The sequence below is a fragment of the Cornus florida genome, unplaced genomic scaffold, assembly GCF_030987335.1.
Source record: "Cornus florida cultivar Cherokee Brave unplaced genomic scaffold, ASM3098733v1 CherokeeBrave_3.0.0_Hap2_Chr02, whole genome shotgun sequence".
NCBI classification, from domain to species: Eukaryota; Viridiplantae; Streptophyta; class Magnoliopsida; order Cornales; family Cornaceae; genus Cornus; species Cornus florida.
Genome location: NW_026775572.1, coordinates 67,306,305 through 67,543,407, shown reverse-complemented (window position 1 = coordinate 67,543,407; position 237,103 = coordinate 67,306,305). Strand labels below are relative to the sequence as shown.

The following is a 237,103-nucleotide window of genomic DNA, read 5'->3' as shown; positions in this document are numbered from 1 at the left end:
CCTAAATATAAATCAAAACAAAGCAAAGCTTACAAAATGGAGCTTCATCACCTCCCTAGAAGAGGTTTAGTTACCCATGGTGGCCCTAGATGAAGGAAGAAGCAAGGCTTTCCCCTCCATTTTCGAGCTTCCTCCTTGAAGCTTCAAGAACTCCTCCTCCTTACTCTCTTCTCCCTCCTCTAATCTTGTAGAATGAAGCCCTATGATTTTGTGTGGCCTTGCTTCCCTTTATTAGATATCTTATCCACTCCAAGAGGTTACCAACCAACATCTCCAACCACTTCATTAAAGAGGAAAACAAAATAAAGAAACCAAGGTGCAAGTGGGCTGAAATGAGCCATTTCCGAAGGGCATTCTGCCCAAAATTCGAGCACTCTAAGCAAGGCCTCGAGCACTCGAATTTAGTGTAAAAAGCTCCATGCTTCACTTGCTCTGCCCAGACCTACTTTGATGAAATGGCTATAACTTTGCGCTCCGAACTCCGAATGATGAACCATTTGAAGATTTGGAGAGCTAATTTAGAGCTTTAAATACTTCATGTTTTGGTGTAGATCCAATTCTCAAGGATGGTTGGTCGAAAATGAAGATCAAGGCAGAATTTCATTGCTGCCAGGCAGTTCTGCGCACCTCTAATAACAAGGCCATAACTCTCTGCTCCGAGCTCCGAATGACAAACCGTTTGAAGATTTGGAAAGCTGATTCAGAGCTCTAAATCTTTCATGTTATGAGAGAAGTCCAGTTTTTGAGTTTGCTAGGTCGAAATGGCGGGCAAAGTCCTGACTCCACTGCTGCCAGAAATTCAGTCTTGTGCCTTTTGATGGTCTAAAATCCACAAAGTCTTATTTGTACTCCTTTTTGGCAAAAGGACCTGAAAATATATACAAACACACAAATGGGGATAATCTACATTAAATAAGCAAACAATGGACTTAAATAATGCAATTAAGGGCGCTTGAATATGCAATATTCGGCGCTTATCAAGAACCGAATTGTGGGCGATTGAAATTGTTGCCTTGTTATCACAATATAACTTCATGGGTAGCGAATTTGAAGCCTTCAGCTCTTCTAACAATCTTTTAATCCATATAACCTCACAAATACCATAAGTCACTACTCTAAATTCTGCCGCTGCACTGCTTCTAGGAACCACATTTTGTTTTTTACTTCGCCAAGTAACAAGGTTTCCTCCAACAAAGGAACAATATTCGGATGTTGATCTCTTATCTGTTATACTCCCAGCCCAGTCTGCATCAATGTAGGCTTCAATTTGTAGATGTCCGCGTTTTTTAAAAAGTAGACCTTTTCCAGGAGTCCCCTTTAAAAATCTCAGAAATCTGTAAACTGCTTCAAAATGCTCCGGTCCAGCGAATGCATGAATTGACTAACCATACTTACCGAAAATGCTATATTCGGTCATGTTTAAGACAAATAAATCAACTTTCCAACAAGTCGTTGATATCGTTCCTTGTTCACCACACTTTCAGTCCTAACAAGTTGTAATTTTGTGTTGGGTTCCATTGGTGTTTCCACTGTTTTACAGCCAAGCATACCCGTTTCTCCAAGCAAGTCCAATACATGCGTTGATTGACAAATATACCTTCCTTAGACCTAGCAAACTCCATATGAGGAAATACTTCAACGCCCTCAAGTCTTTGATCTCGAATTCATCAGTAAGCCTTTCTTTTAGTCTTTTAAGTTCGGCACTATCATCTCCTGTCAAGATAATATCATCCACATAAACAATCAAAATAGCAATTTTACCTTCTTTCAAGTGTTTATAAAACATGGTATGATCTGCTTAACTTTGACAACATCCGTGACGTTTTACTGCTTTGCCAAAGCGTTCAAACTAAGCCCTCGGGGACTGTTTGAGGCCATATAATGACTTCCTTAATTTGCAGACTTTATCTACACCAAGTCTTTCTTTGAACCCCGGTGGAAGACTCTTAAAAACTTTTTTTTCTAAGTCTCCGTTAAGGAACGCATTTTTTACATTCAATTGGTGTAAAGGCCAATTGGAATTCACGGCAAGGGACAATAATACTCGAATTAAGTTTATTTTGGCTTTGGGGGCGAACGTCTCTTGGTAGTCGACTCCATAGGTTTGTGTAAAACCTTTTGTAACAAGCCTCACATTGTCCTCTCTATATTGTCATCAGCCTTGCATTTCACTGTAAAAACCCATTTGTACCCTACAGTTTTCTTGTCTCTTGGCAAGTCAACCATCTCTCACATGCCATTTTTCCTAAGAGCGTTCATTTCCTCAAGTACTGCCAATTTCCAATTCTGATCATCTAGTGCTTCCTGGATATTTCTTGGTACAACAAGTTGAGAAATATTTGAAGTAAATGCTTTATGATTATTGGAGAGTTTTTGGTAGGAAATATATTTGGTAATATGATATTTAGTGCATGTTCGGGTTCCTTTTCTTATGGCAATTGGAATATAGGGTTTGATTTTAAAGTGGGAGCAGAAGATAAAATAGGAATAGAATTAGATAAAATAGGAATAGGAGTAGAGTTACCTGAAATATTCAAAGAGTCATTATTTAGGGATTCTGATTAATTTTGCACTAGGATGATAAGAGGGTCTTTATTTTTTTCAGGGATCCTCTTTCTAGTATAATCCAGAAGCTCAGAATTCGGATTAAATTTATCCTTTTGTAGTATTTCCTTCTTTGTTGGTAAAAAAACAATTATGCCAATATCAGCGTCTTGAATGTTGTTTTCCTTTTCTTGAAAAAACTTAGTAATTTGTGGAGAGGATTCGGTGGAAAATGTTTCGGTGTCCTGAGAAGGAAAGTCAACGATTGTATTGGGTAAAGGTGCAAATTTTTCCCAAAAATTATCTTCTTTACCTATTTTCTCTCCCTGAAGAAAATTTTTGGTAAAGAATGGAGCATTTTCCAAAAAATGAGACATCCATAGTAATATGAATTTTTTTTGTTTAACAGTTAAAACATTTATACCCTTTTTGCTTAGGGGCATATCCTAAAAAAAACACATTTTTTAGCTCTCGGATCTAATTTAGACCGAGATTTATTTGGTATGTGAACAAAAACTGTGCAACCAAATTTTTTTAAAGGTAATTCTGAATTAATTCGAGATTTTGGAAATTCCTTTTTTAAGCAATCTAATAGAGTGATATACTATAGAACTCGTTTAGGCATCCGGTTGATCAAAGAGGATGCAGTCAAAATAGCATCTCCCTATAAATATTTTGGACTATTAATATAAAACATTATAGCATGGGCTACTTCAAGTAAATGTTTATTTTTTCTTTCGGCTATTCCATTTTGTTGAGGGGTATCACGACATGAAGATGGATGAGAAATACCTTTTTCTTGTAAAAACGTTTCCAAAACTTTATTAAAATACTCCGTTCCATTGTCAGATCGAATATACTAATTTTTGTTTGAAATTGATTTTCAATCATATTGTAAAAATCTTTGAATAATTTTTCAACTTCAGACTTCTCACGCATCAGATAAATCCAGCAAAGACGAGTATGGTCATCTATAAATGTCACAAACCACATTTTTTCTGACATAGTAGTAACCTTTGAAGGTCCCCATACATCACTATGAAATAAATAGAATGGTTTTGATGCATGATAAGGTTTAGGAAGATAAGTTGCACGATGACTTTTGGACAAAAAAATAACTTTCACATTGAAAAGATGTAGAGTATATATTTTTAAACAATGATGGAAATAGATGTTTTAGGTAGGAAAAACTAGGATGGCCTAATCTGCAATGCCAAACCATTATTTGTTCACGAACAGAGATAGAACTGATACTACTAAAGCCTTGAGCTTTTTTATTACTAGATAGATTATCATCAAAATAGTTTAGACCATTTATCATCCTAGCACTGCCAATCGTTCTCCTCGAGCTCTGGTCCTGAAAAGTACAATGAGATTCAAAGAAGGTAACACAACAATTAGAATTTTTGGATAATTTGCTTATGGACAAGAGATTGCAGGCAAGTTTAGGAACATGAAGAACAGATTTAAAATTTATTATTTCTAAGATTTGTATTAAGTCTTTACCTGCAATAGATGAAAAACTACCATCTGCAATTCTAACCTTTTCATTTCTAGAACATGGTGAATAAGATTTAAATAAGTGCGAAGAACTAGTCATATGATCAGAGGCTCCTGAATCAATGATCCAGGGAGCGGATTAATTTAGATAATAAGATAAAGCATTAGGTTTATTACATTTTTGAGCCAAAGAAACACTAGGAATACCAGATGATAAATTGGATTTTAGCAGTGTAAGAAGATGCTCCATCCGCTCTTTAGTAAAGGGGCTGACCTCGACTTCATTGGCAGTAGGGAAAGCTCGGCCAGATCTGTCACCAGGCTTGTTGCTTTTCCAATTTGCTAGTTTGCCATGAATTTTCCAGCAAGTCTCCCGAGTGTATGCGGTTTGTTGCAATAATCACACCAAACCCATGGTGTGTCATCATTCCTGCGTTGGTAAGTGATGACTTTGCTAGAATTTGCATCGGCAGCCACTAAGGCAAAGCTTTCAACAGCAGCACCGGGTCCTTTCTTGCCTAGCATCACATTCATTCGACTCTCCTCTATCCTTACCTTCGAAAAGACATCACCAATTGAAGGAAGAGGCTGTCTTCCAATAATTCTCCCCCTCACTTCATCAAATTTAATGTTGAGGCCAGCAAGAAATTTAAAAATCCGATTGTCCTCCATAATTTTCTTATGATGATAGCTATCTTCCATAGATTTCCATTCATAAGTATTGAATAGATCGAAATCTTACCACACCCGTTTCAGAGAGTTGAAATACTTGGTGACATTATCCTCTCCTTGACGCATTTCACCAAGTTTAAATGTTAACTAAAAAATTTGAGATTGATTACCCAAATCCGAATACATCTGGTTCACATTCTCCCAAAGCTCTTGTACTGTTGGATAGCACATATAGTTAGAGCTAATATCCTCTTCCATGGAATTCACAAAGCCATGTCATGACCATGGAATTTTCAGCATCCTAAGTTGCATAGGCTGGATCATCTTCTGCGGGGGCTGTTTTTTCACCAGTCAAGTAACCCATTTTCCCACGCCCAAAATGTACATGCGAACCGATTGAGACCATCGCAAAGAATTATCACCATTCAAGCAGATAGTGGTAATTTGAACATAGTGAGACTCAGAGTTGGTTCCATTACCTTTTGACAGGTTTGTAGCAGAGGAGGATGGTGGGACAGCAACGGACTCAATTAAAACATCAGACATGGTGCTATAGCCGAGATAGAGAACATGAAACAAAAGAGAGAAATAGAATAAGGAAGAACGGGAAAGAAGGAGTCAGCAAGCAATTGCTGGCTTTGATACCATAAAAACAGAGAGAATAGTTTAGGAATGATTTTCTCATATATTAATACTTTTTTGAGTTACACAGATTCCTACTTATAGGAATTACAAGAAATCTAAATTAGGAAAAGAATAACTAATTAAGGAAAAGAATAACTAATTAGTTTACCTAACAAAGATACATTCATAATTTATAATCATTAACTAATCACTGCCTAATTTATACTATTCAATCTTGGTAATTGCTGCCAAATATCTTTCTGATTTTCCAACAAGTTCCAATTCTATGAACATGTAATTTGGCACCATTCATTATAATAACAACTGATGGTAAGAAACACATGAGAAATATCAGAAAGAAGAGATGGGTTATCTATCATGTGATTAGATGCCCCTGGATCAATGATCCAAGGTGCAGAAAATAAAGCATGGAGACAGGTATTACCTGAAGTAATAATAGTAGTGGTGGAGGAAGGTTGATTTGCACTTTCATGCTTTACCAAAGAATCATACTTGGCTTTAAAGAAAATGACTTATTTATTCGCAGGAGTGGGAGTAGTCTCCTCTAAAACCGAAGCTTGATTAGCCCAAGTTGGTTTCCATGAAGAGCCTAGCAGAAGTCAAAAGAGTGATTGTTTCAGCCACAATGAGTACACTTCTTGCTTCCGCGACCCCTTCTACTGCCACTAGTACCATGGCCTGGGTTGGAAGGACCCCTATCCCCTTGTCCTCCACGAAAAGTATCACATCGTTCAATAGGAACAACAAGAGCATAGTGATTGTCCTTTTCAATTACAGGGGCATGAATAGATGCTCTTCGAATTCGAGCAAAAGCTCACTAGCTGTGGGTATTTCCTTACCAGAAAAAATTTGTGAATTGATCGGAGCGAGTTTGGGTTTGAGCCAAGATAAAAAAAATTTGCCAACCAAAACTCCTCCCTGCGCCCTTTTTGTTGTTCTACGTCTGTAGTCTAAGGTTGGTAGACATCCAATTCTTCTCACATACCCTTCAGTTCTTAGTAATAATCTTCAACAAAATGACCTCCCTGCTAGAGATTAAAAATATCATGGTACAATTGATAAATATGAAAAATGTTTTTCTCCCAAGCATACATGTCCCTGAGATTTTCCCTGATATCTTTGGCAAATTCTAAGAATGACACGTTGTTGAAGATCTCAAGCTTTAAGTTGTACCATAACTAAGGCATAATCTGAGCATCTTCTTTCTTCCAAGCCTCAATAATTTTTTCATCACTGGTGGGTTTGGTTGATTTAAGATAAGACAATTTTCTTTAAGCCCGTAAGAACACATTTATGGCTCGAGACCATTGAAGGTAGTTTGAGCCTTTCAGTTGGTGCTGGTGATTGACCCAAGAAGATGAGATTTCTTGGTATCCATAATAAGAGCTACTGAACAAAGAAGATATAGTTGCGAGAGGGAACCGAGATAAGAGAACTAAGATCAAGCAGAGATGAACTCGAGAGAAATTATTGAGAGAGAGCTGAGGAGGGATCCGAGAGAGATTGTCGAGATGAAAACCGAGACCACCGAGGAAAGACCGCTGAGAAGAGATTATAGAGAGAAAGCCGAGATGGAATCAAGATCGGAGTCTGAGTAAGACTGTAAAAAGAATAAAAATTAAAGAGTGATCGATTTTCGCTCTGATACCATGTTGAAAGAGGGAGAGGGAATATATGAAAATGTATATATTATCCAATAAATAATACAATAATATAATGGTGTTTATATAAGAGAAGCTATAAGAGTAGGTGAGTTGAGAACAAGTAAATCATATACATGGTAATGCGGGGTAGGTGAAGACGGCTTCATAATACAAAAAACCGTAATATACAATGTAATCTAACTGTACATGTGTGACAATTCATACAATATTATATAACAAACACAATTCCTTGTTGGACAAGGATTACAATTTTTTAGAGCCCAAGACTTACCTAACAAGAAATTTTCTAACATAATACAACTATAAAATATAAACCTAATTAGAATAGAATTTGAGACACAATTTCCAACAATCTTCACCTTGACTCAAATTCCATCAAGCTTGTCATCGTTTTCACGACATTGATCAGGACAATTTTTTTGTAGCTTCAATCTTAACAATACTTCTGAAAAACTGTAATTGTTCCCACTATATGTTTGATCACTCAAAACTCCAAGGCTCCACCTTGACTACTCGAGCTCCATGCCATGTAACCAAGTTGATTGACTGCACTTGTAATTGAAACTCGTTATAGCATTCATTGCAACTCCTTGTGTTTTCTAGATCTCTTTCATCTTTGGTTTTGATACCAATTTGTTGGGGAAGAGTTGCGTAAATACAAAGATCTCATAAATGCCAACAAAGCAGTCACATACAAACACTAGATATACATGGTTCACCCAAACTCATGGCTACGTCCATGAATGAGAAGAGATTTCACTATGATTCGTACAGATATTACAATAATAGATTACCAACACCACGTACATATCTTTTTAGCATGTACCACTCTACGAGCTTATCTACTCGCTACTAGTGCCATCAGTGTTTTTCTACTCTACCAACCCGCATATTACCTCTACCCATCAACTCCCTTATAAGACTATATCTTTCTTAATCTCATAAGTCTCAACCCAAACCTAGTTATCTATTTATAGAGTTACAAACACAAATCCTTGTTGGACGAGAATTACAATTTCTTAGAGCCCAGGACTTGCTTAACAAGAAATTTTCTAGCAGAATACAACTCTAAAATAGAAACCTAATTAGAATAGGAATTTGAGACACAATTTCCAACATATTTTAAAAGCATAAGTGTCCTTGCTTTCCAATAGGTGTAATTTGTTCCATCAAACCTAATGGGTCTAGTAATAAAATTTTCTTCTTGTGGAAAATCCATTGAATACAAGAAACCTATGCTCTAACAAACAACTAATTATCTCAAATAAACAAATAGGGTAAATAGATAAATAAAATATAAGCTAGATAAAAATATAGATATCAATTCAATGGTGTATATCAATAAACTAAGTTTACCAATAAATAAATGAAATCCTTTTTAATACTACTTGATGAAAGTGTGTGTTAGATAAAACTATACTAAAGAGATAAACTAAGTTCGCCAGAAAACAAATAAAACTCACTCTAATACCAATTGATGATTAGGGTTTTATCGAATAGCTTTGAAGTGAGTCTAATTGAAGAGGTACCAACTGAGACTGTAGTTAGTCACAATCAAGAACACAGTGAACAAGACCTTGAGATATGATTTAGAGGTGAATAGGTTGGTTCCCAATTATAGCGTTAATTAAAAATTCATTCAATACCAGGGACGGAGCAGGATTTTTTTTCGGGGGGCACATTGTACACTAAATACATATAAATTAGTGTTTATGGAGTATATATATATATACATAAAGAGACATAGGTATATATATTATAGAGATTGATATTTTTGGGATGAGGTAAATTAATAAATTACATATATGGAATATAATGAAACAATTTAAGAAAAAATATTTAAGGAATCACATATAGTATACAAGGGAAGGAATTTCAGGGGGGGCATTTTTACACATTTCCAAAAAATATATAAATATTATAGGAATATATATATATATATATATATATATATATATATAATAAGGGAAGGAAAAAAATCCAAGGGGGGCACGTGTCCTATACTGGCTCTGTCCCTGCTCAATAATTTAATCAATTAAGTGTGGAAGATAATATATAAACTCAATATATTAATTTTGATATTTATTGGTGAATTTATTTTACCTTGTATTCGGCAATTGTATGTGTTGGACCCAAATAAATAAAACCAGATTTAAACAAATAAAATCTATTTAAATAAACTAAATAATCAATCATCCCCTAGTTAATTTTATCAACTCTAAGTGAATGACTATATCTAGTTCATTGCTTGGAACTAGCACCTATGTAGATTGATATAAACATGATATTCATCTAAGCATTCACCAATTACATATGTTGAGGCTAAAATTCGCGCAGTCCGATACGATACCGTTTTCCTGCAAGGAAGAGAGGAGAAGATCGATGAACCTTGACGGCACCGGTGTGGTGCCTGCCAAGAGCTCTCCAACGATCAAATTAGTCACAGAGGTCTAAAAAGAAGGCAGAGATTAATAATAGTTTTTACGTCGTACCTTCTTTAATGGCTTGATGCCCTATTTATGGTTGTCGATTGGAATCAAAATCGTTTCGCTGATGTCGATGGTTGACCTTATCTTCCACTTGTGCGAAATCATAGGAGATTTATTACCAGATTTGTCGGGATATGATTTAATCCTTTTGACCTCCTCCAGTTATAGTAGGATTATTCTTACCTGTTGAACCACGTCAGATTTGATTTCATTATCCTTGATAATGAAATCTAATCAATCTTATCGAGGGTAGGGTAGGTTTATATTTTTCCCTATCAGTTGCCCCCCATTCCCAAACTTGTACGTCTAGCTTTGAAATGTAATAAATAATAATAATACTTTTTCTTTTTCTTTTTCTTTTTTTTTTTTTTTTTTTTTTTTTCAACCCCGGTGAACAGTACTTGCGGGTACTATTCACGTAAATAGTAACTCCAGGAATTTTTTTTTTATTTTTTTTATTTTTAATACCCCTGTGAACAGTACCCACGGGTACTATTCCCGTGGGCACTATTCATGTGAATAGTAACTCAGGATTTTTTTTTTTTGGGACCCGAGGGAACAGTACCCTCGGGGGTACTGTTCCTGAATATATATATATATTTTTTGCACCCGAGGGAACAGTACCCGCGGGTACTGTGCATGAACAGTGCCCGAGGGTACTGTTCATGAATAGTATTTTTTTTTTTTTTTTTTTTGTGGACCCGAGGGAACAGTACTCTTCCTTTTATAAGGGAATAAATTATATGAATTTCACTCCTTAGTAAGGGAATTGAACTTTACGAGTTTTACTCAGCTCATCTCTTTAATAAATGATTTTTATTTACTATCCCTTATTGTAAGGGGATATTAATTATGGGATTCATCCAATCCAGGTCCTTGTAGTACAGTACATTCATTTATTATCCCTTATATTATAGGGATATGGATTACGGGATTCATTCAACCCGGGTCCTGATAATACATGATACTTATCCCCTATAGTCCGGGGATATGGATGACGGGATTCATTCAGCCCGGGTCCTTGTAATACAGGACACTCATTTACTATTCCCTTATAGTACGGGGATACGGATTACGGGATTCATTCAGCCCGAGTCCTTATAATACAGGACACTCATTTACTATCCCTTATAGTACGGGGATACTGCACGTATAAACTAAAATGAATTTTATTAAAGACCATCATTATTAAAAACAAAATAACACGTGATGGAGCTACCCTCCATTTAAAATTATTAACTAAGATGCCCCCAGTCTTTATTGTGAATGACTTGATAAGGCTAATTCCAGCCGCGAGACAATTTCTAGTCGGTATACTCATCTGAGTCATTCTCATGATATGTGCTGTCACTCTGGCTGAAGAACGATTTCTTATATTTGGTATTATTTTCATCCCTGGCGAGAGGGGCTGGCTTCTTCTTGTCCTCTCCTTCCTTCCGTGCACTCATGGTGTCTTCAGCGTTGATGTGTTTTTGCGCTCTAACCAGCAACTCTATCATGCTGGTGGGAGGTTCTTTTGATAAGGAGAACAAGAATCTGGAGGTTTGGAGTCCTTCTATGAAAGCGGTCAAAGCTACCTTGTCGTCCGCCTCTTCTACCTGCAACATCTCTGCGTTGAATCGGGTGATGTATTCCCGAATCGACTCTTCTTTTTGTTGCTCCACTGTAAACAGGTAGGTAGCTGGCCTCCTATGCCTCTGACCTGCAATGAAGTGGCTCACAAACTGCTTACTCAATTCTTCGAAGGTGTTGATGGTTCCTGGCTTCAACTTGTTGAACCAAACTCTCGCTGATCCTGTAAGTGTAGTGGGAAAGGCTCGGCACATGATTTCATCTGGCACAGCGTGTAAATGCATAAGAGCTTGAAAAGTTTCTAGGTGATCGAGGGGATCTTTGGTCCCATCGAAGCTTTCGAACGAGGGCATCCTGAACTTGTTAGGTAGTGGACATTTCATAACGGCGGGGCTGAAAGGCAAGTTGGTCCTTTGTACCAGGCATCTACGGCGGCAGGACCTTTCCCTTTCATAGCTTGCATTACATCTTCCATTTTCCCTTTGAGATCCTTGATCTGCAAGTCGAGATGGGTAACTTTCTTTGTCTTTTCCTTAAGACAGAAGGCTATGCTTTCAGGAGGTCGGGAACTCCGTAGGAGAGATGGGTGAACCACCTCTCTATGTCGGGTTCCCACCTGGCTTTGTTCCACTTCAGTCTCATTTTGGGGGGAATGATTATCCATCTCTTCAAGATTTTCATTACCTCCGTTTGGATTTGAGAGATCTTGTCCTGGAAAGTTTTGTTGAGCCGGTGGAACAAGGTGTTGCAAGAGCGTTGCATTTTGCTAGATCAACTGGTTCATACCCTGACTCAGAGTTTGAACCTGTAGTTCCAACGCTGCAAGCCGTGCCTAGTCGTTTGGGACGGCTAGGTTTTCACTCGACTCTACCCTTTGACCAGATCCCTGCGACGGTGTTCCTTCGGTAACCATACCGGACTGCAAACGTATATACCCAACGAGTAATTAATTGATTCAAGGGAACCGTCGTTCCCACAGATGGCGCCAACTGTTGAGGCTGAAATTCGCGCAGTCCGATACGATACCGTTTTCCTGCAAGAAAGAGAGGAGAAGATCGATGAACCTTGACGGCACCACCTGCCAAGAGCTCTCCGACGATCAAATTAGTCAGGGAGGTCTAAAAAAAAGGCAGTGATTAATAATAGTTTTTACGTCGTACCTTCTTTAATGGCTTGATGCCCTATTTATGGCTGTCGATTGGAATCAAAATCGTTCCGCTGATGTTGATGGTTGACCTTATCTTCCGCTTGTGCGAAATCATAGGAGATTTATTACCAGATTTGTCGGGATATGATTTAATCCTTTTGACCTCCTCCAGTTATAGTAGGATTATTCTTACCTGTTGAACCACGTCAGATTTGATTTCATTATCCTTGATAATGAAATCTAATCAATCTTATCGAGGGTATGGTAGGTTTATATTTTTCCCTATCAACATATAACATAATAAGCGATTAATATGTGTAGTAAAGTAAAGAGGTAAAGAGACCTGCACACCAAATATACGTGAAAAAAAACCTACCCTACCAGTAAATAAAAAAACTACGGGACTTGCTCGACCTGGAAATTCACTATGAAGAAAGAGAGTACAACTAGTTTAGTTCAACAAGATAAACACCGACCTACCTCCGTTCTCAACAAGACAACAAATCTTTAATACCCATTCATCACAATTGATTTACTCCACGGTTAGTTTCAACCCACTTGCTCTATTAGACGTACTCTAAAAGATCTCTTCAGTTATCCTCCAGCTGATCCATCTAACAACTACGTAATCCCATTGATCCACATCAATCCAATCATGCACTGGTTCTTCAGCTTGGAATCGTTCTGACAACCAATATGTTCACCACTTCACAGTTTGGTTTGGTTTGATTCTAGTGTTTTTCTTTCATACTCAATTCATCTAACTAATTTATTTCTATTTTACTCATTAAATATATAATTATTAAATTACATTGAGCGAGTTTTTGTACTATGAAAATTTTCAATCACATTAATAGAATTACAAAAATGCTAACAACTATTCTTTCTTACTAATGTAGGAAGATTTCTATTTTTTTTTTTCCTGATTGCGTCAAGTGGTATCAAATCCTTTCCAGTAAGATTTGTGATTATTGTAGATCTATAGCCAGACAAGGAAGTAAAAATGCTAAAAAAAGATGATTTTAAAAATTTGCAACATCAAATTTCTCGATTGAGCATTATATTAGAGCAACGTGGAATCGTTTCTCATCCTAGTCTGGACAATAGGAGATAAAGGAATCAACAAATGAATGCATGTCAACGTAAATATTGGACACTACAATTTACTAGAGAAAAAATTTAGTAGCATAAGCAGTTCAAAAGTGAAATAGGACTGAACAATCTACTATATAGTTTGCATTTCATGGATTTAAGGTGAGAAAGTGGGAACCATTTATCTCAAGTTGATTCCCAAGTTCTAAAAACTTCAAAGCTTTCGTTGGTCTTCAAACAAATAGATTGAAATTTTTAAGATGGCATGTGGTGCAATAGACATTACATTAGATTTATGTTACTTGAATAACTTGGTTAGAAATGAATCTATTTTGTTCATGGTGTTGAAAAATCATGAATTTCATATTTGTGATCCGATTTGGGATATAAAAATAATTATGAATTCCATATTTGTGATCTGATTTGGGATATATGAATTCTTAGCACTACATATAGCCAGGTGTTGTTTCAATGCAAAAATCAGATTAATTCAGGTCTTGGTTCTTAATTTGTGTTCAAACAGGTTTTGAAAATCTACTAAATTTCAAAAGAGAGGTCTGAAAGAAAGATTCTTTGCCAGTAACACAAGATTGGTGTGTTTTGTTCGAGCACGGAAAAGAAGAAAAAAATGATGGAGGGCTATGTTTGAGTTTTTAATAGATCGTGGTAAATTGCTTTAAACTCGGGGCGAGTTTTCTTCAATGAGGAGGGTTTGATTCAAATTACTCACGGTGCTTTGGAAAGAGTCTAGCTCAAATTTTAATTATAATATGAAAAATTTGAATATGTCATGAGAATAATATAAGTTGTTATTAATTCTGTGCGAGTAGTCTAAAAATTAGTCCGAAGTGTCATCCGAAGTGTCATTCATAGTTTTATTATAAAATGGACAACGTTGTATGTTGTAACCAAGACTTAATCAATATCATGTTGAGTTATTTTCAAGTTGCAAAATTCTAGGCTTTTTTTCTAGATTTTGTTTTAGAAATCTATGCTTCAAGGGCGATTAGAGTAACCCTATTGTTTTACTGTTGTAAAAAGAAATCTAATTATTATTATTTATTTTGGGGTTAAAATCACAAAATCACCCTGTACTTTTAAATTTGTGCATAAAGCCCCAGGAAAATTAAAAAAATCCCTGAACTAAAAAAAAAGTTATCAAGTTACTCCCATATTTGTGACTGACCCATAAACTTGGTTGAGAAATGATAAAATTGACCTTGTTATTTAATGTTAAATTAAAATGTTGAAAAATTATTATTTTAAAATTACAAAAATAATAAAGGACCATTAGATAATTTTAAATTACACAATTGTTTAAAATTACAAAATTATTATTTAATTTTAAATTAAAAAATTGATATTGTTATATTAAAATTACAAAAATAATTTTAAAAAATTATGATCAGCATTTTAATTTAACAGTAAATAGTAAGATCAATTTTGTCATTTCACAACCAAGTTAACGGGTTAATCACGAATTTTTAGTTCAAGGCATTTTTGTAATTCTACTGGGAGTTTTATGCACAATTTTAAAAGTACAAGAGAGTTTTTATGATTTAATCATTTATTTATTTTGCATCATAAACTACCTAAAGTTCAGGGTTGGAGAAAGAAGAGAGAGAGTTATAAAGCTCAAGAGCATGATGTTGTGTTAGTCTGAGACGCCTCACTTGTAAACAAAGTCTTTAATCTTCACACACCCATTTTGCCCTACTTGAGCCTTCAACTCTCCAACTCACCTTTACAGAAGAGGATCATATCCTATGATACATGATACTCTGTGTATATGTAAATGATAAAAATGATTCCATATGAATTGTAATTTTTATAAAAAGTGTGAATTCTAATTCACACGGAGTGATCTCAACCCTCTCTTATACACGGAACATCCTGTGGAACAAGAGGGATCCAAGTCCCACCTTTACACCACCCAAGTCAAGCGCCCCCTGATTATCTCACAGATTATTTTGTTAATCTAGAGCTTTCCATCTTTATTTATTTATTTGGTAAAACTTTCCATCTTTATACTTTCAACAATGATGTTGACAATAAATGTGACAAGTCCAAAGTATATATGAGAATTACCTTTGCAATGAATAGGGCCTCATTTCATCTGGACGAAAATTATTAAAATCGTGCAACATTAAACTTTCATAGCAAAACCTGCTTATGAAAAAAAAACAAAAAAAAAAATTTCATAGCAGGCCCCATCACCATACCCAAATGACGTGCAAAGATAAAAATGAAAAACATTAATAGTTTTTACAAGGATTTTTGACCTAACCGTATAACTTCTCTACCCTCAAAAAGAAGAGAGATTTGAACAAGACTTAAGCAAAAAGGTGTGTTTACTTTACGGTTAAGGAAAAAAAATGGCCATCAAGTATGTAAATATCTCCAACTAAAATCTTTTATATCACATACTATAAATTTTGAGTACCAAAAATGTAAAAAGGAAATATTGCGTCGTGAAAATACCTTAAGCATGTGTTGGGCTTGGAAGTTCGTCTTCAAAATGAAAGATTTATAATTCAACCCTCCAGATGAAAAAAGTTGATATGTGAATTATTTGTCAAAAATGTATATTTTTCTTAAAGGATAAAAACCCCCAAAAAAAAAAAAAATTTTATTTTTAAAATTATTTTAATATTGTAATTATTATTATTTTATTATAATATGTTCTAACCTAAATGGTATAATCTCTTCATTCCCTCTTGAGAGGTTGAGATTACTGCCTCGTCTCAATTTGCTACGGATTAGAAAACTGAATTAGAGAGAGGAATTTGTGAGACTAGTCTAAATCATTGGGGGAGTTATGCCTACTTCAATATGTTCAATCAGCGCACGAAATTTTTGATTGAAGGCTCCGACAAGAATTTGAACTCATTCTCACCATTTTCCTCTTAGGTTTGGGAATGGATCTACTTCACTCCATGAACAGTACCAGTAATCCACATGCTCTTGAAGAAATTCATAGCAATACAAGGGAGGCATTGAACTACATGAAAAAAAAGTCTTATCCTCTTCATAGTAGAAGGCACCAACATTTATTATATTTTGAACGTTAGTTTTTTATTTTTATTATAGAAATGTATTGGTTTTCTGCAATTACTCCGACACATTCAACAAAATACGGTGCAGAAATTACGAAGGACCAATTTAGTTTCCCTTTGAAAAACCATCCAATTGTTTTTTTTGGATGATAAAGCAAACTTACACACACATGCCTCCACTGAGGCTTGAATTCCTAACCTCCCTTTCAGGGAGGCCAAGTTTGTACCAGCTGGGCTATTGCCCACATGATCAAACCATCCAACATTTCAACATCTTTAGAAATCAATTACATTAGAAACGATGTGAAATTTAGCTTATTACAAGGGCGAGCCTTGGTTCAACAGTAAGTTTGCTCTATGGTGACCTAGAGCACACTGAATTGAAAAAAGAAACAACATACCTGCATGCGAGAGTGAGCATTGGTGCAACGGTAAGATCTATTGATTTGGAGGGCACTGAATCAAAAAGAGAAACAACCTATTCGCATGTGTAGATAACACTGCGCACAATTGATCCTCCCTAGGCTCTGCAATGACGGTAGCCTCCGTTCATTGGACTAGCCCTTTAAATACATCAGATTAATCACAAGAACTAAAGCTCCAATGTGGAGGACATAATTACACTAAAAAAGTTTCAATATAAATAGCCATGTAATAAAATGGAGACATTTTTAAGTGTCAAAATATACAACAAAAAAGGTTTCCTCCAGAATGATGGAAGACAACTAGTTCAGCACAGCCATTTAAACGAACTCCCAGTCTAAGACCATAAACGTGTTTAAGCACCACTTCCACGTAAACTCTTCAAGAACAAATTTTCAGTTCCACATCAAAATAATTGTATACATTTTTCACCACTGAAAGTGGCAAAGTGTCAAAATACAGAATCACTATAAAGGACCAAATCATGATCATCCTGTACTAACTTCTATAAATACAACAAAATAACAGCTTTTAAATATTGTACAAACGACTCTACAGTAAAACACTGCACAACGGAGGCAGAGAAAAAATTCCTCCTATAAACCTCATATGGACATAGAATTAGGATGACTCAACAGATAACTAGGTTTTGTGGAACAGCTTCCATGTGTCAGCTGGCTAAACTAATTTTTTGCAGCGCCAACTCCGTGGTGATGAGTCTAAGTAATACATGCACCAGTTCTCTTACTCTTGCTTCCCTGTCAATTAGTTCACAAAATATAAGATTTACACCATCTCACGTAAAAAATAATAATAATTATGTACCATCTTATTTTTCATCACTCTAACATTATGGGACAGATTTACTTTTTACAGTTTGCTTTATATACCTGCCGGTTTACACTTCAGTGGTTGCCTATTGGCTCTAGTAGTTAAAAGTAGAAGTCTTCTCCTCCCAGTACCCCAAGTAGGCACGGGACATACAAACGAGGTATGTCCTGTGCCTCTTGATCTCAAACAATTGGGAAATGGTAGAGATTCAAGTTTCACCATGCATACAAATCTCAAAACCACCTTCAATTTCAAGTTTCATTATGCACAAGAAGTGAACCTCTCTTGATCCTGAAACACATCTTAATTTGTATTGGTTTTAGGTTTACTGTCACCAATTTGAACTAGGAAGTTAGCAGACATCCGCAGCGTCTCTGCTATGAGAAAATTCATACCTGCTTCATCCATAACTGAGAGTAGTGGGAGAACGAAAAACAAAAAAGAACGGGAGGGTTGAAAATTGAGCCCGTTGTATATCTACGACAAGAAGTCAGGATAACTACTACTTACTTTTTCATGGTTTAATATTGTATCTTTACATGAAAAAGTCAAGCATGCTCTCTACCAGACTACCACTAATATTATATTTTGCTAAGGGTAAAGTTAAGAAAAAAAAAACACTGCTATATACAGAATGTGCAAATACCTTGTGTTTAAAAAACCCACTATTTTTTTTTTATTTTGAGCAAATAAGGACATTTTGTCAATTTGCCTCTGAATGTCTAAAATACCCTTGAGATGAAATTTTAAAAAGAGAAAGAAAAAACACAGAACAAACAAAATGACAAAACACACATTCTCTCGGCAATACACCTATAAAAGCACCATAATCTCTCTCTATATATACCACTATCCTCACTGGCAGCTGGAAATACTTGCCATAATCATTGTTTATTAGCCCGAATATGAGACCCAGCCGCCATTATCGTCGTCACCTAAAACGCATCGCATCGCCATATTGTCTATCGTTCTAACAGGAGGTTTCAGGCAGGAAATCAATAGAATTATATCACAGATCTTACCTATTCAACCTAATTGATTGTTTTTGGAATTAAATCCTCTTTACCTTTCAAAAATAAAAATACTTATACATTCTATGATGGGATATGATGATTTCTCGCAAGTGGAGATAGTGGTGGGTACGATGGGATTGTGAACCGCAGAGAACATAGCAGGTTAGTAAAGGAGAGCAATTACATATAAAAGGTGGGTAAAACAGAGCATTTATAACTTGGTGGAAAAAAAAGCAGAGCATTGATTTGGTGACATAAGACATTGATTTGAATGGGACAGAGAATTTCAGTTGTATATTCAATGAGCAAGAATTGATTATCCAAAAAATTTAATAATTTGGAGTGATTTGAGGTCAAATAGTTAGGATTTTGAGGTTTAAATCGTGGGTTGAACAGGGTTTCTGTTTGCTGATGTGAATTGGGTGGAGAATAAGACCCAAGTCAAGCCAATGAAATCCCACACGCGTTGGTGGCACGTACAGCATATGTGGGCCATGGGGGATGGTTCTAGCGACGGAATGAGCTAGTTGTGCTCCACTTGCTCAGCCCAGGAGGATGGGCTCAGTTTCGGACACCACCGAAACAAAAATTTAATAATTTGAAGTTAAATTAAACATGTGTATATATAATACAATAGTAGGCCTTTAGGGGTATTTTTGTCACTCCTAAAGGGTAATTTTGGATTTAAAAAAATTTTGGAGTCAGAATGGCTATATTTTAATGATTATATTAAAAGGGGGCAATAAGCTACAAATTTTCAAAATACAGGGATTTATATGCACTTTTTAAAAAGCACGGGTGTTTTTTGCACAATTTTTTTTATATATGGAGGGTTTTTTTGCACTTTAACCTTTTGCTAATAACAAATTCTAGATTTAATAAAAAGTGGTGGTTGCTATAAGGATATATGCCGAGTGTCATGTGGTCCTTGTCCTAACATTATAGTGCTATTTCAATCATTATATGTTCCTTCAGCTGTCCAATAACTAGGTTCTTGCTTAAAATAATTCTTACCTTGATATTACAAGCTCACAAAAGGACGGAAAAAGAACAAGCAGATGTGGACGCTTTTCATAATTCTCCTCTGCGAGTCCTCCTTTCAGATATGGATGTAAAGGAAGCAAGGATGCTGTATCTGAATGAATTACCAGACGGGCCAGTTCTTGAAGCACGTATACGATTTCTTCAAGTCTTGCTGCTGGCAATGAACGCTCACCTACATAAACAGTTGGATTTTTTAAGAGGGCGTAATCTTGAGCTCAAGATGATATGCAACACTAATTGAAGTTTGCAAATTGTGAAGCTACACACCTAATTCATTCTCATCAATCAGAAACTTTTTAAAAATGTATTCGCATCTGGTCATGAGTATCATGATTGAAAATTTGCTAACTTCAGATCTGGTCAAATTCCAATCGTCGACTTCATTGCTGTAACTGAGAAGAAATAATAGTGTGTCAACACCCAACATAGTAATAGATTGGAGGCATTGCACGTTCGTTATATGAGAGCTTTAAAGATTTTTTTAATTCGGTATCAGAAAATGCTGATTGAAGATGGTGAAACATTTTAGCTGATAAAGGCAGTAATTAAAAAAGTGCACATTGAGATAAAACTGATAACTCATCAAGGTTGATAATTCGTAGGATCGAAACCCAAGGCTCTGATAGAGAGTTATGCATGGTCCACTGATCTAGACCAAAAGTGGGGTGAATATAGCAGATAGTAACAACCGAAAAAGTCCACAGCAATAAGTAAGCAATTAAAAATAAAGCAATGGACAACAGATTTTATGTGGAACACCTTAAGCAGGGAAAAATCACAGGACCTACTCCAGGCAAACCAAATCCACAATCAGAGAATAAGATTACAACCTAGGTTATATCCCCAGAATCCCCTAGTTACCCCTCCTGACACAGGAATTTCCAAACTTTCCTGCAAAAGTCTCAGGAAATCCTTCTGCTTGTCAACATTCGTTCCTCACGAACCTGCTTCTCTAGTGAATTAGGCTCAGCCACTAGTCGTCCAGGCTTCAATCAGAGTTGGTGGATTGAAAAGTTGTGTTGAACTCTTCTTTATAGTATGCATCTTGCAGCCATAGATGTCAACACATGAAGATTACATCACCAACTATTGAAGATTTAATGGAGGAATCAGTGGAGGAAAATCCTTCAGTAATTGATGTTGTTTCCTATTATTGAAGATTTATTGTTACTAGAGGAAACAATGGAGATAAATCATATTTGTTTCCTATTTTCTGTCTCTTTCCATTCTCATCATTTCTTCTCCTATATAAAGGAGCCTCCACCTCTGTATTGTGTATGAGTTGAGAGAGGGTTATAAAAGTGATGTAGCCTTTTGGGCTCTTTGTGCCATGGATGTAGGCCCTAGTTGCTGAACCACGTAATATCTGTGTTCTTCTTGTTTCATTTCTCTCTTCACTTATGTTTTATGCTTTACAACATGGTATCAGAGCCTAATTTCTCTTCCTAGGTTCGGACCCTTATTTCTGTGTATTGTATTCCCTTAGCATAAAAAATATTGCTAAGGGTTTCTCAGTGCTATTTGTGACTTGTATGGGCTGCCAGCGTGCGCGGTAGCATTGTTATTCGCCTTGTCCGTGTCTCCGGCAGTTTGTATTGAATTGTTTGGGCTGCCGGTGTGTTCGGTAGCATTGTCTTCGCCTTTGCCATGTCTCCAGCAGTTTTTATTGATTTGTTTGGGCCTATGTTACATGGACTCTTCAAAACAGAGTGCTGCCAAAACAGTTATACAGTCACAGAATAGTTGGACAGCAATGGTGAATGATACCAAGGAGTCTGAATTTTGGTGCCACAGACACGGGGAGCTGAGATGCAAATCCGCCTAGTGTCCAATAACTTTAGAAAATTACATGATCAATGCAAAACAAATCTTGCTTGAGGAATATGCTGGAAATCATGTTGATTTTGAGAATGCCAAATCAGCTTGGGATGAATTTGTTGGATGGGTTGATGAAGAATGTGAGAGACTGGAGGAAAATTCAACTTTTGATGAATCTTTTGAAGTTGTAGATGAAGAAGATCAGATCTTGGGGGTGCATTCAACTTCCCATCTTCCAGAATTTGACAACAATAAAGAGGAATGAAAAGATAAAACGAAGGCGGAAGAGGAGAAGTCTGAAGAAGCAGCCAACATGTTAGAAGCTGACATTGAAGAGGACAATGAAGCAGGTAAGAGAACAGAGAAATCTAAGGAAGCTACTGGCAACTTGTGTAAAATCGAAGAAGTTGTCATCATTTAACCTGTGTATCATGGATCTGAGAGTAAAAATAATGAATCTGAATCAGACTTTGCTTCTCAAGGTGGGCAATCTGAAGATAAAAATATTGAACTTCCAGTTGTACTTGGTGCAGGAAGCATTACAGCAGATTTATGTTTCTTGAAAAATTTGGTCAGAACTGATTTGGAAAGGGTTCTTGGCACGACATACAACTAGGAGTAGCTCCAATGCAAACATCACAGTAGTTCAAGGCTTGGTTCTTGATTTATCTTCAAGCAAGTTTTGGAAATTTCACAAGAGAGCTCTGAAAGTTTGTTCAAAGTAATTCTTTTTCAGTAACAAAGCTTATTTTGCTTTGATCAAGCATGGAAAAGAAGAAAGGAAGGATGGAAGGCTTTACTTGGGCTCTTCTTTGATCGTGGTAAATTGTTTCAAACTCGAGGCCGAGTTTTCTTCAAGGAGAATGGTCTAATGCAAATAATTAATGGTGCTTTGGAAAGTGCATTGAAGAAAAATTCAGAGAGTCATCCTTGTTTTGGGTACTACGTAATAAAGCTTTGGAATTACTGAGTATTTACTTAGGAAAGTGGAAGAGTGTTATTAATGCTCTGTGGGTAGTCTAAAAGGCAGCCTCAGTGGAATGAGAGAGTATCATTCATGGATTTACCCTTTCACTTCTCTTTTTCTTCTTCTTCTTCTTCTTCCCTCCTCTAGGTTTCTTTGGACATTCTCCAAGAACGTAACCTTTTTGCAATAGTTTCAGCAAGTGACTTCTTTTTAGTTTTCTCGTCTTTTCTAGAGTCCTTTTTATCCTTAGAATTATCTTAATCAAATTTAAGAATTTTTTTGGACTTTCTAGCAAGCAGAGCAATCAAAATCTTCCTCAGTTTCACTACAAGAGCTATCACTACATTCTTCCTCAATAGCTTTAAGTGCAATACCTTTGTTCTTTTTAGGAGGGGGGGTTGGTTAGCTCATAGGTTTCTAGTGCACCAACCGGATCAACTATCTTTATAATATCTATATCTTTGCTTTCTTCTATGGTAGTGACCTTAGACTGAAAATGTTGAGAAAGAGATCTAAGGATTTTTCTAACTACTTTTGTTTCAGATATAGTCTCACCAAGCATGAAGCTACTGTTCACTAAGTCATTCACTTTAGTGTAATATTCAACAAAAGTTTTATGATCTTCCGTTCTAAAATTTTCGAACTTAGTGGTCAACATCTGTAATTTATAAATTTTCATGGGTGTCGTTCCCTCGTGAACTTTCTCAAGAATTTACCAATAATGCAATTCTTAATTCTGCCAAATTCATTAGCACTGCCAGTAGAGGAAATAGCACTAAATGCTGAAGAATTAAAATTGGACTAAACTAGTTCATCTTTAATCCAATCTGTTGGAAATTGTGTCTCAAATTCCTATTCAAATTAGGATTATATTTTAGAGTTGTATTCTGTAAGGTAATTTCCTGTTTGGCAAGTCTTGGCTTCTAGGAAACTGTAATCCTTGTCCAACAAGGAATTGTGTTTGTAACTCTATAAATAGGTACATATGTTGTCGGTTGAGACTTATGAGATTGAGAGATATGTAGTTTCATGAGGGAGTTGATGGGTAGAGGTAGTATGTGGGTTGGTAGAGTAGGAAAAACACCGATGACACTGTTAGCGAGGAGATAGGCTCATGGAGTGGTACATGGTGAAAAGACATGTACGAGGTGTTGGTACTCTATTGTTGCAATATCTCTAAGAATCATAGTGGAATCTCTTCTCATCCATGGATGTAGGCCGGTTTTGGCTGAACCATATATATCTTGTGTTTGTGTGTGATTGCTTTGTTAGCTTTCATTGGATCTTTATTTATTCGCGCGCTTCCGCTGTCTCAACAAATTGGTATCAGAGCCAAAGGTGAAGGAGATCCAGAAAACACAAGAAGTCTTAACATGTGCTGCAACAGGCTGCAGTTGTAGGTGGAGTCAATCGGCTTGGTTATATGGCATGAAGCTTGAGTAGTCAAGGTGGAGCCTTGGAGGTTTGACTGATCAAGCAACAAATAATGTGGACAATCGGACTTTCGCAGGAGTATTGTCAAGATTGAAGCTACAAAAGAATTGTCCTAATCAATGCCGTGGAAGCAATGATTGGCTAGATGGAATTTAAGCCAAGGTGGAGATTGTTGGAAATTGTGTCTAAAATTCCTATTCTAATTAGGATTCTATTTTAGAGTTGTATTATGTTAGGTAATTTATTGTTTGGCATGTCCTGGCCTCTAAGGAATTGTAATCCTTGTCCAACAAAGAATTGTGTTTTTAACTCTATACATAGGTACATATGTTGTGGGTTGAGACTTATGAGATTGAGTGATACGTAGTTTCATGAGGGAGTTGATGGGTAGAGGTAGTATGTGGGTTGGTAGAGTAGGAAAAATACCGATGACACTGTTAGCGAGGAGATAGGCTCGTGGAATGGTACATGGTGAAAAGACATGTACGAGGTGTTGGTACTCTATTGTTGTAATATTTCTACGAACCATAGTGGAATCTCTTCTCATCCATGGACGTAGGCCGGTTTTGGCTGAACCATGTATATCTCGGGTTTGCGTGTGATTGTTTTGTTGGCTTTCATTGGATCATTATTTATTCGCGCGATTCCGCTGCCTCAACACAATATTGGTTTAAAACTTTTGCTTTTAGTAGAAGAAGCGTAACCAGAGAGCTAGACCTTTTCATCCATAGATTTCAGACTAACCCTCATGTGAGTTTTTATCTTTCTACCAGTCTTGAAACCTTAACCTGGGGCTAGGGACATAAGATCCAAAACCACCAGGTGGCCTTTCAGGCGAGCTTTCCAATAGCTGTAATTACATCTTTCGAAGAGGATGGGCCTAGATATGGAACTGCCTTCCTTAAGACCTTCCATGACCTACTTAGTACCAATTGACGATTCCTAAAATGGGAACCCAAAGTTCTGATATAGAGTTGCCCAAGGTCCATTGATCTAGACCTAGAAGAGGAGGGGCGTGTGAATACGTCTTGTATAACTTCTCAAAATTAGAACTTCTTTAACTGAAATTTGAACTCAGAATATAGTATATGGTAAAAAACTAAAAATAAAGCAATGGAGAGGGGAAAACCACAGGATCTTGACTAGGCAAACCAAAACTACAATAAAAAAGAAAGAGATTACGAACAAGGTTAACAGATTCTACCCCAAAATTCCCCCAGTCCCTGTTCGGGCAGTGGAAACACACAAACAACAAGGTCCAAATGAAAGCCAACACCACAAACACAAGATACAACGTGGTTCAGCCAAAACTGGCTTACCTTTTCACCATGTACAACTCCACAAGCCTATCTCCTCGCTACCAGGTGTTTTTCCTACCCTACCAACTCATACACCATCTCTACCCATCAACTTCCTCATGAGATTACATCTCTCTCAATCTCATAAGTCATAGCCCATAACCTAGGTACCTATTTATAGAGTTCCAAACCCAATTCCTTGTTGGACAAGGATTACAATTCCTTGGACTCAAGACTTGCTTAACAATAAATTACCTAATAAATTACAACTCTAAAATAGAAACCTAATTAGATTACCTCAAAACACAAAAGACTCCATAAATTCCCTCGAAAGTCTCCACGCAGTCTTTCCGTTCGTCTACATCTGTTCTTTACGAACCTGTTTCTCGACTAATTCAGTCTCAACCAGTAGTCGTCCATGTTTCAATACACTTTTTTTTTTCAATAAGTAAAAATGTATTAGAAAGCATTCAAAAGGGGAACGCGTCCCAAGAGCTGTACAAAATCCAAAAGAGAAGGGGGTGAAGACCTATGGACCCAAAGAACCCAAAAAGTCCACGATTTCATCTAAAGATGAACAATTTATACCCCAACCCCAACTAAAAAGAGAACAAACAATAGAAAACTTCCAACGTCCATGTTTCAATAACAAATAGAGGACTGAAAAGTTGTGTTGAACTCTTCTTAGTAGTACGCAACAATAGATGTCAACACATGTAGTTTAAACTCACCAACTAATGCAAATGATGAATGCAAAAAGAAAAGTGACATGCACTCTAAAAAACTCATAGTAATCTACAATCTATATGCCATATTACTTGTAAAAGAGGTGTATATTATACTACCCTAGTATTGTGCGTATAGAGAGATTAGGGTAGGTAAAGTTTAAAACAAACTTGGAAACTAGTTCTTTGAAAGGTTTGATCGATCATCGATCAACAATATTCCAGAGGTCTATGATTGACACCTTGATAGATCGAAGTCTTCTGTAGGTTTATACTTTGAAAAATGTTCTACAAGGAAGTTTCCAAAAAAAAAATTTCATGCAAGGTTAAAATATTTAGGGAATCAAAATAAAATTGAAACATGGAAATTTAGAAACCATAAGCATGCACAAACCCTATTTTGATGAGTACATTAATGTGTCAATTTACCCGTATACCCTTGTACATGAAAATTACCCAATTGCCCTAGGATGTAGCATGAATTCCATCTTTGACATTGGGAGGTAACTAACACTAACTTTTGAAAAACCTCTAACCTAAGCTTAAAAAAAAAAAAGTGACACAGACAAGTTTTGATCTACAAAGTTTGCCAACCTAAGTTCTATTGACCTCACAAAGGTAATTAACTAATGCTTTTAGTTCATCAGAAACATTTCTTTAATAAACCATTAATACAAGAAAAAAAGAAAAAAAGAAAAAAAGAAAAGAAGTATTGGCTTTGAGGTACTCATCGACTGGCAGATCCAAAATTTACGAGAAAAATGGAATTATATATATTTGACTCTATTCAATACAAGACAATCAGGGAGGCAACATTTTCACCAACTATAATAGAAGAATTTGATGAATAACCTTCCACATAACAGTGAAGTACTGAAATAATATAAAGAACACAATTGCCTTAAAAAACTAGTATGGAAGTATTGCAACAATCCCATGCCATATATTACCTGCTCAAGGAAAACAACTTCTGTAAGCAACTCAAAGAGAATCTGCTACAATGCAAAGGCATAAGTTCCACAGTTTCAACAGGCAAAGAGCATGTTCGTGATGCACATCGGTCCAAGGTGGAAACTAGTCGTTGCAAAATCTGTGATGATCAAAATTGTAGAATAACAATCAAATTTGCAAGCCATGTGTATAAGAAATGTGGTGCTTCTAGAGGCCATAGTACTCAATTTCATTATATTACTTAATTTATCAGTGATTCATCAAGCAGAAAAAAACAACTAATAGTATAATTAAGTGAAGGACAGACCTATAATGTGGTATCGTAAATAATAAACGAATCAAGTGGAATCAGAAAAATGCACTGTGTATAGAAGTGGGAAAAAGACACATTAAATTTGTAAACTGTGGACTAGGTGATATACAGGATAAAGGGTAGATTCAAACAGAAGAAACTGCCAGATTCCCCAAGTAATTGAACACCTTCCTGAAAGAGGTTATTAATATGGGCTAGGTGGGCGTGGTTATTTTTCTTGGTGAGGGTTTCATCATTATCATCATCATCATCATTATTTTCTCCATTACTATGATATCCTTTTACGTTTAAATCATTTTACATGTTTGATCATTAATTTTTACAGAAGTAGTGGGGTCATCAATATAAATTTGTGTAGAAATTAAAACCAATCATAATTGATATTTCGGGTCTTATAGTGATAATAAAAATGAAAAATAATAATACCACCACCAAGAATAAATGAATACCAAAGCCAGTTGCCTAGTGATATCTCCTCTCCTTTCAAAGTGGAAGGTAGAGGGTTTGAGTCTCCCCAAGGGCAGTATGGGAGGTCTTAGCCAGGACCAAAAGAAAAAAAAATAATAATAAAAAGTAATAATAAATGAATGAATGAATTCAACATATTTTTCAAAAAAAAAAAAAAAGAAAAAAAAAATCAAATAATGTTGCTTGACACTATTCATTTAAATACTTTATATCTTGCGATTTTTAATCAAAGTTAGGTAGAAGAGAAAATTACATCAGGAGAAGCATCGATCTGCGACTTAAGAATCTTGTCACCAAGGACATCTAAAATATTCATCTCGAGAGACTCATCAGCTTGAAGTACCGCATCTGAGAGAGAATTGGAAGGGAGGGCACGACCACAATACCCCACTAGAAATATTTCATAAACATCGGCAACTTCTTTCCAGATACGTATTCTTGCCAATCTAGTAATACTAGGATCTGCCCCACAATTCATAGCTAATATGCTCATATCATGGACAAGAATGCGGTTGAATCCTTCAACAGCTAGTCTCCAAAGTGCACCGTCAGGGTTGTCTCTTCTTGTTGTCATACACCTATAAATATGTATATAAATAAAACCCATTATGCAGAACCTAAATAACTCCATATTAGAAACAATGGATTAGTATCAGATATAGAAATGGAAGTTATAAGGGGCCTGATGCTTGAATTTCCCATCACCAACTAAAAAAGTATGTTACAGCTACAGCAAAGAAAAGACTCAAAAACCAAAAGTAAAGAAGTTGATCACAGGCAGGCAGCCAAAAGAGCTTTAGTAAGAAAGTCTAGATACTCGAGAAGGTGGACAAGCACATCAAACTAAAGAAGACTTGATAACTGCTAGCAGATATGATAGCCATGATTTATGGAATGACTTACCGTATTAGCAAAGATTTGATTATGCCATAGAATATGCTATATAATATGTTGTGATTTGATTTAGATTTGATTTAATTTCCTTTCTTGTAATATGAGCATGTGCTCTTTTTATCTATAAATTCTAGAGTTGTGAATGAGTGATTAATCTCATTCAAGCATTTACACAATTCTCTCATTTCTCTTCTTTTTATATTTCTACTCGGTATTAGAGAGAAGGTGGTCCGAATGCAATGAGGGCATTGCGAGTTCGGCACCACTCATTCGGGAATGGTCTAAAGTGACATCGCCCATCCGAGAGGTGTCGGGTAGGCAGAGTGATCCGATCTTAATGAAGACATTGCGAGTTTGGCACTACCTATTCAGAAATGGTCAGAGGAGATAGTAATTTCTTTTTATGGTCTAAGTAGACATTGTTGATTCTTTCATCTACATTGTTTAAACACATGTATGAAGGGCAATGGTTTGAGGAAACATTGTTGATTGTTCCATCTACATGTTTTAAACATGTGTATGAAAGAAAATGGTCTGAGGAGACATTGTTGGTTGTTTACGGTCTGAGGAGACATGATTGATTGTTTATGGTCTGAGGAGACATTCATTGTTTATGGTCTGAAGAGACATTTTTGATTTGTTGATCAGCACTTCATCTGAGAGAAAATCATCGCTAGTCAGATTTGAACTCCATTTGTCACAAGCACCTACCAGCTTGCAGACATTCTTACAAAGGGCGTCAGCAAGATTGTGTTTAAGAATACAATGTTCAAGTTAGGCGTTTCAGATATCCACGCACTAACTTGAGGGGGAGTGTTAGTAGATATGATAGTCACGATTTATGGAATGACTTACCGTATTAGCAGAGATTTGATTTTGCTATAGAATATGCCATAGAATATGTTGTGATTTGATTTAATTTCCTTTCAGGTAATACGAGCATGTGCTCTTTTTATCTATAAATACTAGAGTTGTGAATGAGTGATTAATCTCATTTAAGCCTTTACACAATTCTCTCCTCTCTCTTCTTTTTATATTTCTACTATAACATTGGCAGTTGGAAAGCAGGCCATAGTGGCAATTACGAGTAAGATAGTCCCCAGCCACCAAGATGCCGGGGCCAACTGATCGGTGAAAATAATGCCAATAGCCATGAAAGAAATTTCAAATCCATATGTGAAGTCTGAAGACAAATTGGCTGACATCTTTACTAAAGCTCTTGGGAGATCAACTTCTGTTTTCCTTCCAGAAGAAAACCCTAGCTTTCATAAAGCAATTCTACCATGACCCACAGGTGCATATAGCATTCATATAAGACACAGTGGCTACTGAGGAAACAAACATATTATCATCTTTCATCCATTATCATCTGTATGAAACCTACTAATTTTGCAATTTATGAATCCAACGTAAAAAGGCAAGGAACTTAGTCATTGGAGACAGCGCATACGTTGAACACTGCCTCTAAAAAGAGCCATCCTAAGATCACCAAGTAGTGCTTAGATCATCTTTCTGCAGCACATGGCTAATCAGGAAGACTCCAGTGTATGAAGCCTTTGAAAACTAGATAATTATTACCTGAGATATGATAGCCTAGAATCATGGAATTTGACTTTATTTACACATATATTTAGGCATAGAATCTGCTATATATTTTATTTGGTTTCCTTTCTTGTAATATTTAACATGTGCTCTTTTAGTATTAAAAAAACAGAACTGTGAATGAGTGAGTAATTCGCATGCAAGTCTTTACATATTTCTGTTGTATTCTTGGTATCAAAGCCAGCACCTTTCCATAACCTCCGGCAACCTTGCGGCTAGTGTGACAGCCACCTTAGGCTGTTTGCAACACCCTGTGACACTGCCTGCACATGGTCCTGTGAGGTGTTGTTTTGTTATCGATATGTTTGTTTCCTTAGATCTTTAGGGTCCTTCTAAGGTTCCTTCTTTTGGTGGTTCTCGATATATATTGACTTTCATTGATGACTTCTCCAGTAAAGTATGGATCTATATCTTGAAGCACAAACATGAAGTGTTCCTTAAGTTTAAGGAGTGGAAGGCCATGATTGAAAAACAGATCGAAAAGAAGATAAAGCGTCTTAGAACAGATAACGGTTTGGAATTTTGCTCGGGAGAGTTTGACAAGTTCTGCAGAAATGAAGGCATTGTCAGACACCATACAGTTTGGAAGACTCCACAACAGAATGGTGTAGAAGAACGCATGAACAAGACTTTTTTGGAGAGAGCCCGATATATGCTTTTCAATGCTGGGCTATCTAAGGGATTTTGGGCTGAAGCAGTCAATACAACTTGCTATTTGGTGAACAGGTCTCCATCGACTGATATTGAGTGCAAAACACCTGAATAGTTATGGTCTGGTACTCCTGCTGATTACTTTAATTAAAGAGTTTTTGGATGTCTTGCTTATGCTCACGTTAATGAAGGAAAATTTGAGCCAAAGGCCAAGAAATATATTTTCATTGGTTATGCAACCTAAGTTTATTACTAGCAGGGATGTTACTTTTGATGAATCTATTTTACTTCACCCGAAAAAGGAGTCTTTTGTTACGGGTGAATCTCAGGATGTAAAGCTGCAGGTGGAGCTTGACTTTGAAGCTCCAGAGAAACAAGATAACACTCCAGTTCGGTCCAATGTTGAAGAGGTGCAGGATGATCATGTATTAGATTTGCAACAATACAGTATTGCTTCAAGGAGACAAAGAAGGTAGATTAAACCACCTCAGAGGTATGCTTATGCAGATTTTCTATATGGTGAGTGTGAAGAAGAGATTTATATGCATCAACCAAAGGGATTCGTTGTTCAGGGAAAGGAAGACCACGTTTACTTATTGAAGAAATCCTTGTATGGATTGAAGCAATCTCCAAGGCAGTGGTACAAGAGGTTCGACACTTTTATGGTTGGACATAGCTACTCAAGAAGTAGCTATGACAGTTGTGTCAACTACATGAAGCTTTTAGATGGTTCTTTTGTATACTTGTTGTTATATGTTGATGACATGCTTATTGCTGCAAAAGACATATCAGAAATCAACAAGTTAAAATCTTAGTTGAAGACTGAATTTGAAATGAAAGATCTTGGCGTAGCGAAGAAGATTTGAGGCACGAAAATTCAGAGGGATCGCAAAGTTGGCAGGTTGAGCTTGCCAGAGGAGATATATTGAGAAAGTGCTAAAACGGTTTAACATGTAGAATTCTAAGCCTCTGAGCACACCACTTGCTGCTCATTTTCATCTTTCTGCAGCTTTATCACCACAGACCGAGGAGGAGAAGGAGCACATGTCACGTGTTCCTTATGCTAGTACAGTTGGTAGCTTGATGTATGCAATGGTTTGCACTCGCCCTGATATTTCACATGCAGTTAGTGTTGTTAGCAAATATATGGATAATCCAGGGAAAAAGCATTGGCTAGCCGTGAAGTGGATTCTTCGGTATTTGAGATACTGCAGATATTGGCTTAGTTTATCAGAAGAGCAATGATTAATTTGGTAGTGTTGTTGGTTTTATGGACTCCGACTACGCTGATGATTTAGACAAAAGAAGATCTCTGACAAGATATGTCTTTACTCTCTCAGGTTGTGCAGTTAGTTGGAAAGAAACTTTACAATCTACGGTTACTCTCTCAACTAGAGAAGCAGAATATATAGCGGCCATTGAAGCAGTGAAGGAAGCCATTTGGTTGAGAGGTTTGGTTAGTGATTTGGGTTTGTAGTAGAGCTCAACTATTATTTATTGTGACAGTCAAAGTGCGATATATTTAACCAAAAATCAAATGTATCACGAGAGGATCAAACACATTGATGTCAAATATCATTTTATTCGAGATGTCTAACTTGAACGAGTTACTACATTGAAGAAAATTGGTACAATTGAAAATCCAGCAGATATGATGACAAAGCCCATTCCAGTTTTCAAGTTCAAGCATTGCTTGGACTTTGTATTCTCAAATGTTGAAACTGCCCTTAGAGGCTTTGTGGAGAAGACAGTTTGTTTGGCAGATCTAGTGGCTCATTCGAAATTTTTCGCCAATGTGGAGATTTGTTGGATTACGTGGACATGCATGTAATTGCATTCACAGTAATATGTTTTGGCTCAACTTTTAGTCAGCTACCCATGCTTGGAGAACAAGTATTTGATTGATGTCTTCCAGCTCACTTATTGGGACTTGTGCCAACAAGTTCATTCATTTAAGCTGCTCATTTGTTTGGTCAACAATTGCTGCTGTTATTGCAAACAAATAAATTTTTTTTTTAATTGGTTCAAATTGAAGCTTTATATTACTTGGACAGCAAGCTCAGTTCACCGCCTCATAGTTGCCAACTTTTGGTGAAGCAAACACAGCTGCATATGCGCGATTAGCAAGCTCAATAGCCGACTTGCTTGGCTATAAATATAGCCGAACTCCACCATGTATCATTATCAGATTGAGTGTCCTTGGTTTCAATGTTAGTAGTGGGAATTGAGTAAGAGAGCTTGGGTGTAATTGGGTTTTTGGTGTGAGCCACTTTGCCTTGTATCTCTTTATTTCCATAGTGAAATATTGTTCTGTCTTCTTCCGTGGACGTAGGCATAGCCGAACCACGTAAATTCTGTCTCATTTGTGTGTGTGCCTCTATTTTATTTTCTTGTCATTAATTTTCTTCTTCTCGTAAACTTATATTCGATCCTTATTTCATAACAGGATATTTGACGCATTTCTGTAGGGACAGAGTTATGAAGTAAAAAGGGTTCAGTTCTGCTAAGAACTGTAGGGGGGTTTGACCAAAATATAAAACTGTAGGTTTCAAAATCATTAGAACACAACTCCCTTATTTTAGTGAATCTGACTATGGTTCAGTTAAGAAGCTTGTCTGCACTATAAATAAACAGGCTGCTCCTTCAAGAATTCCACAATCTAAGCATAGACGTATTCAATACCACTATCAGAGCAAAGAGGAACGCATACCTTGCAAGACCTTGAACAATTTCCGGAAAAGTTTTATACTTCTCAACCGTTGGAGCCTGTAGGAAAAGATCAACCAGAACAGTGACGATCTTCTCTGCAAACAGAAAAGATGAAAGGCCTGCGGTTGTTTTGTTTGATACAGATCTCAAAGATGAATTTTCTATGTTGTTTGAGGATGGGGAACCGGCACCATTAGGAATCTCAGCATTCATCATCTTATTAGAATCTGTAGAAATGATCAATTTTAAAACTTTTGCTTCATTAGATCAAAATCTATGTCAGGTGCTACTTCTATACCATGAATAAGATCTCCGATGCTGGCCTGCACTAGTTCATCTTCTTCACTTTGTGAAAGAGAATCAGACCTTGGAAGATGTTCCAGAAGTTCCTGGAGAAGGAGAAGCCACATTGAAGAAAGATGCTCAGCAGGACGTAGCAGTGGTAAGATTTCTAGCACAGTACGTTGCACAGGTGGAACATGTCCCTGTAGAAAATCAGCTGGAATCTCATTAGATTGAATTTTATCTAGAGTGGAAATTAGATAAAAGTATTTAAAATATGTTTTTTCTGCTCTTTCATTTAAGATCAAGTTTAAACCTTGAAAAAAAAAAAAAGAAAAAAAAAAAAAAAAAAAAAATCAAACCACCCCACATCAGCTGAAATTTCCTCAAAATAATGGAACTTCATTGCACAAAAAGATTAATAGAAATTGGATTATTAGTATTTTATTTGAAATTTTGTTAAAAAAAAAAATGCATAGCACCCATAAAATATTATTTGATATTAATAAATCATACAACTAAAATAAATCTATCATTATAAAAACATTTACTGGTGGTACTATAGTCCCAATGAACAATGGTACACATATATAATCAAAGTGATGATTCCCTTCTAGTAAATTAAACTAAAGAAACATGACACTTTACTTTCAAAGTGATGAACTACTACTGAATGAGAAACTGACTTACAAATTCAGCTTCAAAGTTGCTATTAGAAATCTTGTCTTGTTTGACTGCCATATGGATGACTGCAAGCAACTGTGAGTACATGCCATTGTCAAACATCGCTTGTGCTTGAACATATAATTCTCCTGTCAATTTTTTAAGAGATGCAAAGAAACAAAATCATGATCATTGCTCAGGATATGATTCCCATCATCAGGAAACAATAATGATCCATGTTTCCTTGATCAACGAATATTAATAGAAAACAAATTAAAATGTTACATCCTCTAATAACTTAAGCTTGTGGAGTTGATGGTCAACATGGTATTAAAGCCAGAAAAGTCCTAAGATATTTATAATAGATGCATGTGCTGACCCACTCATGATGGAGAGTTTGGTTGCCCGTAAGGAGGAATGTTAGAGAATATAAATAAATATACACCATCTCTAACAACTTAAGCTTTTGAAAATAGATGCTTTCTAACAACATGACGCACTGTATGCCTCAAGCATTGCAGATGCTGAGTGGATGCAAATCATTAACGGTGCTTTAGTTAGGATTGAGGCAGTCAATGGTGCCTTGAAAAGTGTTTAGTCAAAGTCAATTAAAAATAATTACGGTGTGGAAATATGAATGTGTCATGGGATTAGATGTTATTAATGCTCCGTGGGTAGTCCAAAAGTCGGTCTAGGAATTGAAGTATCATTAATAGTCTTATTATAAAAGGGACAGACCTCTATATATGTTATATTCAAGTCTTAGCAATACAATTTTGACATATTTTTAGAGTATAAACTTCTCTCAAGGCTTTTCCCAGATTTCCCTTTAGAAATCTAGGCTCCAACGGTGATTGGAGTATTTCTAGTCTTCCTTAGTGCTGTAAGAAGACACTGTTTTTTTCAGTTTGCTTCAAGTGGTATCAGAGCCTTTCCTCTAAGATCTGTGATTACTGCAGATCTATGGTTGGGCAAGGAAACAACCAAGTGAGCAATACAGAAACATCTCAAACAAATGCTGGAAATGTGGCTAAAAAAGAAGATTTGGAGAACCTGCAGCAGCATTAGTTGTGCACCAGGTTGGAGCAATCTGGAGCAATCCGATCGTTGGAAGACAAAGGGGACATCAAATGAATGTATATCAACGTGGAAATTGGGGGAACCAGCCTGCTGCAGAAAGATTTCAGCAAGTTGCAAAAGAATTTTCAGATGAAGAAGATGGAGTTTTACCATATGCAAGGCAGCCGGTATTTAATTGTAACCGGGATCGCATAGACTCATATCAATGTGAAAATTGGACAGAAAAGTGTAGTAGAGGAAAAATTCAGCAGCATAAGCAGTTCAAAAGTGCAAAAGGGGGTGCTGCCAAATCAGTTGAACAGTTGCAAAATGCTTGAACAACAATGGTGAACCATAGTAAAGAGTCTGAATTTTGGTCCCGCACATGAGGAGTTGAGATACAAGTCTGCCATGAGTGCAATAATTTTAGATAATCACGTAATCAATGCAAAACAACTCATCATTGAGGAAGATGTTGGAAATTATGTTGATTTTGTGGATGTCACTTCAGCTTGGGATGAACTTTCTGAATGGGTAGATAAAGAAGATGAGACACTCGAGGAAAGCTCAACTTTCTCGCTTCAAGAACTTGACAACAATAACGAGGAGTGTGATGAAAAAACAAAGGCGGAAGAGGAGAATCTTGAAGAAGCAGCCAAAAACACGTTAGAAGCTGAGGGCGAGTTTTCTTCAAGGAGGAGGGTCTGATGCAAATCATTAATGGTGCTTTAGTCAGGATTGAGGCAGTCAATGGTGCCTTGAAAAGTGTTTAGTCAAAGCCTATAAAATAGTAATTATGGTGTGGAAATCTGAATATGTCATGGGAATAGAAGTTGTTATTAATGCTCTGTGGGTAGTCAAAAAGTCAGTCTAGAGAATTGAAGTGTAGTTAATGGTCTTATTATAAAAGGGACAGACCTCTATATCTATTGTATTAAAGCCTTGTCAATACAATTTTGAGATATTTTCAGAGTATCAACTTATCTCAAGGCTTTTCCAAGATTTCCCTTTAGAAATCTAGGCTCCAATAGTGATTGGAGTATTTCTAGTCTTCCTTACTGCTGTAAGAAGACACTTTTTTTTTTTTTCTTTCTATTTGCTTCAGTGGAGAGGATGGATATCTCAATATTTTTAAGTTACTGAAATTACTAGCTCATGTATATGGGGTATAGGGGAAAAAATAAAAATAAAAATAAAAAGAAAGTGTAACTATAAAAATCCATGTTGCTTTGATGCATTACCAAGACCATGTAAAATCTCTTGCTTCACCTTGCTAGTTGCATTACTACCGCAATTTAGTGACTCTTGAAGGACAAGCTCATACACATCGAGTACTGATTTAAGGTAAGCCATTGGCAGGTTTCCCTGATTCATAAAATAATTTCAGTTAAATGTTGAGAATATGCAAGAAGAAACAATATATTACTGTTATATGCAATTTGTTATCATCAATATTATCATAACAGAACTTTTGCACAAACCACGGGTTCACCATATTTTCCTTCAAAGTTCAAACAAGAAGCAGTAACTGATTTCGAAAATTTACCTTAGGAGAATGAGAAAGGAATGTGGATTGCAAACAACTTATTGCAGCAAGGGCAACCTCTTTACTGCCATTTAAAATGCTATTTTTAAGAAAAAGAAGCAATGATTCCCATCCTGCAGATATAAAACATCCAATATTAGCTGTGGGAGCTGGTAACAAAAAAATATAATGAGATTTAATGTCAAAAAATTTAAAAGAAAACTGTGGACTTACCGGACCAGAAATTGCTTAAACTTCTAAGAAAAGGAAAGAAAGAACGTAGAAGTCGTGCTATTCCACCTAGGACCAGTACTAGTGTTTCATCCCACTGTTTCTGAGCTGTGTTACGACTGCAAATCCATTTGATAAATGACACAGTGGGTATAATTTTGGGGGGGGGGGGGCAAGATTAAAGAATTGGTTTTATATACCTGTGATGAATAAGCATGTGAACTGCTTTTCCTCCTCTTGTTCCAAGTTCTTTCCCATGCCATTCATCTTTTGATGAAGTTGCAGCCTACACACAGAAGTGAAGAACTATTTGTTGACGGATTTAAATATTAAAGTTACACCCACTCTAACTGCTTAAGCTCTTAGAGTAGATGGTAGTTAACATGGTATCAGAGCCAAAGGTCTCGAGTTCAAACCTCTCCGTCACCCTAAAAATTAAAATTGAAAAACATGTTGGACCAAAAGAAGGCCACACGTGAGGGGGCGTATTGAATGATTTAAATATTTATGTTACATCCTCTCTAACAACTTAAGCTTTCAGAGTAGATGGTAGTTAATAATATAAATAAAGAAAACAAGAAAGTTCAAATTGCATATACGAAATCATTTTAGCTCACCATGTGAGAAGCACGATCTAATGTGGGGAATACGTAATTCCAAAGACAATCTTCCCATGTATTTTTTGAAAGCTTTTGCCCATGAGTTCCAAGAGTTTGAAAAAGTGTCCTGACAGCAGAATTCCTAACCTGAAATATAGAAAAGGCCAAGCCACAGTCAATGTTAATAAACATAGACATACAAATTTCTTGATGGGTGGAGTAGACTTCTTTCAAACTGGCAAATGAAGACCAAAATCATAAAAGACAATATACAATGATGTAAGCACAATATAAAAGGAAAAGACAATTTTTTTTTTTTGGTAAGGAAAGGAAAAGACAAGTTCAACAAGGCTGTGGGATGATATAGAAGTTAGCAAAAATTATTTCAACCACCAAAAGTGTCACCTCTAGAATGTTCATCTAAATATTTTGAACAATATAAGTCTGTCTTCTTTTGATCATACTCAAGGTTTTTAGGATCGGGATCTAGCATTGGATCGATTAGGAGGTCCCTAGGATTGGACCGAAGATCATAAGATCCTATAAAATGAGTGAAAAAAAACACTCCAAAACTATATTTAAGAAAGTGTTAAAACTACATATAGAAAATGTTTAAAGCATACAAAAAATAAAAGTAATTACTGTAATTGTTGGAAATCATATCTATAGATGGACTCAATGATTGTGGCAGATTTATTGGGTCTTCATTATAGGCTTATGTTTAGGCTTTTGTTTAGGGATTTGATTTTTATTCTCTTTCCATATTTGTAATTTTCCACTTGTATATAATGATAGTCAGGCTCTCAAATTGAGTATGCCAATTTTACCAAATCATTTTATTGGTATCAAAGCCTAAAACCTACGCCTCTCCTCTCTCCCTCTTTCACCGCCTTTTTCCTCTCTCTCTCTCTCTCTATCTCGTCACAGCCCCTTCCTTCTTTCTTTTCATCGCAGACTCTCTCTCTTCTTCAGGCCACTGTTGTGACAGTCTATAGGAGTATTCCCTTAGTGTTTTTCATGCACCAATGCTGCGTTTGGTGTGCAGGAATGGAATGGAATGCTTATTCCAACCACTCCTTTGCTTGGTATGTAATTTAAAGTGAGAATGGGCATTCTATTTGAATGAAAATCTATTTAACAACTAAACCTATGGAATGGCCATTCCATTTCCAAGTAATTTAAAAAAAAAAATTAAATTCCCAAAAAACCCTCATGTTTCAAGTCCAAAAACCACTAACACCACCTTTGCCATCCACCACCACCACTGTCGCCGCTGCTACCACCACCACTGTCATCGCTATCGCCGCCACCACCACCATTGCCTTCCAACACCTGCCGCCACCGCCACCGCCACCTCCATTGCCTTCCACCACAGCCACTGCCATCGCCACCATTGTTGCCACCTTCAACCACCACACTATCGCCGCTAATACCAACTTCCACCATTACCATCGACCACTGCCACCTCCATTGCCTTCCACCACCGTTATTACCACCACAACTGTCACCATTATTGCCACCACTACCGCCGTTGTCATCACCACCACCTTCCACCTACACCATTACCAACTTCCACCACTCCCGCCGCTACCACTGTTGTCGCCTTCCACCACCACCACACCGCCACTGCAACCTCCACCAATACGGTCACCGCCATCGCCACCGCCACCGTCTTCCACCACCGCCACTGCCTTCCACCATCATCACCTACGCCATGGATGCCTTTCACCACCACCACCAGTACTTCCACCACTATCGCCACCACCGCCGCCCAACACAACCACCTACGCCACTACCACTTTCTACCTCCACCACCATCGTCACCTCCATCTACCATTGCCACAATTTCTTTTTAAAAAAATTATAAAAGAATGTTATTCTGTTAATTTAATTTATTTGTTAGTAATAGGGCATTTTGAAGAATTCAATTTGAAATTCATTCCATTCCAAATTTTAAATTGGTCCAACTAAAAAATTGAATGGTTATTATCATTCCATTTCTATTGTTTCATATTTGCAACCAAACAATAGAATGAGAATGGACATTCCATTCCACTTGCATTTCATTCCATTCGTGCACACCAAACGCAGCATACGGATCAGAAGATGTGTTTGGAATTTTTTGGTGCTGCCGGGATATTCGGCAGCGTTTTCGGATTGGACCACTGCATCTCCGGCTTCTTGGTTTGATCAAAATTAGGGTTATTCCTCCTTTATTTGAAGTTATTGGTGATTTGTTGAATTGCCTAATATAATATTATGGTTGATTCAAGTAATAATAAAGAAACTCTTTCTTCGGTGCAACACATACCGGCTCAACGAGTTACTAGTGTGCTGTTGAATGGCCATAATTTTGCATCTTGAACTGGTTCTTCTCGTACTGCTGCTGTTGCAGAGACTCCTGCTACTACTGGTGGACCTACTGTATTTCCTGGACTGAGCCAGCTTCAGTCCCAAATTGGGCAGATCCAAGATCAGCTTGGCTCCCTTGCTTCTAGAGTTGGTGCTCCTCCGGCTGCTCCCATTGCCACTATTGCTACAGTTACTCCTACTGCATTTCATGTTAAGGCCAAGCAGCCTACTTGGGTTCTGGATTCTAGGGCCAATGAACACATGAATGGTTGAGTTATCAGGTTTTTCTTCTAATGTCATACCTGTTACCTAATCTGTGTGTCTTGCGGATGGCTCTACATCTTACATTCACTATAAGGGTGATGTTTGTTTGTCTCCTGATATTACTTTTTCATCTGTCCTTCATGTACCTAAATTTGGATTTAACCTATTATCTGTTAGTCGGCTTGCAAAAAACATCCAATGTGCAGTTATATTCTTACCAGATCATTGTCTTTTGCAGGACCTTCGTTCGAAGAGGATTTTTTGCAGGGGTTATGAGCGGCTTTACTACTTTGGGGAACCACTAGGAACGGGTCTTCAAGCTTCTGTCCTACTTGCTTCTAGTGCTTATGATGTTTCTTTTCGCACTTTTAGTCTATGGCATGCCCGTTTGGGCATGTAAACTTTCAGTATCTATGTTTGTTGTTTCCTTCGTTAAATAAAGCATGTAAGAACCACAAGTTTCAATGTGAAGTTTGTGAGCTTTCTAAACATACTAGAATTAGCTATATTTCTCATATGAGTCGTGCTCCTAGTATGTTTGATCTTATCCACTCTGATGTTTGGGGGCCTTCCCCAGTCACTGCTTTCTTTGAGCATCGATATTATGTGACTTTTATTGATGATTATTCTCGTTGTACTTGGTTTTATTTATTGAAAAAGAAATTTGAAGTGCTTCTTTTATTTACCCAGTATAACACTATTGTCCGTAATATTCATTTTGATAATGGGCGTGAATATGTTTCGAACGAGTTCCGGACTGAACTTAATAAAAAGGGGATTTTACATCAACTCACTTGCCCCCAACAAGAAAGACAGTGATATAACTAGTAGAATTGGAGAGGGTTGGACCAAGTGGAGACAAGGTAGTGTGATTTTATGTGATAAAAGAATACCGCGTAGGTTAAAAGAGAAACAAGAACGTCATCATATAGCGGAAATGAGGATGTTAAGATAAAAAAGTGGAGTGACTCAGAGATAGGATCAGTAATGGAAGTGTGAGAGAAATATTAGGGTGGCCCCCATAGGTGAAAAAATTAGAGAGAGTAGACTTAGATGGTTTGGTCACATACATTGGAGACCTAGCGACGCACCAGTGAGGAAGACTAGTTGTAATTGTCATACAAGATAAAAAACAAAGAGGGCAACCAAAACTAAGTGGGATGAGGTTATTAAAAATGTTTTTAAAAAATTAAATATAGTAGGCGAAATGGCACATAATAGAAATTGGGAAAAGAGAATTCAAGTGGCCAATCTCATTCATACCGGATTAAGGCAAAGATGATGGTGATGGGAATAATTAAGCCAAGAAAGTGAAAACAAAATCCTTGTATTTTTTTTTTTTGATAAGTTGTATTTTAGTTTTGCTAAAGTTGCATTTAATGTATTTGTTAACCACCATCTACTGTAGAAGCTTGAACTGTTAGAGAGAGTGTAACTTAATTATTTTGTCGTATTGTGGCCTGAATTTGGTGTACACATGACCCGGGAAATTTTTTGCTCATGGGTCGTGGACCCTAATTAGTTTCTTGCAGCCCGATATATAAGGGCACTTAGGGTTTGGAGTGGTTTATGAGAGACTCTGAAATTCGTGCAGAAACAGAGTTTCCAATTTTACACCACTCCAAACCCTAAGTGAAATTTTTTGTCAGATCCCAACCGTAGACGTAGGCTGTTGCCGAACGACATACAAATAGTTGTGTTCTTTGTGTGGTGTGTTTACTTTTCTGTCATGATTCTTGATTCAACTTGGGTTCATTGCGTTTGTCATAACATATTTAAATCCTCTAACACGGCCCCTCACATGTGGCCTTCTTTTGGCCCAACACATGTTTCTCAATTTTAATTATTGATGAGGTTTGAACTCGAGACCATTGGCTCTGATACCATATTAACCACCATCTACTCTAAAACTTTATGCTGTTAGAGAGGGTGTAACTTTATTATTTAAATCCTCTAACGATATCCAATACTCGTCCAACTTATATTGTCAATTGGAATATGGGAAAAACATTGAACTGACGAGCAACGTTCTGATGATTGTCAATTCTAGCATTTTTTTTTTCTCTCTCTTAGGGTAGTTCTTCTAGCAGGAATCTGAGAAGCACCCTTTTGCTAATTGAATCTACAGTTTTGATAGTATTATTATATTAATTTTCTTACCAAAATACCACATAAAGGTTATCATCCATTTAATAATTCATATTAATTTTCTTACCCATCAAATTTACATCTTAAAGGTTATCATCCATCTAATACTTCGTCTTTGTTTTCCTGTTCAGTTAGATGAAAATGTGAAGGCCTTTAGAAATTATATAGTGCAAAAATGATATTATGATAGCAAAGCACAAAGAAACTTCTCTCATAAACTAGCAATCATACCTCGGGTCTCTCATCAGCTCCTAGCTTTTTAAGTAAAGAGAACACTGAAAATAGCAACTCGTCAGGATTAACTGCATTTGTGAAGGGAGCTTGGTCATGAACTATACCAATGTTAAGTTCTTCCCTCTTTTCACCATCGATTTGATTTGAAATCAAATGTACATCCAGAATTCCTGGAATGTTGTAAGATAAGAGAGTGCTACAAAGTTACAAGTATATGTTCACTGCAAAGACAACTACATAGATCAATAGCTTTACAATGGCAACTGAACCTGTTTCCTTTTCCTCTGCAGGCCCGTAGAGAAGCCCCTTTGCAATAAAATCAGTTGTAGTCCATAAAAGTCCTACTGCTGTCAAGCTTATATTCAATTCAGTTTTCTGGGTGCTGTATGCCCCAGTTACATCTATACATCTGCAGAAGTTGAAATAATACCGGTAAGAGCCCAGTACCTGCTGAATACTGATGATAACAAAGAAAATGTCTATAAATTCAAGGAACATGTCAGCAAGCACAACTCTTAAAGCCTAACCCCAACTATTTGGGATAAACTACAGGTAATCCTTGTTCATCAGTTTGCTTAAATGAGGGCCATGTGAGCGAAGAATGGAGGCTGTGCAGCGCAAAAAAAAAAAAAAAAAAGAAAAAAAACAACATAATAAGGTTATCAAGTTATATACTAGAAATTGAGAAGAAAATACTCATTCCCTTCTTATAAGCCAATAGGTTCTCTAAAATATATATCCCCCAGGTAGTCTTTAGAAGTAAAATTTGAATTTCAGGACTTCATTTCCAATGTCTTAAGTGGTTCTTCATTAAATTATTCTGGATTTGAAGGGTTTCGGACGTTGCAGAGGGGAGGAGGTCTCGCCGGAAATGGTCGTCGGCCTTTTGTGCAGCAACGGGATCAATCAAGATGACGCGGTGTTCTTCACGCCTTTCAGGCGCGTGGGAGGGGGTGGTTTCCTGATAGTCCATGTGGTTGGCGCTCAGGCCCTATACGTTCCCAGTGGAGAACAGCTGTTCCCACGATCATTTCAAATTCTAACTTTGCTGGGCTGAATGGTGGGCTTGGTTCCAGGGCTATTGTTTCTTCAAATGTTTTGCCTAAGCCTGCTGGACTCCTTATTGGGCCTAAAAGACCTCCTTCAGTTTATAAGAGGCCTATTTCTGGTATTGTGGATGGCGGGCCGTGTCCCATTTACTCTAAAGAATTGTCTGTTGGTGGACAGTGTACCCAATCTTCTAAAGAAGCTACTGTTGGTGGGCCGAGCGTCCATTCTCCTAAAGTTTTTTCTGTTAGTGGGCCGAGCGTCCACTATTCTAAAGAAACTTATGTTGATGAGCATTTGGGGGTTAAGGTTGGACAGAACTGTGGATCTGGGTTGGGATCTAACAGTTTCGAGCCCTTGTCTTCATTAGGAGATGTCTCAGGAGATGCCTTGGCTCCTTGTGCGACTGGTTCGATGAGAGCGAGAATCAAGGGAGATCGGAGAGTGAAGGAGCAGGTGCTAAGACATCGTTTGCCTAAGAAAAAGGTTATCCTTCCTGCTCTTCGCAAAAAGTGGTCTCGAAAGGAAAAGCAAAAATGGGTGGCGTCTTCGCAGATGGGTTTTGACTCCGGTATGTTTTCAGTTCCTTCAGGTTCTCCCTCTCCTAAGATGTGCTCTTCTTCCACTTCCTCTCCTTTCTTGGGGGGGTCGACCACTTCTCTGGGACTGGAGTTGGGTGGTTCTACTAATGTTTCTCACTCTTTAGCTTCGGTGGGTGAGAGGGAATCTGTTTTGACCGACAGGCCGGATGGTGTTGCTGGGAATCGACTTGGCTTTTCTCGGAGATGTGATGGCTTGTGTGAGGGAGTTATAGTTTGTGTAGGTCGGGATGTAAAGTTGAAACTTGATGATGATACGGCCTCAATTCTGCTGGAGTTAAGAAACCATTTGGCTTCAAAAGGTTTTTTCTGTGATTCAGGAGGAGTTTTGACTGAGGAGGAGCCTGTTTCACAGTTTTGTTCGCATTCTTCTTCTGTTCTTGATGATTGGGAGGAAGCTGCAGGTTCTTCTTTTGATGGGGATTCGGGCATGATTCCATGGGAAGACTTGGAACAAGCAGTGAATTTGGCTGTTGTCCCCCCCGGAGGGAATTGGACCAGTGCCTCGACAAATGTTGGGGTGAATGACACTAAGGAGTGGGTGAGGGAGAAGGGTCTGGAAGTGGGCCCTCTGCTGGGTGTTTCTTTTGAGGGTAGGGTGGACGAGGCGATGTGTTTGTTTAATGATGTTCTCAAATCTCATTTTTAGAAAAAGGAGGTTGATAAGGTGGGGTTGCAGGAGGAGAAAGGGGAGACAGTGATGCAAAGTCCAAATGACCTTATCACGTATGAGAGGAGAAATCGGGGGTCTAGATCAGGAGGGAAAGGTGGAGGAAGGGAAGGAGGGTTGGTTATCCCAAGTGTTTCCCAATGAAGCTACAAATTCTTTCATGGAATGTTCGGGGTCTCAATGACCCGGTCAGGAGGAAAGTAGTGAAGTCGGTTATTCGTAAAGGTGGGGGCCATGTGGTGTGCCTCCAAGAGACTAAGCTTGCTTCGATGTCTGACAGGATTGTGAGGAGTCTTTGGGGTGGGAGATTTGTGGAGTGGATTGCTTTGGATGCTGTTGGTTTCTCGGGGGGCATCTTAATTATGTGGGATAACAGATGGGTGTCTAAAGTGGATGCTCAGGTTGGGCGTTTCTCTGTTTCATGTGTTCTTGCTTTGGCTGAGGATGGGGTTCATTGGGTTTTTTCGGGTGTCTATGGTCCTTCGAAGGACGGTTTGCACCATTTACTTTGGGAGGAGTTGGGAGAGATTAGACGTCGTTGGTGTTTGCCTTGGTGTATTGGTGGGGACTTTAATGCTGTTCGTTCTCCGTTTGAGAGGTCAACGGGAGATAGGTGGACATCTGATTTGGAGGCTTTCTCGGAGTTTATTGATGAGTTTGGATTGATTGATTTGCCTTTCGTTGGAGGGCCATTTACTTGGTCCAGTGGCTGATCTCCTCCTACCCTTTCTCGGATTGACAGATTCCTTGTGTCTGGGGAGTGGGAGGAGAGGTTCTCTGATGTTGTTCAGGCTACATTGGCTAATCCTATCTCTGACCATGTTCCGTTGATGTTGGATTGTGGCGGATTGTGAAGTAGGTGCTCTCCTTTCAGATTCGAGAACATGTGGTTGCGGGCTGAGGGCTTTCTGGAGAGGGTCCGTCTCTGGTGGGAAAGGTATGGTGTGGTTGGCACCCTTAGTCATGTGCTAGCAGGCAGATTGCGTCTATTAAAGGATAATCTTAAGACTTGGAATAAAGAGGTTTTTGGGAACCTTCAATGGAGGAAAAATCGGGTTCTTCCTGAAATAGCGGCTATTGATCAGATGGAGGGTCAAGGGGATTTGGTGGATTCTTTGAAGGCTGGGAGGGCAGAGTGCAAGGCGGAGTTTACTGAGATTGGTGTCTTGGAGGGAGATCTCGTGGAGGCAAAAATCTCGAGCTTTGTGGCTTAAGGAGGGGGATCGAAACACTAAATTTTTCCATAGATTAGCTAATGCTCATAGAAGAGGCAATCATATAGGGAGGATTCGAGTTGAGGGGGTCATTTCTTGTAAGGAGGAGGAGATTCACAAAGGATTCTCAGAATTTTTTGAGAATTTGTTCAACGAGTTTGTTGAGTGGAGACCTTTGCTCGAAGGGTTGCAGTTTGACTCCATTTCTGAGGAGGAGTGTTTGGGCTTGGAGTTACCTTTTTCTGAGGAGGAAGTTCTGTTTGTTTTGAAGAGTTGCAATGGGGATAAGGCCCCAGGTCCAGATGGTTTTACTATGAGATTTCTTCTTGAATGTTGGGAAGTGGTTAAAGGAGAGGTGATGGGCACTTTCCATGCTTTCCATTCTCGGGAATCTTTTGAGAAAAGCTTGAATGCCACGTTCACTGCTCTCATTCCAAAAAAGGGAGGGGCTTTGGATGTTAGGGATTTTCGCCCTATTAGCCTGGTGGGTTGCATCTACAAGCTGATTGCCAAGGTGCTTGCTTCAAGGTTAAGGAAAGTGTTGGATGGCATCATTTCGGACTCTCAAAACGCTTTTGTAGGAGGCCGCCAAATTTTGGATTCAGTTCTTATTGCAAGTGAATGTGTGGACTCCAGATTGCGTAGTGGAACCCCGGGTGTTCTTTGTAAGTTAGACATTGAGAAGGCGTATGACCATATAAGTTGGAGCTTTCTTCTGTACCTGATGGAGAGGCTGGGGTTCGGCGATAGATGGAGGAGATGGATTCATTTTTGTATTTCCAGTGCTCGCTTTTCGATCCTTGTTAATGGTGCTCCTACTGGTTTTTTCTCTAGTTCAAGGGGCTTAAAACAGGGAGATCCCCTTTCCCCCTTCTTGTTTTTGTTTGTGATGGAGGCCCTTAGTAGATTGATGAGAAGGGCTACTGAGTTGGGTCTTTTGAGAGGCTTCCGGGTGGGCAGGGAGGCAGATTCTCAGTTGGAAATCTCTCATTTGATGTTTGCTGATGACACTTTAGTTCTTTGTGATGCGAACGTTTCTCAGATTAGATATTTGAGATGTATTTTGATTTGGTTCCAAGTTGTTTCCGGCCTTAAAGTGAATGTGGGAAAAAGTGTTTTGGTGCCGGTTGGGGAGGTCCCTGAGATTGAGACTTTTGCCGATATTCTTGGCTGTCGTACTGGTTCATTTCTCATTTCTTACTTAGGATTGCCTCTGGGAGCTCCTTCGAGGTGTGTGGGGATTTGGGATCCAGTGGTGGACAGATTTGAGAGAAGGTTGGCGGGTTGGAAGAAGCAGTATCTCTCCAAGGGCGGTAGGGTCACGCTGATTAAGAGCACCCTCTCTTGTCTTCCCACGTATTTTATCTCTCTCTTCCAAATTCCCTCTTCAGTTGCGGAAAGGATGGAGAGGTTGCAACATAATTTTCTGTGGGGGGGGTAGAGGTGAAGAGTTTAAGTTTCATTTGGTGAGATGGGACCAAGTTTGCAGGCCAATTCGCAATGGTGGGTTAGGTCTCCATAAATTGGTGCCCCTTTAATAAGGCCCTCCTTGGGAAATGGTTGTGGAGGTTTGGGATGGAGAGACATTGCTTTTGGAGGAGGGTTGTGGCATGTCGTTTTGGGGAAATGAGAGGAGGGTGGAGTTCTTTGGAAGTTAGAGATCCTCGGGGGGTGGGGGTTTGGAAATTTATTCGGAAGGGTTGGGATGATTTTTCCAAGCACATTCGGTTTCGTCTCAGAGATGGGAGGAAGATTCGCTTCTGGGAGGATGTGTGGTGTGGAGATGTGCCTCTTGCCCTCGCCTTTCCTCAGCTTTACAGGATTGCTACGGATAAGCAGGCCATGGTGGTTAACTGTTATCATCTTGATAATGGAAGACTGGTTTGGGATGTTCGATTCAGGCGTTCCTTTTAGGATTGGGAGATCGAGGACGTCATTCGTTTCTTGGAGTTGTTATATCGCCAGAGGATTGTGGAGGAGGATTCGGACTGTTGGTCTTGGATTACAAACTCTCAGGGGCGCTTTGAGGTGAGGTCTTTCTTTAAGTGCCTCTCTTTTGTTCCTGGAGTTCGTTTCCTTTGGAAGTCTGTTTGGCGATCCAAGGCTCCTCTTAAGGTGGCTTTCTTTGTGTGGACTTCGGTCCTAGTTAGGATTTTAACCCAGGATAATCTGAGAAGGAGAAGCCAGGTGGTGGTCAACCTTTGCTCTATGTGTCTTAGTGATGAGGAGTCTGTGAATCACCTTCTTATTCATTGCCCTTTGGCTAGAGAGTGTTGGTTTTGATGCTTGGCTTATTTGGTGTTTCTTGAGTTATGCCTGGATCTGCTAGAGGGTTGATTGAGGCGTGGAGAGGTTGCCCTGTGGGGGCTCTCAGTCAGGATGCGTGGAGGGCTACGCCGCTTTGTGTGTGGTGGTGTTTATAGCTTGAAAGGAATAGGAGATTCTTTGAAGGAAAGGTTTTGTCGATTTCGGTGCTTAAATTCTCGATTATTTCTACTCTTTTTTGTTGGGTTTCAGGAAGAAATCATTGTTCTTTGGAGGAAGTAGTTGATTTTTTAGCCTCTTTGAAGGCTTGAGGCCTTTGTGGTCTTTTGTATTTGCTTGGGTTCCGCTCCCCTTCTGAGCCTTTTTTTATAAAATTTTTACTTATCAAAAAAAAAAAAAAAAAAATTTCATCAATTGAAATTTGGAAATGAAAAGAAAAATCATTTAAAAGTATTGAAGATTTAATGGAGGAATCAGTGGGGAGAATTCTTCCAGTAATTTATGTTGTATCCTATTATTGAAGATTTGGCGTTACTAGAGGAATCAGTGGAAAAAAATCCTCCTTGTTTCCTATTTTCTATTTCTTTCCATTCTCATAATATCTTATCCTATAAAAAAGAGCCTCCACCATTGTATTGTATATGAGTTGAGAGATTATAATAAAAGTGATGTAGCCCTTTGGGCTCTTTGTGCCGTGGATGTAGGCCCTGGTGGCTGAACCACGTAATATCTGTGTGTTCTACTTGTTTTATTTATCTCTTCGCTTCCGTTTTATGCTTTGCGACATGGTGTCAGAGCCTAATTTTTCTTCCTAGGTTCGAACCTCTATTTTAGGGTATTCCTTTAGCATCTGAAATGTTACTAAGGGTGGTTTCTCGATGCTACTTGTGACTTGTTTGGGCTGCCGGTTTGTTCGGCAGTAATGTTCTTCGCCTTTGCCGTGTCTCCAGCAATTTTTATTGACTTGTTTGGGCTGCCGGTGTGTTCGGTAGCATTATCTTCGTCTTTGCCGTGTCTCCGACAGTTTTTGTTGACTTGTTTTGGCTACCAATGTGTTTGGTAGCATTGTCCTCGCCTTTGCCGTATCTCCGACAGTTTTTTGTTGACTTGTTTGGGCTGCCAGTGTGTTTGGTAGCATTGTTCTTCGTCTTCTCTCTTCATCATTCACACTTGCTGTTACTCGTCATCTCAATGGCAAGTTGGGCAATCATGCTCCAACTTGAGGGGGAGTATTGGAGATTTAATGGAGGAATCAGTGGAGAAAATTCTTTCAGTAATTGATGTTATTTCCTATTATTGAAGATTTGGTGTTACTAGAGGAATCAGTGGAAAAAAAAAAATCCTCCTTGTTTTTTATTTTCTAATTCTTTCCATTCTCATAATATCTTCTCTTATTTAAAGGAGCCTCCACCATTGTATTGTATATGAGTTGAGAGATTATAATAAAAGTGATGTAGCCCTTTGGGCTCTTTGTGCCGTGGATGTAGGCCCTAGTGGCTGAACCACGTAATATCTGTGTGTTCTACTTGTTTTATTTATCTCTTCGCTTCCGTTTTATGCTTTGCGACAAAACTAATTATGATAACTCCAATTTATTGAAATGGTTACATGTAGAACCAAGAAAGAAAGAATGAAGTCTTGTTACGAAAATTCTTGAAAATTAAATTTTCAGAATGAATAAATTTTAGTTAAATCAATATAGGAGGAAAAAAAAAGGAAGTCCAATATTGTCCATTCATTTCCTAAGTCAAATTAAGTCGACCTACCATTAAAATTGGCCAATAAAAATTCTGAACCAAAATCCAAGACCATTTGAGATGAGAAAAATCAATAGAAAAGTTTGTTAGACAGTAGTCAGATCAATCTTGCACATTAGGACTTTGACTTTGTAGTCTATTAGGATAGGGTGTTCTAGAGATTTGAAACAATTTTTTTTTTTATAAGTAATAATTCATTAAAAGCACTCAAAAAGGGGAGTGCCCACAACGGAAATACAAGCCACCAACAGCGACGCTACAATTTTAAGCTATCCACAAAATCCAAAAGACAATCCATAGATTTACAATTTCGCCCATTAACCCAAAAGAATAAAGAAGATAGTATATTGTATTCAAGAGACCAAGTGGGAGACTCCTCCCCATCAAAGGAGCTCCTATTTCTCTCACGCCACAAGCCCCACCAAAGACAAAGGGGAGTGGCATTCCAAGCATCTCTAGAGATTAGAAGATTTTGAAACCAATTTAGACTTGGAAACCAGTGTCTTACCAACTTGGGATATCTACTAATTGATTTGTGTGCACAATGATCAATCCAAATTACTCCAGCAGTAAAACTCAATAGATTGACGGATCCATGAATAGATCCTGGCATTTTGGAGTGCCTTGAATTGATCCATGGTGTTGGTCCATCAAGCCACACATCCTATAGAGCCTAACTGCAGATAGTCTAACAATAGATGCTTTGTCAAAGAACTCAGAATTAAGATTTAATATATCATTGCAGAACTTACTAATCCTAGTTCCAGGAAGCTTATCTCAAGATTCCAAGTAACTTATATTTAATAATTTATCATAGCTCATCTCTTTTGAATTTTCCTACCTATTATACGTTGCTTATCCCGATGCCTGCATAGTTGTTCAAAGACTCGATGAGATTCGGAGAAAGTTTTTGTGGGGAGGTTTGGGAGATGAATTAAAATACCACTAAGTTAACTGGGAGAGAGTGTGTACCTCTCCTAAAAAGGGAGGTTTGGGGATCCAAAGGCTGGACTAGTTCAATAAGGCTTTGTTGGGCAAATGGCTTTGGATATTTGGGGGTGTGAGGACCAAATTTTGGAGGCGTGTTATTTCCTGTCACTACAGGGAGGGAGATGGAGGGTGGCAGTCTAGGGAGGCGAGAACCCCAGCAGGAAAGGGTTCTTGAAAACTTATCCGAAGGAGATGGGATGAGTTCTCCAAACGCATTCAATTCAAAGTTCGGAGTGGAAGGCATGTTAGTTCTTAGGAGGACAGAAGGTGAGGGGATTCTGCTTTGGCTCCTAGGCAGTGTTATTAAAGGCTCGCCTAGATGCACGCCTAGACTCCAGGCGCAATGCCCAGGTGCGCCTTTGACAATATTTGCGCCTTTAATATGGAATATGAATATGACTAATAGTAATTTAAATTTTCAATTGTGCGCCTCGCTTTACTCAGGTGCGCGCCTCATCTTGCGTTTTGTGCCTAGGCTCCAAAGGACAACTAGCGCCTTGAGCCTTTAATAACACTGCTCGCAGGTTTCCTCGTCTCTTCAGGATTTTTGTGAAGAGACATGCTGTGGATACTGACTATTATCGGCTCGATAATGGGATGGTGACTTGGGATGTGCAGTTTTGTACAAAGTTCCATGATTGGGAACTTATGGAGGTTACAGAATTCCTAGCCTTAATTTATTGCCAAGTGGTGGAGGGTGAGGGTATGGTCGAGAATGGTGTGGGTGGGCACCTCGAGAGGGGTGTTTGAGGTTAGGTTTTTTTATTAGAGTATGATGGAGCTCCTTGGCCCCACATTTGCTTGGAAAGCTATTTGGAGGATGAAGGATTGTGGTGAACTGGTGCTACATGTGTAAGAGGCCGTGTGAATCTGTGAACCATCTTCTGGTCTATGTTTTTGGTTGCTTTTGGTCTGGCTTGAAATTTTCCAGAATCCATTGTGGACATGTTAGAGGCTTGGAAAGGCTGTACAGTGGAGAGCTGAGTCAGAGATGTTTGGAGGGCCACTCCACTTTGTTTATGGGGGGGTTTTGTGGCGCGAGAGAAATAGAAGATCCTTCAAGGGAGAGTAGTCTCCTATTTGGTCTCTCACACACAATATACCGTCTTCTTTATTTTCTTTTGGGTAAATGGGCGGAATTGTAATTCTATGGATCTTCTTTTGAATTTTGAGGATAGCTTAATGTTATAGTGTGGTCGTGGACAGCTTTTGTTTCCTTCGGGAGCGCTCCCCTTTTCGCCTTTAATGAAATATTACTTATCAAAAAATATAATTTTTCATAGCAAGAAAGGTAAGATTTTACAAACTTAAAATCTATGTAAATTCAACTTCTTATTTGGATTCTAATTCAACCTAAGAATCTATCTAAGGTTAAAGGGATCACCTAGTTCTGGTCCCATCACAAGAAATAACTTAAAATAGCTTTAACATTCGGTATTTCACAAAGTGGCTGATTTTAGGCTCAAACTCCCGCTAGTGGCACCAACACTCAAGCGTTTTAACACTAAACTAGGCAGCAACCCTCTACAAATCTAAGCTTCATGACCAAAATCCGCATTTCAAAAGTCAATTCACAACAACATAAAATAAAATTTTAATTTTTACAACTCCAAACTAGTTCCAGCTTAATTCTGAATTATTTCCAAATAACTCCAAATAGTTCGAGTTTCTTATATGATTCTAAACCAACTCAAAAGATTGATTAGAAATATTCTACACCGATTAAATTATTAATTAAACACTCCAAATTCTAAGGTCGTCTTCGTCACATACCTTTCCCAAAATGTGTGACTAAATGAGCTTGAAGCTAGAAATGGATGCAACCTTTCAGCTCAATCTTCAATCTACAGTCACAACTTTAATGTTGAAGGCGAACATTACCATGACGTGACATAACAATATAGACTATAAACAAAGACTTTACTCAGCACTTTTTCCTAACATGAATGTCTTTATATCATATGCAATGGGATAACTACCCCCAGTTCACATATCGTACTTGGGTAATAGGAAAAAGTTTACCATATATTTAAATTTAGTGGCACGACGAGGAAATTTTAGAATATATATATATTGGAGGATTAGGGTTTTGAGGTAAAGAAAAGAATGGAGGAAGATGAAAACAGCAAGGGTTCTAAATCAAAACAGTATTTCTTTTGAGACTTGGATGTGTTTATGTGACAAGGATTTGTCTTGCTAACAAAATTATTTAATAAAATAATAACTCAGAAAGTGTTTGATGAGTTATGGAAAATATTTTAATACCAATATAAAAAATAAGAGATATTTAAAGTTGTACATGTAAATGTCCTAAAATTAATAACTTATACTACAAAATATAGGAGAAAGAGTGAAGAAAGAATAAGATATAAAAAACTGTAGTGTCGAACAACCAATTTGGAGTTACGACTGAAGCTATTTGCTTACTAGGCAGTCAAAGGGAAAGACATAAGAGACAAGAAAGATCTTCAAATAGTTCTTATATATATAAAATAATGGGTTAAAGAACCCAAACACATATATAATTAAATAATTGAGACACAGTTTGGTCTTTTGTCATGCTAAAGGACATAAATGATGGACTAGTGACCATTATAAGAATTGCAATGGAGACACAAAATAAAATCTAGTTACTATGATATTAAATCAAGGATCAACATTAAATCCATATCTTTTTGTCTTAATTACAATATATATCAACAAAATACATTTAGGATAAGATTCCGTTGTGTATGCTATTTGCTAATAATATAGTTTTAAAGATGCAACTAAAGCAGTGATAAGTACTAAATTAGAGGTTTGGAGAGAAGCTTTAGAATCAAGAGGATTTAATAGATGTAGGTCTAAATTTTTTTTTTGATAAGTAATAATAAATTAAAAAAGGCGTTCAAAAGGGGAACGCGTCCCTTAAACATTAGAGGAGCCGGGGTCTAAGGCCCCAAAGAATCCAGAAAAGTAATTAAAACATCAGAAGAAGAGCAAGACCTCCTCTTCACATAACTAAAGAGAGAGCGAATAATAACAAGTTTCAGTGTCGCTGTAGACGACTCCTTCCCTTCAAACTTTCTACTATTTCTCTCCTTCCAAATGCACCACCAGACGCAATGTGGGCATTTCTCCAATAATCGCGCACACCCCTGCTCACGCGACATCCTCTCCTGGCATGAATCAAATCCTTAGTAGAACGTGGCATTACCCAACACATGCCAAACAGTCCAAGAATAAGATTCCAACAACCGTACGTCACAGGGCAATGCATTAGGAGATGATCAACAGATTCCCCATCTTACTTGCAAAGGCAGCAACAATTAACAATACAATTTCCCCTCTTCCTCAAATTATCAATCGTCAGAATCTGACCCCAAATAGCTGTCCACACAAAGAAGGCCACCATATAGTTGTCATACCCCTTGCCAATTACACAAAGAAGAGCGCCATATAGTTTTCCATGGGAAGTCAAAGCTAACAAAATTAGATAGACATGAGAACAAGGATCTTACTTCAAAACGTCCGTGAGAAGAGGGAATCCATATCAAATTGTCATACCCCTTGCCAATTCCTTCCTGCCGATACAATTGGTCCAAAAAAATACTCACCTCGTTCAACTCCCAATCCTGAAATGAACGCCGAAAATGCACATTCCACGTAATCCCACTATTATCAAGCCGATAACAGTCAACCACGTAGGCATGTTTGTCAACTGCAATACTGTATAATCTAGGAAATGTGCGAAATAATGGCTGATCCCCACACCAAAGATCTTCCCAGAAATGGACGCATCTACCATCACGAACTTTGAATCTAATATGAGAAGAAAAAGCATCCCATCCCTTCCGAATGGATTTCCAAGCCCCAACTCCTCCCGCAATAGAAACCGGGCGTGTAGTCCAACCGCCAACGTCTTCCCCATACTGTCAAGAGACTAACCTTCGTCAAGGACGATGCATTTCCTTCCCGAATCTCCACAACCATTTGCCCAAGAGAGCTTGATTAAAAGGAATCAATCGTCTAATACCAAGACCACCCAACTTTATAGGCTTGCAAACTCGCTCCCCTATCTGACAAGGTGATACTTGAACTATTCTCCCCTTCCGCCCCAAAGAAAATCCCTTTGAATTTTTTCAATCCTTTCAGCAATGGAGCATGGAATTTGGAACATAGAAAGAAAATATGTGGGAAGACTAGATAAAGTGCTCTTGATAAGAGTTACTTTGCCCCCCTTAGACAAATATTGCTTTTTCCATCCAGCCAACCTCTTTGCATACCTGTCAAGCACAGAATCCCAACTCCCCACTAACCTTGAGGAGACCCCTAAGGGCAAACTAAAGAAGGAATAGGAAAGGAACTAGCTCTGCAGCCAAGTACTGCGCTAAAGAAGAGATATCTTGAACATTCCCAACCGGGACAAGCTCACTCTTAGCCACGTTTACCTTTAGCCCGGAAACCGCCTGAAAACAAGCCAGGATGCACCTCAAATATCTAAGTTGACACACATCTGCATCACAGAAAACCAAAGTGTCGTCTGCAAATAGCAAATGAGAAATCTCCACCTGATGGTCTATATCTCTTCCCACCCTGAATCCCTTAATGAGCCCAAGATTCTCTACCCTGCCCATAAGTCTGCTAAGGCCCTCCATAACAATAAGAAAGAGGAAAGATGACAATGGATCACCTTGTCTTGTTCCCCGAGAACGCCCCAAAAAACCAGCAGGAGAACCATTCACAAGAATTAAGAACTTGACAGACGAAAGGCATGTCTCAATCCATTTCCTCCATTTGCTTCCAAACCCCATTCTTTGTAGCCAAATAGAGTAGAAAATTCCAGTTTACATGATCATAAGCTTTCTCAATATCAAGTTTGCATAGAACTCCAGGAACGCCACTGCGCAATCTTGAATCCACACATTCGCTTGCAATAAGAACTGAATCAAGAATTTGCCGACCTCCAACAAAAGCATTCTGGGAGTTTGAGATAATCCCATCCATAACTTCTTTCATCCTTTGAGCAAGCACCTTAGCTATAAGTTTGTAAATACAACCCACCAAACTAATAGGACGGAAATCCTTAATGTCAGAAGCGCTTCCCTTCTTAGGGATGAGTGCAATAAATGATACATTAAGCGACTTCTCAAAGACACCAGTAGAATGAAACTCCTGAAAGGTACCCATCACCTCATCTCTCACTGCCGCCCAACTTTCCATCAAAAAACGCATAGTAAACCCATCAAGCCCTGGAGCTTTATCCCCATTACAACTTGATAAGGCTTTTAGAACTTCTTCCTCAGTGAAAGGAAGCTCTAACCCATCTCTCTCCAACTTAGAAATAGCCTCAAAAGGGAGTCCATCAAGTTTGGGTCTCCAACCTAATGGTTCTGTGTAACGCTTCTGATAAAAAGAAACTATCCTATTACACACCTCTTCCTCCCTCCACAGCTCCACACCTTCCACCCGAATGCGTCCAATGTGATTACTCCTTCTATGAGCATTAGCTAGTCTGTGAAAAAATTTTGTGTTACGATCCCCCTCTTTCAACCAAAGAGTCCGAGATTTTTGTCGCCACGAAATCTCTTCCATACTAGCAATCTCAGCAAGAACTGCCTGACAGGAAGCTCTCCTAGTACAAAGAGACTCCATATCTCCACCCACCTCCTCAAGACGATCAATTTCAGAAAATTCCGTAAGGATTCTATTCTTTCTCCATTCAAGATTCCCAAAAACGTCCTTATTCCACTGCTTTAGATTGAATTTGAGAGCTCTTAACTTTTGTGTTAATATGAAACAGGGTGCACCTGTAACCATCGCTCCCTCCCACCAAGATCGAACTTTCCCTTGGAAATCATCCGTTCTCAACCACATATTCTTAAATTGGAACGGGGTTTTGCAAGAACACAAACCCCCACAATCCAAAAGCGAAGGAACATGATCAGAGGTAACCCTTGCTAAGACCACCTGAACAACATCCGGGAATTTTTCTTCCCACTCCCTAGAGATCAAAAATCTGTCCAGTCTTGAGAGAGTAATTGGATCCTTGCCACTAGACCAAGTAAAGGCTGCACCTTCCATTAGTAGATCAATGAGAAGATGCTCATCAATGAAGTCGGAAAACTGATCCATTTCTAAGGACCTCCTTGCCCCAGTAGACATCCCTGACGGGGGCCTAACAAAATTGAAGTCCCCACCCAAACACCAAGGGAGAGGCCACATTCCTTGAACATGGCTTAGCTCCTCCCAAAAAATAGGTCTCTCATTATCAACAAGCGGTCCATAGACCCCAGAAAAGACCCATATGAAATCATCCTCTTCCATTTTAAACTCACAGGAAACAGAAAATCTCCCCATCCACACATCCATTCTAGACAACCATTTGCTGTCCCATATAACTAAAATTCCACCCGAAGAACCTGTAGCATCCAAAGCCTCCCATTCCACAAACCTTCCTCCCCACAAGCTTCTAACCACCCCGTCAGAAATGGATGTCATCTTGGTTTCTTGAAAACAATCCACCCGAGCCCCACAATTCCTTAAAGCTACCCTCACCACCCTCCTCTTATTTGGGTAATTGAGACCACGAACATTCCAAGTAATAATTTGTAGCTTCATTAAGAACCAGATAAGATTAACTCCCCTCCCCCCTTCTTTAAACTCCTACTTCTGGTCCTTCCCCTTTCCTTCCCCACCCCTTTCTTCCCTTCATAGTTAACTTTAGAAATCAGATTCTTGACCTCGTGTGCCCCCTTCCAAGACGATAAAGGCCCGGTGTTCATTATCTCAGTGGTCACAGCAATCTCTCTTCCTTCCACTATATCATGAAGGATAGATAAAGTCTGATCGTTATTACCCTCTGATGAGACACCCAGCAACTCGCTAGTGGCTCCTATATTATCAATCACCCAGTCCTTTCCCATATCTGCAGAAGAATCAGGTTGCAAAACGGCCAAAGGTTCCACATTGGCACATTCATCCTCCAACCAAAGGGCTAGCTCATTAGAGTAAACCTGTTGTATAGAACCGAGGTCATCATCATCTTCAGTATCTCCCCCATTGTCAAACACCGAACCTGTGATATAGTCTTCTACTACATTAGCCAAATATCTAACAGGTGCATTCTCCTCAGTCCTTGTAGTTGGCAAACAGTTAAGACCTTCCAAAAGCTACACGCATGAAACTAACAGATACATTCTCCGCAGCCCCTTCAGAAGGCAAGCAAAGGCCTTTTAAGGCTACATGCAGACGGAGTTCTTTAAACAGAGCTGAAGCCGAAGCCGAAGCTGAAGCATTGGATAACTGAATATAGGGAAATGTAAGTTAGGAAAACTAGACATAGAAGTGGGGATATTGTGAACATTGAGACATGATAGCCAAAAAGTGAACACTTTTGTTATCAAGACTCGATGATTTACAAAGATAGAAGATTGAAGAAAATGTTAATCACAGAATTAAAGATAAATTCTCTACTTAATTGTGATCGATGTACACCACTAAAATTTAAAAATAAATCTTTTACTACAGCAGTTACTAGACTAGACACAATTTACCAAAAAGAATAAGGGCGGCTAAGAAATAACACATCATAAAATGAGATTAGTAGAAATGTGAAAGTTGAGATAGATGTTGGTAAAATTGGAAAGATTAAAAATAAAAAATAAAAAATTACAAGTACATTTTGGAGAAAGTTGAAACAGCACTAATTGGAAATAAACCGAGAAAAAAAAAAGACAAGGATGCTTTGACTATGTGCAGCAAAGACCAATAATTGCACTAGTAAAGAAGAATGGTTGGTCCATATTGAGCGTAGTTAGGAGAAGGGGAAGCCCAGAACTAACATGGATTAAAATCATAAGGAAAGATACAATAGAACGTGGTTGGTTTGATAGAGGTTAAGACTCTAGATAGAGTAGAATAACGAAACAAGATTAATGTAACTAACTACAATTAGTTGGAATTTATTAATTTTACTAAAACAGAGGGATCAAACTCAAGATCAACTTTGTTGTAAGAACTCCACGCAACCACCAAATCACATAAGCTTTCATTTTCAGATTCTGCGCCATTTATTAATATATGCATCAAGAAACGTACTTAAAGACGGCATATGGGGATGTAGCTCAAATATTAGAGCGCTTGCTTTGCATGCCAGAGGTATAGGGTTCGATACCCTGCATCTCCAAAAACTGCTACTCACCATTTATTAGGGTTTTATTTACCAAATATATATACTATAAGACATAAAACTCATCTTCAATCCTTATGATGATTATTATTATAAAGGCATTATAACACACGTTGACGATATAATTATTAAAGTTACTACTCCATCTAACAACTTTAAAATATGGGCCAAGTGGTTGCCTAATAATAATACACACGTTTGTCCAACTCATGGGAGAGGAGTTTTACACACGTGCTGGGAGTGTTGATAATACAAATAATATATTTTCAGATAATAGGTTGTTATAACACACATGCAGATACCCATATATATAATCACATACCATGATTCATACAGAACCTCTAGTTAGCAATCTGAACTAGTATTTTTTTTCTTCCCAAAATACGATTTTTTATTTTTATTTTTATAAATAAAATAAAATAAAAAAGCATTTCATGCCCCCACTCTGGCTCCATCTTTCTAGAACTCAAGGTCATGTTATTAAGACAACTATAATGTTTAGTGGCATAGTGACATAATTCAGCTCCACTTAGGAGAACTTCATAGTGTGTGTATCATTACATACGTCATCTTTATAGCACCACTAATATAGTATCAACTCAAAAATCTATTGGGTGGTATTCTTCAGATAATTAGAATATTCAATTTCTATTTTAATAGATAATATTAATATTCACTTAACAAGTATGATAATTTTGCAGTGATCAGATACAGAGAAAAAAGAAAACTCTAATGCTTCGATAAATATAAGTATGCGGGTTGCAACATAAAGGAATAAAAATAACATAAAAAGGAATACAGTCAAGAGAATGAGAAGAAAGCAGTAAAAAAAACATAAGTTGTTGAAAATGCTAATAATGGAAACTTACACATGAAGGCAGTCCGCAGGTATAGTTGAGAGCTCATCATTCATAATGACACGTAGGCTCTACCAAAAAGCACTATGTTAGCTTCAATCTAAATATACAGATCAAATTACTATTATGTGTACATATAATAGACGTTTTCAGAATCTGAAAACATTAACAGAAGCATCTGGCATCATTTACACAACAGACAGTAAACAAGGTTATAAATTACCACCAAGTAAGCATGAAAAAAATATGAATAAACAAATGAAGATGATTGTCAACAAGCATGCATGAAAAAGGAAGTGGTTAAAATTTAACTTGCATAGCCCAACAGAATGGAAGATATTTTACAGAACCGAGAGAGAGAGAGAGAGAGAGAGAGAGAGAGAGGGGTTATAAATATCTAGTTTGAGGTCTCCATGAAGTACAGAAAAATTGAAGCTGAGCAACTGAAAACTAAATGTAGGAATAAGCAGTTCATTATCACTTTAAAATGTCTACTGTTACAGCAATTTGCGTCAACAATAAGGCGATCTTAGGTGTTCTATCCTCCACAATTTGGAATATATCATTCCAGTAACTTTAATTACATTTAAGGATTTAAGATGTGCGATGGTGAGAGTACCAAGAAAACAACAACTGCTCTACAGCTGCAGGTGGAGAAGTAACATTTTTGGGCTAGGCAATAAGGGGATTTGTCAAAACCAAAGATGATTAAGGGTCTACAAGCAACCGTTTGCAAAAGGTTTACGGATTTGTAAGGAACTATAGACGTTGTACACAGAACGTTGAGTTGAAATGTTTGGACTTAAATTTATGTAGAGATGGAAAGGTAGTTCATCATCTAGCTGTGCAATCAACATTTATCTGAATTCAGTTTTCTATGGACCTCAGACCATATATTCTCTCATACATAGAATCTACTTTTTATCCCCTTGTATAAAGAGTAAAAGTTTTATTTCACTCCGCGTTGGTGCCAGAAAATTATATAATAAAGAAGAATTATAACCAACATTCATTCTCAACTTTTTCTTTTTGAAACAAAAAAAAAACAAATAGTGAGTTGAGGGAGAGGGAGAGGGAGACCTAGTGAGTTGGAGGTAAACCGGAGGGAGGAATGCAAAAGGCTGAGATTGGAGAGATCGCGGTGATGGAAGAGATTTCGTGGAGACAGAAATCTAGAGCTCTTTGGTTGAAAGAAGGTGATCGGAATACGAAGTGCTTTCATCGGATGGCTAATGCGCATAGAAGAGGAAACTTTATTGGAAGGATTCGGTCTGATGGGAATTTGGTGACTAAGGAAGAGGATATACGGACTGGCTTTGTGACTTTTTTTCAAGATCTCCTTACGGAGACAACTCACTGGAGGCCGTTGCTTGATGGGCTGGAGTTCTCAGGGATCTCTTCTGATGATAGGGATTGGCTTGAGAGACAATTTGGGGAGAAGGTCTTGGAGGCATTGAGGAGCTGCGATGGTGATAAAGCTCCAGGGCCGGATGGCTTTTCTTTGGCTTTCTTCCAGCAGAATTGGGAGGTTGTGAAGCCGGAGGTGATGACTGCCTTGTGTTCTTTTCATTCAAAAGGGTATTTTGAGAAGTCCCTAAACGCTTCTTTTATTACCCAGATTCCAAAGAAGGGCGGGGCTGTTGATGCTAAGGATTTCAGACCAATCAGTATAGTTCGTGCTGTCTACAAGATCATCACCAAAGTTTTAGCTATTCGGCTAAGGAAAGTGTTGGATGAGGTGATCTCAGAATCCCATAATGCTTTTGTTGGCGGGCATCAAATCTTGGATTCGGTGTTGGTTGCTAGTGAGTGCATTGAGGCCAGGGTTTGAAGTAGTGTCCTGGGGATTGTGTGTAAGTTGGACATCGAAAAGGCTTATGATCACGTTTGTTGGAACTTTTTATGTATATGCCAGAATGCTTACCATTGCATCTCGACTGCACGATTCTCAGTTTTGGTGAATGGCTCCCCAACTGGTTTTTTCGCGAGTTCTCGAGGCTTGCGCCAGGTAGACCCACTCTCTCCCTTTTTGTTTATCATTGTCATGGAGGCTTTTAGCAGGCTAATGCGCAGGGCGGAAGAGTTGGGCTTTATTCGGGGGTTTTCAGTGGGTAGCAGCCCAAATTAGATGGTTATCTCTCATTTGCTTTTTACGGATGACACGATTGTTTTTTGTGATGCTAGCTGTGTGTTGGCCTGCTTCCAAGTCGTCTCAGGGCTAAAGATTAACATGGGCAAAAGTGTGTTGGTTCCAGTGGGGGTCATTGATGGTATTCAGGATCTTGCTAACATTCTAGGATGTGGTGCCAGCACCTTTCCGATTGCCTACTTGGGGCTTCCTTTGGGTGTTGTGTCGAGGCGGATTTCAGCGTGGGATCCTGTGATTGAGCGATTCGAGAGGCATCTCGCAGGGTGGAAGAAGCAGTATCTCTCAAAAGGGGGAAAGGAAAGCTCACCCTTTTTTGAAAAGTTCCCTTTCAAATCTTCCAACTTACTTCATGTCTCTGTTCCTTATGCCAAAGGCTGTTATTGAGAGGCTGGATGAGATTCAGAGGAACTTTTTATGGGGTGGTGTTGGAGGCGAGTTCAAATACCACTTGGTGTATTGGGAGAAGGTGTGCTCCCCTATTTAGAGGGGGGGCTTGGGTATTCGGAGACTGGAGTTGTGTAAGAAGGTGCTGCTAGGCAAATTGCTGTGGAGATTTGGGAGGGAGACGTCTATTCTTTGGAGGAGGATTTTTGATTGTCGGTATGGAGAGGGAGATGTTGGGTAGCTGTCAAGGGAGGTGAGAGTTCCAGCAGTGCTGGGTGTTTGGAAGGGTATCCGGAAGGGGTGGGACGAGTTTTCTAAATGCATCCGTTTCAAGGTTCGGAGTGGGAATCACGTCAAATTTTGGGAGGACCGTTGGTGTGGGGATTGTGTTCTTCCTCGTAGGTTTCCTCGGCTTTTCAGGATTTCTTCAAACCAACACGCCATGGTTGCTAACTGTTATCGTCTTGATAATGGAAGGTTGACCTGGGACATGCAGTTTCGTAGAGAGTTCCATGATTGGGAGCTTGCGGAGGTTGTTGAGTTTTTGGCCCTGCTGTACGGTGGAGGGTGCAGAGATGGATGAGATGGTGTGGGTGGGCTCACCGAGAGTACTGTTTAAGGTCAGCGCATTCAATCATTTGCTGTCGGTGATCCCAGGCTATTCCTTCCCTTGGAAAGCGATTTGGAGGTCGATAGCTCCCTTGAAGGTAGCCTTCTTTGTTTGGTGCATTCTCACCCTTGACAATATTAGGAGGAGACGACAGATCATGGTTAATTGGTGTTGTATGTGCAGGAAGACGGAGGAATCAGTGAATCATCTCCTTATTCACTATCCAGTAGCAAGGGATGTTTGGTCAATGTTTTTGGTTGCTTTTGGCATAATTTGGGTGTTTCCTAGAACCACGGTGGATTTGATTAAGGCTTGGAAAGGGTGTCTAGCGGAGAGCCGGGCCAAGGTTGTTTGGAGGGCCACTCCCCTTTGTCTTTGCTAGGGTTTGTGGCACGAGAGAAATAGGAGACATTTTGAGGGCAAGGAGACTCCTTTTTGGTCTCTTAAATACACTATATTGCATACTTTATTTTTTTGGGTTAACGGGCGGAACTGTAGATCTTTGGGGGATCTTTTGGATTTTGTGGATAGTTTAAAGCTTTAGTTGTCGCCTTTGGCGTTTTTGTGTATTCCTGTGGGAGCTCCTCTCTTGAGTGCCTTTCTATGAACAACAATCCCAATGATCTCATACTATATGACTACTATAAAAAATATAAAAGATCCAATGTGTGCCTATAATAAATTTAAATAAATAATAAAAGAATTTTGTGGCATAGATTAGTTATTTCACTCTGATTATTTCTTATAGACTAAACTGGCATGCTAGACATGAAAAAGGCTGACAACAGCATCACCACATATATAGTACAGAAAATACAAAACTAGCATGACTTTTTTACATTCCCTAATGGCCAAGACATGTTGCTCTCTAACCTGGAACCCTAGAGAGACAATATCTTTCTCCGATGCGTCAGCTACAGACCTTAAAATAAAGAAGAAAAGGGTCATCCGTAGAAACAGTACTAGAATCACATTAGCGAATAATAGAATTCTGCAAGTAAAAGGCAAAAACCTCAACATTTCAAGAATATTTGGCCAGCTGTAGCGCAACTTCTCTCCATACCTCTGGAAAAATATAGGAAAGCCAAAAAGCATAGTTTGAAAACCTTGATGAAAGAGAGGAGCTATATACAATACTTTAGGTGTAATAATTACCTCTAAAACATGAAGAAGAATTTTTAGAGATCCAGCACGAACATCAACACTTTGATTTGAAAAATAGAGTACCCTTAATGGAGATATGATAGAACACTCGAGTGATCTCAAATAGGTATGCAAGTTATTCATCTAGGGAGAGAAGAAGAAAAACGAGTGACAAACCACATGTTAAAAAAGACTATGGCAATGTCAAACAAACAAACAAACAAACAAACAAAAAAAAAAAAAAAACAAACAAACAAACAAAGATCACAAATCTGACATCATTAGAAGTACTGTGTGCTCTTGGTGGTGTATCGTCCTGGAACTGATCTGAACTCAAAACAGCACAAATTGATTGATCCAAGGCGTCAAGTGCCATATTTCGTAACTGCTGATTAGAACTATCGGCAAGCTGCAAAACATTTTTATGTCAAAAACCATATAGTGGAAGCAACATAGGAAAATAATATTGTAAATCACCTCAAGAAAATGTCGAACGACTTGATCCCATAGTGGCTCGACCCCTATAACACAGTACATAACCTCAGAACAAAATGAATGATGACACTAAATCATAAAACAAAGACATGATCTAGGCATCCTAAATTCATATGATTTCTTGTAGTTTAAAGATTCTATATGCAAAATCACAAAGATAATAGAAACACAATTTCTGAGGAAGTCATAATAAATGTATGACATTAAGATGTGGAGCAAAGTGTGGAAGATCATGTTAGGAACTCTATCTCAAATTCCAAGTCTAATTAGGTTTCTATTTTAGAATTTTTTGTTTATTAGGTAATTTCTTGTTAGTAATCCTTGTCCAACAAGGAATTGGGTTTTGGACTCTATAAATAGATACATAGGTTATGGGTTGAGATGAATGAGATTGAATGAGGAAGTAGCCCTAATTCCTAAGAAGCACGAAACGGATACGGAAAACGGATACGACACAGACGAAGACACGGTGTAATGCAATCAGCTACGAAAAATAAACTAAAAAATCTAGAAGAAGGAAAACAGAGAGCTAGATCAATCTAAAGAATAGATTAAACACCCACAACTCAATCCCAAAGAAAGGGAGAGGTAAAAAGCTGAAGTAGCAGACACAATATATATTGATAATACAAATAAACTGCTGATTACAACTTGGAACAACCATTGTATAAGACACAAAGGATGCCCTAGCAAAGATTTAATCCTAGCCCTTCATATAAATGTAATCTAAAGGCTAGTATTCTGTCGAGCAGAATAAAGAGCTTAAAAAAATGGCAAAACAGCCCTTAAATAGTCACATGACTCACTTAAAAGGCACATGACTAATAAAATAAAACCAAAATGACAATTATACCCTAACTAGAGCCTAAGGTAAAAATTAAACATAAAATTAAAACAGATTTACAACCCATAAACAACGTTGCCCCTATTAATGCAATATCAACCCAGTCTTCTTAGGATCTTCAACTATTTGAAGAAAATCCTCTTGCATTTGCGTGATACGGCAAATCCTAAAAAATTAGGACACGAACACGACGAATAACAAATTTATTTATATAATATATAGAGTTTTACATTAAGAAATTAAGAGTAATATATTTTTATCAACCTAATAATGAAAAAAAAAAAAAAAAATTAAAATTGTGTTTTGCGTAGAAAAAGAAAGAATGATAGAAAGAGGGTTAAGAAAGAGAAAAAAACAAAGAAACAAAGAGGATTAGGATTTGTTAGAAAAAGAATTAGGGCTTAGTAAGAATCCATAGAAGAGAAAAAGTTCATGGAAACAAGAAGGTAAAGAACAAAAAAAGACGCAAAAATAATTTTGTTGTGAAAGGAAAAAAAAAGAAATATCTGTGGTTTGTGAAGAAGAAGAAAGAAAGAAAGGTGGAGAACAAAAAAAGAAGAGAAAAGAGGAGCAAGAAGAGAGAGAGAGACCATCCACAGGGAGCAAAGCTTGGTCGGTGGGAGAACAAGAGAGAGTCAAAGATGATCATGCAAGAGTTAGAACCTTTGAGCTAAAATATAAGCATAAATATCTGATTGTTTAATATAAAATTGTTTTATAAAACAATAACTTTTAAGTAATTACGTAATGACCATCATATTACAGAAAGCTATTAAACAACTCCTCATATTTACACTTCAAACTACTTATCAAAAAATATTTACACTTCAACCTCGCTTTTTTTTCAAACTTTCTTAGAATCCCCATGTGCCTTATCACAACAGAAAAAAAAAAAAAAAAAAAATCCCCAGGAATGGGATATGCGTGCCGTACACATATCCATGGCGTGTGCACGGCATATCCGAATATTCAAAAAAAAAAAATCAGACGCGTTTTTTTTTACGTGTTCAACACGTGTTGGGACTTGTCCAACGCATGTCGGTGTCTGACACGGATTCTTTGCTCTATTAATAGTATCTGTGCTTCCTACAACAGTACAGTGGAGGGAAGTAGTCTCATGAGGGAGTTGATGGGGGTGTGAGAGTTTCTAATCCTCTACCTCACACGCCTAGTAGAGATGTGGTTTATAGGATGGTAGGGTGGAGGGAACATTGATGGCAAGAGAAGTACACGGAGAAGAACTCTAGAGCAAGAGTTTGTGTGCACATGGGGTATTCTCTATTGTTGTACTATCTTTACAGAATAATAGTGAAATCTCTTCCCATCAGTGGAATTAGGCAGGGTCGTGCCAAACCACGTAAATCTTGTGTTTGTGTGTGATTGCTTTGTTGCCTTTACATTGAATCTCCATCTTCCTGATTGCTTCCACTGCAACAACTAGTGATATTAGAGCCGAAGGTTCACATTGGGAAGTTCAACATTTATGTGAAGAGATTCAGAGAACACATGAAGTCTCAACAGGTGCTGCAATGTATTTTTGTTGCAAGTGGAGTCAATCAATCGGCTTGTTTGGTCACGATGGTTAGAAAATCGTGATGAGTTACACGACATGGAATTCAATTACTCAAGGTTGAGTCTTGGAGGTTTGATTGATTGAGCAGCATATAATGGGGACAATCAGAGTTGTGCAAGATTGAAATCGTATGAGTTGTCCGACTCAAATGCTGTGGGAAGTGATGGTTGACTTGATGTAATTTGAGTAACAAGTTAGAAAAAATGGAGTTAACTATGACAAAATGATAGGCTTTAACAGTTCTTATAATAATGCAAAACTGTAATACAAATACTTGAAAGTACAGATTTATGATACAACAAAAATAAGGCTATTTGATGTAAATCACTAAGGGTACTTTAGTCAGGATTGAGGCAGTCAATGGTGCCTTGGAAAGTGCCTTGAAGAAAAGTCAAAGAATCCTTGTTTTACTAAGCTTTGCAATTACTAAGTATACTTGGGAAAGTGGTAAACTCTGATTAATGTTGTGTGGGAATTCTAAAAGTCTTTCTAGGATATGTCAAGTGTCACTAATAGTAGTATTATAATAGGGATAGCCCTCTTTATCAGGTCATAATAAATATCAATTTGAGTTACTATCAGTTTATAAACAGTTCTTTAGGATTTTCCCAGATTTCTGTTTAGAAATCTAGTCTCCGACGGTGATTGGAGTATTTCTAGTCTTCCTTACTGTTGTAAGAAGACTTGTGTTCATTTCTGTTTGCTTCAATATTGTTGCATAATAAAAAACAAAAAACAGCACCATTTCTTAAATTAAATTTGAAGAATTTCAAGAAAAATCCAGGTTCAAAATGCAACAAAAGAAAAATTACTAGGGACTAGGGTGGATAATTTGTAAAGTCTCACAATCTTTAGTATATACTATATAGTCATGAAGTTGAAGTGCAGAATTACAGGTAAGTCCCATAAAAAAAAAAAAAAAGAAGGAATAAGGAAAACAAACTCCTTGAAACTTATTTTCTGTACGTACTGTGAAGATTGTTGACAAGGATGGATATCATTTTTTCCACTGAAAAATTGATGCTTCCAATCTTTTGACTTGAAGCTTGTCCAAAACCACTAAGAGTTCCAACCATACATTGATGTGACAACTGACATAGTGCAGAAAGAAGCGACTTGACTGCAGACATGTGCATGAGTGCTGAGCTCTCAAACAACTTCACATCAGAGAAGAAAAAATTGGTTAGACTATGCAATTTATGCATAATACACGAATGAATTCTTTTTCTTCTTTTATAGAAGCAAACCTGACAGTTTAAGGACGAGAGGATATTGAAGTCACTGTATTGACCAGACGATTCTCTTGTAAGCTTTTTCACAGCTGTGGAGACCTCCTATCCGAAACAAAAACAAGAAACAGAGAAAAATATATATATATATATATATATATATATTTATAAAAAGTAAATTCATGAATTCATGAGTTATTATGAAGGACCTGAACATCCAACCATTCTCTGAACAAGAAGAAGCAACCACCAACTGATTTGACTGGGAACCATGAACAATATAAATGCAGAAAATCTGTGCAATGTGACACTAAGGCCACTACCAACACAACAAAGCTATAAAGCAGGTTATACGTCCTGCCACTACTGTTTTATTTATTTATTTATTAACTTCAGAAAGGAAAAAAAAAAATTGATCTAATGTTTTCCATAAGACAGTATTTTAAAGAGGAAACAATAGGCTCAATTACAAATAATCACAATAGCTATGATTAGGAAGAGATCCACTTAGCGACACATAATTGCTTAGAAAGAATTTGAATGTGACCTTCAATGAGACCCTGCAGGCTGCCAAAGATATCAATGAATTTATATAACTTGAATTGCTGAAGGTTTTAATCTAAAAAATCTCTTCAAGTTATTCAAGGTTATATCATAAAGTCGTGAGCCTAGGCATTTGTATGGTTTGTAAGAGGTGTGTGAGACTTTCAGCCCATCTTTTGTTGCCCCTTTATCTTTGGCATACGTTGGTCGCACTTGCAGTATTATGTGGGTTGCTTCAAGGGACATTAGCTCTTTACATACCACTTCCTTTGGAGGATTTGGACCAGGTGACAAAACAAAGACTCTTTGTGGTTGTGCTTTGGTGGCTATTATTTGGTTGCCTGGATAGAAGGGAAAAGCAAGATCTCTTCTAAGGAGGGAACCTAGGATACGTTTCATTTTCTAGCTTCTTTACAGGCATCCAGTTTTCAAAAAAATACAAAGGATACCACAAATCATAGTCATGAGTGATTAGTTCGTGTCTTCATCTCACATACTAAGTAATGTTATTTCTACAATCTCTATGCCTTAACCTTAACGAGAAATCAAATTAAACTTTGGCGAATACTCACTCGGGCCAATTGATTTTTGGAGGCAATTTTAGAGATGCTTCTAATGTTCCGATTCTTGAATTCTCTAAGTAGCTGCATCATATTCAATACCAAATGGAGATTTTAACTCTTTTGGAAGGCCTCATGCAGCTTTGAGTATGATGATTGCTATTGTTTTAACAGAGGAAGATTCTGATTTTGTTGTTACGGAAAGAAGGCGTTCCATTGAATAATCATTTGACAAAAGAGATAGTTGACCTTTTCAAAACTTAAAATGGAGATTTGGTGGATTCAGAGAACCATTTATAATCAAATACTAAAAATGAGTAACTCAATATTCAGTAAAGGAATCTTCATCCCTCAAAGGCATGCTTTTTCGGTAAAGGAAACTCGATCACCTCCTTCTTGAACTGACCACCTCCCAGATCTGTTGGAAGGAAGTTATAATAAATCCGTCTAGATCCAGAGCCTTATCACCATTTCATCGCTTTAACACATTAAAGATAAGGTTCCATTGTATATGATGTTTGCTGAAGATATCATTTTGATTGATGAAAGTAGAGCAAGAATAAGTGCTAAACTAGAGGGATCTCAATGGTGTAAAGTATTTGCTAATGATATCAATTTGACTGATGAAACTAGAGCAAGGATAAGTGCTAAACCAGAGGTTTGGAGAGAAACTTTAGAATCAAGAGGGTTAGGACGAAGCTAATATATGAAATGTAACTTTAGTAAAACTATAGAAACAAGTAGGGATGTACTAAAAATCAAGGGTCAAGATGAACCAAAAAGTCAATGCTTGTGTGACATAGGCATGATTATGCACAGAGAGGGACAAACTGGATGGGTAAAATAATGGAGGAGTGCTTCAGAAAACTTGTGTGATCAGCGTATACTTTTCAATGTGAATGGTAAAAAGTTTTTTAAAAAAACACTATTACACTTGCTTACTAGGGAAAAAAAAAAAACACAAACTGTTAGACCAGCCATACCTTACGAGGGAAAAAAAAAAAACACACACACACATTAGGCAAAATGAGTATTTACTGAAATGGATGTGTGGAAAGACAAAAGAAAGATGGAATTAAAAATGAACACATTGAGATGGTTAAAGTAGCACCAATTGGAAATAAATGAAAGAGAACCTAATTTGCTGGTTCAGTGATGAGCCGACCAATAGTTGCAGTGGTTTAGGAAAAGCGTCATGGTCCTTGAGGGTTAAGGGGATGGGGAACACCAAAACTAACCTAGGTGAAGGTTGTTAGCAAAAGATGTAATTGCATTTCTTTAACTGAGTTATAGCCTTAAAGAGACAGAATGACGAAGTAGAAGTAATGTAAACGGCTCACGGTTGGGGAAAGCCTTTGTTAAATTGAGTTGAGTTATCAGTTCAACAAATTAATTAGAATCAGTTTAGGCGTCTACGAATGGCCACAATAAGAATTAGTGTTTGATAGTTATTATTGCCTTACCTTTTTCAGTTATAAGGTATTTTAGTATATATTGTCTATTTATCATTAAACGAGTTAGTTTTGAAAACTAATGTAATGATAACACGACTATCCTTTAGCTGTTAGGAATAAAAATTAAAATTGAATATTGCTGGTGGCGACCTTTTAAACACTCTCTCCTGGGTAATACTCCCAGCTTATTTTAGAGTTTGAATTGCATGGATTTTAACTTTGACTCCTCTCATCTTAATAGATGATTTTGCATTACAAAAGGTGCCAATGGTATCAGCCCATGTGATAATATCTCTGAGACTGAACTGCTTCAAATTTCCCAAAAGATGTTAAAAGATCATAATCACCAACATAAAGGGGGAAAAAAGGTCCTATCAACCAACAACATATGAAGTGAGAAAATAAACCATCGCTGTCAGATCTATTATCCAGACGATAATTGAAGAAGTGTAAATGAATCATATAGATAAAGCACATTTGAAAAAACTCATTAAAAAAACCTTTAGATACTATTCCAGAAGAAAGAAAACAATAAAAATAAAAGAAAAAAGAAAAATGGAGAAGGGAAAAAAAATATAACTATCCTGAATCACCTGTGTCGTCGCATGCGGAGAATGTATTGCTCGGTCTAGAGCTGCTAGAGTCTCCAACACCTAGAAAAATTGAACAGCTAAGGCAAAGATGATATGCTTCATCAATTTTCAAATGGATAAGAAACAAGAACAACATACCAAAACCCAAGAAGAGCCCAACACATTGTGTAATCGATGAGCTATGTTGAAGAGAGTCCTTAAGGCCTGACTTGCAAGAGCAAATAAAATTAAATTGCATACAACTAGAAAGTTTATGTTTTGAAAATATAACAGATCCTTTATGAACCGCAAAAGACGGGGGTGAGTGAGTCACAGGCTCACAGCTGCATGTGCAAACAATATTTATTATAGATGTGGAACCAAACCCACCTGCACATTCTTGGGAGTAAGGACAACGTTATCCCTCTGATCAACCAACATCTCAGAACGTTTTGACCCAGGAGATTGTAAAGCACTGCACAACAAATCAATTATCATAAGATTTCTCAACTTTTTCTCAGGTGGCACACAAAGGCCAAAGGGCTACATCATTTTTATTATATTTTCTCAGTTTTGTTTACAATGATAGAGGATTCCTAAAATCAAACCCATAAATCACTCCTATCAATATAATATCAAGACTTAAAGAACTCCTATCATGATATTCTCCCCTGACTTCCAAACAAAATTCTAGTCAATATTCATCTTCTCTTGTAGATTTAGTTAAAAGAAAATACAACAAATGGACGGAATCAACCGTGTCTATGCAAGTTTCTGAGCTATCTATCCAGACCAACAAAAAAAAACCAGAGGCCATTATACTTCCTTTGCAGAATCAGCATATTAGCAGGAACAATGCATAGTGGATTATTTTGGTGATCTATAATGCACACATATATGTCAAACACAAACTTATACCTTTAAAATCTGTCAACTCCTTTCCCTCCAACAAAGCTTATTTTAAAGATCACGCTTCCTCCTAAAGTCAAGGTTTTAGTTTGGTCAGTGACTCATACGAAACTTAATACCAATTAGATGCATTAAACTAAAATACCCAACGAAGTCTAGTCCAAATGTCTCAGTTCCATGGATGGGATATCTTAAGCAATCTCTATCCGTCTCTTGATTCACTTTGCCCAGAAATTTTTGGCTTTACCATGCAATTGTTGGATGACCCTTTCGAAACTCATTCCTTCCTTAGAACTCCATTTAAGGGTTTTCAAAAGGTGGAAAGAGCCGAAATTTTGTGGCAATGAACAATCATGGTAATGGTTTGAGTTATCTGAATGAAAAGAATTTAAAAACTTCACAGATGAGGAATCACCTATTAAGTAGGTTTGAATGAAAATTTTAGGATGTAGATACACTTAGGCTATAGATCACCAAAGAGTTCAATAGGTTCCACTTTCCTTGATCTTGATGGGTGTGAAAGCTGTGTCTCTCTTATGTCAGCATTTTAAGTCTAACCCCCATGACAACACTCCTCCCACCAAGAAACTGAAGCTTAACTTTGATATATTGTTTTGTTGGCACTCCAAGGCACTTTGGTGTCTATGTTACCCAGACTTGGCGTTGGAGCCAAGAGTACCCATGTCATCACGACACATCGATGGCACTGACACGAGAAATGTGTTAGATACAACAACATGCTTGTTGAAGGCATCCAATTTGACGAGTGCCAAATGAGGAGAAAAGAGGGGATTAATCCACGTATTACCTACACACATAAAGAACTTTAAATTCTCTATCCATGTTACCCATAGAATAACTGTGGTAGTTTTAAGACGTATATGATGGGGGACTAGTTGATCAGTTGGTGGTGAGTTTGTTTGCTAACCTAAAATCTGATTGGATGAATACTATGGGAGCTCTCCAACTGTTGAAATGTCTACAAGATGGCTAGAGGAGGCACTTACTGTTGCCCATCACAAATAGAACCACAACACATAAAGAGTAGTGAGCTTTGCAAGTGGAAAAATAGGGGTCAATGCCTGAGTCCTAAACCAATCACCAACTAGGAACTCGAAAAAGTCAGAAAAGCACACTAAGCTCTCATGGTGGACTATCAGTGTGATGAAGGTGCCTCGGATTTTTGTCCCTAGCAATGGACCCTACGAAAGCATCAATTTGCTCCTTCTCAAGGTGTCACCGGGCACACAATCTAGTACCCTGGTCCCAAAAGGAAACTAGAGGGAACACAAATTATAATATGGAACAATGGAAGAGTGAGTGAGAACAACTAGGTAAAAGAAAAGAGTGCGCGAGAAGACGAAGATTTTAAAAGTTTCTAGAGGGAAAAGTGTTGAAGAGATCAATTGATCAAGTATTTACAAACAGAAAATGCACATGTTGAATTGAGTCTTTCATGCTCAATCAATCCACTATGCCTATGTTCGATTGATCAGATGAGCGATTCGATCAATTGACTGGGCCTCCCAAATTCTTTAACCCTCAAGGAGATCCTCCAATGGTAGAGGTAAATCAAAACCATAATTAAAGTTTCCTAACCTTAGTTTACTCCTGCTGATTAATAAAGAGAAAAAAAACAAATATTGAGAACTCTGCAAACTTTGCCTCATCCAACATTCTTTCCAGTGCTATCAACACCACAACAGCATAATATTTCTCCAAGAACTACTACTTAAACTCTTCCAAAGTCATCCATTCTTCATCCAGAATTTGGGTTCCCAGCTTCCACCACTGGCAGGTTTTACCACAAAATTGATACATGGCCAGCCTTACCTTTAGTCCTTCCTATATCTGAAGGACTTTAAAAATATTTCCAACTTGTTTGAGCCAATCCTCCACTATTCGGCAGTTGCTAGTCGCCTTGAAGATGGGAGGATTATGGCACCTCAATTCCCTCATTGCTATCATCAACTGACTTTTGGATCCACATAGGCATATTGATTCTGAGCATATTTGCATACTGCATGAACCAAATCCTGTATGGCTCCTTACATATTCACATCTTCTTCATGTATGTGCCTAAGGTGAATATCTTTCCTAACTATTCGAGTTTATTTTGATTATTAAGGACATTATTGTATTTTCTCTTAATTAATATAAATAGGAGAGGTGGTGTGTAGAACTAAATACACGTACCAGATTCTCTCTTCTTCTTCTTCTCCTTCTCCTCCTCCTCCTCCTCTCTAACCCAAAACCATACTGTTATCCAATCTAACGCTAGGCTGTGAATCCAGGAACACATCCAAAGAGAGTTTCAGTAAATCAGCAGGTTGACTGTCCAAGTGCACACGCTGATGTCAGCATGATGTCATGCTGATGTCAGGCAATTACAGGCCGAGAACCATATGGGGTCACTCGCCTGAATTTTTTTATAATTATGGTGGTGTTTGGTCTCCATTATGAGGTTGTTTGAGTTGACTTTCCAATTTTTGAAACTTTTTCTGGATTTTATCCCTTTTTTTTTATCTGTTTTTCTGGGGTTTTTTTGGCTGCTTCCTTTGCTTCAATCCAACACAGAGGGATGTGTCTTGGCTATCTGAATCATTGTGTTGAGTTTGGTTGGAAGATTCAAGGTGTTGCATAGTTTTTTAGCAAATCTGGACTGCCGCTGGGTGTTTTTTTCAGCACTGCTCATAGGGATGTTGCTATTGTTCATGTGAAGCTTCATCTTATTTAATGTGTTTGGACTCGGAAAGACTATAGTTGTTGATTCTTGGATTATGTACTGAATTTGGAACAATTTATGTGGCTCTAAGGATCAGTTGAACAGATCTTTTGTGGTTCTGAAATCGAATATACACTGTTTTTTCTTTGCTTCTGAGATTTCTTCTGTGGAAATGCAATTCAGCTTCATTGTTGGCTTTTGATTTGAGTCTGGACCAGTACTTTTGCTAAGGCAGCATGTTTTTAATCTCGTTCACAATTATTCATGACACACTGGCCTATAATTCTGACTTTGGAATTCTGATTTATTCCAATTTTTTGTCCAAGTTTTGTTCATGGATGCCATAAACCACAATATTATTTTCGGGCTGGTTCTCGTGGTTCCCGTGGTGGTGGCCATCCTAGTGGACGACATGGCATGGAGTGTAAACCATTGCAGCCTTATGTTTCAGGACTCGTAGCTTCTGATTTTGGTTCTCAAGATGCACTTATTACACAACTTAGCAAGCTTATTCAGACTTTGCAAACTACTCGTTCATCCACTTCCACTGCTACAACTGCCACCTTGGCTAATTCAGGTAATATTGGATGTGTCGCAAAATCCTCTCAATCCTGGGTCACTGACTCTGGAGCTAGCTCACATATGTCGGGGACATCGTCTCTTTTCTCTTATTTAAATCCTATTAATCATGACATTGTTTTAGCTGATGGTTCTTCTCAGCCTGTCCGTGGAAAAGGTGTCCTTCACCCTACCGATTCGTTTTCACTATCTTTGAGTCTCTATGTTCCTAATTTTCCTTTTAATTTACTTTCTGTCAGGACCTTAAGACAAAGAAGGTGATTGGTTCGGGACATGAGAAAGACAGGTTATATTATCTAGACTCTGGTAAACCCAAGCCAATCTTGTCATCAGCTTTGAGTGCTACAGTCTCTCCTTTTCAGTGGCACTTTCGTTTGGGTCATCCATCTTTAGCAAAGTTACGATTAGCTATTCCTTCATTGAGTCATATCTCTGTTCTAGAGTGTGAAGCTTGTCAGTTGGGTAAGCATCATCGTAGTTCTTTCCCGAGTCGTAGTCATAGACGTCAGGCCGAGTCCTTTGATTTAGTCCACATAGACATCTGGGGTCCTTCTAGAACCGCCAGTTTGAACGGATTCCTTTATTTTGTCATCTTCGTTGATGATTATTCTGGAATGACGTGGTTATTCTATATGAAAGAGAGATCTGAGTTACCTCGTATCGTTGCTATATTTTACAATGAAATTCTTACTTAGTTTGGTAAGAGCATTAAAAAAATTTGATTTGATAATGCCTTAAGAGTATACACAGTCTATCGTGAATTCCATTTGTGCTGATCGTGGTATCATTCATCAGACTAGTTGTGCTCACACTTCTCAACAGAATGGTGTTGCTGAGCGAAATCATCGCCATCTATTGGATGTCGCTCATACTTTGTTATTCAATATGCAAGTGCCAAAACATTTTTGGGCCGATGCCGTTCTTACTGCTTGTCATCTCATTAACCGAATGCCCTCTATGTTACCTTTTTTTTGAGTCCCATGCTTTCTTTTCATCATCTGGTGAGCATTTATTACTAGATGTCATATCTACTCGTGAGAGGGAGCCTTCCTTATCTTCTCCTATTCTTCCAATGCCATTGGATCCACCTTCTAATCCTCCTTTGCAGGTTTATCAGCGATCTCGATCTCGTCCCATTGTTTCTTATAGTCCAGACACAACATCTTCTTAACCAGAGGTTCTTATTCCTCCATCTTCCACTTCTACTACTGATGATTTACCACTTGCATCATCATCACAACCAAAGGTTCTTGTTCATCCATCTTCCACTTCTGCTACAGATGATTTACCACTTGCATTACGTCGTGTAAAATGTACTCGTACTAAACATCCCATTGCTAATTTTGTGTCGTATGGTCGTCTTTCTTCCTCCTTGCAGTCTTTTGCTTTTTTTTTTTTTTTTTTTTTTTTGATAAGTAAGATTTTATTAAAAACACTCAAAAGGGGAGCGTAGCCCAAAGAAACAAATGGGCCAAAGGGCGCCTTAGACCTTCAAAGAGGCCAAGAAAACAATAATTTCCTCCATAAATCTATAATCTCTCCCTGAAACCCAACAAAAAATAGTAGAAATAACAGAGAACTTAAGCATAGAAACAGGCTTCTTTTTTCCGTCAAAATATCTCCTATTTCTCTCAAGCCAAATACACCACCAGATACAAAGCGGCGTAGCCCTCCAAGCGTCCTTAATGCCAGCCCCAATAGAGACGCCTCTCCAAGCCTCAATCAACCCTCTAGAGGAATAAGGCATGACCCAATGGACCCCAAATAATCGAAGCATCAAATCCCAACAATCTCTGGCCATGCTGCAATGTAAAAGGAGGTGATCAACAGACTCCTCATTACACAAACACATGTAACAGTGATTGACCACCACCTGATTCCTCCTCCTCAGATTGTCCTGGGTTAAAATCTTACCTAGGACAGAGGTCCAAGCAAAAAAGGGGACCTTGCGGGGAGCCTTGGACCGCCAAATAGACTTCCAAGGGAAGGGATCTCCGTGACCAACCGAAAGGCATCTGAAAAAGGACCTAACCCCAAAACGACCTTGCGAGTTAGGAATCCAGAACCACCAATCCGATTCCCCAAAAGAAATCACCTGGCTTTACAACAGCTCCAGAAAACGAGAAACATCCCCGATCTCCCAATCCTGAAAATGCCTCCTGAACTGAACATCCCAAGACAGTCTCCCGTTATCAAGATGATAACAGTCAACAACCATGGCATGTCGATGAGAAGCAATCCTATAGAGCTGTGTGAACGCGAGAGCAAGAGGGAGTTCCCCACACCAGAGATCCTTCCAAAAATTGATCCTCCTTCCATCTTACGAAAACGAACATGCTTGCAGAAGTCATCCCAACCCCTCCGAATGAAATACCAAACTCCCACCCCCCTTGGACCACGCATTGCCAGAGAGCACCACCCACCACGACTTTCCCCAAATTTGCTAGCAATAACTTCCTCCATAACCAATGCCTCTCGATCCCAAACCTCCAGAGCCATTTACCAAGGAGAGACTTATTAAAAGGCAACAACCTCCAAAACCCTAAGCCTCCAAACCGAATTGGACAGCACACTTGATCCTACCGAACCAGGAAAAACGTGAACTCTTCACCCACCCACCAAAAGAAAGAAGAGAAAAGAGAGAATTGCGTAAAGGCTTGAATGAGATGAATTACCCATTCACAGCTCTAGTATTTATAGATAAAATGAGCACATGCTCATATTACAAGAAAGGAAACTAAATCAAATCATTGCATATTCTATGACTAGACATATGCGTAAATAAAGTCAAATACATGATTTGTGGCTATCATATCTCACAGATAATATGGTAAATCACATCCCATGATTTGGGCCTATCATATCTCGGCTATTATGGTAAGTTATACCATAAATCGTGGTATCATAAATGCTAACACTCCCCCTCAAGTTGGTGTGTGGATATCTGAAACGTCCAACTTGGACAACGCATTCTCAAACACAATCTTGCTGACGCCCTTTGTAAGAATGTCTACAAACTGCTGAGAGCTTGTGACAAATGGAGTGCAAATTTGACCAGAGATGATCTTCTCTCGAATGAAGTGACGGTCCACCTCTATATGCATAGTCCTATCATGCTGAACGGGATTTGCTGCTAAGCTAATGGCAGACTTGTTGTCGCAGTAGAGTGAGAATGGAAGCGACACTGGAAGGCACAAGTTTGTCATCAAGGTTTTCAGCCAAAGCAACTTACCTACCCCAAGAGCCATAGCCCTATACTCTGCCTCTGCACTAGATCGAGAGACAACATCCTGCTTCTTACTGCGCCAAGTAACCAAGTTACCACCAATAGTGGTACAATAACCTGAAGTAGACCTCCTATCTGAAATTGATCTTGCATAATTAGCATTTGTCCAAGCCTCAACACGTAAGTGACCATGATTAGCAAACAAAATACCACGGCCTGGACACCCTTTTAAGTAGCGAAGAATCCGAATAGCTGCATCAAGGTGTGGGGCACGAGGAGAGTGCATGAATTGACTCACGACACTCACGGCATAAGCAATGTCAGGTCGAGTCATGGATAAATAGATGAGCTTCCCCACAAGTCGTTGATACTGGCCAATATCTGACAACAACTCCCCCTCAGAATCAGCCAACCGATGATTCTGCTCAATCGGAGTATCAGCAGGACGAGCGCCAAGCTGACCAGAAGCAGAAAGCAAGTCAAGAACATACTTGCGTTGAGAGATGAAAATGCCAGTCTTGGAGCGGGCCACCTCAATGCCCAAGAAGTATCGTAGGGGACCAAGATCCTTAATCTCAAACTGACAGCCAAGATAGCTCTTAACCTCATTAATTCCGGTCGTATCATCGCCGGTAAGAATAATATCATCGACATACACAATGAGAGCAACTGTCTTACCGCCTGAATGACATAAAAACAAGGTATGATCAGCTGCACTTTGATGGAAACCAAACTTGAGCATAGCAGTGCCAAAGCGATCAGACCAAGCTCGAGGAGACTGCTTGAGGCCATATAGAGAACGACAAAGGCGACATACCATACCAGAATGAGCAAGAGAACAAAAGCCCGGAGGAGGAACCATGTACACCTCCTGCAAATCACCATTAAGAAAGGCATTCTTGACATCTAACTGAAATAGAGCCCAAGATCGAATTGCAGCAACGGAAAATAATACACGGATGGTATTCATCTTGGCAACAGGGGCAAAAGTCTCTTGATAATCTATGCCATAAGTCTGAGCATAAACCTTGGCAACCAATCGGGCTTTGTAACGAGCAACTGACCCATCTGGATTATGCTTAACTGTAAACACCCAATGACAACCCACAGCCTTTCGTCCAATAGGAAGCGGAACCATGTCCCAAGTCTGATTTTTCTCAAGTGCTTGTAGTTCTTCTGTCATAGCATCACGCCATTGAGGTTGTGCTAGCGCATCTGTAACACTGGAAGGAACAGGAACCGAGGCAACAGAAACAAGAAAACTCCAATAGGAGGGGGAGAGAGCATAATCAGAAACAAAATTAGAAATAGGGTAAGTACAAGAACGTTTATCCTTTCGAAGAGCAATGGGGCGATTATCAAGCGAAACAATAGCTTGAGAAGGCGGAGCTGGTGCCGAAGGAACAGGGCAGTCGATCGTGGGAGTAGAAGCTTGTACCTGTTGTCTCCGATTATAAACCTGTGAAAAAGGAACAATTCCCCCTGCTAGAGGGGTATCACGAGGAGGAATTATAGAAGAAGAAACAGGTAATGGTAGAGGAGTTGAAGACGGAAGAAGGTGATCATCCATTATATTCAATGGGAATCATTCACTCTGAGAACCAACTGAACCACTATAGTATGGTGTATGCTCAAAGAAAGAAACATCCATGGATATAAACCGTCGACGACTGGGAGGATGGTAACACCTATAACCTTTTTGAGAGTGAGAATAGCCCAAAAACACACACTTCAAAGCCTTGGGGTCAAGCTTTGTACGAGTTTGCCCCAACTGCTGAACAAAGCACACACACCCGAAGACTTGTGGAGGAATCAAAAATAAAGATGAATTGGGATGTAAGATTGAGAGTGGGGCTGCAAAGTTAAAAATCCTAAAAGGAGTCCTATTAATGATGTAAACAGCGGTAAGAACTGCATCTCCCCAAAATGATTGGGGAACATTCATGCCAATGCAGATTGCTCTGGCTAAATCAAGGATGTGGCGATTCTTTTCAGAACGACCATTCTGTTGAGGAGTTTTAACATTAGCCAGTTGATGCGCAATCCCAAATTCTGTACATAACCGTTGTACCTCCCCATAAGTATACTCTGTACCCTGGTCAGATCGGAATTTTTTAATGGTACGACCAAATTGAGTCTGAACCATTGTCATAAAATTTTTAAAAATGGTGTATACCTCATTTTTGGTTTTCATAAGATAAACCCAAGTAACACGACTATGATCATCAATGAACAACACAAAATATCGAAATCCAAGACTAGAAGTAACTGGGCAAGGACCCCACACATCTGAATGAACAAGATCAAAAGGTGTTAAAGCAGATTTATTACTACTAGTAGGATAATTGGAACGAACATGTTTAGCCATATGACATGTTTCACAGGAAAAATCTAACACTGCCACGTTACAAAATAAGGAAGGAAATAAATGTTTCAAATAACCAAAAGAAATATGTCCTAAACGCATGTGCCAACGCATAAGCTGGGCTTTATTAGATGAAACAATATTAGAAAATGAAGCTAAATGTGCTTGCGGTGACAAAGGAGCATCCAACAAGTATAAACCGTCCACTTCACGCCCACTGCCAATCGTCCGTTTCGACACCAGATCCTGAAAAATACAATGAGAGGGAAAGAACGTTACACTACAATTTAATTGTTTGGTAACGTTACTAACAGAAATAAGATTTGTAGTCAACTTTGGAATATGAAGTGTATTTGACAAAGTTAATGAAGGAGTAACTGATATGTGACCCTTCCTAGCAATGGAAGATGGAGAGCCATCCGCAAGGCGGACCTTGCGTTGGCTAGAGCAGATACTATAAGATTGGAAGAGTGAGGACATACCAGTCATATTGTCTGAAGCACCAGAATCAATGATCCATGGTGTTGAAGATGTAGATACACTATGTGCAGACGCAATAGTACCTGAGTGGGCATAAGTGGAGGTTGGCTGAGATGATGCCTCCATTTGGTTGAAGAATTGCTTGAACTTGTCCAAATCAGCTTGAGTCAAGGTAATTGTGGCAGAAGATGTAGAGGCAGGGTTGTCAGGAGTTGACAACGAGACTGGTTGTGTAACAGAATGTGCAGAGGATCGAGGCTGTTGTTTCTGTTGCGGTGGACGTCCATGTAGAGCATAACAGCGAGATTTGATGTGACCAATTTTTCCGCAATGGTCACACCGTCCACGTTGTCGTCCCGAGGAGGACCGGTGGTAATGCTCTGAACTGACTGGGATGGTGAAGTTCCTGAAAGGTTGGGAATCCGAACTGCCATAGCAGAACGATCAACAGAAGCAACACCTAATGGATGAGTCCGGCGGCTCTCATCTGACAACACATAGGAATATGCATCCTCAAGAGTAGGGAATGAAGATAAGCCCAATAAATGAACACGAGCATACTCAAACTTGTCGTTCAACCCGGCAAGAAACTGAAACACTCGATTCTTCTCCACAATTCCTGCATATAAAACTACATCATCTGGATCCTTCCAAGAGTGGAAGGAATCATAATATGACATTTCCTCCCAAATAGCACGAAACTTGGCGATGTAACCTGAAACTATCAAGTCACCCTGAGAAATCCTGGTGATATCTCGCCCCAGCTAGAAAATTCGTGCATTATTCTACCTCTGAGAATAAGTGCGTTGAACTGAATCCCAAATCTGCTTAGCAGTCTTCATACACATATAGCCAACAGCTATGTTTGGTTGCATCGAATTGACTAGCCAAGACATAACCAAGCGTTACCTGCAAACCACTGTGGATATGCCTTCTTTGACTCAACTGGCTCTTTCTCAGAACCAGTAATATAGCCAATCTTGCCTTTGCCACCAATAAACATCTTGGCAGACTGTGCCCAAATCAAATAGTTGGAACCATCTAACTTCACTATGGTGATTTGAAGTCCTGGATTTTCTGATGAGTTGGTGGGAAAAATGGCACCACCACCCACAGAACATGAGCCAAGAGAATTAACAGTCGAGGACCCTGAATCTGCCATAATCTGTCACACGACAATAAAAAGAACTCCAAAAACACCACAAATTCTGTTAATAAATCAAAGAGTCTCCTCAGACCATAAACAATGTCTCCTCAGACCATAAACAATGTCTCCTCAGACCATAAACAATGTCTCCTCAAACCATTCCCGAAAAATCCAAATACATACCTTTTTTAAGGAGCGCTGCCCGCTTACATATAGCCAGACAGCCTCCTTCTTAATATTCGGAACCTCTTTGTAAACTAATTTTTTTTACCCAAGCCCTTCTAGGTGTTGGAAACCAACTATCCCAATTTACCCAACCCTAGAAGAGTGAAAAAGAAATTGTAAAACTTAAAAATACCTGTTTTTGATTACAAAACAGCAACACAGAAAAACATGTGTAGGCAACGTCACACGATGTCACAAACAGCCTAAGGTAGCTGTCGTACAAGTAGCAAGGCTGTTGAAAGGTGTGGAAAAGTGTTAGCTCTGATACCAAGTAGAAATATATAAAAAGAAGAGAAAAGAGAGAATTGCGTAAAGGCTTGAATGAGATGAATTACCCATTCACAACTCTAGTATTTATAGATAAAATGAGCACATGCTCATATTACAAGAAAGGAAACTAAATCAAATCATTGCATATTCTATGCCTAGACATATGCGTAAATAAAGTCAAATACATGATTTGTGGCTATCATATCTCACAGATAATATGGTAAATCACATCCCATGATTTGGGCCTATCATATCTCGGCTATTATGGTAAGTTATACCATAAATCGTGGTATCATAAATGCTAACAGTTGCACTGCAATCTTTCCAATCTTTCAGCCACTGAAGAAGGAATCTGAAACAGGGATAAGAAGTATGTAGGAAGGCTAGAAAGGGTGCTCTTAATCAGGGTAACCCGACCACCCTTGGACAGGTACTGCTTTTTCCAACCCGCCAACCTCCTCTCGAATCTGTCCACTACCGGATCCCAGCTCCCCACACATCTCAAAGGGGCTCCCAAAGGCAATCCTAAATAAGAAATAGGAAAAGAGCCAGTGCAACATCCAAGGATCTGGGCAAATAACTCAATCTTCGGAACATCCCCAACAGGCACAAGAAGACTCTTGCCAACATTAACCTTAACGCCAGAAACAACTTGAAACCAAATCAGAATGCATCTCAAATACCTCAGCTGGGATGCATCCGCATCACAAAACACAATAGTGTCATCTGCAAACATCAAATGAGAGACCTCCAATTGACTAGCAACATCCCTGCCCACCCGAAAACCTCTCAAAAAACCCAACTCCACAGCCCTCTTCAGCAATCTGCTAAGAGCCTCCATCACAAAAAGGAACAGGAAAGGGGAAAGCGGATCCCCTTGTCTCAAGCCCCTCGAGCTAGAGAAGAAACCCGTCGGCGCTCCATTCACCAGGACAGAGAAACGAGCGCTAGAGATGCAAAAAAGAATCCATCTCCTCCGCCGCCCACCAAAGCCCATCCTCTCTAACAAGTAGAGAAGGAAACTCCAGCTCACATGATCGTATGCCTTTTCAATATCTAGCTTGCACAGAACACCAGGAACACCGCTGCTCAAGCGGGAATCAACACATTCACTAGCAATAAGAACTGAATCCAAGATCTGCCGACCTCCCACAAAAGCATTCTGAGAGTCAGATTTGACACCATCCATCACCTTCTTCAACCTAGAGGCCAAGACTTTCGCAATCAACTTGTAAAAACATCCCACCAAACAAATAAGGCGGAAGTCTCTAACATCCATTGCCTCTCCCTTCTTCGGAATAAGAGCAATAAAAGTTGCATTCAAACTTTTCTCAAAAGAGCCCTGCACATGGAAGGCATGAAAAGAGCCCATCACCTCCTCACGGACCACCTCCCAACACTCCAAAAGGAATCTCATAGGAAAACCATCAGGTCCAGGAGCTTTATCCCCATTACAGCTCTACAGAGCAGAGAGAACTTCCTCTTCTGAAAAAGGCTCTTCCAAAACAGAGCACTCCTCTCCCGAAATAGAATCAAATTGAAGCCCATCAAACAAAGGATGCCAATCGGCTGACTCAGTGAACAACTTCGAAAAGTACTCAGAAAAGCTCTTACAAATCTCCTCGTCTTTACTAATCAACACCCCATCCACCCTTATCCTCCTAATGTGGTTGCCCCTTCTGTGAGCATTGGCAAGTCTTTTGCTTTTACCTTGTCTTCTATCTCTATTCCCTCGTTTTATCAACAAGTTTTATCTATGTCTGGATGGAAACATGTTATGGATGAGGAAATGAATGCTATTCATAAAAATCAGACTTGGGAGTTTACTGCTCTTCCTTCTGGGAAACGAATTGTTGGTTGTCGTTGAGTTTACACTGTGAAATATCTTCCCGATGCTTCTGAGCGTCTTAAGGCGCGTTTGGTTGCAAAGGGTATACGCAGGCTTATGGAGTTGATTATTTAGAGACTTTTTCTCCTGTAGCCCGTCTTAATTCTGTACGGGTTCTTCTTTCTATGGCAGTTTATTGTTCTTGGCCTTCATATCAGCTTCACATAAAGAACGCATTTCTTCATGGCAACCTTCAAGAGGAAGTTTACATGGATCAGCCTCCGAGTTATGTTGTTGCTGGTAGTGAGCACCTAGTTTGTCGACTGCGAAAGGCTCTTTATGGTCTAAAGCTGTCTCCTCGTGTCTGGTCTGATAGGTTCAGTGCTGTGGTGATTGAGTTTGGCTTCCAATGCTCTACTTCAAATCATCCTGTATTTGTTCGCCACACTTCTGCTGGTACCATTGTCTTAATTGTCTATGTCGATGATATTATCATCTCTGGGAGTGATTCATCAGGCATTGCAGAATTGAATCGACATTTAGGTCAACAATTTCATACTAAGGACTTGGATTCTCTTCGCTATTTTCAAGTTGCTCGTTCTCGTCAAGGCATCTCATTGTCTCAACGGAAATATGTTCTCAATCTTATGTCTGAGACCGGTTTTTAAAGTGCTCGACCTGTTGATACTACTATGGACTCTATGGTCAAACTTGATGGTGAACAGGGAGAGTTGTTTGTTGATGCTGGACGATATCAACGATTGGTTGGAAAATTGATTTATCTTACTGTTACTCGTCCCGACATTACATATGTTGTTTGTGTGGTTAGTCAGTACATGCATGATTCTCGTCGACCTCACTTCGAGGCAGTTTGTCGCATTGTGTGTTATTTGAAGGGTGCACCTGGAAATGGCTTGTTGTATAAACCCTCTTCCTCTTTATCTCTGACAAGGTTAAGTGATGCTGATTGGGCTGGCAGTTGCTCTGATAAGCGATCAACATCTGGTTATTGCACTTTTGCTGGTGGTAATCTGGTTACTTGGCATAGTAAAAAGTAGTCTGTCATGGCTTGTTCTAGTGCTGAAGCTGAGTATCGTGCTATGGCTCACACCGCCTCTGAGATGTTGTGGGTTCGCTCGCTTCTTCAGGAGATGTGTATTGATGTTCCTACTCCTATGTCGATGTATTGTGACAATCAGGAAGCTAACTTATTGCTAACAATCCTATTTTTCACGAGCGCACCAAGCATATAGAGGTTGATTGTCATTTTATTCATGATCTTTTGATGCGGAAACAAATTGCTACTCCCTATGTTTGCTCTAACGATCAGTTGGCTGATATTCTTACAAAACCATTAGCTCGTGGTGCTTTTCAGCGATTGTGTTTCAAGCTAGGCATGTTTAATCTCTGTGCTCCAGCTTGAGGGGGAGTGTTAGAGTTCTTTTTGATTATTAAGGACATTATTGTATTTTTGCTTACTTAATATAAATAGGAGAGGTGGTGTGTAGAAACTAAATACACGCACCAGATTCTCTTTTCTTCTCCTTCTCCTTCTCCTCTCTAACCCAAAAACATACTGATATCCAATCTAACTCTAGCTATATCCTATAATAGGTTTGTACCATATTTCAATGATAGACACAATCATAAAGCACAAGCTTTTTAAGTGGGATTTATTTCTAAGTAGATAACATCAAATTTACATAGTTGAAGTCATCTTATATTCACAAGTAAAAGTAAGACCATCCGGGCCCCCACCCCAAGTTAGTGATGCTTGGAGGACTACTCCGCTTTGCCTTTGGCGGGCCCTTTGGAGAGAGGAATAGGAGGTGCTTTGATGAGGTGGATATTCCTTGTGGGGTGTTTAGATTCTTTGTTCTTAGCTCTTAATTTTCTAGGGTACAGGGGTCAAATTGTAAATCTTCGGAGATTTGATTGTCTTTTGTAGATAGCTTGAGGCTATAGCTTCCTTCGTTTGGGCAGTTGTTGTGGCCCTTGTGGGCTGCATTCCCCTGTTTGGGCTCCCTTCAACGAAATCGTACTTAAAAAATAAAATTAAATAAAATTTTTAAAAAAAAAGGAGTAAGACCATCCGCAAAAGTTCCCCAAGTTTTTACAAGATAAAGGTCACTTCATATTTTAAAACAAAAGTAAGGCCTCTTTCAAAAGTTCCGTATTTACAAAAAGACGATCCCACCATTCTTCATCCAGAACCAACTCTACGATTTTCGGTTCTCTTCAGAGTCACTCATAGGTTATTTTTCTGTTATTCGTGCGACATACTTCTTCATTTTCCTATCCATGTCATTAAATCTCTTCTATCCTTCGCCGAATTTCAGTTATCATTCTTTCTAGGTGGAATGGGGGTGCATCCCATCTACATCCAAGGGGAAATTGTGTTTTAGAACACCTCCCAAATTGTAATAACGATCGTGGTCTTAGAGGTGGTTTCTGGGATGATCCAAATCTTTCAATTTGCAGTCTCTTTCGTACACTTGAAGCCAGGGTTCTACATATCAGCCAAGTCATTGAGTCCGAGTTCAAGTTTGAAACTCACTCATATATCAAAGGGAACAAGAATCACACGAGACTCGAAAGTCCCAGGGAATCAACGAAGTCTTTTTCGAGTCCCTAGGGACTCCAGTGAATTGGCACATCAGATGGTGTGCAAGGTCAAGAAAATATCACAACCGAATTTTCTGATACTGTTACATATTGCCCGTTAAGCACCAAGTCTGTGACTTAAAATGATGCTTGGAGCCCATTGGCTTGATCTCTCGTTCCCATGGGCAATTCTCACAATAAAATCACCTTTTAAATTAAAAAATTTCCCTCAAAGACCCCCGGAGAAAATCTCCTCAGATCATTATATTACTCCCACGAGTATTGGATCTCACAATTATGCCCTTCAATCAAACCATTTAACGGGCACCGAGTCTATGACTTAAAATGATGCTTGGAGCCCATTGGCTTGATCTCTCGTTCCCATGGGCAATTCTCACAATAAAATCACCTTTTAAATTAGAATTTTTCCCTCAAAGACCCCCAGAGAAAATCTCGTCAGATCATTATATTACTCCCATGAGTATTGGATCGCACAATTATGCCCTTCAATCAAACCATTTGGATTTAAAAATTATTTCCATTTAAGATCATTCAACAGTATAATATATTGATCCAGCCCCTCAAATTTGATTGTTCAGTCTCACCAATTTCATGTTCAGACCACAACATTTTCCATAAATATTAATGCCAAAGTTCATAATCAAACCTTATATTTTCCATGAATATCACTCTTATTATTTACCCTTTTCACCTAGTATCATCCAGTGTTCAGTATTCTAATTTTATAATCAAAGCTGATTATCAGTCATTTATATCTCCCCAATTGTTTTTCATCATTTAGTGTCCCCAACACCAATCTAGACCCCTAGTTGTCTAGAACCTAAGCTCTGATACCATGAGTTGCTGCACCCCACTCGCATTACCATGAGATTAGAACACGACCCTGGCACTTGGGCCCTGGGGTCATGTTTGGATCTTAAGCGTTTGTGTTCCAGAAGTATCGGAATGAGCCTGCTTTCAATGGGACTCAAACCACAATTCTCACCATAGAAAGGATCAAATTCACACTATGACGACAATCATTTTCCATACAGCAGATTCCGTTACAGTAAAGCAGTACATTACATGGCATCTTCCTTGATCAAAGTTATCAAGCTCCAAATTTTCCATGCTCAAAATTTCCTAATATAATTTCTGTTCTCTAAAAAATTTCAACGTTTGCATACGAACTCCGAGAAAGACGAATATATATATATATATATATATATATAATATTGAGAAATAAGTATTTCGTCTTGGAAAGGGGAACAGGAGGTCAAGAATCTTATCTCTTATGTCAACTATGAAGGGAAGAGAGGGGCGGTGAGGGAGAGGGGAAGGACTAGAAGTAGGAGTGCAAGGAGGGGAGATAATTTTATTTGGTTTTTAATGAAGCTACGAATCATTACTTGGAATGTTCGTGGTCTCAACGATCTGGGACAAAGGGAGGGTGGTAAAGGTAGCTTTAAGGAAGTGGGGAGCCCAGGTTGTTTGTCTGCAAGAAACCAAGTTGGCATCCACTTCTGATGGGGTTGTTACAAGTCTTTGGGGAGGAAGGTTTGTGGAATGGGAGGCCTTGAATGCTTCAGGTACTTCTGGCAGAATTTTAGTTACGTAGAATTGCAGATGGTTGTCTAGGACGGACGTGTGGATGGGGAGGTTCTCTGTGTCTTGCCTGTTTAAGATGGAGGAGGACAATTTCAGATGGGTTTTTCTCTAGGGTTTACGGACTGGTTGTTGATAGTAATCGACCTCTTTTTTGGGAGCAGCTTTGCCATGTTCAGGGACTGTGGTCTCTTGCTTGGTGCCTGGGTGGGGATTTCAATTCTGTTAGATCCTCGCGAGAGAGATCTATAAGGGGAAGGTGGTCTTCAGATATGGTTCAATTTTCTGACTTTATTGATGAGCATTTTCTTAATGATTTACCAATGGAAGGTACAGCCTATACGTAGTCCAATGGCAGGGAACCAGTTAGTTTATCAAGGCTGGATAGGTTTTTGATCTTTGTGGAGTGGGAAGAGAAATTCCCGGATGCTGTTCAGGCAGTTTTAGCAAGGGTCACCTCTGATCATGTTCCTCTGGTTTTGGATTGTGGGGGTTTGAGTTCTCGATGTTCCCCGTTTCAATTTGAGAATATGTGGCTGAGAGTGGAGGACTTCCAAGGGAAAGTTCGGTCTTGGTGGGAGGAAGCACTGGTTACAGGTTCGTCCAGTTTTACGTTAGCCATGAAGTTAAGGGTTCTCAAACTCGAGCTTAAGAAGTGGAATAAGGACATTTTCAGGAATCTTGAATGGAGGAAGAATAGAATCCTTGCTGATTTTTCTGAGATTGATCGTCTTGAAGAGGCGGGTGGGGATGTGGAGTCTCTACGTTGTAGGAGAACCTCCTGTCAGGCAGTTCTTGCTGAGATTGCTAGTATGGAGGAGACCTCGTGGCAACAAAAATCTCAGCCTCTTTGGCTAAAAGGGGGAGATCGTAACACAAAAAAATTTCACAGACTTGCTAATGCCCACAGAATGAGTAATCACATAGGGCAAATTCGGGTCGATGGTATGGAGTTGTGGAGGGAGGAAGAGGTGCGTAATGGGATCGTTTCTTTTTATTAGAAGCTCTACACCGAGCCGTTAGCTTAGAGACCCAGGATTGATGGTCTCCATTTTGAGGCTATTTCTGAGTTGGTAGAGATGGGCTTGAGATTCCTTTTTCTGAAGAGGAAGTTCTAAAGGCTTTATCAAGTTGTAATGGGGACAAAGCTCCAGGGCTTGATGGGTTTACTATGCGGTTTCTGATGGAAAGTTGGGCGGTGGTAAGAAACGAGTTGATGGGTACATTTCAGAAGTTTCATTCTACTGGCGTCTTCGAGAAGTCGTTAAATGCCTCATTCATTGCCCTTGTCCCTAAGAAGGGCGGTGCTTCTGACATTAAAGATTTTAGACCAATTAGCCAAGTGGGTTGCATTTACAAGCACATGGCTAAGGTTCTTGCTCTTAGGATGAGGGATGTTATGGATGGGATTATTTCGGACTCCCAGAATGCTTTTGTTGGACGAAGGCAAATACTTGATTTAATTCTTATTGAAGGCAAATGTGTAGATTCCAGATTGCGAAGTGGTGTCCCCGGAGTCTTATGCAAACTTGAGATTGAAAAAGCTTATGATCATGTGAATTGGAATTTCCTGCTATACTACCTTCAGGGAATGGGGTTTGGAAGCAGATGGAGGAAATGGAGAGAGACATGTCTTTCGTCTGTAAAGTTCTCTGTTCTTGTGAATGGGTCTCCCGCTGGTTTCTTGGGTGTTCTCGGGGTTTAAGACAAAGAGATCCCTTGTCGTCTTTCCTTTTTCTCATTGTAATGGAGGGTTTGAGCAGACTTATGAAGAGGGCAGAGGATCTCGGTCTTATAAAGGGCTTTAGGGTGGGCAGAGATCTAGTCCATCAGTTGGAGATCTCTCATTTACTATTTGCAGATTATACCCTAGTTTTTTGTGATGCTGATGTGTCTCAACTTAGATACTTGAGGTGCATTCTGGCTTGTTTTAAGGCGGTTTCTAGGTAGAAGTTTAACGTGGCTAAGAACGTGCTTGTCCCGGTTGGGTGTAGGGTGTTCTCTTACTTGGGTTTGCCCCTAGGGGTTTCCTCTAGGAGAGTGGGGAGTTGGGATCCTGTGATTGACAGGTATGTGAAGAGATTGGCGGGGGGGGGGGGGGGGGGAGGGGGAGTTACTCTTATAAAGAGCACTTTATTGAGCCTTTCTACTTATTTTTTTTATCTATGTTCCAAATTCCATGCTCTGTTACCGAAAGGATCGAGAAGATCCAAAGGGATTTCCTTTGGAGGGGAAGGGGCGAAGAGTTTAAGTATCACCTTGTCAAATGGGAGCAAGTTTGCAAGCCCATGAAGTTGGGTGGTCCGGGCATCAGGAGGTTGGTTCCCTTTAATCAAGCTCTCTTAGATAAATGGTTATGGAGATTTGGGAGGGAAAGGCATCGCCCTTGGCGAAGGCTTATTTCATGTCGTTTTGGAGAAGAGAGTGGCGGTTGGTCTACTCGTCCGGTTTCTATTGTGGAAGGAGTTGGTGTGTGGATATTCATTCGGAAGGGTTGGGATGTTTTCTCTTCCCACATCATATTCAAAGTTCGTGATGGCAGATGTGTTCAATTTTAGGAGGATCTATGGTGCAGTGACCAGCCATTGTCTTGTACATTTCCCATATTACAAAGTATTGCAGTTGATAGACATGCTTGCGTAGCTAACTGTTATCGGCTTAACAGTAATAGGATTATGCAGGACGTGCACTTTCGGCGTTCTTTTCAAGATTGGGAGTTGGACGAGATATGCGTTCTTTTGGATCTGTTGTATCGGCAGGAGGCAGTTGGCAGAGGTAGTGATGATCTTACAAGGATCCCCTCTTCCCATGGTCATTTCGAAGTACAATCCTTGTTCCTATGCCTATCTAACTTTGATAGCCTTGATTTTCATGGAAGACCATATGGCGTTCTATGGCTCCAACTAGAGTGGCATTCTTTGTATGGACTACTGTATGGGGTAAGATCCTGACGATTGACAATTTAAGAGAGGTAACTGTATCGTTAATTGGTGTTGCCTGTGTAAACGAGATGGTGAGTTAGTTGATCATATCCTCCTATATTGCCCCGTGGCGTACGATTGCTGGAATCTTATACTTGGTTTGTTTGGCATGCTTTGGGTAATGCCCCGATCTTCTAAGGATTTGATTCATGCATGGAGAGGTTGTCTTATGAGAAATAGTGTACGCAACTACTGGAGGATAGCTCCACATTGCGTGTGGTGGTGCATTTGGAAGGAAAGGAATAGCAGAATGTTCGAAGGGAAGGAGTCATCCACGGCGACGCTGAAACTTCATATTATTTGCTCTCATTTTAGTAATGTGAAGAGGAGTTCTTGCTCCTCCTCCGATGATTTAATCATTTTTTTGGATTCTTGGGGCCTTAGATCCCGGTTCCACTTTGTGTAAGGGACGTGTTCCCCTTTTGAACGCTTTTTATTCAATTATTACTTATCAAAAAAAATATATAATATTGAGAAATAAGAACATATAATCAATCAGCCATAATTCCATCCTCACATATTGGGAGTTGCCATGTCCAAACCTCATATCTGTGTCAAGGCGCAACACTAGTATCTGTTTAAACATATGGTAAGTTTAAAAATGAGAGAGACATTCCTGTAAATGAATGAGCTCCATGTTCATACAAGCAAACTATATGTGATGGGGCATATTGATAGAAGCTAAAAAGGAAATAAAGTCAGAACTCTTCCATAACCACAACAACAAATCCCAGGGCTAAGAAATATTGATATGTATTGACGGTATAGACTTCTACGAATATTGAAGTTATAAATATGTATGGCTGGCATAAAAATATGTTGTGAAGATTTAACATACATACCTCCTCTTTTCGGGTTCACCGGGAAAATTGATTGTAAATTTGCATAGGGAAGCTAGAAAAGAGTTTAAAGGTTCTACAGCGCGAAGAACCCCACATGCCTGTGCAATAATTACAAAATCTTCATCATCAATTGTATTAGATGAAGTGGATAAGCAGATAACGTAAAATGGATGATAAGGAGCAGAATATATAACTAAAATGAGCTGTACTGGAACATAAAACCATGGTTTTGGAAACGAGAATGTCTTGTTATTAAAAAGTAAAATAAAAAGGAAGTGGTTGAAAAAACATTTATATTAAAAGATAGCCAAGTTGGCAACCAACTATATATAAGTGTGCGTGTGTGTGTGTGTGCGTGCGCGTGTGTGTGTGAGATAGAGAGAGAGAGTCAAAATTATGGTTACCTGAGTGAATGCCTGATATCCCTTTAAGATCTCCAATACGATAGCCTCTCCTTGCGACCTTTTAAATTAACTTCAGGTTAAAAATAGATAAATTGGTTTATTACTAAAACTATTATATCCATTAGATGACAAATAACCATACTTCGTCAAAATCAAGGACAGTGCATCAAGTATGGTCAGCCACATTGAATCAACCATTGACATGCAAAGAATTGCAGTATTTCCAGTACACTTCGATGGTGGATCAGAGTCATCTCTAGGGGATTCAAGCTGATTGTTACAAGAAAATAAAAGAAAGAAAGGGCATAACATAAGTATATCATATGATTTCCACACTAGGAAGAAAGAACAAGAGTATGTGTGAATACACTTGCATAGATATACACACATAATAAACATGCATACACCCCATTACCTCACCAACATCCACTGCCTCATCTGTCAAAGTAGCCACTGTAAATACAACACCCAACAGACCCTCTATTGCCAAAGTTATTGCATGAGCCTCGCTTGCAACCAAAACAGCAACATTGGACGCATCATTATCTAAGCTCCATTCAATCCCTGCCAAAAGAACAAATTATTATGTTGTGGACCTGTGGTCGTCAAAAAATTGCACTAACTGATGAACCACATAAATCCGAACAATTCAAAATGAATCTATATATGCATTAACATAATCCCAAGAAACAAATTTCTCACCACTCTTTTATATCCTTGAGTATAAGAAAAATCAAATCCACTAACAGTAACGGTTGAAAGTATACGTCTAAGCATCTGATTTATTAAATCTCCAAACTAAACGATGAAGAGACGATGCTAAGTATTAATCTTATTTTATATTTTTCATATATCTTCTAAAGTAAATAATATTTTCCCTTGTCTTGAAAAATTAATTTAATAACAGGAACATAACAGAGCTTTAGGTAAAATTATATAATAGACATGAACAATTGTAGATGCATGTCGTATCATATGTTGTGTGTCTGAAATTGGAGATCACGTGACTTTTAAGAGTCCATTAGAATTTCTCATACCATTTCCCACAACATGTTGAATATTCTTGGAGCATTCCTTCCATTCATACCAATTATTTTTCCATAAAACCACAACACATGAGACAACCACACTTCTCTCCTGTGCCAATCCCTCATATCAGTCACAAACTTTCTAGCACTCTCCTCCATAGACTGTCCCCTCAGTCCGGCTTAATCAATTTCCCATCAATGCCTGATTAAACAAACGTAAATTTCTAATCCCCAACCACCTTAAATGCAGACAACATCCATATAAAAGGTCTTAAATGCCCAGTACAGCAATATCTAAGCGTGACAGCCCACATCGCCTGGGGGGAGAAGTTCTTGGCACTTGTAAGGGAGGATGCCTCCTACTTGTGTAGATGCTTTTTAAAACCGTAAGCGCCAAGAGGGTGCAAAGCGGACAATAACTACACAGTGTGAGGTGGGTCATGACATTTGGTATCTGATATGGGGGAGCAACACAAGCCTATGTGCATCCCACCAGTGAGGGCACTCAGTCCCAAGAGGGGGTGATTGTGACTGCCCACATCATTTAGGGGGAGAAGTTGTAGGCACTTATAAGGGATGATGCCACCCACCTGTATAGACATATTTTAAAACCATGAGCACCAAAAGGGCGAAAAGCAGACAATATCTGTACAATGTGAGGTGGGTCCAGACACTAAGGATCAAACAAAAGAGGCTGAAGGGTAGGGCACTGTTTGGAGCTTCCGTTAATTCTTAGGCTCTACCATATATGTATAAATTCTCTCCTTGAAGATTAACTGTTCATTTGTTTTCTTTTACATGGACACAATTTCTCAAACACATGCTCATGTACTCCACAATTGCATAAGAAATTGGGCACTGTGTGAAGTAGATTGTAGCACACTGATACAAAGGATAAATCACTGAATTTTCCGGAGGTGGCCCTTGCTTCATGATTACATATCATCTATGGAAGGAAGAAGGCACCAAATTAGCACTAGCAACATCAAATAGATTCAACCGCAGTTAATGCGATTGTTTTTATATGCAAGTCATGCAACCTAAAAGAGACGGATAACAATCAAACTTATTCACAGGAAAGAAGGAGATAGAAAACCATCAAATGTAAGTTGAATGACCGTTTCTTAACTGACATGATTAGGTTTTTAAGTTACATCAACCCTCAAACATTCCTGGGATCATCAAAGAAACAGAGATTTGAATAGAGTAACAGCAGATATTGAAATGCATAGAGTTCATTTGATCAGTAGATGTAACGTCATGAATACTGTTTTTTTTTTTTTTTTTTTGATAGATTTTACAAGGGGTAGAAAAAAAAAATGTTTCATCTCCACTGATCTGCAACTCCATTGGATTTGTGAAGTCCATAACAGGATGTAACGTCATGAATACATCATGAGAGCAAGAGACTGTTCATCATCTTTCCTTTCAATGTCAGTTGTTGCATGTTTTAGGTCCTGGTCCAAATCAGCCTCTATGATTCCTTTGCAAGTATATGCTAAAAGGAGGAAGGTGGCTGATAAGCAGTTCTATCAGTATCAAGTCTACAGTCTCTTCTCACGAAATTGTTTCCATTCTGTCTCTAAAAGGTTTCAATAATTGTGGCCCTGCTTGAAAGCCCAGAAAACATCCATTTCTCTCTAGTTAAAAAATCCCTTTCCCCTTTTCTAGAATTTAAAGTAAGCTTTGAAAGGTAAAGACACCCCCAACAGGCAGTCCATGATGTAATCCATCATTGGCATGATTGCAAATAGTTGAACCAACTCTTATTCAAATATCATCAACGCACCCAACTGCCCCCCTTCGAGCTAGTAAAGCAAACATCAAAAAAGAACTGAGACTCTCCAGCCCCTTCAACAGCAATTCCTGTACTTGACGCTGCATCTCCTCGTATGGAAATGGGGATGCCATAAGCCGCTTTGCAGGATAGATTTGCTTCTACCCACAAATAAATTTGGTTCTATATTCTCCTCGTCTTAGGGGCTAATCCAGCTAAGATTTGTAAGGGGTGGCATCAAGTGGGAAGTGCAGAAAAATCTGCACTTCCTTTTTACAACATGAAAGGGTGGGAGCCTGTAATATCCCTAATTTCAAAAGGATAATCTCGGTATTATTTTAATTATTTTAATTGCATTTCAATTGGTTATTTGATTTCTTGGCTAATTGTTTACTTGTTTAATTGATTTAATTGTTTATGTGTTAATTGAATTATTTGTTTAAATTAAATTGTGTGCTAAAATTATGCATATTCGATTTATTTGTTTAAATTAAATTGTGTGTGATGATGTGTATTTGTTTAGGAATTTAATTGCTTTATTTATTTATTTATTTATTTTATATATTTTATTTTTTCATTTTTAAAGGAATTGGATATGGATAGTAGTAGTGGACCAACCAATTGGGTCCCATGGACTACTTGGAATGGGAGGTTAAATGGGTACGGATAGTTACCCATGGATAGTTGTATATGTATATGTATATATATATATATATATAAAGAATGAAATTTATTAATTAATATTATTTATAACATAAATAATCTGATGTGTATATATATGTATTTATATAATAGAGGATATAGATAGATTATATATACATAAATTATTTAATTAGTTACCTTTTTATATTTTATTTAGATTAACTTTTATATATTTTTTTAATTATACTTGGATTGGGAAAAGGATTAGGGTTATTTTATTTGCCTATAAATATATAAGTATAGGGTTGTAAAAGGGGCTAGAAAATAATCACATAATATATTTTAGAGAGAGAAAGAAGGAAGAAGAAGGAAGGAGGCTAGGGTTTTTATCAAATCCATAAAGGCAAGTTTTAATTCTTCTCTTCTCCTTTGATTCATACCTTATGCATGCTAGATTAATTATAGGTTCTTTGAATAAATTAATTGGATCAAATTACATGGATTGATTTAGGAATTTCAGTTCATGTTTTAATAATGGGTTTTAATTATTTTCTTTTGCCTACACTGTTGGTGGCCTTGGTTTTAATTTAATTTATTTTATTTTTACATGACTTAAGTAGCATGAATCAGTGGTGTGTTTAAATATAAAATTAAAGTTTGTTCCTACATAAAGCATGCACACGAAACGAGGAGGTCAATACAATGGTGGAAAAAAAATATAATAAAAATAAATAAATAAAGAATTTTTCCATGCATGATGTATCAGTTTGTATGTATGTGAGTAAAGTCAAAATTAGTGGTTTTTTACAAGTTCGGCACACCGAACGAGGCGAATTAGAAAGTGGCATGAATCAGTTTGTAGTTTTACGTAAAACTGTATTTGGAATTTGTTTCTTCATGAATTGTGCACACCGAACGAGGAAGAGAAGACAATGGTTTTAGGAATGGATAGTTGGGTATATAACAGAATTGGTTTTGCATTAAATATTTTTAACGTTAATTTGATTAATGCTGGGATTATTAAATTAGTATTTGTTATTTTTGATTGATGGATCTCTATTAAATATTAATTTAATTTAAATAGATTCATTAAGAATTGGGTTGCATGATTTAAAGTACTCATACTAAGTATGAAATTTAATTTTAAAAGATTAAATTAATTAAATTTTTTTTTTTATAAGTAAAAATAACATTAAAAAGGTGTTCAAAAGGAGAACGCGTCCCAATTACAAAAGTGGAACCGGGACTAAGGCCCCAAAGAATCCAAGAAAGTAATTAAATCATCAGAAGAAGAACAAAAACTCCTCTTCACATAATTGAAAAGAGAACGAAGAATGTAAAGTTCGACCATTGCCGTAGGCCACTCTTTCCCTTTGAACATTCCGCTATTTCTCTCCTTCTAAATGCACCACCATACACAATGTGGTACAATTCTCTAGAAATCGCGAACATCTCTTCTCACTCAACATCCTCTCCAAACATGAATTAATTCCTTAGTAGATTGTGGCATAACGCAACACATGCCAAATTATTTAAATCAATTAGATGGATTTAAATGAATTTAATTAGATTGTGGAGGAGTACAATTAATTGAGAAGCGTGTTAATTTCTTATGAGTTAAAATTAATTACATAATACTTAGAATTGTTATTTTTTCTCAATTAAATTTAAGTGATGTTTATATGATTTATATCATGTTTGTGTGGATTATTAGATATAGAGGTTGTTTGCATCTTTATATGGATATAGAAACCTTTATGTGATTATATTGTGGATTAATGCACCATTATGGGATGGGGAGATATAAGGGAATGGATTAACTAATAAAGTTAAGTCCTACTTATTTTCTTGTCAGGTCAACGGAATAGTTGGATGACATATTATTAAAATAATATTTGAATAGTTTATTTTGATGGTTGGATAGGACGGATTTTATATATAGAATTATGCCATGATATAAGCTTGAGTCTCAGGATCAGTGGTTAGGGTACGTATATTGCAAGGGATGTGTAGCTAGATATAGTATAGTTGTGTACCCTGGTAGGTCTAAGTACTTATACCTACTATATGTGCGTTTTGCATGTTGCCTACTATTCAGGTTGAGGCAATTCTATAATCTAGTGAGGTTCCTTTAGTGTGCATATATCTATATATGGATTATTTAGTTATTGTTGAATTAACTAAGATGTATATGTGTATCGAATCTCTATTTGGAATGTAGTAGATTAGAACTTGTTTGTGGGCGTGACCCACCATTATTTTTCAGGTGTTCGTCAGTTCCAGTCTTAGAGATTGTTCGTGCCGAGCAGAGACAGTCATTCATTCTTCCGACTCTACGTAGGACTCTTCTTCATGTTTTAGTTATTCGATTTATTTCACTTCAGTTATTTCACTTAGGATATTATTAGGGGTCCACAGTACGAATTCCCGAGTTGTAATCAAAATAATTACTTGTATCAGAGGATTGGAGGATTTTATTATGGGATTTTTAATTATTATTTATTTGAGGATTATTAAGTGAGGATTTATTATTTAGTTCCCTTCAGATTATTATTTATTTATTTCTTTATTATTCTTTTTGTATTCAAATGCTTGTTTAAATATTAATTGTTTGATATCCCTTGTATTTTATGCTCGGACTTGATCACCAATGGCTCTAGAATCGAGGGGTATCACAGAACCTCTTTATGTGGGGCACCCTGATGAACCAACAGGACCCATCATTAATGTCACATAATGGAGGATTATTTTTAGTGATTTTTGGTTGAGCCTAATAATTTGTGGACCCAGTAATAAAGAAAAAATAAGTATTATAATTTTAGGGATAATTTAGTAATTTTTTTATTTTTTGTTGGTGCCCAAGTCAATAGATTGTTCGGTTATGGGTTATATCAAGTACAGTTAAATTTTAATTTAGTAAGTCCTTCGTCTACCAAGAAAATTACATACTTCTATTCTTCTATACAAGCAAATTACATACTTCTATTCTTCTATACAAGCAAACTTTGCAGAGACAATTACACAGCATTTATTAATCATAATACTCTGCTTTTATTTATTTATTTATATAGGGTCTCTGCAGTTTTTTGCTCTCCTCAGAAATCTCCTCCTTTGATGGTGAGACTCAGTTAATTTCCTTTGAGGTGAAACTCCTAGAAGGACTCCGAGAGATTATAAGGATCATCACTCTTTCTTCTTTTAATTCTTCTCTTTTTTTCTTTTAATTCTTCTCTTTTTTTCTCAATGTGGATTTCCAGCACTGTTGTTTGCTATCGGTCACGCAGGCTTGTTCCTTGTCCCATGTATCAACTGACATTCATAAGATTGAACCAAACGTGGTATTTCTATGATTCTGGAATAGAATGCTGCCAATTATTGTTCCACTTCGCATGTCTTTTTCCGATCAATTGGTACTAGTTGAAGAAATGAAAATTTCTATGCTTAATATTTAAAACTTCAAATGCTTATAATTCTCCAGCCCCAAGAATACTTTTTCCTCCATGCTGTGGCATGGAAGAAGAATTCCGGAATTATTATCTTTGGTTCCTTAATCTTCTCTTTCCAGGCACACTGAAATTTCTCCTCCAGAGCAGCAGTTTCATTTGCTAGGTCTGTCGTTATTGTGATGTTTATGATTCGTGTCACAGCACAATGTGCCTAGCATTACTATGATTATTCTACCAGAAAGAAAAATACGAAAAAGAAAAAAGACATGAGGCACCACGAGAAAAAAATTGTCAATACAAGAACACCCTAGATTTCTATTTCAATCGTAGATGCCAAGAAAAACTTAGCTAAAACACTATAAATTGCAGCTCAACAAAAACTGTCTTAAGGTAAACACTAAAGCCTTGGCTTGAGTGGTATGCCCCCAACCCCCCAGAAAGGGCGCGTGTCTGAGTATATCAACCAAATCAATAACAAAAAAATAAAAAGAGTGTATTTTGGTGTCAAGCTACATATAAATGCTTAAAATGAAAAAAATAAATTAAATAATGAAGTGACTACCTTTAGCTTTACTGCTAAACATTCCTGCAACAGCTGCCAGGCTCTCCTCACTTGTATCTTGAAACTGGAATATTAACTATATTCATTAATCATGGGAAATGAACTTACCCATAATTTCTTTTTTCTTTTTCTTTTTTAATTCTGATAAAAAAAAAAATGAAAATATAACAAAAATAAGAAGAGAAATACGAAGGACAAAAGAATGATAATATTAACATTTCCAACATGTAGACTACTGCTATCACAATGTCCATTTATCCTGCAGGATTATGATACAAAACAATATCGCATCTGCATATGTGGGGTGAGAGGCAGAGTAGAACTATATTTAAAGTTTGATCCGTGACGGAAAATAAAAATAAAAAAAAGGTAAGTAGGAACTGATCTTCAAGTCTTCATTTAAATATTATATTATCAACTAGGAACATGTATATATATATATATTTACCCACCCATGAAAAAGAGAAACTAGTCTTCTTTTACTCATTTCATGGACATTTGAATTCAATAATGAACCACAAGCTACAAGTGAAACGATGAAGCCTATAAAATTTATAACAAGCCGCATAACAGGTTAAACATGAGGACTACATGTCAAGCATGACATGAATATTTTGTGACAATTCATGTTCCCCAGATCCACAAATGCACCAGGTATTTTTTTTCTTATAGACCTTTATGGGTATATTCTAGAGCATGATAATTTTGTGAAATGACAGGAAGATATTGTGTTGTTCTATAACAGATACCCTAAAGACATCTAGATAAAGACATACCACCCAAAATTATAAGAGATGCAATCAAACAGAAATTTAAGGATTCATCTTCCTCCATCTATCTGTACAATGTATTTTCCTCCTTTTAAGTATAATTTAGTAGCCTTTTCCTCTTTCAAGGTATAGTTCAGTGGTTACTGCAAGAAATATGTAATTTTACAGCTAAGGTGAGACTAGAAATTTAATATTTTGCAGATGTATTGTTTATCAACAAATAATTTGGGCATTGCCAGGAAAAACATTGAGCGGCAAGTTTAACTGGTCCTTTATTTATTTAGGAACATATAAGGTAGTTGAGCAATATGCATACAAGGAAATCGAATTTCTCTTTGTAAATTTATGAAATACCATCGAAGTACATAGTATTATAAACCACCGGAGGGATGGTTACTCAACAATGCCCCCTCCCCTTTTAAAACTGACAGGAAATTTTTAAAATCATGCCCCCTCATGGAACTTCATCATTTCCTAATGGATTTTTTTTTTTTTTTTTTTTTTTTTTTTTTTTTTTTTGATAAGTAAGAATTTATTAAAAATGCTCAAAAGGGGAGCGAAGCCCAAAGAAACAAAAGGGCCAAAGGGCGCCTTAGACCTTCAGAGAGGCCAAGAAAACAATAATTTCTTCCATAGATCTATAATCTCTCCCTGAAACCCAACAAAAGAGAGTAGAAATAACAGAGAACTTGAGCATAGAAACAGGCTTCTTTTTTCCGTCAAAATATCTCCTATTTCTCTCAAGCCAAATACACCACCAGATACAAAGCGGCGTAGCCCTCCAAGCGTCCTTAATGCCAGCCCCAACAGAGACGCCTCTCCAAGCCTCAATCAACCCTCTAGAGGAATAACATTTCCTAATGGACTTGAGTTTCTTAAAACACGTTGAACTTGTTTTTAGTAGTTTCTTGAGATCGACTCACTGCAGGAAAATTTCAAAAACTGTTTTTGAGAACATCAACTAATTTTATTCTCATTTTTTCCATTTTCAAGGCCACTACAAAATAACTTGTTTTCAGTAGTTTCTTGAGATTGACCCACTTCAGGAAAAATTCAAAAACAGTTTTCAAGAACAATCCAATTTTATTTTCATTTTTTCCAATTTCAAGACAACTACCAAATACACCCTACACTTTCGAAGACTAACAATTCTAAATTACTAAATCCAGCATCGCACTCTGTCCTATTTATTCCAAGTAATAGCTACTGCCTCAAAACTACAAAGCACTTCACTCTAATGCTCACTGCCTTATGCTGCACTGAGGATAGGAAAAAGGTCACCTGGAAAAGCACAAGATCTGAAAACCACAGACAAAGGCGGCTGGAAAGAGATGTGTACTGGCCATGAAAGGAAAGATGGTGCACTAATGCCTCGAATAAAAGCATGTACAACACTACAACACTAATTAACAAGATGCAAAAACTAACAATATGACTAACGTATGAGTACTCAATACTTATCAAAAAAAAAATACGTATGAGAACTCAGTGAGGAATGGCGATTTTAAAATAAAGCAGTCTTGAATGAGATATAAGAACAGAAAATTATCTATCTGTACAAAATCAATAAGGATAGGCTTTGAGAAGAGTGTCTTCCGAAACTCTGAATCGACAAATATGTCATTACGAGATGACTACAACCCAAGACTAATTGTTATAAAAGAAGCCTGTGATTCATACAAGGGATATAACAAAAACACATAAAAATGCTATATAAACACAAATAAAGACTATTGATCTATATATTATGATGGGTAAAAAATAAAAGAATCAATAGATGATTAAGAAGGCATATTCCACCTGCACACTAGAAACAACCCGAGCAAGAGCTTTTACCATGCCTTCTACAACATTTGTGTTCTTGGGATTCCTACAAGGCATATCAAAAGAAAGCTTTACACAAGTTAATATAATAAAGAAAAAATACAATATAAACAGAGGATTATTCTTCATTTTGCAGAAGAAAATAAAAGAATAAGAATGGATTTTTCTTAGCAAAAATTGTACCACCTATATTACAAGGACTCTTCAAAATTAAGTGAAGTACTCGTGTCACACACACAATACTTGGACATGAGTATGGGATATGAGTCCGACGCATCCAATAATTCAAATCTATTATACAATTTCTCCAAAACAAATGAAATTCCCATCTTAAAAACTATGTTACACAAATATATATTTTACTCTAGAAAAAAAATTTATTAAAAAATTAATAATATGAATATTTAGTAGTTTCCATGTGTCCTATTTGAGAATTTGCACATCCCATTTACCCAAGTCCAGGTAACATAGAAAGCCACTAACAATAGTCGACATCTTCAGCCTTGCCTTAATCCCGTATGAATGAGGTCAGCAAAAAGAATTTTGTTTTTGCATTCTTTTCTATTACAATCCATTTCTCCTATAATATTTAAAATAAATTATTAAAACATTAATAATATGAATATTTAGTAGTGTCTATGTGTCCTATTTGAGAAATTTTTTGTTTTTGATATTAAAAAGCGTTCAAAAGAGGAACGCACGCATCCCTCAGAAACAACACAAGACCTAAAAGGGCCTCTAAACTCTCAAAAGAGTCCAAAAAATCAACAATCTCATCCATGGATTTACAATTCCTTCCAAAAACCCAACAAAAAGGAGTACTAATAATGGAGAACTTCAACATGCCAATAGGGGTCTCCTTTCCTTCAAAAGATCACCTATTTCTTTCAAACCATAAGCACCACCAGATGCATAAAGGTGTGACCCTCCAGAAGTCATGATGCGTGGATTCATACACATCCCCGACACATTTGAGCTATTAAATACAGTATTCTTACGTCTTTATTCTTTTGGGTAAATGGGCGGGATTGTAATTCAATGGATTCTCTTTTGGATTTTGTTGATAGCTTAAACCTAAAGTGTCGTCTTAGACGACTGTTGTCTTCTTTGGGAGCGCTCCCCTTTTGAGCGCCTTTTATAAAATCTTACTTATCAAAAAAAAAAAACATGTACCCAAGTCCAGGTAGTAGCATAGAAAGCCAGTAACACTAGTCAACATCTTCAGCCTTGCCTTAATCCCATATAAACGGGGTCAGCAAAATGAATTCCGTGTTTGCATTCTTTTTTATTACAATCCATTTCTCCTATTATATTTAACTTTTTAAAATCATTTCTATTAACTTCATTCCATGCTTGTTTTAGCAACCTGTCTCTTACCTTCTATGGGAACTAAACTTCCTCTTCTTATTGGTCCATCTACAGGTGTTCGTTGTATATGTCCACACCACCAAAGTTTACTTTCTCTTATTTTATCACCAATAAGCGCCACTCTCACACTTTGATAAATAACTATCTTTTATTGTTACTCCACCCATCCATCTTAAATTTACATTCAGCTAACTGAATACATTGTTGTTGTTTCTTTTTAATAAAATAAATGAATAAATAAATAAAAACCCAACACTATACTCCATATAAGATAGTTGGCCTAATAGCTATCCTATAGAAGTCCCTTTTATTTTTTTATTTTTTTGATAAATAAGAGTATATTGGAAAGCATTCAAAAGGGGAACACATCCCGGGCACGGTACAAGGCCAAAGCCAAAGAGATGGTCCTATGGACCCAAGGAACCCAAAAAATCAACGATCTCCACTATAGATTTACAATTTCTCCCACATAACCCAACTATAAAGAGAACTAATGACAAGATATTTCAAAATCCCAATGGAAGATTCCTTCCCATCGATAGATCTTCTATTCTGCTCCTTCTAAACGTACCACAAACACAAAAAGGAACCGCCCACCAAAAATCACGAGCATGGGCTCCCACAAAACAGCCTCTCCAAGCGTCAATCAAACCCCTCGTATGCCGAGGCATGACCTAATAGACGCCACAGGGAATACAAGAGAAGATGATCCACTGACTCCCCATCCTTCTTACACATACAACACCAATTACCAGTAACCTGTCTTCTCCTTCTCAAATTATCAATCGTTAATATCTTGCCCCAAACTCCATCCAACAAATAAGGCCACTCTGAGAGGAGCCTTCGATCGCCACACCATCTTCCCAGGATAATTAGACCCAAAGAAGCCAAAAAGACAAAAGAACAAGAGCAAACCTCAAACCTCCCCGAGATGAAGGCACCCAAAACATGCAATTAGAGCCTCTCTCATCCAGCTCCTACCTATACAAAAGATTCAGAAGTCCATACACATCATCCACCTTCCAATCTTGGAAATGTCGCCAAAATCGCACATCCCCGTGTAATCCTACCGCGATCAAGCGGACGATCACCGCACCATAAATCCACCCAAAATCGAATGCTCCTGCCATCCTGAGCTATGAATATGATGTGTTTAGAAAATTCGTCCTAACCTTTCCGAACGAACTTCCACAACCCCAACAGATTTGACCGCACAAGAGGACCACCCACCTCTCTCGTCCCCAAAACGGCACGAAATAACCCTTCTCCAAAGCTGATGACGGTCGCCACCGAATCTCCACAACCACTTGCCTAGGAAAGCCTTGTTGAAAGAGATCAACCTCCTAATGCCCAAACCACCCAACTGAATAGGCATACACACATGTTCCCAACGGACAAGATGAAACTTAAATTCCTTCCCTCGACCATCCCAAAGAATGTTTCCCTAAATTCTTTCAATCCTTTTAGCAATAGAGGATGGAATATGAAAAAAGAGAAAGAAAGTACGTAGGAAGACTCAACAACTTACTCTTCCAAAGGGTGACCTTCCCACCCTTGGACAGATACTGCTTCTTCCACCCAGCCAATCTTTTCTCAAAACGGTCAATAACAGAGTCCCAACCTCCCACCCACCTCAACGGAACACCCACCGGTTGACCCATATAAGAAACAGGAATAGTGTTAACCCCACACCCTAGGACCGAAGCAAGAGACGTAACATCCTAGACCTCCCCCACACGAATAAGCGTACTCTTGCCTACATTTACTTTCAGGCCAAAGATTGTCTTAAAGCAAACCAGAACACATCTGAAAAATCTCAGCTAGGACACATCAGCATCACAAAAAACCAAGGTGTCATCCGCAAACAGTAAGAGAGAAATCTCCATCTGATGGGCCGCATCTCTACCCACCCTGAAACCCCTGATAAAGCCAAAATCCATTGCCCTCCTCATCAGTCTACCAGGTGCCTCCATAACAATGATGAACAAAAACGGAGAAAGAGGATCCCCCTATCTCAACCTTCATGAACTCCCAAAGAATCCTGATGGGACCCGTTCACCATAACAAAAAATCTGATTGACGAAATGAAGGCTGCAATCCATCTCCTCCATCTTTCCTCGAATCCCAACCTCTCCAACAGATAAAGTAAGAAACTCCAACTAACATGATCATAATCTGTCTCAATGCCAAGCTTACAGAGAACTCCAGGATCACCACTGCACATCCTGGAATCCACACACTTAATAGAAATAATAACGAAATCCAAAATCTGTCGACCACCAATGAACACATTCTAAGACTCGGGAATAACTCCATTCAAAATAACCCTTATACTCCTAGCAAGGACTTTGGCTGAAGCTTATAAATGCACCCCACTAAGCTGATAGGTCTAACGTCCTTCACATTAGACACTCCCCCCCTTCTTAGTGATGAGGGCAATAAAGGATGCATTCAACGACTTCTCAAACCGCCCACAAGAATGGAATTCATGAAAGTTGCCCATCACCTCGCCCCTAATCACTTCCCAGCTCTCCAACAAAAATCTAATAGTAAACCCATCTAGACCCAGCGCAATTACAACTCTTCAACGCCAACAACACTTCCTCCTCAAAGAAGGAATCTCAATCCCATCCCCTTCCATAGTTGAAATCGAATCAAAAAACAAACCGCTAAGCCGGGGTCCCCAAATGTAAGTCTTAGTGTAAAGCGTCTGCTATTAGGAAGCAATCCCCCTAAACACCTCCTCCTCCCTATAAAGCTCAACCCCATCAACACGAATCCGCCTGATATGATTGCCCCTCCTATGGGCATTGACAAACCTATGGAAAAACCTCCTATTGTGGTCTCCCTCCTTGAGCCATAAGGCCCGAGATTTCAGTCGCCACAAAATCTCCTCCAGAATAGCAATCTCAGCAATATCCGCCTCGCAATCGGCTCTTTAAAGTCTCTGAGCCTCAACAATACTGCCCATCCCTTCCAATCCATCAATCTCAGCGATTTCTAAAATACCCTATTCTTCCTCCGCTCCAAGTCCCAAAACCCTCCTTATTCCATCTTTTAAGCTCCACCTTTAAGAAACAAAGCTCCCCAGCCAACACAATGCTCGAGGTACCAATAACCATAGTCTCCTCCCACCAAGACCGAACTCTCCCATGGAAATCCTTCGCTTTAAGCCATATATTCTCAAATCTGAATGGAGTACACCGAGATCTCAAACCACCACAATCCATCACTACTAAAGGTATATGATCAGCGGTCACCCTAACCAAAGCCACCTGCACAACATTCGGGAATCTCTCCTCCCATTCCCCAAAAATCAAAAACCTGTCTAGCCAGGAAAGAGAATACCTCGACACCAATATCCTATCCCACATGACAAGGATACCACGAGAATACCACATGACAAGGACACCCTCGACACCAATGTCCTATCCCACATGACAAGGATACCACGAGAATACCTCACAGCATCCAAAGCCTCCCACTCAACGAACCTCCCTCCCCAAAGACTCCTAACCATCTTATCTGACATCAAAGCAACCTTCTATTATTGCAAACAGACCACATGAGCCCCCCATTTCCTCACCACCTCCCTCTTGTCCAAATCATTGAGACCGCAGACATTCCAAGAAATAATTTGGAGCTTCATGAGGAAACAATATCATTCCCTTCCCTCCTACTCCTCTCTCTACCCCTCCACAACCCATCCACCTTCCCTCTCCCTCACCAACCAACCCCACACCCCCCCCCCCCCCCCCCCCAAACCCAAAACTTTGGCTTCTTCTTCAACTCCCCATCTCTCCCCTCCGCCGTCGCATGAAGAATAGATAAAGCCTGCTCTTTATTGCCCTCAATAGAGACCCAACAATTCACTTTTCACACCAATATTCTCCTTCACCCATCCCCCTGCCTATATCAACAAGTCCCTGCCCCGTAGTATCCGTACCCATCCCTTCCGGATGCACCACAGGCAGGGTCAATCACACCCAAATTTGGATGGTTCACTCCCTCCCACAACATTATGTCAAGAACCCCATCCCTTTGATCCTTCAACACATTTCCTTCTTCACAGTCCAGACCCTTCTCAGCCTCATCACAGGACAGCTAGTCAACGGAGCTATCCCATCCGCCGTCCGGCCTATCATACTGGTTATCCCGGCCCTTGCTTAGCATATCATCAGTCAAAGGTCTGTCCTTTTCCAATTCTTGAACCACCAAAGCAGCAGATTCAACACTAAGGGTGATTCGGATGTTTCTTCCAACACAAATTGTCATCCTCTCGAGTCTACCAGTCGCACCATCAGTCTCGGAACTCAACACAAACTGTCCAGCAGCTCTGCATACACTAGAACCCTCACCCCTTTGATTCTGAAGCTATGACAAACACCCCAAATCACTGCCAGCAGACGAAGACAGAGCATAACAAGAGAAATCCGAGAAAACCCAGAATACCCCCTGCTGTTTGTATCATTGCCTCGGTCTAAAATCTTTCCAGTCGAACCAGTCCTCGTCACATCCCTTTCTGACTTTCAATAGCACCCACAACTATCAGAATCCTTCTCAAACTCCTTTGATGAACAACCCTCAACTACTGCCTCAATCACATGCGATAAATTTCGAGAGACCACAGACAGACCATCAACCTCCACCCCCACAACATTCCTCAACACTCCACAGGAAGGAGTAGAATAAGAAGAATGAGCAGAGAGGGCGCTCCTAGATTTCAGGAGAGAGGACATACTAGAGTCGAAATCAGTGTTACTGTGCGAAACCCACTTCTGTTTTTCCTTTCTCGTCCATCGCCTTCCATGACGATGGTGATGGTGATGGTGAACTCTCTGATCTCTCTGAACAACACCCATTGAAGTTGGGTAGTGATCGACGGTCGAAATCAATTATAAATCAACCCTCTTCGCAATAGCACGAATCATTGTAAAATAGGGCTATTGGACGGGTAAGTCGAACCACTGGGACTGCGCTAGTCTTAAGGCAACCTAAGTATCTAGAGTCATTTTAGAATGATAAGGTGTAATAAGGAGTTGTTGATTGGTTTGTCACTAAGCTAGTAATTGAAGTGTGCATAAAACAAGAATGCTAGTAAATGAGAGTTAGAGATAATAAAAGGGGAAACTAGGGAAGTGAATCCACCTACGCCCTAAATACATGCTAAATCAAGACTAAATTGGGGATAAACACTATATAAGTAATGATCAAGAATTATGTAGCAACACATAGTTGCTTCATAACCAATAAAAAATTCATGAAATTAAAACAAGAATGGTCTATCAAAAGACAACACATTTGAACTACCTAGACTAGGGTGTAGTATCAAATACATTAACTTAAGCAAAAGACCATCAAGCATTCAATCAAATGATGAAGCACATGAAGGTAAGAATCAAGCATAGTCCATCAAAGGAGGTACCTAAGCAATGGAATATCAAGTTTCAAAATCAACATGCCTTGAAAACCATTCATAGTTAATATCTTCATTGTCACTATGAAAATAAAAGCAATAAGACTAATGTAAGAATCATCAAGACAAGCTAAATAACTCACATCAATCATTTAAACATGAATATTCATTACAAGAAGTAATAAGCTCTTAAACTATGAAAAGACCAAAGTTTATACATTATAATCCCCAAAATAGAACCTATTCTAGAACATGAACAAAAGGGGAGGCTTCATCACCTCCCTAGATGGAGGTTTAGCTCTCCATTGATACAAAAATGGAAGAAGGAGAAGAAGAATACAACTTCATTTTCGAGTTCTACTGTAGCACTCAAGAACACTCTCTTCCTTGCTCTCTTCTCTCTCCTCTAATCTTGTAAGAAATGAAGGATTACATCTATGTGGTCCTCCCTCTCTCTTATCAAGCTCAAGTCAAGGCTCTCTCCCCTCCAAGGAACACCTCCAACCACTTCATAAAGAAGGAAGATGGCATTGAGGAAACCAATGTGCAAGTGGCTGAAATTGAGCCATTTCCAAGTGCAATCTGCCAGAATTTCGAGCACTCGAAGGGTGGTCTCGAGCACTCGAAATTAGTGTAATGAGCAACATGCAACTCTTGCTCATCTCTGACCCACTGTGGAAGAATGACCATAACTTTGTGCTCCGAACTCCGAATGATGATCTGTTTGAAGATTTGGAGAGCTGATTCAGAGCTTTAAAAACTTCATGTTTTGATGAAGACCCAATTCTCAAGTCTGGTTGGTCGAAAATGGGGAGAAAGGCAGCACTTCAGTGCTGCCAGGCAGTTCTGCGCACCTCTGGTAAGAAGATCATAACTCTCTGCTCCGAACTCCGAATAACGAACCGCTTGAAGATTTGGAAAGCTGATTCAGAGCTCTAAATCTTTCATGTTATGATGGAAGTCCAGTTCTTGAGTTTGCTAGGTCGAAAATGGCGACAAAAGTCAGGTTCTACTGCTGCCAGAATTTCAGAATTGGCACCCTTTTTGTTCAAAATTCCACAAGGCATCATTTTTGCTTCCTTTTTGCAATTTAACCTGAAAATGTACAAAAACATGCAAATGGAGATAATCTACATAAAATAATCAATTAATGGACTTTGTTAATGTAATTTAGGGCGCTTGAATATACAGTATTCGGCGCTTATCAGGTAGCATCCACCCGAACCTTCACTTGTTGATTCAGATTGCAAAGGCCCAAATTTGTTGCAAGTAGTCATCCTTTGGCAACACTCAACGTATCGAAAAGATTTCCCCACAAAATCAGAGTTCTTTTTGTTCGAACTAACCTTTAACCAGTTCTCCTTTTCCTCTCCAGACCAGTACCTTCCTCCATAATTCTGAACTGAGAGGGAAGACAGCGCACTTGATTTCCGATACGAAGGAAAATGAGCTTGAACATGGGCTTGGGTTGACTTTTTGGCCTTTGGTGCCTCCTTAGAAATTGGGCTAGCTGTTGCCCCTTTAAAAGAAACAGAAAGGCAATTATTTGGGCCCCAAAAAGCACTTCTCTTTCCAAAAAAGCACTTCTCTTTCCAAAAAAGCACTTCTCTTCCTTGACCAACTGGGCTAGAGGCACATTCATCGTAAGCAGGCCCAGATGAAACTCTAGGCGCACTCCGCAAAGGCCTGCTGCTTCCACTTCTAACAGAACTAAAAGAAGAGACTCTCCCATGACCAGGCCCAACATGAGAAGAATCAAACTTTGGCCCATTCCGTCCAGGCCCATCTCGACTAGACCCATTATCTGCAAAATTCAAAAGCACATCTCTCGCGTGCGTGTCCGCGGGATCCCTTAGCCGTCAACCATCTGCAACAGGAAGACTCCCAATGACCCACACGTGTACGTCCTAGATCAGATGCATCCCTACCTGCCGTCCGCGCGTGAGCCACAGGTCGTCCCTGTCCTAGAGCCCTTTTCATGTCCTGCAACAATGATCTAAAAACCAAATCATCGATCCATGCGTCTCTTCCCCTCTTTCTCCGGCCTCGACACCATTCCTTCACTCCCACCAAAAGAATGAGCCTTGGGCACCAAAGAAGGAGGGATTTCTTCTGTCAATGAAATCACGTAAGCCCACCATCTGTCTTCCACAATGATAAACGCCAGAATCACTCCACCGTCCACCACAGAGAGAACAATCCTCTCAGTGAGTCGGTATCACACCTTTTGATCCCCAACTGCTTCAAAGAGCTTCTGACACCAGAGATGCAGAGGTAAACCATACATAACAACTCTCTTGTGCTTGGTTCTCTTCCTCAAACCATAACAGCCGACCCAATAGCACCAGAGATCAATAAACAGCTACGCTTCCCCCCACTTCTTCTTTCCAGTATTCAAAACCCTCTGGGCTTCCTTCTCCAACGGGAATCTAAACAATAGAAGGCCGTCAGCCAGAGTAGAGACAATAACCCCACTCGAGATTTTCCACTTCTTCGCTGCCCACTTCTCAATCCTCTGTAAGGAACCCACATCTCTGTCAAACCTCCCCCAACAAGGCAAGATTTCAGCGTTGTTTCACATACATTTGTGTCATGGTTGTCCACCTTGAAAACCTGACCTCTGATTGTAGACACCCACTTCACCCTTCAGAGAAAGGCAGGGAAGACTCGTCACTTCAAGAAATAACCGATTCAGACCTTCGAGGGGCCTCATGGAAAACGAACAAGCAAGAAGATAGAAAAAAAGAGTGAACATTTCATATATCATTATTCACGGTGCCTATGTCTTAATTTTTTAGGATTAGCTGTGTCACCATATCCGTAATCATGTTTCTTAGAGTCAACCCTATATTGATATTATATGTAATGAAATATTTTAAAACTTAAAAACCTTATCCAAAGTATTGGAAGGATTTGTCCCTTTTAATTTATTCTTTTATTGCATAAAACACCACTAGCCTGTCACCATTTTCTCCAACCCGATTCAATTCCAATAAGTATGTCATCATCCACTCTCCGCCCTTTTGTATTAGTGCCGCCCTTTTGTATTAGTGGATATTTCAATTGTAATTCTAGGAATGTGAGCTTTAATTTGTATATCTATCTTTGAAGAGATATCTATTGTGCTACATTCTTCCTACAAATCTATTGAAGGGTTGGTGTGACCCAAAAGGAAGCCTAAGAGAAGGTAGTTCTCTTAGCAAGAAGGAAGGAGAAGCTAGTTAGCTTACTGTAAAGGTTGCTCTTCACCCGCAAGCAAGAGCATGTAAAGGTTTGCTTTCCAACTGCAAGGAAAGCCTCATAGTGGAATCCTTGAGAGGTTTTCTCAAGGCATGGACGTAGGCCCAAGGTGGTGCCGAACAATGTATATCGTGGTGTTGTTTGGTTGGCATTTCTCAAACCCTTAACTCTCTTTAACTTGCTAGCGCTTTCCATCTTGAAGCAATTAAATATTTAATTGATTCTTCACTAGCCAAATTTTATTGCATACCAAGTGTTTGATAAAATGTCTATTCAACATAATCTTCACTTTGTTGCATTTATATTTTACAGTTAATTGTACATTTACATTAGTTGAATCTAATTGATCATTAAGTGTTTAGTTGAGTTATTTCTTTTTTCTTTTTCTTTTTTGATAAGTAAAAATATATTAGAGCGCGTTCAAAAGAGGAACGCATCCTGAGAGCTATACAAGGACCCCAAAAAATAAACGATTTCCTCTATAGATATATAATTTTTCCCCATCACCCAACTAAAAAGAGAACTAATAACAACATATTTCAATGCCCCAATGGAAGATTCCTCCACTTCAAAAGATCTTATATCTGCTCCCTTCCAAATGCACCACCAAACACAACGAGTGGTCGCCCTCCAAAGGTCAGAAGCGTGGGCCCCAACACTACATCCTCTCCATGCATCAACAACTCCCTCGCAGACCGACGCCGAAACACTAAGGGCATGTTTGGTGTGGTGGAATGAATTGGAATGGAATGAGAATAGAGGTGGGAATGGAATGAGAATGGAAATAATGATTCTCATTCTACCATTTGGTTGCAAACATGGAATGTGTAAAAATGGAATCTCATTCTTATTCCTATGTTTGGTAAGAAAGTTGGAATATAATGAATTTATATTGTTTCTTTAAATTACATTTTATTATTAGTAAAAAAAAATTAACTAAAAAAATTAATCTGCAAAAATAAAAGGGAAAGAGATAATAGAGAGAGAAAAATAGACGAGATAGAGAGAGAGAATAGACGAGATAAAAGAAACAGAGGGCTCTCCGACGACTGTAAAAATAAAAGGAAAAGAGATAATTTTTCGATCATCTTTTCTGGCGAGAAAAAAGAAACAGATGGCTAAATAATGACTGGGAAAGTTGCATAACAAAGCATAAAAGCTCATAGAAGTTCAATTACACTATTTTTGTCTCATCCTTGTGTGTGTAAATCAGAGAGAGGTAACAAACCGCATATAGATACATATTATATATATATATATATATATATATATATATATATATATTATATTTTATATGGTGTGTGTATGCGTGAATTATTTCTTTAATTTACTTTATTACTTTATTAATTCTTGATGGAAATGGAATGGTCATTCCACCTCTTAAGAAGAGGAATGGGCATTCCACTTTTTTGATGGAATGGGCATTCCCTAGGAATGGTCATTCCACTTTTAATGTGACGCACCAAACAAGAGAATGGAAACAAATGCATTCCATTCCACCTTCATTTGATTCCATTCACTTACACCAAACATAGCCTAAATGCTTTACAAATGGAATTGTAGCTTCTCTCAAACCTCACAAGCCTACCTCACTTGGGATATTCTTTGGTAGCTTAAGGTCTCCTACATCTCTATCGCATATTCTTGAGATCTTTGTTAAATTGAGCTCATCATTATACATTCCTCATGATGAGAGAGTTTTACATTTAACCCACTAAAAAAGACATTCATCACAATGATTATTTTTGCTATAGAGGAAAGAAAGTTTTTTTTTTTTTTTTTTTGATAAGTAAAAATATATTAGAAAAATGTTCAAAAGGGGAACGCGTCCCTAATACAAGAAGAAAAAAGGTCTAAGGACCAATAGAATCCAAGAGATCAAAGAAATCATCAGTCGAGGAGCATGCATTTCCTCTTACATAACAGAACAAAGAACGAAGAATATGAATTTTTAAATTAGCTAAAGACGATTCTTTTCCTTCAAAGGATCTGTTATTCCTCTCACACCACAAACACCACCAGACACAATGTGGAACAGTCTTCCAATAATCATTAGCTTGTTCTGTAGTTAGGCATTACCCAAAAAACCCCAAACATGCAAAAAATAAAACTCCAACAATCATACGCCACAGGACAATGCAAAAGAATGTGATCTATGGATTCACTATCAGCTTTACATAAACAACACCAATTAACAATAATGTTGCCTCTCTTTCTCAAATTGTCTAATGTCAAAATCTTTCCCAAAGTGGCAATCCAAACAAAGAATGCAATTCAAAGAGGAGCTTTAGAACGCCAAACAAACTTCCAAGGAAACTCAGGACCAACGATATTGGACAAACAGAAGAACATAGATCGGACGCCATACCGACCATGAGCTAAAGGAACCCACAAAATATCATCACACCCTCTACCAATATCCTTCTGCCTATACAATGTATTCAAAAAAACACAAGCTTCCTCCATTTCCCAATCCTAAAAAGGCCACCTAAACCGCACATCCCACGTAACTCCATTGTTATCAAGTTGATAACAATCAATCACGTAGACATGCTTACTGGCTGCAATACTGTATAGTCTAGGAAAAGAGTGAGACAGCAACTGATCGCCGCACCAAAGATCCTCCCAAAAACGAACATGCCTGCCATCACGAACTTTGAATCTAATATGTGTGAAGAAAACATCCCAGCCCTTCCGAACAAATTTCCACACACCAACGCCTCCCGTAATAGTGACTGGAAGATATGACCAGCCCCCACTCTCCTCACCAAAACGACACGAGACAACTCTTTTCCACTGACGATGACGTTCCCTTCCAAATCTCCATAACCACTTTCCCAAGAGAGCACGATTAAAAGGAACGATTTTTCGAATGCCTAACCCGCCTAACCTTAACGGTTGGCAGACTTGATCCCAATTAACAAGATGATACTTAAACTCCTCTCCCCTTCCACCCCAGAGAAAATCCCTCTGAATTTTTTCAATCCTTTCAGCAACAGAGCATGGAATTTGAAAAAAAGATATATATAAAAAAAGGTATAAAGGGATGAGAGAATACTCTTAATGAGTGTGACCACCCCCACCCCCCCTCTTCTTAGATAGGTACTGCTTTTTCCATCCTGCTAATCTTTTCTCATATCTATTAATCACTGGATCCTAATTCCCAACTCGTGTAGAAGAAACTCCCAAAGGCAATCCTAAGTAAGGAAGAGGAAAAGTACCAACTCCACACCCTAGAACAGCAGCTAAGGAGGAAATATCTGGAACATCCCCCACTGGGATAGGCACACTCTTTCCGACATTAATCTTTAACCCATAAACCGCTTGGAAGCAAGCAAGAATGCACCTTAGATATCTGAGTTGAGAAACTTCAGCATCACAAAATACCAACGTATCATCCGCAAACAACAAATGGGAAATTTGCATCTGATGTTCAACATCTCTACCAACTCTGAACCCCCTGATGTAACCCAAAGGGATATAGCTTGTACTCTCTACATTGTACTCGTTGAAAAGGGGTTCTCATGTGACTTGAAAGTACAAAAGAATAGAGAGACAAGTATGAGAATTTTTTGGAAGCTAAACCAAAAAAGTTTCACAGTTTGACCCCACCCCCCCCCCCCCCCCCCCCCCCCCCTCCCCCCCTCTTCTTCCTTAGGGTCATTACTTGGGTAAAAAGTTATATTTTTTGTTGAGTTCATGGGAGAAATTGTAAATCCATGGGAAGATAGTTGATTTTTTGGATATATTGAGAGTTTAGGGGCCCTATTTAGTCCTTGTGTAGCTTTTTCATGATGCGTTCCCATTTTGAACGCTTTCTATTAAGCCTTACTTATAAATTTATATATGTGTGTGTGTGGTATAACTATCTTAGTTTTCAAGGTTGCAAGGGTGTCTACTTTTAGCTGTTCTCTATGCCTAGGGATGTCTAAAGGATCATAAATTGTGCATTCTCCAATAATAAAGTGAAATATGCACACAGAATACAGTTGTTGGCAATAAACAAGACATTAACTATTCAGCCAAAGAATATAATCACTAAATATATAAATTTTATCAATCAAGTGATTTTAAAGCCAGAATGGAAGTGGAACTGAAGCAAGTTCTTAGTCAAAAATTTCAACTAGCTTATGGTCAAATACTAGCACAAAACAAGACTATGGATAAGAGCTAGTGAGCTTACATGTCAAAATTTTGAAAAAGAATTCGCAAAGTCCGTGCCTCCACACAAAAACCCTGTCAAATTGCATGGCTCCTAATTATTCTATAGAGGACTCATAGAAAACCACCTATAAGATAAATAAATGATATATATATATATATATATATATATATATAACTACACGTGTGACATAAAAAATTTATGAACTCCAGACTGGACTAACCCGCAAGATTTCAAGAACAAGAATGCGATGCCATAATGGCAAATCAAGAGATATAACCTTCACTAACATGCTGAGGAAAACCTGCATTCAAAAACATACATATTTCCTATTTGAGTTAGCAATCATTAACTCAGGCACATAGAAGCAACTATGGAAACATGGAAAGAATGCATAAAAAAAAAATTCAATCATAACTTCCTAAAACTCAGCAGAACACAGATCAAGATCAGAAAGTATGCAATAGAGCTTATTATTTAAGATAAAAGTACCACAGCAATAACAATGTATAGATCCAAACGTAGCTGCTAACCATGATGCACCAGAAAAGGCATCTAGCCACTTGATACACTTGGATTTAGATGTGAAGTCATAAAATAGGTTAAGTCAACAAAGAAAGGTCACCCATATGCCTTTCATCAAGCCATAGTGAAGATTTTAATCCATGCAAGGAAAACTCAAGGCTGCTTTTCACCTTCATGTTTATGCCCTCCGTCAAGCCATTATAAGGATCTTAATCCCATCCAAGGAAAACTCAATTTTGCATTTCACCTTTACGAGTAGATTTAATTTCTCGAAGGAAAGGGCTGTGAACCTTTAAGGTAAGAGATAATATATATATATATATATATATATTATAGATGGTTGCGATCTTAAGTCATACAACAAAAGCTCATTTTAAGACTAACATGGAAAAATCTGCACATAAAATACAAATTCGACTAGCAACCACATCCTTGAATTATCCCAGGATGATCAATATAAAAGTCTAAGATCATAGTTTATTACATACAAAACAACATATTAGATTAGCAAAAGCAAGGAGAAGTATACAAGAAAGAAAGGCCGTCTGGGGAGCAGGTGGTGGCGGTGGCTGAGGCTTTGAGAAGTTGTGATGGGGATAAAGCTCCAGGATCGGATGGCTTCGCGATGGCTTTCTTCCAACAGAATTGGGAGGTTGTCAAGACAGAGGTGATGGAAGCCTTCAGTCTTTGTCAATGCTTAGAATTTGTTCTTTTAAGCGAAGAAGAATCTATCTTTGAAAATAAATTTCATGCGTGCCTTATTGCTAAATCTTGAGAAGGCAGTAGATTGATTTCAAGATTGCTACTCTAAATTTGGGAATTAATAAATGAATACTTAGAAGGTTATGGATGTAATGGTTGTGGAATCTGATGCCTTAGGTATTTGTTTTATTGATTGAATCTCATTTTCTTTGCATGCTTAGTTTAATTTCTCAAATCAACAAACTTGTTCAACTAGGTTAGATTGAAATTAATATGGTTTTCCAAATTTTTCTAAGCAATACCTGTGGATACAACCTCGTCGCTACATTTCTGTACTCCAACAGATTCATAAATACTTGCGTGTGATTTAAAAAGTAACAACAATATCCAGAGTGTAGTGTCACAAAATGAGAAAAGAGGAACAATTATAAGCAGATCATACCTCACTTTCAGTGATAAGAGATGAACTGTAATGCCTTATGATGTGGGACACTGAGCGCAAGACCAAGCGACGAAAATAAGGCTCTCCTACTTCTCCTTCAAGCTGATTAAAGATAAAATTTGACATTAGAAGAAATATTACTAGTAAAATTCCTAAAAGATAGTAGATTAAAACTCTGACAAAAAAGAAAGATTCATATAACTATGTTTTCCAACGGGTAGTCACCTCGGCATTGGTACGAAGTGAAGTCATGAGAAGTGAACATATCTGGTGACGCAAAACCTGTTGAATTTCAATGCTAACTTTTAAACTGTAGAAGTTTACTACATACTCAAGCAAAGTAACAAACAAGCATATATTCAAGTCAATATGTTACTATTATCACCTGTTCATATGAAACTAAAGTTCTGAACACCACCACATAATTAGATAGAATGAACCTGCAGAACCACAAAGCAGTAACAAAAAGTTACACCAAGTCTCGAAAGAAACTATGTTTCGGTTGAATATCATAAACTCCTTATTCCATACACTCTTACTAACAATTTGATTTCTTGTAATAGCAGTAAAATAAGCATTCTAGACACCCTTTCATACTCTGTGTGTGTGTGTGTGTGTGTTTATAAGTAGTATTGCATTAGAAGGCATTCAAACAATTTGTTTTCTTGTAATAGCAGTAAAATATGCATTCTAGACACCCTTTCATACTGTAAGTGTGTTTTTTTCTTTTTAAACGGGGAAAGCATCCCAGGGAAGCTACACATACTGTAAGTGTGTTTTAAGGACAAAATTCATTGCATGCCTAATTTAAGTCCTAAAGCATAACTCAACCAAAGCTTTTGGACAAACAGTACAGTATCCAAGTGTGTGTTTTAGTGTACTAAAAATGGGAATGTGTTCCCCATAGAAGATATGGCATCAACGAAGTGATTTAAGGTATAAATACAAATATCTATAAGATTAATACTCTCCGTGTCCCATAATACATGTCCTGCATGGGGAATCCAAGTTTTTATGGTAGTGGAGTTTTAATAGTTTTTTATTGTATTGATAAGAGTGAAGTTTCAAGTATGCCCTTACTAAAAGACAAAATAGTGCTCCGTAATTAGTGCAGTTGTTTAGTTAAAAGGATAGTTTGGGAATGTTATAAAAAATAGTATATTCAATTTTGGAATAGGACATGTTTTTTGGGACATCCCAAAATGGAAAGATGGACAAGTATTTTGGGACGGAGGGAGTATGCTTTTGAATGGCATAATTAGAAGAACCTAACAATAATTTCACCAGAAGTAAATAACAATATAAAAATCAAAAATAAAATTAGGAGCATACTCGATTTCTTTAGCTATGAACAAACCAAACACAAGAAAAAGATGAAACAAGGAAAGAAACCCACTTAACATTTCCAGTCTTTTCTATATGCCCATAGAAACAAGAAAAATACTGAAAATTCCAGAGCAAAACACTCACATCTAGTTCCAAAAATCAGATAAAGAAAATGAAACAAGGAGACCCACTGAAACAAGCAACATAGACTCATAAAAATAGAGACTTTATTATCTGCTTTAGTTTGATGATTGGAAGCCCTAGGAACTCAGACTCTTCTGAAACATTCCAGATGTTCTGCAGTTTTCTAACTAGAATACTCCTTTAATACACTCCTGAGCAAACACCTAGACGCCAAAAATACCTAAAATTGAACATGATACAATCCCGAAGGTAAAGTGCGACATTAAGAAATAAGATAGTACCAAATCTGGTTATCTGCCTTACACAAATCTATCGAGCACGCTCAGATGTAATCCATAAGAGGTTCAAGAAAGAGAAAATTAAAAAGAAGTAAATCCAGAAGAGGACTTCAAAGAGAGGGTTTGCAATTGGTTAGCTGGCTATGAGATTAGGGGTAGCCCGAGTTTCCAATTGGCAACCAAACTAAGGTTGTAGAAGGGAGACATCAGGACTTGGAACAAGGAAGTCTTTGGCAACCTAGAATGGCACAAGAACAGAATTCTCCTTGAAATGTCAGAGCTGGACAGGAAGAAGAGGGAAGGGTGCACAGTGGCATGGAGGTGAGTGGGAGGGAGGAATGCAAGGCTGAGTTTGGAGAGATTGCGGTGATGAAGGAGATCTCGTGGAGACAGAAGTCTAGAGCGCTTCGGTTGAAGGAAGGAGACCGAAACACGAAATTCTTTCACCGATTGGCATACACCCACAGACAAGGAAATCATATTGGCAGGATTTGCATTGATGGGAGTCTGTTGACCAGGGAAGAGGATGTTCAGACAGGGATTGTGTCATATTACCAACAGTTGTTTACGGAGACCGCTAGTTAGTAACCATTGCTTGATGGGCATCATGGGCTTTAGTTTGCGGGAATCTCAGTCGAGAATAGGGATTGGTTAGATATGCCTTTCGGGAAGGACGAGGTGCTTGAGGGTCTGAGGAGTTGTGATAGCAACAAAGCTCCAAGACCAGATGGCTTCACAATGGCTTTCTTCCAGCATAAATGGGGTCAAGGCAGAGGTGATGGGAGCACTGAGTTCCTTTCATTTAGATGGCCAGTTTTACAAGATTTTCGCTAAAGTCTTGGCCGTTCAATTGAGGAGATTCATGGATGAGGTGATCTCAGATTCCCAGAATGCTTTTTCTGGAGGGCATCAGATTCTAAATTCGGTGTTGGTTGTCAGCGAGTGTGTAATGGCTCCATAGCAAAGTTCTTCGCTAGCTCTCGTGGGTTACGCCAGGGAGATCCTATTTCCCCCTTTCTGTTTATCATTGTCATGGAGGCTTTCAGCAGATTGGTGAGGAGGCCGGACGAGTAGGGCTTTATTCGAGGATGACCAACTGAGGTTCTTGAGATGTGTTATGGCTTGCTTCCAAAACATTTCAGGGCTGAAGATTAACATCGGGAAAAGTGAGATGGTTCCAGTTGGTGCAGTAAAGGAGATTCATAACTTAGCAAATATTTGCAATTGCCTTTCGGAGCCTCGTCGAGGAGGACATCAGTTTGGGATCCCAAGGTTGAGCACTTTGAGAGGAGGCTTGCCAATTGGAACAAGCAATACCTATCAAAAGGGGGGCGGCCAACCCTCATGAAGAGTACCCTTTGGAATCTGCCAGCTTACTTCATGTCTTTATTTCCAATGCCTGTGTTTGTTGTTCGGAGATTAGAAAAAATTCAGAGGAAGTTTTTGTGAGGTGGTATGGAAGATGAGTTCAAATACCACTTGGTAAATTAGGGGACAGTGCGCTCCCTATTTCAAAAAGGGGGCTTGAGGATTAAGAGGTTGGACTTGTTCAACGAGACTTTCTTGGTCAAATGGCTTTGGAGGTTTGGGAGAGAGAGATCCAGATTTTTTTTTTTTTTTTTTTTTTTTTTGATAAATAAGAGAGGTCCAGATTATGGAGGAGGGTCATTGCTTGCGAGTGTGGGGAGAGTGATGGAGGCTGGTTGTATAGGGAGGTGAGATCTCCAATGGGTGTGGGAGTTCGGAAGCAAATCAGGAAGGGGCAGAGTTAGAAACGGGAGGCATGTCAGATTTTGGGAGGATCACTGGTGCGGGGACATTGCTTTGGCTTGTAGGCCTCGGCTTTTCTGGATTGCTACGGATAGAAATGCCCTGGTTGCCGACTATTATCCACTCGATAGCGGGAGGATGACTTTGGACATGCAGATTCAGAGTGTTCCATGACTGGAGGGGGAGTGATCGATGAGATAGTTTGGGTGGACTCCCACAGAGGGGCCTTTGAGATTAGGTTTTTCTACCAGAGCCTTTTGGTGATCCCAGGTCCCACCTTCCCTTGGAATGCTATTTGGAGATCGAAAGCCCCTTTAAAGGTGGCTGTCTTTGCTTGGTCAGCTGCCCTCGGAAGCATCCTCTGTATTAACCCTAAATTTAATTGGGTAAATGTGTTTCTTTGTATAGAACATTATGGTAATATTATTAGTTGGATTAGTCTTGTGAGGCTCGGTGGGCGAGAGCAGGCCTGTAAGAGGCAAGGCTTTGGTGCGAGCTACGTGTGCTCACAATACCCACATCGCCTGGGTGTGGATGAGAAGTTCCATATGTAGGTTCATCACCCTTCTATCACACAACGCGTTTTAAAAGCAGTGAACCTAACAGAACTCCAAAGTTAAGCGTGCTTAACCTGGAGTAGTACCAAATGAGTGACCTCCTCGGAAGTGTCTGGTCTGGAGGAGCCAAAAGCGGACAATATTGTGTCGGATAAGGTGAGGGTCATTACAAATGGTATCAGAGCTTGACCGAGTCGGAAAAGTGTCAATGGGGACGTCGGGCTCCCAAGCGGGGTGTAATTGTGAGGCTCGGTGGGCGGGAGCAGACCTGTAAGAGGCAAGGCTCTGGTGCGAGCTACGTGTGCTTACAATTCCCACATCGCCTGGGTGTGGAAGAGTGAAGTGCTATATGTAGGTTCATCACTTTTTTGTGACAACGCGTTTTAAAGCCGTGATGCCCGTGAACCTATCAGAAATCCGAAATTAAGCGTGCTTAACCTGGAGTGGTACTAGGATGGGTGACCTCCTGGGAAGTCTGGTCCAGGGGAGCCAAAAGCAGACAATATTGTGTCGGAAAGGATGAGGGTCGTTACAAGTCTACTATCCCTTGTTGGGATAATGCAACTTTTATTTTTTATTTTTTTGATAAGTAATAATTGAATAAAAAGGCGTTCAAAAGGGGAACGTGTCCCTTATACAAAAGTGGAACCGGAATCTAAGGCCCCAAATAATTAAATCATCGGAGGAGGAGCAAGAACTCCTCTTCACATAACTAAAAAGAGAATGAATAATATGAAGTTTCAGCGTCGCCGTGGACGACTCCATCCCTTCAAACATTTTGTTATTCCTCTCCTTCCAAATACACCACCACACACAATATGGAACAATCCTCCGGTAATCGTGTACACCACTTCTCACGCAACATCCTCTCCATGCATGAATCAAATCCTTAGAAGATCGGGGCATTACCCAAAGCATGCCAAACAAACCGAGTATAAGATTCCAGCAGTTGTACGCCACAGGGCAGTGCAAAAGGATATGATCAACTAACTCACCATCTTGTTTGCACATGCAACACCAATTAACGATATAATTACCTCTCTTCCTCAAATTGTCAACGTCAGGATCTTACCCCATACAGCAGTCCATACAAAGAATGCCACTCTAGTTGGAGCCATAGAACGCCATATGGTCTTCCATGGAAAATCAAGCCTATCAAAATAAGATAGGCATAGAAACAAGGATCGTACTTCAAAACGACCATGGGAAGAGGGGATCCACGCAATATCATCACTACCTCTGCCAACTGCCTCCTGCCGATACAACAGATCCAAAGGAACACATACCTCATCCATCTCCCAATCCTAAAAAGATCGTTGAAAGTGCACGTCCCACGTAATCCCACTACTATCAAGCTGATAACAGTCAACTACGCAAGCATGTCTATCAACTGCAATACTGTATAATCTAGAAAATGAACAAGATAATGGCTGGTCACCACACCAGAGATCCTCCCAAAATCGAACACATCTGTCATCATGAACTTTGAATCTGATGTGGGAAGATAAGACATCACAACCCTTCCGAATGGATTTCCACACACCAACTCCTCCCACTATAGAAACCAAACGAGTAGACCAGCCGCCACTCTCTTCCCAAAACGACATGAAACTAGCCTTCGCCAAGGGTGATGCCTTTCCCTCCCAAATCTCCATAACCACTTACTCAAAAGAACTTGATTAAAGGGAACCAACCCCCTGATACCTAGACACCCAGCTTCATGGGCTTGCAAACTTACTCCCATTTGACAAGGTGATACTTAAACCCTTCGCCCCTACCGCCCCAAAGGAAATCCCATACTAAATATGTATCCAAACAAGTGGATAGGACAAGTATATAAGTGAAACATTGCAATTAGGGTTTTACCTTATCCTTTACCGTTGTAGATAAAGAAAGAAGTTCAGAAGAAAGAAGGACTTGGAGGAGACCAACACTAAACCAAGAAGGATTTCTCAACTAGAATTTTGTAAGTGGTATTCTATCTTCTCCAGTTCTCCCCAATGATTGTTATATTTTGGTATATTAGTTAGCATTTAAATTTAATTTGGGCAATCAGCTTTTGAGTACAACAGTCTATATATTTGGTTTATATGTGTATGATTAATTATATTGTTGGCCGAGAGATGCAATGTTGTACTTGATCAAGGTGAATGATTAATGTGAATATTAATGTAACCTGCAGTAGATTCCACAGGTACTATCAGGTAGCTATAGTAGGTGTATGGGTATGTATGCGTATACATAAGTATTTGATTTATATACAAACAGAACTACAACTCCAATGGACCATGAGAAATCATAGGAGGTGTAGAGCAATTAACACTTAACTGTTTGAATAAGTGATTTAATTATTCAGGTTATGCTATTGTGATTGAATTGGTAATTTGATGCATGTGGAGGTGGATTTGAAGAAGGTATGGGTTGACTTTATGGAACCCTTGAAAACTCATGTTTAGGAACGACCAAACAGAGCACCTTTTTTAATGACTCTTGTTCAAAAATGTAGTTTGAATAGTGGAGAGTTGATAGGCATACATATTAGGTGGATTTGATGGCAGTTGGTGACCGAATTAAGCACCTGAAATCAGTAGTCACGAAAGGGGTTGAAGCTGGTGAGTTTGGGGTCTGCTTGAGGAAGGGGACGAGAGTGTACCAGATCTGCAGTCCCATATGCGCACCAACAGCAAGTGGGAGCGCGTGAGGCTGTTTCCGGCAATGGTTTGGTGCCAGAAAGGACTAAGGAGTGGTTCTGACTCCACTCACCAAGCCCAGCCAGTGGGCCAAATTTATAGCATACTCCATACCTTATTCTTTTGGGTAAATAAGAGTAATTGTAAATCTTTGGGGCATCTTTTGGATTTTGTGGATAGCTTGAAGCTTTAGTTGTAGCCTTTAGCATCTTGTGTATTCTTTGGGAGCGGTGCCTTCTTGAGCGCCTTTTTTAATGAAATCTTACTTGTATAAAAAAAATATTCAAATTATATACTGTCACAAGTTAACATGTTTATGACAAACAATAGAGTGCTACCTGCTAACTATTGCAAATCAACTCATGTCATACAAATTCTTTAAGCCCTCAAAAATCATACCAGATAAAATAATTAGTAAGAAATAAAAAATATGTTTATTTTTAACCATATTCAAGCAGTAAACCTTCACCAAGGGCCTTGTAGCCTGATGGTACTTCCTCACCTTTCAAAGTAAAATGTCGAGGGTTCAAGTCCCCATAGGGGAAAAAGTGGGTGTGTGGGTGTATTTCTTGCCAATGAAAAAAAAAAAAAAAAATGCAGCAAAACTTCCAAAAGCACTTAAATTGAAGGAATATTAATCATATAGCCAGTGAAAATCAGCCGAGTCATGCATGCAAGTGACTGTAATACATGATAATAGCATTTAGCAGAATGCAACTTAAAGGAATTTAAATTGTTGAGGACAGAAAGATTCCTCACTCGAGTATATCAAGTGCAAATGTCCGTTGAATGAAATTGACACGTAACCAAATTGCCTGTAGGATGCAAGCAAATACAAAATTCATTGTTAAGAAAATATGTCAAATAAAAGATCAATTTCTGGCAATATGATGACATTTGTATTGATCACTGCATTAAGAACTGGAATCGATGACAAAACTGAAACAGGTCCCACATGCAACTGAGATAATAGAATCTAGGTAACAGTCTACAAATTTGAATTAGCACATACAGATCCACCTGCAGCTAGAGCTGTCAGGTCTTCAAGCAACCTAAGCCCAAGCTTTCCAGTTTTACTTAGAGTTTCCCTCATCAATGATTTCCCTCCAGAAGCAAATTCATGCTCCAATGACCTGTTGAATCTGAGTCAGTCAAAAAAAATGGTAGGGAGTTCAAATATTACAATTTTATGCCATGAAAGTGAGAATTATCCTTATATGGAAAACCAAAACACCCAACCTTAGATGATTTAAACCAAAAAAAATAATAATAGATAGACACAAAAGGGCACTAGAAATTTAAATAGATAAATAATTGAAGGTATACACACACATATAACACACACATTCCATACGATGGTTAAAAGGAAGAAAAAAATAAGAAACTTTCCAACATATACATATGCATACACACGAAACTTAGCAATTTTACAATCATCTGATCAAAACTTGAAGAGAAGACTGACTTTGACTTAACAAGAGATCACATACTCTGAAAGATTAATACTTCGATTAACGTCACTAGTAACTGAACTAGTTCGAGAAATGTATCCTCCTGAACCAAACTTGCCCACCGGAAGTGATTCAGCACTAACCACGTGATCAAAAATCAATGCTACTGCTTGCCTGAAGGTTGCTGCAGCAGTGCTGAAATAGATTGACATGGAATGAGAAGTTGAATAGTTCAAAAGAGGTTAAAAGTGGTAAGAAATGCAAATACAAAGGGAGAGAAATTAATAAAATAGAAGGGTGATGGAACTCCTCCAGACATCTAAGAATGTTTTCTAATGATTTAACTTACTTTCTCACGCTGTCAGAGGATTTGCTGTTTTCAAGAAGCCGGAGACAAATACCAAGAGCCTGAGCCATGTTCTCCTGAAATTTATAAAACAGTCAAGACAGAAAAGTCAACAACTTCCCCCTTCCCCTTCCCACCAGAAGAGGAAAATATAGAAGATTTACCAAAGGCTTCATTGCCTAGTGGTATCTCCTCTACCTTCCAAAGTGAATGGTGAGGGTTCAAGTCCCCATAGGGGCAAATGAGTGTGAGTTTCTTGCCAAGGAAAAAATAGATATACAATAGAAGATTTCAGTCTGAGAAACCAGACCAATGAGAAATTCCAAAAATATAGCTCATGCATTTTAAACCAACATGAATGCTGCATGTCTTTCATTTTCACGATAGATAATATGGACATTTTTATTCAGGAAAAAAATAATATGGACATTTTCTTTTTTTAGTAGACAATGTTGAAAATAGAATTATTAGCCCCAATAATCTTTCTTCAAGGCCTGGTAACCTGTCAAAAGTACACTTGAATCCTGTATAACTCCAAATTAAAAAAACAGAGATGAATGCCCATAAACACTGATTTACAATATCAAACTTCTTTGTTGACAACTATCCAAACCCTACAGCATCCAAGTATTGTCACATCAAACCACTTTTATCCAATCCAATACTTACAAATCATGAGTCATTATATGCATAAAAGAACAAGTATATGTAATTAAAATTTTGAGAAACACAAATTTTTGTGGCTTGTAAGATTAAAATTTTGAGAAGAAAAAATGCTATGATCAATAACCACCTCATTTTCAGGTTGTAAATGCGACTGAAATATTATCAGTATCGTCTGTAGGGTCTTAAGTTGTACGGTGTCATCTGCCATTTCAGCATGCTGGAAAGAGAAAGAAGAAACAATTAGATTCCAAGTACAAAATTAAATTTCTTATCGCAAATAAAACGGCAAGAAGAATCATTTTTAATAATTATGCAAAAATCACTGCAGAGATTTAAATAATAATTAGAGAAAGAGGGGGAGGGGGGGGGGGGGGGGGGGGGGGGGGGGGAATACCAACAGAAAACTGCAAATGATAATAGCTACGTCACAAGTAATCAATTATCCTTTATTAGCAAGCTATTTAATGGGGAAATCAGCTTGGTAGCTATTTAATGAGTAATACTCATTCGCAAATGCAATATAAAAATTTCTAGCTGCCTATGCAAGAAGAAAATTTACTCACTCATGTACTGTCAGTTGTACATGTATCCTCTGATGAACAATTCTCCTCTCATCATTATACAAATCCAGCACTTTAACCAAAAAGAGAAAGTGAAAAAAAAATATTTAGATTATAGCTACTAGCTTGCTACCAACTAAAATTTAGGAGAAAAACACTAAGGTGCTGTTTTATAAAACAGAAAATTAAGTACTGAATTTTAAGTGCTGAAGTTTTTAAGTGGTAATTAAAAAATAAATATTTTTATATCTTTTTAAATTTTCAACGTTCAACATTCAGTGATAAGTGATGTCCTGTCACTTAAAATTTTACCCCATTTTAAGTGGTGCTTACCGTTTTTAGTAACATTCAAATTGTGTTTTCAAATGCACTTAATTGAATAAGCACTTAATTCTGATTAAGCACGGAATTGAGTTATCAAACAGCATCTAAGTTTTGCCTCTTCTTCAAGGGAAAAAAAAAATACTTTTTACTCAAGTACTTTGCAAAGAAAAAAAAAAAAAAAAAGTTTAAAATGTTTGCCTTCATCCAGAGATTGTAAATGAAGTGCTGCATATCACCTTAGCTGAAATGCCACAAGTAAAATTATAAGCTTAAATGTCCAGATGAAGCCAATTAGTAAAGACAGAACTTGGAAAATATCTTTCTGGGCACTAAGAGGGTGTCAATTATCCTCGTACAATACGTGAACGCCACTGCTAAAGCAAAGGAAGCAATTTTAAAGAAGAAGAACCCTTCTTCTTGAAAAAGGGAGAGGGAGGTGAGAAATCGCATCTCTTATGTCAATTATGAGGGGAAGGATGGGTCAGTGAGGGAGAGGGGAAGTGAGGGGTGGAGAGAGGAGCAAGGAGGAGGTGAATGACATTGTTTCCTTATGAAGCACTGAATCATTTCTTGCAATGTCCGCGGTCTCAATGATCTAGATAAGAGGAAGGTGGTGAAGTTGACGGTGAGGAAGTGGGGGGCTCATGTCTTCTGCTTACAAAAGAATTGAAGGTTTCTTCGATGACAGATAGGTTGGTTAGGAGCCATTGGGGAGGGAGGTTTGTTGAGTGGGAGGCGATGGATGCTACGGGGTCTTCCGGAGGCATCCTCATCATGTGGACGGGAGATGGCAGTCAGGGGTGCCGGGTGGACATTTGGAGAGGTAGGTTCTCTATTTCATGTGCCATTGTATTGGTGGAGGATGGTTTTAGATGGGCCTTCTCCAGGGTTTATGGGCCGGTGGATGATGCAGAGAGACATTTGTTGTTGGGGTTCAGTCTAGTGAAGGGGATGTGATCTCTCCCATGGTGTGTGGGTGGGGATTTCAATGTGGTTAGGTCCCCGACAGAGAGATCTACAGGGGGGAGAGGTCTTTGGCTATGACGCAATTCTCGGAGCTCAATGAGGCCATCATCTTATTGACTTACAGTCGGAGGGTGTGGCCTTTACTTGGTCTAGCAGTAGGGAATCCCCCACTCTCTCCCAGCTGGACAGATCCTTGATTTTTGGGGAATGGGAGGAGAAATTACGGATGTTGTTCAGGCGGCTTTGGTTAGGGTGAACTCTGATCATATTCTGGATTGTGGTGGTTTGTAATCTCGAAGCACCCTGTTCAGATTTGAGAAAATGTTGCTTAGAGCAGAGGAATTTCGGGGGAGAGTTCGGTCTTGGAGGGAGGAGGCTAGGCGATAGGTACCTCGAGTTTTGTTTTGGCTGGGAAGCTTCAACTCCTGAAGGCTGAGCTTAAAAATATAAGGAGGTGTTTGGAAACTTGAAGTGGAGGAAGAATAGGGCCCTTACTGAAATTGCTGAGTTTGATTGGTTGGAAGGGATGGGTGGTATTGTTGAGGGTCGGAGAATTCAGAGAGCAGATTGCCATGCGGAGAAGGCGGAGATTGCTATTTTGGAGGAGATATCGTGGCGACAGAAATCTCGGGAATTATGGCTTAAAGAGGGATACCGTAATACGAGATTCTTCCATAGGCTTGCAAATGCCCACAAGAGGGGTAATCATATCGGGCAGATCCGCGTGTTGTGTAGGGAGGAGGAGGTGTGCAGGGGAATTGCATCCTACTATCAGAGGCTCTACTCAAGTCTCTAAGACTAACAGTTGGAGACCCCGGCTTGGTGGTCTTTACTTTGATTCAGTTTCAGCAATCGAAAGGGATAGGCTTGAGATTCCTTTTCCAAGTAGGAAGTGTTGAAGGTGCTGAAGAGTCGTAATGGTGATAAAGCTCCAGGGCCGGATGGCTTTACTATGAGGTTTCATTGGAGAGCTGGGATGTGATTAGGAGTGAGGTGATGGGCACCTTTTATGATTTCCATTCTCGTGGGCGGTTCGAGAAGTCGTTGAATAAATCTTTCATTGCCCTCATTCTTAAGAAGGGTGGAGCTTCCAATGTTAAGGACTTTAGACCTATAAGTCTAGTGCGGTGCATTTATAGCTTATTGCTAAAGTCCTTGCTGTGAAATTGAGGGAGATTTTGGATGGAGTCATTTCAGAGTCCCAGAATGCTTTTATTGGTGGCCAGCACATTTCAGATTCTGCTCTTGTTGCCAACGAGTGTGAGGATTCTAGGATGCGTGGTGGTATCCCTAGAGTTCTGTGTAAGCTTGATATCGAGAAAGCTTATGATGATGTTAGTTGGAGCTTCCTTTTGTAATTTGTATCGGTTGGAAAGAGATGGATTGAGGCCTTCCATTTTTTTAATTTTTGATAAGTAAGGTTTTATAAAAGGCGCTCAAAAGGGGAAGTGTTCCCAAAGAAGACAACAGTCGACCAAAATCGACTCTATAGCTTTAAGCTATCCACAAAACCTAAAAGACTATCCATTGAATTACAATCCCGCCCATATACCCAAAAAAATAAAGAAGTAAGAATTGTATTTAATAGCCCAAATGGGAGCCAGCTATGGGTCCTTGAAGTAGATGCTTTCTTCGTGAGGCAGGTGAAGACCTTTACTGAACCGATTGAGAAGTTTACTCTAAACAAGTGAAGACTGAGGACTCGATCATCTCAGTCGAGTCGATCCGTTCAACTAGCGGCTAAGCTGTTCCAGATCGTCAGCCAAAACAGTTATGAGGGGTACCTGAAAAGCTCTTGAACTTGCTTTTGGGACATCCGCTGCATGTTCCTTAGCTTGTTGCTGTCCTATTTCTTTTGCGCCATAGACCCCACCAAATACAAAGGGGAGTGGCCCTCCAAGCATCTCTGACTCAGTTCTCCACTGTACACCCTTTCCAAGTCTCTAACGAGTCAACCGTGGATTCTGGGAACACCCATGTAAGACCAAACACAACCAAAAACAAAGCCCAAACATCCCTAACCACTAAGCAATGAATAAGGAGATGGTTGACAGATTCCCCCATCTTCTTGCACATGTAACACCTGTTAACCACAATATGAATTCTTTTTCTAAGGTTATCAATAGTAAAAATGCTTCCGAAAGTGATAGTCCACGAGAAGAATGCCACCTTCAATGGAGCTTTCATCCTCCAAATGGCTTTCCAAGGAAACATTTGTAGAAGGACTCGACCTCGAACACTCCTCTCGGGTTACCCACCCACAGCATCTCGTCCATGCCCACCCCAACCACCACCTATCTATAAATGAATGCTAGGAAGTCTGTAACTTCCAAAAGTTCCCAATCATGAAACTGTCTACGGAATTGCACATCCCAAGTCACCATCCCATTATCAAGACGATAATAGTCAGCGACCACCGCATCTCTAGCCACAGCAATCCGGTAAATACAAGGGAATTTACTAGCTAAATCCGAATCCCCACACCATCTATCTTCCCAAAACCTGACATTACTCCCGCTTCTAATTTTGAACCGGATACATTTGGAGAATTCATCCCAACCTCTACGGATAAGTTTCCAAGAGCCCATACCTGCTGGGATTCTAGCCTCCCTAGACCTGATGAGGAGGGTAGTGGATCTGGGCTTTATCAGGGCTTCAAGGTGGGTAGAGTAAGGTTCATCAGATAGAGGTTAGGAGAAGTATTACCTTTCGAAGGGTGCGAAGCTTACTCTCATGAAGAGTACATTGTCGAGTCTCCCTACATACTTTCTTTCTCTCTTTCAAATTCCTTCCTCTGTAGCTGGAAGGATTAAAAGACTTCAACGGAACTTCCTTTAGGGCGGTCGGGGGGAGGAGTTCAAGTTTCATCTTGTCCGTTGGGGGCACACTTTTATTCAGTTAGGTGGTCTGGACATTAGGACGCTGGTCCCTTTCAACAGGGCTCTCCTTGGTAAGTAGTCATGGAGATTCGGAAGTGAACGACACCGTCTTTGGAGGAGGGTTATTTCGTGCCGTTTTGGAGAGGAGAGAGGTGGTTGGTCCTCTTGTCCGGTCAGTTTAGCTGGAGGCTTGGGGGTTTGGAAATTCATTAGGATGAATTTCCTAAATACATCACATTCATAGCTCAAAATGGCAGGGACATTAGTTCTAGGAGGGTATATGGTGTGACAATCACCCGTAGGATTGCCATTGATAGACATGCCTTGGTTGCCGACTATTATCGGCTTGATAGCGGTGGGTTCAGGTGGGAGATTGGGAGTTGAAAGATGTTTATGGAGTGCTAGATCTTTTGTATAGACGGGAGATGGATGGTAAAGGCACTGACTCCTTTATTTGGGTGCCCTTTCCTCGGTGGAGGTTTCAAATCCGTCCCTCGTTCTATTGTCTTTCCAAATTCTATGGTTCTGATTTCCCTTAAAAGACGGTTTGGCACTCGAAGGCTTCTCTCAAAGTGGCCTTCTTTGTATGGACTGCATAGAAGACATGTTAGTGTCAATTGGTGTTGTTTGTGCAAGAGGGATGTAGAGTTTTTGGATCACCTCCTTTTGCATTGCCTCGTGGCTCACAACTATTGGAGCCTTATTTTTGGTTTGTTCGACATCCAATGGGTTATGCTTCGGACTTCGACGGATTTGATTGACGCTTGGAGAGGTTGCTCAATGGGGGCTATGCCTGTGATTTTTGGAGGGCAATTCCCTTTTGTGTTTGGTGGTGCATTTGGAAAAAGCGGAATAGAAGATCTTTCGACGGGGAGGAATCTTCCATTGGGGCTTTGAAATTTCTTATCATTAGTTCTCTTTTTAGTTGGGTGATGGGGAGAAATTGTAAATCTATAGAAGAGATTATTGATTTATTGGGTTCCTTGAGTCCTTAGGACCTTTTCTCTGGCTTTGGCCCTTGTATGCTCTTCGGAATGTGTTACCCTTTTGAACACTTCCTAATATATTCTTACTTATCAAAACAAAACAAAAAAAAAAAAACAGTTTTATCATAATTATACAATAAATTTGAATTATTGGATATGTTTGTTAGGTGGGCATGGAAGGGATATAACACAGCGGTAGAGTATCACCTTGACATGGTGGAAGTCATCATTTTGAGCCTGATTATCCCTATACCCAATGTGAGTTTTTCTAATTTGACTTGCTCCCCCGCCTGTCTTAATCCCGAATAATAAATAAATAAATAAAAGAGAGAGAAATAGAGAGAGAGAGAGAGAGAGAGAATTGCGATAGGTAGCTTGACAACAAATGTAAAACTTTTGTCAGGACCTATATGAACATTAATCCTAAGAATATACCACTAGGCTGCGTGTTTCCCATAAGCAACGCATTGCATCAGCTTGTGGATGCTCAAAAAATGGGTATGGGGCGCTACATTGACGCCCAGATGTGGTTAAAAAAAGGTAAGGGTTCCCGCGTTTTGCTGGACAAGAACAGGTAAAGAACTTAGAACAGGACGGTAGGCTTAGGATAGAAACTTGGAATATAGGAACAATGACAGGTAAAGAAATGGAGTTGGTAGACACTATGTTAGAAGGAAGGTTAATATAGTATGTCTACAAGAAACTAAGTGGATAGAAGAAAAAACTATAAATTGAAAACAAGGAATATAAACTTTAGTACATGGAAAAGATAAGACAGAAATGGAGAGGATGGGCTGCGGCGAGAAGTGGAGGTCCTGGAGGAGGTGGAATTTCTTTTGCATCTCAATGGGAAATTTTTAATTATGGTGAATGGAGAAGCCTTCTTTGGAAGCTCTAGAGAGTTGAGACAGGGTGACCCTTTGTCCTCATTCCTTTTATTATGGTGGAGGCTTATAGTAGAATGATGAGTAGCACAAAAGCTCTTGGCTACATTAGGGTTTCAGGGTGGAAAGGAAGTCAGCTGAAGGTAACACGTCTTTTTGTAAATGTCATTGTGTTCAGTGATGCGCTAGAAGATCAACTGAGCTACTTGAGATGTGTATTATTGTGCTTCCAAGCAGTGTCAGAACTGAAGATAAAAATTAAAAAAGAGAGATTGTTCCAGTGGGGAACATAGATAACACATTCATTATGGCCAACATCTTGCGTTGTGGTGTTGGGGCCTTCCGGTGTCATATTTGGGTTTACCTTTGGAAGCTTCATCGAGTGTGTTACTAGGAAAGAGGTGAAGAGGTTCAAGAAAAGGCTAGCCACGTGGAAGAAGCAATATCTTTTGAAGGAAATTTGTCTTACTCTAATCAAGAGTACCATCTCGAACTTTCTGTTCCAGATTCCCTCCTCCGTAGTAAAGAGGATTGAAAGACACTTTTATGGGGGGAATGGGAAATGCATTTAAATTCCACTTGCGAAATTGGGAGAAGGTTTGTAGACCTCTTCAGATGAAGATTGGGTGTAAAGAAAATTTAACTTATTTAATAAAACCTTAACGAGGAAATGGCTTTGGAGATATGGAGTGTAGAGAGACCTATTATGAAGGAGAATTATAGAGAGAAAAGTTTGAGAGGAAAGGGGCAGGTGGTGCTCCAAGTAAGTGAATACCCCAACTGGAGTGTGCTTGTGGAGAAGATATTCATAGACTGGAATGAATTTTCTAAACATGTTCGGTTCAAGATGAGAAGTGGGAGACACATCCGATTTTGGATGGATGTCTAGTGTGGAGATAGGCCTCTTGCATGCTTATTTCCGTGACTGTTTAGAATTGCAGCAGACAAGCAAATCATAGTTTCGGAATCCCAAAATGCATTTGTTGGAGGGCGGCAGATTTGGACTCTTTTCTTATTGCTAGTGAGTGTGTGAATTCCAATCTGTGCAGTTGTATGCCGGGGGTTGTCAGCAAACTGGACAATGAGAAAGCGTATGATTATATCAGTTGGAGCTTCTCGCATTAAATTTTGGAGAGGATAGGTTTTGGAGATGGTTGGAGATGGATCCAATGCTGTATTTCTTTGGTGAGATTCTCAGTTCTGGTGGATAGGTCCCCAACGGTTTCTTCGACACCTCGAGATCCCTCATCTCCCTTTCCGTTCATTATGGTGTGGAGTTGTGGAGTAGGGCTTTGTTGGAGGATTCAGAGTGGGCAGGGACTCCTTTCGTTGTTGGAGATTTCTCACCTTCTGTTCAAGGATGACAGTCATGACACCATGGTGTACTGTGCTACAAATAAGGCTTAGTTGAGACATTTGAGATATGTTTTGGTGTGATTTCAGGCTGTCTCTGGCTTGAAAATTTTTTTTTTTTTGGGATAAGTAAAGAAGTATTAGAAAGTGTTCAAAAGGGAAACGCATCCCAAAATCTATCTCTGGCTTTAAACTGAAAGGTAACCTTAAGAAGAGTGAGACTGTGTCAGTGGGGAAGATTGGTGAGAATTGAGATAGCCTCATTGGCGGATATTTTGGGGGTAGTGTAGGGTCCTTTCCAGTTTCCTACTTGGGAATTCCATTGTGGGTGACTTCGAGAAGAGCTTCCTCTTGCAATCTGGTCGTGGAGCGATTTGACAAGAGATTGGCCAGTTGGACGAACCAATATCTTTCAAATGAAGGAGGATAACTCTCTTGAAGAGCAAGCTTTCGAGTCTTCCGACTTACTTTATGTCTCTATTTCATATGCCTTCTTCAGTGGTGAGGTAGATTGAGAGGCTGGAACGAAAATTCTTATAAGGAGGCATGGGAGAGGATCTTAAGTTCCATCTTGCAAAGTGGGAGCAAGTTTGTATGCCTATTCAGCTTTGGGCACTTGGGCGTTAGGAAGTTGTATGTAATCAATTGTGATAATTAATAAGTCCATGATACTGGAGTTTGTCCAAGTTTCAGATATGATTATCAAAGTGTTTGCTCATCAAATTTGAGCTTCACACGATGTTATGGAGAGGAATCTTTTCATGATTCATAAATCATGTATATGCATAATATTATGTGTGTGTGTGTGTAGATAAATAAATGAAGATTGGAAAGGATGTATAAAAATATCTAGAATCACAGTTTATAAAAGTATAGTACAAAAACAGATAAAAAGATAGTAAAACAAGAAAAGATAATTCAAAAGAAAACAGAATCAAGAACTCAAACTTTTGTGATTAAATTATGGACAGTTAAGTCCATAATGCGGAAAACATGGACACAACAAGTGAAGTATCAACCACCGTTCCACAAATATATTACCAAATGTCTAGTGCTACCACCCAAGTAGCATAAGTGCTTGAACAACTTCTGAGTAAAAGAAACATTAGTAAAAAGGTGTAGTTTTGGGAGAGAACGGCCAAGAGAGATGTTTCTATGTGAGATAAGGTTCTTTAATGACTTCTATTCTTGGTTTACCACAAGACATGGCAACTTAACAACTTCTTTTCTTCCTTAGGTGATTCCATCAGTTGCATTTGAATTACGAAATTTGATGATAGGTTTTTCGCGTTCAAGGTAGGAGTTCTCTTTTTTTCATGTCATGTTGTTTATCATGTCTTATCTTGTTTTAAATTTTCAAATGATTATTTATTATATTGAATTATTTAAAAGTGTTTTATGGTAAATAATTTACTTCCTATTCTATTTAGAATATGACAAATAAATTTTTGGGCTATGTCATTGTGATGGAGAAGTGATATTTTTTCAAAAAAAAAAAAAAGACATGCTGAATTCAGTTGGATTTTAGCGATGGAAGCCTAGTGTGACGGAACATCGAATGAATGGATGCCACCACCTCTACAGGGGTACTGTAGCATCCTTGTGAGACGCGTAGAATTGCAACGATCCAAGGGTTGAAACCCTTAAAATATTTTTGAATTATTAGAGAATTATTGTTTGGTTACTTTATAGATTTGGTTTTCTTTTCATCACATTCCAAATGCTCGGGTCTTATAAACTGGGGTTTGGGCCATGATGCTTACATTTTGATATCCAATATGGCAGTAAGAAATTAACAAACAATATGCATAGTGGAGAAAATTTGTTTGCATAGAATCAACTACACTACAGCTGACACTTCACATGATCGCATATACTTGTTACAGATTAAAAAAAAGAGAGAGAGCATACACACATGAACACCATACCAAGTATCCATACAGTATATACAAATTCTTTAGTCCTACCATGTCAGAGCATATAATAATCCATTTTCAAGTAGGAATGACCACATTGCACAACATTGCACACGGACGTTAAACTTACATCTTTGAGGGTAGCAAGTATCTCCTTCAAAGCTGAAGGAGCTACCGCATTATGGGATATGAGCTTTTGCAGGCAGGAAAGTCCAATAACACTCAGTTTGACAGTTTTGACCTCACAAGCCATCAGAAATATCCGTAGAATATCCTCGTTATGCGCAATTTCACCAGGGCTCGACAATGAACGAAGCTGCAAGTTAACATCAGAGAGCTCATCAATTCCGGAAAAAAAATGCCAACAATAAATTGTTTTACAGCCACAATTCGACTTCCAAACGAACCAACTGTAAGTTGTCAGATCACTACCAAAACCAAACATGACTTAAAAAGAAGCAGCAATTTCAACACCATTTGGTTGTAAACAGGGGAGGAGACAGAGGGGGGCCAGCAGGGGCCATGGCCAGTGTTGTTAAAGGCGCGCCTAGGCTCGAGGCTCAAGTTTAGCGCCTGTTGTCATCGCAGGCTCACTGATGTTTACTAGGCGCGCACCTCGGTTGCGCCTCGTCCTGTTTGTGAGGTGCGCCTAGGCGCGCCTCACTGATATTTGTTTAAAAAAATACGATTGTTCTATTTCTTAAGCCAAAAAGGGTACTTTTGGCAACTTAATAAAAAAAAAAAAAAAAAAAAAGGCTCAATCATACGATATAAGGAACCTAGGCGCGCCTCACTGATATTTGTTTAAAAAAATACGATTGTTCTATTTCTTAAGCCAAAAAGGGTACTTTTGGCAACTTAAAAAAAAAAAAAAAAAAAACTCAATCATACGATATAAGGAACTTTTGTTCAAAAGAACCAAAAAAAAAAAAAAAAGCCCAAGAGTCAAAGTGTTAACCGAACAACGATAGAATGAGATTGTGAGACGAAGACAAAGCCCTATTTGCAAAGATGAATGACGAAGCCACGTCATTTCTTTCTTTTCTTTTCTTCCTCTTCTTCTTCTTTTTTTTTCTTTTTTTTTTTTCTCTCTTCTCCTCTAGATCTCTCCTCTCTTCTTATCTTTGTTTACATCTCTCTTCGTCTATTTCTCTCATCTCTCTGTCTTCTTTTTTTTTAACTCTGTTTTTTCTTCTTTTTTTTCTTGTTAACAAATTTTTTTTTTTTTTTGGTTAACATATTTATTTCTTTTTGTGCTTCGTTTTGTCATTCAAAAAACACATTTTGCTTTGCCTTTCAAGAAAACAAATTTGTACTCTGTTTTATGGTTGTTGGATGCTTGTATAGTTGATGGATTTACTTTTTTATATTTGATATTAATTTTTAGAATATTGATATGACTTATGAGATATGAATGTTATTATGGTAGTTTAAATTTTCAATTGTATGCCTCACTTCACTCAGACGCGCGCCTCGCCGTGCGCCTCGCGCCTAGGCTCCAAAGGACCTCTAGCGCCTTAGGCCTTTAATAACTATGGCCATGGCACCCCCAAAAGTTTTCAAAATTTTGTTTATACCCCACATAAATTATTTTTTTATATAAATACCTCTACTTATGGCCCCAAAACTCATAAAAATATTCATTGGCCAACCCAAATTTTTCCAAAGCACTTATTTATTTGCCCCAATAATAATGAATTTACAAATATAAAAAAATTTGTGTAATCTCAAAACTCATACAAAATTTAATTTGAGCTCAAATCTTGTCCAACAAAAAAATAAATTCATTGTTTTTAGTTTTTACTACTATATCATCGTTTCATTTACATTTACACTTACATATACACAACTATAAAATTCATTATATGAATTCAAGAATGTATCCTCATATTATTTAAAAAAATACATGAACCTTCCTCATTAGCCGTTTTCATGCGAAGTAGTAAAAATTAAAATATTGTCATACCAAGATCACAAGAATGCCAATAAAAATAATATCATTATATATGCTAATATTTTTAGTTGTCACTTGTTTGATGACATATTTTATAACTATTTCTTGTATAAGTTATTAAAACACATCTATATTTTGTTCCTGCTAGCTAATTTTGTTTTGTTTGGTTAAAATATTATATTTTCTCTTAGCACTTCTCTATTTAGTTCTTGCTAATTGTGTTTTGTTTATTTAAAATATTATATATTTTTCTTAGCATTTCTTTAATTTGTTCATGCTAAGTGTGTTTTGTTTAGTTAAAATGTTATATTTTTCTCTTAATATTTCATTAAGTTAACAATGACATGTTTTCAAAAAGTGAAATCAAAGGATTCATTTTTTTTTACACAAATTAAAACAATTGTTGAATTAAATTTTAAACTTGAACAATGTTTTTTCTTCACAACTTCTTCTTTTATATATTCCTGGCCCTAACTCTGCAATAATGGGAATCTTTCTTAGTTCAGCCCCCAAATTAAAATTCCTGGCCCCCTGGTTGCAAAGAAAATGCAGTAAAATAAAGCAAACTATTATTAAATTATACTAGATGTCCCGTTAGTGAGGAACCCAGAACAAATTGAACCCAACTGAGCCTAATTCAATCACTTGATAGAGTTGAACTGTTTTCCAAAGGCAGAACAATACAAGAAATTAAATATTTCTACTCCAATTTAAAGGTTTCCCGTTATTTTTTCTCTTCTTTCGCTAAATTTCTCAATCACCAAACAGAGCATCAAAACGACAATTTTTAACTGACTTTAGAATCTCCTGATCGCCCAAAAATTAGAATATCGCACAATCACAATATATGAACGAAACGTCAGTTGCAAAAACCACACGCTCAATACATTCAAATACAAGAAATAAAATAATTATAATTTTAACTACTATATTACAATGAAAGATCCAACCTTCAATATTGCGTGCTCGGCACCGTCCTTCACGGCAGGGTACCTCCGGCGAGCTTCCGCGGAGAGAGCGCGTAGATCTGACTCCAAAACTGCCATGAAAGCCATCTCTCCCTCCCCTCTATATATATACGTGTGTATATATATATAAGATGGAATTACAGGATTTGAATTTATGAATGAAATGTGAAGCGGATAGACATTTTCTTCAGATCGGAAGAATTGTGTAACGTTGAGTGTGTAGATCTCTTCTATGTGAGAAACAGTGACAGAAGATTGTCGTTCGTCGACTGTTTTGTAAAATGGAGAAGTGGATCCACAAAGTACTTTGTTTGGGCCGGGTTATCATGCACAATGGTGGGCTGGACAAGGCCGTTATGGGCTGAAACTTTATGGCATTGTGTAACTTGCGATTTTTTCTTTTTTCTTTTTTTGTCTTCTTTTTTTCCCGGTTAGATAAAATACTCACACATCTTAAAAGCCATGTTACGCTTCTAAAATACCTTTTGAGTGACCTAATGTTAGAATTTGTAGGATCCTACTAATGCTACGTTTAGTGTGTAGAAATGGAATGAAATGGAATGTTCATTTCAGCTATTCATTTGTTTGGTGTGTAGGAATAGAATGGAATGGTCATTCCATTGAAATGAAAATCCATTCCACAACTAAACCTACGGAATGGCCATTCCATTCCCAAGTAATTATTTTTAAAAAATTGACTTCTCAAAAAACCATCATACTTCAAGTTCAAAAACCACCAACCATCTCCTTTCACTACCACCGCCTTCCACCACCACAACCACTATCGCCACTACCACCGCTACCTTTACCACCTTTCACCACCATCACCACCACCTTCCACCACCATAGCCACAGCCTTACACCACTGCCGCCTCCTTCCGCCACCACCATTGCTGCCACCGCCTTCCACCACCACCGCCGCCGCCGCCGCCTTCCACCACCGCCATCGCAGTCTACCACCTTCCATCACCGCCACCGCCACCTTCCACCTCCGCCACCACCTTCCACCACCATCGCTGTCGCAGCCACTGCCACCGCCACCACCTCCCACCACCACTGTCGTCGTAGCCACCGCTACCACCACCGCCACCACCACCACCACCATCGTCACCACCTTCCACCACCGCCGCCGCCGCCTCCATTGCCTTTCACCGCCACCATAGTCACACCACTATCTCCTTCCACCACAACCACCACACTACTGCCACCGTCTTCCACAAACACCACTGCCACCTTCCACCACCACCACTGCCACCTTCCACCATTGCCACCACCGCCACCTTCCAACACCACCACCTACACCACTACCATTTTCCACCATCCACCACCACCATTTATTTTTAAAAAATTATTAGAGAATATCATTTGTTAATTTAATTTATTTGTTACTAAGATGGATATTTTGGAGAATTCAATTAGAAATTTATTCCATTCTAAATTTTAAATTGGTCCAACCAAACACTAGAATGGTTATTATCATTTTATTCCTACACATTTCATATTTATAACCAAACAATAAAATGAGAATGACCATTCCATTCCACTAACATTCTCATTCCATTCCCACTAGCATTCCATTCCATTCCTACACACCAAATGTAGCATAATATGATTACCTAATTTCGTAAAATAAAACTAGGCATAAAAGTAGGCTTAGTTTGTTTTAATGTAAAATTTTTTTTTTCCAGGTAAAATATTATTTAATTTTACTTTGTCAGTGTTTGGTAAAGATTTACATCGAGATTGTGGTTGAGTCCATCGGACAGGGCATGTAAAATAACTTGTTAAAATTTATAGATAAAATATTTTTGTTAAATTTTAATATTTTTTTTCTTTGTAAATATTTTACGACGACCAAGCACCTGAAAATAAAAAAATATTTTGTAAAAAATATTATATATCTAAACAAATAGAGCATTAATATAATTTAGGACCTGTTTGCCTGGGCTTTCTGTAACCTCCAAATGGGCTTCCAAGTCCAGTATACCAATAATAATGAGTGTTTGGTTAAATTTTTAAAGCGCGTTTGAGAGAAGCTAATAAAAGCTGCTTTCAGATCAACTTCCGGCGATTGTAACACTTTTTGAAGTAATAAATTCTAAATTCCTATATTGTCCAAATATTTAAACCTATTTTTCTGAATCCATCTTCTCCATTCGTTCTCCTTCCATACGTTGCCCACATCCGTCTTCTCTATTTGTTCTCTCCCCATAAAATCTCTGAATTTCTAGCACCCAGCTCCTCGTCCTCCTGGCTCCTATGCTTCTGAATTTAGAAATCTTTGTTAAAAGGGTAAACTACATGTTACTCCTAATCACGACACGGATTCTCTTCGATGAGGCGAAAGAGAACAGACTTGGAATAAATTCACCAGCGATCCACTGATGCTGACCCAGTCGGCAACGGAGATGAGGCAAAAATTCGAATTGAAGAGAACCATGACCACTGACCACAATTATAATTTATATATCTATATATATATGCATGTCTGTGTGTATTTATAAATATATAGAGAGAGCCAGAGAGTTGGAGAGAGGGAGACTGTGTGTAAGAAAGTGGGCTCCAAACCGTCATTAGGTGGTGATTTTCTAGAGAATCAATGGATGTATTGCACTGCTCTTAAAGATGAAATCCATGATCAACTAATCTTGAGGGTTGTAGATTGAAATATGGATACAAATGGGTCTATCTAGTTCATTGTAATTTATAGGTATCAAGATGAAATTTATAGGTTGTGGATTCTTGTAGAGCAATGAATTTGGAATTAAAAATTCGTAGTAAAAGCTGCCAGAGTTGTTGAGGAAGGAAAAAGATCACAAATTTTCCGTCTAGATAACTTCAAAGAAGGTCACCGGAACAGTGTATTTTAGCACGCCCGGTGAGTAATATGACTTTAACAGTAGACTACTTTTGAACTTAGTAACACCAGTAGATGAAAAATAAACACTCATCTATAATTATATATATATATATATATATATTTATGATATATAGAGAAAAATAATTAATGTGGAAGAAATGCGGGGTTAATGGGTTTAGAAAAATAATTAATGTGGAGGAAATGAAGGGTTAATGGGTTTAAAGGATGAGGGAAGAGTTTCATTTTGTGTTTACTACATTCTTCAACCTTGGTCAACTTGGTCAAACAGTGACATGGAGATGGGTTTGAATGGGGAATAAAGGAGATGGGTTGAATAGAAATGGCACAAAGGAGATGTGGGTAAAATTGTCAGATAAAAATTATTTAATAGCAAAATGACTTTTTAAAAATACACTCCCCAAACATCTTTCTGTTGTAAATTTCTTTTAGCAGAATCCCTTGTAGAAGCAATTATTAATAAAAGGACTTTTGGTGTTAAGAAGCTCCCCTGAACACAACCTTAATATTTATATTCTTAGCGAGTGATTCAGAAATAGATTTAGTCATATGACTCAAGTGTAAAGACAATTATCGTTGAAGAAAGATACATCAAAAGGGCAAAAAGGCCCAAAATCTATTATAAATGACAAAATAGTCATGGATTGTCTACAAAGATCAAAGATATAATAAGATTCTCAAATTAGAGCTTAAAAAGGAATGAAACACGCTTTATTTCCATCTCACATATTAAGCCTAAGTTGTGTTTTATTTTTACAAAATTAGGGAAAATAATTGTCACACATGGCTATATGTTATATATGTTAAGACCAATATTCTAGAGCTACATATACATATATAAATTCCTTAACTGTATATTGAAGGTTTCTTATTTATGCATTGGACAATAATTGCTAAGTTTCAACGTTTTCAAACTTTAGGTATGCGCATCAAGAAAAAGGTTTCCAAACACGCATTTGTGGGGAATCCAGGAATTGTTAAAGGAGGGGCTAATATTAAACAAGAGGAAATTGGGGATCGAAAGATTAAAGAGTTAGCAAATTTTAGAGGAAATAGGGTTACACTTTAGAGAGAGAAAATGAGTGAGCTCTCTGATTTGTACAAGATTAGGAATTTAGGAGTTCTCTGTGCTTTGGCTTAGTGATTGTTTATAGCTTGTTTGGTTTGGGCCTATTTGGTTGGACTTTTGTTTAAAATTTGTAATTTAGATATTGAGCTTGTTTGGATCGGTTAAAATTAGGGGGCTAATACTACTACTAATTCTTTATTTTTTAAAAAATATTAGGCTAAATATACATATACTAAAAATAATAATTAAAAAAAAAAAAAATTTAGGGGGGGGCTCAAGCCCACCCAAGCCCCCCTTGGATCCGCCATCGCATTCGTGCTTATTTTGACAAGTTCTAAGGCACCTTAGACTTATATGTTGAGTATGCATCAACCAAACATTTTTCTAAAGCCTTCATAGAGTATTTTAAAGTGTAAATTGTGGTTAAAATACTTTGTTCGATATAATTATAACATCGATCACAGAAAGCTGAAAATACATCGATCAAAGTTTGTATATGACCGATCGGTCAAAGCTTCACAACTATCCACTGAAGGAAGTTGAGCTGCATCGATCAAAGTTTGCACTATAGGGGGTTTTATGACTAATTTTGAGCCGTATAAGAGGATGATTTCAACAATGGATGTCAATTTTGTCATTTCACATGTCAGTTAATACCTCCAGAGAGTTAAGTGATCACTTTTGTTAATTCCGAGAATTATTTGTTACTGTACGGGGCTTATGTGATATTTTGAGATAGTGGATATGATTTTATTGTTTTAACCTATGTTGTTCTTTTATATTTTTTATTTTTTATTTATCAATGTTAGGGAAGTTCTCACCAACTATTGTTAGATCAATCAATCAATTCATTACTTGGGTGTAGCTTAAAACTGAAGGAAAAAGTTATAAAATGACCTCATAGATATAATGAATGAAGATGATGTTTTAAAAAATAATTTTGACTTCTAATGATCAATAAATTCATAATTATTTCACGAACAAAAAAACAAACAAAAAAAAAAATAACTCTACATTTTTCAAATTGAACAAATAAGAACATTTTGTCAATTTGAAAATTGAAATACCTAAAATACCTTTAAGACCAAATAAAAATAAAAATAAATAAAAAAACATTGATTTCATAAAATATTGATTGTTTTGAGTATTTAGGGGTTTTAATTAAAAATAATTTGGTCAAAATTGACCGTCAATGGGTAATTTGAACATACTTTCAAATCTTATGAATTTATATATTCACATACTAAATAGCAAAGGTTTTATTATTATTATTATTATTATTATTATTATATATTTAGAACCTTAGAGTGACTTAAGGAGGATCCATAGTAAGTGAAAGATCATTAGAAACTTAAGGAGTCTAGATAGGAAAATATTATCAGAAAACCACACAACCAACCTCACAAAATTAGCCTCTTTCCATCTCTTATAAATTAAAACTTTCATTAAATTGATTTAGTTTTTGTCTTCTAGAGAGAGGGAGAGAGAGAGAGATGGCGCCAAAGGGTGTAATCATAGGGTTGATTTTTTGTGTGTTGATCCTGGAGGCCTCGGGGGAACCCTGTGAGGATGAGTGCATGGAGAAGTGCGAGAGCAAGTTTGGAGTTCTCTGTGAATTCTTTTGTCCTGCGTATTATTGTGGTGGAGGAACAGCCAGCAGTATGGTTCAACTGCATAAAGGTACGCTAAGACACGGAAGGAACACACACACACATGCATATTGTTTATGGATAAAGTGCAAAAAACACTCATGTAGTCTTGTAATATTGCATAATGGGCAAAAATAATAATAATAATGTTCAAAAAATCTCTTTACATTTTTTAAATTGAGCAAATAAGAATATTTTATTAATTTGAAGGCTGAAATACATAAAATGCATTTAAAAGGGGGGAAAAAAAAATAACACTTATATGCACAGATTTTATAAAGAGTATTTTCGGGTTATTAAAAAAAAATAAAAAAATAAAAAATGTTCAAAATTGACAAGGAATATTAAAATTTTAGAAATTCATCCTGATGTTTCATTATATTATTAGACCTATTTGGTTTTAGTTTGCCCCACTTAAAAAAAATAAAAAATATTTTTGCTCTATTTTATTTATTTATTTTTAAAAGTATAAAAAGACATTTAATCCAATAATATCATGACACATACCCATCCTCCCCCTCGCGTAGAAAAATTAAATAAATAATAATATCATAGCACATTTACACTTTCTACATATTTTGAATTAATTAATGTATACTAATAAGCCATTACACAAGTTTTCACTGTAGTCCATAGAAAAGGTACATTTTGAGTAACGTCGCAATCAGGTTTTTGTAACTTTAATAAATAGTGTCAAATAAGAACTCTGATGTACTGGTGGGTTTGCATCCTACCGAAGTTTTATTTTTATTTTTATAGGTTTGTGAGTATTTAACACTACAATAATATGTATATAACTTATATACCCCTATAAGTTCTAAAAAAACCCTAACGTTTATTTTAGGGCGAAAAAAAACCTCCCCTCATTCAGCATTTAATGTAGCCATTAAAATACTAAAATGTCCTTCATGCAATTAAAATAAAAAATTTAGTTAATATAAAATGACTATTATGGCCTTTATTAAACGACCCCGTTAGAAGAGGATGAAATTTATATATAAAAAAAAAAAATAAGGGCATTTTCGGTATTTAATACAATTAACTAGTCATGTGCAAGGGATATAGTTTGTAAACGGTACATTTCTAACGGTTGACTGCCGAAAAGCCCGAGTTTGTAACATTTTTAAATATTTAAGGGAGTTGTATACCCAAAGTAAAATAAATGGGTGTTATTTGTTCAAAAAGTAAGCTTTAGGGGTGTTTTAGATACTTAACCAATTTTTATATTGGGATAGGTGCAAAAAATTGTTTTCCCTAAAGTATACTCTGTGTAGCACTTTTACCCCTTATTTGAAAAAGTGTGCAAAAAACACCCCTAATCTTTTCACATTGTGCAAAAATATCCCATCTGGCATAAATTAGTGATATAATGCCCATTTTGTCCTTTTAGTCATCTGAAAATGTCCAAGGGGGGTATATATGCTATTAATTTCATAATATAGGGATGTTATATATGTGCACATTACCTTTTATATATATATATATATATATTGAAACTTTTTTCTCTATATATACCTCTAGACCTTTTTTTTTTTTTTTTTTTTTTTCAAAACTTTAAGAATTTGTAAAATAAGGATTTAAATTTTTTGAAATTTCAATTTACTATTTTCTACTAATTTTTTTTTTTCTTTATTTTATTTTTTTCGTACCAACACTATTAAACAAAAAAAAAAATAAATAAATCCTAATATCAATGTGCACTGATTTTCGAAGTTTGGAGCAAATTTGTTTTCTTTAGTTTGCACTTTATTTTTGTTTTTTATTTTCTATTTTTATTTTTATATATACTTTTCTTTTATAATTTTATTTTTATTTTCTATTTTTATCTTTACTTGTCCATTGTCGATGTCCTCCAATAGTGTCCTTTTTGACCATTTTACAAAATTATTTATTTTTTATATATTTTATAAAATGGTTTAGTAAGTGTAATTTAGTCAACTTATTAGGGTTTAAACTTGTCAAATGAACCTATTTGCACAAAACTGAAACTTTAAGGGTGTTTTTTTACACATTAGGGGCGTCTTCCAATACTGTCCTTTTTGATCATTTTACAAAATTATTTATTTTTATATATTTTATAAAATAGTTTAGTAAAGATAATTTAATTAACTTAGGGTTTAAATTTGTCAGTAGTACCTATTTACATTAGGGATATTTTTTTTTACACGTGAAAAATGTGATATGCATTGTAAACATACTTTAAAAATATCTTCAGCACTTGACCTTTTTTTATATTATACACTTTTGAAAATTTTTTATCAATTATTGTCACATTAGTTGGTAATTACTAGAAGTTTATCTTACTCTAGGAGCATTTTATGGATCCTACATTTGAAGGCATCCCGTATTAATCTGATAACCTATACATATATATTTATATATGTGCACGGGTTAAAAATCTTTGGAGCTATATCATGGACTTGACCCTTTGCATGCACCTCACTTTTTAATTTCTTGTTAGATATTTATAATAATACTATATTTGTAAGTCATACATACTCTTCCACTAGAATTTGGATTTGTCAAAAGAAATGCCAATTCTTGGCCAAAACTTGAAATTAGAGAAAGTTGTGTTTGGTGGTATAGAATTAGGGTTTTGAAATTAGAATTGAAATTGAAAATGGAGAAAATTTTGATTTAATTTTTTAAATAAAATTTTTTAATTTTAATTATAAAGTTTCAATTCCATACCACCAAACATAGCATGTATTTTTACATCTATGTTCCATACATATGACATATCTGCACTAAAAATATTTATCTGATTTGTTTGCTTCCTACGTGTCATCTTCTAACTTATTGTATCTGGTTTGGTTGATTAATATATGCAGGAATGAACCTACCGTTGACAGAAATAATGGCCAACATATCTCAGGAAATTCCAAAACCAAGTGACAATGTACATTTTTAAGGATCGATTGGGTTAGATGAAAATAGTAACAAAGGAAATATATATATATATATATATATATATATATATATATATATTGTTAATTACATTTTAAAAGTTTGGATTGGAAGGAAATAAAAATTTTGAGAGAAAAGTAAGTCTCTACAACCACCTAATTTTCTAATAAAATTATCTTTCAAAAAGTACAAGAAAATTTTACTTTCTTAAAAAAATTATGTGAACTTACAATTATATCTTCTTCTGTTTTTTTTTTTTTTTAGTTTATCCTTATAAATAATGTATATGCATAACTTTTAATAAAATAGTGAAATAGTCAAGATGTTCTACAAACTTTAATGAGTGAGATTCTTATATCGGTTTTTTATTTTTATTTTTGGTCTCACTAAATAATGTGTTTATGCATAACTTTTAATAAGAATAGTGATATGGACGGTTCCTCTCTTTGGGTGTTCTACAAACTTAGGTCATGTTTGGTAACAACTTTTCTTTCGTGTTTTTTATTTCGTACAGTACTATAACGAAACAAAAGCACAAAACGTGTTTGGTAACATTTGTTACGATTTCAATAGTAGTAAAGAGCTGTTGACAAAGAAGCCGCAATGTAGCAAAAGCATTATAGCGATTAACAGTACAAAAAAAAAAGAAAGGGTTAAGTGCAAAAAAACCCCCTAATATATAGAGTTTGTGCAGAACTAGTCCGTACTTTTAGAAAATATGCATATTAGTCCATTAAATTTAAAAAAAGGTCCAAATAAGTCTCTCCGACCACTTTTTGACAAAAAGTAAATATGAAAATCCGATTTTACCCTTTTTCTTCCCATTTTGCCCCTCTCACGTGATGTGTATAACCCCATTAATGAATTGAAGCCTTCAAATTTGCCTCCAGATTATTCTGTTTCTAATGGCCATATTGATTATCCACAGACTAATATGAAACATTTAATGGGGTTGATTCAAATAATTAACAATCACTTACTACCAACATTCATTATGTTCACCATTTTGATACCAGAAATGAAATCTCTTTCATGGCCTATAAAGAAAGCTTTTATTTTAGTGTGAGCGCAAGTTAGTTTATTGTCTATAGTCTAAACCTGGGTTCTACCACTGAACCACCGAAGTATGTGGATAATCAATCACTGAGATGGGTTTTCCCTAATCAACACCAGAAAGCAACAAGTCATCAACACAACCTTTACATATCTCATTCTACCAACAATTCTTAAAAGGTAAAGGAATAAAAGAGAAAAAAGAAAAAAGAAAAAAAAAAGAAAAAAAAGAGAGCATTCCACCATGGCTCCATCGTTCACCACCATCAACGTCAACAAAACAACCACACTAGAACTCAAAAAATGTCCAGTAGACACCATCTTATACTCCAACCCATTTTCGACCTACAATCACTTCAGATTCTCCGACTCTCCATTCAACACCCAAATCGCCGATCTCAACAGCCCATGATGAACATACTGCAATGTATTCGATTTTTATCATTTTCCATTTTTTGAATTTTTTTTGATTTTTTAGGGCATTTTCGTCTTTTCTCGTTTTGCGTGTCGGACGCCGTGGGGTGTGCCGGGTGTGTCCAAGAGTTGGTTGTTGCATTTCATTGAGTTCAAAACTTTTTGAAAGCAATGGTTGACGTTTCGGCATTTTTCCGTTTTTTGGGCCAGAAAGTCTCGTGTGGGATCCGCCACCGGATTTGTTGTATATGGAAATTGTGTCATGGGTCCATTGCATATCATTTATTATTATTTTGTGCATAATTTTATTGGGTTGTGTGTTTAATTGTATGGTTGTTAATTAAATGGAATATATATATATATATATATATATTAATTTAAAAGGTTGGATTTTCTTAGTAGGGGGACCCATTACTAGATTTTTAATGGCCAAGAGGCCCATTTTGGCTTCATTTTTCTCTCTCACTCCTGGCAGTCTCTCTCTCCCCCTTGGTTTCTTTTTCTTTTTCTTTCAATTGAGCTTTCAAAGCTTGATTTCTTCCACACCAATTGAAATTTGATAACACTTTCTTCAGCAAAGTTGTAGAGTTCATCGAGGTCGTCGATTTAATAGGAGCCAAGCATCATTTGGCCAAGTTTTGTGATTTCGAAATTAGGGTTTGAATTTGGGGATTTTGAGACTTTTCTACAATTAAGAGGTAGGGGTGTTCTAATTCAGAATTTCTTTGATTCTTTGTGAATTTTCCTTTCTAAAGTTGGTTATAAGCATGCTTAGTTTTAGTTATTTTGAATATGGTGATTGTATTTAGTTGTATTCATGATGATAAGTAATGTAGTATGTTAATTGAGCCTATGAACTTAATTAATTTGTTGTGATAAAAAACATGCTCAATAATAACAAGTTGTATGTAAAATGTTTGTCAATTGTTATGTAAATTTGGGATTAGTAGTTGTGGAAATAAATGTTTAAAATTTCTTATAAAAATGTGAATATGACATTGATAGGATGTGTAGAATTTATTTGTTGAATTTGCGAATTGAAAGTATGTAAAATGCCATGATTTAGAAATATGAGAATGCAATATTGCATGAAAATTCATGTTTTAAACATGCTTAAATGATGTGGATGATATGTATGACATTTCTATATTGTCGTGGCATTGAAGAAATTGCATAATTCATGTATTGCCATTGGGAAAATAAAGGAAAAAGTTTGTTTTAAAAACAAATGAAATTATTTTTGGGAAAAGTTTTTGAAAAGTGTTTGCGAAAACCGGACGCCTAGGAGGTGCCTAGTGGTCTGTGGTGCTAGTGTGGTCTAGAGGGGATTAAGGAGAGAACCTAGCGTGGTTGAGCTAATTAGGCTAGATACGACGCCTTGGAGGTGCCTTGGGTCGGATTGTACTAAGGGTTTGGAAGTTGAAACGGAAATGTTTCAGAAATGGGGAACGACATTGGCATGTCATTGCATTACATTGGCATGCATTGTATACATATGGTTGGATGACCCGTTTTGTAGTTTTTGATGATATTGTTGTCGTTGTTGTGTTTTTCCCCCGATTGACATGATCTTGTTTACTTTAGTCTATTCTTTATGTGGATTCACGGGGTCACAAGAGGTGTGTCTTAGGTGCCTCCTACTAAGCTTATGCTCACCCCATCATTTTAACATTTTTCAGGTCACGGGAAGGAAGTAGCGGATGACGTTCCTCCATAGGTTTGAATGGGTTAGTGGACAGTTTTATCATCTTTTATATTTGTGATCTCATTTGTTTTGTATAAGCTTTGGGATGACACGTACATTATGTATCGACCTTGGAACTTACCATAGTGCCATTAAACGACTTTGGGTTCGGGTAAGGACCCAGTTAGCGATTCGAAACCTCGGGTTCAGGTCGTTACACATACCCACCATCAAACATATGCATACCCAATCAATTATCGAGCAATATCTTGTAATCACTCTCTTTGGCCAGATTGAGCTCGCGTATTGCTAACGTGATCTCGCCGGTGGTCGTGGTCGACATAGATGAGGTATGGCGGCGCGTGGCCTTGGGTTTGCTTGTAGCCCTCGCACTTGATGACCCAGTTAGGGTTTATGCTTGAATAAAGGTGGTAGAGGTCGTTTTCCTTGTAGACGGCGAGGATGAGGTGGTAGACGCGTGGGGCAGGGTCTGAATCGTCGGCGGTGGCAGCGTTTCCATGCCCACCACATGCAAGCTAATTACACAGGCCTCTTAAATAAATATTGGGAACACGCACAGTTTGTATAATTTGTGTAGTCTCAAAATAGGACAGCGTGCCCCTTAAATGTACCTTTGACAATATACTTTAACATGTAATATATTTCGACGTCATGGAACCCAAATTCTTTGCAAGTTAAATTACTTACTTTGAAGATTCTCCCCGTTGGGTGTCAATATGTATAAGAACAGTTTTTGCGACTTTTCAAGAGTAATAGTGGGATCAATTCCTGTCGAAGCTTTTTTCACTGTAGTTGTAAGGGATATTATGATGTACTGGGCAATGTTGAACTTTGGGTGGGTAGGACCAATTCTTTAAGTGCTCTGTTTCTAGATGTCCAAACCTTTAACTTTTTGCCTAGCTTGATCTACTTGGTGAGAGAAAATGGGTTACTGAGAGAAATTGGGTTGTAGAGAGGGGATTGGATAAAATCGTCATTTTACATGGCGTATGTTTTTATTTATTAATTTATTCAACTAAAGTGAGGATATTATCGTCATTTTGTACCACACAGGCACCTATTTGCACCAAATTGATAGTATATGGGGGTTTTATACTACATAGGGACTTTTTTGCACTATATCGACAGTAAAGGGGGTTTTTTTGTAGTTAACCCAAAAAAAAACTCTAAAACGACATTTTTAATTAGTCCATTTTATTTTTCAAACTTGCAACGCTTTTTTACCAAACATGTTTTGATATTTATTTTTGAAAATCTTGCAACAAATATACATTACCAAATAAGTTTCCAAATAGTATTGAGGATACGAAAGGTGACCTGGGTCTGATACGATTCAGACCGTTGAGAACGGGTCAGGCGAGAGCAACCGCCCCGAACCAAGTATTCATTAACCAGGCCCAGGACTAGGGAATCAAGCTGAAAGCCCAATTCTAGAAAGAGGAAATTGAGCCCATGACCAAGAAGGCCCAGGCGATCAACCCAGTGTAAAGAGTTAGTTAGGAAGCTTCTAGAAGATTTGTAATAGCCTATAAATAAACTGAAAATGGAGGGAAAAGGGGTTGGAAAATATTTGAAGTGTAGGGATATTCTTTCTAAATTGAGAGGGAAAATTTATTGCATCTTTAATGGCGCCGTCCATGGGAACGATGAAGATTGATTCTCGTTTGATCCAGAGTGATGTGATTAAGGCTGATTTATGAAAGAGAAGCTTGATCTCTAAAAATTGGATTCAGATCGACGAGATCGTAGTCTGTCTAGCAAAGTGTCGGCTCTAGTTGATCTTTGAAGATAGGAATTGGATCTGAAAAACTCGATCTGTTCATCGAGATTAGATCTGACGAGTTCATGGTAGGAATAGAATTAACAGATTGTAGATCAGATCCGGCAGGAAGAGATTAAAATTTAGCTAGTTTGAGGCCATATCTAGTGTGCTCGCGTTAGCAACAATCAGATCCGATCAGGAATTCACAGTTGATGATTATGCTCCAACTAAGAACGATGATTGGAGGTGAGAGCTCTGATCCGTAGGAGAATAGCCAGCAAACGAAGCTAGATGAGTTGATGAGCATGATCGAAGCCCTAAGAAGAGAGAATACAGAATTATAAGCTGGAATGGAATGTCGAGAGGCTCCGGCGATACCACGGCCACCTCCAATAGGTGAGCGAGCCTTGCCGTCCGATGTTGTTCACCAAGGCAAGTAGGAAGAGAACAATCACGTGGATCTTCACCGCGAAGAAATCAAGCCAGGCGATTTACCGCCAAATACTCGTCACATGGAGAATCGAGAAGGATCTATCCATTTGGATCCACTTCGTGAGCGGATCGGGCGAGAGGAAGCCATGGAGTTTAGTCACCATAAAGCTATGTTGCCGTGGCAGAGAGAGTTCATGGAGGAAAGGTCATCTGATCCGCCCTACCGGCCTTCAATGGCTATGTACAACTATAAAGGTTCAGATGGTAGATCTGCAGATCAGAGGATTTTCTCACGGTTTCCAAGGGAGAATGAAGCCCTTCGTTCATCAGCAAGAGCGGTTGTTTCACCGTTTACTGACAAGATACTGAACGCTCCAAATCTGATGAAGTTCTCTATGCCGGTGTTCATCCTGTTTGATGGAATGAGTGACCTTATCAATCATATTTAACATATCCAATTGAAAATGCCTCTAAACACAGAGAATGATCCTTTGATGTGTAAGTGCTTTCCTATAAGTTTGACCGGACCAGCGCTCAATTGGTTCAAGAATTTGGCCAAAGGCTTAATAGCTAGCTTCCAAGGCCTGTGTGACAAATTCATCAGCCAGTACTACAGGAACAAGTGCCCTGCCAAAGATGTCTCAATCTTGTTTACAATGAAGCAGCATAAAGACGAATGACTCCAAGCTTTCCTCACCAGGTTCAACCTCGTCAAGAGCATGGTAATGGAATGTCATCCATCCATGGTAGTTCAGGCGTTCAAGCTGGCAATGAATCGAGGGACACCGTTCTACATTAGTCTGGTGGTGAATACGCCGAAGACAATAGACGAGTTGAACGAGAGAGCTGATGGTTTCATACGATTGGAAGAAGAATAAGCGGCTAATGCAAGGAAGACGTCGATTATATCGACAGAGGAGAAGTCAAAAGCCAAGATCCGGCAAAAATAAGCTCCGCCATAGTGTCAAACCTCTTGGAAAGCAGAAAAGAGGCCCAGAGAAAAGGAGTTGGTCATTCCACTTAAAGTCACCCTCGTAAGGCTGTATCAGGAGAACAAAGATAAGTTCCACTCCCCCTTACCAATTAGACAACCTTTCGAGTAGAGAGATCAATATAAACATTGTGCTTTTTATAGCGTTTTTGGTCATCAGACTAACGAATGCAGGAACCTAAGGAGGCAAGTCGAGATGTTGATAACGATCGGAGAGTTTACAGGATATATTTAAGGATCGGCTGTGGAGCAGAACCGACCGGCAGAACAAATAAAGAAGAGTCAAAAGCAAGGCTACCATAATGCTCAGCCCGTTCGAATAATAAATACAATCCACGGCCGACCTGAGCCGAACGAGGAATCAGAAGAATTACTCCGAACGCGCCTCCGCCAAGAGCAGATAAAGATAAGGATAGGCAGCGTTAACGTTTTGCACCAGCAGAGTGCATCAGTTCACATAAAGTTCGCCAGAATGGATCTGCTGCATGTTCAGGTCCCACATGAAGATCATCTGGTCGTAAGTTTGACAGTGGCAGAATGCTTGGTGCGCAGAGTTCTGATCAATCCAGGGAGCAGTGCAAATGTCATGCCGAGAATAATGTTTGACCGGCTCGAGATCAAGCCAGAAAAGCTTAAACCCACTGGAAATTCATTACTGGGGTTCAACGGGAAACGATTAGAGTCCATTGGAATGGTTGAACTGTCAGTACAAGTTGCTGAAAGAGTTCTGACAGAGAGGTTTGTGGTCGTTGAGATCCATCCGTCTTACAATCTCTTGATGGGAAGAGGGTGGATCCATAGGGTCCAAGGTGTCCCGTCAACATTACACCAGGTGATAAGGTGTTTGAGCCTGGATGGGAGCAGGGTGTAATACCCCTAATTTAACAAGGATAATTCTGGAATTTATTTAATTATTTAAATTGTGTTTTATGTGTTTAGTTGTGAATTTGTTGGTTTCATTGTTTCATTGGATTTAATTAATTATTTGAATTTTGTGACTTGTTTAAGTGTTGTAAATTATTTATTCTATTTAATTCTTTAATTGTTTATTTATTGGGTTTTAATTATTTGATGAAATTGTTTTCTTTAAATAGAATTAATTATTAAATGATTTAATTAAGTAAATGAGTTTTTACGTTAGTAGGATTAATTAGGGTTTTGTTTTAGCGTCATTGTTGTAGCCGACGTAGTATAGGATTGTTATATTGTCGGTTGTATAATTCTCTTTCAATTATAATTAGGGTTTAGGTTTTTACTTAAGCCTATAAATATAGTATTAGACGACTACTTAGGGTTTAGAGATCAAAAACCCTAGTCACGACATAAAGAAAATAGAGAGAAGTTTAGAGGAGTCTGGGAGAAATTTGAGAAGCAACAAAGGGAAGAAACAGAGAGTTGGCCGGAGTTTGTTGAACGACGTCGGTGTAAGGCAAGTTTTATACTAGCTCTATCTCTTTGGCCTGTGTTCTTTGCATCTCTAACACAATCTCAGGATGGGTAAAAACTAAATTAAACTACTTGGTTGCATGGAATTTGTTTAAAACAGGTTGTGTTTCCGATTAAGTATTTTGCATGTTTTATTCTGTTCTGTGTAACTCTTGTTCCAATTGAATTCAATTAATGAATGATGAATTTAAATTACTCTGGAATACCCTAGGACTTAGTTTTAAATCAACAAGAAACTTGGGTTGGAGGAACAAAGTTGCCGGAATTAGAGAAGAAGTTGAACAGCATGTTTTCTTTTAGGTGCATGTTAATCGTTTTTAAACTATTTTGCTTAATTCTTGTCCCCACTGAATGTGATTATTAATCAAGGAAGTTAATTAACTTTTGAACACCCAAGAACTTAATTTTAATCAGCAAGAAATTTGGTTTGGAGGATCAACACAGCCGGAATTGGAAAAACGACGCACAGGGGAAGGAGCCTGCTCTATTTCAAGTAGAGCAGGCTCAATTAAAAGATGGAGCAGGCTCTACTTTGTAGTAGAGCCGGCTCTACTTGGTGATGGAGGCGGCTCCACTCTAGGTGGAGCCGGCTCCTTCGAGGGTTTTCTTTTTTTTTGGTTTTTTGCGAGACTGCTAGCTACTTTGCTTGGATTAATGGGTTTCCAGGGGCAACTGAGAGTTTAATTAGAGGTTCTCAGTGATGTTTAAATTCCTACTAAACTTCAGAAGGCATGATAATACATATTATACCATAGAAGATTAGTAGAAGGGACATTATGAAACTTTTAAGAAAGTTTACATGGTTGCTTTGTGCGGATGATTCAAGTTGTTTAATTTTAATTTAGCAATTGAATTAGGCGTTTGATATGTAAATCATATAACAAGGGTATGGAATTAAGCCTATTAACTAATATAAATTCAGTTAATACTTAATAAAGAACTAGTTGATGATTACAAAAAAATTGTTTATATCAACTTGTGGGATGTTGTGAAGTAATTACAAGTAAGCATGTAAAGTTTGTTAATGTTATTATTATGTTTATTGTGAGTTACAGGATGGTTATATTTATTCTTTGCATTTAAAATTTGTTGGAGAATCAGGTATTGGATGTGTTGAACAAGCCTGCGAGTTAAACATTCTTGTTATGCTTATGATTGGATATGTTGATATTGATATGCTATGCTGTCATATATATATTATCAATTCTGGATGGATGTTTGGTATGCACCGGTATGGGACGGTGACATACTAGGGGGATTAGCTTAAAAATGCTAAGTCCTACCTACTTTGGATTAAGGGATGGATTAACTACAGAAGTTAAGTCCTACCTGTATTTTGTGTCAGATCACTAAATAGTTGAGTGACACTTTTAGTTTGGAACGGATTTTAAATATATTTTTATGGTGCCACGATATGAGCCTGAGTCTCAGAGTCGTTGGCTAGGGAGCGTATATGCATTGGGATGCATAGCTGGCTATGATGATTGAATGTGTACCCTGCTAGGTCTAGGTAGTCATGCCTACCTCAGGTGTGTTTTGCATGGTGCCTACTAGTCAGGTTGAGACGAGCCTGTAGTCCAGTGAGAGTCCTGTAGTGTGATTATATATATATGTATCTACGGACTATTTAGTTATTGTTGGATTGGTTAGGATGTACATGCGTATCGGGTCTCTGCTTGGGTAGTAGTAGTATAGAACTTGCATGTGGGTCTGACCCACTTATTATTTTCCAGGTATTGGATGTTTGAGGTCTTAGAGCTTGTTCAAGCTGAGCAGAGATGATCTTTCATTCTACCGACGATGTAGGACTTCTTTCCAGATATTCGAATTGAGCTTGTATCTTCAGTTATTTATTTTCGTTCGGTTTGGTTTTTTATTATGGGTCCACTGGAGATGGATTCCCGAGTTGTAAACTTATGAAGTTTGGATTGCCAGAGTTTAAATATTTATATTTGAGGATTTTTAATTTAGTATTCCTTCAGCTTATTATTATTTCTTAAATTCGTTTTGTATTCTGTGTTCGATTAAATATTAATTGTTTGATATCCTTCGGATCTGTGCTAGGACTTGATCAGCCGTGGCTCTAAAATCGAGGGGTATCACACAGGGTGATTGACATTCATGGAGATCAGGTTGCAGCCAAGGAATGCTATTCCGTGATAATAAAAGCTGCTGGAAAGGGAAAAGCTCCAGCTCGGTCTGACAATCCGAGATAACAATTACAGGAATCTCCCCCCAAAGTGATCGGGGGGGGAGGATGAGTTTTTGGTTCTTACCGAAGAGTCCCTCATCGATGTGCAGATGGATCTTCATAAGCCAGAAAGAACAACAAGGGTAGGGTCAGGGCTTATAGAGGGGGAAAAATGGCAGTTAATTGACTTCCTAACTCAGAATGCAGATGTGTTTGCTTGGAGTCATTCAGACATGCCAGGGATTAGTCCCTCCGTGTCTTACCATTCCCTCAATGTAGATCCGAACACTAAGCCTGTAAGACAGAAGTAGAGAAGGTTTGCCCCGGAGCGTAATCAAGTCATAGCTGATGAGATTAATCGGTTGCTAGACATAAGATTCATCAGAGAAGTTTAGTACCCGGCTTGACTCTCAAATGTAGTTGTTGTACAGAAGAAGAATGGGAAATGAAGAGTGTGTATTGATTTCACCAATCTGAATAAAGCACGCCCAAAGGACAGCTTCCCATTTCCAAAGATTGATCAAATGGTGGATGCCACCACTGGGTACGAATGGTTAACTTTCTTGGATGCTTATTCAGGCTATAATAAAATCCCTATGGACCCGAATGATGAAGAGAAAACTTCTTTTGTCACCGAACGAGGAATCTACTGCTACAAAGTTATGTCGTTCGGACTAAAGAACGCTGGAGCTACTTATCAAAGGTTGGTCAGCAAGATTTTCAAAGATCAGAAAGGAAAGACCGTGGAGGCTTATATTGATGACATGGTGGTGAAGAGCAGGAAGAAGGGTGATCACTTGGAGTATCTGTGCGATGTGTTCGGTGTGTTGAGCAGGTATGAAATGAAGCTAAATCTAACCAAGTACTCATTCGGCGTGGGCTCAGGGTAGTTCCTGGGACACGTGGTCAATAACAGAGAAATTGAAGTTAGCCTAGCTCGTGCAAAAGCTCTGATTAGAAATGCAGAACCAAGAACGATCAAAGAGGTGCAAGTACTGACCGGTCGAATAGTCGCGCTAAGTCGATTCATTTCTAAGCTGTCAGATCACTGTAAACTATTCTTTGACACAATAAGAGGCCATGGAAAGCAGGCCTGGGGGATGAGTAATGACAAGCACTGACCAGCTTGAAAGAGTAAATGCAGAACCCTCCAGTTTTGTCTGGCCCCAAGCCAGGTGAAATGCTCTTTTTGTACCTTGGTATGTCCAGCATCGCAACGAGTGTTGTCCTGGTGCGCTATGAAGAAGGTAAGCAATTCCTAGTGTTTTATGTTAGTAAAACAATGGCCGAACCGAAGAGACGATATTCAAAGGCCGAATGAGTGATCCTCTCGTTAGTAAATGCAAAGAGGAAACTCAGGCAGTACTTTGAATCCCATCCAATCGTCGTTCCGACCGCTCTTCCTACGAGGGTGATCATGCATAAACCAGACCTGTCAGGGAAAATGATGAAGTGGGCCATAGAGTTGAGCTCATTTGACATAATGTATGAACCCAGAATGGCCATCAAAGGACAAGCGGTGGCTGATTTCCTACTAGAATGTAACGCAGAAGAAATAGAAGAATATTTTGGGGGCACTTCATGGAAGCTCTTTATGGATGGTTCTTCTAATCAAATGGGGGTGGGAATTGGGGTTAAACTACAAACGTCGGAGGGAACCACGCTGAGCCAAGCGATCAGACTTAAATTCCGCACAACCAATAATGAGGAAGAATACGAAGCATTGCTGGCTGGACTGAAGCTGGCAAAAAGATGCCGATCGATTGGCTTGTAGCGTATCAAGTTCTAGAGAAACATTGGCCAAGGTTATACCAGTTGACGTGTTATTTCATCCATCAATCTTTCAGGAACCGTCTGGTTCACACCCTCGGCAAGTTAATGTCATACCATACGAACTGAGCTAGATTAACCCAATCATGACTTTCATACGGGATGGTGTGCTGCCCGAACGGAAAGATGAAGCAACGAAGATCAGGTCAAATGTTGTAAAATATGCTATTGTGTATAATCAGTTGTACCGACGATCTTTCTCAGGTCCGTACTTGAAATGTGTAACCCCCGTAGAAGCTAGACAGATTTTGTGAACCATCTATGAGGGTGTGTGGCAATCATTTAGGAGGAAGATCTGTAGCGCACAAAGCGATGACACAAGGATATTTTTGGCCAAACATGTCGTGAGATGCAGAAGAATTCTCTAGAATATGCGATAAATGCCAAAGGTTCGCACCATTGATCCACCAACCACCTGAAGACCTACACGTAATCACTTCGAGCCGTCATACCCTGATTATGTCTTTTTGATAATCCCACCCTAATTAATTAGGGAGAGATTATGGGGGAAGATGAGGATACGAAAGGTGACCTGGCTAGATACGATTCAGACCGTTAAGAATCGATCAGGCGAGAGTAACTGCCCCAAACCAAGTATTCATTAACCAGGCCCAGGACTAGGGAATCAAGCTGAAAGCCCGACTCCAGAAAGAGGAAATTGAGCCCATGACCAAGAAGGGCCCAAGCGATCGGCCCGGTGTAAGGAGTTAATTAAAAAGCTTCTAGAAGATCTGTAACAACCTATAAATAGACTGAAAATAAAGGGAAAATGGGTTGGAAAATATTTGAAGTGTAGGGATATTCTTTCCAAATTGAGAGGGAAAATTTCTTGCATCTTCAAGTATTGAATACATTCCAAATCCAAAACAGAAACATTCAAATCAATGCAGAAACACATAGCAAATGTGGTTCCCAAACAGGCCTTTAATTATTGAGATTCTTATATTATTTTTTAATTTTAAAAAGATAAAAAATAAAATAGGCCGAAAAGTTTGTTAAACCTATTATTCCTCTTAATAAAATAAGGATAATTTAAATAAATCATATATATTTTTTAAAATTCATGCTAACCAAACCTCCAAATGGTACTTTAATTCTTACAACTTTCTTGAACATTGAACCAATTCTGATTTTTTCCATTTAATTTCTCTCATTTTTCTTACCTTTTCCTTCTTCTTTTTTCCTTCTTCTTAAAATTCTTTGTTTTACACGTTGTGTAGGATGTATGCAGGATATAACTTTTATTTTCTTCTTAATCTTTTTATTTCCCATTTTCTTATTTAAATTTATTGTTATAATTTTAAAAACTCAATAGGTTTATTTCATGCATAGCTTTCAAAATACTAATACCTACAAGTAATATTATCGATCAATATTTATATTTTTATGTACTTGTAATTGTTGTTATTATTCTTTTTAATTTTTTTTTTTTTTTTTAGATAGTACCCCTTGCATTGAAATACTGACTCCTTCCTTTGACCAAATACATACTAAAAGATTATTTTTTTATTTCTCTCACTTCACTTCACTTTTTTTAACATTGATTTCCATCATACTAACCGACCGAAAGTACTCTGACTATTTGATAAACGAAGGACAATTGCATCCTGTAACATAGCAAACTATGAGTGGCCACCTTACTCTTTTTTTCCCCTTTATTTGTTTGTTCAACAAAGAATTATGACGATTTAATAAGATGTACTCCTGGCAATTTTAGTAAGAATAAGATGTACTCATATTTCCAATTTTCTATAGATATATGCGAATAAGATCTCATTTCAATAAATGAATTGATTAATATTGTTATAATTACTTAAAACTCTTTTTTGGTTCTACTCAATACCAAGCTCCAAAAGACGGTGAAACCTGTATTAATGTCTATTGGAAAAAATATATACTTAATAATATGCTAAAAAATAATTAATTAAATCTTCAACTCGATATTTAATTAAACATGTAAATTAAAGTAATAAAATAATAATAATAAAATCTGGACCGAGGCTAGTATTGAATACTATATCATTAAGACAATTGACGTCCTGCATGGTGCTGACGGACTCAACGATGTTTATCTCCCAGAATACAACGGTCTACATCCACCAGTAGCAGCACTTCAAACTCATGGATACAGTGAACCACCACTGTGTAATACTCTCTCCGACTAAAAAATGAATCTATACTATAAAAAATATGATTTGGGTTCGAATTGAACCATTTAGCTCAGACCAATTGCAATATGGCTCATTGCTATAGATATTAGATCTAGTGGTTCAGACCACTTAACTATTGGGTTGAACCCACTTGTGTTCATGAGAGGGAGAGAAGAAATCAGAGAATTCATGTGAATTATCTATCTAGAATGAATATTATTGAATGATAGTAGCCTGGGTATTTATAGACACAACGATGCTTCTTCGTGACTAGACACATCACTCCAATGGGTTACAGCTATTAGTTTGAAAATGATGCCTCTTCATGACTAGACACATCACTCCAATGGGTTACGACTATTAGTTCAAAAATGATGCCTCTCCGTGACCAAACACATCACTCCAATGGGTTGCAACTATTGGTTTGAATAAAGATGATTCACACTCAAACCTGTTCCAGTTATTAACCGTTTATTCACTAACAGTCATGTCTTGTGTCTATGTTTTTGAAACTTGCAAGTGTTCTCATCAGACAGAGTAGTTGATGAGTTACACTACACACCACTTCGCAAAAGTTGTGGTAGACATTTCAGTTCACACACACGTATACCACTATACTCTTTGCATAACAACTGTTATTGAACAAGTATTCATCTCCTTTAAGTTGCAACAGTTGGCATTCACGTTGTAGGCTAATGGACACCTAAGATTACATTCATGTTGTTTGAATAACGTGGCTGTACTTTTAACGTGCAATTTCATTCACACGAAACACTAGTTTTTCACAACTCGTTTCCTATAATGTCTACTTTTAATATTGATTTCGTCGTATTTCATGACGATAATGCATTTTTTTTTCGGGTTAGAAACCATACACAATCCCACTATACACGAACGGGGTTTGAATCCTCAACTTCCCCATTGAAAAATGTGAGAATTAAGATACCAATATTGTCTAGTTGTTTGTACCCAAATTTGACACTCATGAACCCCTTGCACAAACGCCATTAAGATATTAGGATGGAGACACCAAAGTATATACATAGCAAGAAATCTTGTTTGAATAAAAGAAAAGGGCTCTAATTACTGAATGCCTCTGTTGGTGACATTATTACCTACGATACCCTAACAAATGTCCTACATGTTGGGTTTGTGGAATTTGATTGATAGTTTGGGATGGAACCCGTCATTTTATTTTAAGAAATTAAAATGGGTGAAATTGTGATACCCCCGGATTTCCGAATGCGGGTTGGCCAGGCCCATGCCCGAATACCCGAGGATATCAAAAACAAAATAGGCAATAAACGAACACAGAGTACAAAAGAATAAAGAAGAATAAATAAAATGCTGACAAGAAATTAAAATGATAATCTAATAATAAACCTCAGAATATATTTCCATTAATTAATAAACTCTTCTGATACAACTGATCCTCCAAAATACAACTCGGGAATCCATACTGTGTGGACCCCTGGAAAATCCAAACTAAACAAATGACAGCAATAACTGTCTAAATCAGGAAACTGAATTATAAAGGAACTCCTATGTCACATCGGAAGAATGAAGTAGACTGATCCCCGCTCAGCACGAACAACCTCTACTCCTGACGAACACTTGAAAAATAATGGTGGGTCAGGCCCACAAAAAAGTTCTACTCTACTACAGTCCAAGTAGAGATCCGATACACGTATTCATCCTAGTCAATCCAACAGTATCTAGTAGTCCGTATATATATATACACACACTAAAGGAACCTCACTAGATTATAAGGTTGTCTCAACCTGAATAGTAGGCAACATGCAAAACGCACATATAGTGGGCATGAGTACCTAGACCTACCAGGGTACACAACTACACTATATCTAGCTACACATCCTTGGCGATATACATGCCCTAACAACTGATCCTGAGACTCAAGCTCATATCATGGCACCATACTTATATATATATAATTTAGTAACCATCCTATCCAGTATAAATTAATCCTCCATAGGTCATTCAACTTGTTCAGCTGACCTGACTTGAATATAAGTAGGACTTAACATTTTAGTTAATTCATTCTCTTATATAAAATAGGTAGGACTTAACTGATAAGTTAATCCATCCCTAGAATGCCACCGTCCCATACTGGTGCATTAAACCACACAATCCAATAATTGATGTAATGTAACGATTAAAGAAATACATCAAACAATCTATAAATAACTATGATAATATGATATCAAGTTATTACAAAATATGAATGACTTATTATTTATTTAAGCTTTTTATATCATATGTCCCACACAAACTGAATCTTATATATGATGATATTTTATTATACCGTCAAATAAGTATTCTCCATATCCAATTCATCCTACACATTTATTCTCAATTGCTAAAACATATTAAAAGATTAAATTCATTCGTTTGTTTAAAACATTCAAATAGCAAACATCATTATGATTGAGTTTATTTAAATTTATTTAAACCCAAACATAGTTCCTATTTAATGTTCAAGAATCCTAGGCATGTTTCTACGTTCCATCATTCCACAGATATGAAAAATACATAATTTAAACATATAAAAATTTACAAAATCATGCATTTATCAATTCATAACACAAGAACAGATATGAACCAAATTCATAAAACCTATGTTCTAATCCAATTAAATATGCAAAATTATTTAATTTTATGTGTTTAATAAATCCTGGAATTTCCTAGGCATGTACAGAAACACGAATCAAAGGGAAAGAGATAGAAGAAGAACTTGCCTTAAACTTTCAAATCGAAAGTTAAATTTCTTCTTCCTTGATCTTCTCTCTACAGGGTTTTTCTCTTCCTTCCTTCCTTTTCCTCCTTCCCTCTCTAACTCTTTCTCTCTCTAGAATATATCACGTGAATATTTCTAACCCCCTTTTACAACCTATAGCAATATATTTATAGGCTAAATAAAATAACTCTAACCCTTTTCCCAATCCAAGTCAACTTAATATATATATATATATATATATATATATATATATATATATATATATATTAAAATATTAAAAAGGTAAGTAAAATATGTTACGTATATATTTATTAAATAAATAAATTATACACATTTCATTATTTATTAATCGATTATCCAATAATACTTAAGTTACCATAATATTATAAAGTTACTTAAAACATAACACGTATCAAAACTATGTATATTTTTATTATTTAAATGTAAAACATATACATCAAATTAAATATTACTATCCAAGTTACCATAAAAGTAATTAATAAATTACTTTCCCTTTTATTTATATTAAAAATGTAAGAAAGATATGTTACGTATATAATTTATGTATATGTTTATTAAATAAATAAATTATACACATTCCATTATATATTAATGAATTATCCAATAATACTTAAGTTACCATAATATTATAAAGTAACTTAAAATATAACACGTATCAAATCTATGTATATTTTTATTATTTAAATATAAAACATATACATCAGATTAAATATTATTACCCAAGTTACTATAAAAGTAATTAATAAATTACTTTCCTTTATATATATATATATATATATATATATATATATATATATATATATACACATACACAACTATCCATGGGTAATAATCTATACATATCCAACCTCCTATCCAAGTAGTCCATGTGACCCAATTGGTTGGCCCATTACTACTAACCATAACCATAAAAGAAAAATAATAATAATAATAATAAAAGAAAAGAAAATATTTAATTTACAATTAATCAAAACACCATTTAAGCACATAATCTAATTAAACAATTAACACATAGACAAATACAAATAATATATAGACACATAATCAAATAATCAAGTAATACTTAATTCAATTAAACACATCAGTAATTAGTCAAATAATCAATTAAATAATTAAAAATACAATTAAAACAATAAATAAATACCGAGACTATCCTTTTAAAATTAAGGGTATTACAGAAATTATTTGGGATACTAAGAGTATTATGGTGATTTGATATAAACCCTAGTACTAGACATTTTTTTTTCCCACTCTTGGTTTCACAGCCGTCTGAGGACTTGTATCATTATAAATGCACTCCTCCATCTCAGAAAATAGTGAAACCAATGTGAGCGGTGGACGTAGACAATTTTGTCGAACCACGTAATGTATTTGTGTCATGATTTCTTTTGTGTGTGCTGGGTTATTTTGTTACCTGCTCTGTGGTTGTATGGTGTTGTGTGTTTTTTTTGCCCCCCAATGTGATACCCCTCGATTTTAAAGCCATGGTTGATCAAGTCCACATCCAAAAATCGAGGGATACCAGAACAATTAGGTAATAAATGAACACGAAATACAAAAAATAATAAGAATAAATAATAAAGTTGAAAAGAAAACTAAATAATAAATCCTCCAATAATAATCCAATAAAACAAATCCTCCATTAAATAATCCAAGTTTTATGGAGAATCTTTTCTTTCTTACTGTCTTTATCGGTAATAATAGTAGGTTTCTCAATTTTGGAATGCTAAATCAAGATCTAGCACACTTAAATTTTGAACTTAACTTACTCTTTCCATTATTAGAAGTTAGTCCTATTGAAAATCAGAACATATGTAGTATACGAATTATGGGATGCAATAAAATAAACATAATAAGATAAAATACTCACAACAATAATACTTTAAGTTAACAACACGTATGTATAACTTAAAGTATAAATACAATGTATAACTATAGTATCCTTCGGGTGGCAACTATAAAAAACTAATAATGATACTTACATGTATTTATATGTATACCTTCATTGGTAATGCTTTATTTTTTAAAATAAATAAGTTACCTTTGGATATCCTATATCTACCCAATTAAAAAATACATACAACCCCTTAATGTTCGTTTAACACTTGAAAATCGATTCCTTTTTAGAGAATTATTTCTCATAATTAAATAAACTCAATATTTATGAATATCACAAAAAATCATAAGCATCATAATTTATGAAATATTGCAACTATGTCTACCACTAAAATTAATATCCATCAACTATTATAGTTAGGCCACTTTGGCACCTACCAACCTTTATATAATATGAATATTAAAGTAGCTAATAATTACTAATTCATCATTAATTATGTTTACTACTAAAATTAATATTCATCAATCATTATGGTTAAACCACTTTGTTAGTAACTAACTCATCATTAATTTACCCATTTTATCATTATACATACATATTCATACTTGTCGATTAAAGTTTAAGTAGGTTTAATCCCAGAAATTTAATAGTCTGAAAATTCAATAAAAATATCATTTTACTTTATATATATAATAAAATATATTAGGGTAAAGTACAGCTACACCCCCTGAGGTTTGGCAGAAGGACACTTAGATGAAACTTACCTGTTTTTCGGACAAAGATACCCCCTGAAGGTTCAAAAATGGACAAAGACACTCCTTTACATGAGAAATTGACCAAATTACCCTTTGACCGTTTAGGAGACTTTTTAACTTTACAATTTAATAAATTGGACCAATCTACCATCATGAACAATTTATGCATAAAAAAAAAGTTAAAAAAAAAAACTTTATATTGTTCACTTTTTTTTTTTTTTTTTTTTTTTTTTTTTTTTTTTACTTTATAAATGTCCTAACTTCTTAAAAATGTAGATGTCTAAAATGATTTTTTAATCTAATACATATATTTCAAATATTTTATATTTTGTTATTACTTCTTTTCTCTGTCTTTTTTATTTTTAAACTAAGATGCTTTATTCTTTCATTTAAAAAAATTAAAATAATCTCTTTTCTTTAAAAATAAAAAATATGGTACTATTATAACTTTATGCATCTTAAATTATACATCAAATATTATGCATTTCCCAACATAAAAGAAAATAGGTATAAGTATAACTTTTGTATGCCTTTGTTTTTTTTCTCTCTTTGTTTTATTATTATTTTTTTTTCCCTTTTATGTTGGGAAATGCATAATATTTGATATATAATTTAAGATGCATAAAGTTATATTGGTACCACATTTTTTTATTTTTAAGGAAAAGAGATTGGTTTAATTTTTTTAGATGAAAGAATTAAGCACCTTAATTTAAATATAAAAAAGAAAAAGAAAAAAAGTAATAACAAAATATAATTTATTTGAAATATATGTATTGGATCAAAAAATCATTTTAGTCGTCTACATTTTTAAGAAGTTGTGACATTTATAAAGTAAATAACAAAAAAAAAAAAAAAAAAAAAAAAAAAAAGTGAGCAGTATAAAGTTTTTTTTTTTTACTTTTTTTTATGCATAAATTGTTCATGAGGGTAGATTGGTCCAAATTATTAAATTGTAAAGTTAAAAAGTCTCCTAAATAGTCAAATGGTAATTTGGTCAATTTTTCATTTAAATGGGTGTCTTTGTCCATTTTTGAACTTTCAGGGGATGTCTTTGTCCTAAAAACAGTTAAGTTTCCTCTGAGTGTCCTTTTGTCAAATCTCAGGGGGTGTGACTGTACTTTACCCAAATATATTATTTTTATTTTAGGACTTGGAGATCATAATTGAATCAATCTAAAATTGACTCTCCATCATGTATGCATGTATGAGTACAAAACAATAGTTTATATGTATATCCAATAAGATCAAATTTATAGATTCACATTTTATTATAAAAATTCTCATAATAAAATAAATAAATACGCATACTTTATGTATTTAATAATTTATTAATTTTTAAATAACTAAAATAGAATCTCTGAAATCATTAGACATCTATTAATATAATAATAAGTTTATTCAAAACAATAACATACTAAAGCTATTAAGAACCTTCCACGTTCATATGTTACTCCAAATGTGCACAAAGACCAAGAAACTAATACATGTATCTTGTTTGTCTTTATACCAGCCATGTAAAAAATATGAATTCTAAAGCATTAATTATAAGGCAACTTCAACCTGTTAGCAGTTTCAATCTATACTAGAAGGGGGCGTTCCCAGGCCATGTATACTATTACTACGGTAATTCACGAATTGTTTCATATTCGGTCATTAATCCAAATTACAGACCTATATATTTGGTAATTCGTGAATAGTCTCATGAGTCCAATAAAAAACATACACACTATATATATATATACCGATTCCATAAGAAAATTAAATTATACAAATATTTAATTTTAGGGCAAATTACACAAAGAACCCCTCAGGTTTTCAATTTGTACATGTATATAAAAGATGGCCACAATATAATAGAGAGACCCAAATTAACTGCCCTTGGTTAGTGAATTGATATGAATTTACAATTTTATCCTTAGAGTTAAACTATTTCTTTCCTTGTCTTTTTTTTTTTAATCTGTTGACATGTTGAAAGAATGCAGTTTTATTTATTTATTTATTTATTTTATATATTTGAAACCAATTCAACCATATTCAATAATGACAATCTGCCTGTGAATAGCTAACTCTCAACACCCCTAAACTTAAATGATATATTGTCCTCAATGTATGAAAACATGTATAGAAATTAAGTATGCCAAGAGATGTAAAAGGAAAAAAGCTACCGACCGCGAGACAGTAACTTCAGTGCACCTAGTTGTAGTGAAAAAATGAAATTTTTTCCCTTAAACTTGGACCAGATAAGCTGTTCACAAAAATTATATACCAAGCATAAAAGTATAGACATATATATAAAGAAACAATTATGAAGTAATATGTCATGATTTATTCAAAACTGAGAAAGAAAACCAAAATATGTGCACATCAAAAAGTGCACCCACAATTGTCATGCCAAATATGACCCAAATCCTAAAATTATTCAAAGTACACGAAATAGAAGTAAATAGCATGAACTAAATAAAACTAAAGAGAAAATCAGTTCACCCTACAAATTAGAGGGTGAAGTGTCTGCTCCTTTAGGAGCATGATCATTCATTGATTGCACCAGTGTGAGCAAGAAGTTGCTCCTTCCAATCTTTGAAATTGTAAACCTTCTTTGTAGTTTCTCGCTTCTCATTACACGGAATCACCAACCTTTGATTCTTAATCAGTTTCGTGATGAGATAAGGAAACGGAAATGACTAAGTCAAAGAGCTATCCTTTTTGCGAACAATCAATTTGTTATAAACTTTCAAGATTTGATTCATAATCAAAGTGGGAACTGAAAACCAAAATTCATTTTCTGCTGAAAAGAGACAATCCAATAGGACACTGTTATTTGCTGTAGGTTTCCTAATCGGAAGAACATTCGTTGCCAGTAAAACCTTAATGAACCAAATTCGGGGTGGAACAAAAGATCTTTTAGGTGAAGTGCTATCTAAACTTTTGAGATTGATATGTGCTACTTTTTTCAAAACATCAGTTAGGTCACCTAATAAATCAAGAATATCTGGTAGGGGAGCAAAGAGAGGCTGACCGTCCACATCGACTGGGGAGTTAATTGGACATCTACATGCAACTGCAATATCCTTCAATGTAACTGAAAACATGGTGCCATCGATTTCAATGAAAAACTTGGTTGGCTCCTGAGGTTTGTATGAAAGATTCTGGTCAAACTGACGAACCAAGCAAGGATGAACTACATTATGACATGGCTGAAAAATGGATACCAGTCCCCATTTCCTGAGATTTTTGGTTGCCCAGTCTGTGTCAGCACGTCTACGAAAGACATTTCTAACATCAAATGTAGTTTCAAATTGAAGAAGCCATTTAGACCAATCCGGATCAGTAATTTCCTTACAAGAACTTTTTGATTTGCGAGGGCGCTTAGAAGCAGAAGAAGAAGCCATTCGAGTGAAGAAAGTTGGTTCAGAACTTTTGTCGAACACGTGGTGTGCAAGACTGAAAAGTAAAGAACACTTGTGAAGATTAGAATATTTATAACCAACAACCATGAATCTAGAATGAAAACACAACCACTCCTCACTTAAAAACAATTAATCTCCCACAAAATGAAATTCTAATCTTCATGGAATATTCAAGGATTGAAAGATGGAAAATGAATGAACTTACCTCAATTTGGAGATTAAAATCTTACCTTCTTGATAGATTGATGATAATGGAAGAGAAAGATTCGATTTTTAATGGAATTGAGTTGGTTAAAATCAAATTATAGAAGATGGGTAAGGTAGGGTTAGAAAGTTGGATGCTTATTAATTGAGGATGGAAAGAAGGAGATGCAATTATATAAGGAGGGTAGTAGTTTATAAACACATGGCTGGGCTCGGGTTCTCCAAATGGGCTTTCGCATTCGGACGCGAAGGATAGCGTCCGGACGTTAACTGTAGCGGGGTGTGATTCTACCAACTCTTAGGCTCAGGATTTGGTATCAGTATGATGGCGTCTGGATGCCATCCTTCGCGTCCGGATGCGGAATGAAGCAGGTGATGGCGTACGGATGCAGGATCTTGCGTTCGGACGCGAGTTGCTACAGGGATTGGCGTCCGGACATGAATGTGCCCAGTTCCTTTAATTGATTGTTGCTTGAAGACTCTCGAAAATGTTTCCAAAACCTTTTATGATTATAAAAACCCATGATGACCTTTGGAATGAAAATATAACTGATTCTTGAAGAATGTAAAGCGGAGTTTCTACATAGGCATTTTTAGAGATTTTTGGTTTATAGTAACAAGTAAATAAGGAAGCTTGGAATGGAAAGAATTTGCTTCCTTGAAGTGCTAAATTTAACGTCAATAGTTAGACGTTATGTGAATCCTTCTAGTCCTCATAAATTGGATCCGTCAAGATTATGGAATCCACATATCCGATCGGGACTAGGTTATCAATGTAAGGCTTAAGTCGCTGTCCATTGACCTTAAAAAGATTCCCATTCTTCGGGTCTTGCAACTCAACTGCAGCATAAGAGAATACCGAAGTGATTAGAAAAAAGACCTTCCGAGTGTGATCGAAGCTTCCTTGGGAAAATTTGCAATCTGGAATTGAAAAGCCAAACCTTTTGACCTGAAGCAAAAGACTTATTAATGATATGTTTATTATGGAATGCTTTAGTCTTTGCTTTATAGAATTTTGCATTTTCATAAGCTTCATTCCGGATTTCGTCTAGCTCATTAAGCTGCAATTTTCTGTTAGAGCCGGCCTGATTAAGATTAAAATTAAACTACTTTATGGCCCAAAATGCACGATGCTCTAATTCAACCAGAAGATGACATGCCTTACCGTAAACAATCCGATATGGTGACATGCCAATTGACGCTTTAAATGCAGTTCGGTAGGCCCAAAGCGCATCGTTTAGTCGTAATGACCAATCTTTGCGGTCCGGTCGATCTGTATTTTCAAGAATATGCTTGATTTCCCGATTAGAAACTTCCACTTGACCACTCGATTGAGGATGGTAAGGTTTGTCAACCTTATGACTGACAGAGTATTTAAAGAGAACAGATCGGAGATAACAATTGCAGAAATGAGATTCTTGTAATACCCCAAGATTTTAAAGGAAATATTTAATTAAATAAATTGCCTTTAAATGGGTTTAAATGGATTTACTGGTTTAAATTAATTTATTTTGTTATTTGATTTATTGGAATGATGATTGTATGTGTGTTAGATACTTGATTTTTGATTGATTTGTTATTGTGTTGACTTTGGTTATATAGAATAACTTTGTTGATTGTTTGTGTATGTGATGCATGTAATTAGTTGTTTTATGGATTTATTTATTTTATTAAATGGACTGGACTTGGAAATGGATTAAATGATTTGATAGTGAGCTATATGGGAAGCCTTGGAGGATTTATATGGCTTAAAGGCCCATAGGTTTATGCATTAATGTTTATATAAAATATATTATGCATAATCGATGGATTGGATTATATAAATATAAATATAAATATAAATATATATATATATATGACGTAAATACATATGATTATTATTATTGTGGGATTTATTTTATATATATATATATATATATATATATATATATATATATTAATTGAAATATATAGATAATTATAGTAAGTATATATACATCATATATATATAGTTATTTATTTCGGAGGATTATATATATATATAAATTACTTATATATATATTTTTATATGTATATTACGTAGATACATATGGGAAGTTATCAGATTAGGGTTAGGAGGCTAGGTATATATATATATATATACTTACTATGTAACCCTTTGAAAGGGTTATTACATGAGAACGAAGGAGGCAGGAATAGGGTTTGCCGAGAGAGAGAGAAACCGAGAGGGAAAACCAAACCAGAGGGAAGGCTGGACCAAGGAAGGAGACAACAGCAACACAGAGAGAAGCCGGAGTTGCAGATTAGAATTGAGAAGCTTGCGGTGTGTTAGTTTCGTTTTGAAACTTCAGGCAAGTTTTCTCTACCTCTCCTCTTAGAACGCATGAGTTCTACACCTTGGGTATCATAATTTAGACTGTAAATTGCATGCTAATCACCTAGACATAGGGTTAAAAGCGTGGAAGGAAACTGGTTATATGTATATGTATTTATATTATAATGTTTTTGGTTGTTTTGATTTGAATGAAATCATGTTAGATCATGTTTAGAATACGTATATGGATGCATAACTATGTATTAGATCGTCCTAGAATTTAATTAGGATTGTTCTTATATGAATCGGAGGTGAGACGGACAAGTTACAGAGGTTGGATGCTACTGTCGCGACGAAGAAGACACTTTAGCCCAACTCAGCCGACTAAGTTGGGAACTCAGCTTGCTCACTTGGGAACTCAGCCTGCAAAGTTGGGAACTCAGCCTGCTAAGTTGGACCACGACCTGGATGTTGGTTTTAATTGCCCAGGATTAATTTAATAATAAGTTTTGATTAATTTAATAATAATTTAAAGGGAAGTTTTGAATGCTTATACGCCTATTGGTTTTGGAAACATGTTTAAACAATTTATTAAATTGTTCTATGAGATTTATCATGTGTTGACATGTTCTAATTGGGATGAAAATCTTAGAGAATTATTTTACATCTTTTTGTGTATGCTTGTATTGTACCTATGTTGCTTATTGTATGCTTTATTGTGCTTTTAATTTATACTTATGGGATATGGTTGATTTGGAGGCATGGATTATTTGCCAAGGTATAAATATTTTGTTATCAATTTTGTATGTAGAGAACATACTATTGGAGGCATGGATTATTTGCCAGAGATATAAATAAATTATCATTAATTAAGTATAGACAAGAACATACTAGTGGAGGCATGGATTATTTGCCAAGGTATAAATATTTTGTTATCAATTTTGTATGTAGAGAACATACTATTAGAGGCATGGATTATTTGCCAGAGATATAAATAAATTATCATTAACTAAGTATAGACAGGAATATACTATTGGAGGCATGGATTATTTGCCAAAGTTATGAATAAGTTGTCATTAACTAAGTATGGACAAGAACATACTATTAGAGGCATGGGTTATTTGCCAGGATATAATTGGAATGTCAATTGGTTAAGTATTTATATTATACTTGTGGAGGTTTGGACGAGTTGCCAAAGCATAAATATAATGCTATAGGAATTAGATAATGAAATAAACATCTTTGGTTATGGTTATGTGAATAGGAGGAAATAAAATGCTCCAAGGATTGAGCATGGCATTATTAATGGTTAAGTAACCATTTGGATTAATTTTGGGAAAGTGGAGTTCCATGTGATAGGAACGGTGTATGTTAAGGATGGTCGTGTGTATATATATATAAATATATATATATATATTTATTAATTCACGGTTTGGGATTATAGGGGTAGTAATTATTATTGGTGATTTTATGTATTATTACTTATCACTATTTATCAAAGGCTAAAATTGGAATTAGGATGGTTGTGGTTAGAGATGTGTTATTCATCGGTTTGCAGGGGCTTGTTAGAGGGAACTTGTTCGTGGGTTTTGACCCACCTTATTTTATTTTTCAGGTTCGTAGAAGTTCAAGTCACAAGGTTGATGATCCGCAGCTTGGAGGCTTATCCATCATCTACTCTCATTTATTTCAAAGTAGGATGTTGTTAAGTTATTTGACTTTAGTTTTACTTATGATTTTTGGATTAATGGATATTGGTTAAGGGGTCCTTAAACTATTGGATTCCCGAGTTGTAACCTTTGGAGGATTTTTAGTTAATGGAATTATTATTTATTAGTTTCTTCAGCCTTTTATTTATTCGTTTTATTCATCTTTGTATTATGTGCTTACTAAATATTAATTGTTTTGATATCCCTTGGTTTTGTGAACGTGGACTTCATCAACCCATGTCTCTGAAATTAGGGAGTATCACAATTCTCCATCACTCAAGAGTGCTCGAGGTGTGCCAAACCGACTGAATATGTTCTTTTGAATGAACTGGAGGACCACTGCAGTGTGGTCATTGGTTATAGTCGCCTCAACTTCTATCCATTTAGATACATAATCCACTGCTAGGAGAATGTAAAAATAACCATAAGAAGATGGAAATGGTCCCATAAAATCCATACCCCGGATATCAAAGATTTCGATAATTAAAATGGAGTTCAATAGCATTATGTCCTTTTTGACATGGCCCCGAGCTTTTGACATCGCGTACAAGACTTGCAAAAGTTGTAGGCATCCCTGAATAATGAAGGCCAATAAAATCCACTCTGAAGAACTTTAGATGAAGTCTTTTTGGCATTGAAATGTCCTCCACATTCAAGAGTACCTGAACAATTCCGGGTCTTCCCAAATTTTTTTATTTATTTTATTTAAGCGAAGAACTGGTCTTTCTCTTGCTTAGACCATTTTGATGGAAATTTCCCAACCGCAAGATAGTTGACAATGTCAGCGAACCAAGGAGGTGACTCATGAGAAATCTGGAACAGTTGCTCATCCAGGAATGATTCATGAACTGGAGAAAAATTAGAAGTATTCTCAATTAGAAGCCTAAAAAGGTGGTCTACACTACATTATCAGTTCATTTCTTGTCCTTAATCTCAATGTTGAATTCAACGAATGAGACGAGGTTTGGTCTCTTTCTTCGCAAGTAAATATCTCAATGTGGCATAATTCGTGAAAACGATGACCTTGGAACTATGAAGATATGAACGGAATTTATCCAAGGCATAGACAACCGCTAGTAACTCTTTCTCAATTGTTGTATAATTCATTTGAGCATCTGAGAGAGTCTTACTAGCATAATAAATAGCATGAGGAATTCTATCCACACGCTGGCCCAAAATTGCACCTAATGCATAGTCAGATGCATCACATATAATCTCAAAGGGTAGAGACCAATTAGGTGGTTTCATGATTGGGGCAAACGAGAGTAGTGAATGGAGCTTCTTAAAAGCTTCCAAACATGCTTCATCAAAGTTGAAATTAGTGTCTTTTTCAATAAGAGGGCATAAAGGTCGAGACATTTTACTAAAATCCTTGATGAAACTGCGGTAAAAGCCTGCATGACCAAGAAATGATCGAATTTGTCTCACCGAAGAGGGAGGAGGAAGGCTATGAATTAATTCAACTTTTACCTTATCGACCTCAATCCCTCTTTTAGAGATAATGTGTCACAGGCAATCCCTTCTTGCACTATGAAGTGACTCTTTTCCCAACTTAAAATCAGATTAGTATCTTTGCATCTTTGAAGGACGAGTGATAGATTATGGAGACAAGAATCGAAAGAAGATCTAAAGACAGAAAAATTATCCATGGATACTTCAAGAAAATTTTCAATCATATCAGAAAATATGGACATCATGCACCTTTGAAAAGTGGCTGGCGCATTACACAATCCAAAGGGCATGTGATGATAAGCGAAAGTTCCAAAATGACAAGTGAATGTGGTCTTTTCTTGATCTTGAGGATCTATAGCCACTTGGTTATAACCAGAATAGCCATCAAGAAAATAATAGTAACTCTAACCAGCTAATTTTTCTAGGATTTGATCAATGAATGGGAGTGGAAAATGATCTTTCCTAGTTACAGAGTTTAGTTTTCTGTAATCAATGCACACACGCCAACCAGTAGTCGTACGTTGTGGCACAAGTTCTCCCGCTGAATTTTCAGCAACGGTGAGGCCAGACTTTTTTGGAACAACTTAAGTGGAACTTACCCACTTACTATCTGAGATGGGGTAGATGATTCCCACATCTAATAGCTTGATTACCTCTTTCATGACAACCTCCTTTATGGATTCAACTGACATTGCACCTCTCGGGAAGGTTTAGCTTCTTCCTCCAAAAGAATGCGGTGCATACAAATAGAAGGTCAATTCCTTTTAAATCAGCCACCGACCAACCAATAGCTTCTTTGTGCTCTTGTAGCACCACTAAAAGGCAGTTTTCTTGGTCTCTAGAAAGATCCGATGCAATGATGACCGGAAGAGTTTTGTTTATATCAAGAAATACATACTTGAGATTAATCAGGAGTGGTTTTAACTCAAGTTGAGGTGGAGATTTTAGTGAAGGGACATGAGAAGTGCTAGAAATTAATAGAAGAGGTTCATTTGGCACTTTTCAAGGAGGAAAGTCTGGATTACATTGGCTTTAAACAAAGAGTTGACTTCACGAATGGATTGATCAATATCAAAATTTTTGAAGTCAAAATAAGCCAAGCAAGTTTCATCTTGACTTAAAATAAATGGGAGAGATTCTTCAACAATTTCATCAATGATGTCAAGAGAGAAACACTCATATTCCCCTTGAGGATATTGAGAAGCACTAAAGATGTTAAGCTTCACCTTCATATTTCCAAAAGAAATATCTATCACCCCAGTTCGGCAATTAATTGAAGCATTAGTTATAGCTAAAAAAGGCCGACCAAGGATTACAGGAATATGTTTTATTGGATTATGGACTGGTTCAGTATCTAGAACCACAAAGTCTACCGGGAAGTAGAAATTGTTCACCTTGATGAGTACATCTTCAATGATACCACGAGGTTGCTTTACAAATCTATCCGTAAGTTGTAAGACAACCGAAGTGGATTTGAGTTCTCCTAAGCCAAGTTGCAAGTATATTGAGTGAGAAATCAGATTTACACTTGATCCAAAGTCAAGGAGGGCCTTTTCTATCTCATTGTCTCCAATGATACACAAGATTGTCGGGGCACCCGTATCCTTAAACTTTGGAGGTGTATTTATATGGAATGATAGCACTTGCTTGCTCAGTTAACCTCACATTTTTTTGAATATTGCTCTTATAAATACGTTTTTGAGTACACAAATCTTTAAGAAATTTTGCATAATGTGGAATTTGCTTAATGGCATCAAGGAGAAGAATGTTGATCTTTATTTATTTAAAGACTTCAAACATATCCTGAATTTTATCGCCCTTTTTCCTAATGTGTGGATTCTATGAGGCGTTGAAGAAAATAAGCGTTAGGTTCATAAGATGTCTCAACATTTTGGATTGGCAGATTTGGAATTTCTGGACTATCTTTCAGATTTTTGGATGAAGAAGTCGAATCCTTGGGAGCAAGAACTTCAGCTTTTTCATCAACCTTATTGTCCACAACTCTTCCACTCCGAAGTGTGGTGATTGCTTGAACTTGCTCAAGATTTGATCCACTCGGAGGAGTGATCTCATCAATCATATACTGCCCTTTCGGGTTCACCACAGTTTGAGCTGGAAGTTTTCCTGTGTCCTTCTTATAAAGCTGATTTATTGAATTAGCCATTTGTCCCAGTTGGGTTTCAATATTGGCTATTGATTGAGAGTGAGTATTAACCAATTGCACAGTTGATTGCAAACCACTAATAGTAGCCATTATCAGCTTATTGAAAAGTATTAGCTTATCCAATTAAGACTGTTGAGAAAGAACAGGATTTTGATTGGAAAAATTCGCATTGTATGAAAGAGGACAATAGCTTGAAGAAGCTTGAAATGGCCAGTTCACGGACTGAGAATTAGATTGATTTGATTGCCCATGACCTTGGATTGATGAATTTTGTAGGGCTTGTTGCCTCCACGAGAAATTTGGATAATCTCTCCAACCCGGATTGTATGTATTGGAATAAGGATTATTTCCAGGGCGAGAGAACATGACATTTACCTGTTCTAGCATACCTTCAGAAAATTACTCCGATGTGGGGTGTGGGGCAATCTTCCACATTATGAAAAGTACTTGTGCAACGTACACACATATCACTTAATAAAGAATTCTGAGAAGATGAGAGATGTAGTGCCACAAGCTGAAAAACTTTGTGGGCTATGACATCTACTTAAGAAGATTCTTCCATAAGAGTCCGTGGTTGACATGGATTTGAGGGTTTAACCATATTAGATGTAGAAGCGCTACGAGAACTATGTTGCATAGAATTTTCACTTATGTTCTCAAGTAGAGTCCATGCATCATCTGGATTTTTGGACATAAACATGCCCCCACATGAAGAATCGATTAATTGCCTATGTCGTTCTGTTAAACCATCATAGAAAGCTTGCACCAATGGCCATTTTGGAATTTGATGGTGCGGACACTTCCTCAGAAAATCTTGAAGTCTCTCCCATGTCTCACAGAATATATCCCCATCAATTTGGGAAAAACTAAGAATGGAACGATGCATTTGATTGGTCTTACTCACATGATAGTACTTTTTAAGAAATTCTTGTTGTAATTGGACCCATAAAGTGATAGAATTAGCAACAAGAGAGTTTAACCAATATTTTGCTCTATCTTTCAAAGAAAATGGGAAGAGAAGCATATGAAGTTCATCTTGGGGGAAATCCCTCATCTTAATGGTGGAACAGATTTCCAAAAACTCATCAAGATGTTTATAAGGATCCTCATTATCAAACCCATGATATGTTGGAAGCATTGAATTGTGGTAGATTTGATCTCATAATGATGAGCCTCAACATTGGGCATGACAATGCATGATAGAGATATATATGTAGAAGGTACAAAATGGTCCCTAAGAGTCATTGGTGCTAAATTTTCATTTTCAGCATTAGGATTTCCGAGATTCTCATGTTCATTAGCCATTTTATCTACTTCAATTTCTAGTTCTCTTAAAATTTTAGGATCCCTAAGGATCCTTCTTTGCTGCCTAAGAGTTCTTTCGAGTAAAGCAATATCAATTGGTTCCTCAAGATGTGGTAAAGATGATGATCTACGACCTACCATAAACTATCAAACACAACAATCACAGCAACCCTTTCTCCAATACATCCACATATATTGATCCCTTTCTCCTCAATTCAACAATAATGAAAATAAATTAAATTGGCCACAACAAGGACCTATGCTCTGAATAAAACAAGAAATTTGCAATAGCCTCGACAAGGGCCCAACAAAGTATAACTAGGAACTTCAAAAACTTACCCAAAGTCTTTAAGACAAATTTCACAATTAAATCTTCTGGAAAGTCTTTAGTCCCTAGCAATACAAAAACATCAAAAACATAAAAATATATGTACAATCAAACAATGAAGCTATTTTTAAATTCTGTTTACAAAACCGTATGCAATCCCCAGCAAAGGCGCCGAAAGGTTGATGTGCACAAATGTGTACCACTTAAAAATACTACTTATAACAATAGCACATTCATCATTGCAGATTAATACTAGAGTAGGGGGTTGTCGAACCACAAGGATTGCTAGTTTATGACAAATAGAATTATACAACTATTTCCTCCATTTGGTAATAGAGATGATAAATCGATTGGTTTGTCACTTAACCTACAAATTTAACTTTCATAAAACAGTAAATAATATGAATAGAATAGATTGAACTTATAAAGAGAAAGCTAGGGAATTGACTTCACCTCAACCTCATAAACATATAAAACTTGCACTCAACTTGGGAATTGACAATTATATATATAAAATGATGTGTAGGAACATAAAACTACCACAACATCGTCAAGAAGATCATACATTCAGGACTAAGCATAACCCATCTTTGGTTAGCATGGTTCATCCACCTAAACTAGATTGTGGTATGAACCATCTTCCCTAGGCATAGCCTATCAAGGTTCTTCAATAGTATTTTGCAGCATAATAAATCAATTAAATATTTAATTATCTTCAGTTGGTTTGGACCATCTACCTAACTACATTAATCTAAGGGTGTGCCATGGTCCATCTTCCTTAGATATAACCTATATAAATGCTCAACTTCATGCCAATATAACTATTCAATAATTCTTTCCCATTGTCACTATAGGAAATCAAGTGTAATACTTGTATCAATATGATTTCTAAGACAAGATAATAAATCAACATAAATATATATTCATATAATAAACATATGCATCAATTCAAAGTAAAGTACATTAAGTCAATGTAAATACTTCTACTTTATGAAACTATATATGTACAATAAAAATCCCCAAATTGAAATACAAATCAAACCATGTCTACTTGGTCTAGGTTATATCAACTCCCTAGAAAAAGGGATTTAGCCTCTCATGAATATGGTAATAACCTCCAGGATTGAAGAAGAGAATAGAATCCCCTCTCTCACCATTGTTGCAAGCTTAGCTTCCAAGAACCCTAAAAATCCTCTCCCCTCTGTATATTTTTCCAAGACCAAAACTAAGCCCCTTGGCTTTCAGCCTTTCCCCCTCTTTTATCCTTACATGAGTTCAAAATACCAAATCCTCATTTAAAATTCGAATCCCCCACTCAAGATAGACAAAATCGAACTAAAATAACATGGGGGCCCGTAGTCTCGCGTCCGGATGCGAGGCCCTGATGATGTGGCGTCCGGACGCCATAACATGCATCCGAACACGAGCGCCTGGAAGGTGGCATCCGGACGCCACAGCATACTACTCTAGTACAAAATTCTTTCTTTAGTTTCGGTTGCATTCATCGCCTCTTTATGTCATTTCTTTATGATGATCACTTAAAATGTAGACCCGAAATAACTTGTGCTTCAAAAACCCTTTAAAACCTTATTTTTATTCCTTTTTCGCAATTAGACCTGCAAAAACATAAAAATGGAGTAAATCTCTATACATAGATCAAATAATGGGCTTAACTAATGCAATTAAGGGCGCTTAAATATGCAATATTTGACACTTATCATTACGGTTTTGTCCCTAAGACCCCATCACAGCCAACATAGACCAAATTGCAAAAACCATAAAAATATCTGCAACAAAACCAATCACAGACCCAAATCCAACCACAAAGCTACAAATCATTCCGACCTCACCAGGATATATACAGAATCTCTCGTAGTGTCTTTCCCATATTCCTTGTTTGGGGAACAGCCCATCACCATCACAGCCAACCCATATCCACCTCGGCGTGCACAAACTGCCGTCGCCAAAGCCGGATTTATCTCACCATGCACTTCCGTAATTCATCTACAGCCGCAGCCGCCGTTGCTCGACGCCATCGATTCCGGCAACTGGGTTAAGTGAATCAGTCGCATCGCGATGCTTATCTAAGGGCAACGACTTCTTTTCTTCGACGACAATGGCGATTGAGACGTCTTCAACACGTTAACGCTTCAGATTTGGGGAGCGAATCGGCAATTCCTTTATTGCATTTCATAGCGGCGAGACGCGACTCCGGTTACGACTAACAGGCTTGGTGACAGCCGTGATATTTTGACCACGGCAAGACAATTTTTGGCAGTGGTGACGATTTTGGGTTGGATTGGCTTAGCATTGATCTGTGTTGGGGTTTTGTGGTTTGGGTCTTGCGTTTGGGTTTTGTGAATTGGTTTTGATTACAGGTTTGCAATTTGACAATTAGGGTTTGGTTATGTGAGGACAACGATGATGGGATTGTAATATGTGTGTTGTAGGTGTTGCCGGGAGAGAGGATGAAGGCCTCGTCGCCGCCGCTGCTCTTCCTCCGGACAAGTGAGATGAGATGAGATGAAAGCTTTGATCTTGTGGAGTTAACACGGTGGTGTTGAAGGGCTGAGGGGGGTCGGGGTGGTGGCAGAGGTGGAGGAAAAAGGCCGTGAGATTGTGAAGTAGAGGGAGGTGGTGGATGTTACAGTGGAGAGAGGGTGGAATGATGTGTTTAGAGAGTGAGAGAAGAGGAATGATGTGGTAGGGAAGCCATGGGGTGTACCCAAGGGCAAAAATGAAACTTCTCAATATACAATATTTTATATATATATATTAAAAATAAATACTTTAATTTTAAGGTCAGAAGTGAAAATTTATATTGATTTTTTGTGGTCAAACAGTCAATATGAACCTTATTGTAACATTGCTATAACTTCTATCTACATGCACAATATAGAAACCTCGTGGGTGGTTTGTGTAATTTGCCCTTAATTTTATTTTCTATTTACATAATCACATTATTTATATAGAGGGAAATAATGAATTCCTAAACCATAAGCTGAAACCACATGTAAACTATTATTATTCATGTCAAACATTAATAACAAATAAACATGCTATAATATTTGTGCGAGAGCATTAAACACAAATTATAATCCTAGGAAATTGAACTTCATTATTTTCACATGTCTATACTGCATAAATAAATAGTTAGATATAAATACATCGATCCGTGATTAGAAACTTTGTAGAGATCAAGCCAAACATTGATATCCTTTTTGCGAACGTGCTAAACTGCAACTCTAAAACAATAGCCAAAGTGTGTAGAAACCGATTTATCTCCCTTTTGCACACTTTATAAAGGCAGAGAGAGACCTTTTATTAACCCTAATTTCAGTTTCCATCAAAGTAAGGAATAAATAGGAAACATTTCCCAAATAATTAATTACCAAAAAGGTAATTTATAAGTTGACCAAATAATATAATATTAATCTGATATTTATTTACTTAACCACTAATTAATTAAATATATCACATGTCTAACTCATGTGGGCCACACAATTAATAAATAATCTTACAATATACTCACAGATTCACCTAACGAGTTTCAAAGACCAATTTGTTCCTAATACCTCCTGGTATTTTTTTAATTTATCCACCACAGTACCATGCGACTGCTGTTGGGAGTGAGAGGTGACAACGCCGACAAGGAGTGAGGTGACGACCCCGACTAGGAGTAAGGTGACGACGCCGACGAGATTTTAGTGAGAAAGAGAAGTAAAAGCCAATGATGATAGAGAATTCGAGAAGCAACGATGATAAAGAATTTCAATCTCCGAGAGTGAGATCCGAGAAGCCAATGATGACGGAGAATCCGAGAAGCAACGATGATGGAGAATCCGAGAAGCAACGATGATGAAGAATTTCAATTGCCGAGATTGAGGACGTGAAACAGAAAAAACGAAATAAAGTTGGGGCTTTTGAGTCTTTAATATAGGGTTAAGGTGAGTTCCTGACAAAATTAACTCATTTTAATTTTAACTTGGGGTCCAGAGTTGTGGTGTAGGTGATGATGAGCGCTGAAAAGTACGTATTTAAACCCCTTAAGCTTAGACATTCTAGAACCTTTATTTATCTTACTTTACTAGTTTAGATTGATTTCGTATTATTTCCTTTTTCAGGCACTTATCCCGAAAATAAGCTAACTCAGCCAAATAAGAGCTTAATTAAAGCAATTCTGGGATTAAATAAAGAAATGAGCAAAGTGGAGAAAGAACGAAGCAAATAAAGCCAAAGGTGGGAAGCAGCAAAGTTCGATCGATCCAAGTTCAAGGTTCGATCGATCGAACAATGATCGATTTCAGCACTTCAAGATAGATCCAAGCTTTGACCCAAAAGCATAAAGTCCAAAAGTTCGATCGATCCAACACCATCCTTCGATCGATTGAACACTTTTGTCCTTATTCAAATGATTGATCCTATCCACAGCTGTACCACCCACTAACCACTTTTGTCCTTTTCCCATAAATATCTTTCCAAAATATCTTGGATTTGTCTTTTCCCAAAAAGCTCAACCAGTTGGATCGATCCATCCTAAGTTCGATAAATCTCAGCCAGTTCAATCGATCCAAGTCTAAGGTTTGATCGATCGAACTTCCTCCAGTGCGAAAAAGTTAAATTTCCATCTCATTGAAAGTTGTCCTTTATCCAATCATTAGGGAATTTTGTGTGCACCCTAGCTCATTTTGGGTGTCATTTTGACCTACCTATATAAGGATAAGGATTTCTTTTTACAAATGGAGCCAATATTGTTTTCATATCATCTCTTGGAGAAGAAGCATAGAGGAGGAGGCTTGAGACACCATTGGAGACTCTTCATCACCAAGGAGCAAATTTCAACCATGGAATTAGCCCTTGAGGGTTAGAGCATCATCACCATGAGTGGCTAGACATCCTCTTGGGGCTAAAGTTAGCCCCAAGCATGCTTTTTATATCTTAATCTTGTGTATTTTTGAGGGATTAGTGTTGTAATTGATGTTTTGACACTTTGATATATATAGATCTTGTTTATTCAATGATTTATGTGGTTTAATGCTTCCAATTGATCATTTCATTCTATCCATATGTCTATGTATGCTAGAATAGATGTTCATGTGCTTGTCTCTAGATTTTGTGTTATTGATGCATGTCTATGTGTACTGATGCTATAGATTTGGAGATTGTCAAAACATATGCTTAAAGGAATGCGCTTGTGATTCTCTTGATGGTTCATGCTTATGCCTTGATGGATTGTGCCTCTCCCCTAGTTTATTTTCATGCTAGTAGTGTAGATATAGTGTAGTTGTAGTGTAGTGTTAAATGGGAGGACAATCTATGCTTGTTGTTTGATGATCCAAGCTTTTGAATGCAAGTAGCATATGTCTCTAACCTTGTGTTGTATTTGGATTGTGAGCTTGATGAAATGATTAATGACTTGTTTTGATCTATTGTGCATTTCACATGTTGTTTAGACAATATATGCTTCATTGCTTAGATATATTGTGCCTTTCACATGATGTTTAGACAATACATGCCTAACTAGTCATCTTTGCTTATTGAATCAACTAAACACACACATACCAATATTGCAACACACCATTTGCCCTCATTAATCACTTGTCAATGATATAGAAATGCATTACTTGGTGGTGATCTCTAAACCCCAAGATCTCTTTCTTTTATTTACTCTTAATTGCATTCTTTGCTATCACTTAGTTTAATTTAGTTATTCTTTAATCAACCAACCAACTAAATGTTTGATCACTCGACCTACTAGCCCTAATAACGATTCCAGGACATTGCTCGATCCTCACAATCCCTTGGGACGATCCCTACTCGCCCTAGCTATATTTTTAGTGAAAGGTAGTAGTGGCTTCTATAAATGTAAAACTCTTGGCCCTCGCCTTAATGCACACTTCTCAAGCTTGGCGGTGGTGCGGCATACACCAGCCAGTTTTTGGCGCCGTTGCCAGGGATTGATTGATTAGATTTGGCAACGTCGGATTTGTGGAATTGATTAGGATTAGTACTCTTTTGATCGTGTCTTTACCTTACTTCTATTTTTCTTGGTGGTTACTTATTATGTTGATACTAGGTGCATTATTGGAGAGGAAGTAAGCAAATGAGCCATCAAGCATTCAATTCAAGCAAGCAAAGAAAGTAAAAAGCTAAAAATTCTAAAAATTGCTAAGCTAAGCTTTAAATTTGGAGTTGAAGTGCTAAAGGACCTTTGTGAGACTTTCTTTACTCAATCCCTTAGTTAAATCGTCAGCCCGCGTGGAGGCTTATTTTTAATTGTCTTGCATCATTGTTGTTAAAGCATGGGAGTATGAATTAAGTGTTTGTGGAAGAAATTTAATTGCATTGTTGTGAAGGTATAGTGTTTGTCATTCTTTGTGTTTCTTTGTGTTTTGCATTGTGCATGCATGGACGTCGTTCATTGAGACCAACTCTTGTCCCTCTTGATTTGCATCTTAAATCTATCGTTAGAAATCCTAGGGGAAGAGGAAGTTCAAATAGGGCCAATCTTTCAATGGATGACCATAATGATGATCATGTTGAGGACCTTGGTCACATAGACCAACAAGGTATCCTTCGTCCCAATGTACACAATGAAAACATACAAGTACCTTTAGGCATGCCTAGGCCATTCATTAACCAACCACCACAACAACAAGGCCAAGTTCCATATGGAATGCCAAGGCCAATGTATGTTCCACAACCTCCCAGCAACAATCAAGGAATTCAAAACCAAGGTGTTCATGTTGCACCTCAAGTAACTAATCCACCTCTTGCTTTAAGTGACCATTATGTGCCTAATGAGTATAATGCACCTACATACATCTAATTGCCTCTATTTAGAGCACTTCATTATAAAATTAAGCTACAAACCATTCAAATGCTTCCTAACTATCATGGACTTCCAAGTGAAGAACCTTACAAGCATTTGGATGAGTTTCTTGAAGTATGTTCCACCGTAAAATATACAGACATGCCGGAAGAGGTTTTAAGACTTAAACTTTTTCCATTCACCTTAAAAGACAAGGCAAAGTATTGGTTTAACAATCTTAGGCCTTTTTCAATCACTTCTTGGGCAGAAATGCAACAAGAGTTCTTGAAGAAGTACTATCCGGTTTCTAAGACCAATGCCATGAGGACCTCAATTTGAGAATTTTCATATGGGGAAGGAGAAACGTTTCATGAGGTATGGGAACGCTTTAACAAATTGCTTAGGAAGTGTCCACATCATGACATGCCCAAATGGCAATTAGTTTAATACTTCTTTGAGAGCTTATCAGACAACTATAAGGGTATGGTTTATGCTTCCATGGGTGGCTCATACATTGATAGGCATGAGGATGACGTGTGGCGTCTCTATGAGAGCATGAGTGAAAATTCTTTGCATAGAACACTATCATCCAAGAATGGTAGAAATTCACAAGGAAGGAAGAGTGTTGGCTTACATCAAGTCAACCATTCAAATGAAATAACCGCCGAAATGAAGTCTTTATCTCAAAGGTTTGATCAATTTTTGATTAACCAAAACTCGGCGAACCAAGTATCTTCCTTCCCTAACCATTCTCATCGTGCATCAAATGAAACATGTATGACTTGTTCTAGTGTTCTTCATTCTACTTCTCATTGTCCTCACGGACAAGTGCAAAATGAACCTAATGAACAAGTCAATGCGGCTTTTATGAACCAAGGGAACAATCCTTATGGTACTCATTATAATCCAAGTTGGAGGAATTTTCTGAATTTCTCTTGGAAAAACCAAGGAGAGGGCTCAAACCCTTCCCAAGGCGGTTTTCAAGGGAAGTACATTCCACCTTCACTTCAAAACCAAGGATCCCAAGGTTATAGACCCTATCAATCACAAGGGAATCAATTTGCTAATTCTCATTATTCCAACCAATCTTATTCCCAAGGTAATACTAGAAGTCCCGCCTTTGAAGATAAAGTTTTGAATGCTTTGGGCACTTTAGAGGCTAACACTCAATTGCTTCATTCTCACTCTCAATCTATTGCGAAGCTAGAAACCCAAGTAGGGCAAATAGCAAGCACTTTCAATGCAAGAGAGAAGGAAAAGATGCCTATAAATGCCCCACCTAAGCAACAATGTGTTGTGGAAACCCATTCCTCATCGGAAGGCCACACCATTGAACATGTTAATGCAGTGACTACCTTGCGGAGTGGTAGAATTGTGGACAATCAAGTTGGAATGTCCAATGAAGAGAGTGAACCGGTGCAACCTCAAGTTGTCACCCGTCCCGTTTCACATCCCATTCCTCCTTCATTGCATATACATGATCTTGTAAATGAGAGAGTCTTGAAAGAGTGTTCGAAAAGGAAGTTTTGAAAAATGATGTTGAAAATGTTTTGTTGAAAAATGATTTGAAAACTTCTTGTGTTGAAGAGAGTTCAAAAGAAAATTTTGAAAAAGTGTTTGAACCAAAAGTTCCATTTCCGGATGCCTTAAAAGGATTCAATTCAAAAGACAAGCAAAAGGCAAAAACCAATGAAATCATGGAAATGTTTAGGCAAGTGAAAGTTAATCTTCCACTATTGGATGCAATCAAGCAAATTTCAGCTTATGCCAAATTCTTGAAAGACTTGTACACCCAAAAGCGGAAGAACAAGAGCCAAGCACCAAGAAAAGTGGTTTTGATCGAGTAAGTAAGCTCAGTTTTGCAACATAACACTCTTCCAAAGTTTAAGGACCCCGGTTCACCCACTACATCATGCATTTTTGGTGATTATATAATTAATCGGGCGCTTCTTGACTTAGGAGCAAGTGTTAACCTTCTTCCATACTCGGTTTATGTCAAATTGGGCCTAGGTGAATTGAAACGGACGTCGGTAGTTTTGCAACTTGCCGACCGATCTATTAAGAAGCCTAGGGGTATAATTGAGGAAGTTTTGATAAAGATTGATAAATTCTTCTTCCCGATTGATTTCGTTGTCATAGACACGGAGTCGGTTCCTAATCCTAAGAGCCAAATTCCCGTTATCATTGGCTGTCCTTTCTTGGCAACCGCTAATGCCAACATCAATTGTAGGACGGGGATAATGAAGATCTCATTTGGCCACATGAAGGTGAAGTTGAATATCTTTAATCCCACACCCAATTCATTTGACAAATATAAAGGAGAGGTTAATGTTGTAGATATATGTCATGATCTTCAATGTCAAGGAAATGAGCTTTTGTGTAAAACCAAAACTTCCAAAGGATCATCTTCTACCTTGCATTCTAAAAGTCTTGTTCCAAACTCTTGCTTTGAAAGGGCATGGAAGCCCAAAGGTTGTAATTGCATAGACAAAGGACCAAAGATTTCTTTTGAGCTTAATCCAACAAGTTCTTCAAAGAACCATTGGTTGGGTGGAGTTCAAACCATCTATCACCCAAACAAGGAGGGGATGCATTATAAGATCTTTGATCCGGGCTAAATGTCTTGCTAGAGATGTTAAAGACTAGCAAAAGCATTCGTAGGGTGTCAAAACCCTATTCCTCCCCCATTTCTATCTTTCATTTCATTTCATTTCTTGCGAAGTCTAGATACTTGTTTTTGGTTCATATGCATTTCAAGGAACTTTGGTGAGGATTCATAAGCTTTCATGTCATTATTTAGCATTCTGCATAGTTCGATCGATCTCAAACTTGAGTTCGATCGATCAAACTCCATTCTGCATCCAACACTTAGAAAATTTTTCGACCTGCAGAAACCTGCATCCAAATCACCTCTCTGTCCCATCATTCGAACTAACTATTAGATCAATCAAAAGACCTTCAATCGATCCAACTTCCAAGTTCGATCGATCTTATGACTCAACCTGCATTAACCTGCATATTTTATCTCTCTGTCTGATCGATCGAAACATTCCAAGATCGATCAAGAAGTTCTTCAATCGATCCAACTTCCAAGTTCGATCGATCTCATGTTCCAACACTTAGCCAATTTTCTGAGCCAAAAACCTGCATATTTTTGCTCTCTGTCCGATCGATCGAACTCTTGTTTCGATCGATCTCAGTCTTCATTTCATTATTTTGACTTTTCAAATTTTCAAAAACCCAAAAATATTTTCACTTTTATTTTATTTTATTTTTCAAAATGTTCTCAAAAATATTCTATTTTAATTAATTTTTAATTATTAGTGTTTATTCAATTAAATCTAAAAAAAATAAAAAAAACAACCCAAAAATATTTTATTTTATTTTCTAATTTTTAATTTTAATCCCAATTTTTAATTTTCATTTTGCAATTTTCAAAAATTTCAAAAATCAAAAAATACTTTGAAGAGAGTTCATCAAAGTTCGATCGATCACAGTTGAGTTCGATCGATCGAACTCTGTCGGGAATGTTTTTAAAAATAGAACCGAGGATTTGCAAGATCGATTACAAAGATCGATCTAACTCACCCTCATCCTCAAAGCCTTAACCCTTCTTCGTCGCCATCACTATCCAATCACTTCACCATCTCCGGCAAAGCTTTTCGGCGAGTTTCCAAGCTTCGCATCTCTCTCTCTCATCTCGGATTCCATCTTTCCCTCTTCGCATCCACTTCTCTCATTCGGTTGAGGTAAGACCCGAGCATCTCATGTTCATTTAAGCTTCAATCTCATCCAGACATGCTCTACGTGTTGAATCCAAACCATTTTTATGATGAATCCGCCATTGATGAGCCTTCGAAGCATTGTATAAATATGTGTATATACGTGTATATGTTTTGTAGATATTTTGAGATTTGTTTTGATTTGTTGAAGTTTGGGCCTCGATTTGTGATGGATATTTGTTGATTTGATGTGTTGTTGGGCCCCCGAACACGTTCGTGTGGGCCCCATGCTTCCAAAGTCACAGATCTGTGACCTTTGAGTTTTCAACGTCGCACAGGTCGATCGATCGAACAAGTATCTTCGATCGATCGTGAGAGATCGATCGAACTCATGTCTTCGATCGATCGAAGTAGTGAGATTGATCTCACTTATTTTCGATCAATCCAACTTTTGTGATCGATCTCACTTCTTTTAATGATCGATCGAATTTCACAGATCTCACACACACACTTCATTCATCATATCTTATGTTCATGCAATCATATCTTTGCCCAATGCCTGTGATATTCCACATTGGATGCATTTCATACTTACATTGTTTAGCATGTTTCATATTCTACCACTTGTATAGATTCATGTCATATTTGTTTTGTCTATTTTACTTGACATACATGATTCTATTTCGTGCTTTAAAATTTCTTATTCTGGCACTAACTCCCATTGCCAGTTTTTCTTTTTCTTTTTGCATGCCATGGTTAAGAAGAAGACCATTGCCAACAGGCAACACGGGTTAACCCGACATGCTAGGCCACGGACAGAGGAGCCAGCAGAGCCCTCTTATGCACAGCAAGAGCTAGCACAGGCTACCCCACCTCAGTCACCATCTCATGAGCCTGAGGATGACCACATACCATCTACTTCTGCGACTCATCCTGCTTTCACTCCATCACCATCTCCACCGCAGACTGGAGCTGACCATTCACATATACCAGCTCAGCCAGCTCATCTGGGGCGTGATAGGCCCATGCCTCGATATGCGCGCATAATGCTCGACCATGAGTCAGAGTTCGACACGGTCTTTTTCTCTAGATCGGTGCTGACCCGATCCGCCTACCATGATATTATTCAAAGGGGCCTAATAACTATTCTTGCCCCCGTCACAGAGCCGATCTACCCACGGCTGGTTCGGTTGTTCTACCAGAACTTTCGACCATCGCCGCGTACCACAGCTGAGATGGTCACTTCTGTCGATGGTCATCCGATCACCATTACAGTGGACACTTTAGCCCGCTCTTGCCGCTGTCCACACAGATGTCCTCCAGAGCTTCAGGACACATATCCGAGGCTATTCAGGCCTTCATATGTCGACATAGCAGTTTTCCTCACAGGTCACCATGCCAGTGGCGAGACCTTCGCCACCCTGACATTCCTTCCCGACGACCTATGGTTTACTAATTCCATTCTCAATCGGAATATATACATGGCGGGGCACAAGATTCAGAGGAGGGGCGATTATCTGACAACCCTTTACTCTTTCTACACCGGGCGCTGGGTGTCCATTCTTGCGCTCATCTAGAGCATGATGAGGAAGCTATATGACGAGTACATCAGCAAGGAGACGCCCGGACGGGCTAAGTCTCTTCCTTTCAGCCACCTCATCACCCAGATCCTCATCAATCAGCGCTACCCCATCCATCCTCGGGAGTACCCCGAGACAGGTTCCTGTCACTTCCTCAGGAAGGACTGGAACAAGAGCTACCGCTCCATTAGTACCAGGCTGCAGGACCATGCGGTACTAGCTGCACTGGAGTTGGAGCTAGATGAGGCACAGGCACAAGCACCGGCACCGGCACAGGCAGCAGCAGCACATCCCACAGCGGACGACGCACCAGTCGATCCAACTGCCAAGCATTTAGACATAAACTTAGGGTGCCCTGCAGACGATGCAGAGTAGGACTCTCCAGCCAAGTCGTCCATTCATGAGCAAGAGCAAACTCAGGAGCTTTCTTCTGATTCATCTATGCCTGAGACTCCAGATATGACCCCGGCTTTGGAGTACGTCTGCAGACACTTGAGGATACTGTTGTTGCCATCCGAGCTGACTTCACAGCCCACAGAGCTGATTTTGCTGCCTTCCGCACGGATGTCGCGACCATGTTCAAAGACCTATCTAGAGACATCCGCGGAGCCAAATCTGCCCGTCCTACCTCATCTTCCTGAACTCCCAGTCCTTTTTATCTTATGATCCCTCTCTCATTTTGACACTTTACTATTGTCACAGCACATTATTATTTTTACAGCTGGTCTGTCGGCTTTGATATTTTTGTTGTATCTGCACTTGATCTGTTTTATATATCTCTATTTTTGCTATGGATGTCATATGATTATATTCTCATATCTGTATGTTTGACTCCATCAGGTGCATCACAGTGACTTCAGTAAGAGAGTGCTACCCAATTTTCAGGACCATCCTTATACCTCTCTCATTTCTTTATCTGTTTATCCCATTTACACTTGCATGACCACTGTGCACTGATTATCCCATTTTGTTATTTGATGAATTTATCCAAGTGCCAATTTTCAAGACTACAGTTCATCCCATGTTTGGGGGGGCCATGTCACCCACTTCGGATACTTCAGTCCCGATCATTCTTGCTTAGTTGCACTAGTATACTCTTTCCTTTGTTCTCTTTGCACATTGAGGACATTGTGCAATTTAAGTTTAGGGGGAATGGTGCTTTACAGTGTTAATTTTAAATTCAAATTTTGAGCATGACTTGTGTATTTGAGGGATATTTCTATGATTGGTCCATATCTAGTTATGATTTTGATCTTTTGAAGACTATATTGCTTAAAATTTAAAAATTGCTTGACTTAAGAGTCTAATACTCCTTTTATGCCTTAAGGATGCCATTTAGGAGTAAATTTTTTGAAAAATTGATATCATGCTTGCACTTGTGGTCCACATCATCTTGATTTTGTGATTGTTTTGAGATTCACTCTAGGATTCTACACTAGCACCGGCGCACACTAGCATTCATTTATGGGGTATATGATTTGTTGATTATTAAATTGGTTATATCCCAATTGAGCTAGTAGTGCATTGAAAGCTTTCATTCTTGATAAAGGTGGATAACAACCCCTTTTCACTAAGTAGACGGGATTCTAGCCTCATCAAGCACTGAACTTCTTGCGCCGAAAGGTGGAGGGCCCAAACTCTAGGTTAATAATTGAACTTGTTATGAAAAAATAAAAAAATAAAAAATAAAAAATGTGTTGCAAAAGCAATAAAAAAGTGAGGACTTCTCCCAAAAAGGTGAGAAGTGGGAAATGATTAGATGGTTGTGGTCTTGATCTGTAACCTAGTTCATTTGAGCTTGTAAGTCCGTAGGGGTATTTGAATGCCTAATGCCCTAAAGCCGTCTGGTTTGGGAGTCATTGACCTAACGCTCGACCTCATGAATTGCTAGAAAGCTTAATAGATCAACACATTGCACCATACTTCCATCTTTGATCCTATAAAAAATAAAAAAATAAAAAAAAATCGAGTGAAAAGAATAAGCACATATAGAACAATAAAGCTTTAATAAAAAGGTCCACTTTTTGTCTTGATGATCAGTACTAGATTTGTGTGCTAGTTTGAGGGTAAGAATGTGATTAATTCTTTAGTTGGCTAAGATAGCATGATAATTTTAGAGTTGTTTTGATTTGCATGATCATTTTCTTGATGTGTGGAGGACCATACTTGTTTTTTTGATGTTGAGATTTTGGGAGATTGCTTGGAAAGGGTTGAAAAATTGCATACTTGAGGTAGTTTTCTCCCAATGCTTGTTTGCAATATTGGTGCCTCTTTTGAAAGAATGAGCTTAATGTTTGTGGGTACCATTTCTGAAAAAACCCACACGAGACTTCACTCGTCCACTAAGGGTAACCTAGGGGTTTAAAAGGCTTGTTGCATATGCTAAGTGCAATCGTGTTCCCTACGAAAGTGGCGTTATCTATTTATTGTTTTAGTTGTATAGTTGTTCATTTCATTCCTTTACTTTTGAGTTCATTGATAGGGACTAGCAATATTTAAGTTTGGGGGTGTGATGAGCGCTGAAAAGTGCGTATTTAAACCCCTTAAGCTTAGGTATTCTAATACATTTATCTATCTTACTTTATCGTTTTAGATTGATTTTGTATTATTTCCTTTTTCTGGCACTTATCCTGAAAATAAGCTAACTCAGCCAAATAAGAGCTTAATTGAAGCAATTATGGGATTAAACAAAGAAATGAGCAAAGTGGAGAAAGAACGAAGCAAATGAAGCCAAAGGTGGGAAGCAGCAAAGTTCGATCGATCCAAGTTCAAGGTTCGATCGATCGAACAATGATCGATCTCAGCACTTCAAGATAGATCTAAGCCTTGACTTAAAAGTATAAAGTCCAAAAGTTCGATCGATCCAACACCATCCTTCGATCGATCGAACACTTTTGTCCTTATTCAAATGATTGATCCTCTCCACAGCTGTACCACCCACTAACCACTTTTGTCCTTTTCCCATAAATATCTTTCCAAAATATCTCAGATTTGTCTTTTCCTAAAAAGCTCAACTAGTTGGATCGATCCAGCCTAAGTTCGATAGATCTCAACCAGTTCGATCGATCCAAGTCTAAGGTTCGATCGATCGAACTTCCTCCAGTGCGAAAAAGTTAAATTTCCATCTCATTAAAAGTTATCCTTTATCCAATCATTAAGGAATGTTGTGTGCACGACCCCAGCTCATTTTAGGTGTCATTTTGACCTACCTATATAAGGATAAGGATTGCTTTTTACAAAGGGAGCCAATATTGTTTTCATATCATCTCTTGGAGAGGAAGCATAGAAGAGGAGGCTAGAGACACCATTGGAGACTCTTCATCACCAAGAAGCAGATTTCCACCATGGAATTAGCCCTTGAGGGTTGGAGCATCTTCACCATGAGTGGTTAGACATCCTCTTGGGGCTAGAGTTAGCCCCAAACATGCTTTCTATATCTTAATCTTGTGTATTATTGAGGGATTAGTGTTGTAATTGATGGTTTGACACTTTGATATATATAGATCTTGTTTATTCAATGATTTATGTGGTTTAATGCTTCCAATTGATCATTTCATTCTATCCATATGTCTATGTATGCTAGAATAGATGTTCATGTGTTTGTCTCTAGATTTTGTATTATTGATGCATGTCTATGTGTATTGATGCTATAGATTTGGAGATTGTCAAAACATAGTGCTTAAAGGAATGCTCTTGTGATTCTCTTAATGGTTCATGCTTATGCCTTGATGGATTGTGCCTCTCCCCTAGTTTATTTTCATGCTAGTAGTGTAGATGTAATGTAGTTATAGTGTAGTGTTAAATGGGAGGACAATTTATACTTGTTGTTTGATGATCCAAGCTTTTGAATGCAAGTAGCATATGTCTCTAACCTTGTGTTGTATTTGGATTGTGAGCTTAATGAAAAGATTAATGACTTGTTTTGATCTATTGTGCCTTTCACATGTTGTTTAGACAATATATGCTTCATTGCTTAGATATATTGTGCCTTTCACATGATGTTTAGATAATACATGCTTAACTAGTCATCCTTACTTGTTGAATCAACCAAACACACACACACCAATATTACAACACACCATTTGCCCTCATTAATCACTTGTCAATGATATAGAAATGCATTGCTTGGTGGTGATCTCTAAACCCCAAGATCTCTCTCTCTTATTTACTTTTAATTGCATTCTTAGCTATCACTTAGTTTAATTTAGTTGTTCTTTAATCAACCAACCAACTAAATGTTTGATCACTCGACCTACTAGCCCTAATAACGATTCCACAATATTGCTCGATCCTCACAATCCCTTAGGACGATCCCTACTCGCCCTAGCTATATTTTTAGTGAAAGGTAGTAGTGGCTTCTATAAATGTAAAACTCTTAGCCCGCGCCTTAATGCACACTCCTCAAGTTTGGCGGTTGTGCGACATACACTGGCCAGGTGACTATATAATTATTGTTATATATTAAATGTAAGACAATAGCTAGTGTATAAGTGTTCCCAAATCCGGATGAAAAAATGATTGGGTATAAATTGGTAGGTATGCAACATTACCCAATATGTAATGATCCGAGTTTTTATTCAACCCGATGCATCAGTGATGACCCAAACTGGATCTAAGATACGGAAGCAAAACATGAACAAGTCTATAGAGATGCACATCATCCCTAAGACACAAGAACGATCTTCCGAAAAGTCCTGTGACTCAGCGGAAGAAAAACCGGAGCTAGGGTTTCAAAACCCTTCAAGGAATGGACCAAGGGAAAAATGGTCATTTCAAACTGAAATGGGTGCCACCGTGCACACCATTGGAAAGACAATGAAAAATTAATGAAGATGGACTCAAAAATCACCTGATTCGCAGTCCGGATGACAAAGATATGATAATAGGACAAAGCGGTGTCCTCCAACTTAGAGATGTCATGACCCTATCTCACTAAAACCATTATAACTCTCACTACGATTGGAATTTCCAGGTTTGGTTGGTACCTTTGGAAATCTGACTTCGAGCTCTTGAGTTTAGCCTCAAGAATAACCTAATTTGGATCTCCGATGAGCAAGTTATGACCATTTGAAAATAAGTCATCGCTGCAACCAAACTTAGTCGGCTCAGTTGGCAACTGAGTCGGCTCAGTTAAGCCGAGAGCAACTTACTCGGCTGGGTTATGAATTGAGTTGGCTGAGTTAGGCCGAGAGCACCAAAATTGACGCCCAGATGAATCTAGTCGACTCTTTTGTGAACTTAGCCGTCTGGGTTGATGAAAGAGTCGGCTCTTTTGGGCTGAAGCATGCTGCAACCTGTTACATTGGGAAAAAATAGCAGAAACAGAAAAATGAAAAGGATTTGGTATTTTCGAGGCCGAGACAACATTTTCTAGAAAAATGCCGTGAATAAACTACCCCTAAAATCACATTTTCTATGTGACGGAGTCAATACTGGAATTTATTTCCCAAAGGAAATCCCCTAAATGCCCTTAAACAAGATTATGCAAGAAAAATGAAAAATGATTCCATAGAAGGCTCATTTCACCAAGGAGAGGGTTTTTCTCGAAAACGATCATGCACGCAAACGTAACTTACCTATTAGGACACGCTACAATGATCCACGGCTTAAAAATACCGCCGATGTGAAAAATGACCAATCAAACCTCACATTCTCGAAAAATGTCCTTTAAAGGCAAAAGATGCAAGAATCGAACCTAAATGCAATCAAAAGGCCGTTTGGCCATTGGCCATACTTCATGCATATTGAATAAGTCCTAGTGGATGTGCCAGAACATACTTTACGCCACCCAATTTGAAAATGACCCTTAAAGGCTCGGATTTTACTATTTAGCCCGAAAATGCAATATGTGAAACAATAATACAAAAGTTAAAGCAAAATGGTGTTTAGCCCTTGGCCACACCTCATACATGGTAAATGAATGGTAAATAATGAATTTCATACATAATGCGCACTCCGGTGCAAGAATGACATGTTAAAACCCTAATTTTCATACTTTTCTCATTAAGTGCAAAATTCTACATTTCTCAGTATACATAGATTTCAAATAAAGTTCGGCCCTTGGCCACATATCATATACATAAAATGAATGTCAAGAAGTGTGCTTAGGCACACTTTACAAATTTAGAATCAAATATACACATTTGACCTAAAAGGCTACAAATGGCATTCCAAGCCAACCTTTACAATAATTGAAATCTTCAAGTCTACAAATCATCCAAGCATGATAAGAATCACGAACCAAGTCTTCGTACCTGAACAAAACCCCCAGTAACTTCGGGGTGAGTAAACAAGTTTACTCATAGAGAATGAACATGCATCGACTTGATTTCTTTAGAGATTTTTACATTGACTTGAAACAATTCAAAAGGATCATGCCACCCTAACGTCTATGTCAAAGGTGAGACTCGGGGAGCATCCTAAGCTACTCATGTAATTGAAACGAAATACATAACATACAAGCATACCGGTTATAAGTGTACTAGACGAAGATGAAAACATGCGAGGTAAGTGTACAAAACACAGGTATGCAACAAGATCAGAAACACACAAGGCAAGTATACAAGACACGAGTATGCTAAATGGAATCTAGATACAAGAAGTAAGTGTACAGTTTCAAGTATACCGAATAAGATCTAAATACACGAAGTAAGCATAATGTTTATGCAAATTAAACAAGGTAGGAAATACTCCAAATAACACGACAAGGTTCTTATATCTTTAAGAGATAACACTTGAAATCTAAGGGTTTGGAGATTTTGCATGTTGATATAAATCATTACATGTGGACCATGCCATCTAGAATCTAAGTCAAGTTACATGTATAGGATCATTCCTAAGTCACGATAGCATAAGGTAACATGAAATTAAGAACAAGGCATAATATCTATGCAAGTAAACAAGGATGGAATCTTCCATACAACACGAAAAGAGTCTTAAATCTTCAAGGAATGCAACATTTGACATTTAAGGAATGAAATCACGGATGAAGCATAAAATCTATGCAATGAAACAAGATTGGCACATTTCACATAACACGAAAGGTTTTAAATCTTCAAGGAATAGCAACTTAAAATTTAAAGAGTGAAATCAACCAATGTGAAAACTCGAATATCGCCCGGATTAAAACCGTACTCTTGAGATCACTTTAGGGCTACTAACCCATGGGTACCTTCCCTAGTGCGCACTATAGTGTAGGGATCTCTCTATCTCTCGTACTAAAGCCAAGTCCTAGCCATGTCAATTCTTGATTGATATCCCAAGTCCCAAAATCAACAAGTTGTGCAACCAAGAATATATATCAAGATACAAGTAATGTATTAAACCACATTTCATGCACAACCAAGATTTTGGAACACACAAGTCATGCCCTAAGTTCTCAACTATAATGGCATGTGAAATGTCAAGAATTCATAGAGTGCATCCATGTAGACTACGAATTAGGATTTAAAATACAAGGAATCCATTGATGCAATTATACCACTAGTATAAGATTATTGATTTAATTATTTGTTTAACAACATATGAACAATTAAATCATTCCAATGTAAGGAAGTGAATTAATTAACTACATTAATGAAGCTAAGTTGCAATAAGTCACGACACATGATAAAAAGACAAAAGCCCTATGACATAGATGCCCGAATCATTAGAACACTAAGTAGAAATTAATTAACCTAATTAATTAATTTCTCTAAAAATCAAAGTTGTCCAAAAATTCTCAAAATAATATATGTGAATGTCCATTCCATGGTGATTACAAATATCACATCAATTTCACAAAGTGAGCAAGATATAAACATGTATAATTTAATTAATTTAAAATTAATTAAATCTCTAGATTTCAAAGGTTATTCAAATGATCCCAAATTAATATATATCAAGAATTAAGTCATTGCCATACCATATATCAAGTCAAAAATGAAAAACAAGCACGGTACAATTAAGTAGAATTTAAATCAAATTTAAATCAATTTCTAGAACTTGAACAAAAGCAAGCATACAAGTTGTATAAGTATCAATAACATGCAAGATAACAAGAATATAAACTATAACACCCCCTATCTCAATTTGAGATGAAAATCTCAAATCCCCACCGAAAGAAAAGTGCTCCGAATCCGATGATACCGAAGGGTTTTGTCGGGGACAACACGGTGAACAAGAATCCCAAGGAAGCCCCATGAAAATCACAACTTGACTTCAAACCCGAACTCAAGAAATGGTCAGAAATGGATTCTAATAAGGGGGAAAGGTAAAACACATCAAGGCTTACGATAAATGTTAAGGCCGAAGACTTTTCACCAAGGAAAAGTGGTTCAAAGGAGGAGAAAGAAGGTGGTAGCCATGGCTGCCATGGAATCCGGCCAAGAGAGGGGAGGAAGATGATGAAATCTGACCTTTTGACTTAAGACCCCCTATTTATAGAAAATCTCAAAATGTGCCCCGAACGGGTCTTGCCGGGTCCGGAAAAGTGGATTTTGAGCAGACGCACTCAAATGGTGAAACTCCATGAACGAAAAAGATTCGAAATGAGAAAATATAAACAATGAAAGAAAAGGCGTCAAAACTGAGTCCCGAGCAGAGAGATATGCTCCGAACAAGTTCGGCAGCAACTGGGGTCAGAAACCTTGAAACTAGAGAAAACCGACCAGAAGGAAATTCTAAGAGTACACGACTCGATGAAATATGAAAATGAATCCCGTAAGAGGATCGAGGCTCAAAACGAGGTATTTTTGCAATAACTTTCGTTAATTGCACAATGGCCCCTCCAAAAAGGGTTAATTGCACTAATGAACCAGAATGAAAATATCTTCCAAAAATATTTTCTTAAAAACCCCTGAAATAAAATATCTTCAAAAGAGATTTACGAAAAACACTCCAAGAAAAGAAAAAGTTTCTGAAGAATTGTGCATCCATGCCCCTATGGACACCGGGAGCAACCAGAGTACTTTTCTACAAAAGTAAAGATACATATTTCGTGGAAATCACTTAGGGTGAAGGCACGTGAAGTCGAAAACTAACTCCGAGCATAAAAAGTGAGGTTTTGCCAACAAAGTCACAAATGGGGAAAAGACAGAATAGGGAAAAAGACGAAATAGGGAAAAGGACAAAGGTGAATAGTGTCCGAAAAGTGAAAATGTGGAAATGACTCGGTCCTTTAAGGAAGTTGTCAATCCATACAAAAAAGTCCCATAAACTATTTTCGAGCACTCGAGACGACACTCAGTAATGAGAAACAGAACTCAGAAAAGAAAATTAAACGGAAAAAAATTTATCCGTAAAATTTGAGAAAAAGGAAAGGGATGAAAATGACCGGGTCATTGTGCAATAGCTTAAGCTTTTGGGTAATGGACAAGCACTCCCGTTTCAGTTGGTATCAGAGACAGACTTAGTCCTTGATCCGGTGTCACGCTAAGCGTCTGGCCCGAAGGGCGTCCGAGTGTTCTTCCCGGGTAGGCAGGGTGGCCCGAGCTACAATGAGGGCGTTACGAGTTCCAGTAGGGGAGAATGTTACAAAGGGGGCTTGTCTCACATCGGATCCGGATGAGAAAATGATAGGGTATAAATAGGTGGATATGCAGCACTACCCAATAACTTAAACTTTTGGGTAAATGGGCAAGCGCCCAACCGTTTCAATAAGTTATAGCATATGACTTAAATATTGTAATATAATTATATAATTACTGTTATATATTATATATAATGGTAACGGTCCGGTTTGGTTCCAAATGGTCTGAAACTGGAACCGAACCAAAATTCAACAGTTCTTTAATTTTGGAATTAAAACCGGAACCGAATTATTAAGGAATCGAAACTAAAGCACCGGTTCAGTTCTATTCTAACTAGTTCTCCGATTCCAACGATTCTTTATGCACCCTTAGAGCTCAATATTTCTCTATATGAAATTACTCAATATTATGTGCTCACCCTGTATCGACTCACGAGGTGAGTGTTTAATATTGGCCGAACCCACTATATTTTGATCCTCCCAAGACTCGAAGGTCATGTTTCCTTTTTATCAATCAAAATTCTATGGAGCAATATACATAGATTATACTTTATCAAAAAATAGATTTGATGTTTTTTTGGATCAAAAAGTCCAACCGAATGGATAAGGTCGAGTCATTCAAGGATGCATTGAAGTGGCCCTAAATAGAAGGAGCACCCTAAATTAGATATGGATTCAATCATTTTTAAGTAGTTCTTTACACTCCCATGCTAGTCATTTCTACAAACATCAATTACAATTAATCATGTATTATCAAAAATAAACTTTTCATATTTACACATAATATAACAAAATTAAATGACAATGCTAATCTAGTTTGGGTGAGTGTTGTTATGGAAATTCCACATATTTATAGAAGAATATAAAATACAATATTCATACGTAAGTAATTCAAGATAATGAACAACAACACCAACGTGAAAAATCTAATAACGATTCTTTCATTAAATTGAATAGTACATCAACTGAACAATATGGATATAATGATAAATAAGAACTTAACATGATAAATAATTCAGATTAATATAATAATAGAAATTAAGAATGAAAACAACAATAATAAAATAGGTAAGAAAATGCTGGCCTGATTGTTGAGGTATATGTAAACACATTGACCTAAAGCTAATAGTCCTCCCCTTCGTGCGGGTATTGGCAAAGCTATTCAGCTCCAAGATACAACTCAATTAGATCGCAGCGGTGTCTCTTCTATGTGCACGACCACAAGAAGACTAGGTCCAAGTCTATATGAGTCTTGTTACTCACAAACTCATTAGGTAAAAACACTCTTAAGGAATGAAAAATGGATAGGTGATAGTTTCAGAATAGTCTCACAGGGTACACGAAAGTATCACTCTGCTTTGCAAAATTACCATACGCATCAAATCTCCCTATAATACTTTATATACAAAGTATATATGTAGAGATTAAAGATGTAACGTTTAAGATATATAATGATAAAAATGATGTATAAAATAATACCCCCTATAAATATCATTTAACTCGTGTAATAATAATCATCATTATAAATATAATAAATAATTATATTAATTACTATTTAAATTTTTATTAAAATATCCATAACAAGTGTAACGTGTAAATAAATAAAAGATTGCCCTAAAAAAATAACTCGAGCTTTGATGCATCTGTTCCGTTTTATTTTTATAATTAAAATTAGATATGCACCAAAACAGAGCATTAATTGCATCTGTTCCGTTTTTTTTTAAAAAAAAAAAAAATAGATATGCACCAAAAGAGAGCATTAATTGGACAAATTTACTTGCCCCCAAGGGCATGGCGGAGTTGGCAGAAATCCTGAAAGTAAGTACCTGAGGTTTCACTTTCAAACCGCACTCCTGATTTGAATGGTACGTGTGTTATGGGACAGATACACATGCTCTATGACTTTCTTTGGTTAGGTAAAAACAACAAGAAAAGAAAAGAAAGAGAAAATTTTTAAATTTTTTTAGAGTTTGGATAGATAGAAAGAAAAAACTAATGGAAAATTTAGTTCCCTTATTGAGTATTTTCCCTCAAAATTTTCCCCCAAAAAAGCACACGAAATTTTTTATTTTCATGTGAAAAAAGCGCTTATTTATTTGCAGTTCCTATTTTACCCAGTAACTTAATCGTGCAAACTTTCTCCAAAATAACTTCTATTATGAGATAAACTTCTATTCTGAGGTAAGTTCACAAGGCAAATTATACAATTATATATACAGAATATCAATGATAATTTGGGTAAAATTGCTTAAAATAGATCCTGCTTCTAAATATATTTTTTTATTTTTTTTTACTCATCTGTTTTATTTTATATATATATATATATATATATATATATATCTGTTTTAATTTTTTATTTTTTTAAAATTTGTTTATCTTAAACTAATAATTAGTTTTACCTAAGGAAATATTATGAAGCCTTATTTTAAATATAAATAATAAAAATGAATATAAACAATTATATATTTGAATTTAATGATCCATCATTTTACTTCATAAAGGTAGTTTTGGTATGCATAATCACTTTCTTTTCACTTTCATGCTATCCAAACTAACAAACTAATATTTTTCTACAATTTTCTTGAATAAATTTTCATGCTAACCAAATGCATGCTAGAAAATCTCTTTTCTTTTCATTCACTTTCTATTTCTTTTCTTTTCTATCTTATTTCCATCTAACCAAATGGAGCCTAAAGGGGAAAAAAAATTAAAAATTGGACAAATTTACTCTTCATTAATACTAAATTAAAATAGCTTGATTCAGAAATTTGCCTTGGAATATTATTGCTGAACAAATGACTTTCGTACTCAAATCTACAATGGGTGCTAGGACTCGAAACCTAATTTTAAGGGTTACTTGGGTTTTGTTTAAAAATTGAAAGTCATCTACTCTAAAAACTTAAGCTTTTAAAAATAGTGTAACTTAAGTATATAAATCATTCAACACGCCCCTCACATGTGACCTCCATTTAGTCTGACACGTGTTTCAATTTAAAATCAAAGTTGCATTGTGGTTTAACACAAGACCTAAAAGCTATGTAATTTAAATATTTAAATTCTTCAAAAAAATTTACAATACCTTTTTGTTTAGATGGAAAACAATGCATGATCATATGCCTTGAATGTTCGATATAAATAAATAAATAAGCATGAATCAACCAATTAATAGGGAGTTGGAGACAGATTCGACTAATTTTATATAAGCAACGACTATGACAGTGATTTTAATGATATTATAATGACATTAGCCTCTGCTTATAGAAATTAGTCCTAGTTGTCCAACTTTTGAACCCCAAATCATTATCGTAAAGGTGAAATGTTCTGACACCCTTTCAAGTTTGTCTTTATTGCTCACATATTAAATTAGTGAAGAAAAAAAAAATGCCTAAACCTCTCCTCAAGTTTGGTTAACTTTGCCTTGACACCCCTTTTCGTTAAGTGACTATTAAAAAGTAAAAAATCAACTAATTAAAAAAATATAATGCCAAAACTACCCTTGTCTAATGAAGATGAGATATATGAGGCCATAAATGACTTTGAGACCAACTAAGCCATAGATGATGTGGACCTTGACTTTTTTGGTTTCATTTTACATTGAGTTAAATGTTTAATTGAGGCATATATTAAACATATTGTGAGATGTTTAATTGAGGCATATGATTGGTAAAATCAATTACAATGTTTTAATACTTCCAATCAATTCAATTCATAAAATGAAGGAAGGTGGAGAAAAAGAAAAGAAAAGAAAAATAAATAGAGAAAAAAGAAGACATCATATTATAAACAATATATAAAACATGTTAAGTAACCATCGATTTATATTGTTGGCTTAATAAGCTAAATTGTGTATCATTACTGAAAATCAATTTCATAATAATTTCATTGGATTGATTTAAAGAAGAAATAAATCAGATTGGGAACACTATATGTTGTTTTTCGGATTTTCCTTGAGATGCCCAATCATGGATGTTTTCCAGATTCTTACACATATGGTACTTGTACTTTTTTTGATTCATGGATTATGCCTAAATTAAAATGATATATCTAAATTAATTTAGGTTGATATTTGTGTCCAAATTAAAATGGCTTAAATTGGGAAAGGGTAGTTTTGACATTATATTTTTAAATTAGTTGACTTTTGAATTTTTTAACTATCAACCAAGGGAAAGGGGCGTCCAGTCAAAGTTAGCCAAACTTGGGAGGTTTAGGCCTTTTGTTTTTTTGTTTTTCACTAGTTTAAGGTGTAAGCATTTTTTTTTTTTTCCCTGGCAAAGACAACCAAAACCAAAATACACAACAACCCTAAATACAAGCGCACCCAGAATCCGCTTCCGTAAGAGCCACCACGGAAGGAGGAAGAGACGACAACACCATATCTGTCCCAAACCCAGGCCGCGACAGAGAAGCCAAAGCATGAGCCACCCGATTACCTTGACGACGCACATGAGTTAAAGAAGCAGATGAAAAGCGCCGAAGATCCAAATTAATATCAAAGCAAATAGGAGCAATTTTCGATGGACAAGTCTCCCCACGCAACACACCATCGACAACAACTTTGGCATCTGATTCAAACCATAAAGAAGAAAAACCAAAAGCCAAAGCAGAAAGAACAGCACGCTGACACACCAGAGATTCCGCCTGCAAAGAAGAAGAATCAGAAAAAGGGACAAAAAATAACCGCCTTAAGCATAGTACCATAATAATCCCTGAAAACCGCTCCCCCGCCTCCCCTCAATGACTGCAGAGAAAATTGAAGCATCAAAATTACACTTAACAATACTAAAAGGAGGAGGATGCCACGAATCCACCATTGTTAACCTGCACTGGAGCTAAGGAAGAACAGAGGGACTGAGCATCTGAAAACTCCCAAAAATTGGCAACTGACTTTGTAACGATCCGGTCATTTACCTCCCTTTTCTTTTTCCTGAAATTTTATGAATGAATTTTTTTCGTTTAATTTTCCTTTCCGAACTCTGTTTCTTGTCGCTTAGTGTCATCTCGAGTGCTTGGAAATGATTTCTGAGACTCTTTTCCGTGGATTGACAACTTCCTTTGAGAACCGAGTCATTTCTGCATTTTCACTTTTCGAACACTATGTTCTATTTCGTCCTTTTCCCTATTCTGTCTTATCTCCGTTCGTCACTTATTTGGCAAAACCTCACTTTTCATGCTCAGAGTTAGTTTTTGACTTCACGTACCTTCGTCTTCAGTGGTTTTCTCAAAATACGTGTCTTTACTTTTGTAAGAAAGTACTCTGGTTGCTCCCGGTATCCATAGGGGCGTGGATGCACAATTCTTCAGAATCTTTTTCATTTCTTGGGGTATTTTTCACAAATATCTTTTGAAGATATTTTATTTCAGGGGTATCTAAGAAAATATTTTTGGAAGATATTTTCATTCTGGGGCATTAGTGCAGTTAATCCTTTTTGTATGGGTCATTGTGCAATTAACAAAAGTTATTGCAAAATACCTCGTTTGGAGCCTGGATCCTCGGACGGGATTCATTTTCACGTTTTGTCGAGTCATGGAATCTTAGAATTCCGTTCTGGTCATTTTTCTCCAGTTTCAGAGTTTCTGGACCCCGGTTGCCGCCGAACTTGTTCGGGACATATCTCTCTGCTTGGAACTCAATTTTTGACTCCGTTTCTTTCGTTGTTCATATGTTCTCATTTGAAATCTTTTTTGTTCACGGAGTTTTGCCTTTTGAGCGCGTCTGCTCAAAATCCACTTTTCCAGACCCGGCGGGGCCCTTTCGAGGCACTTTTTGAGATTTTCTATAAATAGGGGACTTAAAGAGAAAAATCAGAATTTTCCTCTTCTTCTTCCTCTCCCATGGCCGGCCAAGCTCCCTCCCATGGCTTCCACCTTCTCTCTCCTCTTTTGGTCCACTTTTCCTTGGCGAAAAGTCTTCGGCCTTTGCATTTGTTGTTCCCTCATCGTGCTCTACCGTTACCCCTTATTGGAATCCATTTCCGACTATTTTTTGAGTTCGGGTTTGGAGTCAAGTTGAGATTTTCATGGGGCTTCTTGTAGATTCTTGTTCACGGTGTTGTCCCCGACAAAACCTCTCGGTATCGTCGAATTCGGAGCACTTTTATTTTGGTGGGCCTTTAAGATTTCATCTCAAATTGAGGTAGAGGTGTTATAATTTACTTTTCTTGTCATATTACATGCTATGGGTGCTTGTACTACTTGTTTACATGCTTGGTTATTAAATCTAGAAATTTTGATTAATTATTTCTTTGTGTAAGATTTAATTTTCCCGGTTGCTCATGACTTGTTTTAAACATATGGCATGATATTAAATTACCCCTTGACATGGTCATTGACACATATTAAATCTAGATCATTTGGACAAGTAACGAAGATTTTATTTAATATTTATCTTGAATAAAATATTAAATTATGTGGCCTTAACTAGTTTGAAATCAATATATGTTAGCATATTATATTAGGCATTGGCATGCTCTTCAGCATAGATTAATTTGAGAGTAAACGGTGATGTTTTAAAATCTAGAAAATAATTAATTATTTGATTAATTAATTTATTCCGGGTGTACTATTCACCCCATTGGAATTCCGACTTGACATTCATGATTTACATGCAATGTAGTTTCACATATGTTAAATCTAGAATATTTAATTAGGTTTTAGAATTTTTCAATTATTATATTTCTAGTATTAAAGTTTAATACTCAAGGTAGTATCTTGCTTAGAACTTACTTGTATCATGGTTTTAAAACGAGTTTTGACATGTTGTATAACATACTTTAATTTGAGGTCATTTGGGTGACTTTTAAAATCTAAAGACTTTAATTAAATGAATTAATAAAAATCCATTCAATGGTTCCATGAGCTAGATTAAGTTTTTAACCTTGTATTCATGATTTCCTTGATAAGTTCCTTCACGTGTATTACATTAAGCATAGCCGGATAAGTTTTGAAGCTTATATTTCATTATTTCCCTTGTATGGAACTTAGCTCAAATGGTTGTAACTTGTACTTCATGAAGCTTCTAACCTTTTGTCATGTATCTAGACCCTTTGTATCTTGGTTTCATTAGTGTACTTCATAGACTTGTACATTTGTCTTGGAATGGTTTGATTTCACATGTGTTATTTTGTAAGTAATTAAATCATGTATCTTATACTTGTAGTATATTTACTTCAATGGATTATATGTGCTATATATCTTGGATTTAATCTATATAGATGAATACTGTATTTTCTTGACATTTCATATGCCATTGTAGTTGTGAACTTAGGGCATGACTTGTGTGTTCCAAAATCTTGGTTATGCATGAAACGTGGTTAATGCATTTCTTGTATTTGATACAATCTTGACATGCACAACTTGTTGATTTTGGAACTTGGGATATCAATCAAGAGTTGTCATGGCTAGAACTTGGTTCTAGTACAGGGGAAGGTACCCTTAGGTTAATAGCCCTAAAATGATCCCAAGAACAGGGGAAGGTACCCTTGGGTTGATAACCCTAAAGTGATCCCATGACTAGGGGAAAGTACCCTTAGGTTGGTAGCCCTAAAGTGATCCCAAGAGTACGGTTTTAATCCGGGCGATATCCAAGTTTCCACATTGTTTAATTTCACCCTTTAAATTTTAAGTTGCTATTCCTTGAAGATTTAAACTTGTCGTGTATATCAAATGCTCCAATCTTGTTTACTTGCATAGATTTTATGTCATGTTCTTGCATAGATATTATGCCTTGTTCTTGATTTCATGTATAACTCTTTTCGTGTTTCATGGAAGTTCCATCCTTGTCTTATTGCATAGATTTTATGCCTTGCCCTTGCATAAATTGTATGCCCTGTTCTTGCATAGATATTATGCCTTGTCCTTGTTTTCGTGTATTACTCCTATCGTGTTAATTGGAATGCTCCAATCATGCCAATTGCATTTATAATGTAATTCTTACTAACATATATCCGAATATACATCTTGTTGTGTTAAATAGTATGTTCTAATCATGTAAAGTGCCTTGACAATGTGAACTTGTATTCTAGTAACTCCTTGTCGTGTTCTTGGATTGTCCCAAACCTTGATTTGCTCGATATATGTATATATATATACCATGATTCTAGTTGATATGTCACCATGATAGCTTAGGATGATCCCTGAGTCTAACCCCTGACATAAATGCTAGGTGGCATGAACCCTTTTGAACTACTTCATGTTGTCCTAAAAATCTTCAAGAAATCGAGTCGATGCATGCTCATTCTCTATGAGTAAACTTGTTAGTCTTGTTTACTCACCCCGAAGTTACTGGGGGATTTATTCAGGTACGAAGACTTGGTTCGCGATGCTTGTCGATCATTCCGTGGATGACTTGTAGCCTTTAAGTTTACATTTCATGCAAATGTTAGCATGAGATGCCTTTTGTAGTTTTATTTGTCAGATTTGTATTACTTGACTCCATATATGTAATGTGTACATAAGTACACCCTTTGTATTGTATTTGACATGTATGAGATGAGGCCGGAGGCCAATGACATGTAATTTATATCCCATATATTTTTCGACTTCATGAAATTTTATGAAAATATTGAAAAATGCCAAGTTATTGTTTTGCCATAGTTGCATCGGGTGTGGGAATTCCGTTTTCCTTCTTTCATGGGGTCTCATTAATCATGTATGAAGTGTGGCCGAGGGCCAAACAGTCATTTGAGACCATTTCATAAATTTTGGTTTTCAAAATTCTCATTTCAAGTTAATTTTTCGCCTTTTTGGCCGTTGGGGGGTCGGATTTTCACTCGGCCATTTGTGGGAGCCGTGGACCATTCCCGCGCGCTCAAAATATCTATTTATGTTTGCGTGCATGATCGTTTTTATGAAAAACCATTTCATTTGTGTTTTGAGCCTCCTATGGATTCATTTTACCTTTTTGTTGAAAAACTTGGCCCAAGGGCATTTTGGGGATTTTCTTTGGGAAAAAATTCCATTCTCAACTCCGTTACATAGAAAATGTGATTTTAGGGGGAGTTTCTTCACGACATTTTTTCGAAAAATGTCATCTTGACCTCGAAAACCGTGTCATAAACTTATTTTTATGCTAAAACACTGTTTCTGCTGCATTTTTAGCATTCTGTTCAAGTCTTCCAGAGTTTTCAACTTTGGCCTTCCAACTTCAAACTAATGTAACTTCTTTGTTTCAACTCTGAATTGGTCCGTTCTTAAGTCTAAATTAACCGCATCGAAATAAGCTTTCCAATGGTACCAATTTTAGCTTCAGTTTCTTTTCCTAGCTCAAGATATCCTTATTTTAGTGAGAGGGTGTTGGATTTGGTTCGAACCGGGATAGGGTTCTTTTGAGATTTCTCTTCCTTTGGCCTTGGGACTTCATGTGAAGTTACCAAAGGTTGTTTTTGAATGTTTTTGATCTCATTTGACTTGTCGGAAGTTAAATTCATTCCTCTTAGGGTAAAATGACCATTTTACCCTTGGTCCTTCCTTCGGTAGGATTTTCATACCCTTGTCCTTGTTTTGCTTCCGCACTTTGTTCCTTCGGATTCCGTAACCTCATGGAAGGTTATCAAAGGGTCTTAGAGGTGTGATATGCCTTGGGAGATCATTGTCTTGTTTCTTGCTTCCGTATCTGGATCCGTTAACGAGTCAATCTTTGGTTCATCACTGTAGTACCGGGTTGAATCAAAATTCGGGTCATTACAACCTTGTTAACAGCAAACTCAGGCTGCCATAAAATCCTCTCAAAGACCAACCGATTTCTCGCCTTCTTAAGGTGTAAGCTTAGAATTGCTCAGTTCCTAGGATCCCCTGAACTATGAAACATTGCTTGTGGAAGATTGAAATTTTTATTTTTATTTTTATTTTTAAAATACGAAACTATATGAATAATAGAGAAACTCCATAAAATATTTTTATTTGAAATTTTGAGATTACAAGTAGAATTGCCGCTTATAAGGAATTTTTTTTTTTGTAGAGAAACTCCATGAAATATCATCTAGCATAGAAAAACTAAAAAAACAAAATTTAAGTTAACTTATTTCAACTTATATATAATATTTATCTACATTGAATCGGTCCATAATATTGTTTTCCATGAATAATGGAGAAACTCCATAAAATTTCATCGGTCAAATATATATATATATATATATATATATATATATATATATATTGTAAATCAATTAGAAAGGGCATATTGAGCATTTGTAAGGGTAATTTTGTCAAACAATTAGTTAATGTGTCATGTGTAATGCACATAATTAGTTTAAAGGTAAAAGTGGGACATTCGTTAGCCAAAAAAAAAAAAAAAAAGAGGGGAGTATTGTGCAACTTTTTAAAACTAGAGGGAGGTCTAGTACACTAAGCCTATTAATTACATGTGATATTTATTATGGATGACAGTTATCAAATTCTACTTAATAGTTTATTATTTTATAATTTTTAAATGTAATCATTTTATGCACGAAAATTTAAACTATATATCTTTAACAATCTAGAATAAATATATGGATATCTAAGGTTGCATTTTGTTAAAAAAAAACACTATTTTTTATATTTTAAAAATTAGCTAATATTATGTATAACATAAAAGTAATAAGGTGACTTACAGCTAAAACACATTCTCTAATGCTTATGAAATTACATTTTTATTATTCTACAAAATATGCAATGAACTTTACTATATGTACGAATATTAAAAACGTTTTACACACAATTAATAGTATAGAAATATAGAAATGCTCTGGAGGCACTCTGTGTGACAAAATTTTAGAATTTGCAGCTTTTGCGTTTTTCGTTCTCACACTCGCTTTCGCTCTCGCTCCCACTCTCACTTTCGCTCTGTGTGACTCTAGGTATAACCACTCCTTCCTCAACAGGAAGGGAGGGGTTTGAGCTTCATAATGGGCATTTATTGGTGTGTACTTATTTACCTTTGAAAAAAAAGTAGTTATATCCGCACCGAATAGTTGGAGAAAATTGTCTAATCGAATATTTTTAATTGGTTATTTATGCAAAATATAAGTAAGTGGAGAGTCTCACTTTCTTATTTATTATATAAATGACCAATTAAAAATAATAGGTTTGACAATTCACTACAACAAGTCCGTGTAAAAATCATTTTTCTTAAAAAATAAAAAAAAAAATGGTCTAATACATTTCGAAAATATCAATACATCGTGATTACTCTACTAATTTTTTGTGCACTTAGCGTCCACTTTTTATTTTATCTTCCCACTAGTACTCATATGATTAAGCAAAAAAAAAAAAAAAAAATGCCTACATAATCTCTCTCTCTTGGTTGTAATGTTAATCGCCTCATTTTTTAACCAGTTCCATTCATCATTGAAAGTTTGTCACAAAACCTGTTGCTGTTGCAGTGATATTTTTTGGATTATGAAACAGTATGATATTGTCATCCCCTAGTCATCAAATAGTCACTGACATAATTTAAATGAAAGAAATTGCACTTCTAATATGAAATTTCCAAAGAATCCAAACCCTTAAATAAAACAAAATAATTCCTTCAAAACAAGAAAAAGAGAGTAATTAATTCCTTCTCTATATCAAGTGAAGAGTTTCTTTGATTTTTTTTTTTTTCCTAAATAGTTTCTTTGATTTTAATTCTAGTCCATACTTAATTACTTCTCTAATTCAGCCCACCAACGTGCTTTAATAGATTGCTTATCACTCGGTCATTAATTGGTATAATCTCTCCTCCCTCAAAAAAAAAAAATGAGGGGTTTGAACTTCATAATGGGCATTTGTCAGTGTGTAATTATTTTCCTGAAAAATATTTAAAACATGGTCAAATACATTCAAATAAGGCCAATATATTGTGATTACAGCACTAATTTTGTTTTTGCTCTTAGTGTCCTATGTCCACCATTTATCTTACCATCCCAATAATCATGATTAAGCAAATGAAAATTTTTCATTAATGGCAATATGATACAGTCATCCCTAGTTATCCAAAAAAATCCAAACCCTTAAATGAAACAAAATAAATCTTTCCAAATAAGAAAAAGTGAGTAATTAGTTTTTTTTTTTCTTTTTTTTCACGAAGGAGGTATCCTTATACCTTACGGATTAGACTTATCCATCTCAGAGCACACGCAACATCCCACAACCCACGTGTGCCGGGCAAGACCGGACAAGTCCAAGGCTCAACTTGACTACAACTGAACACAATTGGGTACTCCCATGAAAATTATTTATCCAGAAGTTGGAACCTAAGACCTGTCCAAGTTCTCACCCACTAGGCCAACCCCACGGGGTAATTAATTCATTCTCTATTATCAAGTGAAAATTTTCTTTGATTATAATTGTAGTCCAAAATTATTTCTCTAATTCACTCCACTAATATGCTCTAATATATAGATATAACTTGGTCAATACCAACAAGCCAATGGCGTAACGGTACCAAGTCCTTACTTCTCAAAGAGAAGTCAGGGTTCGAGCCTCAGTAGAGGCTTGGTCATTAATAAGATTTGTATAACATGTACTCTCTCAAAAGGGGGTGAGGGATTTAAGCCTTATAATGGGTATTTATGACGTGTGTGATTATTTATCTAACCAATAATAATAGTAATAAATACAAAAATTCCACTATTTTTTTTTAATGCTTATATAGTGTCCACCTTTTAATTTTCTTATATTTTCACTAATCATGATTAAGCATAGCAAAAACTGCCTATAAATTCTCTTCCCCCTTGGGTGTAATGTACATTGCCTCCATTACATAACCGGAAGAAGGGAAATCAGGTATGCTAAGAGACATTGTTAAGTACATTTGAGTTGTGTTTGCATTTATAAATATTTATATTTCTTTAGTGAAACTTCTTAATTATATTATACTCTTGGAGTTAATCAAATGAATTATTGATTTTAAGTGCAGTTTAATCATTATGAAGACGTCGCTCTTGGTGTTTGGCTCACAAAGTGGTCTGAGGTTGCTAGCCAATGAACGGCTGACCTAGAACGTGGGCGTGCCAGAGTCCTGATGGACTCGAATATTTCTTGCCAAACTATTCCTATCGGGTCGGGTCACCGACCTAAGGTGATTCAGACGAAAGTTGGAGAGTAGGAATGACCCTCTCCTTAAGGTTGCTATTGCCTTTAAGAAAGGACTTTAAACACTCAAGATAAACATGAATTAGAAGCAACTTAACTGGACAATAAATATACCTGAATCTGCAAACCTTTCTTCATTGAACTTGACTGATTACAATGATGAATGAATTACAAACTCTTGATTGAGATGGAAACTAAAGTATTAAATGCTGGAAGATGAACTAAGTACTAAACTGATAATGTTAAGCTAAACTTGCTGAAATAAAAGCTAAGTAATAAACTGAACTTGATGAAATAAAAGCTAAGTGCTAAGTGATATGAATGCTAAAGGTTGAACTTCAGAAATGGTCTTGGACCCCTTCCTTGTGAGGTTTGAGTGGGTATTTATAGAGGCTTCCACCTGGTGTTGTCCCTTTCAACCGTTTCTCTAGAAATTGATTGGTTGTAAGCCGAAAGTGACTTTTCCTAACCACCTTGCTGAGCTGGTAAGGTTGACTAACTTGCACATCCCTCTATAGGCAAATACAAGTACGTCTGACATAGTATTTTTGACTAAATGGTGCCTATTCTTTCATGCTTGATGATTTTGGTCTTCAAGCCATTTTCAGCTCTCTGCACCCTGCACCTGTCATGTCTGGCTTGATTTGTACATTAGCCTGGAGTCATCTGATTACTGACAATCCTGACTTCCCTCATCAGATGTTGGTGAGAACCTTCCATCTGTAGTTCTGAACTTCTGACATTGTCAAGTTATCCTTTTCTATTTCAAGCTTTCTTCAAACTTCGAGACCTGACTTGTTGGGTTCTTGAAACATTGGGATTCACAACCGGTCTTCATTTGAATTACCCCAAAGATTCCTCAAGTGATAATGACCCGAGACCCCTGATCATGACCATATTTGGTCATAAGTCTTAATCATGGCCATAGTGACTAGAAATCTTGGTTAAGATTCATGATCATGACCATTATGACCGAGAGTCTTATGATCATTGTGACCGAAAGAAATAACGATCGAAACTCTTGATCATGGCTGGTTATGAGTCTTTGGAGAGACTTTGGATTGTGACCATTATAACTGAGGGTCTCCTGACCATGACCGTTGTGATTGAGAAGGTTGTGACTGAGAGTATTTTGGCCTAAGACTCATGATCATGATAACTGAGACTCTCATAACCATAGCGACCGAGAAGGGTTTTGGCCTAAAACTTATGACTATGAGACTGAGACTCTCATGACCATAGTGACTGAGAAGGTTTGGCCTAAGACTCATGATCATGACCATAGTAACTGAGAGTCATAACCATAGTGACTGAGAGTATTTTGGCCTAAGACTCATGATCATGAGACTGAGACTCTCATAACCATAATGACTGAGAAGGTTTGGCCTAAGACTCATGATCATGACCATAGTAACTGAGAGTCATAACCATAGTGACTGAGAGTATTTTGGCCTAAGACTCATGATCATGAGACTGAGACTCTCATGACCATAATGACTGAGAAGGTTTGGCCTAAGACTCATGATCATGACCATAGTAACTGAGAGTCATAACCATAGTGACTGAGACTCTCAATCATAGCCTGTTATGAGCTCAAAACCTCATGTCAGTCTTAATGGCCTAAAAATTCCACTCTTCTTCATTTTCAGCCTTAAATCGGATCACCATGATTAGAAATTAATCTTTCGCCCTGATGACCATAGATTGACCCAAAGTTCAGACCTCATGATTTCTGACCACGTGGCATGATTGCTTCGAATTAATTTTAGGTGTTAACACTTGGTTATATTATTCTGCATGGGATTGCTTTTAGTATGCCTTCAAGCACATAGCAAAAGGCCTATACTAGATGCACAGCCTATGGTTCGAAAATTATATGAAATCAGCAATGGTTTCGTACAAACAGAGGGTACAAATAATGAAAACAAACCAAGCGATACTGCTAATAACAGCCAATATCAACCAAACGACAGTGCTGAGGGTTACGATAAACCTATTGGATCAGGTACAGAAACTCGGGATCATATTTATCCAGACGATTGCCGTCCAGATCATCGAGGTGTTGCAAATAATTGTCACCAGACTCACCATTAAACTATTCTGAAGAAATACATATAATAGTAGTTATATGCTTTGAATAATAAACAAGCCATGAAACTACTTTGATCACATGGAGCTTATTAGTTCCATCATGATTACTACTAGTTTTGTGCGTGTTCCATTATGTACCAGTGAATGTGTGGTATTTAGGCCTATGGCCATTGTGTTTGTGTTTGTGTTAAAACCATGTATAAAAATATATTATATATGACAACGTCGTGTTATGTTTAAATATTTTGGCCTTGTGAAAATCAGAACGAATTCATGTTGGTTTGGGAGGACTCATCCAAGTTTTCTTTTTCTTTTTTTTTTTCTTTTTTTTTTTTGAAATAAAATAATTACATCAAGCTCCAAGCCACCAACTTAGGTTCGAGCTAACCATTACAGCTTTGTTCGAGTGCGTATGGTCGGGTATGATTTTCAAACCAGAATCGAAAATTGTAATCGGAATCAAACCAAATTCGCCTTCACCGAACCGAACCACGGTTCTCTACTTATGCTCAGTGATTCATCCAAGGAGTTTCAAACACCAAATTTGCCCCAATACCTCCTGTTTCTTCTTAATCTATCCACTATAGTACCAAGTATGTGACTGCCATTGCGAGTGAGGCGACAACGCCCACGAGTAGTGAGGCCACGACCCAACTAGGAGTAGGAGTGAGGCCACGACCCGACTCTAATTAAATCCATTAACAAGCTCTCATACTTTTCCGATAATTAAGGCCAATACATTAATGTGGTTAGTCCATTAATTTTTTGTGCCCTTAGTGTCCACCATTAATCTTATCTTCCCAATAGTAATCATGATTAAGCCAAGAAAAAAATTGTCTATATATTCTCTCTTTTTGGTTTAATTAATTTTTTTGGTCCCGTAAAGAAATATTGAAGATTAGAAATAAGGAGAGAAAATCTAAAAGGGTAATTGTGTCATTTAAAAAGTAATAATTATTTACTTGTAAAGTTAGAATTAGAATTGTCATTTAATTTAAGATTGTAGTATAAACGTTGAAAAATGGATTGTGAATATCGCCTCCCTATATATATATATATATATATATATATATATATATATATATATATCAAATTGGTCGGCAATTTTCTCTTTAACTTTATGAATTTAAAGTTGTTCTTTTTTATTATTGAACATTTTATAGCTTCAGCTACATCATAAAACCATGTGTAAACATAAAGAAAACACGCCTTAATTTTTGGTGTGGTTAATGTTACATACAACAAAAAGTTGATTCACGCTTAGATTTTTTAGTCCAACTCTAGTTGTAAAAATAGTAACTAAAATTGTAAAAATCAGAATGAGTTAATAGGTTGGTTTGGGATGACTACTTAACTCATTTTCCTCCAAAATTAGTATTTCTATATATGAACAATTTTCTTTGTTACACCAAATTCCTGATTTTAGCAACAAGTTCCATTAGAAAGTTTGTCAGAAAAGATCTAGTGATATTTTTTAAATCATCAAATGGTCACTGGAATAATTTAAGTGAAAGAAATTGTCCTTCAAATATGGATTTTTTAAAGAAAACAAATCAAATAAAATAAAATTTTCAAAATAAGAAAAAGTAAGAGTAATTAATTCATTCTCTATATCAAGTAAAGGGTTTCTTTGATTTTAATTCTAGTACATAATTATTTCTCTAATTCTACCCACTGACAAGCTCTAATATTTACTTATCACTCGGCCATAATTCAATTGGTATGGCTTAGGGATGGCAACAGGAGCGGGTTTGGACGGGTGCGCCCTCCCCTGCCCCCGCAACCGTTTAAAAACCCCGCCCCCGTCCCCGCCCAAAACCGTAAAAAGGGGAAAACTTTTCACCCCATACCCGTAACCGTTTAACATTTTTACCCTCGTAGGTACCCGCTCCGCCCCGTTTAAGACTATAATTTAATTATTGTTAAAATGGATTTGCTCTTTTTTTTCCCCCTCATCTTCAATTCTTTACCATTGCAACTTTTCTTTTAATAAATTTCATTTGTTACTTTAATATTGTTATATATGGTACTTAATATATAGTGAAAAATATATATACTAATGAAATAAGGGTAATTAAGTAATTTGTCTATCTAAACGGGGCGGGGCGACCTCCCCCCGCCCTCGCACCAAACCCGAGCGGGTTTTTCTTGCATCAAACCATCCCCGCCCAAATAAGCAAAACGATCCTCCAAAACCGTCAAAAACGGAGCGGGGTAGGGCGGGTAACAGCGGGGGCAGGTCAAATTGGCATCCCTAGACTATGGCCTCTCCTCCTTCAAAGGGGAGAAAGTCTACAATACTATCGGGTATCGTACCCCTGGAATCTCTCAACCTATGAATCATCTATCAGGTGAGTTCCACCACCACAACTAACAGCTAAAATTCTCAGGGGTACGGTACCTCCAAGATATTGAACTTCATAATGGATATTTAGAGTGTGTGATTATCTACAAAATAAAAAATAAAAAAAAGGACATGGTCAAATATTTTCTGGTAAGGCCAATGCATTGTGATTACTCCACTAATTTTTTGTGCTCTTACTGTTTATCTTTAATGTCATCTTCCCACTATTACTCATGATTAAGCATAAAAATAATTAAAAAAGCATGCCTTTATACATATTGGCATATATGTGTAAGATTATTTATTAATTGTGTGGCTGACATAATTTGGACATGTGATATATTTCATTAATTAGTGGTTAAATAAATAGATATCAGATTAATATTATATTATTTGGTCAACTTAAAAATTACCTTTATGGTAATTAATTATTAGAGAAGTGTTTTCCTATTTATTTCTTACTTTGATGGAAAGTGGAATTAAGGTTACTAAAAGGAAAACTGATCTTCTCTGTACCTTTATAAAAGTTCATATATCCCATCAATTATGTACGCTAATGAAAACAACACGTATAAGGTTTATGTGTGCAAAAGGCCAAGAGAAAGAAATTAGTTTCCAAGCTTTACCTATTATTCAGAGTTGTTGTTTAGTTCGTTGTTAAAGGATCTCGGCGTTGGACTTGATCTATATAATATTTGCAATCACAGATCGAGGTATTTATATTTAACTACTTTATTTATACATTATAGGAATGTGAGAATAATGAAGTTCTAAGATTTTGGGATTCATGTTTATTTGTGATTAATGCTTGACACAAATCATTATAGTTTACAATATGTTCATTACCTCATTTTAGCATCAAGTTTCATTCATAGTAGAATGTTTGTCACACAAGGTCCAACCATTGGAATGAGGTAATGAACATATATCCTCCCTCATAAGGAAGCAAGGGATTTAAGCTTCATAATGGGCATTTATTGGTGTGTATGATTAGTTATCTGAGGTTGTGTTTGGTTGCATGGAATTGGAGTTTTGTAATTGAAATTGGTGGAAATGAAGAAAATTTTGGTTGAATTTTCTGAGTTGTTTTTCTCTAATTTCAAAACTCCAATTCCATACCTGCCAAACATAGTCTACATAAAATTAAAAACATGGTCTAATACTTTCTGATAAGGCCAATACATTGTGACTACTCCATTAATTATTATTTTTTTAAAAAATTTAGTCATCTCAGTGTCCACCTTCCCACTAATCAATTATTAAGCAAAGGAAAATTGTCATTAATGACAATATGATACTGTCATTCCCCAGTTATCACACAATCACTTGCACAAATTAAATGAAAGAAATTCCACTTCAAAGAGAGTAATTAATTCATTCTCTATATCAACTGAAAAGTTTCTTTGATTTTAATTCTAGTTCATAGTTATTTCTCTAATTTAGCTCACTAACATGTTCTACTATATTCTTATAATTTGTTCATTGACTTAATCGGCGTAACCCTTCCTTTCTCAAAGGGAAGGTGAGGGGTTTAAGCTTTATAATAGGCATTCATGGTGTGTGATTATTTATCTAACCAAAATAAATAAATAATAATACTTTTTTTTCCCTAGTAAGGAGGGGGAGGGGGGAGGATGGCGTGCAAAGAGTAAGGGAGTGCCTCTAGTAACTGGGCTATCGAGTTTACCCCAATAATACATCTAATACTTTTTAAGTAAGGCAAATACATTGTGATTACTCCACTAATTTTTTTTTTTTTATGCTCTTAGTGTCCACCTTTTATCTTATCTTCCTACTAATCGTGATTAAGCATAGCAAAAATTGCTTATAATTCTCTCTCCCCTTTGGTCGTAATGTTCATTGCCTCCATTTCATAACCCAGGGAAATCAGGTGTACTAAGAGACATTATATTTGCATTTATAAATATTTGTATTTCTTTTAGTGAAAATTCTTATATTACTTTTTGAAGTTGATTTAATAATTTGTTGATTTTAAATGCAGTTTGATCATCATGAAAACGTCAGTCTTGGTTATATTATGCATGGGATTGCTGTTTGCATGCCTTCAAGCACATAGCAAAAGGCCTATACTAGATGCACAGCCTATGGTTCAAAAATTATATGAAATTAGCAATGGTTTAGTAGCAACAAAGGATACAAATGTAATGTTGATACCTCGTTCTCTTCTTATTCCTATCTGGGTGGTGGAGGGGCTGTGTTTCATGATGACAATGGGTTCATTCTTCATGCAGTAGTGTTTTGTCCATTCAAAGCTTAGAATGCTACTATGGCTAAAGCTATTTGTCTTCGCAAAGCAATCCTCTGGGCTCATCAACTTTCTTTTCCTTGTGTTGGTTAGAGACTGACTCTTTGATCATTTGTAAGGTTGTTTTAAATGTAAATGTTTGCCCTGCGGATATTACAGCTGTTATTCATGATATTCAATATGGGCTTTAAAGAGTTCCCTCGTTTTGGCTTAGCCATATGCGTAGACATGGCAACGAGGTGGCAAATATGATTGCTAACTCTCCAGAAGTCATATTCACGAGGACCTTGTTCTTCCTCACATCCCGTTGGATGTCCTTCATCGTACGCAGCTTGACTTGCAGTGATTTTGGAGGCTTTAGGTTATGTTTGTTGTTTGTCAGGGAAAAAAAAAGGGCACAAATAATGAAAACAAAGCAAGTGATACCATTAATAACGGGCAAGATGAATCGAATGACAATATTGAATGTTACAGTACACCTACTGTCATTTTTCCAACTGGTTGCCGTCCAGATGGCCTGAACTCGAAAAAATGTCACCATTAAACTGTTCTGAATAAATATATATAATAATAGTATGCTTTGAATATATATCTACATCAATCCATGGCAACTACTGCTTAATAATAAACAAGCTGTGAAATTGCTTTGATCATATAGAGTTTATTAGTTGCATCATGATTATTACTAGTTTTGTGTGTGTTCCATTATTAATCTCATGATATGTACTAGTGAGTGAGGTATTTAGGCCCATGGCCAATGTGTTTGTGTTAAAACCATGTGTAAACATATATGACAGAAATTAAGTTGAGTTGTGTTTAAAATTTTCAGCCCTGCTCTAACTGTAAAAATCTTATCTGAGTTCTTGTTGGTTTGGAATGACTCATCTAAGTTGCAACACCCACTGATAACAAAGCTTTCTTAGCACTAAATCATGTCCACTAGCTTATTACCAATCTGATAAGGAGTATAAGCTTCAATGATTGCATGATTGACCTATTCGTGTGAGAAAACCTTTGTTTCCCGATTAGTAAAATTTGAACTTCCATAGTTCCATGTACGAGTGTATTATCCAATGTGGACGCCAACCTCATGCCCCAACTCTGTCAGGTTTCTTAAGAACCCTAGCAACTTAATCATGTAGCAGAAATACAAGCTAACAAATAAACTTCCAAATGAGTCATAAACCACATAAGACACATTATCACATAATGGCTATCACAAAACTATAACGATAACGAAGTCTACATAATTCCACTAATAAAGAAATCAACCAAACCCAAGAACTCCTGCATGACACAACTCACACATGTGAATGCCATGATGCAAAAATGATGATAATGTGCTGGAATCACTGGGATAACATTCCACACCTGCACTAATGTTATGTTAGAATCACCGGAATCCTATCCTGCACCTGCAATGATGATGTACTGGAATCACCAGAATCTTATTATGCACCCGCAATACAAATGAGTTCCCTTACACACCCTATGGATATCATCTATCCATTAAATATCTCATGCATGTTATGCATACATAACTCATGAACCCAATGATGACCACAATGAACCCATGGCCAAAGTAGCACATACACCATAACCCATGCATGATGAAAATAAACCCAAGCATCACAATGCTACAATAATGTCTAAATTACAGAAGTAGACATTTAACCAAATCCTCTAAATGCATATAAACACATATGCGTATAAATATCCATAATATGTTGGGTTTGTGGCTCACAATTTGTGTGCAGAAAATTAGTTTCCTTTTCATTTTGGAATGTTGAAATTTGTAAAGGAAATTGTATCCCATTTTGTTTCTATTTTAGAGTTGTGATCATTATGGTAACTCCTTGTAGGCAAGTTGGAGCATACTTGTCCAACAAGGAATTAGGTTTGAAGACTCTATAAATAGAGATGGGTGTGAGGAGTTTAGAGAGAGAGAGAGAAAAAAAAAAAAAAAAAAGATGTAAAGGGTTTAGGGGTGAGTTTTGTGAGGAGAGGAGTGAGTATATGTAATTCCCGAGTGTATACATGTAGCCTCATAAGAGATGATGAGTGAGTGAGTGGGGTTTTGACATATGGTTGTATATTCTCATTCTTGATTCATAATAGTAAAATCTCTCTCTCCTATGGACATAATTCTAAAGTTGGGTGAACCATGTAAAATATTGTGTTATACATGGATGTATGTGATTGTTATCTCCATATATGCTTGTGTTAATGTGATATGATAATGCTTACGTTATGTGTGATGAAGGAGGGATTTAACTCTCAACAACAGCCGACCGTTAAGTGGGTTCGAGAAAGTTAATTTTTCCCCAACATAATGATATCATTTCTACATAAAGCATGATTAGGCAATTATAAATCAATCAAATACTTAAATTTCACATCTTCCTATCATGCTTAATATTTCCAAAACCCAATATGGAACCTCAAAATTTTGAAACAAAAACAAAAATTTAAAAGTGGCCAGGGGAATCGGCGATCGATTGTGAAATTCGGCGATCGATCGCTGAAGTCAGCGAAGGATCACCAAGGGTCTGCGAAGGATCGCCAACCCTGCGATGGATGAAAAAGTATGTCTACGATCGATCGTGAGATTCGGCGATCGCAGACCTGAAAGCTGCACCAGAATTTTTTGGGAAAACGCGTGTTTTTCGAAGCAAAAACAGATTTTTCTGAAGGAAAAAAAAATAAAATAAAATAAAAAAATAATAAAAAATAAGGTTGTGAAGCAACCCCCCTTGAAATGTCATTTTTTGAATGACTATGTCGAAACCAAATATTAATTTTCAAGTGAAATACCCAAAATGTCCTTATGCACATTTTTTGCAAAAATGTTAAAATACTTGAAACGAAAAACATCCATTGCATAAATAAAAGGTGTTTGGCCCTTGGCCTCATTACATACACATCAAATAAGTCTCAAATAGTGCATTTAAGTACACATTACATATTTCAAATGTAAACTACAAGTTTTTGCATTTCAAACCAAAAGAAGCTAAACATGCTTAACATTTGCATGTTTGCAAAAATACATCAAAAGTGCTCCAAAATAAGCAAGCCAACCTAGGATGTTGTGCATCCAAAACAAGGTTTCTTTACCTAAAAAATATCTAGTGAGTAAACAAGTTACTCGTAGGAAGAAGTGTATACATATACCCTAAAGTTTTAAATGTCTTACAAGCTTAATATAGACGAATACAAGGGGTCCTAACGTCTATGTTGCAAGCTGAACTAAGGGATCATCTCAAGCTACATAAGCAATTGAAATGAAACATACAACGCACAAGTATACTAAATGAAATTTAAACCTCAAACACTGTGATACCCCTTGTTGGGTTTGGTCGTCGTCCTACCACAAGCTTAGAGAGTGTGCATTAAGGCGAGGGCCAAGTTTTACATTTATAGAAGCCACTACTACCTTTCACTATAAATATAGTTAGGGCGAGTAGGGATCGTCCCAAGGGATTGTGAGGGTCGAACAAGGTTGTTGAATCGCTATTAGGGCTAGTAGGTCGAGTGATCAAACAATTGGTTGGTTGGTTGATTAGACTAGAGAGAAACTAAATTAAACTAAGTGATAACAAAAGAATGCAACTAAGAGCAAATAAGATAGAGAAGAGTCTTAGGATTTAGAGATCACCACCAAGCAATGCATTTCTATACCATTGACAAGTGACTAATGAGGGCAAATGGTGTGTTGCAATATTGGTGTGTGTGTGTGTGTGTGTGTGTGTGTGTGTTTGATTGATTCAACAAGCAAGGATGACTAGTTAAGCATGTATTGTCTAAACATCATGTGAAAGGCACAATATATCTAAGCAATGAAGCATATATTGTCTAAACAACATGTGAAAGGCACAATAGATCAAAACAAGTCATTAATCATTTCATTAAGCTCACAATCCAAATACAACACAAGGTTAGAGACATATTCTACTTGCATTCAAAAGCATGGATCATCAAACAACAAGTATGGATTATCCTCCCATTTTACACTACACTACAACTACACTACATCTACACTACTAGCATGAAAATAAACTAAGGGAGAGGCACAATCCATTAAGGAATAAGTATGAATCATCAAAAAAATCACAAGAGCATTCCATTAAACACTATGTTTTGACAATCTCTAAATCTTTAGCATCAATACACATAGACATGTATCAATAACACAAAATCTAGAAACAAGCACATGAACATCTATACTAACATACATAGACATATGGATAGAATGAAATGATCAATTAAAAGCATTTACCCACATAAATCATTGAACAATCAAGATCTATACATATCAAAGTGTCAAAACATTAATTACAACACTAATCCCTCAATAATACACAAGATTAAGCTATAGAAAGCATGCTTGAGGCTAACTCTAGCCCCAAGAGGATGTCTAGCCACTCATGGTGATGTTGCTTCAACCCTCAAGGGCTAACTCCATGGAAGAAATCTGCTCCTTGTTGATGAAGAACTCCCCCTTTTGTGTCTCTAGCCTCCTCCTCCTCTAAGCTTGCTCTCCAAGAGATGATATGATATGATATTGGCTCCCCCTTGTAAAAAGCAATCATTATTCTTATATAGGTAGGTCAAATGACACCCAAAATGAGCTGGGGTCATGTACACAATATTCCCCAATGATTGCATAAAGGACAACTTTCAATGAGCTGAAAATTTAACTTTTTCGCACTGGAGGAAGTTCGATCGATCGAACCTTGGACTTGGATCAATCGAACTTGGCTGAGATCTATCGAACTTGGCTGAGATCTATCGAACTTAGGTTGGATCGATCTTCAATGGTAGCGCTTTTTGAATAAAGACAAATCTGAGATATTTTGAAGATATTTTTGGGAAAAGGACAAAAGTAGTTGGTAGGGTGGTACAACTAAATAAGATCAATCATTTGGATAAGGACAAAGCAGTTCGATCGATCAAAAAATGGTGTTGGATCGATCGAACTTTTGAGATCTCTGAAAATGTCATCATGGCTCTGATCCATCTTGAAGTGCTGAGATCGATCATATTGGATCGATTAAACTTTGATCTGAGATTGATCGAAGATGTTGATTTCCACATTTTTCTTCCTTTTGCTTCCACTTGGCTCTTTTCTTTGATTCATCCCAGAAATGCTTCAATTAAGCTCTTATTTGGTTGAGTTAGCTTATTTTCGGGATAAGTGCCTGAAAATGGAAATAATACGAAATCAATCTAAAACGGTAAAGTAAGATAGATAAAGGTACTAGAATGCCTAAGCTTAAGGGGTTTAAATACACACTTTTCAGCGCTCATCACCCCTCGACTCTGAGACATGGGTTGATCAGACCCAAGGCCAAACCCGAGGGAATATCAAATAATTAATACTTAAATGAACACAGAATACAAAAGAATATAATGAATGGATAATAAGCTGAAAGAACTCTAATTATTAAATCCTCAAAAGTTATAAATTAACTTCCCAAAAACCTCCAATACGTATAACTCGGGAATCCATCTAGTGGACCCCTAATAATCCCACTAAAAAGTAAAGTACGGGAACAAAATCCAAAACTAAACATGAAAGGAAATCATACGCAATCGGATGAGTGAGTAACTGTCTATGCTCAGCACGATCAAGCTTTAACCCTGGAACTGACGAACACCTGAAAAACAAAGAGTGGGTCAAGCCCACTAGTAAGTTCTACTCTACTACAATCTATACAAAGACCCGATACGCAGATACACCCTAGATATCTTAGCAGTAACTAAAGTAGTCCATATATGTATAATTACACACTATAGGACGCTCACTAGCCCATAAATCTGTCTCAGCCTGAGTAGAGATACCATGCAAATCACACATAACGTGGGCATGTGTACCTAGACCTACCAGGGAACAGCAACTATGTCCAGTTATCCATCCTAGGCGAAATACGCACCCTAACCATGATCCTAAGACTCAAGCTCATATCACGACACCATAATCATAAATATATAAAGTCCGTATAAGCCCAATACAAAAATATCATCCATCTGATACAGTGGCCTGACTTATGTATAAAAATCCATTCAGAAACTAAAGTATGTTATTCAATTGTTTATTGGCATGACACCAATATGAGTAGGACTTAACCTTTATAGTTAATCCATCCCTCAATCCAGAATAGGTAGGACTTAGTGTTTAAACCAATCCATCCCTAGTATGCCACCGTCCCATACCAGTGCATACAATCCTCTAAAAAGTATAATTGATAAAACAGTAATAAGTAACTCATCAACTATACTCCAAGATAAGCACAAATAAAGTCTAATACATATATGACAATTTTATGCATTCATTACAAGACTTAAAAATCATGTTCTAATCCTTTAAATTGCTAAAATAAGGCTAAGCATTTAAATCCTCCAAACAATCCATAAATTGATGCAACTTACAACAAATTAAAACATCAATTTAATCTAATCCAAGCATAGTTATTTTCAGATAATCCAATACACTTATAACACTGTTGAATTATTATTAAACACCATTAAATCATATATAGAAGATTTGCTAAATTTCAGTAAGCAAATAAATCAACAAATCAATATTCAACATGTATGCTTTTTTTTTAACTTCATGTTGCTCCATTCCTTAATACATTAATCCAGGGCTGCTTCCAAGTATTTTTATATGTTCAAAACAATTATTCAGACCATCAATTGCATTTTAAACAACTTCGGAATACCCTAAACGGCCAAACAGAACCTTAAATCCCAATTTCTGCACGTACAGCACGAGAACAGGCTCTCAAAAGTTGAGAGCCAGCTCCATACACATGGAAGCCAGCTCTAGAGGCGTGGGAGTCGGCTCCATACTCATGGGAGTTGGCTCTGTCTTAAGGGAGCTGACTCCCTCCTTTAGAAAGCCAGTTTTCTCTCCCTAAGAGCCGTATTTCCCCTTCTGTTCATCTTCTTCGCCTCCGGCGATGTGCAAACCCTCTGTACTACTTATATTTATATTCTTAGGGTTCAATCTCTATCCCAGATTAATTATAAGACATTATTATGCATCAACGACATGAATTAAACACAAGTTTAAAACCAATGACAGCAATATTTAATTAGAAACTTCAATCAACCGCAAACCAGTTTAATTCAACGCAATTAAATACAGTTCAAACATGCTTAAAAGATATATTTTAACATCAATTTAAACCCTAGAGACTACCTAGGCATGCACAGAACACAGGTCTAAGGGAAGGAGTTAGAATAGGAACTTGCCTTCGGTTTCAGTTTTGAAAACTTAAACCACCGTCTCTGAGTTTTCCGACAGATTCTAGACTGCCGTTCAACACCTCCGTTGCTCTTGGTTCAATCCAGAAGCAATCCCTTCCTTCCTCCTTTAGCCTCCCCAGTTATCTCTCAAATCCCTCTCTGTTTTCCTCTCAAACTTCCCTCTGTTTTCCTCTCAAATCTCTTTGTACGTGAATAGGGTTTTCTCAACCCTAGACAGACGTACTTATATATTTATACGCTTAAGAAAACCATAAACCCTAATCCTAATTATGCTTAGAGAAGGAAAAGGAAAACAATTAAATTTATAACTAAGTCGGCTATACCCAATACGTGATTACCTAGACATATAAAACCCTAAATATATTTTAGTAATTAATAAAACTAATTGAATCAAATCAACCAATGAATTCATTTAAATAAAACACATAATTCAATTACACCATTTAAATAATTAAAACAATTAATTCAATTAAATAAAATAAATAATACAATGAACCCCATTAACTCAATTAAATAACAATACGTAAAACAATTAGGCAAATAAGCAAATAATCAAATAAAAATGCAATAAAACAATAACTAAAATGCCGAGACTATTCTTTTAAAATTAGGGGTATTACAAACACCAATTCACAAGTTACAAGTAATCTATGATTAACAACTTGGAATTGAATGCGAAATCATATAACGTGGAAAACTTAGAGGCGGCGTCCGGTGTGAGCTCACAACACAAGACAAGGTTGTGAACTATACAACACAAGGCAATACAAGTTGTTTTAGGGCATTAACCCCCAAGGAACTACCTAAGTGCGCACTATATTATAGGGAGAACCCAAGGAACTACCTAAGTGCGCATTATATTATAGGGAGAACTCATACCTCCCGTACTAGGGCCAAACCCTAGCCATTTCATTAATTCTTTGCCCCAAGTATTTCCAAAATCTACAAGTTGTCACAACAACTACAAGTGCTATAATGCAACTAAACACCTTCCATGTTCAACCAACATTTGGTAATCACACACAACCATGCTTTTAGTCTCCTTACTACAATGGCATACGAAATGTCAAATCTTCAAAGTGCGATTTGCTACACAAAACAATGATATTACATATTATGTTAAATCAATTTACCATCAAAATAAGCTGCAATTACAAAGTCCACAACAAATTAGTAATAAGCTTGCAAGGTAAATATAGTAATATTCCACAAGGGTTCATTATCACAACAAGATAAATCCCTAGAATTTAATAACCACAAGAGTTCGTTATCACAACAAGATAAATATCTAGAATTCAACAAGCTACTAAATACAATAATGTTTCTACACAATATATACAAGCTATACATGCTTTAAATCATAAAACCCTAAGTCAAGCATATGTTATGCAATACAACAATTCAACAAGCATGTAAACAATATATATTAAACTCCATAGGCACTAAAACACTAAGAACATAAGCATACAACAACCCCCCACCTCACTAGAGAATAGAATCTCTTGAATCCAAGGCAAACAAACACAAATCGGAAAACCGAGAAAAGTTGTTCTAGAGAAGAAAGAGGGGAAGGTTTTATCTCCTAAATGCTAAGCTCAAAAGTGAGAGGAAGAGGCTTGAATGTGAGCTTACAAGCTTAGGGTTTCAAGGCCAACAATGGAGGCAAGGCGAGAGGTTAGAGAAGACTAGAAATTCCACTAACCTAAGGCAATTGATAGTCAAACACACACATACCAACACTACCTCTCTTACACACAAATGCAAGACTCAATCCTTGGCCTACAGTTGTCACCAATCCAAGCACCCTCACAAGTCTAAATCATAAGCCTACACTTGTCAACACCCAAGCCAACAAGTGTTCCAATCCTAAGACAACAAGTGGGTGAATTCTCACCCTGCACATGTCATCATCTAAGGCTTCCAAGTGTCACCACTACAAGCCTACAAGTGGACCAATGAGAGCGCGACACTTATCACACTTTACGAAATTGCAAAAAGGTACCTCCCCAAAATATCTCACAAAATAAATTACAAAATGGTCCCTAAGAAAAAAATAATTAAAAGTATATTTACGCAAAGCACCACATAAAGCGAAAATGTTTTCAAAGAAACTATGCATCCATACCCCTCAAAAATTAAAGACAAGCTAGCATACTTTCTATTAAATTAAATCATGCATCGACGTTAAAATAAAATGAGGCGAATGCATGCGGTGCCGGAAGACGTTTCCGAACACAAAACCCTAAGGCGACGCGAAGGGAAAAGAACAAATAAACAATCGAAATAATTAATCAATTAAATAAATAATTAAAAAATACTCATAAAAAAGGAAAAAATGACGCGGTCATTATAGGTCCGACTAGATCTGATCCCAAAAAAAAAAAAAAAGGGAAAAAAGAAAATACTAAAAAATAAAAATAAAATAAAAGGGACAAGTCCTCACAGTCAGACCCAAAGGATGGCCTAGGCAGCTATCAACTATGACTGCGAACCCGAAAGGAAAAACTAGATTCCCCAAAATATACAAGTAGGTGAGGTTCAACAACCTCCACCTCAATAAGGAGGCAACATTCCTCAAGTTGATAGAGCACACCCAATGAATTTATTGCTCAGCATCAACCTCCTTCAACCCCATGAAATAATGCCATTGAGAATGGCAATTTGGGGTGGGGGGAGGGAATGCTTATAATCGCCAAGGAAATGTTTCTCAGGGGCAGAAAACGAGTAGGATAGTAATGGGCCACCTAATGGTTGGGAATGGTTAAAGAGTTTGGAACGGCCAAAGAGTTCCTCCCTCGCCTCCATGTTACATAACTTATAAATATATGCCACGTGGGGGGCAATATGCGGCACCCCACCACTCCCAAAACCAAAACGACTATGGTAACAACGAAGGTTTCCAATAGGCCTTCAAGCCTTGCTTGATTGATCCGGTTCCTATTTTGTAATACTTAAAGTCGGCCAGGGAGCAAGCACCACTGCTAAACTTCAATGATCATAATGGTGGTTATGACTATTTTGAAGGTGGAGTACATGTCGAGCACGTGTGCATTCCACATGGAACCAAATGATTGGACCACATGCCCTATTCTTATTCTCTAAGCCTAAACATGGATCCGTCTACCTCGCGAGGAATGTCAGAGTGACATTTTTTGCGCCTACCTAAATTCCACCTAGACGAGCCCTTTACTCAATCCTGCCAAGCCCCATGCTAGGTTATGACATGGTACGCTCGGATACCAGACCATAGCCGTTCAAAGCAACATCTCTGCACGACAGATATCTACTCCCGTGATACATGCCTTGATCGTGACCATGTTTCAAACGATCCTTTTTTCAGGACACTTTCCGTGAAAGTGTCTTTGTTAGAGTGTTGTAGGAAACAAAGTTGTCATCAACATGGCTTTTCCCCAGGTAGAGGGGTCAAGACGCGGATGTGCCAACCAAAGCAAACAAACCATTTGTTAGCCCATCAAAGGTTAAATCGCTAGTGCTTGTCCCATCACCACCGCCATGCTCTTAGACCAAGTGTTTATAACTCAACATAATCCTAGGTTGTACTGAGAGTTCCATGTGTTATTATTCACCACGAGTTCTCTCTCCTTGAGGTACCCAATAAGGTGAGGTTGTAACACCAGACTTGAGACACAAATGTGTCAAGAGTAGTAAGACTTTGAAGGGTGGCCCCTCACCCTTCTGTGCGTATTTCCCTCTTATACGCGAGGTGACCGTCTCGAGGTGAACCCCGCGACATCACAATGAATCATGCTTCCCTCGCGCGTGGCATTTCTGTCAGTCCTTTGTTTTGCTATCCCTTCAGAGGACCAAATTGTGTGCAAACACAAAACAATAGCACTATTACCTTCAGAAAAATGCTTCCAAGTGATAGTTTATTATACTTGTCCTAGGCCAAAAGGTAAGTTTTTCAATCTAAATGATGTTATATTGAAATATAAAAGGTACAGCATTAAACTGGAATCCGAACCCTAAAGGCTATTGTTGTCTTGAGGTCAATACCTCCTTAGATAACAAGGACGTGACAATTAGCAGTTGCTACTACTAAAAAAGTGATAGGAGACCACAGTGACCAAAATCACAAGAAGAGACAGAAGGGTGTGAACAAGTTCGATAGAAGGTGTCATTTAGTTCATATCTCCAAAAAAATGGAGATCCTAACAACATGGATCAGTCAGTCACTTAAATCCTCTTACCATTGAGTAGGAATGCAATTTGAGTCGTTGATCCAAGCCCAACCTTAGCCCATATTAGTCCGTGCATGGGTTTAGACAACTGCTTTTGTTACTCCAATTGGTCATGGGTTGAATTTTTTCGACTCAAACTCAATTTGGGTTGGAGTTGAATAAAGGTCTTAACCAAATCTGACCTATTTGATTATTAGTAATAACATTATTGTTGAACATAAGCTTTAACCCATGTTTATTCCAAGCCTAACCCAACCAAACCCGAGCTCAACATGCGCTGTAGAAAAATACACTAGACTTGAGCTTGTTAGGGCTGAATGTCAAGTTTGGCTCTCCAACTTGTTTCTTTTACAATAATATATTTTGGATGAAAAAATACCTGAAGATACTCCGCACGCACCCATAAGACTTGAATCCCTGACCTCCCCTTTAAGGAACAAGGGCTTTTACCGCTGGACCACTTGGTCCTTTGGTGAGTCTTTATTAAAATTGGTATGCTTGGATTGGAGGCCTCCCTGCACACCGGAGGTTTACCTTGTAGCCAGGTGTCCAAAGGTTGTTGGAAGGGCTCCGTCATAAAATAATAGTAATAACAACAATAATAATAATAATAAAAGTTTATTTGCAGTGTAACACCACAATCAACGCAACTGAAATCATAGGGAAAAAAACCGTATAGGAAAAAAGAGCGTTTTATTTCACAATATAGCTTTCAGTTCCAAGTCCAACCAAGCAATATTTTCCCAACACAAACATCGACTTCTATACTAATTACGGTACTTATTTCGAAAACCATAAAAAGCAAAATCCCCCAAACCATGAACCGTCCTCATCTGCTGGACCAAACCACAAATAAGACACAATAGTGCACCATACTAAAGCTATGAAAACACCTCAGGGCTCGAAAATCATATTCTCTGCCTCCCGCTTCAGTGAATCGAACAATACAGACGACAGATACCGCTCTCCAAAGCTGGGGAAGACCACCTGTTGAGGTAGAAACAACAGATAATTTTTAGGAACTTAAGCTTTTATAATCTCGCCAAAACACTGGTGCAGTAAGATGAATTATTCCAAGCCATTGATATACAACATCAATGATATTTTAGATGAAACAGAGGTTTAAACAAACTTTTGTGGAACTGCCGCATCAATGGAGAACGGAATAACAAACTTACAACAATGAGTTTTCCAGCATTTTCTGGCCTCTTTGCTATCTGAATAGCCGCAGCAGCTGCAGCACCGGATGAAATTCCTACCTGTAGCATTACAATATAACGCGAAGATGAACTAGAATTTCCAGCGACTAGAAAGAAGTTAATGATTCAAAAAGCTATGAAATTTACACCGAAACAGATTAATGTGTCCTCACCAGCAAACCTTCTTTCAATGCGAGAAGCTTAGCAGTTTCAATAGATTCCTCACTGGATA

The 237,103-nt window shown here is 37.3% G+C and overlaps 2 protein-coding genes across 4 annotated transcripts in view; both read right to left on the bottom strand.

The window, feature by feature from the left end:
- Positions 1-17,142: 17,142 nt before the first annotated feature.
- LOC132295225 (uncharacterized) lies at positions 17,143-142,386 on the bottom strand. Of its 2 annotated transcripts, XM_059793396.1 has the most exons (44): positions 142,099-142,384; positions 139,325-139,510; positions 129,454-129,543; positions 128,664-128,737; positions 128,354-128,509; positions 127,876-127,996; positions 127,623-127,678; positions 120,484-120,538; positions 120,324-120,380; positions 120,099-120,200; positions 118,653-118,733; positions 118,451-118,503; positions 104,220-104,289; positions 101,650-101,713; positions 94,610-94,758; positions 94,337-94,464; positions 94,195-94,252; positions 93,791-93,888; positions 72,395-72,479; positions 72,164-72,229; positions 72,026-72,085; positions 68,894-68,980; positions 68,617-68,803; positions 65,212-65,255; positions 65,012-65,143; positions 64,747-64,878; positions 64,604-64,656; positions 64,465-64,513; positions 60,461-60,519; positions 43,149-43,288; positions 42,877-43,049; positions 37,900-38,028; positions 37,483-37,568; positions 37,286-37,401; positions 37,073-37,185; positions 36,768-36,891; positions 34,495-34,616; positions 33,821-34,007; positions 33,524-33,749; positions 27,920-28,244; positions 26,885-27,024; positions 19,960-20,084; positions 19,663-19,864; positions 17,143-17,562 (listed from the first exon to the last, which is right to left on the bottom strand). In XM_059793396.1, the coding sequence occupies exons 1-44, from the start codon at positions 142,201-142,203 to the stop codon at positions 17,475-17,477; spliced, it is 4,953 nt and encodes a 1,650-aa protein (XP_059649379.1). In that variant the 5' UTR covers positions 142,204-142,384; the 3' UTR covers positions 17,143-17,474. The 2 variants fall into 2 exon arrangements, with proteins under 2 accessions (XP_059649379.1, XP_059649380.1); XM_059793397.1 differs by lacking the exons at positions 19,663-19,864; positions 19,960-20,084 and having other exon boundaries at positions 142,099-142,386.
- A 93,962-nt stretch (positions 142,387-236,348) lies between these two features.
- Positions 236,349-237,103, bottom strand: part of LOC132295224 (cysteine synthase) — a 6,257-nt gene continuing 5,502 nt past the window's right edge. For both annotated transcript variants that reach the window (XM_059793394.1, XM_059793395.1), the window contains exons 9-11: positions 237,045-237,103; positions 236,851-236,931; positions 236,349-236,659 (exon numbers count right to left, since the gene is read on the bottom strand). The exon at positions 237,045-237,103 is cut by the window's right edge and continues 1 nt beyond it. In XM_059793394.1, coding sequence (XP_059649377.1) covers positions 236,567-236,659; positions 236,851-236,931; positions 237,045-237,103 — 233 coding nt within the window. In that variant the 3' untranslated portion in view covers positions 236,349-236,566. The remainder of the gene's footprint in view (positions 236,660-236,850; positions 236,932-237,044) is intronic.

What these genes read in the sequence shown, in the direction of transcription:
- LOC132295225 (XM_059793396.1), bottom strand. Translation starts at nt 142,203, where the DNA reads ATGGCTTTCATGGCAGTTTTGGAGTCAGATCTACGCGCTCTCTCCGCG. An exon ending in ATTTACAACCTGAAAATGAG is followed by an intron (nt 128,738 to 129,453) that starts GTGGTTATTGAT and finishes TATAAATTTCAG; the next exon opens with GAGAACATGGCTCAGGCTCT. An exon ending in AGATCGATGCTTCTCCTGAT is followed by an intron (nt 27,025 to 27,919) that starts GTAATTTTCTCT and finishes TGATCATCACAG; the next exon opens with ATTTTGCAACGACTAGTTTC.